The sequence below is a fragment of the Musca autumnalis genome, unplaced genomic scaffold, assembly GCF_047663935.1.
Source record: "Musca autumnalis isolate F117 unplaced genomic scaffold, ASM4766393v1 scaffold_1, whole genome shotgun sequence".
NCBI lineage: Eukaryota > Metazoa > Arthropoda > Insecta > Diptera > Muscidae > Musca > Musca autumnalis.
Window position 1 is genome coordinate 24,124,407 of NW_027411644.1, and position 288,266 is coordinate 24,412,672.

Consider the following 288,266-nt stretch of genomic DNA (forward strand, 5'->3'; position numbering starts at 1 on the left):
TACCAAGCATGGATTTTTTAAAGATTTTTAGTTGCACCCAAGAAGTACACTGAGCGTGGATTTTGTAAAGATTTTTAGCTACAACCATGAATGACATTAAGCGTGGATTTTTTAAAGATTTTGTGCTGCAGCCAAGAAGTACACTAAGCGTGGATTTTTTAAAGATTTTGTGCTGCAGCCAAGAAGTACACTAAGCGTGGATTTTTTAAAGATTTTGGGCTGCAGCCAAGAAGTACACTAAGCGTGGATTTTTTAAAGGACAGAAGGACAATAATCGTAATTTTTTTAAAGATTTTTTGGTGGACCTGCAAATAATGGTGTTTTTTTCAGATTTTTAGGTGAACCAAAGAAGAACAAGAAATGTGGCATTTTTTAAAGATTTTTTGGGGGAATCCAAGAAGGACAACAAATATGGAATTTTTACATAGGTTTTTTAAAAAGTTTGGGACAATGAAGGTGGAATTTAACGTTTATTTTTTAAAGATTTTGTTGGTGGACCCAAGAATGACAATAAACTGGAATTTTTTTAAAAAAAAAAGTGCCTACTAATGTAGCTTAATTTATGATATCAAACCTTCAACCTTTATTATCTACTATGTTTGACTGTCTCCTCCAACCAATACAACCTCACTCAACAACCCCACTCAACAAGTTCGACACAACTTCATTCATTCACACAACAACATTCGAGCTTGTCTCACTTTCACTATTCAGACATGGTTTATAAGGGGACAACCAACAACAAACTGGCCTACGGATTTCTTTGTTTGATGAAGCAATTCCATATAAACTCTGTTGAAGTTATGCGTAACACAATCGAACCATTGTTATGGTGGTGTGTCCTCTGCAATGCAGTGGCATTGAAGGACAAGAAGAACAACAACAGCAATAAAAATAAAAAAAGCTTTGTTACAAGTTAAGTTGTCAGCTGGTAGCTACTGGGTTGTTATGAACAACATCAAGTCGAGCATGTCGTGTGAAGTATGTCTTCAATCGTATGGTGTTGCTGGATGGATGGATTGTTAGATGAATGGATGTTTTGGTGGGTGTACGTGTGTTTGTGTGTGTGAATGATGGCTAGAAGACATCTTCTATTTGTCGCGTTTCTGCCGATAAAAGTTAAGTTCTGTCCAAGCATGTGAAAAACACAACATTTTTAAGAACGTTTCTTGTTGTCTTGTTTAAGATTTTTAGTTTTTTCCTTGTCTTCTTGCATTTGCATGTAAGGACATGCGTGTGATTCTCTGTGTATGTTGGCTGTCGATTTTCTTTAGCCTGTGGATTGTTGCACTCGGTCACGTGCTGAAGTGCCTGCTGAAAAATCTCTGTAAAATGAATGTTGCTGCTACTGGTGATGTTTTCTTTGGATTCTTGTTGATTCTTGTAGACGAAAAAAAAAATAATGAAAGCAAACAAAATTGCAATTTAAAGATTGTGTTTTTTATTATGGGACAAATAACACCTGTTATACGAAATGACATTCATAGAAATGTGCCAAGGTAAAACTTAAAGGAATTTGTAATATGAAATTAAAGGATTAAATACATATTGGGTGGAGTCACATTCATACGATGGACTTCTTGACATGACTTAAGCAAGAATGACATGCTGCTTATTTGCCGAGGTTGTAACTATTTGGGAACAAGGTTTTTGTGTCGGACCTTTGCAAGTTTGAGAACTTCAGAAACTACCGATGTTTGGACGATTTTATTGAAAATTGTATCCAAATGAGAACATACAGTTTCCTTAATGAACCTGTACATTTATCATTCTGCAGGTTGTGAATATGACTAAGGCCATATTTATATTATAGCCTTTTGCAGGGTTAATGAGGATTTATTTGGCTTATACGCAAAGGAATTGACATTTGAAACCCAGTGGATTTGTTAACTCCGGTTATATATAAACGTACTATAAGAACTTCAACATTTTTTGAGAAACAGGTATCAAAAACAATGGACCTAATTGTTGCACAGACAGGTCCAATAATCACTGTCCACCAAAAAACCCGTTCCTACGAAGATAGATCTTTCCTCGGAAACAAATCGAGCCAACATCGACTGCTGCGCGATTTGCAGAACAACGAGACGAGATGCGCCAGTCTTCTACAAATGATTCGAAAATCCCTATTTAGTCCGGTCAAAATAGACATTGAAATAGCAAAAATTCCCACAGAGCTGAATTTTGGTGGAGAGCTAGAGTTTGCCATTAGAGGCAACGTCCTAAAAGTCCCCATCGATCCCATGTGTGCAAAAAAATATTTGGGGTCAAAGGTCAAATTTTAAGGGTTTTTAGGTTTTCGGGTTTGTTTTTTGATAACGGTTGATCTAATCAAAAAGTGACTAAAGTAAATATTGTAGACAGAATAATTATTTACAAGTTTGACCTCTATAATTTTGTTCCTAGAAGGAACCATTCTTGAGACATAGCTGTTCTAAAAAACACATGATTTTTATGCACTTATAAGGGAAATATGCACATATTCAGACAAACCGGCTAAAATAAGCGAAGTAATCGGGTCTGTCCCTCAAAAAAATATATATTTTCTTGAAGAGCGAAATTATAGCTATCTTCTAAAAAATTCCCACAAAATCAGAGGGTGTTTAGTAGAGTTATTCAATGCGCGAGTCATTTTATGCAAAAATAGCCCATTTAACCCACATGAATAATCGAAAGCCCAACGGGAACGACCCCAACGAAAACTCTCCGATTTTTTTCAAGTTTTGTCCGAAGGTAGGGTTTGTTGCGCTGATTACGGAAATGCATAATTTTCAACGGTTGCGGATCCGGTTCGCCGGTTATTCGACCCGAAAGGCCAAATTTAAAAGCCGAGTTAGACCCGGTTCTACTGAACCGATTACTGCAAAGTGGATATCGTTTGAAAGCTTACGGAAGTATCTAACACATAGTGTCGATACTTTATCCGATTCGCCTCATAATGTACTTACGCGGCTAATTTTTTATTTGACCTTTAGATCGAGGTATCTCGAAAATGGTAAGTCTTTTTTAAGAATCATAAGGAGCAATCTTGTAGACAATTATTGAATCTACAACTTTTACTTTAGCGGGCTTTTGCTAAGTATTACCGTTTTTGAGAAAAATTAAAAAAACTGAATAATGCCTCCAAAAATGACCTTTGACCCCGAATAACTTGTTTTGCACACATGGGATCGATGGGGATTTTTAGGGCGTTGCTTCAAATGGCTAACCCTAGCTATCCACCAAAATTAACCTTTGTGGGAATTTTTGCTATTTCCCCTTATACGCATGTCTATTTTGACCGGACTAATTGTGTCGGACAAAATTAACAACGTAGTCAACCAGCATCGCAGAGAGAAAATCTGCGTGAAGATAAAAACGGTTGTAAACGATTAAGAAAGTATCAGTCACATGTGCTGACGGAGATATACCCTCAGCCTCTGACCAAAGAAGAAGCAAGAATATAAGATATATTGATTTTGTATCACGCCTTTTTTAAATGCGTAGAATCTGTAGGTACCGTAATACGGGCCGGGGGTCTACCACATCATTGACATATACCGACATATATACGTTAAACTAAGTTTGGAAAAACATTTCAAATAGATTCGAGAAGAGTCCCCAAATTTTGTATGGAAGGTACCCGAAGGACGGGGCCAATATACCCCAAATTCCAACATGATACATGACTGGAAAAATTAATAGGATGAGCAGAGTTTGGACCTATCAGTAAACCCCTTTCTTTCGAATTTTGTGTGGTACCCGAAGGCGTGGGCCAATATAGCCCATATTCAGACCCGATTTATATCTGGAAGGAATAATACGATGTGCAAAGTTTAGAAATGCACTTAAAACTAGGTAATAATTTGTCGCTTAGTCTCAATAAATATATTCTTTCTTATGATGACTATAATTTTGTTCTCAGTGGTCAGAAAAATGTATTTACTAAAAAGTTAAAAATAAAATATAATTTAAAAAAAATTAAATTTCCGTGTTTTATTTAGAAATGCACTTAAAACTAGGAAATAATTTGTCGCTTAGCCTCAATAAATATATTCTTTCTCATGATGGAATCTCTCAAATAAAACGCTTGCGTTTAATTTTGCCACCATTTAAATGCAAGCGTTTTATTTGAGAGATTCCATCATGAGAAAGAATATATTTATTGAGGCTAAGCGACAAATTATTTCATAGTTTTAAGTGCATTTCTAAATAAAACACTGAAACTTATTTTTTTTAAATTATATTTTACTATTAACTTTTTAGTAAATACATTTTTCTGACCACTGAGAACAAAATTATAGTCAATTTAGGCCGAAAATTTAGATAAAAACTTTAAAATGCCAGAAATCGTGTAGATAAAATTCTCATAATATTTGAAATCGGGTGGTACCGCTATAAGGGGGCTATACCAGAACCTGGAAATATGTTCACAATTTTTGGTGGCGAAATGTCTGTATCATTGGAAATGCCAAATGACAGCTAATTCGGGCAAACATGAAAATAAAATCCTCAAAATACCTGAAATCGGGTGGTACCGCTATATGGGGGCTGTAGGAAAAATTGGGCCCATATTCATGTACTAGCAAATGCCCGCTACTTCGTATGCGGAAAGGAAACGAAATATATATAAACAATATTTAATACGGGAATGGTGAATACTGGAGACTCTGTTGTACTAAGACCTATTTTTATTACCAATATTTTTCGATTGTAGTCAGAATTTACAAAAAAAAAAAACATCTGCCGTATCGCATCCCTACACAACTACCATATTTTTTATTCCAAATTTCCAAAACTACGTATCATATTGCAAATTTCAGATTTGACTCCTGGTTTTAACCCTTCACTAACACAGCATTCCCTTCCAGTACGAATTTCCAAACACTAAACTTTATCTCATCCCTTCACAACAACAATCACGCACATTTACAATGCTAGATTCTAGCTTTAGCGGTTTCGCCCAGAACCCGAATAGGTCCGTTAAATTTTCGGCATTCAAAATGGCCATAAAAATCCACGTTTTCATATATCCCCATATAACGTACCTCTCGACTTAGTGTATTTTAAAAGAAGAACTAATCTATATTGTCCAATTTTCTTTAAATTTGGATCTTGAATACTCAGAGGATATAAAAGTTTAATTTAAAAAATGTCCACTTCAATCTACGTTTATTAGAAGAGATATTTTGAAGATTTAGAGTACTTTGAAGATCTTCTGCTCATTTTCCAACCGAAATTCAGAATTTGTCCAAAACTTTTTTACAAAAAATTGTACTTAATGTGCACGGGTATTTCAACCGTATATAACCAAAAATTTTTTGGAGGCATTTCAATAAAATAAATAACTTCTAGTTAACAAAATTGTCGCATTGGACCACGTTTTCAAATTAACATACCAAAGCGGTAAGAACAAAAAACATTTTTGAAAAGATACTTCACGTTTGACTACTTTATTTCAGTACATTATTTAGAAACGCCTTGGCGTTAACATCAAATCAATGGAACAATATACAGTACAATTTTTCAAACTCAGAACTTTGTCTCAATATTTAGAGTGATCTTCACAACAAATATTTTTCCATTTCGTATTTTTTGTACAAATTGCGTATTTCCAAATTATATAATCCCAGCTTTGTTCCTACACCCAACACCAAATTTAGTACCTTAACAGTTTACACAATACCAAAATGGTTTTGGTACCAACATGTTACCAAACTTTTCGTACACATAGGTAAACGTTTCAAAAATTGCTTCCTTATATTCCAACTTTATCTGTTCCCCTGAAACCCATTATAGAACTATTTAGTACTATTTGTATAAATAAGTACGACTTTTCAAAACCTCCTCCCTACATCCACTCTAAACACCAATTGCTAATCTAATACCGAATTTCAAAACTCCAGTTCTACCCTTTACAAAATCGAAAATTGTACAAAATTCTATACCACATACCAAATACCAAAAGGTACCAAATTTTGTACCATTTAGCACTTTTCGTACACGATTTTCAAAAATGTACTTTCACATCTCAGCTCTATCCGTTCACCTAAACCCAATTTATAGCCAATGTAGTTCCATTTAGCACTTTTCCATAAGTACAAATTTCTATAACTACCTCAATCCTACACTCCAACAGTAATCTGTCCACGCAAATACAAATTGTAGCGAATTCCGTACAATCTTAATTCCAAATTTCAGGATTCCAGCTCTTCAAATCTAAATCCAAATCATACTAAACTCACTACCATTAAGGACTTTGCGACCTTTGGTACATCTTTCGTACTCTTCATCAGTGACCCCCATTCCAAATTTCAGAATTCCGGCCCTATTCGTTAACCCGTATCCAAATTGTACTAAATTTAGTACCATTTAGTACTTTTCGTGCACTTATAGTTCGAATTTCTAAAAACCTTTCTTTGTTATTCTCCATCAGTGACCCTCATTACAACTTTCAGGATTCATGCTCAATCCGTTCACCCAAATCCAAATTGTACTTAATTTAGTACCATTTAGTACTTTTCGTACCCTTATAGTTCGAATTTACAAAATCCTTTATTGTTACTCTTCATCAGTGACCCTCATTCTAAATGTCTGTATTCCAGCTCAATCCATTCACCCAAACCCAAATTGTACTAAATTTAGTACCATTTATTACTTTTCGTACACTTATAGTTCGAATTCCAAAAACCTTGCATTTTTACTTTTCATCAGTGACCCTCATTCCAAATGTTTGTATTCCAGCTCTATCCGTTCACCCAAATCCAAATTGTACTATATTTAGTACCATTTAGTAATTTTCCTATACTTTTAATTCGAATTTCCAAAAACCTTATTTTTACTCTCCATCAGTGATCTTAATTCCACATTTCAGGATTCCAGCCCTATCCGTTCACCCAAATCCATATTGTACTAAATTTAGTACTTTTCGTGCACTTGTGGTTCGAATTTCCAAAAACCTTTTTTTGTTACTCGCCACAATTGACCCTAATTTCAAATTTCAGGATTCCAGCTCTATCCGTTCACACAAATCCAAATTGAAATGCAAGATTTGAAATGCAATTTAAGTAAAACACCGTAAAAACACTGTAAAAATGGACCAATATTGGTGTTAATTCCATATTCGTGTATTGTCATCTCAATCTGAAAAGTGTGCAAGTTTCAGTTCGATTTGTAACTGCAACTGTGTTAAAAATGAGTTACCAGATATGAACTAAACGGACCAAAGTAAGTTAAATAAAACATTGTAAAAAGTCCCATACCATTACTTTACCATCTTCGTTCACAACTTTTTTTACCGTAAATTAAATTAAATTCCCTTTCATCACTCTACAGGGATATTTCCCCATTTTCGACTACCAGTCCGGACACACCCAAGCGAAGGATAACCTCGTAAGCAGTGGAACCATTCTATCTATTCTTCCTGGCAATTTGGAAGTTTTCTCCGATCTGATCCGCGATGATTTAAAGGAATTTATTTTTGCAAGTGTAGCAATGAGGCAATTAGTTGCTGGCATAATGTTTGTGTGGTTAAACTGAAATTTGTAACAATTTCTACAAAATGTTGTCTACAAGGGCTTTTAACAGTTCTTAACTGATAACCTGCAAGTTTTTGCACGAAAAAATGTCTATCTTTGTTGCCTTAGTTTGGCCTTTAGGTCCGAAATAACAAAAACAATGTTTTTGCGTTTTATATCGAAACTTGATTTTTTGAAATGTGACGCCTTTTTAGTAAATGAGCCCCCGCGCGTTTCTTCATTTTGTTTGGGTTTCAATACATTTTGGACAAAACAAACTTTTCTATTGTTCTCATATATTTTCCCTTGTTTCTCAATGTCGATTTCTAATTAATTAATAAAAATTCTCCTCCATATACAAATTAATTTAATTTTCACGAAGAATTTTCAACAAAAACTGAAAATTTTATTCATTTTGTAAGTTTAAATATTTAAGTTTAAATATTTAAAAATTATTTAAACTTACAGCGCCGGTAACGATAAAATCAATCTCATCTTAAGTATGGCAACACATGCCGGCACAACACAAAAAAAGTAAACAAACCTTTGATAAAAGTTGGCAACTCTAGTAACCCTCACTCCCAATCAGCAAAATTTATCAAAACAAATATTTGCAGAGGGAGGTAGACATACGTGTGTGACTACAAAATAAGCACCATAACAATAAAAGAAACATAAATATTAATTTTACTTACCAGTCTCTTAATAACAGTTTATTGTTTTTATTGTAAATCATTCATTTTGTTGTTTTTCACTAACCGAAACACAATCACAACATCCAAAGATAGACTAATGCCAGACTGTGAAACCGGCACTGTCTGCAGGGTGTCATAGATACGCGAGAAATTGTACTAGGGATAGGTAAGTCGACTTTTGATTAGTCGACTTTTTTATTTCGAAAAGTCTAAAAATCGAAGTTTAAGGAGTGAAAAACTTATTGTAGCGCATTTACATCTGTAAATAATTTTTTGAGTTAACGACAAAAATCGGCAGTATTCAAATTCTTATAATTTCCGTCTGTTCCATTACCTTTAAAAATAGTAAAAAGAGGCAAGAAATGATAATGATAAATGGTGAACTACTCTCATATAAATTGTATGCTTTTTAAGGTTAGGGAACACTTTACGTGTAAAAAATTGGAAGACTCTGGCATGTAAAGTAACAGAGCATATTTTTGTTAATTCTTCGGAATGTGTTTTAATCGGTCTAAAGATGAAGTAAAAGTGCAGGTCATTGCAAATTATACCAGAATTAATAAAATTCATTATTTGTGTAAAACAAGAATATTAAGGACTTAATTATATTAACACAAATTATAAAATATTTGCGATAAATTCAACACCAACCTCAAATGATTTTTCTTCATAATCCAAAAGGTGTTTATACTGCAATCGCCAGTTTATATTTCAACATGGACTTCAACTCCACTCCATTAAGAATTGCCGTCTGGTGAATTACCGCAAAAATGTTCGCAACTTTAGTTTGTATTTTTATACCTTTATAGCCTTTAGGCTAAAAAGGGTATATACACTTTGATACGACCAAAAATGTGCCTCGTCGAAATAATAGTTTTATACCCCAAGTATGTTTGGACGAAATTCGTTTCAGACAATTTGGAGTCGACTTATCCGTGTCGGTCAGTCTGTCTGGCTGGCGCGCACGATAACTCTCAAACGGATCAACCGATTCGAACAAATTTTGTACTTCCTAATATATATATATATTTTGCCCAAACTTAGTTTACGTTCGAAGATAGGCAAAAATGTTTTCTACGTTCTAAAAATATAACATACTAGCGGACCCGGCGAACTTCGTCTCGCTATTAAGGAATAAAATTTCATACAAAAACTCAATTTTCGATTTTTCCAATTTTCCGACTTTTCCAGAGAGGTTTTCCGAAATTTTCTTCCGTAAAGACCTTCTCCTCGAAAATACGAATAACTGACAAAAAATTTTACAGAAATCGGCCTAGCCGTTCTCGTTTTATGAATTACTATACATTTTTTACACCATTTTTATATATATATAGATTATTCGGCACACCAACATTTTTGTCAAAAATCATTATTTATTTTGAAATAAAGCTATAAGAAAACATATATACAAACGGTATATTATACTAAGTTAGAGGGCAATTCACAGGATATTCACTGTCCTCTGAAGTATAGTCTATTCATTCCTATTTTGTTGGTCCAATTGATCCTTTAAATTTTTGCAAACAAAATCACAGTTATAAGACAATTGCATTAAGATTAGACCTTCAAACTCTTTTGCCAGAAGACTTACTGGTCTTCTCGAAAAGGTCTACTGGTTTTCTCATCTTATTTTTTATGATAAGTCATCCTGTGCCCCGTGCAAAATTGTATTTATACATAATATAAATTGGCAGGATTGATGTTCAATTTTTAATTTTATTTACTGGTTTTTATGTTTGGCCAAAATTTCTTATTTTATTATTGTGGTGTATTTTTAGCTTTAAGGCCTTTGAATTTTTAGCAAATAAAACACAAAGATTTATTGCTGTTTCTCCCTACGTTTCGTCACTGTTTTGGTAACTTAATCAGGGGAATCGTCTATTTTAAATAAAATAAATATTACAATTTTATTAATCAAGAACATGATATTATAATAATGTATAATTACTTACGAAATAACTTTAAGACGCGTATTTACATTAAGCTTATAATTATAAAACATAAGAAAACAATAGGACTTAAAGCTAGAATCACAGATCGTTTACATTATTGCAATACCATAATTAAGGCTTATGTTGTCAGTGTCTTCTTTTAAATTTATTGTTTTGGCTATGATTTGTTGTATGTGAAGGCTCTCAAGCATGTATCTATTTTTCGTAATTTTCTCCCTGTCAATTATTCTAATGTTATTAAAGTCAGGTGGGTGCCCTGTGGTTATTGCATGTATTTGGTACACAACATTACTTTGTTGTTGTATGTTTATGGGAGTTTTAATTTTTCCAGAAATGACATTTAAAAATCGGCCACAAAAATATATGGCAATCGGTTTATTAGTTTTCGAGGTAGAGTTGGCGCCGCAAAACGTTTTAATAACAAGTAAAAAAGTGTCAGTTCGGCTAATCACATTGACTTTCATCCAGTTTTAAACTGGGTCATGAATTGCTTGTAATTTCTGTCTGTAGTTATGATTTGTATTGCCCCCTAATTTTTACATATTTTGGCTTAAAGATTTTCTCACGCGGAAGAATTCCGTACAGAATATACTCGTGCAAAAGCCCGCCAAACCGGCAAAAACTTGCTAATGTGTACAATATAGATATGAATTTTACATCATATTTATGTTCTGTAGTTGAGTATTATATTCGAACGAATGTCCTTTCTAAAGAATGAGTGGCTTAACAGCATTTGTATTTGCATTGTAAAAGTAGTAAAACTTGTGAATTGCTCCCATATCAATTGCATGCTTACATCAAGTAAAGGAACACTTTTCATGTAGAAAATGTTAAAACTTGTTTAACAATTGCCACCGTGGAATGGATTCTTACAGGTTCTGGAACAAAGAGGAAGTAAAAGAGAGAGATAAATTATTTGACAAAGCAGAAACATTTCCTCCAATAAAATATATGGACACTTTCTTTCAACACCTACGAAGAAGATTGGATGTATGGCTCTATTTGCCAAATGAATGAAAGATACCAATGTTTAATGTTCAGTTAACTCTTTATTTAAAATACATAAAAATTGCAAAGCTACAATAAAATAAAACATATTTAAAAATAAAATGCATATGCGCTTGAAAATCAAAGACATTTAAAAATTTATTTGCGATTGAACTGTAGTTAAAATTTATTGTTTTTGGCTTTGTAATAACTATAGAACAAATAAAATTGTTGTAAAATAAACTGTGAGTAAAGTTATTAAAAAGTTACTTAATAGGTCCGCTAAAACAAAATAAAATGAGCATTATATGTATATTAAATCGAAAGCTTAAAATCACTTATACGAAGATCCTGTGAAGTAAATTGTAAATTGAAACTGAAGTTCATAAAAATAATATGCCATAAACAAAACAATAAACCAGAGCTCCGAAATACACGCTCGAATTCTACTCGCGAGTGAAATTCGAGCGAGTTTGAACGGGAGTACTCAAACTTCGGAATAAACTCCTCTGAACTTCGGAATGCTCTTTCCATATTCAGTCCACAGGAACATTAAAACCTGTTCGCTACTACATACGCAACAACACACAAACGGCAAAAAAATATTTTTTTTCACTCGATTTTACTCTTCGAGTAAACTCGTGCTCGTGCTCGCACTCTTATTTTTAAACCAAGAGTACTTGCGAGTGCTTCCAAATAAAACAAAAGAGTGGACAGTTAACTTCTTGTAAAACTCGTACTCTTCGAGTACTCCCACTCGCAGGTATTTTTCACACTCGAGGAAAAACGCGCAAATCGGACTTTTTACTCGCACTCTTCGGGTACTCCCACTCGCGAGTACTTTTCACTCGCGAGTAAAAACGAGGAAATCGGAGCTCTGCAATAAACATTTCAACTCAAAACTCTTTTAAAACCAGCGAAAGATATTCTGTGGCACACACTCATCGCGAAGAGGAGCAGTTTGAGACATGACCTGACCGACATGCACTGGTATCCTTTCAAGACATTTTAATACACCAATCTCGGACAGATAGTCAGACCATGGGATAACTAATTAGATTACCGGTATATATAACATGGAAATATAAGAGAAGAAGAAAATATGTTAGTAAAGAAGGAAAAACAAGTGGGAAATTAGCGTAGCGTAAACTCACCGTAATCCTGTTTTTGGGTAGAGAGTCCGGAAAACTCGTGTTTGAGCTCAATCCAGGGTTTAGGTGGCTGTTCTCCATGATTGTTCGCCGTGCCAAATAGACAGATTAACTTCCAACCGTAGAATTGGTAACCGTTGTTTTTTGTTCATTCTGTCACTAGGTCTGTTCACCAGCAATAACTGCGGACACAAAGACTGAGCTAAAGCTTGGGCAATATGTCGACTTGTCAGCGACAGCGGTGAACAAATTTTTTACCCCAACGACAGTGGTCCATAGGATAGAACATGTGTGTTTTTTTTCGGCATCATGTCGGGATGTTTATGACGATGACTTTGCGCCTAAAATTGTTGTTGCGATTGTCCTCCAGTTAGATGTGATTCATGCTATATCAAAAGTAAATCATCGGTAGGGGCCGTTGTGGCCAATGATTGGGCTGCAGGAATAATTGAGCATTAGCTAAATGACGTTGCAGACAACCAACTGTGGAATAGATGGTCTGTTCGATGAATTCGGCAATGGTGTAGTGAAAGTAGAGAAGAAAATAACAATGTAAAGTAGTTAAGCGGTTATATAGGTAGGTATAGCGAGAGTCTTAAATATGGTTCCTTGTCAATTCGACGGTCTTTAAAGGAGCTGCTGTAGGAAATGGTTAGCATGAAGTAAACGAAGCGGCCAGGTTTCGCAAGATACTATCCAAGGATCCTAAATCCATTGGTAGTATTACGCAAAACTCCGGTTGGTGAACTAACTATGTACTAGAGACTCTGGATCTATCAGCAGTTTACGGACTTCCTTTTTGGTCTCTACATTTGTAATGTTTAGGCCTTCCAGAATGTCAAATTGAGTACACATAGTAGATGTAAATCTTGATTTATCCTGTTCAGAATTCTTCAGATCAATTTGAAGAATTTCATTCATGCATTTAGTTTAAACAACGAACTCCTGGTGCCGGGTTTCTCATTCCCAGGCCTTTTTGCGTTCTCGTTACTCTCACGACATGCGTGTAACGGGAATTTTATTTCATTTTCCATTAAATAAGACAAAATCTTTAGAGTTATTCAACTTACCTTATCAAATATTTCATAGAGCAACTACTGGGCCTGTCGCGACGTATCCTGCAGCTCGCTAATATAAATCGGTGTCTTTTGTGTCAGCTCGTGGGCCCTTACGGGTGAACTAAAATTGTGGCGGACATTATAATCTGATATCCATGCACTGTGTTCCTGGACCTGATTCAAATACATTTGAATTTCCGATAACAGCTCATAGAGTCTCAGCGAATATTTGTAGAATTGATGGCCCAAATAGACACAAGTTGAAAATAGCAGATAATGATGCGAGTTCGGTTGCAGATTCAACCAAGGATGACCGGAACGGCGCTTATCCAATTGGTAGACACATTGGAGGACCTTCAGTAAATAATTTTTCTTTAGATTGTTTCAAAATAACTCTACGAAATGGTCGATAGGGTGGGTAAAAGTTCACACAAGTCAGCAAAGTGGTCATAACGCTGCCAGCCGGTTAAGGCTAGGCCTTGGAATCCCTTTGAGAAACGTCCTCATTCCGTGGCAATGGCCGCCAACCAACGTATGTTGTTTTCCAAATGATTGTGTATCGGCGGAATCATGAGACTTTCACCAAATGCTCCCTTAAAGGTAGATGCTGCCCAGGCCTTAGGGAAGACTTGGGTATATATATATATAGACCCATATCATGTGCTCAACATATTGTCCGATTTGTGAGTTTTGCATTTTGCTTAGGGTCATGCCACGCAACATATCATCTCAAATGACCACCTTCAAGTGCTCCCATTTGTTATAAACTGCTTTCGTTTGGTTTTCTGACGACACTATACACATTCGCCCATGCGGGCCACCTCTTCACAACCTATGTGTATATTCATTATTTTAAGGGATTCCATCTGCAAATGGAATTCCATGACCTGGGTGAGCATGGCCTCAATAAAATACGATGAAGATTTTTGGCTGGGACATATAGATTGTGGGCTATCCGGTAGCTCCCGCATTGAGGCAAATTCTTGCAACTTCAAAGCATATTCTAGATGGCCAAAAGTTTGCCCCAGTGGCATTACGGATAGGCCATAGTGGGCACAGGATTCCAAGAAGTCCTGAAAGAGTTCAGAGAGAGGGAGAAAGGGATTTTAGTTATGAGGAGAGATATGTATATGTTTTTGTACTTACCCTCAATTCTTCACGATTATAGGCATTTTGGCCGACAGTGTTGAAATATTGTCTTGAAAGGGAAACATGTCCTCCCTCATATACGATTAGTAGACCTGTGGCACCCAGAGTTTTCAGCACCGGCAGTAATTGTTTTAGAAAAGAGATCTGAAAGAGGAATGATATATGAAAACATTAGAAAAGTGGGGTTAGGAACAAAAATTTAAGAAAATCATACCGGAAGGTCTTCTGACTCCTTGAAGACATTAAAATGGATAGAAGACCTTTAGAAGGTCGAATGTGCCTTAAAAAAGCCTCTAAATTTTTTATATTCCTTAGGAAGACCTTTAAAATTATATCTCGTTAAAGAACATCTCAAAGGTCTTCTTACTCCTAGAAGGCCGTTAAAAGATCTTTTGTCCCCAAGGAAGATCCCTAAAAGTTCTTCTGAATACCTGATTTTTAGATTAGGAACCTAGAAATCCTTTTTATCTGTAGAATTAAATTTATCTTACTTTGCACTCTTACCTTTGGTGGTGCTCCCTTCAAATCGAAATGCACCAGGCGTTCATGTGGTGGCTTGGCACCATCGGGACCGATGCCCGCCACCACCGGGATACCCATACGCTCTAGCTCATGTTAATATTGTGTCTGTCGCTCGGCCGATGATAACATTAGTGCCTCATTTTCCATTTGATTTTGTATTTCATTCATGGCGGAATTTCTTACCCTCTGCTGAGTTTCCAGAATTCAATTCCTCCTCAAAGAGATAACTTTCACCAACTATGGGACGTTTTTTGGGCCGAGCCACCAGTGACAACGTTTTTGCCGAAGCATCTTCAATAACTATGGATGTTGGATTTTTGGTGGGTTTTGAGAATCGGCCCAATCCCGAAATAGCAAGGCTATTGGGATGCAACTGCGTGCGTAAATCTTTTTTCGATTTTGTGTTTATTTTATTGTTCGACGACTTCTGCTGGAAACGTAGCACACGATTTGCTTGTGAAATGAGGTTTTGCAAGACATAGATATCTTTGTACGAGTCCTTGGCTATACCATCCGAGTCGGAGTCGGGTATGTTTTGGGGAGGAAGAGAGAGAGAGAAAAAGAGAGAAATGGTGCAAAACTGTGAGAAGTCGTATGAATCTTATGGGAATACTTACATTTACACCACCATAGCCTTGTTGATAGCCGGGGTTCGTATCAAGATACGCCCAAGTCCACAGGCCAAAGAGTAGAAATGAGGATAAAAGTAGCAAAAGCAATATTTTACGACGCCAAACTAATATAAAGATATTTGTGCGCATCTGAAAAGGGAACAAAAGGGGAAGATGATTAGAAACATAGAGAAGAAGCTCAAGACTTAGGACAAAAATAAGCGAAAAAATATCAAAATGCGGTCAAATATTTGAGGACCAAAAGGATCAATATTGGCCTTAAAATTCTTTTTAAACAAATCCAATTTAGGGATATCTTATTGATCTCAAACATTCTTGAAATAATCCACGTTTCGAGTAGCGCAATATTGACCTAAAAAATTATTGAAAAAATAAACATTTTGAGAGGCTAATGTTGGCCTCAGGAATTCTTTGAAAAATCCACGTTTTGAGAGAATCAATATTGGCCTCAAAAATTCTTTAAAAAATCCACGTTTTGAGAAGCCGGATATTAGCCTCAAAAATTCTTTAAAAAATTCACGTTTTGAGAGAACTCATTTTTTAAAAAAAAATCCACTTCTTTAGAGGCTCAATATTGGATGCAAAAATTCTTTAAAAATTATTTAAAGAATTATCGTATTGAGAAGCTAAATCTTGGCTTCAGGAATTGTTTAAATAATCCACGTTTTGAGTGGCTCAATATAGGCCTCAAAAATTCTTTAAATAATTTTAAATAATCCACGTTTTGAGTGGCTCAATATAGGCCTCGAAAATTCTTTAAATAATCCACGTTTTGAGTGGCTCTATATTGGCCTCGAAAATTCTTTAAATAATCCACGTTTTGAGTGGCTCAATATTGGTCTCAAAAATTTTTAAAATAATCCACGTTTTGTGTGACTCAATATTGGCCTCAAAAATTCTGTAAATAATCCACGTTTTGAGTAGCTCAAAATTGGACTCAAAAATTCTTTAAATAATCCACGTTTTTAGTGGCTCAATATTGGCCTCAAAAATTCTTTAAATAATCCACGTTTTGAGTGGCTCAATATTGGCCTCAAAAATTCTTTAAATAATCCACGTTTTGAGTGGCTCCATATTGGTCTCGAAAATTCTTTAGGAGGAGACAACAATATTTGGCTCAAAAATTCTTTACAAAATCCACGTTTTGAGAGGCTGAATATTAGCCTCAAAAATTCTTTAAATACTCCACGTTTTTAGTGGCTCAATATTGGGCTCAAAAATTCTTTAAATAACCCACGTTATGAGTGGCTCAATATTGGGCTCAAAAATTCTTTAAATAATCCAAAAATATATATACCGTATGTTTTTCCAAGCTTCTCAGAATTGTTCATTATTTATTTTATTATCCTTGCCATCAGAAAGCCACAACCCAAATTGTAATCCAAATATACATATAACCTAGCCTCGATGTTCTTAAGATTCATTAATATATTAGCTTTGAGATAACTTCTGTATGTTTTCATTGCCACCCTTCCTCAAGCAATTAATGGATATTCCGTGATTTATTTGTTTGTTTTTTTCTAGGCTTTGTATTTGTTATTCCTTTTTTATTACAGCTTTTAAATACCAACTTGATTTATTTCAATTTTCAATTTCGGTGTTACGGCCTTTTCCACATCGCCGAACATCGTCACACAAATGACCCTCTGTCATCAATTTCCATACGAATAAAAGCACACAACATTTTTATTGTTTCTGTTTTTAATGCCTTCGAAGTCCTCATTAAAAATTTAATATCTCTATCTTTTCATCAGTCAGCCTCTGATGGGACTGGCTGGCTGAGTGACTGATGACACAACAAATATGCTGCGTGCTTTTTAATTTTCCATTTCGTTTTTATTGTTTTTGTCTGTGTTTCTCCCTCCCCCTCCTTAGGCTTTTTGTGACAACAAATACGTGTGTCGTTAAATATTACAAAGAAAGGACATAAATACCACCTAGAACAACCTGCTCTACTCTATATCTTACTCAGCTTAGCCGTTGATAGGCCACATACATGGTTAGTTGGTGTTCCCCACCAAATGCTAGTTTATGTAGAAAACATAAAACAACAAAAACAGACATTAGATAGAAATGTGGGTTGGTTTGTCATCCATCAACAGCAACAACAAAAAACAATGAACCATTCATATGGACACAGCATCTGTATGGGCACACATACATAGCTGTATAACAGTTTAAATAGTTAGAAGGGGATACTTAGAATGTTACATTCTTGAATAAACAGACCTGAATGAGAAGTCACACATGAATCTCTGGAAGGTACATATCACTTTCTTGTATAAACAACTCAAACAGATGATTACAGTAGTATGTGGGTTTTTTAGTGAAACTGACGAAAATGTGTTCTGCCTTAGAACCCCATTTGAAAGGTATTCTGTCCGTAGGCGACATTTTTAATGCGATTTTGTTCATAGAAGAAGGTCTACTAAAAAGTTTTCTGTCTACACAAACGTTCTGGCAGGTCCATAAAATAGCTCGTGGCCGGTCTTTTGTCCATAGAAGATCTTCTTAATAGTTTCATGTCCATAAAACATCTGTTTACATGTCTTCTGTCCACAGAAGACGTGTTGACAGGCGCATAGAAGACCCCCTGATAGGTCTTCCGTCCATAGAATACCTGTTCACAAGTCTTCCGACAGTAGAGGAAGACTTTTTTAGGTCTTCTCTCTTAGAATACCTTTTGTCACGTCTTCTGTCCATAGCAAAGCTTCTGACAAGTCTTCTTTCAGTAAAATAAGACCCTTTCATAGGTCTTCTGTTTATAAAGCCTTTTGACAGGTTTTTTGTCCACAGAAGAGCTTCTGACAGGACTTCTGTCGGTAGGAGACCTTCTGATAGGCCTTCTGGCAGTGGAAGAAGACCTTCTGAAAGGTCTTCCCTCCCTACAATACCTTTTGTCAGGTATTATGTCCATAGAATACCTTCGAAAAGTCCGGAGAAGACGTTCAGATAGGTCTTCTGTCCGTGGAAGCTTTTTGGAAAGGTCTTCTCTCCAAAGAAGACCTTCTGACAGGTCTTCTTCCTGTAGAAGAACGCAGGTGATTTGTAAATAAAAGACCTTTTGACAGGTATTATTTTCATAGAATACGTTCTGGCAGGTGTTATGTCAGTGGAAGAAGACCTTCTGGCCACAGAAGATCTTTTGACAAGTCGTATGTCCATAGAAGACATTCGAAAACCCTTCTGACAAGCCTGTCTACCCATAGAAGACCTCCTCACAGGTCTTCTCTTCATAAGAGATTTTCTGTCAAAATAAGAAGACCTTCGGATGGTCTTCCCTCCATAAAATACCTTCTTACAGGTCTTTTGTCAGTAGAAATAGACCTTCTGACAGGTTTTCTCACAGTAGATAAAGAACTACTGAAAAATATTCTGTACACTGATGACTTTTTGACTAGATCTCTGTCCATAGAATAAATTCTGACAGGTTTTCTGTCAGTAGAAGAAGAATTACTGAAAGGTATTCTGTCCATTAAAGACCTTTTGACAGGTCTAATCTCAATAACTTTTGACGAACTTTTGTCCATAGAAAACATTCTGGCAGGTTCTCGGTCCATAGAAGACATTCGGACGGGCCTGTTGTCAGTAGAAGAAGACTTTCTGAAATGTCTTCTGTCCACAGAAGAACATTCGACAAGTCTTTTGTCAGTAAAAGAATACTTACTGAAATGTCTTCTGCCCATCGAAGCCCTTTGACAGGAATTTTGTCTACAGAAGATCCTCCGATAGGTCTTCTGTCAGCAGAAGAGGACCTTCTAAAATGTATACCTTTTGTCAGGACTTCAGACATGTCTTGTGTGAGACTGATCGTTCTTCGTGAAGACATTTTGTCAGGCCTTGTGTCTGTAGACGACCTTCTGAAATGTCGCCCGTCTGTAGGAGGCCTTCTGACAGGTCTTCTGTCAGTAGAAGAACAACTTCTGATAGGTCTTCTCTTCATAAAAGATTTTAAATCAATATAAGAAGACCTTCGGATAAGCTTTCTCTCCATAAAATATCATCCTACGGGTTTCTGTCAGTAGAAATAGACCTTCTGATAGGTTTTCTGTTAGAAGAAGAAGAGCTACTGAAAGGTATTCTGTCCATTAAAGACCTTTTGGGAGGTCTTCTGTCTAAAGAAAACCTTTTGACAGGTCTTCCACCAGTAAAAGAGGATCACCTGAAAAGTATTTTGTCTATAGAAGACCTTTTAATGAACTTTTGTCCATAGAAAACATTCTGAAGGTTCTCTGTCAATAGAAAGACCTTCGGTCGGGCTTTTGCCAGTAGGAATGGACTTTCTGAAATGTTCTCGGTCCACAGAAGACCTTTCCCCAGGTTTGCTAATAGAAGAATACTTACTAAAATGTCTCCTGTCCGCAGAAAACCTTTTGGCACGTCTTCTGTCCATAGAAGACGACGTTCTGACCGGTCTTCTGCCCATAGGAAACAGGTCTTTTGTCTATAGATGTTTATAAAAAACATATAATAGATGAATAGAAGACCTTTCGAAAAGTCAGGAGCAGAAGACTTTGACCGCGCCTTCTGTCCTTAGAAGAATTTTTGACAGGTCGTCTGTCCGCAGAAGATATGTTGTCAGATCTTGTATCCATTGTAGATTTTGATTTCCGCAAAATACTTTACATCCTCAATCCCTGTTACTTTCTTGTTCTTCTGTCTTCAGATCCTCTCAACTTTTGTTGTCGTGGTTTTGTGTTGAATTTTCGTTTTGGGTTCTGTGTTGTTTAAGGACGAAAATCACACAAAACATCAAATTGAGGATAACGTGAATAGCACCAACCAAGCAAGGAACCATCCAACCAGGCATCCAGCAACTTATCCGACTAAAAACCAGCTCTACTAACAGCAATCTGAGCTAAACAAACAACCAGAGTATTTGACTTACAATTCGTCGGTGTCATGCTTAAGTGTTCCATACGCCATTTTTGACATTTTGAGATAAAGGTACCTTACAAGGTTTTGAACCGTGCTCTTTCAGATTTTTTGGTCGGTTTTCCCCTATCTTTTATCATTTCTGAGATATTCAGATGCCAGTATGTTCCATATCCGCTTTGTGACCCAAAAAATCTGGTCGTTTTGTTCCATATCCATAAAGCCTGGCATATGGAACAAAACAACCTTGAACTTTTTAGTTCCATATCCATGACGTTTGGCGTATGGAACAAAAAGAGACAAAAACGAATTGTTCCGCACCAAAAATGATGGCGTTTGGAACAAAAAATTGCCCATTTTTGCCAAGTTACGAATAATGTGGCGTATGGAACAAATTGTTTTAAAGGACTTGGTTTAAAAACTGAAGAATAATAGTTTCTAAATCCAAATATTTTTGAGTATTGTATTGTTATATAAAAACAAAAATTTATCAATCATTTTAACAAAAAAATCCCTAGTTTAAAGACAAAATTTTGATGTAAGTCCACAAAAATATACGCAAAAACGTTCATTCGACTTGAAGCTATTGTGGACCCCGACTAAAAGTATGGTATTATAAGAAAAACGCGTTAAATGTTTTATGTTACCTTAGAAATGCAAAATAGCAATCCGTTTTGTCCGATTTTACCACAAAAAATAGTGATAAGTGGAGGCAATCTCTTAAATAAATGTTAAGGAAACCTATAATAATGGTCCTTATTGTATTTATATGAGAAAAATAAATGTTTCATTTAAAGTCCTTATTTTTCAACTCAACAGTAGCACTTCATATAAGGGAGGTGGAACACGATTGATAAAAAGTGTTTTGTTTGAAATGTGACAAAATGTGTTCCATGTGATACAAACTGCCAAAAACATGAAAAAAAGATTCCATGGAACAATTCAGCAGCTTTTTGCAATTATAAAAATTGGCCATAACTTCTAGACTATCACAGATATCTGACTAAAATAAACTACTGGTATATTCTATGAGTTTAGTTAAGTAGAACTGAGCTCTTAAAGTATTGTATTATTGCACCATTTTTGTCCTGTATGGCCTTAAACATTAACTTGAGTTTTTCTCGAATCAGGCAAATGGCGTGTGGAACACTTAAGCATGACACCGACGAATTGTGTTTGACCATAATCCACGTATCAAGTTGGAGAAGCAGCAGCTATGGTAGCAGCAACAACGCAGCCACTCAACTTGAATATGTGGAACAAAATGGTTTATGGCGTTGGCTGGGAAATTGGGAAATGTGACTATTTATAGATATCCATGATGTTAGTCAAGAGATTCTTCTTCATATGAAAATACCACCACGTATCCCATGTTCATATGTTTTTGTTCTCGTTTTTGTTGTGTTTTGTTTTGTAAAGATTTCCGTTTAGTCAAAAACTAAACTTCCGGACAATAAAAAATCGTCAGCTCTGAGGTGAAATAATTTAAGCATTTTGTGGTTAAAAGTAATGAACAATAAAGGTATAAAATGTGATAGGATGTGGGGAGGATTGGTTGGGACTATTATCAAGGACAATCAGGGGAAGCTATTTGGGTATATTGTGGGACACACTTCACCTCTCACCTCACGCCTCAAGAATTTTGTTCACCCCATTTACGCTTCTTTTTCAAGTACTTTATGGACGAACTAGGGTGTACTCTTCTTTTTAAATAACCTAACGAATCTTAGCTCCTAGAAATTTTGCAAAAAATAGGAGTAAATATGGTGAACAAAATGCTTGAGGGATGAGGTGAGAGGTGAAATGAGTCTCAGAACATACCCGATTATTGTGTATTTTTCAGGAAAAGCGTTTATCGCTACGAGCCTTAATTGTGAATTATTTATGGCTTCTTGTTCCGAAGACTATAAAAAAGGTTTTAATGGTATTTTTTAGAGACTGAAAACCTACGGAAATGGATGACATTTGAAGGTCTTCTATGGAGACGTAAGATCCTTTAAGGGAAAATTTAATTTATCTTTTTCTTCTATAGGGGGAGAATACAATTTACAGGTCTTAAAAAAGTTAAAAATCCATATATAGATTTTTTTCGGAAAACCATATAAAATTCCTCTGAAAGATCTTCTTTAAAGACAGAAGATCATTGAAAGGTCTCCTAACACAGATAACATTTTAAATGTCAAAATATTCAATAGCGAAAGAAGTTCTTTTGAGCGTGTTTATGAGGACAGAATACGATTCAAAGGTCTTCCAGGAGTCAGACGACCTATTAAAGCTATTTTAAGGTCCTCTAGGAGTTAAAGAAAAACTCAAAATACCTTTTAAATGTATTCTTAAGGGACAGGGAGTCTTCTAGGAGTCACAAAACCTTCAAAAAGACTTCTTTACAGACAGAAGTCCATATAAAGGTCTCCTTTGTGGACATAAAACCATTTTAAGGTCTTCTAGGAGTCAGAAATCATTTAGATGCATTCTATGGAGACAGAAGACCATTTAAGCGCTTCTATGTACACGCAGAAAAATTTATGTTAGAAATATGTTTGGATCCAAACAAATATATGTTTGGGACCGGTTGCCAACAAATATATGTTTGGATCCAAACATAATATGTTTGGGTCCAAACAAATATATGTTTGCAACATTTTGTAACATATCTCAATTTGATATGTTTGGGTAAAACATATTTTTTATGTTAGAAAATTTTTTTCATGGGTGGAGAGAGGATGTTTGTCAACGAGAGTAATAACAGTGCTCTCGCGGCTGTGGAATGCTGTTTTATAATAAACAGTTGTGTGTATTGATTGTATAATAGAAGACGTAGAAGCGAAGGGGGCTTTGGTGGCGTGTATGCGTCAAACTCGTGTGTTTCTTGTTTTGTTGTTGTTAACCAACGTGTTGTTAACCAACGCAGGCGAAGAAGAAATGAATAAATGATATGAATTATATTTTTTTCTTTCTTCAGTGTTTTAGTTGCCTTTGTAGAGTCAAGACGGTAAAGTGAGTGTATAAATCAGTGTTTTGTGTTTTCTTAAAGAAATTGTGCTTTTTAGTAAATTAAATGCCCAATACATTTTATAATTGAATCGGAAAGTTGAATGGAATTATTTTTTTGGACAAGGAAGAAATCGCATTTAATATTGGTAATTACATACATACTTATTTATGTATATTTGAAATACGGCATATCCATATTAATTTATGATGATTTCAACTATAATGATTTCAACTATGAGGACAATTTGTTTTATTTCACAACTAAGGAGAAGCGTACAACTACGTTTCTATATATTTTTCCTTTTTAAAAGTGTGACTATTTTCAAATTATTTCAATCAGTTTTTCTTTTATTAAAGTGTGTTATGTATTTCTTTGGAATTTTGTATGTACCTTTGTGTTTGTTGTTCTTTTGCCTTTTAATAAAAAACCACAACATTTGTGTGTATACTATAGAGATAGCCAGTGAGTTCTTACTGAGAGCAAGTGAGCACACATTTCAAAGGGTTTTACATTGAATTTTACGCTCCCTTGCTCTCAGTAAGCGCCCACTGGTGCAAGTGTTTGTATTTTTTTGCACCCAAAAATATAAAATGTTTGCACCCAAACATATAAAATGTTTGCACCCAAACATATAAAATGTTTGCACCCAAATATAAAGTTGTTTGCACCCAAACATAAAATTGTTTGCACCCAAACATATCTTTGTTTGCACCCAAACATATATTTGTTTCCACCCAAACATATATTTGTTTGCAGACCCAAACATATATTATGTTTGGGACTGCTGCAAACATATATATATTTGCTGCAAGATATGTTTGGGACATATGTTAGAGAGGCCGTTTTTTTTGCGTGTAGGAGTCAGAAGACATTCTAATGGTCTATAAAGGTCCTTTTTACGGACAGAAGACCCTTTTAAAGTCTTCTACGGAGTGAGAAGTCATTAAAAGGTCGTTTCGGAGCCAGAACACCTTTTAAAGTTCATTTTTGGGGACATAAGACCATTACTTTCTATAGTGACATAAATCCTTTAAGGGCATTCTATGGATATAGAAAACACTTAATTGGTTTTCTATAGCGACAGAAGTCCTCTGAAATGTATTCTTACGGAGGAGGAGGCATTCTAAAGGGACCGAAGGCCTCTTAAAAATCTCCTTAAGGGGCAAAAGACCACCTAATGACCTTTTAGGAGTCAAAATAACTTTTAAAGGTGATTTAAGTGTTAGAAAACCTTTTAAAGGACTTCCTTAAGGACAGAAGACAATTCAAATATCTACCAGGAGACAGAAGACCTTTCAAAGATGTACTTAAGGTACAGAAGACATGTTAAAGTCTTCTAATGGGAGGTATTCGAATGGTACAACAGAAATCTATTAAAAGGTCTTCGGTACCAAAAAAATCTTTTATCGCGACAGAAAATCCTCTGTAGGTTTCCTAATGTGACTGAAGACCCTTAAAATATATAAAAAAAATGAAGATCGTTTAAAGATATTTTATTGGAAAAAGAAGGTACTGAAGTTCTTTTGAAGGTCTTCTAATGGGACAGAATGCCTTTAACAGTTTTTTAGTTGGACAGACCTGTTGGAAGTATACTAATGGTACAGAAAGGTACCGTACCGAAATAAAATCTTTTCAATTTTTTTAATAGCCACAGAAGAAGATCGTTAAAATATTTAAAAAAATGAAAATCTTTTAAAGATATTTTATAGGGACATGATGTCAGAAGGTATTTTATATTGGCGACAGAAGACTAGGAGATCTATTTTAAAGGTCTTCTATAGGCGCAGGAAGCCATGTAAAGGATTTGTACAGAAACATAAGACCATTGGTAACATATACAAATAGCGTGGTGAGATAATGCAAGCGATTCCAAGTCGATTTGAAATATAAACCACTTAGCTAAAATGGGATCATTTGGGTAGAAGGACACATATCTGATGATTGATATCTAATAGCTCTATGTCCGGAGCGCAGAAAGGAGACATTATTGTGTGATATTGAGAAACAAATTCGGTTCCTAGTGTAAACATTGATATTGTCATGTCTCAAAGTGCGTGAGTTTTATTCCCTCAGCCTTAAGGCTATCGAGGGTATATACTCTTTGATACCATCAAAAATCTTCTTGAGCCCCAAGTACGAACAAAATTAGTTTCAGAAAATTTTGAGTCGATTTAGTCCCATCCGTCCGTCTGTATGTCCGACTGGCTGATGCGCACTATAAGTCTCGGACGGATCAACCGATTTGGTTCAAAATTGTGCAACTCGTAATATTTTGTCCCCACGGACCATATCGGTAAACTCCTTCGGTTAACTCCCCCACAAAAATTCAAAAACTTCCGCTATAATCGTACACAGGACACATCTCGAAATATATACTTCTTTGAATATTTAGATTCGAATATGGCCACTTCCTAAACGTCTTTTCTCACCTAAAAAATAATCTTTTAAAATTAGGGATTTGTTTACATTTAAGTCCACCACTATTGTAATTGATTTTTATACCCTACACCACACTGTTGTAAAGGGTTTTATGTATTTGTGCATTTGTATGTAATATACAAAAGGAAACGAGATAGACCCATAGTTTCTTCTAGTCATATTCATAGAATCACTTTTTGAGTCGATTTATGCATGTCCGTTCGCAACGTACAGGTCCGATTCAGCTGAAAATTGGAGAATATAATTTATTTAGCCATAGGAAGAACGCTATTGCTTTTGGTGAAAATCGGTTAAGATTTGGATATAGCTCCCATATACATATATTTTCGGCCGATTTCCCGTATTTGCTGCACCATACATGCTATTTACGCCCAATATTGATTAAATTTGGAATGTGTGACGGAATTTGGTATAGTAATAAGTGTACCATATTATATCGAAATCAGTTCAGATTTTCAGATATACACAGTGGTGTAGGGTATCATATAGTCGGTCCCGCCCGACTCTAGTCCTTCCCTTACTGTTTTTTTACGGTTTTACTTCTTTCTGCAACATTATATTTTACTTATATCTTTCACTTGCTTCATAAATAGCTTTAATATTTTCAATCTGCCTTGCCCTTACTATAAACTTGGACCATTTGTGTTTATTTGTACGGTTTGCTAATTGGAATTTTAATTTCTATTTGAACATCAAGAAGCAATCCTTTATTTAGTTTCAAACATTTCACAAATATTTGCTAATTATTTTCAATTAACCGGAAAGTGTTATTAAAATTTTATTGCCTAAAGTTAAATAAATATTTCGAAACAATTTATTAACATTTTTGTGGGTTCTTTGAAAATAGCAACTGCATAAAAGCAGCCAACAATAAACGATTTGAGTCTCTGCATTAAAGTATATGGTTTCCTCATGTGTATGGGTGAATATTCAACAGTTTGGTTTGTTTAGAATCATTGAGGCCATACGAAAGTGGCCACTTTGGATGAAAAATAAGTAAGAACGGCGTTAAGTTCGGCCGGTTATACCCTCCACCACAAGTTGTATTGAAGTAAAATGGAATAATTAGTTTCCTTTCGTGTGAAGACAAAATTCTGGGGGAAAGTTTTATACCCCTAAAGTAGACTTCGTACCAAATTTCAGCCATTTTTATAGGATAATGAAGCTAAAACCTTAAAAATACCGAAAATCGGGAGGTATCGTTCTAGGGGGGCTATATCAAAACGTGGATGATGATCAATAATATACACATATACTTTATAGGGTCTCCGACGAATATTTCGATGTGTTACAAACGGAATGACAAATTTAATTATACCCTCAACCATAATAAACACGATCGCACACACTCATCCTCATACACATACATACATATACTGATCCTATCAGCAAGAGTACACCCAGCAAGCATTTTTTATCGCCCATTACCCGAAGTAGTCTCTTCCAGGCGATAGAAATACACATCCGCGATCTCGCATTCTAATTGAAGTAGGCACACTGTTCGGGAAGAAATGAACCACGTCCACGACACTACTTGTGAATGCCGCTTTCGAGACTTCCTAGAAGTACTTTTAGCGATAAAATTGGTTGTGACGAAAAAAAAACATTTTTTTTCGTTTTTCATTTTATCTGTTGTTATTTTTTTAATTTTTATTTTTTTTTTTTTACTATTCTAATTAATGTTCCAAATTACATACGTTTTTAAAGAACTATCCTTAGATGAAATTGTCATCTTCATTAAATTTTGTACTTTTAAAAATGTTATGTTGCCTGGCCTGGGAATCAAACCCACGACCTTAAGAATGCAAAGCGAACATGCTTACCACTGCACCACCGTACCTTATAAACACCAGATAGACTAAAGTCTTATATTAATTTAAGGTTGTACACGCCTCAAATGAACGTAAACAATCGAAGTGTCTGCATTGACCAGAGAAAGTGTCTGCCCATGCGATAGTCGTAAGTAGTAGCATTGTTAGTGTAAAAAAGCAATAATAGAATTTCGATCTCCTTTTCTGACACTAGGTAGTTATTCAAGAAGTTCAAAAAGGGACAGCAATGCAATTGTTATTGTAAAATGATAAAGGATCGCTATTTTCTAGAATAGAAGTTCAGAAAGCGATTACTTCTGATAGAGGAAGTGACTCACTCACTCCCAATTGCTGGCTGGGCAAGAACACTTATTGAAATGACTCGAAGCAAAAAAATTAAAGAAGAAAAAACAAACGACAAAGTACAACATCATCCACATATACATACATGCTTGAATGCTCCGGCCTCTTTTAATTTTATTTCAATTTCGTCTGGTATTATTGTTTGCGATCCTCCCTCCCACTCTCCAATGAATTTAGTTATATCTTCAACGTTATAACACTTTATGAAGCGGATCCTACTTCCTCTAGACTTTTACATCGGTGTCTATGTTTTTAATAATAAGCTTCATACCCAGCAAGCATTTTTTATCGCCCATTACCCGAAGCAGTCACTCCCAGGCGATAGAAATACACATCCGCGATCTCGCATTCTAATTGAAGTAGGCACACCGTACGGGAAGAAATGAACCACGTCCACGACACTACTTGTGAATGCCGCTTTCGAGACTTCCTAGAAGTACTTTTAGCGATAAAATTGGTTGTGACGAAAAAAAAAATTTTTTTTCGTTTTTCATTTTATCTGTTGTTATTCTTTTAATTTTTATTTTTTTACTATTCTAATTAATGTTCCAAATTACATACGTTTTTAAAGAACTATCCTTAGATGAAATTGCCATCTTCATTAATTTTTGTACTTTTAAACATTTTATGTTGCCTGGCATGCAAACAGAACATGCTTACCACTGCACCACCGTACCTTAAAAATACCAGATAGACTAAAGTCTTATATTAGTTTAAGGTTGTACACGCCTCAAATGAACGTAAACAATCGAAATGTCTGCATTGACCAGAGAAAGTGTCTGCCCATGCGATAGTCGTAAGTAGTAGCATTGTTAGTGTAAAAAAGCAATAATAGAATTTCGATCTCCTTTTCTGACACTAGGTAATTATTCAAGAAGTTCAAAAAGGGACAGCAATGCAATTGTTATTGTAAAATGATAAAGGATCGCTTTTTTCTAGAATAGAAGTTCAGAATGCGATTACTTCTGATAGAGGAAGTGACTCACTCACTCCCAATTGCTGGCTGTGTAACATCGTGTAAGTGTAACTACACTGACATCAAAAGTCACATCTGTAAGTACAATGTAAATGCATACATATGTACTCGCATATACGAATATTCATTCTATTGTAAATAGTTGGCTGGTAGGTGGCATATCTAGGCACATCACGGATATCTAGAGCCGCCTTAGCAAATGATGATGTGCCGCTTTCTGGCCAATTTGAGACATTTTACTTCGTAGATGAAAAAAAAAAACAAAACAGGACAACGAACAATTCCGAAAAATATGAAAGCCTGTGTTAGAAATCTCCAAATGATGCTCAAGTGCCAAGAATAAAAATTAAAAAACAAAAGCACATGGATGTGGGAGGATTATTACAAGGAAAACTTTTGTAAAGAACAAATTTATATCCATGTTAGACGTGTTCTGGTACTGGGAGGAGGGAGTAAGAGGTTGCAAATATTCGTCATGATGGTGTTAGCCTATAAAAGAATTATATACAAGAATTATATGAGGGTCAAAAAGTCATAAAAAGTATAACATTATAACTCTGCTGGTTCATAAAACAACCTTCAAACGATTATCGTGTAAAAAATGTGTAACCCATGACAATATACATAGTTCATGAAAAAACATGGTGGACCTAAAGGTTATAACGAGTGGTATTCTCTAGGGCTGAGGTAAGCTCAGTCGCTGCCAGGGTCGACCTAAGGAACCACAAACCTCAAGTAAAATACGAGTGTTTACGACTTTAATCTTTATTTTACACTCTTGGTGTTTGTTAAACGAATAATATATGTGAGGAAAATTGATGCGGTATGAGTAAATAGTTGACTTCGTCTGTGTTGTGGTAATTGTAGGTTCGGCAGTCGTCTGTTATGGCTCGGCTGCACACTACTCTCGGCTCGGGGCAATCGGGTGGCTTTCGGCTCGGCAGTTGTAGGCTGTGGTGTTCGGGTTGCTGTCGGCTCGTTGCCAATCGTCGTGTGTGTGACTCGGCTTGGTAGTGTTCGGATTTTCGTCGGCTTGTTGGCAATCTTCGGGTATGTGGCTTGGCTCTGTGGCATTCGGGTTGCTGTCGGCTCGTTGGGTATGTGGATCGGCTCAGCGGTATTCGGATTGCTGTCGGCTCGTCGGCAAGTCTCGGGTATGTGGCTCGGCTCTGTCGTATTCGGGTTGCTGTCGGGGAAGAGATCGGTTAATGGGAGCTGGCTAAGACCATGGAGCTGGCTATGAGCTTGAGCTGGCTGTGAGCTGGGAGCTTGCAAAGAGCTGAGAGCTTGCTATGAGCTGGGAGCTTGCTATGAGCTGGGAGCTTGCTAAGAGCTGTGAGCATGCTAAGAGCTGGGAGCGTGCTAAGCGCTGAGAGCTTGCTATGAGCTGGGAGCTTCCTAAGAGCTGTGAGCTTGCTAAGAGCTGGGAGCGTACTAAGCGCTGAGAGCTTGCTATGAGCTGGGAGCTTGCTAAGAGCTGAGAGCTTGCTATGAGCTGGATCGAATCGTGGCTAATCGTGGCTGGTAGACTGCGGATGAGCCACACGTCTATTCGTACTTTGTTCGGCTGGTGATCGACGACCTCGGTGAATAAAACCAGAATACATATTCGGGTAATCACACGAAATTAATGAGAATTATTATTGAACGATGTCGTCGTTGACTGCATTGAACCTCGCATATGCTATACGATGAGTAGACAATATTGTGTATGGGGTAAAATTATAAGTTTGATCCTGACGGTATTATAAAAATCATAAGGTGGGATGCATATCAATGCGGGTCGAAAGAAACGTAGGGAAATCGTGTGGGAATGGTCGTCGTAGAGTTTTAAATCTTCGTTGCATTTGTACAGAGCAGAAATGAAGGAGGAGGTGTTCCTCCTCTTCTTCGTTTCCGCAGCTTTGGCGATTTGAATGGTACTTTCGGTCGATTTCGGCTAAGTGGGAACTTTTTGCTTCTAACATTGTAAGGTGACACATGGTCATCTGATTTTGATATTCGACATGTTTCAGTCCTGTCCCATCAGATCTTTGCTTGTGATAGAGAGTACTTGAAGATATCCTATTTAACTACTACCATCGATGTTGTGACTGACAAAAATCCTGCTCGAGCTAGTTCGTTTGCTTTTTCCTTACCAACAAGTCTGATTTGACCTGGGATCCATGTAAGAACTCCTCTAGATAGCCATACAAAACTTCTGTGTCTTCACACCTTTCTGATCAGGCACTAAAAAAGATATATCGCCTAAATGAGAAAAATTCGATGCGCGCTGCACTATTTGACATGCGAAATATCTTCGTTCATAATGCTTGGGAACTATAAGAAGGATTTATATTCCACTGAAAAATTTGATGTTGTCCTCCCGGAAACTCGATTTTACAATTTAACCATCGTGCTACACAGTGCTCTTGAACCAACTTAAAATGAAAAGAGCTTACACCTGGAAAGTTTTTGCGGATTCTGAAACTACAATGTTCATATATGGGCGCTTTTTAAATATAAACGAGACGATATAGTCAGTGCATTGTCCCAATTTGAACTTCTATATCTCAACAATGGTAAAACCTACTATAATATCATAAAGGACAAACTTGTAGAGAATTTTCACTGCTACAACATTTTCTTTAGTTTCATTTTGATAGGGCTTGAACTTTGACCGCGATTTATTTAAAAAGCGCTCCGATTTTTTTTTTGTTTTTTGATTTTTCTCATCTATGAACATTGTAGTTTTAGAATACGCAAAAACTTCCCAGGTGTAAGCTCCTTTCATTTAAAGTTGGATCAAGAGCACCGTGACTAGTTGTAATTTAACATTTGAGGTTCTTAATAATCACAAAACCTCTCCACCAAAAATTGTCATTATAGGTACATGTTTTGGTATATATAACGGCACCTCCTGATTTTCCGTATTTTAAGGATTTTAGGTACGATTTTTAATCGAACTAGCTGTAATATGACATTTGAGATTCCAAGAGGTCACAAAACTTCTTCACTAACCATTGTTAATGACTATATTTTCTGACCTAATTTACGCATTTAAGGAATCCGTATTCGAAGAACTTCTCCACCCAAAATTGTGGACATGAAAGGAAACTAATTACTCCGTATTTTTTATTTTCCATTTTCTTTAAATTTCACCTGCCAGTTGGCCACTCTACTGCTCTCTCCAATAATTTTATTTATATCATCAATGTCATAACTCTTTATGAGGCAGCTGTTACTTCCGCTAGATTTTTACATCGGTGTCTATGTATTTAATAATAGGCTTCATAACATCGTGTAAGTGTAACTTCACTGGCATCTATAACCACATCCATATGCACATACATACATCTATAAAAGTACTCTCCAAATGATACTCAAGTGCCAAGAATAAAAATAAAAAACAAAAGGAAATGAATATGGGAGGCTTATTATTAACTTCTGTCGATATAGATATACCCTCAGCCAGTCAGTGGTGGTCCCAGATTCCTTTGTTTGTTAACGTTGTGCTTATAACCTTCTTAGCCTCATACAGTATGTTTAATACACCACACCACTAGTGTAATGATTCGAACTAAGCATTAATTATTCAATATTATTCAGTTCTGCAATATTATATATGTATCAGTCTCCTTTACACCTATTCCCATACTGGCGAAAAAGATGAAGAGACTGGAGCAAGATTTTGAACAGCGCCATTGAATTGCATATGACCTTTGTATTGGGAGATTTTGACATAAAATTTTCATGGTATCCCTGTGATAATAGCATCAGATTGGGGTCAAGATGTGCCCTACCTTTCTGTAGGAGATCCCTTTATGTGATTTTCCAGCTATTAAAAGACGCTTTCAAGAGGTCTTCTAGTTACAGAACACACTCTCGTGAAGTCTCCCAGCTATTGAAGAAAATTTCAAGATGTCCATTTCCCTTTCAAAAGATCACCCAACTATAAAAGATCCCATTAAGAGATGTCCAAGCTAGAGAAGACCCATTCGAGGGAAAACTCCACAGCCAGTTCTTCAATATGCCCTATTAAAAAAAAATTCATTAAAATTTCTTCATAATTTTAAATTCAACGATAACCCATTTCAGCTTTGTTTCTGGCCTAGCAGCCAATTGTGTGATTCTCATGATTTTGTTTCCAGTTTTAAAACAAACATTTGGAAAATTAACCCAGCATTAGGAATAAATATTCCCCTCCACTTGACAACATGACTTTCATTCATTAGTAAACAATACCTGTTGTAATGTTTTCATTGGTGGACGAACGGACGGGTTTTTATTTATATTTTTGTTTTAGTCATGTTTTTGTTGTTGTTTTTAATTATGCTGTTATTTTGCTTGTCTGTCTATTGCTGATGGAACAGTTTTGTATTCTGCCAAAATAGTAATTTTCATAAAAAGAGGGACAAGAGGGAGGGAGAGAGACACAAAGAGGTACTTAGGCTGAGGAACTCGGTTGATTTCGAAAATTACAATGCAACGTAATTGCATTTTGTTGTGAGCACCAGCAAAGATACAAACACCAGCCACTGCCTCCCCTCCCATGTTTCCTAATAGATCCCAGTTTTAAATGTTTTACATGAATCTGCTGCCACAAAACAAGAGACCGGCACAATGGCGAAGGAGGCGGCTTCATCACTGCCATTGGCAACCAACGCTGATATGTCGTGACCATTCTTTTGTTAGGCCTTTGTGGCCACGTAGTTCTGTGGCGGGTGGAATATTCAAACCTTGTTAAATGTTCGTTGAATAAATTTAGTAGCCAACAAGATTTCACGATCCACAAGAACAACAGCGACAGTAACACCACCTACCAATTACATATAATTTCTAGGCTAAATACCATTTAGTGGAACATTTTGTACTTTAAGGTATAGCAATTTGTCGTCTTTCCACTTCCAAGTGTGGGATAATGTGGCAACTTTTCTATGCTCTTTGCTTATAATAAAGTTTTGTTCCAAAGTAAAATAGCATTTAAATCGTTTGATTATATTTTTTCTCCCCAAATTTGGGTTTATTTAAGACAAATACGTGGGAATATTTTTTTTCACATCTGCCAACATTTGGCTGGGAAAGAATAAAATTTTAGTTAAGGATTAAGCAGCCTTAAAGTAAGAGAGGGTGGTTTTCGGTCATTGGAAATGTCAATGACCATACTAAGCTCTGGACCAATGATGTTGTAATAGCCAAGAACAATTTTTAAGGGCTGTTAGGGCTATTAGGGTTATAAATGGGCTTCTAACACCAATTCATGGCATCTCATACTCAACTGTTAACCTTCACCTACTCGTGATATACCCTGTTGCCGAAGGAAAATTTAATGACGACCGATCATGTGCGGTATAATCCTATTAACCATCGTGATGGAGGAAATTTCGTCACAAACTGGATTTAAGAGTCAAGTTAGTTACCCATTCTTGGAATAAAAATCTTTCTATGGAAAATCAGAGAATAACAGACAACACCAAACTCCCTCATTTTGATTATCCCCGCAAATATTTAAGGGACCCCGATAGAAGTAGTCGAATCTACCCGCATTTTTAATGCCTAGTCTGAAAGTCTTGTCGAATATTGTACGGCAGAAAATGCGACTAGGAATTTTTTATTCAACGGGGACAATTTTTGATGTCGCATGCGGTCATTTAACCATTGCATGATGGTGTTGAAGCGATAATAACTAAGCTTTATCCGCGTCATTTCTCAGACTAAATCTGAATTCTATGTCTTCAAAAGACATCGTCAAAAAGTATTCTAACTATAGAAAACCCTTACAATTTTTTTTTTATTAAAGAAGGTACCTTGTTGAGTTCTACTGCTTACATCAGACCTTTGCAAGATATCCTCCATCTAAAAAAGACCCCTTCCAAAAGTCCTTCTAGCTGTAGAAGACACCGACGAAAGGTTTAACACATATAGAAAACCCTTAAAAATGTCCACTCGCTATAGAAGAAACTTTCAAGATGTCTTCCAACTAAAGAAGGCCCTTCGAGGTCCTTTCATGGTTCATATATCTATAAAAGACCCCAGCTATAGAAGATCCCTTCGGAAGGTCTAACACATATAGCTCTTCGAAAGAAGTCCCTGATATAGAATATCCTTTCAATAAGAACCTCTGAAAGTAGTCTCCCATCTAAAATAGACCCAATTCAAGAGATCTTCTTCTTCTTTCTATGGGTCTTCAATTTAAAGAAGTTCAACTCAAGGGGTATTCTTTATAAAGATAGCCCCTTCAAGAAATCTTCAAGAAGTCTTATGTCCATAGAAAATCAATTCAATATGTCTTCTATTTACTGTTCACTTCAAGAGTCATTCTATTTAAAGAAGACCCCTTCAAGAAGTCTTCTATTTAAATTAGATAACTTAAAGAGGTACTGTATATACAGACGGCCCCTTCAAGAGGTCGTCTGTCTATAGAATACTTTTTTTATAGGTCTTCTATTTAAATAACTTCACTTCAAGAGGTATTCTATCCATGCAGATCCATTCAAAGGTCTTCTGTCTATAGAAGACCACTCCAAGGGGTATTATATAGAAGGTCTCTTCAAGAGTTATTCTATTTAAATAAGTTCATGTCCAGAGGTATTCTATCTAAAGAAGACCTCTTCAGGAGGCGTTCTGTCTATAGAAGACCACTTCAAGAGGTATTCTATCTAAAGACGCATTCAAGAGGTCTTCTGTCTATAGAAGTCTACTACTTTAGGTCTTCTATTTAAATAAGTTAAATAAGTTCACTTGAAGAGGTATTCTATCTGAAGCAGGCCCCTTCATGAGGTTTTCTGTTTATAGAAGATGACTTATATCGGTGGTCTATTTCAATAAGTTCACATCAAAGCGGTGTTCAATCTAAAGAAGATCCCTTCGAGTAGTCTTCTGTCTATAGAAGACCACTTATATCGGTGGTCTACGTAAAGAAGTTCACTTCAAAGGAGGACCCTTCAAGAGGTCTTTCGTCCATAGAAATCAACTTCTTTACGTCTTCTATTTAAATAAGTTCACTTCAAGAGTTTGTTCTATCTAAAGAATATACCTTCGAGAGGTCTTCTGTCTATAGAAGACCACTCAAAGAGGCATTCTATCTAAAGAAGGCCACTTCAAGAGGTATTCTGTCTATAGAAGATCAATTCAATATGTCTTATATTTATAATCTCAGCATTTATGCTAACGAGGGTATATACACTATCATACGGGCGAAATGTCGATCCATTCCTTTTAGTATCTCCTCCGCAAAACTGTTGGTCTTTAATCCTAATCAACATTTTTGTCGGTTTAAACGCCCAAAACTTTTAAAAACCCCTAAATACATACGTATTTTGGGAAAAAATTGTTTCAATGTACACAGGCTGAGGGTATATCTCTGTCTGCAAAGCCGACTGATACTTTTTTACTTGTTAAATATGTTAACTTTAAGAAGTATTCTATCTAAAGGACACCCCTTCATGAGGTTTTTTGTCAATAGAACATCACTTATATCGGTGGTCTATTTAAATAAGTTCACTTCAAAAGCTATTCTGTTTAAAGAAGGCCCATTCAAGTGGTATTTTATGTAAAGAAATATAGGGGGTTTCTCTACATAGATTAACTCTTTATGTTAACTTATTTAAATAGAAGACTGATATAAGTGGTATTCTATAGACAGAAGACCTCTTGAAGGGACCTTCTTCTGTCTATAAAATACCACTTCTACAGGTCTTCTATTTAAAAAGGTTCACTTCAAGAGGTATTCTGTCTAAAAAAGACTCATTCAAGAGAGTATTATATCTAAAAAGACCACTTCAAGTGGTCTTCTGTTTAAAGAAGATCACTTCAACATATCATCTGTATAAATAAGACACCGTTAAGAAGTCTTCTGCCTATCGAAGCTCCTTCAGGAAGTCTTGTTTCTAAAGAAAACCACATCAAGGTGTCTTCTGTTTTCAGAAGACCTTTTGTTTTTCGAAGATCCCTTCAAGAGGTTTTCTGTTTACAGAAGACACATTTAAGATCCCTTCTGTCTATAGAAGACCCCTTCAAGAGTTCTTCTATTTAAAGAAGATCACTTCATTACGTCTTCTGCCTATAGAAGACCCCTTCAAGGGTCTTCTATCTGAAAAAGACCACATCAACATGTCTTCCGTTTTTAGAGGATCCCTACAAGAAGTTTTCTGCCTATAGAAGACCCCTGCAAGAGGCCTTCTGTCTATAGAGGACCTCTTTAACAGGTTTTCTGTCTATAGAAGACCGCTTCAAGAGGTCTTCTATCTAAAGTAGACCAACTCAAAAGGTATTCTAACTAAATAAGACCTTATCCATCTAAACAAGAGGACTTATTCATGGGACATACATGCTCCCTTTTTTCCTCTTGGGAGGTTCGTGGCAATTAGTTCTTATTTTCAACAACCACCAGGCCAACAGTTATACCTTCATTATTATAACTATCTTTTTTAACAATTGTCCGTAGATTTTAAAAGAATATCTGGCTAATTAAAATATTTACGAAAACTGAGTTCCATTTGTTTATTTAAACAACATATCGTTGCTAATATTTCCCTTGTCCTCCACCCCATCATTCGTATGACCTACCTTAACGAGATAAGTTGCTCATGTTTAAACAAAAAAAAAATGAAACATTTTGGCCTGATGCCAAAAATAATTTCACAATGTAAAGTTATTATTATTGGTGTTGTAGTTGTTATTATGCATATCATTACACCATCAAGCTTCATCTAAAGCTGAAAGTATCATATGGCCGTGCATCAGGCATCAACGATTTCATCAGCAGGACATGAACAAACACAACGGGGTATAGGCTAGCCATACAGTGAGCCAGCCAGCCAAAGCAGCCATGGAGCATCAACAATCATTCACATGTCGAGAGCACCTACGAACTGCAACGCTATCTGGAGTCCGTGTCCTGTAATCTACTGCAGGTAGATAACAAATTTACATAAACTTTATTATCCACGTTAACTTGTGCTTTATAAAAATTCCATAAATTTCTTAATGCCGACCATCTAAACGGTTGGCGAATGCAGTTTTACAAAATGCCCGAAAGTGGGTGCACTGCAATAAGTGGAGTAAGTAAATCAAGTTGTAATGCTTGAACGCTGGAGTGGTTTGTGGCAATACCGTTAGCCAACCAGTCAAGCAGACAGCCAACCAGTCAGCCAACCAGCAGATAACAAATACAATTGAAACTGTCGTTGTGGCTCTTTGTGCGATGCGATGCAAATGAGTGATGAAGCTTGTTGTTGTTAGTGCTGGTAGATGTAGACAGTGGGTATATCCTGTGCATTATTTTTGCATGGTAATTGTCTTTCGTGCACTTAATTTAATGATTCATTTTTATTGAATTCACTTTGTCATGTTGTTGACAAACTCAGCCCCTCTAGCGCATGCGAGCTTCATGGAAGAAGTTGCGTATGCATCAAAAGCCAAGCCAACACAACATGTGCCATCATCAAAAGATAACTGTTATAAGCAATACCACATACAGAATAATTGAAGCAAACGTATATCACTCCCTCCTTACACACCATGCTCTCACTCTCTTTCCTTCAAATTAAATGATGCCACATTATGCAACGACTTTGACTTAACTAATTACGCAATTAAGGGTTGCCGCCTAAGGGATGAGATTGCCGAAGGGGGATGATGTCATGGTGGGGAGGTATGGGGCCCGAGAATAGTTAAAGCACTTCCATTAAGTATGTCTCCATTTAAGTGCAATTTTTGTTTGCAACAATAACAACAAAAACTACGGTAAGAGGATAAAAGCCATTCTTACTTGTAACACTTTAGTCATTGTCTTGGCATGGGGATGGAATGCGGCTGATTTGGGACACGTTTGTGACATAAAATGCCAAAAAGTGTCAAAAAACTAAAATGAAGAGCTCTAAGTAGTCCTTAAAAAATTAAAAAAACAGGGATTGTTGCCAAGTTTGCCTTCTGAAGAAATGGTCTTAAACAAATAAAAAAGGGTTTAACTTTAATGAAGCCGACCTTTTTAACCATAAGTATTCGTTGTTTAATTGGATAGGTGATAAAATAATACTTCTTCGATTGTTCTACTGTCCATAGAAGACTGCTTCAAGTGGTCACCCATCTAAAGAAGATCCCTTCGACTGGTCTTCCATATTTGGAAGACCCTTCATGACATCTTCTGTCTATAGAGGATCCTTCAAGAGGTCTCAATTCTGAAGAAGACCCCTTCAAGAAGTCTTCTGCCTATAGAAGACCCATTCTGTCTATAGAAGTTCACTTCAAAAGGTCTCACTTTTAAAGAAGACCCCTTCAGGAGGCCTTTCGTCTATAGGAAGAGGTCTATATATAGAAGACACTTTCAAGATATCTCACTTCTAAAGAAGTCCCCTTCAAGAGTCTCAATTCTGAAAAAAATGTATTATGTCTACAGAAGACCCCTTCAAGAGGTCTCACTTTTAAAGAAGACCCCTTCAATCTGTCTTCTGTCTGTTGAAGACCCTTTCAAGAGGTCTTGTTTCTAAAGAAGACACATTCAAGAAGCCTTACTTCTACGGTAGACCCTTTTAAGCGATCTTACTCCTAAGAATACACCTTCAATATATTTTCCGTCTATGGAAGACCTTTCAAGAGGTCTCAATTCTTACGAGACCTCTTCAAATGTGTTTTGGCTATAGAATACCCATTCAAATGTCTTCTCACTTCTAAAGAAGTCTCCTTCTTGAAGTCTTTTATCTATAGAATACCCTTCTTTTATCTACAGAATATCCTGATTCTATCTATATAAGACCCCTTCATGATGTCTTCTAGCTGTAAGACCTCTTCAAGAGGTCTCACTTTTAAAGTAAACCCCTTTAAATTGTCTTTTATATACAAGATACCCTTTTAAAAGGTCTTTTAACTAGAGAAGATGCCTTCAATAGGTCTTACTTCTAAGGAAGACCTCTTCGAAAGTCGTATAATGAGAGTAGACACTTTCAAAAGGTCTTCTACATATAAATCTCCTCTAAGAGGTCTTTCTTCTAACGAAAACACCTTTAAGAGGTCTCACTTCTAAAGAAGACCCCTTCGAGATGTCTTCTGTCTGTAGAAGACCCCTTCAAGAGGTTTAGCTTCTAAAGAAGACACCCTCAAGAAGCTTTACTTCTATGATAGGCCCCTTTAAGCGATCTTACTTCTAAAGAATATCTCTTTAAGATGTCTTCTGTCTATTGGAGCCCTCTTCAGAGGGCCATTAGACAACGAGGTGTTACTTCTTAAAAAGACGTGTTCTAGATCTCTTCTGTCCGAAGAAGGCCCCTTCAAAATGAAGAATGAAAAACCCTTCAAGAGGTCCTACGTCTAAAGAAACCCCATCAAGAGGTCTCACTTCAAAAAAGAAGTTTTCGTTCTACAGACGATCCTTAAGAGGCGGCAATTTTGAAGAAGATCCCTTAAAAATGTCGTTTGTCTATGTAAAGAGAACTCCTTCGAAAGGTTTTGTATATATAAGACCCATTTAAAAGGTCTCACTTCTAAAGAAGACCCCTTCGTATGGTATTCTATATAAAAGAGACCTATTAAAAGGTCATATATCTATAAAAGACCCCTTTAAGATGTCTTCTGTCTATATAAGACACTTTCGAGAAGTCTTGTATCTGAAGAAGACCCCTTCGAAAGATCTTCTAACTAAAGAGAACCCTGCAGGATTTCTTCTGTCTATAGGAGACCCTTTTAAAATGTCTTTTATCTATATAAGATCCCATTAAAATGTCTCACTTCTAAAGAAAACCTCTTCGAAATGTCTTCTAACTAGAGGAGACACTTTCAAAAGGTCTTCTTTTTATTAGACTCCTCCAAGATATCTCTGTTCTAAACAAGACTCCTTCGAGAGGTCTCACTTCTGAAGTGAGATCTTTTCAAGATGTCTTCTGTATACTTACAGACCATTTCATAAGGTATTTTATGTATATAAGACCCATTTAAGAGGTCTCACATTTAAAGAAAACTCCTTCGAGTGGTCCTCTAAATATAGAAGACCCCTTCAGTAGGTTTTCTATCTAAAACAGACCATTTCAAAAGGACTTTTATATACATTTTTAAGACCATTTCAGGAGGTCTCAATTCTGAAGCAGACCCATTCAAAACGTATTCCATATATAAATGATTCTTTCAAAAGGTTTTTTATCAACCGGAGCCCTCATCAAGATGTCACACTTCTAAACAACCCCGCTTCAAGAGGTCTTATATCTATAAGAAAACCTTTGAAATGGTCTATCTTCATCCCCTTCATAAGGTCTTCTATCTATAAAAACCGACATCAAAAGGTCTCACTTCTAAAAAGACCCTTTCAAGAGGTCTTCTATCTATAAGAGACCTATTCAAAATGTCTTCTATCTATAGAATACGCTTTCAAGAGTTCGGATTTCTAAAGAAAACTCCTTCAAGAGATCTTCAATCTATAAGAAACCCTTTCAAAAATTTTCTATCTTCAGAAGTCGCCATCAAAAAGCCTCACTCGTAAACAAGACCCCTTCAGGAGGTTTTCTATGTATAAAAAACGCCCTTTGAAAAGGCCTCTGTCTGTAGAAGACCACTAAGGGACCCTTTCAAAAAATATTTTACCTATAGAAATCCACATCAATAGGTCTCACTTCTAAAGAAGACACCTTCGAGTGGTCTTCTACATACATATAAGATACCCTTTTTAAAGGAATGCTTTCGATAGAAGACACTGTCAAGAGTTCTCACTTCTTAAGAATAGAGACCCTTTCAAAAGTTATACAGTAGATCCCGTCAAGACCCCTTCATGAGGTCTTCTATCTATATGTAACCCTTTGAAAAGGTCTTCTATCTGTACAAAATAACATTCAGGGGGTCTCACTTCTAAGGTAGACTCCTTAACGATACCTTCTATCTACTAGATACCGTTTCAAAAGTTCTTCAATCTCTCTTTAAAGAAGACCTTTCCAGAGGTCTTCTGTTTATAGGGGAAATTAAAATCCATGGACCTGCTGACCTCTGAAAAACATATTTCTTCTAAAATCTACGAATATACCTGCTATCCCTTTAACTAATATTGTTGCAAAATTCATGATTATGACCCTGATGATACTTGTAGATGTTTTCTTTACAAATCTACGGTGACGGTTTTGGTAACCGTTGAGAAATCTCTTCATCAAAATTTACGGTTATGGCCCTTGACAACAATGATAGACCTAGGAACCATTAACAATGTCCAGTGAAAATCCGCATGACATATCGTTTGAAATATATTCATCAAAATCCACGATTACGACCCTGGTGACCCTATTTGTTTTTCTACATAGTCGTGTCAAATACAGAGTGTTGCCAAACTCGGTCATGTCTTATAACAGCTTTTAAAGCATTGGGTTGGGCGTCCTTTTTGGTTTGGTAATATGTGCCAATCTTGCAATCTGGCTAATTCGCGCTTTCGATATCGATTTGTTTCTATCGAAATGTTCACTTTTATAAAGACAATACGAACATGTCCAAATTCACTTCAACTGAAATATCTTTCGACAACGAATGAGAGAATTAAGCTCAGTTTTCCGTTGGTGTTTGAATTTTATGCAGTGTTGAAACTTGTACCTTCCTCTACATCTCCCTCCATTTCTCCATTGACTATAAAATTCAATTTCGTATGCAATGATTTTCGCTTCACATAATTTAATTAATTTCCAAATTATGTTGCAAAATTTCTGCAAAAGCCACTAAAAGTAATGAAATTAGCACTTCATCTGCCCCATGGTTTTTTTGAAAGTCCACGGGATACTCTCTGCTGGATATGGTGGTCACATTTTGTTAAGTTGTTAATGCAACATTCTCTAACAAAAATCCCATTGAGAGCAGCAAACACTGGGCATTTCATTGTGGATGAGAGCTTATAAATACACCCAGCACGGGGATAGAGCAGGAGGATAACGCGCATAGACTCCCTATCAAACACAATTAGTCCTGCGATTAAAAAAAATATTGTCGAATCAGCAGAGTAGCAAACAATGTCCACTACTACAACAATGGGGCACGACGAAATAAATAATGAAAGAATGATAAACAAGCAACAAAACCAACACAAACTGCAACAACAACAACAAACTTTTAACTAAAATCCCATAGACCAAAAACAACTCGGCAATAAAACCATTCGACCACCATTGATGATGGTTAAAAAATCTTTGTTGTATGGTTTTTATTTGCTTTTTTGGGGCGGGAGGACTTTGAATAGCTAAAGTGTGAGTTTTACAAGAGAAAGGGTGAGTGTAACGGGTTTCCATAGTTTTGCCAACGGGGCTCGATTAAATGACAATAAAAGTAATCGTAAATTTTCATTTAGTTAAAAATCAAACAAACAGCAACGACAACAATAAATGGACAATAACAACAATATGACCTTTTTTAAACTAAAATAAAAAGCAAATATTTACCATTTTCGACAATTTTTCAAAACAAGAAAAACAAACTAAATAATAATTACAATACTGCCAACATATTGTTGTTGTGGGGTATTGTCTCACACTAAAAAATAATCACTCGGCTTTGTTGACAGCTAAATGCGATTAGTCTTTAAACGGGTACCACCGAGTTGCCCGCTGAATGTGTCTGGGTTCGATTTCCAGTCTAGACAACATCAAACGAATTTCAACTCAACGGTGACAGGAGACCACAGTTTACATTGCCTGACCATTTTTCAGCTATGTAAAATGACATCGACATCACAGGTCGATCAGAACAAGTAGTATTGGTGCCTTTATATGAGTAGAAAGCACTCCAAAAAAATTACAAGTAGAGGCGACGGGACTAACGAATGAGCGTGATGAGCTTCGTCGGACGAAACCTGACTCTTATACGATGTAGCACACTTCTCCTAGCCGAAGAGATACCATCCAAAGCTTCAAACCATACGGAATCGGAATGGTAATGCTTAAGTAACTGGATAAACCCGGGAAAGTGGGAAGGTTGGCCCCCCACTGAAGCCAGATAAGGATGCCAGCAGAGGAGAATCGTACAGACCGATTTCTTTCTTGTCGTCAGTAGCGAAGATTCTAGAAGCTCTGTTCTTCCCTATAATGGGAATCATTTTCCAAAATGCCCAACATTAACATGGATTCCGGAACAGCACCACAAATGCATTACACGCCATATCCACACATATCATCTGTCACAGCAGAAGAACGCTGCCAACGAAAACACGAGACCTTTTAAATTAGTTAAAACCCCGTTTAAAAAGCTAAGCTCTTGAAACGAAATCTTTAAAAAATCCACGCCATGAAACAATTCTTAAAAATCCAAGACTTTACAAAAAGTCCACGCCCTTGAAAAAATTCTTAAAAATCCACGTCCTTGCAAAAAGTCCACGCCCCTGAAAAAATTCTTTAGAAAATCCACGTCCTTGAAAACAAAAAAAAAAAAAAAAATAATAAAATAAAAAGTTGTAGCCCCAGAAAAAATTCTTTAAAAAATCCACGTCCTTGAAAAAAAAATTATAAAAATTTTAGCCCTTGAAAAATTCTTTAAAAAATCCACGTCCTTGAAAAAAAAATTATAAAAATTTTAGCCCTTGAAAAATTCTTTAAAAAATCCACGTCCTTGATAAACAAATTAAAAAATGCTAGCCCTTGAAAAAATTCTTAAAAAAAAATCCAAGTTCCTAAAAAAAGTCTAGCCCTTTAAAAATTTCTTTAAAAAATCCACGTCCTTGGAAAAAAAAATTAAAAAAAAAATTCTAGCCCTTGAAAAAATTCTTTAGAAAAATCAACGTCCTTGAAAAAAAAATCAAAACAATTCTAGCCCTTGAAAAAATGCTTTAAAAAATCCACGCTCTTGAAAAAAAAAAATTAAAAAATTCTAGCCCTTGCAAAACTTCTTTACAAAATCCACGTCTTTGAAAAAAAAATTAAAAAATTCTAGCCCTTGAAAAAATTTATTAAAAAAATCCAAACCTTGAAAAATTTTTTTAACAAAATCCACGCGTTTGAAAAATTTTTTTAGAAAAAATTGTTTAAAAAATCCACGCCGTTGAAAAAATTCTTTAAAAAATCCACGCCCTTAAACAGCTATTTAAAACAATCCACGCCCTTTAGAAAATTGTTTTGAAAAATCCTCGCCCTCAAAAAAATTCTTTAAACAAATCCACGCCCTCAAAAAAATTCTTTAAACAAATCCACGCCCTTAATAAACTATTTAAAACAATCCACGCCATTTAGAAAATTCTTTAGAAAAATCCTCGCCCTCAAAAAAAAAAAAATCTTTAAAAATGCCACGGCTTTAAAAAAATTCTTTAGAAAAATCCTCGCCCTTAAAAATAAAATACTTAAAAAATCCTTTAAAAAAATCCACGACATTGAAAAAAAAAATTCTAGCCCTTTAAAAATTTCTTTAAAAAATCCACGTCCTTGAAAAAAAATTTAAAAACAAATTCTAGCCCTTGAAAAAATTCTTTAGAAAAATCCACGTCCTTAAAAAAATTGAAACAATTCTAGCCTTTGAAAAAATTCTTTAAAAAAATGCAAACCTTGAAAAATTCTTTGAACAAAATCCACGCGTTTGAAAATTTTTTTTAGAAAAAATTCTTTAAAAAATCCACGCCCTTAAACAGCTATTTAAAACAATCCGCGCCCTTTAGAAAATTCTTTAAAAAAATCCACGTCCTTAAAAAAAATAAAAAAATTGTAGCCCTTGAAAAAATTCTTTAAAAATTACACGCCCTTGAAAAATTTCTCTAAAAAATCCACGCTTTTGAAAAAATTCTTTAGAAAAATCTACGCCCTTGAAAAAAATCTTTAGAAAAATCCACGCCATTGAAAAAATTCCTTAAAAAATCTTCGCCCTTGACAAAATTCTTTAGAAAAATCCACGCTTTTGAAAAAATTCTTTAGAAAAATGTACGCCCTTGAAAAAATGCTTTAGAAAAATCCACGCTTTTGAAAAAATTCTTTAGAAAAATGTACGCCCTTGAAAAAATTCTTTAGAAAAATCTACGCCCGTGAAAAAATTCTTTAGAAAAATACACGCTTTTGAAAAAATGCTTTAGAAAAATCCACGCTTTCGAAAAAAATGCATTAGAAAAATCTACGCCCTTGAAAAAATTCTTTAGAAAAATCCACGCCATTAAAAAAATTCTTTAAAAAATCCACGCCCTTAAGAAAATTCTTTAAAAACATCTACGACCTTGAAAAATTCTTTAAAAAATCCACGCCCTTAAGAAAATTCTTTAAAAACATCTACGACCTTGAAAAATTCTTTAAAAACATCTACGACCTTGAAAAATTCTTTAAAAAATCCACGCCCTTAAGAAAATTCTTTAAAAAATCCACGCCCTTCTTCTTCTTTAGAAAGATTCCAAAATTCCAACGCATTTAAAAAAAAATCCTTTGGAAAAATCCTCGGCCTCAAAAAAAATTCTAAAAAATTTCTTTAAAAAAACCACGTCCTTGAAAAAAAAATAAAAAAAATCTAGCCCTTGAAAGAATTCTTTAATTAATTCCTCTAAAAAATCCACGCTTTTGAAAAAATTCTTTAGAAAAATCTACGCCCTTGAAAAAAATCTTTAGAAAAATCCACGCCATTGAAAAAATTCTTTAAAAAAACCTTCGCCCTTGAAAAATTCTATTGAAAAATCTACGCCCTTGAAAAAATTCTTTAGAAAAATCCACGCCATTGAAAAAATTTTTTAAAAAATCCACGCCCTTAAGAAAATTCTTTAAAAAAATCTACGACCTTGAAAAATTCTTTAAAAAATCCACGCCATTAAGAAAATTCTTTAAAAAATCTACGTACTTAAGAAAATTCTTTAAAAAATCTACGACCTTGAAATATTCTTAAAAAAATCCACGCCCTTAAAAAAATTCTTTAAAAAAATCTACGACCTTGAAAAAATTCATTAAAAAAATCCACGTTCTTGAAAAAGTTCTTTAAAAAAATCTACGACCTTGAAAAAATTCATTAAAAAAATCCAAGTTCTGGAAATTTTTTTTAAAAAAATCCACGCCCTTGAAATATTCCTTAAAAAATCCACGCCCTTTACGCCCATAAAAAATCCTCGCCCTTGCAAAAATTCTTTAAAAAATCCGGGTCCTTGAAATAACTCTTTAAAAAATCCAAACACTTGAAAAAATTCTTTAAAAAAATTCACGCCTTTGAAAAAATCCGCGTCCTTGAAAAAATTTCTTAAAAAAACCCACGCCCTTGAAAATTCTTTAAAATAATCTGCACCCTTGAAAAATTTCTTAAAAAAATGTACGTCCTTGAAAAAATTCTTAAAAAAATCCAAGCCCTTGAGAAAAATCTTTAAAAAAATCCACGCGGTTGTAAAAATTCTCTAAAAAATCCACGCCCTTGAAAAATTTTGTAGAAAAATCCTCGCCCTTGAAAAAATTCTTCAACAAATCCACGCCCTTGAAAAATTCTTTAAAAAATTCCACGTCCTTGGAAAAATCTTAAAAAAATCCACGCCGCCTCCGAAGTTCGCTATTTACTTCATTTCCAATTTGTAACCGAAAGACTGTGTTAATTTTTTGAAAATTATAGGCTGAAGTTGTATTTGGTCAGAGCTAATTATAATGAACTTATCTTTTTGCCTGAAACTTTTCATTCAATTTGCATTCTTCGTTCAGGTTAAAGTTAATCAAAAATGCACTTTGAACATTCAATGAATTGAAATGACAATGGAAATTGTTTGGCCATTTATAAATGCAATAAATACTTTTGCGATTGGAAACAAATGAACAAACAAAAAACAACACATCAACACAACACTCAATTCAATTTTGAAATATAAATAATTGGATTGATGATTGACTAAAATAATTTAAACATATTTTTGTGTTCAAACATGAACAAAAAAAATAGGCAATAAATATTTCAAATAACTGTGGGTCATAACAATGCGAACAAATAAATAATTTCAAGCTTTGGTTAAACAATAAAAGCCGACCATTTCAAGTTATCGATTTTCGCTCATGCGGAATAACAATGCTAATCCAAATTGTAGAAGGAGGACGAAAGTTGATATGGAAACGTTTTTCATAGGAAAGAGTGCGGACTGATTATATTTTTAGCTCGGTAGAGGATTTTGCAGGTCCAAAGCGATCACGACCAAAACGACCAATTAAGGCAATAAAATTAAAGTGACATCCTAATAGCAACATTGTTGTATTTTATTTTACTGCAATGTTATACTCATTGCTCGTGGAAAATGTGATAACCGACTCACAATTTCATTGAAAACTTTAGGAATTTAACAGTTTCCCTCTTCCCTTCACCCACTCTGCAACATAAATAAGTCTTTTCAGGATGAACTGAATGAACATTTTTAGCATCTCGATTGTCATCTCCTTTTAATCTGCTGTTCTTAGAATGCTTCAAGAATAACAGATCATCAAATTGCACTCTGTACCCTATCACGTACCCTACCACCTTCCCCACCACTTATAGTTTGCTGTCTTTAGCTTGAAAAACAAACATCTGGCTGTGGAACGAACAAGCAATGAATTGTAAATGACGGAAATTGACAACTTTTTTGCTTTGCATACAACGGCAACAGATGTTGTGTTGTTGTTGGGTTCTGACAATTTACTCTATGTTGACAATTCATTAAGTATGGATATAATTAAAAACATTAGTCAAAATAGTCAGCTAACCAACCAACCCACGAACATCTGCTGCTGTGAAAATAACATTAATCATTTAGAACTCATTTCATCAAAATTTCATTTTATTTTCGCAACAAACACAACAAAAACTCCCCATTCCAGGTTGGGCGAGAGAATTAAATGACAAACATTTGTGGTTGGTCGACATCTAAAATGAAATGCTGAGTGAACGAATAAGTTCTGAATATTTGCTACAAATAACAATGTGTGTGCTCCATGGTGGCGTATGAGCATTGTTTTGTGTTGACAAATCAAAAACGCATAAATCATACGTCACGCGGCCATACTTTAACATGACTGGCATTCAAACTACTATTCAGCCAGGCTGAATTGGAGTTTTTCTATGGAAACTACTATTCAGCCAGGCTGAATTGCAGTTTTACTATGGAAACTACTATTCAACCAGGCTGTATTGCTGTTTTCCTATGGAAACTACTATTCAGCCAGGCTGAATTGCAGTTTTCCTATGGAAACTACTATTCAGCCAGGCTGAATTGCAGTTTTCCTATGGAAACTACTATTCAGCCAGGCTGAATTGCAGTTTTCCTATGGAAACTACTATTCAGCCAAGCTGAATTGCAGTTTTTCTATGGAAACTACTATTCAGCCAAGCTGAATTGCAGTTTTCCTATGGAAACTACTATTCAGCCAGGCTGAATTGCAGTTTTCCTATGTAAACTACTACTCAGCCAGGCTGAATTGCAGTTTTCCTATGGAAACTACTACTCAGCCAGGCTGAATTGCAGTTTTCCTATGGAAACTACTATTCAGCCAGGCTGAATTGCAGTTTTCCTAGGGAAACTACTATTCAGCCAGGCTGAATTGCAGTTTTCCTAAGGAAACTACTATTCAGCCAGGCTGAATTGCAGTTTTCCTATGGAAACTACTATTCAGCCAGGCTGAATTGCAGTTTTCCTATGGAAACTACTATTCAGCCAGGCTGAATTGCAGTTTTCCTATGGATCTACTATTCAGCCAGGCTGAATTGCAGTTTTCCTATGGAAACTACTATTCAGCCAGGCTGAATTGCAGTTTTCCTATGGAAACTACTATTCAGCCAGGCTGAATTGCAGTTTTCCTATGGAAACTACTATTCAGCCAGGCTGAATTGCAATTTTCCTATGGAAACTACTATTCAGCCAGGCTGAATTGCAGTTTTCCTATGGAAACTACTATTCAGCCAGGCTGAATTGCAGTTTTCCTATGGAAACTACTATTCAGCCAGGCTGAATTGCAGTTTTCCTATGGAAACTACTATTCAGCCAGGCTGAATTGCAGTTTTCCTATGGAAACTACTATTCAGCCAGGCTGAATTGCAGTTTTCCTATGGAAACTACTATTCAGCCAGGCTGAATTGCAGTTTTCCTATGGAAACTACTATTCAGCCAGGCTGAATTGCAGTTTTCCTATGGAAACTACTATTAAGCCAGGCTGAATTGCAGTTTTCCTATGGAAACTACTATTCAGCCAGGCTGAATTGCAGTTTTCCTATGGAAACTACTATTCAGCCAAGCTGAATTGCAGTTTTCCTATGGAAACTACTATTCAGCCAGGCTGAATTGCAGTTTTCCTATGGAAACTACTATTCAGCCAGGCTGAATTGCAGTTTTCCTATGGAAACTACTATTCAGCCAGGCTGAATTGCAGTTTTCCTATGGAAACTACTATTCAGCCAGGCTGAATTGCAGTTTTCCTATGGAAACTACTATTCAGCCAGGCTGAATTGCAGTTTTCCTATGGAAACTACTATTCAGCCAGGCTGAATTGCAGTTTTCCTATGGAAACTACTATTCAGCCAGGCTGAATTGCAGGTTTCCTATGGAAACTACTATTCAGCCAGGCTGAATTGCAGTTTTCCTATGGAAACTACTATTCAGCCAGGCTGAATTGCAGTTTTCCTATGGAAACTACTATTCAGCCAGGCTGAATTGCAGTTTTCCTATGGAAACTACTATTCAGCCAGGCTGAATTGCAGTTTTCCTATGGAAACTACTATTCAGCCAGGCTGAATTGCAGTTTTCCTATGGAAACTACTATTCAGCCAGGCTGAATTGCAGTTTTCCTATGGAAACTACTATTCAGCCAGGCTGAATTGCAGTTTTCCTATGGAAACTACTATTCAGCCAGGCTGAATTGCAGTTTTCCTATGGAAACTACTATTCAGCCAGGCTGAATTGCAGTTTTCCTATGGAAACTACTATTCAGCCAGGCTGAATTGCAGTTTTCCTATGGAAACTACTATTCAGCCAGGCTGAATTGCAGTTTTCCTATGGAAACTACTATTCAGCCAGGCTGAATTGCAGTTTTCCTATGGAAACTACTATTCAGCCAGGCTGAATTGCAGTTTTCCTATGGAAACTACTATTCAGCCAGGCTGAATTGCAGTTTTCCTATGAAAACTACTATTCAGCCAGGCTGAATTGCAGTTTTCCTATGGAAACTACTATTCAGCCAGGCTGAATTGCAGTTTTCCTATGGAAACTACTATTCAGCCAGGCTGAATTGCAGTTTTCCTATGGAAACTACTATTCAGCCAGGCTGAATTGCAGTTTTCCTATGGAAACTACTATTCAGCCAGGCTGAATTGCAGTTTTCCTATGGAAACTACTATTCAGCCAGGCTGAATTGCAGTTTTCCTATGGAAACTACTATTCAGCCAGGCTGAATTGCAGTTTTCCTATGGAAACTACTATTCAGCCAGGCTGAATTGCAGCTTTCCTATGGAAACTACTATTCAGCCAGGCTGAATTACAGTATTCCTATGGAAACTACTATTCAGCCAGGCTGAATTGCAGTTTTCCTATGGAAACTACTATTCAGCCAGGCTGAATTGCAGTTTTCCTATGGAAACTACTATTCAGCCAGGCTGAATTGCAGTTTTCCTATGGAAACTACTATTCAGCCAGGCTGAATTGCAGTTTTCCTATGGAAAGTACTATTCAGCCAGGCTGAATTGCAGTTTTTCTATGGAAACTACTATTCAGCCAAGCTGAATTGCAGTTTTCCTATGGAAACTACTATTCAGCCAGGCTGAATTGCAGTTTTCCTATGAAAACTACTATTCAGCCAGGGTGAATTGCAGTTTTCGTATGGAAACTACTATTGAGCCAGGCTGAATTGCAGTTTTCCTATGGAAACTACTATTCAGCCAGACTGAATTGCAGTTTTCCTATGGAAACTACTATTCAGCCAGGCTGAATTGTAGTTTTCTTATGCAAACTACTATTCAGCCAGACTGAATTGCAGTTTTCCTATGGAAAGTAGTATTCAGCCAGAACGAATTTCGATTTTCATGTGGGTTACGTCTTCGGGCATTTATAGTGACGATATATATATATATATATAAATATATATATGTTTGTAGGCATTACAACATGAAGCTCACTCCTACCCTAATACACATGTTGTTCATGTTATTTCCTCCACCGTACATTCGATTCCCCCCGTTCTTGGAAACTTTTCATTAAAATGCTACACCCAACGTGTTGAAATACATATGTAAGTGTGTATGCTGGGGGTTTTGAGGGGAGTTGTTTTGTTTTTAGAAATCGTCAATCAACAGTGATAGTAATTGTAGCAGCAGCATCATCATCAACTTGTAGTAGTTGTGCTTCACATAGCTGGCTGACATATGGCTATTGATATAAATTAAGCTCCATTACACCGCATTATACGAGTAAATCATAGGAATGAAGCTGTAGCTAGTCACTAGTGTGGAAGAAAAACTCGTTACCGATTAGTTATTGCAACAGCAGTGCAAGAGCATTGAAACGAGAGAAATAGCTTTCATTTCAAAAATTTACCCATTCGCATAATAATCGCACACTCATGGCTCAATGTGTTTATCTAATCCCTTGATATTTGAATAACATTCCAACACACACACATATGCGGTGATTAAGCACCGAACTATTGAATCAATGATATTTTTGATTTGCGCTAGGATAACCTTGGAAATAATTATTAGAGGAGATTAAAAAGTCAAGTAAACAATGTCAAGTAAACATAAATATTAAATATTGAATATTTTCTGAAAGTTTTCGATATGCTCTTAATACAAATTTATTCTTATAAGATATATTTGACTTATATCCACCCCGTCAATTTAGTGCAACAAGACGCAAAAACCTCCACTTCTGTTATATGTATGTCTCTTTAATGTGTTTCGCCTTTGGCTGTGAATTATATCACAAATGAGCCATACATAAATAAATTTCTTGTTATTCCATAATGGACCTTCTTACTTTCTCTCAGTTTTTCTTAAAGTATTTCTTCAGTTTTACTCGATTCCTTTTATGTTGTTCATTCTGCTTTACCATTCATTCACCGGATTATTTAGGCAAATAAATTCTTCTTCAAAGAAGATAATTAATAAGAAAATGTTGCTTAAACGACATTCATTATTCTCGGCTGCTGATACTTTCCGATATACTTTCAAAAACAAAAACAACTAAGAAAAAACCCATGCATCCATTAATTCTATATTGCGTTCAATTTATTCATTATTAGGACGCTTGCTTTCAATAATAAACAGCAATTACGCTCGAGAAAAAATCACAGTCGAACTTCTCCATAACACAGATGCTGCGGACAAAGAATTTCTACGCTACACAAAAAATTTTGTTATAAAGGCTATCTTTATAAATAAAAGTCAATTGTCGTTTGTTGGTAATTGCATTAGTTGAGATCGGGTGGACCAATTAGAATATTTATTTAATATTCTCCCCTATTAAAAAAAACGATATATTTACAAATTTCCTTAAATAGTGAGGTACAACGGTCCATCAGCCATAAAAAACTAAAAAGATATAAGTCTCAATAAGCGGAAGAATTCGACTTTAACATTTTTGAACTTTATAGGATAAAAATAGGGGACATGGACGATAATAAATCCTACACAGCATTAATGAGCGAAAAAACATCCGACGAAGTCAGTAAGAGAAAGAAAGGTTACAGACAAAATCTGTTGATACATTTAAAATTTTCAATGATAATAACTCGTTTTGACCCCGAAGAAATTCGGTAGAAAATACCTATGTTTGAATTGTAAGGCATAAAGTCTATGAAAAGTTGTCATTAAAACTCAATACGACGAACCAGCAACGCGGACTTGGGTCTGCTAGTTTTATATATTTTATACCAATTTTAAATTATTGTAAACGTTTGCTGGGTTTTCAACTTTGTATTACTTATTTATTTAGCTGGCCCATTACAGAACATTTGTTCCACAGGCCGAACTAAGAAAAGATCTCCAATTCTCTCTATTTGTTGCTTCGCATCTATTCCTTGGCCTGCCAATTCTGCGTGCACCGCCAAGCGGTTCGTATTTATACGCCTTTTTAGTGGGCTCATCTTCGCCCATTCTTATGATATGGCCTAGCCAACGCAATCGCTGCATCTCGGTACGTTTAACTATATTGATGTCGTTGTATTGCAGATACAGCTCGCGGTTCATACGACGTCGATATTCACCGTTAACGCAGATCGGTCCGTAGATCTTTCGAAGAATTTTTCTCTCAAGCACTGCCATGTCTGCTTGCGCAAGTACCCAGGCTTCGGAGTATAGCATCAGTGTTTTGTAGAGCGTTATTTTTGTTTGACGAGATGTGGCTTTGTTTTTAAACTGCTTACTTAAACCAAAGCAGCATCTGTTGGCCAATATAATTCTTCTTTTTATTTCACAACTGATGTCGTTTGTTGTGTTTACGGAGGTGCCGAGGTAGACGAAGTCTTTTACTACCTCAAAATTATAGGAATCAACTTCCAAAGTTGGTCCGAGCTCAATGGACGCATTGCGCGACACTCCTGATCATACCATGGATTCCTTGATGGAGGTCTCTGGTATCCAAGATGGATTTTGCGGCTGTTTGCATGGAGTGGGCAATACTTTGCCATTGCGCTGATATGTTATCGGGATGAGGAGTGCTTTGATTAAGAAATTGGGCTAGCTGAGTGGAATATGCTGAGGCTATCTGTTGTGATTGCAGCTTACCGATGTCTAACTTTCGAGTTGTGTCTGTTCGTACTATGTTTGCTACGTTTAAGCGGGTGCGTACCTTTGCTGCAACAAGGTAGTGGTCCGAATCAATGTTTGCACCTCGGAACGATCGTACATCCAACACGCTCGATGAATGTTTTCCATCTATCACAACATGATCAATTTGATTTCTTGTTTTCTGATCTGGAGACAGCCAGGTGCCCTTATGAATATCGAGATGATTAAATCTGGTACTGCTAACTACCATGTTTTTTGCAGCTGCAAAGTCTATCAGCCTCATACCTGTAGGCTGTTTTTTCTAGGGGAGGGTTACTAACCCGACGCCCAAACCCAAGTTTTTAACGTTCTTATGGGTGAACGCGCGGCACATGTTAGCTCACTACCTTTAACGGGTGTTAAAGGCAGTTCCCCAGGTGACACCACGGGGAGGTCAGTGTCGACTTGAGATGAAAGAGGGATCAAGATAAATCCTGGGCTTTGCCATGTTAAATCCGGTCAGGACCGTTCCTTGGTATCTTCCATCCCCTACGTCACCCATGGAGTAATTCGAATTACTCCATTTAAAATTTGAATTATTCTACACCTTTTGTAATAATATAATTCCAAAAATAATTCGAATTACAAATGGAATAATTCAAATTACAAATGAAATTCTCGAGCTATAAATTAAATGTTACTCAAAGCTCACAACGAAAAGGAAGCAGTTGTAAGGGACTCAAGGGTCTCTTAAGAAAAACATAAGCACCCCTACACTTCCATTGAACCTGTGAAAAGGATTAGGTATCCCGTTGAACAGAACATTACTAAAACATTGAAGTAGAAAAATAGCTCCTCACATTTAACTGTATCGAGTAAACCTCGTCGAGGCCCACGCGGAGGAGACTGCCCCAAGTATTCGTCGGCAGTGGAGTGATACATGGAGAGGGTGAGTCCGACCACTGAAACTTCTGAAAAGATTGGGGATTCCGAAAGTAACTCCCTGGCATTTCAGAAGCTTACGCTGAAGTCACTATGCGGTGATCGAGACCAGAGATTATCAAGAAGTCAAAAAATTGTCAACGTTAGAATTGTTGCAACGCATCCTTCAAGGCCTTGTACCAATAAAAATAATCAGGAAGACAAAACAAAGAGCCTTCTGTTACTAAGTAACGTAGATATTAATAAACTGACAGGAATTCTTGGGTTGTGCAGAAAATAACGAATGCAGAGCATGCTCTTCGCAGGGACGCTAACATGTTGGAACAAATTGATCATTGCGCAGCTTTCGCAAATACATAGAAGCGAGTCTAGAGCGCACAACAGGCTCAGCCTGCCTTAAGTGATATGGTCCCAGTAGAACCTTCTGAGATGCTATGTCCAAAAACATGAGAATTTTTTTTGGAAAGGGGAATGCATAGTGGCCTTTTTCTTATTTTTTTGAACTCATTCAAATAACTATAGCATCATTTTCCTAGAATTCTCCATTATCATGATGTTGGAAACTTCATTTATATGTATGCAGAATGGTTAGCAATAACCACATAAAATATACAAATTAATGTGTAATATGTAAACTTTGTTAAATTGTCCAATTTTTGTTAATTATATTCTCTATGAATACTAATAGCCTTTTTTGCCCAACAGATTACACTCGAAAAATTTTCGGCGAATTTATTGGAGCTTTTTGAAGATAAGCAGTGCTAACTGGTCTCTGATCTATTGGTAGACATTCAAAGTTTATAAACCAGTAGACCGTTTACAATAATTTGTAATTGGAATAAAATATATAATAGACTATTTTCTCTTTTTAACGAATTTTCTTTAGTAGAAATTCCATGCCCCAGCAGCCACGTTATATAAAAGTTCGACAGTATTTTTTTCCTCGAGTTTAGTTGCTGTTTATAATTGAATGCAAGCGTCCTAATAATGAATAATTTGAACACATTACAGATTTAATGGATGGATGGATTTTTTTCTTCGTTGTTCTTGTTTTCTTTAGTATTCCGGAAAATATCAGCAGCCGAGAATAAAGAATTTCGTTAAAACAAAATTTTTTTATTAATTAACTTCTTTGATGAAGAATTTATTCGCGTAAAGAATGAATGGCAAACCAAAATGAATAACATAAAAGGAATCGGATAAAATTCAATAAATATTTCAAAGCACAATAAAGAAAACCGGCAGTGAATGTAAGAAGGTCCGTTATAGAATAACAAGCAATTTATTTATGTATGTCTCATTTGTGAAATAATTCAAAGACACAGGCGAAACATATTAAAGATATAATAGAAGAGGAGGTCCTAGAGTTATGGGGAAACAAAATTGATAGTGTGAATACATAAATGCGTAATTTTTCTTATCCGAATCAATTTTATTGTGGACACATCGATAATACATAAATGCGGTATTTTTATTATCAGAATCAAAAAATATTCATTATTTAATATTTATGTTTAGTTGATATTTTTTTTAATCCTCTCATAATTATTTCCAAGGTTATCCATTTCACTTTCCATTAATTGAAACCTTCTCTTTCTGATGAAAATTATAATCTTAAATGTCATTAGTTGACTAGTTGGATGCTAAATCACCTTGTGTGTGTGTGTTGAAGTGTCATTCATTTATCAAGCGCATTGAGCCGTGAGTTTGCCATTATTAATCGAATAGGAAAATTCTTGAAATGAAACCAATTACCCTCGTTTCGATGCCCTTACACTTCTTTTATAATGAGTTTCTCTTCCACACCAGTGACGAATTACAGCTTTATTCCAATGATTTACTCGGATAATGCGGTGTAGTGGTGCTTAATTCATACCAATATGTTAGTCAGTTAGGCACATCAGATGAAGGTCTAGAAGATATCCTGGTGTAATAGCAAATACTACAACTGCTGCTGATGATGCTGCAGCTGCCTTTACTGTGTCTGGTGATTGATGATACCTAAAAACAAATAAAAACATTTGTTCTCTCACTCCCCCTAAACCCCGATGAAACACATACATTCACATGTATTTAAACACGTTGGGCGTAGCATTTTAATGAAATGTTTCCGAGAACGGTGAGCTTTGTATTGGAATGTGTACAAACATACGTATATATATGCACGTGTCATCACATTTGTCACTAATTTTCTATAAGTGTTAGAATACCATGTGGCCTTCTACAAGAAGTGGTATTCTTTTTTTCCATAAGAAAACCTCGAGGACCTTTTTGTCTTCTTCTGTATAGATATTGTGGTCTTCTTCTATAAGAATACCTTGTAGTTTTCTTGTATAAGAAAACCTTGTAATCTTCTTCTATGAGAAGACAATGTGGTCTCCTTCTATAAGAATACCTTGTAGTATTCTTCATAAGAAGACCTTGTAGTCTTCTTTTATAGGAAGACCATGTAGTTTTCTCCTTCTATAATAATACCTTTTAGTCTTTTTCTAAAGAAGACCTTGTAGTCTTCTTTTATAGGAAGACCATGTAGTTTTCTCCTTCTATAATAATACCTTTTAGTCTTTTTCTAAAGAAGACCTTGTAGTCTTCTTTTATAGGAAGACCATGTAATCTTCTTCTATAAGAAGACCTCGTGGTTTTTTCTATAAAAAGACCTTGTGGTCATATTCTTCTATCAAGAGACCTTATGTTGTTCTTCAATAGGTAGACCGTGTGGTCTTCTTCTATAAGAAGACCTTGTGGTCTTCTATGATGTGTCTTTGTGGCCTTCTGCAATAAGAAATCCTTGTCGTTTTCTTCTATATGGTGACCTTATGGTCTTCCCTAAGAAACCTTGTGGTCTTCTTCAATAATAAGAGCTTGGGGTCTTTTGTAAGAAGACCTTGTGGTCTTATTCTGTTGTAAGAGAACCTGTTGGTCTTCTTTTATATGGAGACTTTGTGGTCTTCTTCTATAAGCAGATCTTGCGGTCTTCTTCTGTAAGAAGACCTTGCGGGTTTCTTCCATAAGGGAACTTGTGGTCCTCTTTTATAAGATGACTTTGGTGTTTTCTATATGACGACTTTGTGCTGTTCTATAGGAAGATTTCAAGGCCTTCTATACGAAGACTTTATGGTCTTCTATAAGAAGGCCTTATGGCCATATATAGGAAGACCCTCTGGTCTTTTTGGAGAAAATCGTGTGGTATTCTATAGAGGATTTTGTGGTCTTTTAGGGTAAGACCTTATGGTCTTCTAGGAGAAGACCTAATTGTCTTCCAGGAAAAGACCTGATGGTGTTCTATGAGTAGACTTTTAGTCTTCTTCTATAAGAAGACCCTGTGGTCTTCTTCTATTAGAAGACCTTATGGCCTTCTATAGGAAGACCCTGTGGTCTAGAATACCTAAGTAACCACTTGGTCTTGTCGTAGTTGCAACATTTTTCTCTCTGTTGTTTTTCTCAATATTTCCTTCTCGCTTTTTTTTCCTGAACGGCCTTGATAAATTTCATAAAATATTTATTTTTTATAAAGTAAATATACAAATTCTCCCCCCAAATAATTGCACACACATACGTGTGTACATTAGGGTGCTTTTAAAAAATCGATGTCGGATTTTTTTATGCGTGTTAATTTGTTAACACGTGCCACTGGGGCCTCAAAGTTTACATGGGTCCTATATATAGTTGATATTAAAATCCGAACTGATTTTCAAAAACTTGGTAACATTTGTTCATCGATTGGACAATAAATGTCGTCAGTAGAGCGATTTCGTGAAATTTCGCCTTTAGCCATATACAAATTACTATGGAAACTTTGAGGCCCTAGTGACACGTGTTAAGATATTCCGATTGTGCTCAGACTTTGGCAACCTTAAAATTTAAGAAAACTAAACACATAAGTGTGTGCCGCATAAAAAAATTCGACATCGATTTTTCCCTTTTAGTTAAAACCAGTCTAATGCACATCCACTTGAATTCATATAAAAAAATAGTAACTTCTTGTATGTGTAGCAGAAGGTTAGCACATACTTTTAGTGCAAAGGTTATTTTATTTCTTTTTATACCCTCAGCATTTATGCTAACGAGGGTATATCAGGAATATTGTCAATTATTTCATATTCCATTTCAGAAAAAAAGGATAAATTTTTTTCGCGCTACATCAACGATTTTTGATATGTAGATTAAGAAAAAAATTCCGAGTACGAATCTGGTCGCGAGCCAATTTTTGGTTGTTGCGGACAAAAGTTATGGCGCTTTTATTTCGCTTTTTAAGAAAGAAAATATTATAAAAACGCTAATTATTTTACTGAGCACAATTGTTACAAAAAAGTTCTCTCGAAGTTACTTCAGCGAGTAGATTGCATAATACCTGCAAAATGTTACACAGAATTCGCGGAATGTACAAAAAATTGATAAATTATTGAATATAAGTCTACTTTTTTCAAAATTAAGGCCCATTTAGTGGTCATAAAATTACAAAAAAATTGTTGTGGATCCAAACTTCACGGCAAATCAAATGAGACTACAATCATACAGATTGGTGTTATAGTTTGGATGTTACAACCAAAATAAGCACATATTTCGGTCAAAAAAATAATTTTTTGTTTAAAAAAATATTTTTCACATGCTTTATGTAGTAGAAAATATTGTAAAAATTTATAGGAATACTTCCTTCATTTTGCTTAAATCTCCCAACAAAATAGACGGATTTTGCTTTATTTACATTCATATTAAAGCTTTCCCATTAGGGAAGCTAATTGGGTTGATGGGGATATATGTCAAAGCTTCTGAAATGGAAATAGAGGTCAAATAACCCATTTTTATTTATATGCATTTTTAAATACGTGTAAATCGCGTAATTATCAAAATCAGTTTGTCCGCATGTGATTTTCATGTACAGTAATACCGTATCTTTTAATTTGAATATAGTTTTCGAAATTTAATTTGGTGGCTAAGATGTAGCATCGGCTGCATCTTAGTGCCTAAAAACCTATATAACGTCGCTAACTTGCGCGGAGTGCGTATGCTTTTTGTCCGCATCCGATTTCAGTGTCCACCATAAAAATCTACATCGATATATATCTATTTCAAGGCGGTCAACGAAGAACCGTGGATGTAGCATCACACACTATTTTTTGGGATAAAATGAATGTAGCTCCCTTATCAGTGAAGTTTTCAAATCTCTGTTTCCGCTAAAACAAAGATGCTGTATTAGTTGTTTCATTGCAGTGGAAACGAACCGCAGAAAACGCGATAAAATACGCGATATTTCCAAAAACAATTTTAGGTGATTTTTCTACTTTGGATTTTCTTGTAACTCGCGTTTTAGTGGATGGATTTTCACGGAGAATGATTTATTAGATCCGGAACGTAAAAAACTAAAACGTGCAATCAAGTACGAGGAAATCGAATGACAATTGTAAAAATTAGGCCCGAATAATATGATTTTTAGAAAAATATTCACACAAAATTTCGTCATTTCGATACATATTTCTGTGAAGCTGTGGAGGCTACATTCACGATATACGTATCAAAAAGCTCAGAATCGCAAGTACTATAATCCTATTAAAGCCTTTTTGAAAAATCTGTTTGCGGAACGCGACTAGAAGAAAATGTCAAAAAACACTGTAAATTTGGCTTCAAAATGTCAGCGTCATTTATTGGTAGACGCTGATGAAATTTTGAAAAGTTATACATTAGTGAGATTATCCTTATTTAGTTGGCTTCTACTTTTACTTTGACAGGAAAATCGTGAGAAGTGTGGTTTACTCACAAATCGAGAGAAAACTAAAAAAGACACGTTGGCTTCAACCCATTTTTACCCATTTTCTAACATAAATATAGCCACAGCTTCCACGCAAATTAACTTTTGAGGCCAATATTTTTTGCCACGTCCAAAAACATTTCATTTTATCCATAAACATTTAATTTGTATAATATACAATCACAAGACGCGTGTTCTAAAAGGGTAAACCTTGGCTTCAGCTATGTTAAATTTTCAAAAATATTGGTGATATACACTTTCATACGGGCAAAATGTGACTCATCGAAATAATGGTTTTAGACCCCAAGTATGTTTTGACGAAATGTGTTTCAGACAATTTGGAGTCGATTGAGCAATGTCCGTTCATCTGTCTGTCTGGCTGGCTGGAGCGCACGATAACTCTCGAACGGATCAACCAATTCGGTCCAAAATTTGACTTTCGTAATATTTTGTCCAAACTTAGATTAAGTTCGAAGATGGGTTATATCGGTCCACTCCCACAAAAGTTCGAAAATGTTCGGAAAATTTGTACGTACGATAACTCTTGAAAGAAGTAACCGATTTGGTGCATAATTTGCAACTCGTGAAAATACGACGGTATAAGTTTCATCAGAGACAAGTCCATACTTCCTGAGAAAATAGGCTGAAAGTTGCAGAAACCCCCTATGACACCGTGTGACGTGGTTGGAGCGCAAGATAACTCTCGAACGGATCTGCCGATTGGGTCCAAAATTTGGCCTTAGTAATATTTTGTCCAAACATAGTTTAAGTTCGAAGATATGCCATATCGGTCCACTCCTTCAGGAACCTCCCCCACAAAATTTCAAAAATGTTCGGAAAAATTTTCGGTGTTGTAACTTTTGAAGGGAGTGGCCGAAGTGGTCCATACTTTACATATCCTAATATATCTACCAGATATAAATCAGGTTCAAATATGGACTATATTTGTCCACTACATCCAGTACCTCCCAAACAAAATTTCGGATAAGTTCACTTTAAGACTTGCTATCGAATCACTTTGACTTTTTTTGAAGCAACTTGCATTCGCTGCCTCAATTGCGATGGTAAAAGTTTTTTAGGTGTAAAAACCCCCTATGGCACCATATGTAGTGCCTGGAGATCCACTTCCATAATGGTCAATGTCGATCCATTCCGACTGATACTTTTTTACTTGTTTATTTTCTTTTTATCCTTCACCATAAACAAAAGTTAATATTTTCTGCTCTAGAAATCACAAGCTCTGCTCGTAAGGAACTATTCCAACAATAATAAAGGAATTGTTAACTGTTTAATTTAACGGAAATAAATACGAAATCTATACACCCACCCTTACATACATATGTATGTATGTGTTCATACACACATGTTGAGAAGGCATTTGTGTGGGGAGCTGAAGATTGCCATAGAATGTGTTTCCATATTCAGATTCAGGCGAGTGGCTGCCTTTTCTTATTCAACACTGGCACAATGTAAATATATCTGGAATCCCTGAAATTCCTAGCTAGAACTACTTATATATTTATTTAAGTAATGCCCTTAAGCTATTTTCCGAAGAGCTCTCATGAAATTCAAATTGCATGCAAATGTGTTTAAAGTGATATTATTAACAGTCAAACACTTTTGCTAAAGGACTTCTTCTTCTAAAAGTAGACCCCACTCGAAGGTGTGCTGCTCGAATAGAAGAACATCTTGTTGTCCTTCGTCTGACTTCTTACAAGGTGGTCAGACATTTGGAGAACACATCGTACGTACAAAATGTATGTTTTCGATCATGTTTTATATCAAAAACACGGTACAACACAACAACTATTTACAGGTAAAATCGGGCAGATTATGAAAAAGGGCCGACAAATGGAAGACACGTGTATCGGCGTTTTGAATGTTTACGTCGGGAAGTACCATAAATTCGTGGGGGAAGTTATCCCTATTTGGAAATTTATCCCTTTTTGTAAATTTTTGGAAATAAATTTCATTTAAAGAAAGAAACAAATTTCATTAAAAAATATTTTTGTGTTTTGTGGCATTGATTGATATACATATGTATGTACATAGATATTTCATTCTTATATAATATAAAATTCAACGGATAATATTTTTGTCTTTGACGTCATTCACATAGAATGATTTTTTGATGGACATCTTGGCATAAACATAGATAAAGTACAACGTTAACCCTAAAACGTGTTTTTGTTTTTTTTTTACAGATTCTGGGCGTTCAGAGCTCATCAGAGTTCTGATGTATTCTAGGGACTATAGGAACTTGTTATACCCTCCACCACAAGTTGTATTGAAGCAAATGGAACAAGTATTTTCTTTTCTTTATGAAGAAGACTAAATACTAAATTTCCGCAAGTTCGGTAAAACATTGTGGCTAACTTTTAAAATACCGAAATTTGGGAGGTATCGTTCCATGGAAGCTATATCAAAACGTCGATCTATATATAATTGTTCCACAAACATCCCATAAGGGACAAGGGAGACTTCTCTCATATCAATGAGTGTATCCCGATTCATATTAGCTGAATGATATGGGACCTAAAGTTTTTCACCGAGTCCGAACGGCGTGTCTAAGACACCAACATTACTGAGGGGTATTTTGCCACCGTTGAAATGTGTTGATGTTGCCTGGCCGGGGAATCGAACCCACGACCTGATGTGTGCAAGGCGGGTGTGCATACCATTGCACCACGGTGGCACCCAAACCTATACCTAAAAATTTTTTGCGGAAAGTTTATAGACTCAAAGAAGACTAAATACCAAATTTCAGATATTTCGGTAAAATCTTCAAAATACCGAAAATCAAGGGACAAGTTTCTATGGAGGATATAGGAACCCGCGGACCCATACTGATAATTATCTTCTGAAATATTTTAGAACCCCATGGAGGACAAAATAACCAATTTCATTCTTTCGTTGGGATATTGACGTCACAACCTTCAGAATTACGAAAATCGGGAGGTAGCGTTCTATATTGAAACGTGGACCTATACCGACGAATATCAGTCAGAAAGGCTTTCACCTCCAACAAAGAGTAAATACCAAATTTCAGACATTTCGTTGGGTAGCAGTGGCCACAACCTTCAAAATACCGAAAATCGGATGGTACTGTTCTATATGAAGGCGTGGACCTATACGTGGACAAATTTCTGACAGAAAGTTTTATATCCCCAACGAAGACTACGTACCAAGTTTCAGCCATTTTGGAGTGATAATGAGGCTAAAACTTTCAAAACACCGAAAATCGGGTGGTACCGCTTTATGGAGACTATATAAAGGCGTTTACCTATACCAACAAATTTCATATGGAACGTTTAATACCCCAAATGAAGACCAAATGCCAGATTTTAGCCATTTCTGTGGAATATTGTGGCCACAACTTTTAAAAGTATCGAAAATCGGGAGGTACCGTTCTATGGAAGCTAGATGAAGCCGTGGACCTATACCGACCAAGACTAAGTACCAAATTTCAGCCATTTCGGTGTGATAATCAGGCTAAAACCTTCAAAATATCGAAAATCGGGTGGTACCGTTCTATGGGGGCTATATCAAAACGTGGACCGATATAGACCATTTGCAATACCAATCATCCTAGAAGTAATAGAAACTTCTGTACCAAATTACAAAGCTCTATCTTAAAAATTGCGAGCTATATCTTTCAACAGACGGACGGACGGAAAGACGGACATGGTTATATCGACTTATAATTTTACCCTGATCAAAAATATATACCTTATAGGGTATCCTATGAATATTTCGATGTGCTACAATGGACTGACAAATTTAATTATACCCTCCATATTACGGTGGAGGGTATAAAAATGTACAAAAAGGGGGAACTTCCCCCACACATTTGGTGGACTTCCCGACGGAAACTTTTAAAACGCCGATTTTTTTCGGTCCTCTTTTATAATTTGTGCAGGGTTTCTTGAAAAAAGTTCAATATTGTTGTACAGTTGTTGGGTGCCACCGTCGTGCAGTGGTATGCACACCCGCCTTGCACGCAGAAGGTTGTGGGTTCGGTTCCCCTGCCAGGCAACATCAAATTTTCAACTGTGGCAAAATACACCTCAGTAATGTTGGCGACATTTCCGGAGTATTTCAGCCATGTTAAACTTCTCTACAAGTGGTGTCTTAGGGAACGCCGTTCGGACTCTGCGATAAACTGTAGGTCCCACATCATTGAGCTAATATGAATCGGGGTGCACTCATTGATATGAGAGAAGTCTTCCTTGTCCCGCCTGGGACATTGTATATTGTTGTACAGTGAAATTAGTTGTGGCAAGCAGTTTTTTAATTTTAATGTTGAATATGGCCAACTATTATAAAAACGAATAAAATTTAAGAGAAAGAATACGCAAATCTTTGCCTCAAGAAAATCCCCGCGTACAATAAACACAGAGCTAAAAAACACTATCAATAAAATGAAGATCTTATGACAAAGACTTACACATTTAAACATTTACAAATTCATTTTTCCTCTCCGCAACATCATCGATTACACGATTTCCCATTATCAAAGCAATGCCTTGTTTTGTGGTTTGGCAGATTTTCTTCTTTTGTTTTGACGCAATTTCCGGTGATTATGCAGCCACTTCCTCTTATTCTTCATGTTTTCGTTGTATTTTTCTTCTTTTACATTTGTCTTCTTCATGTTTTCCGTTTCCCTCAGTTTGACTTTTGTTTATGGCCACACAATTGGTTGTTGTTACTTTCAACATTTGTTGTTTTGTTGTTATTGCTGCTGCTGAGATTATTATTGTAGTTGAAGTTGTAGTTACAGACAAAACTTTTTGGTTGTTATTGTTTTCCCGCCATAACAGTTCGGCAATAATGGTCTAACACCATATGAACAGAGAGAAAAGTTGTGCATGTTGCAAGCAAAACAAAAACAACACCCACGACAAAAAGAGAAACAAGCTACTGAATATGCAACAATTGCAGCTGTTTTTTTACATTTATATGACACTAGCTGAACCCGGTGCGCTTCGCAAACCCGATTTAACTAAATATGTTTGAATAAACTTTTTACTAATATAATATTTAAAGTCGCCAGTTAAATTTCATATTTGGGTCCATTGCTGTTTTCCCTGAGCCTTCCCACCTTATTTCGTGAGTCCATTGATTGCTATCAGATTTAGCCCAATTAATTAAGGCTGATATTTCTCTGATACACTATATTTATTATTTGCATGCTTTATTGGGTATCTTCCCCATGTGACCACCCGCTTACTTTTAATTTAATGACATTATAGGCTGCAACATTGTGATGACTCTTACATGTGACAATTCTCAATGTGATAATAAAGCAAAAATAGTAATTTTTGTAGTTTGATCCTATGGGGTTTATTCCCCCGCCATTGCTCCTAGCACGTTAGATTGGTTTGGTCATAACTTCTTATGAGTTGTAGGCCTTTCATGTTTATAGTGGTTAAAAAAACGATATTTGGTATTAGCAGCTCATAGGGGTGAGCTGCTCCCCCTGAACCCCCCCCCCCTCTTATTTTGTAAGAGATAACGTGTACTTACTTCCTAATTATTGCGAAAAAATTTGGATACTATATATGTTACCGTTGTACTTACTTCCAACATAGTTTGACCAAATTTGGGGTCTATATCTGTTACCTTTCTAAAGATATTGGCATACAAAATTTATATTTTGTGGAGGTACCTGTGATTCTGATGCTATATCTCCTGATCGCCACGGAATTTCACAAACTAATAGCCTATTTAAATTTTAGACGATGTTGTAACATACTCTGAAATTTTAAGAAAGATTTGTTCCACGGTTTTTGAGTCCATAAGGCACGAACAAACGTACAAACATGTTTCTATTTTATATATGTAGATGAAAACAGAAGCAAAAAATATACATTGTTTGCAGCTTCTATGGTGCATCCATGGAAGTGAAGTGATTTAAGTATTTGTTTACGAACACGTCGCAGTTGCACCCATTGTAACCATATCCAAATTTGACAAACACAATGAACTGCCAAAAGAGATTGTCACTTCCATTAGAATAAACACAAAACAACGGTCACGTTGAGAGAGTGAAAATAAATCTTTTTGGGAAAGATTTCTTTTGGGAAAAGAATGTGGGCTTTAGGTTTAACTGTTGGTCTTCTTTAAGAACTTTTGCTGTCTTCTCTAGGAATACCTGGGATTTTCTCTAGGAAGACCACTAGTGCTCTATAGAAAGACCTGTGGTGCTCTACAAGCACAATCTTCTATATGTGGTTTCTCTAGGAAGCCCTGTGGGCTTTTATAGAAAGACCTGTGGTCTTCAGTAAGTAGATATGTGGTCCTATGTAGCAGGTTTTATATGCAAACCTGTAGTGCTCTACAGGAATAATAAAATTCTGCAGGAAATTCAGAGGTCTTATCTTCTATGCGAAGACCTGTGGTCTTCTCTAGCACGTCTTGCAGTCTTCTATGACCTTCTCTTATAAGACCTGTGGTTTTCTCTAAGAAGGCATGGGGTTTTCTATAGGCAAGAATAAGAGGACTTGTTGTGTTCTTCTATAGGGAAGCCTGTGGTATTCTCTTGAAAACCCTGTGATGAGATCTGGTTTTCGCTAGGAAGACCTACGGTCTTCTATGAAAAACCTATAGTTTTCTATAGGAGGACTTCTAGTCTTACCCAGAAGGGCTTCTGGTCGTCATTAGGTAGACATCTATATAGGAAAACCGTTGGTTTTCTCTAAGAAGACTTATGATCTTCTCTAGGAAGACTTATGGTTTTCTCTAGGAAGACCTAAGGTATTCTCTAAGAAGACCTGTGACTTTCACTAGGAATACCTGTGATATTTTCTAGGAAGATCTGTGATATTCTTTATTAAGAGCTATGGTCCTCTTTTGGAAGATATGGGGTCTTTTTTAGAAAGACATTGGGTCTTTTTTATGAAGCCTCAGGGCTTCCTTCTATAAGAAGAACTGAGGTTGTGGGGTTCTATAGGAAGACTTGTGGACTTCTATAGGAAGGCCTGTGATTTTCTATAGTAAGGCCTATGATATTTAATAAGTAGACATGGGGTTTTCTATAGGAAGGTGGTCTTTGTTAGGAACACTTGTGGTCTTCTCTAGGAAGGTCTGTGGTCTTCTCAAGGAAGACTGGGGTCTTCTCAAGGAAGACATGGGGTCTACTCTAAGAAGAATAGAAAGACTTGTTGTGTTCTTCTATAGGAAGACCTGCAGTATTCTCTCGAAACCCCTGTGGTGACATTTTGTCTTCTATGGGAAGACCTCTAGTTTTCTATAGGAGGACCTCTAGTCTTCTACAGTTGAACCTGTGGTCTTCTATGGGCGGACCTTTGGTCTTCTATAGGATGACCTTTGGTATTCTACAGGATGTCCTATAGTCGTATACAGGAAGACATCTAGGTCTCCATGATCTTCTATATAGGAAGACACGTGGTCTTCTCTAAATGGTATTCTCCAGGAAGTCCTGTTTTGTTCTCTAGGAAGACCTGCGGTCTTCTTTAGGAAGACCTGAGGTCGTTTTAAAGGAATAGTCGTGGGGTTCTATAGGAAGATTTGTGGGATTCAATAGGAAAACATTTGGTCTTCTATAGAAAGGCCAGTGTGGTATTTATGTTATTCTATTCCATTAGGAAGACTGGTTATCTTCTTCATTAAGATCTTCGATCTTAACAAGGAAGACATAGGTTCTTCTTTAGGAAGATCCATGGTTGTCTATAAGAACACCTGTGTTCTTTTATATGAAACCCTGTAGTCGTCTTTTAGAAGACCTGTAGTCTTATATAAGAACACATATACTCTTTTATGGAAAGAATTTGGTGTGTGAAGACTTGTAAAATTCCTGGGGGAAGACCCAAAGGTATTCCAAATAAGACCAATGGAATTTAATAAGAACACATCCTGGTTTGCAAACAGATTGTCTTAGGTAACATACTGCTGTTATGTGGTTTTGTTGGGATACCCACCGGCCTTTTGTATGAAGAACTGATAGTGATCCATTGGATAATCTACTGGTCATCTTGACCTCCTTGCCTTCCATAAGAATATCACAAGTATTCAACAGAAAGACATACCTGTCTTATTCTGTCGAAGGACTTTTTCCTACGTACAAAGAATTTTTTGCCTTTTATTGGAAGACCCTGTGTTTTATTGGTCTCCTATGATATAACTGATGGGTCGTCTACGGGATGGCCGAAAGTTCTTCTATGAAAAACCTACTGACTCACTACAGTAAGACCTATTGGTATTAAAATATAATGGCAAACATTGAAAAACCAACCGGTTGTCTTTCTGTTTTCTGATCCTATTTTGTTTCCCTTCTTCCTTTACCAAAGATATACTCCCATTTTGAAAGATGTAAAACGTGTTCAACCGTTTTCAAATATTGGTGTATGGGCGGCTACATGCGTTGCCATTGGTCTCGAAGTCTTCGAAAAGTATTGCGGCTTCATTTTTGAGTCGTACGTGTCAATTTAAACAATTACGAATGTACATGAAAACATGGACACGTAGTCACGTCACATATGTCCAGAGCAAAAGTCAGTAAAACCAAGTTGCAAGACGAAGTTCTTGACAAAACTTCACACAGATATAGTGTAACACTGTTCCTTAATGGGTAATAGTTTTATAACAAAAACTAGCGGACCCGGCGAACTTCGTCTCGCTATTAAGGAATAAAATTTCATACAAAAACTCAATTTTCGATTTTTCCAATTTTCCGACTTTTCCAGAGGGATTTTCCAAAATTTTCTTCCGTAAAGAAAATGCGAATAACTGACAAAAAATTTTACAGAAATCGGCCTAGCCGTTCTCATTTAATGAATTACTATACATTTTTTACACCATTTTTATATATATAGATATGCCAAAGGAACTTTATTATTTTGTAAAGTAGGATATCATCTCTATTTAGGCAATCGACAGTAAAAAGAAGATATCCCTGATGACAGCTGCAAGTAATTTAATGGAATTATCTTTTTTTCATAAATAGTTTTGCCCCAGAATAACACAAATGGTTTCTAACAAATGTTTGGATTTCCATTATCCAATTTCAACTTTTAGATATTTAATTTTACAGCCTTTCCCTGCAAAGCATAAAATGTTACAATTCAAGGAAATTCCAATAGAAATAACTTCAAAAGGCAGACAAAGCATACTGACAGAGTCACACACACAAACTCACTTTGCTCTTTCTCCGCATCACGGCTATGGCTGGTCTCTGCTTTTTATCTCCTACTTGGCAATATGTAAAGAGGATAAATGTAATCCATATGTGTGCCTGTGTTCTGTGTATTCTGGTTACATTGAAGTTTACCTTTGATGTGAAACAAATCAACAAACATAAACCAAACACACACACACATAAATACGTGCATACACTCACATTTTCATATCCATACAAACACCCACATTTAGAAAACGTTTATGGAAAAACAATTTTTCTGCACTAACACGTAGCCATCCAACCATGCACAAAAATATGGCAATTGAAATATCAGGGAGAGAGAGGGGCATTACAGGAGGAGAAATCCATTTGAAAAAATAGGCTTGTTTGTTTGCATACACAAACAAACAGGTTCACACACAACCACACGTAGTCACACAATTTGATTACTAAAATAACATTTAAAGTTTGGTCACATATTGGGCTGGGGGATAGTCATTTGGTGCAGTATCTCCCAAATGATAATCAAATTATCTTTCCCATTGCCAGAGCCAATTTAATTTTGCAAATGCATGAATGTGCAATAGGGTGTATTGACTAGCTGCTCTATTGTCCTCAAAAAATATTGAAAAGCTTTTAAAGAGATAGAAAAAATGGAAAGGTTATTAAAAAAGACATTAGATCTACTCGCAAAGAGGTCTTTTCATAGAATGCCACTTGGTCTTCAAATGTACGACTAGGAGGTTCCAGAGGATAAACGACCTTCTCATAAAATACTAGTTAGGCTCCTCATAGAAGACCAGGAGGTCAGTTGGTCTTATCATAGAATATCTGTTGGTCTTTTCTATAGAAGAACATTTGGTGTTCTCTATAGAATACGGTCTTCTCCATCGATCATGGTTGGTCTTCCCAAGACCAACCGGTCTTCTATCGAAGACCAACTGATCTTCTATGGAGAAGAGTAACTGTTCTTCTATGGATAAGACCAACTGATCTTCTAAAAGAAGATCCAGGTGTTCCCATAGAAGACCACAGGTCTCCAAAAGGTGACCACAGGTCTTCCCATAGGCGACCACAGATATTCCTCGAGAAGACCACAAGTCTTCCAAAAGGTGACCACAGGACTTCCTAAAATGATTACAGGTCTTCCTATAGAAGCCCACAAGTCTTCCTAAAGCTTACCACAGGAATTCCTAAAGATGACTATAGGTCTTCTTAAAGACAGCTACAGGTCTTCCTAAATATGAATACAGGTCTTCCTAAGGAAGGTCCCCCAAAAGCAGACCACAGATCCTACTATAGAAGACTACAGACCATCTTCTATAAAACCACAGGTCATCCTAGAGAATACCACAGGTCATACTATAGAAATCACAGGTCATCCTATAGGTGTCCACAGGTCTTCCTAAAGAAATCCATAGGTGATCCTTCAGAAGAGGCCTTCCTAAAGAAGACCACAGGTCTTTCTAAAAAATGCCACAAGTCCTCGTAAAGAAAACCACTGGTCTTCCTAAAGAATACCACACATCCTATAGAAAACCACAGATCATCGAATAAATGACCACGATTCCTCTTATAGAAGACCACAGGTCTTCCTATAGAACACCATTGATCTTCCCATAGATGGCCACAGGCCTTCTATAGACTACAGGTCATCCTATATATGACCACAGGTTTTCCTAAAGGCCAACCCGTCTTCTATCGGAAGACCAACTGATCTTCTATGGAGAAGAGTTACTGTTCTTCTATGGATAAGACCAACTGATCTTTTATAATAAGATCCAGGTGTTCCCATAGAAGACCACAGGTCTTCCTAAAGAAGACAACAGGTCTTTCTAAAGAAGGCCACAAGTCCTCGTAGAGAAGACCACTGGCCTCCTAAAGAATGCCACAGGCCATCCTATAGAAAACCATAGATCATCGAATAGATGACCACGAGTACGCTTATATAAGACCACAGATCTTCAAATAGAACACCATTGATCTTCCCGTAGATGGCCACAGGCCTTCTATAGTGTACAGGTCATCCTATATATGACCACAGGTCTTTCTATAGAAGACCACAGGTTTTCCTAAAGACCAACCCGTCTTCTATCGGAAGACCAACTGATCTTCTATGGAGAAGAGTAAATGTTCTTCTATGGATAAGACCAACTGATTTTCTATAAGAAGATCCAGGTGTTCCCATAGAAGACCACAGCTCTTCCTACAGAAAACCACAGGTCTTCCTATAGACGACCGCAGATCTTCCAAAAGGTGTCTAAAGGTCTTCCAAAAGGTGACTAATTCCTAAAGATGACTACAGTCGTCCTATAGACGACCAGAGGTCTTCCAAAAGAAGACCACAGGTCTTCCTAAAGAAGACCACAGGTTTTTCTAAAGAAGGCCACAAGTCCTCGTAAAGAAGGTCAATGGTCTTCCTAAAGAATACCACAGGCCATCCTATAGAAAACCACAGATCATCCAATATAATGACCACGAATCCTCTTATAGAAGACCACAGGTCTTCCCATAGAACGCCATTGATCTTCCCATAGATGACCACAGGTCTTCCTATAGAAGACCACAGGTCTTCCTATAGAAGACCACAGGTCTTCCTATAGAAGACCACAGGTCTTCCTATAGAAGACCACAGGTCTTCCTATAGAAGACCACAGGTCTTCCTAAAGAAGGCCACAAGTCATCGTAAAAAAGACCATTGGTCTTCCTAAAGAATACCACAGGTAATCCTATTGAAAACCACAGATCACCCAATAGATGATCTATACCACAGGTCTTCCTAAGGAAGACCACTACCTTCCTATAAAAGACCACATCCTATAGAATACCACACGTCTTCCTAGGAGGCCCACAGGTCTTCCTATATATGACAACAGATCTTGCTAAAGAAGACCACAGATCGTCCTAAAGAAGACCACAGGTCTTCCTAAAGAAGGCCACATGTCTTCTTATAAAATACTACAGGTCATCCTTTAGAAGACAACAGGTCTTCCTTTGGAAGAACACATGTCTTCCATTAGAAGACCAAATGTCATCCTAAAGATGAACACAGGTCTTCATAGAGATGACCACAGGTCTTTCTAAATAATACCACAGGTCATCATATCAAAGACCACAGATAATTCTAAAGAAGACCACAGGTCATCCTATAGAATACCAAAAATCTTCCCAAAGAAAACCACTTATTGAACTTCCCAACGAAGTTTAGTAGGTCTTTGCATAGAATATCAGTTGGTTTTCTTGTAGAAGATAAGTTGATATTCTCTATAGAAGATCAGTTGGTCTTCTCATGGAAAATAAGTAGGTCTTCTCATAAAAGAGCAGTTGACCTTCTCACAGAAAATAAGTTGGTCTCCTGATGGAAGACCAGGGTCTTCTCAGAGAAGAACATTTTGTCTTCTCAAAGAAGACCAGTTGGTCTTCTAGTAAAAAGATCAGTTGGTCATCTTATAAAAGTTGGTACTCTCATAGAAAGTTAGTTGATCTTCTTCTTCTTTTTCATAGTAGACCTGTTGGTCTTCTCGTAGGATGTTAGTTGATCTTCTATGAAAAGGCCAGCAGGTCTCCCATAAGTTGATCTTTTTATTGAAGACCAGTTGATTTTCTCATATAAGTTCCATAGGAACCACACACATCTTTTCATAGAAGACCAGTAGATCTCCTAATAAAGATCGGGTGGTCTCCAAACGGGATACCAGTAGGACTTCAAAAATTAATTCATAACCCCACTTCCCATGTAGTTATGAGGAATATTAACATTAAGTTTATATTTTTAGTTACTGATGACCCATAGTGCGTATTACTATTGTCGCAATGTATACGCCACAATTTCCGATACACACAAAACTCAAAAATTCTTAAGAATTGCAAAGATTTTAGAGGAAAGTATGAGTATTTGAACGCACCCCTCTTCTAGTTTCATGTTTCGTTCTACTTCCCAGCAATTTTCCCCTTATAGAATCGTTTCTTGTTATGAACTGAAGCTGCCTTTTCTTTCAGTATTCGCAAAAAAGGATAGTTTCGCACTGTAACAACCATGGTTACATATCTTTAACTCTTCTCTTCGCCTTTATTTGTGTATTTTGATATTTTGTATTTTGATATATATATGATATAGTATTTGTGTCGTTGTAAGAGTTTTGAATACAAACCTCGTTACTTTGTCTATTTTTCTATTTCCTCATAGAGGAAAACTTTAACTAACCACAGAAAAAAAGTTTTTCATTGACACCAACCTCAGCTAAATTGCAAAAAGAAAGACGAAAGAAGAACTCTCCAAGTAAACAATAATACAGAGGAGAATAAATATGCAGGCAAACAATGACCCCAAAGTGACGGCAGTTGCCAGTGATGGTGTAACTCTATTAAAATGTCATTTCTTGTTGGGAAAAGTAACTGAGATTAAATTTTATTGTGTTGGTTATGCTGAGGATATTATCCTGTTTCTCGTATTTTGTGTTAAGACAGGAATAACAAAAATTTCTAAAGGAATGACATACAATTGGACATTTTTTAACCCCAAAGGCCACAACAGACGACGTGAAAGCGACTTTGTTATGAAAACCTCCATGTTTATTGGGTCTGATGATGGTTGAAAAAAACTTTAAAAAATCCACGTTTATTGATTATGATGATGGTTGGAAAAACATTCTTTAAAAAAATCAACGATTATTGGGTCTGATGATGATTGAAAAATATATATTCCTTAAAAAATCCACGTTTTGTGGTCTTTTGTAGCTGGAAAGATATCCCAAAAACTTATAAAAATGTTGGCACCTTAAGGGTTAAGACTAATCTTCATCATCTGTAAAAAAAAATTATTTTATATTCATAGCTTTATCCCCTTTCGAAAGTGCTACAGAATTCCTATTGGTAATTCCTTTATTTAAATCTCACCACTCGAGCTCTATCTTCATCAGAGCTCTTGAAGTATCTTCAAATATTCTAGTTTATTAGTTTGTAATTTGTTTTCCCAACCAAGAATTCCGATATGCCATGCTCCGTTACGGAAACTATTCAAGGAAAGAAAAAAAGTTGCAAAGCATTTTTTTCTTTGCAAAGAAGAAAAGTTTAAATTGATACCCCTTAGCGGGAGGAGGGAGAAAGGGAGCAACTTTTGAAACTACCGACAATAAATTTAGGGAATGTATTTGGGAGGTATTTATACAAAATAGTTGTATAAACTTTAAATAAGAATTGTTTACGAAACATAAATTTCAAAATTTTACTGCAGTACTTACGCAGCATATAAAGATATGATTTTGAAGAAATCAGCATCATTAGGTTTTTGCATAAAACTTACCTGAAAAGAAAAAAAGGAGTGACACATTAGAAGATTTTATTCAACAACCTCAGATCTATAATAAACAAATTACTGCCTCTAGAAATTGTTGTGCCTTAATCCTCTTGTGTTCTGCTGCAGGATAAAAAAAACACATACAATTTGTTTTGCTGCCTACTGCAGTACCTCATCTCAGTGACAACAACAACAAAACAGCAACAATGTTGATCCAACACTCCCCTGTCAGTTATGTGTCAACAATTTTACAACAAAACTGAAACAGTTTAGTAAATGGCCAAGTATTAAGTGAAGGACAGTCACATAATGCCGTTCTCAGTCAGCCAGGCAGACATCTTGCCGGCCATGTTAGCCCTCGGGCAAGAACAAATACCACCTGACCATTGTTCACCCATTGTCAATAACCGAATGAAAGAAAGGGATGGAACAAATGAAACTGTCACAATCCCTTCTGATTCCCTTCCGTTACTGAAGAACAAATGAGCCTTTAATACTTTGATTATGAATTGAGGCCAAAACTACGGTGTCAATGCAGCTGCCCAAAGAACGACGTTTTTGAGACAAGACAGACGTCGACAAGGCTTTAGTGAGAAACAACTTAAGTAATTGGGTAATTTTTTGTCATTATGGTGAGCTTTTGAAAGACAATTATAAAATAAAAGTAATCACATAAATTACGAGGAAGAAGGTGCAGCTATTGTAGAGCCAATGTCATTGTAAAGATGAAGGTAAACAGGAAATGCAATATTGGCCATACTGGCGTATACGTTGTGACAATAATAATATGCCACATGCATTACGCCGAGAAAATTTTATGTAAATGTTGATAGCTTCTTGCCCTACGGGCTTTTTAAAATTAATCTGTACAAAAACAAATTTATGTTAAAATCCCCAGAAGAGCTCTTAAGGATCCTCAGCATTTTGCTGATGGGATCCTATTTCTATAGAAGAATTCTTCAGTCGGTTTTATTATAGAAAACCTCTTAAGGGGTGACCCCCAGTTGTAAAGCCCAATTAAAGCCATTTTTCATGATTTTTTTCCAAGAAAAATATGAAAAATTTTTAGTATATGTTTTTTTCATCTGAAAGAGCACATCTTAATCTACTTTCTGAATTGACCATGTTTTTATTGCAGCGTTTTGCGGTGCCAACTCTAGCTGGAAAACTGATAAACCGATCGCCAAATATTTTTGAAAGCTTATTAAGAACACAAAGACCTAGTCCTTCATCGATCGATTTTAAAAAAAATATTAGGTTTTAGGGATATGGTGGAGCCAAAAATAAAAATTTCAATTTTTTGCTTGAAAAACTGAGGTTTTTGGGTAAAAACGGGCAAAAAATTTTAAAAATAAAATCGATCGATGAAGGACTAGTTTTTGATGTCTTTGATAAGCCCTCAACATTATATGACAATCGGTTTATTAGTTTTTGAGCTAGAGTACTTATACTTTAAAATAGGAATGTAAAATTTTTTTCGATTTTCTGAAATTTACAGGGGGGGGGGGGGTATGGAAGACCTCCTTAGGGGGTCTTTTGAATAATAAAATATTTTCAGTATGTCTTCTAAATATAGTCGACCCAGTCATGGGGCCCTTTCAATATAGAAGACCTCTTCAAGCGGTTTTCTGAATATAGAAAACCTCTTCAGGGGGTCTCTTAAAAATAGAAAACCTCTTTAGGGGTTCTTTTGAATATAGAGGACCTCTTCAGAGGGGGTATTGAATATAGAAGAATATAAAAAAACTCTTCAGGTGGTTCTTTTAAACGTAGAGACCCCGGAGTCTTCTGGATATATCTGACCGCTTCAGGGGGTCTTTTGAATATAGAGGCCCACTAAACATTGAAGACCCCTAAGGGGGCATTTTAAATATAGAAGACATCTTCATGGAGTATTTTAATTATAGAAGACCTTTTCAGGGGGTTGTATAGACGGCTTCTTTGGGCCTTCAGAGGTCTTTTGAATAGATATTAAAGACCACCTCAAGGAATTGTTTGAATATAGAAGACGGCTTGATGGGGTCTTCTAAACATAGAAAACCTCTTCGGGGGGTCCTCTGAATATAGAATGCCCCTTCATGGGATACTTTGAATATAGAAGACCTCTTCTAAATATAGAAGACCTGTTCAATGGGTCTTTTGAATATAAAAGATTTCTTCAGTAGACCTTCTAACTATAGAAGACCTCTCCAGATTCTCTTTTAAATATAGAAGATTTCTTCAGGGATTTATTGCGATATAGAATATACCTACTGATGCTCTTTTTAAGAAAGAAGACCTTCTCACTGGTCTTTTGAATATAGAATAACAGTGGATCGTTTGAATATAGATGACCTGTCCAGGGGCTCTTTTAGACATAGAAGACCTCTTTAGACATAGAAGACCTCCAAATATGGAAGAAGTGGTGGTCTTCTAAGTATAGAAGGCCTCTTCGCGTGGTCTGCTATTTATATAAGACTTCTACAGGGGGTTTCTTCAAGGGGTTCGTTTGTATATAGAAACCCTCTCCATGGCTTTTAAATATGGAAGACCTCTGTAGGGGTCTTCAGAATATAGAAGACTTCTTCAAAAGGTCTTCTTCCCCTTGAAGACCTCTTGAGGGTCACCATAAAAGACCTGTTGAAAGTTTTCTATTCATATCTAACCTCTTTAGAAGAGGCCCTTACTATTGCTGCTTTTGTTGGGTAGCAGATTCTTGAAGTATTCGCTAAAGCTTTGGGTCTTTTTGCAAATGGAAACAATTATTTTAAAATTATCAGCCACACACCATCAGCCAACATTCCCAAAGCCAATACTCGATGGCAGTTTAAATGCCCATTTTCTGACTCTTGTTCCTTCTCGCTTCTCTCTCTTCTGTTTGTTGGCTATCAGGACTTGAATGTGCATGCTGAGGTAGAAAAACTTGCATTTGCATAAATATGCAAATAACTAGGCTTGTAGACAAACATATTTTATACATTCTCTTACACACAAAATACGTATGTATGTGTGCAATGCATAAATCCTATGGTATATTCTTGAATTAATGGATGGCAATGGTGAAACAGAAAAACACACAAACTCATACATACATATAGAAATATTTCTTTTCCTTTATTAATTTAAAATATGTACATAATTAGCTTAAAATTTAGTTCTTAAAGAGATCGTTAAAACAACCTTACATCTTTAATACATGTGCTATAGAATATGTTGTGTAGTTACTAATAAATAAGTGTAGACACTATGGAGAAGGAAAAGATAGTAATAAACCTTCAATAAATTATATATACACTCCACGTCAGTAGAATAGAACACCTAAATTTTTGTTAATGTTAGCTTATTTATTCCAAAACGAATGAATCTGCATTTTTAATCTTGTGGGGATTTAAAGTCTAAGATGTTCCGTATCAAACACAGAAAACATTATGTTTCTAGCTCTTCGCAAAATGATTTTCTGATCAATTTTCAGATAGTACTATGAAAAATAGACATTTATTTTTGGTCATCAGGATAGAACAGTCACTTTATTTTCGCGAATTTTTGAGATATTAACGCCGAAATTTTTTTTCAGTCGATAAAACATTCATTTTCCATCATTTTCCACCAAAGAAAACCTATAAATTATTCCGCGAACACCGTAATAACAGCGTTAAATGGTTTAAATTGACAGATATTTGAAACATCTCTGAATATTAATAGGAGGCGCGCAGTTATGTCATATTTCTTCACAATAAGATAGAATATGACACAGACAACCTCGACGGATACAATCGAGTGCTTCGGATGCTGATAAGATGGAACATTTTCAAAATAATTATGAAAAGCGTCAAAATTTCTCATAAAAACCATGATGTTTTGTTCAATAAAACGGGTTTTCCGCGAACAAGTCTGCCGTTCAACGGTTTGGAAATATGCTTCACATTTGAAGGAAGATAATCTGATACGAAAACAACCGTTATTTTCATACACTGAGAGAAATTTTAGTACTTTTTAAAACAAGATACAAAATCTAAAACCTTAATTTCCATGACTGTGTTTTTTCCGCGAAAAAGGGTCTTTTACATTTGCGAGTTCAGTTGAAAAAACTACTAATTCGTAAAATCCGATATGGAGAGCATAACCTGGTCCATTTATATTGGAGCTTAACACTGTTGACAACAGTCGCGGACACCGAAATAAGAACACATAAAAAATTCAAAGTCCAAAAGGTGTGTTCAATTTAAAAATGTGCTAAAATTTAGCTCAGTGTATTAAAATAGCGGTTGTTTTCATATCAGATTATTTTCCTCTAAATGTGGAGCATATTTCCAAACCGTTGAACGGCAGACTTGTTCGCGGAAAACCCGTTTTATTGAACAAAACATCATGGTTTTTATGAGAAATTTTGACGCTTTTCATAATTATTTTGAAAATGTTCCATCTTATCAGCATCCGAAGCACTCGATTGTATTCGTCGAGGTTGTCTGTGTCATATTCTATCTTACTGTGAAGAAATATGACATAACTGCGCGCCTCCTATTAATATTCAGAGATGTTTCAAATATCTGTCAATTTAAACCATTTAACGCTGTTATTACGTGTTCGCGGAATAATTTATAGGTTTTCTTTGGTGGAAAATGATGGAAAATGAATGTTTTATCGACTGAAAAAAATTTCGGCGTTAATATCTCAATAATTCGGGAAAATAAATGTCTATTTTTCATAGTACTATCTGAAAATTGATCAGAAAATCATTTCGCGAAAAGCTAGAAACATAATTTTTTCTGTGTTTGATACGGAACATCTTAGACTTTAAATCCCTACAAGATTAAAAATGCAGATTCATTCGTTTTGGGATTAATAAGCTAACATTAACAAAAATTTAGGTGTTCTATTCTACTGACGTGGAGTGTATATAAAAAATGTCTATTGTTGCATACTAATGAGTTAGACAGGCGTCAAATTTTTTTTTTTAACTTTTGAGCTAATCTAGCCCTGCCGAGCAAATGATCTTGACGTTTGTATGACCTCCATAAAACTCTCATTGGCATTGTAAGAATACCATGGTACATGTCCCTGTGCATGACGACAGGATACAGGAGAGTAAAATATGTAACTTATTTGGTGCAACATTCCAATGTTCAGATTGTTGAATCTGCATTCCATAAGCATCAGAGAGCAAGAGAAAGAGAGAGGGGGAGTGAGCGGCAAAGGCTATAAAAATAACTGCATATTTATCTGCCATTTTTTCTATTTCAAATAAAAACATAATTTATTTACACAACTATTGTTTATCAATAAGCAATTGTGGGTGTCTTCTTTCCACAGTAGATCATTTACTGGTCTTACTTCCAGAGAAAACTTCTTGATGGTTTTGTCCCATAGAAGTCATCTTACTAAGATTTTTTTTGATAGAAGACCTTTTGCTGATCTTCTTTTCACATTATAACCCTCACGGCTCTACTATTTATAGAAAACCGTTTGCCGAATTCTTTTCTGGGCCTTATTTCCTTAGACGCCTTGAAAAAATCTTACGAAATAAAGATTGGCCCTGAACAACTTCTTATGAAATCCAGACTAAGAAGAAAATATTAGAATGAAATCCTTTTGCTTTTGAAGTTTTGATTGGCCTTGGAAAGATCTTATGAAATTAATTTAAAAGCCTCAGGTTACCTGATAAAATTTTCTAACACAATCCACGCTTAGATTGGCCTTAAAAACTTATTATTACTACTTATAAAACAATCTAGTCTAATGCAGCTCAGGTTGACTGAGAAAGTATTCTCTAGATATTGAAAATTACTATTTAAATCCAGGCGTAGGAAGCTCAGGTTGGCAGAGAAAATATTTTCTATAAATCCACCCTTATGAAGTTTAGGTTGGCCTTGAGACTTATATCCGCCTTGAAAACATTTTTATGAAATTCGGGCTTATGAGGCTCAGGTTGACTGAGAAAGTATTTCCCGAAATCGAAGCTTAGATTGGCTTTCGACAAATTCTTATGGATTCTAACGAAATCCACTCTTACGAAGCTTAGATTGGCTTTGGTTGGTTTAGGTTGGCTGACAAAATATTTTCTAGAACCTAACGCTTATGAAGCTCTGGTTGGCTAAGAAATTATTCTTTAGAAATCCACGCTTATGAAGCTTAGGTTGGCTGAGAAATTATTCTTTAGAAATCCACGCTTATGAAGCTTAGGTTGGCTGAGAAATTATTCTTTAGAAATCCACGCTTATGAAGCTTAGGTTGGCTGAGAAATTATTCTTTAGAAATCCACGCTTATGAAGCTTTGGTTGGCTGAGAAATTATTCTTTAGAAATCCATGCTTATGAAGCTTAGGTTGGCTGAGAAATTATTCTTTAGAAATTCACGCTTATGAAGCTTTGGTTGGCTGAGAACATATTTTGAAGCTCAGTTTGGCTGAGAAAATATTTTTAGGAAATTCATTCCTATATAGCTTGAAACTTTTTTTAAGAAATCTGAAAGATTCGAAGGCTAAAGTTGGCCTAGAAGTTATTCTTACAAATCCACGCTCAAAAGTTTCGTACTGGCTTTTTATACCCTACACCACTATGTGGAAAGGGTATTATAAGTTTGTTTTGGTAAAAATTCATGTAACACCGCGAAATATTCGTCGGAGACCCCTAATGTGGTATACCAATCTTCATATCTCGACGAGATAAAGCGATTTTGAGATGTGTGTCCGTCCGTCCGTCTGTCCATTATAAATTGTAAATACGCTCCAGGCCGCAATTATAGACCGATCGTCACGAAATTTTGTATGGAGGTCGGGTTCAGATCAGAATAGATCCCTATTCTTATTGGTGGTGATCATGAAATATTTAGCGGGTGAAATGGACCAAAAACATAATATTTATCCAATTTTCTAGCGGCTCTGTAGGTCTCAATAATAATCCGATCAACGCGTAAGTTTAAATAAGGTAAGAGTATATTACAAAGGAGAAGCTTGCAATTTGAGATGGCGATCGGATAATATTTAGAGGGTTAAATGGACCAAAACTTTTGTGTGAAAATTGTGAAAAATTTTAATATACACCTTATATCTTAATTCCTGGAAGTGACATTCCGGACAAGTGAGCTATACTTGAAAGTGGAACGCTTGACCTTTCAATTGATGCCAATTATGTTGGTGTGCATAATCAGATAACAGAGTTACAGCCTAATATATTCCGTTATTTGTTTGTAGTGTAATAATAAACTCGCTAGAAGTCGCAATTATACATCAATGGTCACGAAATTTTGCACCGGGTAAGAGTATAGGTCGAAAAAGATGCCTACAATTTTGAATGATGATCTGATATTCTTTAGCGGGTGAAAAGGACCATTACTTTTGTATGAAAAATATAAAAAGTTTATTTTTGGTCGATATTTTAATTCCTTGAGGACATATATATTTCGCAAAGTAGCCTACATATGGGAAAAAAACTACTGACCTTTCCTCTGATGTAAATTGCAATAAAGTGTTTGCTAGATACCGGGCCTACTGCCTAATATATAATGGGTTCTGTGTGGAGAACCACATTTTTATCCCATGCTACATATTTTCTCTCCAAAAGTTTATGTAACACCACGAAATATTCGTCCTAGACCCCTTTTTTGGTATGCCAAAATTCATATCTCGACGAGATAAAGCGATATAGCGATGTGTGTCCGTTCATTAAAAATTGTAAACAAGCTTAAGGCCGCAATTATGGGCCGATTGTAACGAATTTTTTAAGGAGGTTGGGTTCGGGCCAGAATAGAAATGATTAGTTTTTGGTGATGATCGTGAAATGTTCAGGGGATGAAATGGACCAAAAACTAAATTTTAACCAATTTTGTAGCGGCTCTGTAGGTCAAAAGAATAACCCGCAAACTTTTAAACAAAGTTTGAGTTTATGATGAAGAAGAAGCGTACAAACCAACGTGAAGATCAGGTAATGCTTAGCGGGTTAAATGGACTGAAACTTTTGTGGGAAATTGGTAAAAATTTCAATAACGTTGCGGTTAAACAACGGAAGTAGTAGTACTACATAAGTGGGTTTCATTACATTTTAGTTTGTGTGAACTAAATTTTCCTCTCCTGCTACAAAAATGTCTTTGTCATGCTAGATAACTTTTTGGTTTTGGTCATAAGTATTATACATTACATCTCCGATATTTGATAATTAAATTTTCACAGTCATTGAAAAGAAGTTCCGTGGAGAACGATTGTCCCATGGTCGGCTCCGTCCGACTATAGACTTTTCTTACTTGTTAAATACTGTTAAACAATCCACATTTACAGAGCTCAGACCGGTTGTTGAACTTTTTCCAATCGAGCCCCCGAAGAATAAAACATGTTATCCACATACTAGGTTAGTTCCTTAAAATTATTTGGAAAATAAAACGATATCATTATCCTGGTAAATCGCTTCGCAAGACTTTTCCCATTTATCTTTTCCAACACTGCATTAATTTGAGAAAATCAAAGTTTTTCTCAAGAAATAATGGCAGAAAAAATAACTTTTCCCAACTAAACTGATTTATTGAGGAAACAAAAACATACCCACCCTACCAACCAACAATTCTCTCACGCCACTTATAAGACCTGTTGATCATCTAACTAAACGCCAGCAAAGGAAGCCAGCCCCCACCCAGCCGCCATCAATCATGTTTTGTAGTTTTTAAAAAAGTAAGCAGGGGAAAACATGGATAAGGAAAATGGAGAAAATACAAAATACATCAATCTTGTAGTCTATCAGGTAAAAGGAAGTGAAGTCTGTAGCGAATCGAGGACACATTGAAAATTTTAACAGAAAAAGAACAACAGAGCACACACAAAAGATGTGACAAAACATCTCATTAAGAATTCATTATTTAAAAAAGTTTATAGCAGCAGATGTGGATGATGCCGTCCGTCTCCCGCATTTGATATGGCGGGGATTACGACGACAACAATGATGATGATAACGGCAATGTGTATGGTGTCATTGATGGTGTGATAACATGTCAGTCACTCATTTATAACAGCATTGGGAACGAACACAAAAAGTCCTAATGGTTGTTGTCTTATTTTTTGTGCCCGACAACAATAATCCAAATGCCAGGATAGCCTGACTAAACCAGAGAATGAAAATTGGAAAAAACAACAAGTGAACAAAAAAACTGTAACGTAAAACAGATATAACTCAACTTGACACTTCAATTTCCCTGTTAAAAAAGAATAAAAGAGCAACGCATTCTAAAAAGGAAAACTGTTGAGCCAGCATCTCCTCTCATTGCAAGGACTCATTATTCACGTCTGTGTGCTAAGCAGCTCCACTTACTTCCATGATATTGTTCATCCCAACAAAAAAGAAATCATTTGAATTGAAATAAACAAATTTGGCAGATGTTGCCTGCCTTGTTTTCTTTTTTCTCGACGTATCACAGCTCTGTCGTCCTGTTATGATCTCTCAGGAACACGTATCCTTCATGGCATTATGCCTGAATGCACGGCTGGTTTGTAGTTCGTGTGGCTTGTTTTTTGAGTGATTAATATTATAGCGTGACAGTCAAAAGAACAGGTGGCTTCAGCAAATTGTGTTCTGTTTTTTCCGGGCTACAAAATTGGCAGGAACATAAATTGACTACAGGTTGAAATTTCAAAAAAGGGCAAAGAAAGAAGCAAAATAAGGGATTTGGAAATAAATAAGTTAGAATTTTAATTTTTTATCCAAAGTTAAAGTAGATATAAATGGACTGTGGAGATCCTAAGCTATGTTATATACTTTTCAAAAATATTTTCATTGTCAATATGAGCTCCATATGCGTGGGCCTTTACGAGTGCATATTTGTTAAACTACATAACGGTGGATTCCAACCTGAGCATGGACTTATAAAAAAGTTTCTCAGTCAACCTGAGGTTTAAAGCCTGGATTTCATAAGAATTTTTTCAAAGACCACCTGCATCATAAGCTTGGGTTTATTGAATTTTTCAAGACCAATCTAAGCTTCAAAAGCCTGATTTTTTAAAGAAGAATTTCTTAAGCAACATGAGCTTCATAAGCTTTGAGGTCAATTTAAGCTTTATAGGCGTGGATTTCTTAAAATATTTTCTAGGTCAATCTAATATTCATACGCGTGGATTTTTGAAGAACATTTTCTTAGGCAACCTGAGCTTCACAAGCGTGGATTTCGTTAGAACATTTCCTAGGTCAAGCTGAGCTTCATAAGCCTCGATTACTTAAGAATATTTCTAAGCCCAGGCTGAGCTTCATAAGACTGGATTTCTTAAGAAAATTTCCTACGCCAATTTGAGCTTCATAAACCTGGATTTTCTTAGGTAACCTCAGCTTCGTAAGCGTGGATTTCTGAAGAATATTTCCATAGGCAGCATCACCTTCATAAGCGTGGCTTGTTAAAGAATATTTTCTTAGGCAAATTGAGCTTCATATGCGTGGATTTTTGAAGAATATTTTCTTAGACATCCTTGGCTTTTCTTAGACAACCTGAACGTCATAAGCGTGGATTTTTAAAAAATATTATCTTAGGCAATTTGAGCTTCATAAGCGTGGATTTTTATGGAATATTTTCTTAGGCAACCTCAGCTTCATAAGCGTGGAATTCTTGAAAATATTTTCGAGGCCAACTTAAGCTTTATAGGCGTGGATTTCTTAAAAATATTTTCTTAGGCAACCTCAGCTTCATAAGCGTGGAATTCTTGGAAATATTTTTGAGGCCAATTTAAGCTTTATAGGCGTGGATTTCTTAAAAACATTTTTGAGGCCAATTTAAGCTTTATAGGCGTGGATTTCTTAAAAATATTTTCTATGCCAATCTAATCTTCATATGCGTGGATTTTTGAAGAATATTTTCTTAGGCAACCTGAGCTGCACAAGCGTGGATTTCATAAGAACATTTCCTAGGTCAAGCTGAGCTTCATAACCCTGGATTTCTTAAGAACATTTCCTAGGTCAAGCTGAGCTTCATAACCCTGGATTTCTTAAGAACATTTCCTACGCCAAGTTGACCTTCATTATCCTGGATTTTCTTATGTAACCTCCGCTTCGTAAGCGTGGATTTTTGAAGAATATTTCCATAGGCAGCCTCACCTCCATAAGCGTGGATTTTTAACGAATATTTTCTTAGGCAAATTGAGCTTCATATGCGTGGATTTTTGAAGAATATTTTCTTAGACAACCTGAGCTTCATAAGCGTGTATTTTTGAAAAATATTTTCTTAGGCAACCTGAGCGTCATAAGCGTGGATTTTTAAAGAATATTTTCTTATGCAATTTGAGCTTCTTAAGCGTGGATTTTTAAGGAATATTTTCTTAGGAAACCTCAGCTTCATAAGCGTGGAATTCTTGAAAATATTTTCGAGGCCAATCAAAGCTTCATCAGCGTGGATTTTTAAGGAATATTTTCTTAGGAAACCTCAGCTTCATCAGCGTGGAATTCTTGAATATATTTTCGAGGCCAACCAAAGCTTCATCAGCGTGGATTTTTAAGGAATATTTTCTTAGGCAACCTCAGCTTCATAAGCGCGGAATTCTTAAAAATATTTTCGAGGCCAACCAAAGCTTCATCAGCGTGGATTTTTAAGGAATATTTTCTTAGGCAACCTCAGCTTCATAAGCGTGGAATTCTTGAAAATATTTTCGAGGCCAACCAAAGCTTCATCAGCGTGGATTTTCAAGGAATGTTTTCTTAGGCAACCTCAGCTTCATAAGCGTGGAATTCTTGAAAATATTTTCGAGGCCAACCAAAGCTTCATCAGCGTGGATTTTCAAGGAATATTTTCATAGGCAACCTCAGCTTAATAAGCCTGGAATTCTTGAAAATATTTTCGTGGCCATCCAAAGCTTCATAAGCGTGGAATTCTTGAAAATATTTTCGTAGGCAACTTCAGCTTCATAAGCGTGGAATTCTTGAAAATATTTTCGTAGGCAACTTCAGCTTCATAAGCGTGGAATTCTCGAAAATATTTTCGTAGGCAACCTGAGCTTCATAAGCGTGGATTTTTAAAGAATATTTTCTTAGGCAATCTGAGCTGCATAAGCGTGGATTTTAAAAGAATATTTTCTTAGGCAACCTGAGCTTCATAAGCGGGGATTTTTAAAGAATATTTTCTTAGGCAACCTCACCTTAATAAGCGTGGATTTTTAAACAATATTTTTTTAGGCAACCTCAGCTTCATAAGCGTGGATTTTTAAACAATATTTGTTTAGGCAACCTCAGCTTCATAAGCGTGGATTTTTAAACAATATTTGTTTAGGCAACCTCAGCTTCATAAGCGTGGATTTTTAAACAATATTTGTTTAGGCAACCTCAGCTTCATAAGCGTGGATTTTTAAACAATATTTGTTTAGGCAACCTCAGCTTCATAAGCGTGGATTTTTAAACAATATTTGTTTAGGCAACCTCAGCTTCATAAGCGTGGATTTTTAAACAATATTTGTTTAGGCAACCTCAGCTTCATACGCGTGGATTTTTAAACAATATTTGTTTAGGCAACCTCAGCTTCATAAGCGTGGATTTTTAAACAATATTTGTTTAGGCAACCTCAGCTTCATAAGCGTGGATTTTTAAAAAATATTTGTTTAGGCAACCTCAGCGTTGATTTGTTAGGAATATTTTCTTAGGCAACCTGAGCTTCATAAGCCTGGGTTTCTTAAGATTATTTCAAAGTCCATGTCGAGCTTCATAAGCCTCGATTTCTTAAGAATATTTCCTAGGCCAAGTTGAGCTGCATAAACCTGGATTTCTAAAGAAAATTGCCAGGCCAACCCAAACTCATACGCCTGTATCTTTGACGAATATTTTCAAGGCCATTCTAAATTTCATTAGACTAGATTCTTTATTCATCGCATATGTTGAACTTCGTAAGCCTGGTTTTCTCATTGTGTCCTTATTTGATTTTAACATTATGTCTAATTGGAAACTGTTCAATTTATAGTCTTTCCACAAATTCTGACATTTACTGGTCCTCTTCTCCTCCATCATCTTTAACAGATTCTAATTGATTTAAATTCTAACAAAAATACCTTTCCTTAAGGTGAATGAAGTGAAGTAAAAAACTGCTAAAAAAGAAGGAGATACCTATTGAATTACACCCTTAAGCAGAGTAAAAAAAAAAAAACAATTTTATGAAAAGCTCTTTTCGCATGGCCAGTTTCCTTGAAGTGTAGAGCTCATTTAGAAGGTTTTTCTCACCTTCCGTTTGGCCTCGGATTCTTATTTGCAAAAAATAATTCCGTACCTGAAAAGTGATGACGATGAAATGGAAAAAAATAGCATTTTAATAGTTAACATGAATTGATGCTGCAGTCAGCAGCAACAAAAGAGAGAAAGGGCAAAGGACAAAAAAGAGTAACGAAGCATCTTGTTAAGGTATAATGTCCAACAAATGAATGAAGGAACGAACTGAAGAATTCCCAAAAGTATTTTCATTGCACTTCACAGTAAAAAAATAAATAACACAACAAATAAATAATAAACAAGTAATGACAACAAATAGGATTCCGGATGGGGAAAAAAGGTAATGAATTCCAATAGTGAAATATATTCTCATTATATAATACATGTCAAGGGAGGTTGGAAATCTGCATTGGACAAGTAAAAAAGGTCAGGTAGAGTGGGTATTTAATGAATATTTTAAGCAAATCTGAATTTCGTAAGCGTGAATTTTAACAATATTTGTAGGTCAACTTGAGCATAAAATATTTTAATATGATCAAGAGTTTTTATGGACTAAAATCAAAATAAAGTTCCGCATCCATCAACCATTACTTCGCTCATATATAGGAACGGACACACCGCCATTACATAATAAATATTTTTATTTTAAATTAAATATTACAAACTTTGGAAACGACCTTCATATAACCCCCTGCGGGCCATCAAATCTTGTAAAAATTCATTAAAGCACCAATCTTTTGTCCTTGGAATTTTTACATATTTAATTTCATATTTGGCCTCTTGACTGACTTGTCGTTTGTGGTTGTTGGTTCTTTTTATATTTTATGAGTGGTTTTGTAAATGTGAATGTATGTGTATGACACATACACACATATGTGCTTATGTTGATGCTCTTTTTTCCAAATGCGTATGACTTCGAATGCCATCAGTATTTTTCTTGCTTTTTTTCAAAACACTCAACATCCACAACCACGTATTCCACTGCACTTCACCAAGCTCGAATGTGCCAACTTTTGAAGGATACACTGTCATTACAAATCCCATTTGTTCGACAACTATAACAATGACACATACATATGTTAAGAAACGGGGAAAACAGGCAAACGGATGGATGGACGTAGGCGTGAATATTTTTATTAATAACTTCAAAGTCAATTCGGGCTACATAATTTTGTCATTGCCAATATGGACTTCATGAGCCTGGATTTCATAAGAATTTCTTCCAGGCCAATCTAGGTTGCATAAGCCTCGGGCTACATAAGCCTCGATTACATAAGAATTTATATAATGCCAATATGGACTTCATAAACCTGGATTTTATAAAAATCTTTTCAAGGCCAATGTGGGCTTCATAGAAATATCTTCCAGACCATTCTAGGCTGCATAAGCCTGGATTTCCTAACAATTTTTCATAAGCGTGGGTTTCTAAAGAGTTTTCACTCAGCCAACCTGTGCTTCATAAGCCTGGATTTCATAAGATTTTGTTAAAGGCGTACAAATACGGGTTGCTTGGCGCTTCACACAGAACTGGAAGGCCAAAGCTTCGTTGGAACGAACAAGTGAAACTCGACATCAGAAAACTCAATATCCCAGATTGGGAAAATAAAGCAACAAACAGGGAGGAATGGAGATCTTTTCTTAGTTCGGCTTATGGAACAAATATTTTGTAAGCGGCCAGCTAAGTAAGGAAGTATCTAGGTTTCATAAGCATGGATTTCATACGATTTTTTTCAAGGCCAATATAGGATTCATAAGACAGGATTTCATACGATTTTTTCAAGACTACTCTAGGCTTAATATTCCTGGATTTTAAAGAAGTTTTTCAAGGTCAATCTAGGATTTATAAGTATGGGTTTCATAAAAATTGTTTAAGGCAAATTTAGGCTTCATAAGCGTGGTTTTTCTGGATTTTAAAGTTTTTCACGGCCAATTTACGACTTATAAGTATGGGTTTCATACGATTTTTAAGGCAAATTTAGGCTGCGTACGCGTGGGTTTCTAAAGAATATTTTTGCAGCTAACCTTACCTACACAAGCCTGGACTTCATAAGAATTTTTCAAGGCAAGGCAATATTTTCTAAGGCAATCAAAGCTTCACATGCGTGGTTTTCTAAAGAATATTTTCTCAACCAACCTGAGTTTTATAAGCCAGGCTGGCATTAGAACTTTTCAAGGCAAGTCTAGGATTCATAAGCCTGGGTTTCTAAAGAACATTTTAACAGACAACCTGAGGTTCATAAATCTGGATTTAATAAGCATATTTTCAATGCCAAGCCTGAATTTAATGATAATTTGTTCAAGGTCAATCTAGGCTTCATAAGCCCGGATTTCATAAGATTTTTCAGAACAAATCTATGCTTCATAAGGGTGGTTTTCTAAAGAATATTTTCTCAGCCAACCTGAGCTTCATAAGCATGGATTTCATTGGAAATCTAGGATTCATAAGCGTGGGTTTCAAAAGAATATTTTCAAAGCCAATCCAGCTATCGTAAGCCTGGATTTCCGAAAACTCCATATTCCAGATTGGAAAACTACAGCAACAAGGATTCATAAGCCTGGACTTCATAAGAATTTTTAAGGCAAATTTAAGCTTCATAAGCGTTGGTGTCTAAAGAACATTTTCTAAGGCAATCCAAGCTTCACATGCGTGGTTTTCTAAAGAATATTTTCTCAGCCAACCCGATTTTTATAAGCCAGGATTGCATTAGAATTTTTCAAGGCCAGTCTAGGCTTCATAAGTATGCTTCGTAAGCGTGGTTTTCTAAAGAACGTTTTCTCCTCCAACCTGAGCTTCATAAGCATGGATTTCATAGGATTTTTTTCAAGGCCAATCTAGGATTCATAAGCGTGGGTTTCTAAAGAATGTTTTCTCCTCCAACCTGAGCTTCATAAGCATGGATTTCATAGAATTTTTTACAAGGCGAATCTAGGATTCATAGGCGTGGGTTTCTAAAGAATATTTCAAGACCAATCTAGGTATCGTAAGCCTGGATTTTAGAAAACTCCATATCCCAGATTGGAAAACAACAGCAACAAGGATTCATAAGCCTGAACTTCATAAAAATTTTTAAAGGCAAATTTATGATTCATAAGCGTTGGTTTCTAAAGAACATTTTCTAAGGCAATCCAAGCTTCACATGCGTGGATTTCTAAAGAATATTTTCTCAGACAACCTGAATTTTATAAGCCTAGATTTAATTAGAATTTTTCAAGGCCGATCTAGGCTTCATAAGCATGCGTTTCTAAAGAACATTTTCACAGACAACCTGAGCGTCATAAATCTGGATTTCATAAGAATTTTTCAATGCCAAGGTAGGCTTCATAAGCCTGGATTTAATAAGATTTTTTTCAACGTCAATCTAGGCTTCATCAGACTGGATTTCATAAGATTTTTTTCAGAACAAATCTAAGCGTCCTAAGCGTGATTTTCTAAAGAACATTTTCTCGCCCAACCTGAGCTCCTTAAGCATGGATTTCATAGGGAATTTTTCAAGGCCAATCTAGGCTTCATAAGCGTGAGCTTCTAAAGAACATTTTCAAGGCCAATCGAGGTTTCATAAGCCTGGATTTCGTAAGAAGTTTGATAAGGCCAACGTGGCTTCAGAGCGACATAAGTCTGGAATATATAAGAATTTTTCAATGTCAATCTAAGCTTCTTAAGAATATTTTCTTAGCCAACCTAGACTTCATAAGCCTGGGTTTTATACGTTTCTGCAAAGGCTTCATAGGCATGGATTTCTTAAAAATCTTTTCATAGCCAATCCGGGCCCCATAAACTTGAATTTCTCCAAAACACTTTCAAAGCCAATCGGGGCACCATAAGTGTGGATGGATTTTTTCAAAATACTTTTAAAGCCAAGTTTAACTTGACATTCCTTTAATGTAGGATTAGGGTGCATTCATTTCAAAGTTAACTTTTTTAGTTGCACATCTTGAAAACGTTTCTGTTACCCTCCTGTAAATAGCATTTTTCAACGAAGTCACCAAACAAACAAGTAAAAAATGAATCAGTCGACTTTACCGACGGAGATATACCCTCAGCCTATGTAAATTGAAACTTTCAGCTACGGTCAGATCGAATGTATTTACGGTCTTTACAGTATTTTGTGGCCTTTTTGGACATTTGAACTTTCCGACGAAAGTGTGGATTAGGGTTAAATTTCAAAAGTGTTGCAGAGGAGGTACTTAAAGGAATAGACCGACATAGTATATTATGGAAGTCGACTTTATTTTGGAAGTCAAATTTTGAGCAAAATCGGTTATCAGTTTGAGAGTTATCGTGCTCTCCAGCCACTACATATGGCACCATGGGGGTTTTTTTATACATTTCGAGCTGTTTTCTCAAGAAGTATGTACATGCGCCTGAAAAAACTATTACCGTTGTAATTGAGGCAGCAAATGCAAGTTGCTTCAGCAAAAATCAAAGTGATCTGGCAGCAGGTCTTAAAGTGAACTTATCCGAAATTTTGTGTGGGAGGTACTCGAAGGATGGACAAATGTTGTAAATATTCGAACCTGATCTATATCTGGTGAATATATTAGGATCACCGACGTAGCCAGGGGGGGGGCCCGGGGGGCCCGGGCCCCCCCCGAAATGATTTTCGATCCCATAGGATATTAGCTTATGCTACTCATTTTTTTTAATTTTTGAATAAAATTTTTTTAAAATCTTTTAAATTTTTCAAGAAATATGTACAGTATTTGGAGGAAGTATTACAGAGAATTATTTAACTACATTGGTATACTTATTGTCCAACATATTTGAAAGTATAAAGACTAATGAACACGTTAGGCTTTTTGAGCAATTTTTAACATAGTTGTTGTTAAGTTTTAAGGTGTTGTTTTAGCGTTTATTCGTAATTTTAGGCTGACTGCAAGTGTTACTTAGTTCAGAACAAGATGTTTATTTGCATTTATTGAACGTTTGTTGCATATTACGTCCAATACTTTGGCTTATAAACAACATCTAGAAAAAACATTCTTTCGATCTTTTGTTTTTGAAATTTTTTGTAAGAACAATTCAACAATAAATGATAAAATCGTTGCTTAATATTTGTGGTTTTAAATTTTTGTATATATGTAGTTTCTAACACGTTTTTGTAATGAACTATTATGAACATCATAACAATTACAAATTCTTTATTATGTTTGAAAATTGCAAAAAAAAAAAAAAACTATATCAACCATTTTTATGATATAATTCTGTTCCACCGCAGTGTCGCTCGTTGAGATTATTTGAAACTGGTCTCTTGCTACAAATTAGTAAATGCCTATTGTACAAAAAAAAAAGATTTTTCTGTCGTATTTTTATGTTTTTTTCGACCTTTCGAATGATAGTAACATCAAGATTAGTTTATATTTTATATATTGCATATTATTTCCAATATTTCGAAATTATATTGAATTTCATCTACAGGGATTTTTCTGTCGATTACTCATTGAGTTGTATTTTGGGAAGTACTTTCAATAGATACACTTTTTTAGAAATGTCCATTTTTCCTTCTTCGACAAAGGACTTTGTGACGACAAACGAAGTCAAAAAAAAAACTGGTCGGAAACAGATCCTTCTTCGTCAAAATCGCAACAAGTATCAGCCGGTTTTGCGGACCTTAATATACCCTGAGCCTGTGTAAACTGAAACTTTTATCTATGGACAGATGGAACAACGGCTACACAACCAAAATCCCTTAACCCAAAGCTATGTATTAGGAGATTTTCAGAATTGTGTAGACATTTGCGGACGTATGAACTTGCCAACAAAATATGGATTTTATCATTGATCATAAGTGTTGCGGAGAAGGTACCTGAAGAAATGGACCGGGTCATTCCTTTTAAAAGATATTGCGCCCACCAGTCATTTCAGTTTTTCACCAATGTGGTTCATTTTCGAGCTTAAACTAAGTATGGACAAAATATTACTAAATCCAATGTTTGGTTCAAATCCGTTGCTCCATTCAAGAAAAATCGCACATACCGCTTTAGCTAAAATTCTTGAAATTTGAGGGAAAATACCAGAAGGAGAAGACCGAAAATCACCATCTTCGAACTTTATATAACGCTCGAAGAAATATTGCGATAAATAAAGTTTGGACCAACCCAGTATCCGGTTCGAAAGTTGTCGTGCGCACCAACCACTACACATGATTTCGGGCCATTTTCTTTGGAAGTATGGACTAGCTCCTGAAAAAAGTTGTACTGTAGTAATAGGGGACCCGAGAACGCTTGTTGCAAAAAATCAAAGCGTTTCCGAGAGGTCTTTTTGTATATTAATTTATTAATTTCAAATTTTTTACTTATAACAAAATTATTAGCATAAAGGAAGTGAAGACATATTTAATAATTTTCCAGAGAGGTTTTAAACTGCACTTCTCTGAAAATTTTAGAAATACTCTGAGGAAGGATATCGAAAGATTGGATCGATATTGTCCATATTTGAAGTTGATCAAAATTTGGACAAAATATGACGAATGCCAAATTTTGGAACGAATCGGTTGATCTGTTCGAGAATTATCGTGTTCTCCAGGCAGCCACCCAGATGGACAAACATAGCTAAGTGGGCTCCAAATTTTCTGAAATACATTTCTTCCAAACACTCTTTGCCCTTAATACCATTATTTCGATGAGGCACATTTTGACTAAAGGCTGAGAGTATAAAAAATGTAGATTGGGAAAAATTGTGTTTATGGATTTTTGCTAAAAGAATGTACACGGTGCTCTTGAAACAATTTTAAATGGAAGGTGCTTACACCTCGGAAGTTTTTGCGGATTCTGAAACTACAATGTTTATAGATGAAAAAAAATCAAAAAACAAAAAAATCGCCGGAGCGCTTTTTAAATAAATCGCGATTTAAGTTGACATTTTTAGGGGTTGTTTAGGTTTTCACGATTTTGCTTAGAAACCGCAAGTCCTATCAAAATGGAACTAAAGAAAATGTTGTAGCTATGAAAATTTTCTACAAGATTGGCAATTATGGTATTCTCGTCGCTTTTACTGTTTTTGAGATATAGAAGTTCAAATTGGGACAATTCAAATTCAATTCAATTCTGTATAGCCTCCTTATAAAACAATGTCATGACTGCAAATTCCCAACTTAAACTTATATATCTAAAAAAATTTTACAACTTAGGATAAGTTACATAAGGCAGTCTTGTAGAGAATTTTCACAGCTTTAAGATCTTCTCAGGTCCCATATCGATAAGACTTACCGTATTCAAGCAAAATCGCGAAAACCTAACAAAAAAACCTAAAAATGTAAACTGAACTTCTTTATCTCAAAAATGGTAGAGGCTGGGAATAAATGATCCTCTAGAGAATTTTCGCAGCTACAACATTTTCTTTAGCTCCATTTCGATTGGACTTGCGGTTTCCAAGCAAAATCGTGAAAACCTAAAAACACCTAAAAATGTGAAAATGTGAACTTATGAGAAGATCAAACGATAGGAATTTCTATAAGAGAAGTCCGACGATTGTTCCGCTAGAATTTCATCATGGATAGACTCACTATTGCTCAGCATTAGTTCCCTATCAAGAAAACCACTATCAGCCTTCAGAAATTCTTGGCGATTGGACACCAAAATATACTTAGGGAAATAACTACAATTGGTTTCTTTATGACAATAACAACGATTGGATTTCCGAAATTGACCATATTCGGACACGACAGCGTGGTAAAAGACAAAAAAGAAGACACGTGTCTCGGCGTTTTTTCCTTTATTTATATAACTCCTAAATATGCCTGTAAATAAAAAAGTTCTACTGTATAACGCCATGATATCCGAACGTTCCCTCTGCATAAATCAATTCTCTACTATTCCCATCTCCTTGGAGTGGAAAATTGAAGCCGTGATTTTGAGCTTTTTCTGAATTAGGAAACAAAGGAAAGGTTCTCAACATTCCATGTAAACAACAAAATTAAATGTTAAGATATTCCTAAGGTTTCCGATTGTATACTCTTTCTTTTGGTATTACCGAAGTGATGTCACTGAATTACATAACATTTACTGTAGTTGTGAGTTATTTGATATATATCCATTGTTTTGAAGATATATTAACTCTGATATATTGTCAAAAAAACAAGGGACATTGGCCTAGAAGTCTTACGTCATTTTAATTAAAATATAGTAATGAACATTATTTCATCAGTAATATAAGTCTAAAATAAGGTTTACGTCTTTGCTAAATAAGAAATTTTCGCTAACATGAACTTACAAAATTTTGGTCAGGTGGGCCCCCCCCCGAAATGAAATCCTGGCTACGTCCCTGATTAGGATGTGTAAAGTATGGACCGAATCGGTCACTATCTTCAAGAGTTAGCGGGCTCACAACTTTTCCGAACATTTTTCTACTTTTGTGGGGGAGGTACCGGAAGGAGTGGACCGATATAACTTATCTTCGAACCAAAGGCCAAATTTTGGACCGAATCGACAGATCCGTTCGAGAGTTATCTTGGGCTCCACCCATTACACACTGTGTCAAAGGGATAGTTTGCATCTTTCAGGTTATTTTCTCAAGAAGTATGGACTTGCCCCTAATGAAACTTGTACCGTGAAGTGAATACAAGTTGTTACAACAAAAATCAAAGCGATTCGAGAGCAGGCCTTAAACTGAACTTATCCGAAATTTTGTGTGGGAGGTACCCGAAGGAGTGGAACGATTGAGTCCATATTCGAACCTGATCTATATCTGGTAGATATATAAGGATGTGAAAAGTATGGATCAAATCGGGCACCCCCTACAAGAGTTATCTACGAAAATTTTTTTCGAAAGTTTTTTAAATTTTGTTGGGGAGTTACCTGAAGTAGTGGACTGATATGACTTATCTTGAAACTTAAACTATGTTTGGACCAGATATTACTCAGTTCAAATTATAGACCAAATCGGTTGATCCGTTCGAGAGTTCTCTTGCACTCCAACCACTACACACTGTGTCATTGGGATTTTTTGCACCTTTTAGGCTATTTTCTCAGGAAGTATGGACTTGCCGTTGATGAAACTTGTACCGTCGTATCAAGGCGATTTGAGAGCGATTCGAAACTTTGTGTGGGAGGTACTCGAAGGAGTAGACCGATTGAGTCCATACTAGAACCTCGTCTAAGTCGGGTAGAAATTTCACGATGTGCAAATTATGGACCAAATCGGTTACTCCCTTCAAGAGTTATTGTGCGCACAAATTTTCCGAACATTTTCGAACTTTTGTGGGGGAGGTACCGAAAGGAGTGGGCCGATATAACCCATCTTCGAACTTAAACTAAGTTTGGACAAAATTGGTTCATCATTCGAGAGTTATCGTGCGCACCAGCCAGACAGACAGACGGACGGACATTGCTAAATTGACTCCAAATTGTCTGAAACGGATTTCGTCCAAACATACATGGGGTCTAAAACTATTATTTCGATGAGGCACATTTTTCCCGTATGAAAGTGTATATCACCAATATTTTTGAAAATTTAACATAGCTGAAGCCAAGGTTTACCCTTTTAGAACACGCGACTTGTGATTGTATATTATACAAATTAAACATTTTTGGATAAAATGAAATGTTTTTGGACGTGGCAAAAAATACTTACTTACTTAGCTGGCCCATTACAGAACATTTGTTCTATAGGCCGAACTAAGAAGAGATCTCCATTCCTCTCTATTTGTTGCTTTGCACTCTGGAATACCGCGCCTTGTCATCTCATCATCCACTTGTTTGCGCCATCTATTCCTTGGCCTGCCAATTCTGCGTGCACCGCCATGTGGCATGTATTCATACGCCTTTTTAGCGGGTTCATCATCGCTCATTCTTATGATATGGCCTAGCCAACGCAATCGCTGCATCTCGATACGTTTAACAATATTGATGTCGTTGTATAGCAGATACAGCTCGTGGTTCATGCGACGTCGATATTCACCGTCAACGCAGATTGGTCCGTAGATCTTTCGAAGAATTTTTCTCTCAAACACACCAAGCACTGCCATGTCTGCTTGCGCAAGTACCCAGGCTTCGGAGCCATACATCAGCACGGGTAGTATCAGTGTTTTGTAGAGCGTTATTTTTGTTTGACGAGATGTGGCTTTGTTTTTAAACTGCTTACTTAATCCAAAGTAGCATCTGTTGGCCAATACAATTCTTCTTTTTATTTCACAACTGATGTCGTTTGTTGTGTTGACGGAGGTGCCGAGGTAGACGAAGTCTTTTACTACCTCAATATTATAGGAACCAACTTCCACAGTCGGTCCGAGCTCAATGGACGCATTGCGCGTCGACACCATCAACTTGGTCTTCTCACCGTTTACCGCCAGACCCACTTTAGCAGATTCTCCTTCGACCTTTATAAAGGTATCAGTTACTTCTTTTACTGATCGACCCATGATGTCTATATCATCAGCATAAGCAAGTAACATGTGACTATTGGTGTAGATTGTGCCACTTCTTTTGACGTTTGCCTCTCGTATAACCTTTTCTAGCAGGATGTTGAAGAGGTCACACGAAAGGCTGTCTCCTTGTCTGAAACCTCTTTTGGTACCAAACTCTTCGGAGAGGTTCTTTCCTATTTTAACTGAGGACCTCGTGTCAGTTAAAGTCATTTTACAAAGCCGGATGAGCTTTGCGGGAATACCAAATTCAGACATGGCTCGGAATACCTTTGAGCGCAGCGGACTGTCGAAGGCTGCTTTATAATCGACAAAAAGGTGGTAGGTGTCGATCTGCATCTCTTGGGTCTTCTCCAGGATTTGCCGCAGGGTAAATATCTGGTCAATGGTGGACTTGCCAGGTCTAAAGCCGCATTGGTATGGTCCAATAATCTCGTTGACCATTGGCTTTAGTCGTTCGCACAATATCCCTGACACGATCTTGTAGGCAATAGGGAGTAGACTTATGCCCCTATAGTTAGAGCATACAGTCTTATCTCCCTTCTTGTGGACGGGGCACAGGATACTCAGGTTCCAATCGTCGGGTACTCGTTCTTCCTGCCAGATGGTGCTAACTAGCTGATGAATACACCTTATCAACGTGTCGCCTCCGGTTTTGAACAGCTCGGCTGGTAAGCCATCGGCCCCTGCTGCCTTATTATTCTTCAGCCGATTTATTGCTGTCTTTACCTCATCTTGGCTGGGCGGTATACATTCAATACCATCTTCTGGGATTGGGACTGTGGTATCTTCGTCGTCTTCGCTGCTATTGGATACCAACAGATTTGAAAAATGTTCTTTCCATATCCTGAGTACACTATCTGTATCAGTTACCAAATTACCTTGCTGGTCTCTACAGGAGGATGTGCCTGTACCAAAGCCATCAGTTTGATGCTTGACTCTTTGGTAGAATTTTCGGACTTCATTCTGGCTCCTGTACATCTCGATTTTTTCACACTCCCGCTTTTCCATCTCTCTCTTTTTCCTGCGGAAAAGACGTTTCTCCTCTCTCCTTTTCTCCCTGTATCTCTCTCGTGCGCTACGCGTTGCTACGGATTGTAAAGTAGCCTTATATGCCGCATTTTTCTCTTCGGTGGCAGCACGACACTCCTCATCATACCATGGATTCCTTGGTGGAGGTCTCTGGTATCCAAGTATGGATTTTGCGGCTGTTTGCATGGAGTGGGCAATGCTTTGCCATTGCGCTGATATGTTATCGGGATGAGGAGGGCTTTGATTAAGCAACTGGGCTAGTTGAGTGGAATATGCTGTGGCTATCTGTTGTGATTGCAGCTTACCGATGTCTAACTTTCGTGTTGTGTCTGTTCGTACTTTGTTTGCTACGTTTAAGCGGGTGCGTACCTTTGCTGCAACAAGGTAGTGGTCCGAATCAATGTTTGCGCCTCGGAACGATCGTACATCCAACACGCTCGATGAATGTCTTCCATCTATCACAACATGATCAATTTGGTTTCTTGTTTTCTGATCTGGAGACAGCCAGGTGCCCTTATGAATATCGAGATGATTAAATCTGGTACTGCTAACTACCATGTTTTTTGCAGCTGCAAAGTCTATCAGTCTCATACCATTGTCAGATGTTTCACTGTGGAGACTGAATTTCCCGACTGTTGGGCCAAAGATATTCTCCTTTCCAATTTTGGCATTAAAATCGCCTAGAATGATTTTAATGTCATGGGCAGGGCAACGGTCATATGTTTCTTCTAAGCGCTCGTAAAATATATCTTTGGTCTGTTCATCCTTTTCTTCAGTGGGAGCATGAGCGCAAATAAAGCTGATGTTGAAGAATTTAGCTTTTATTCGAATTGCAGCAAGTCTTTCATTCACTGGAGTGAAGCTGGATACAAGATGTTTTAGTCTCCGACTAACTACGAATCCACAACCAAACTCATGCTTTACGTCATGGCAGCTATAATACAGTGCGTCACCTTTAGGTGTTGTTGTGACGCCTTTCCCAATCCATCGTATTTCCTGTATGGCAGTAATATCGGTCTTGTACTTTTCAAGTACGTCTGCCAATGCGAAGACTGCACCTTCTCTATAAAGAGTGCGAACATTCCAGGTGCAGATTCGCAGATCATGGTCCTTAAAACGTTTGCGGGGTTCGTCAACTTTAGAGGGGTTTGTTTTTCTTTTCTTTCGTTTTTTCATAGTAGGCTGTTTTTTCTAAGGGAGGGTTACTAACCCGACGCCCAAACCCAAGTTTTTAACGTTCTTATGGGTGAACGCGCGGCACATGTTAGCTCACTACCTTTAACGGGTGTTAAAGGCAGTTCCCCAGGTGACACCACGGGGAGGTCAGTGTCCACTTGGGATGAAAGAGGGACCAAGATAAATCCTGGGCTTTGCCATGTTAAAACCGGTCAGGACCGTTCCTTGGTATCTTCCATCCCCTACGTCACCCAATGGCAAAAAATATTGACCTTAAAAGATAATTTTCGTGGAAGCTGTGGCTATACTTATGTTAAAAAATTGGTAAAAATGGGTTGAAGCCAACATGTCTTTTTTTGTTTTCTTTCGATTTGTGAGTAAACCACACTTCTCTCGATTTTCCTGTCAAAGTAAAAGTAGAAGCGAACAAAATAAGGATAATCTCACTAATGTATTACTTTTCAAAATATGAACTGCTTCTACCATTAAATGATGCTGACATTTTGAAGCCAGATTTACAGTGTTTTTTGAAATTGTCTTCTAATTTCATTCCGCAAACAGGTTTTTCAAAAAAGCATATATAGGATTGTAATACTTGCGATTCTGAGTTATTTGATACGTATATTGTGAATGTAGTCTGTACAGCTTCATAGAAATCTGCATCCAAATGCGGAAATTTTGTGCGAACATTTTTCTAAAAATCATATTTTTCGTGTCTAATATTTGCAATTGTCTCTGGAATACCTCGTACTCCATTGCACATTTTAGTTTTTTACGTTCCGGATCCAATAAATCATTCCTCGTGAAAATCCATCCACTAAAACGCGAGTTACGCGAAATTCCAAAGTATGAAATTCGCCTAAAATTAGTTTTGAAAATTTCGCGTATTTTATTGCGTTTTCTGCGGATCGTTTCCACTGCAATAAAAAAACTAGTGCAGCATCTTCGTTTTAGCGGAAACAGACATTTGAAAATTTCACTGATAAGGAAGCTACATTGATTTTATCCCAAAAAATAGTGTGTGATGCTACATCCACGGTTCTTGATTGATCGCCTTGAAATAGATATATATCGATGTAGATTTTCATGGTGGACACTGAAATCGGATGCGGACAAAAATTGTATGCACTTTGCGCAAATTAGCGATATTTTATAGGTTTTTTAATGCTAAGATGCAGCCGATGCTACATCTTAGAGACCAAATTATATTTCGAAAAATATATACAAATTAAAAGATATGGTCTTGCTGTACATGAAAATCACATGCGGACAAAATGATTTTGATAATTACGCGATTTACACGTATTTTAAAATGCATATAAATTAGAATGGGTTATTTGACCTCTATTTCCATTTCAGAAGCTTTGAGATAGATCCTCATAAACCCAATTACCTTCTGTAATGGGAAAGCTTTAATATGAATGTCAATAAAGCAAAATCCGTCTATTTTATTGGGAGATTTAAGCAAAATGAAGGAAGTATTCCTATAGATTTTTACAATATTTTCTACTACATAATGCATGTGAAAAATATTTTTTTAAACAAAAAATTATTTTTTTGACCGAAATATGTGCTTATTTTGGCTGTAACATCCAAACTATAACACCAATCTGTATGATTGTAGTCTCATTTGATTCGCCGTGAAATTTTGATCCACAACAAACATTTATGTAATTTTATGACCACTAAATGGGCCTTAATTTTAAAAAAAGTTGACTTATATTCAATAATTTATCAATTTTATGTACATTCCGCGAATTCTGTGTAACATTTTGCAGGTATTATGCAATCTACTCGCTGAAGTCACTTCGGGAGAACTTTTTTGTAACAATTGTGCTCATTAAAATAATTAGCGTTTTTATAATATTTTCTTTCTTAAAAAGCGAAATAAAAGCGCCATAACTTTTGTCCGCAACAACCTTAAGTTGGCTCGCGACCAGATTCGTACTGGGAATTTTTTTCTTAACCTACATATCAAAAATCGTTGTTTTAAATCGGTTAACAAATGGCTAAGTTATAGTGGTTTATGTCTGAAAACCCCCACAAAAAAACTATAAAGGAATTTCTCATAATTTTCAAAAATATAATGTTTTTTTGTTTTGTTCAATATTTATTTTGAAAATTATGAGAAATTCCTTTATAGGTTTTTTGTGGGGGTTTTCAGACATAAACCACTATAACTTAGCCATTTGTTAACCGATTTAAAACAATAATAGCTTATTCAAAACACATTATTTACCCCTTTTAAAGGAAGAAGGATCAAAAGAAATCCGTTGTGGAAAAAATAGGATATGCCCGTTTAAATTTGCAAATGTAAGAAACCCAGATTTTCACTACTTTTACCGTTATAAAAAATACAACGAAGTGACCCAAACGAAATAAAGGCATTGTCGTTGTCCATGGATCCCAACACGATATAATTTTGCATCAGAACACTTGAATATTTTTCGGGTCAAATTTTGTAGCACAATCTCATTTATCGACATTTTCCGAAAGGTTTGCACATTCTTAAGGCCAAAACTGCCTGAATGAGCGTTCCAATGCTTTTGCGATGTATCAGAGAGTTTTCAAGTACTGTCTTGGCTACAATTTTTGCCTTTGCGTTGGATCGAAAATCTCAATGGTTTGGCTGTTATATGCCAAAATATCCAAAAAACGTCAATAAAAAACTTAAAGTTAAAATCGGGAGGCTCGATTTTCACGGTAGATATATGGTCCAGAGGACTTTTTTGCTCAGTTCAATCCCAGGAATCAGAAACGCGAAGGGCTCATTGAGGTTTTTTTCATTCCACACAAATCGCCCCACCCTACCCACCATGTTTTTGTTAACCCAAACTGGGCCACAACCAAGACATTACTTTTAGCTAAAATTGAAAATGTGAAACACACACATGTCAAATCCTGCACACCCACTCGCACTAATGTATACCACCCTTCATAATAATACTGATTGCTGGGTTACGTGTGTGTTAGATTGTGTATTGTGTGTATTTGTCATATTTATTAGTCCTGTTTCGGATACAGAACACTTAATAAGCAGTTGCAATAGCCGAAGTTGCAGAGCAGTAGCAAACAACAACCAGCTTCCTGAGGACATCATCACCAAATTGCTTTATGCCACTTGCAAACTGGCAAACACACACTCCTGAACATCGAAAAATGTCGACTAATCGCTAGAATGCATTTGGCAGGGAATTATGGTAGTGCGTGTTTGCCCGAGTGGGTCTATGTGTGTGCGAAAGCATGACTTTAGTCACTTAGCAAATAATTAAATTAAATAATTTTTTTCTTTTTTTTTGGGAGGAAATTGTGACAGTTTAAAATATTTGTATGACAGTTTCTGTTGTGGTTTTTGTTGTTCAAATTTATTTATTTTGTTTGAATTTCTTAAAAAATATTTTCAAACACAAGCTTAGCTTCATAAGCATAGTTTTCTCACAAAAAAATTATTCAGCCTGGCTGAATAGAAGTTTTCTCATAGATAATCATATGGTGATGTCTGGCGATCGTGGCCTAAAGAGCGTAGGTGTGTTTGTTATTATGTTCGCCTATTGTTACTTATGAATCAGAAATCATTTCGTTGGAACCTGTTTATGTCATTGGTAATCAGGTGTCAATGCGTGTCAATAAAAGTTGATGAAGGTATCAATAGATATTAAAATTCTTCCCAATATGTGGAAAACATTTCCATAAATTTATCATTTCTTTTTTCTTCTCAACGAATAAACATAACGGTGATTGCAATGATACAACATGCCATATAACACACAGACACATCGTTAAATGTATATTTTTATCTGTATATTCATCAGACCTCATGTATGGGTGGTAAGGAATAGTTAAGAAAAAGCCAGAATTCTTCAAAATTGCCCTGATGTGACTTGAAAAAATGTTTTTCTTCACGGCCATTCATGGATGATGTTCACAAGGCTGCTATAATGAAAACTCATAATTCACACACGCACACACATTAATGTATTCACATATACATACACGTCTTTGTGAGTATATGTTTGCATGATTGTGTTTTTACATGAATGTTGATTGTTATTTATTATCTTTCAAAAGTGTCGATGGCTGCGGAGAACAGACGGACTGAATTCTTCAACATTAATAATAAAAAGATCCATCATCCAGAGTCATGCACACATTATCATCATCGGCATCATCATCGTTTTGTTTTCACATCACACACACACATTTACTTTAAATAATAACAGCGTTTATATTTTGTAGTTAGGTTTATTACTAATGCTCTTTTGTTGCTGTTATTCGAACAGCAGTTTTGGCAATTTTGAATTTTTCAAAGTGGGGATGGACCGACAGGCAGACAGGCATGTGTGGTACCCTAACCTACTCAAACACACACACATACAAATACAAAGTATTGTCTTTCACTGTCACAGAATTTAGACACGTAAAAGGCATTCGACACAGATTCACGAAAGTCAACATTTGAATATTTTAAATATGTAAACTGGCACGAGAGAAGGGGGAGAGGGAGGCGAAATATCATTCAGCCTTTGACAACAAATGTGTAACCGGATTCCTGTTACTTAGAACAAATTTTACCTACAGCGATGGATAAAGTATTATCTACATCGATGGATAAAAAATTTATCCATATTGGTGGATAAGAATATAATCCGCAAGGGTGGAAAATATATTACCCACCTTAAAGAATAAAAATATTATCCGCATTTGTGGATATAAATATTATCCACAATGGTAGCTCAAAATATTATCCAAAAAAGTGGATAAAAAAGTATTTAATATTTGTGGAAAAGGATATTATCCGTATATATGGATAAAAGTATTATCCGCATTTATGAATAATAATATTATTCACACCTGGGTATAAAACTATAATCTACACTTGTGGATAATAATATTGTCCACATATGCGTATTAAAATATTATCCACATAATGGATAAAACTATTATTCACATTGGTGGATAAAAATATTATCCAAATTGGTGAATAGCATTTACCACATTTGTGGATAAATGTATTATCCGCATTGGTAAATAAAAATGTTATACATGTTTGTGGATAAAAATATTATCCGCATTGGCGTATTAACATATTATCCACATTTGTGGATATAAATATTATCCACATTGGTGGATAAATATATCATCCACTTTGGTGAATAAAATTATTATCCATATTGGTGGGTAAATATATATTTCTTTTTCCTCCAGCAAACAAATTTTCCCTCTGTCCCTATCACGACATTCGATGTTGCAAAAACTGTGATCACACAAAAAGGCTCGAAGTATGGTATGAATAAGTATGTTGTATGTATATGAATGAATATATTTGTCACAATTCGTGTTGACAACTGCTGTGACAAGATAAACAATTTGCATATTCTGACGCTGAATGCCGCCACAATATTCCACGAAATGTGGGTGCTGACAAGCAGTGACGATATGCGGTGGTGGTGGAATGTTGCATCCTAGGGAATAGCTTTCAGTGGAAAGCCTTTCTTTGTCTGTACAACTTCGTATTTGATTCTCCATTTCAGCAGACATTTTGGCAGTTAGCTTATATGGCTGGCTGACAAACAAACAGATACGAGCGCACATTCGCGTCACCACAAGCTTTTGAGTTGCCTATTTGCCTAAACACACCACACACACTTACATCAGGCTCATCACGCAGTTGATATGTGTAACAGTTTCTGCATGCGGGTAAGACATTCAAAGAGCCTCCTATTGCAGTGACTGGGTGGATGCGTATGACGTGGTTGTGTGTGTGTTTGCTTGGAGAAGATATATTTCGCAATTTGTTTGAATTTGTTCCTCCAAGTTTTTATGTGTGTGATATTACTGTAAGTGTATCAGTGTGTGTGGCTATTATGTTTGTATTTCTATTTGAAAAGTTTTGTTTTGCATTTTTAGTTGGTGTTGTTGCTGCTGCTGTAGCTTTTGTGTCACACTTACTTGTAATGAAAGCAACACTGCTGCATGATTTGTCACGTCAAGGACTACTAAAAATAACATCAACAAAAACAACAACAAAGAGCCATAACCAAAACACATATCTATACACATCTACACAGATAAACTCAATGACGTTTACGAGTCTCTAAATTAAGAAGAACTGCGGTGAGCCCGAGCCAGCAATCATCAACGTCATCCCCTCAGAGTCTTCTTTGTTGAGCCCATAAAATATTGTGGCGTCAGTATTCTTTTTTTCGGTCTTCTCCTCTTTTGGCATCTCCATATTCGTCTTTACTCGTTTCATGTTTTTGTTTGCAAAACAAATCAAGAGGAAACCAAGGCATTGATACCAGAATTGTAGATTCCACCAAAGACGGCAACGTGCCAAATGTAAGAGAAACGGAACCAAGGTGTCTGTTTTGGTTTCTTTGACACAAAGACAGCGAACAGCCAGGCAGCCTAGCGTCTGTTTCTCCAGCTCCACGTATTTCATGCTTTCATTTCTTTTAAAGATAAAGTTGACACGACAAACGTGGTCGTAGATTATGCAACAAAAACCGAAAGATGGCAAAGTGAAACAAACCACACAAAATAACACTTAGCAAAACGATGCCATTAATTTGTTTCATATATTTGTCTGTGTGTTCGTCTGTATGTAGCTCTAAGTGCTGATATAATTATAGTTGCAGTCAAGGACAAATGTCTGTGATTTATAATAATTGTTAGGTTTTATTTATAAGAGCGTGTGGATGAGTGTTAGAAGTGAGACCGGCAACGGTTTTCATTTGACGAAATTGGGTTAAAACAATAAGAAGAAAATGGTGATGAACATGAGGATAAGGATAAAATTATCCACGTTTGAGAATCAAATTATACATGTCTGTGAATATTATCTACTACAGTCGATAAAAATTATTAAACAAATTGATGGATAAAAATATTATCCACAGTGTTGGATAAAAATAATCCCCCTTGGTGGATAACAATACCATCCACGTTGGTGCATAAAAATGTTATTCACGTTGTTGAAATATACAAATTTCATCCAGTGTGCTTAAGGTTTTTATCCACGACAGCTGATAATATTTTATTCACCAATAACCAATCTGAATAACATTTTTATTCACCTATTCAAAATGGTGCATACAAAATATTTTTATTCATAATAGTGGTTAATATTTTTATCCACCAACAATGGTGGAAAAAAGTATTGTCCATTTTGTTGGATAAACATATTATCCTCATTTGTGTATAAAAACAGTGTCAATGTTTGCGTGTCTCGCGTCCTTACATCCTTCACCAAAAGCCAACAAAAAACCTTCGCTTCATTGTCACCTAACTTCATACTTGTTATACATTATGAATGAAAAAAAGGACAACCTCTTCTTAAAATTTCCTCAATGTGTGAATTTCTGCTTCTTCCCCGTTCGCTTGCATGGAAATTCCTTGCATAGAAGTCCATTATTTCATTTATTATTTTCTCCACCGTATGCTATTATTAAATTCCAATTCCTTCCCCTGCATATGTTATGAGAAACATCAATAACGAGCAAAAGGTCTCTTGACAAGAATAAACCGCAAAAATCATCCATCCAAGATCTCTTAAGTGTTGTAAAAGAAAAGAGCGACCATTAATAATGAGGTATTAATTAAATATTTAAATTTCATGTATGCAATTTTTTTATAAAGAGTGTTCTTTTTTTAATGGTTATTGACATTAGGGTCTTTGGGCTGAACGAAGAATTTTTTATGGGGCTTTAATAATATGGAAATGTCAGAGTGGTGTATTAGTTACGTGAGTACTTATACGTAACATGGTATAAGACGTAATCCACTAAGATGCCATTTTCCACGAACTTTATTGGAGTGCACAAAGATGGACTGACTTCTCTCATTTTAATGAGACAACGACTATATGGGATGCATACATCTTGGCAAAGTATGTATTTCCATTGAAGGTTAGAAACTTCTTATAACAATTTATTTACACTACATCATTGCATCCCAATATTTGCTTAAATTAACAGCATGCATTACATAACAGCATGTATAATACACACATGTGTATATGAGCATGATATTCCATAAAAAAGTCCTCGTCTGGCACATTTCCACATATTTCTTCTTATGAATTACCCACTCAAGTGTTTTATAATTAATCTTCTTAAAATATCTTCATTACAGCACGACAATGAGCTGCAAGAATACGCTTACCACCGGCAACGATGATGACTCTGACTCGAATGACTTTTGTAAATGATGAATAGTCGAATTTCATGCAGACATACCTACAATGCATGCTTACTAACATATGAGCATGTATGTGTGTATTTTTAATTACACTTTATTATATTACAGCAGTATATAAGCAGCGATAGGTATAAAAATTAAACAAAAAATTATTGCTGTTGTTGAAGATAACAATGAACTCAGAAATGTTAATCATAATTTATAAATGTCATTTATAAATTCAATTAGGAATAATGAGAAAATGTAACAGATGTGAGTCATACTTTTAGGAGCAGTTTTTGATAGGTAATAAATGCTATCTAGTCTCCAATAAAATACCAAAAACGCCTATCACGAGCTATAATTGGGGAACAAACCAGACAAATCAAAGACTGCTCCAAAGAGTCTATAACATCCGTTAAAGGAACCATAAAAAATATTATTTTTCTTCTGTGGATCTACTGAAAATAAAACGAAGAAAGTGAGTCTGGAGTCGTCTACAATAGAGTAGGTGGCCCATGGGGTCGTGTACTATAGAGTAGATGGCGTCTGGAGTTCTCTAGTATAGAGTAGATCGCACGTGAGGTCGTCTACTGTAGACAAGATGGCCCCACGTGCGATCTACTCTATACTAGAGAACTCCAGACGCCATCTACTCTATAGTACACGACCCCATGGGCCACCTACTCTATTGTAGACGACTCCAGGGGCCATATATTTTATAGTAGACGACCCTTCGGGCCATCTACTTCATATTAGACGACCCTTGGGGTCATATACTCTATTGTAGACGTCCGTAGGAGCCATTTATTTTATAGCAGGCGACACTACACTATAGTAGACGACCCCAGGGGCCATCTACTCTATATTAGACGACCCCAGAAGCCATATACTCTATAGTAGACGACCCCAGGGCCCATAGACAGCAGGGACCATATACTCTATAGTAGACGACAGCAGGGACCATCTACTCTATAGTAGACGACCCCAGGGCCCATCTACTCTATAGTACACTATCCTTGGCGGCCATCTACTTTATAGTAGACGACCCCAGGGGCAATTTACTCTATAGTAGACGACCCAGGGGCCATCTACCTTATAGTATACGACCCCAGGGGCCATCTACTCTATAATAGACGGCCCCAGGGCCCAACTACTCTATAGTAGACGACCCCAGGGGCCATAGACTCTATAGTAGACGACAGCAGGGATCATCTACTCTATAGTAGACGACCCCAGGGCTCTTCTTCTATATGGCAGACGACCCCAAAGGTCTTCTTCTATATGGCAGACGAACGCAGGGGCCATCTACTCTATAGTAGAGGACCCCAGTGGCCATCTACTCTATTGTAGACGGGGTCGTCTACCCCAGGGCTCTTCTTCTATATGGCAAACGAACCCAGGGGCCATCTAATCTATAGTAGACGACCCCAGGGCTCTTCTTCTATATGGCAGACGACCCCAGGGGTCTTCTTCTATATGGCAGACGAACGCAGGGGCTATCTACTCTATAGTAGACGACCCCAGGGGCTATTTACTCTATAGTAGACGATCCCAGGGGTCTTCTTCTATATGGCAAACGAACCCAGGGACCATCTACTCTATAGTAGACGATCCCAGGGGTCTTCTTCTATATGGCAAACGAACCCAGGGACCATCTACTCTATATTAGACGACCACAGGTGCCATCTACTCTATAGTAGACGACCCAAGGGGCCATCTACTCTATAGTGGGCGACACAGGGGGCCATATAATATACTCTATAGCAGACGACCCCAGGGACCATCCACTCTATAGTAGACCACCTCAGGGGCCATATGCTCTGTAGTATACGACCCCAGGGGCCATATACTCTATAGTAGACGACCACAGGGACCATCCACTCTATAGTAGACCACCTCAGGGGCCATATGCTCTGTAGTATACGACCCCAGGGGCCATCTACTCTATAGTACACTATCCTTGGCGGCCATCTACTTTATAGTAGACGACCCCAGGGGCAATTTACTCTATAGTAGACGACCCAGGGGCCATCTACCTTATAGTATACGACCCCAGGGGCCATCTACTCTATAATAGACGGCCCCAGGGCCCAACTACTCTATAGTAGACGACCCCAGGGGCCATCTACTCTATAGTAGACGACCCCAGAGGTCATCTACTCTATAGTAGACGACCCCAGAGGCCATCTACTCTATAGTAGACGACCCCGGAGGTCATCTACTCTATAGTAGACGACCCCGGAGGTCATCTACTCTATAGTAGACGACCCCAGAGGCCATCTACTCTATAGTAGACGACCCCAGAGGCCATCTACTCTATAGTAGACGACCCCAGAGGCCATCTACTCTATAGTAGACGACCCCAGAGGCCATCTACTCTATAGTAGACGACCCCAGAGGCCATCTACTCTATAGTAGACGACCCCGGAGGTCATCTACTCTATAGTAGACGACCCCAGAGGCCATCTACTCTATAGTAGACGAACCCAGGGACCAACTACTCTATAGTGGACGACCTCGGGGGCCATATACTCTATAGTAGACGACCCCACGGGTCTTTTTCTATATGGCAGACAAACCCAGGGCCATCTACTTTACAGTAGACGACCCCAGGCGCCATCTACTCTATAGTAGACGAACCCATGTGCCACCTACTCTATTGTAGACGACCCCAGGGGCCATCTACTCTATAGTACACAATCCTTGGGGGCCATCTGTTCTATATTTGAAGACTTTAGGGGCTATTTATTCTATAGTAGACGGCCCTTAGGTCATATACTTTATTGTAGACGTCCCTAGGGCCCATTTATTCTATCGTAGATGACACTAGGGGCCATCTACTCTATAGTAGACGACCCCAAGGGCCATATACTATAGTTTTTTAGAGTCATGCGCTGAGGTTATATATCTGTCGCCAAAACCAACTGTAGGCCTATTCTGTAACTTTTTAACGACAGTCGAGTGGTTATTTTTATCGCCAGGTTTTGTTGTTTGCAGTAACAATTGTGTTATTCAGTAACTTATGTTTAAAGACTATTGAAAATAAATATTTTAAAATGGTATCTCTGGAAATTAAATATGTCAAAAATAAAGAATAAAATAAAAACAAGAAAATAAAACATATATAAAACGTATGTTTCGCGAAAAATTAACATTTTTTTTAAATAGGAATGAAATTAAGCTATTGCTGGGAACGGATTGATTTGTATGGAGCCGATGACGTACTTGGAGATGTAATTTGTGTCAATAAATGGTGACGAATACAATGAATAACAAATATTACAAGAAACCAACGATTCCACCATTAATTTCTTCTAGTGCAGGAAAAAGGTCATGGCGCGGTCAAAGTTCTTAGATATAGCAAAGAAGGTTAAATGCAGATAGTAATTGTTTGCAATATCAATCTTTTCATACTTAGATGTTGGCAGAATTTAATGCTGCGAGCAGTGTAAGCACCAGAATGATCACAGAAGACATCAAAACAATGGGGAACGTCTGATGGCATATGCTTCCTCTTTTAATTATCTATTTTGCAAGACCTTCAGTTATAAATAAAGTACAATTCATAATAAAAAATAATTAAAAAAAATTAAGTTTCAGTGTTTTATTTAGAAATGCACTTAAAATTAAAAAATAATTTGTCGCTTAGCCTCAATATATATATATATATATATATATATATATATATATATATATATATATTCTTTCTCATGATAGAATCTCTCAAATAAAACGCTTGCATTTAAATTATGAATAGTGGCAAAATTAAACGGCAAGCGTTTTATTTGAGAGATTCTATCATGAGAAAGAATATATATATATATATTGAGGCTAAGCGACAAATTATTTTTTAATTTTAAGTGCATTTCTAAATAAAACACTGAAACTTTTTTTTTTTTTAATTATTTTTTATTTTTAACTTTTTAGTAAATACAATTTTTGACCACTGAGATCCCCAAATGCCGAATTACAGTCCATTTGAGCAAAAAATGTAGATTAAAATGCTTGAAATTGGGTGGTACAGTTATATGGATGCTATATTAAACCTAGACCTACGTCCACAATTTTTAGTGGGGAAGTTCCTGGACTATTGAGAACTCCAAATGCCAAGTTACAGCAAATTCGGGCTAAAAATGAAGACAAAATCCTTAAAATGCCAGAAGTCGGGTGGTACCGTTATATGGAGGCTATAGGAAAAAATGGACCCATATTGATTTTGGTTTCATATTCATGTATTGTCATCTAAATCTGAAAAATGTGCAAAGTGTTAGTTCGATTGGTCAGATGCAACCATGCTAAAAATCAGTTACCAGATTTTAAAAGAGGGTCAAGTTAGACACCGTAATAACACTGTAAGAATGGACCAATATTAGTTTTGATTTCATATTCATGTATTGTCATCCAAATCTGAAAAGTGTACAAAGTTTAAGTACGATTGGTCTCCTGCAACTGCGTGAAAAACGGTTACCAGATTTGAAAAGCAAATTACCGGAAATCGGGTGGTACCGTTATATGGGGGCTATAGGAAACAATGGACCCATATTGGTTTTGGTTTCATATTCATGTATTGTCATCTAAATCTGAAAAGTGTGCAAAGTTTTAGTTCGATTGGTCAACTGCAACCGTGTTAAAGATCAGTTACCAGGTTTGAAAAGGGGGTCAAGTTAGACACCGTAAAAACACTGTAAGAATGGACCAATATTAGTTTTGATTTCATATTCATGTATTGTCATCCAAATCTAAAAAGTGTGCAAATTTTAAGTTCGGTTGGTAAACTGCAACTATGTGAAAAATGAGTTACCAGATTTGAAAAGCAAATTCGATAAAACACTGTAAAACAGTGTAAAAATGGACCAATATTGGTTTTAATTTCATATTCGTGTATTGTCATCCAAATCTGAGAAGTGTGCAAAGTTTTAGTTCGATTGGTCAACTGCAACCGTGTTAAAAATTAGTTACCAGATTTGAACTAAACACACACCAAGGCAAGTTAAATAAAACACTGTAATAAAAATACATTTAACATCAAAAACATAAACTTTCCGTTTAATGTTGGTTTTGAACATACAGTCAAATGCGCTTATAACAACGGTCAAGAGTGCGACGTAATTCGGTCGTTATAAGTGCTATTATAAGGGACGGGCAGGCATTTTTGACTTTTAGATTCCATCGTTATTACCCATATGTCGTTAAAAGAGACTGTCCCAGTCGCGAAGTAATCTGTGGCAGGTTCTCTCCAAAGAGAAATCTTGAATAAGTTGTTCAAATGTCATTTTTCAATAACAACAAATCGTCGACAATTTAACAGCACAAAATTTATTGCTGTTTATTTAACGACAAAATTTAAAATAACAATGAGTAGAGTTGTTAAAAATGTTTCGGAATACCAAAGTCGATAAAAATATTGTTAAAATTTTTAAACAACTTGAGTGTCGATAAAATGTGATAGTGAATCGAGGCACTGATCCTTGAAATCATAAAACCATATTAACCTTTAATTCTAAATTTAATACTCGTTTTATTTTGTTTTTGTTTACTTTGTTACGACCTTCTTATTAAGTTAAGCGTTTCTCTTTAACGGCAGACAGCAAGCATCAATTGTTAAACGACGCATAAAAAAGTTAATGAAATCCTTCCTTTTTATGGTTCAATGGAGCGATAGCAATGCAAAAATTAGAAGAATAAAACGAATTCAAAGCAGCATCGACACGTTTACAGACACACTCATTGATAACATTTTCAAGACATACAAACCAACAACTAAACAAGAATATCTATTCGCTGTATCACTATTTTTATATGTTTTATTGTTAGATTTTTAACGTTTTGGTTTTTTTTTGTGTCCAAGATAATAGAATAAGTTAAAAGCACCGATTTTATTATCTTCTCAATAAAGAGCTTTTCGATTGAAAGTAAAATTCAATGTAAGTTTGATGTTGTCGGGTTTTTATTGCTTATTTAGGGACCAAAGTCATGATTAATGAAATTTAGTGAGCCGTAGAACAACAATTAGAAATGGTGTCTTAAAAAGGGGTGAAAATTAAAAGCAAAAGCAATGAATCCCAAAATATCTTAAAAGGGACAGTATGTCCAATTACCATTGTCCATAGTTTATCTCCTATGACGAATACGTTATGCCAATTCTCATACGCAACTTATCATAATTATACCCCGAGCAGGCTAAACATATTCCTAAAAAATCCAAACTTAAATCATTCTTAAACAAAACCATGCTTAAAGATATTCCTAAAAAATCCGCACTTAAAAAATATCCGTAAAACATTCACGCTTGAAAAAATCAGGCTAAAAATATTCTTAAAAAGTCTACACTTAAGAATATTCTTAAAAAATCCACGTTTAAAAAACATTCTTAAAAAATCAGAGCCTTAAAAATATTCTTAAAAAACCACGCCTAACAAATATTCTTAAAATACCACGCCTAACAAATATTCTTAAGAAATCCACGCTTAAAGATATTCTTAAAAAATATCCTTAAAACATTCACGCTTGAAAAATTCAGGCTAAAAATATTCTTAAAAAGTCTACACTTAAGAATATTCTTAAAAAATCAGAGCCTTAAAAATATTCTTAAAAAACCACGCCAAAAAACATTCTTAAAACAATCCGCACCTACCAAATATTCTAAAAAATCCGACGCCTTAAAAATATTCCTTAAATACCACGCCTAACAAATATTCTTAAAAAATCCACGCCTAAATAAATATTCTTAAAAAATCCAAAAATATTATTAAAAAATCGAGGCTTGAATATTATTTAAAAATCCACACTTTAAATATTCTTAAACAAATCCACACTTTAAATATTCTTAAACAAATCCACGCTTAAAAAATATTCTTAATAAATCAACGCTAAAAAAATATTCTTAATAAATCCACGTTTAAAAATATTCTTTAAAAAATCCACGCCTAAGAAATATTCCTAAAAAATCCACGCTTAAAAAAATATTCTTAATAAATCCACGCCTAAGAAATATTCCTAAAAAATCCACGCTTAAAAAAATATTCTTAATAAATCCACGCCTAGAAAATATTCATAAAAAATCCACGCCAAGAAAATATTCTTAAAAAATCCACGCCTAGAAAATATTCTTAAAAAATCCACGCCTAAAAAATATTCTTAAAAAATCCTCGCCTAAAAATATTCTTAAAAAACTCACACCTAACGAATATTCTTAAAAAAATACACGCCCAAAAATATTCTTAAAAAAATCCACACCTTACGAATATTCTTAAAAAATCCACGCCCAAAAATATTCTTAAAAAACTCACACCTAACGAATATTCTTAAAAAATACACGCCCAAAAATATTCTTAAAAAAATCCACACCTTACGAATATTCTTAAAAAATCCACGCCCAAAAATATTCTTAAAAAAATCCACACCTTACGAATATTCTTAAAAAAATCCACACCTTACGAATATTCTTAAAAAATCCACGCCCAAAAATATTCTTAAAAAATCCACGCCTAAAAAATATTCTTAAAAAATCCACGCCTAAAAAATATTCTTAAAAAATCCACGCCTAAAAAATATTCTTAAAAAATCCACGCCTAAAAAATATACTTAAAAAATCCACGCCAAAAAAAATATTCTTAAAAAATCCACGCCTAAAAAATAGTCTTAAAAAATCCACGCCTAAAAAATATTCTTAAAAAATCCACGCCTAAAAAATATTCTTAATAAATCCACGCCTAAAAAATATACTTAAAAAATCCACGCCTAAAAAATATTCTTAAAAAATCCACGCCTAAAAAATATTCTTAATAAATCCACGCCTAAAAAATATTCTTAATAAATCCACGCCTAAAAAATATTCTTAAAAATCCACGCCTAAAAAATATTCTTAAAAAATCCACGCCTAAAAAATATTCTTAAAAAATCCACGCCTAAAAAATATTCTTAATAAATCCACGCCTAAAAAATATACTTAAAAAATCCATGCCTAAAAAATATTCTTAAAAAATCCACGCCTAAAAAATATTCTTAATAAATCCACGCCTAAAAAATATTCTTAATAAATCCACGCCTAAAAAATATTCTTAAAAAATCCACGCCTAAAAAATATTCTTAAAAAATCCACGCCTAAAAATATTCTTAAAAAATCCACGCCTAAAAATATTCTTAAAAAATCCACGCCTAAAAATATTCTTAAAAAATCCACGGCTAAAAAGTATTCTTAAAAAAATCCACGCCTAAAAAATATTCTTAAAAAATCCACGCCTAAAAAATATTCTTAAAAAATCCACGCATAAAAAATTGCACGTCTAAAATTTTTTTCTTAAAAAAATCCACTTCTAACCAAGTATTCTTAAAAAAATCTCTAAGAAATATTCTTAAAAAAAATTCACACCTAAAAATATTCTTAAAAAATTAACGACTAAAACAATATTCTTAAAAACTCTACGCCTAAAAATATATATTATGAGAGCGTATGTGTAATGTCGTAACGTACTTGGAACGCTAACGTCTAAGTGCATGATAATATATTTGAGCGTATGATATATTACGTAAAGTATTCGTCTTGAGGAGTAGATACCAGGGGATTTTATGACTTTTGTAAAGAAAATGTCTTGCTATTTTTAGTTTTTTTCTATCTTGCAACCAGTAACTGATACATTCTGTCGGCCAAGTTTACGTTTTATTAGAAATAAATGTATTTTATTGCGTCCTTGTGATTACTTCTCTAACGTCTTTTTTGCCCAACGGCGTTGTCTCACGCCTATGGTAATGATCCTAAACGTTGTTGTCAGCTTGTAAATTTTGTATCAATTTCTGGTTACAGAAAAAGCAGCTACACAACTCTGACATTATTCACTAAAGTTATTAAAGGATATCAATTTGATGTCAAATACATGTCCTGGGTAATAGAAGAAAAACAAAAACAAAAACGAAACTAGAAACAAGCATCACATATTGCTAGTAACACACGTGAACGTTTATATGAAAACCTTGTGGATACACTCTGACCCGGTAATGTAATGATGGGTTAAAGAGCACTGTCTTGTTTTGGTTTATTTGAACATTTCAAGCCGTTTCTTCCTTCATCTGAGCTCCCCTCTGCCTTTTGTGTTTCAAGTTGTTTGAAATGACTCCTTGGTTTGTTTGCAAAATATTGGCCCCCTAATACTAAGTGACAAACACAGAGAGAGTTAACATATGAGGATGTGAGAGGGAAAGATGGGAGGGAGTGTTAGCAAACGCGAGTGCGCATCCTTGTTGTTTGCCATGAGTGTATTCTTCCTGTAGCTACTTTCAGTTGTGACGATGCCGATGATGACGACGTGAAAGCGTGTGTGTGCAGCCCTTGAGGATTTGTTTCGTTTCATTTCGTTCGTGTTTGCCATTTTTCTGATTACTTCCTTATTTTATATGTTGCGGTGTTCAGTGGCTATAAGTTGCTCTTAAGAAACTTATTGCCGGCTTTAATTGTTGGCGCCCAACTTATGCGTTCTTCGTCCATCCGGTTAAAGTTCAACAACAACCATATGTCGCAGCAAGTATTCCTCCACACAGTAAATAGCTAAGTAGCACAACTGCATATGAAACTCGTCATAAGCAGGCTTCGCAACACCACCATCACTCCCTCACAAGAAGATGACATGAGTATTTTTCATGAGTTTGACTAATCGGAAAAACGGAGAGAAAAAATACATTATTATGTCTAAAACTTAATGGGAAAAACAAGAAAAAAGAAAAACTGTTTGGTCGGCATTCAACGCTTCCCTTTTACTCCTCCCCTGGGCTTTATTGCTACGCTTGTGGACAAACCATTTCTGCACTCAAACAACTACTTGCACTTGAAGTTTGTTTGACAGAGCGAGATTGTTTTTGAACTTTCTAGAGCTTCTGTAGTTGTTGCATAGTTGTTCCATGCTGACCCCATTTTCCGGGGCGAGAAAATAAAAGACTTAACTATTTATGATTTTCCAATAACTGCTTTCGCAATCCCATATTCGTAAATACAAATGTATTCTGTCCATTGTTCAAGGGGAAAAAAGTTTGTGATGTGTTACAGATTATTGAGTTACTTTGACATGTTTACTGGAAGAAGGAAGGAAATGTCACAGAGCGTATAAGTTTTGTCGTAACGTATACGCAACAAGAGAAATACATTTGTTAACAAAGTGAATAATTTTATTATCCATTCGAGCTATTAAGCGGCGGCGAACAGGGCATGTTTTCAATAAGCCAATAGCGTGGATTTTTAACCAATTTTTTTTTTCATCCAACATCAGGCCAATAAACGTGGACTTTTAAACAATATTTTTTCATCCAACATCAGACCAATAAGTGTGGACTTTTAAACTATATTTTAGCTTTTCGAACTTATGTTTGTCTTCTTGAAAAATCTTTGTTCCTCTTTGTTATCCTCTCTCCTTCTTAATTTTTTCATCTCTATTACAAATAAACCATTTCAAAACATTATTTTTTTCTTAGGAATAGCATCCCCATCTAACAAAATACCCAAGAATGAACACATGTGTCCTGGCAGGAGCAGGCAGACATCAAGCGCAACAGCAGTCAGCATTCCAACCATCCGAAAGATAGACAGACAAACAACAACACAAGTACAAAAATGTAAAAAACAACAATAAACTTAGAACAAAAACTAAATGAAAAAGACGAGAAAAACAAACACACATACACTTACAATTTCTGGAAACGAAAAAGGACATAACGAAGGGAAGGATAACATTGTTGAACAGATACCTTCCTGTCTATCTGTTTGACTGACTGGCAACCTGCCTGGTGTAAACAGGAGAATAACAGCAAGCAACATTGGAAATACCTTGAAATTGTAAGTGTATGTGTGTTTGTTTTCTCGTCTTTTTCATTTAGTTTTTTGTTCTAAGTTTATTGTTGTTTACATTTGTTGAGTGTTTACATTGATTGCGTGCCGTGCAAATGCTACTTGTAGTTGTTGTAACTTAAAGACGATTTCTAGGAACAAAACAAGGAATTCGAGGAAGTTAAGTGATTAGGCTTTCCGCCGCTGAATAAGTAGACAAGTCAAGAATCTATTTACAATATCACTTCTAATATCTGACTTGTATAAGGTTGCGAATACGTAACGACAACACTTATACTCTCTATAGCTATTGCTTCTTATGGACAGAATTTCTTCTAGTTGTCAAATCATTTTTAGATAAATGAAGCTGAGTGCTCTTGCAATGGTTGAAAAATATTCTGTAAAATCCACGCTTATTATCCCGATGATGATTGATGTTTTTATACCCTACACCACTATGTGGAAAGGGTATTATAACTTTGTTTTGGTAAAAATTCTTGTAACACCGCGAAATATTCGTCGGAGACCCCCAATGTGGTATACCAGTCTTCATATCTGGACGAGATAAAGCGATTTTGAGATGTGTGTCCGTCCGTCCATCCGTCCGTCCGTCCGTGTGTCCATTATAAATTGTAATCAAACTCCAGGCCGCAATTATGGACAGATCGGCACGAAATTTGGTATGGAGGTCGGTTTCACATCAGAATAGATAGCTATTTTAATTGGTGATGATCGTGAAATAGTTGGCGAGTGAAATGGACCAAAAACATAATATCTATTCAATTTTGTAGCTGCTCTTTAGGTCTCAATAATAGTCCGATTGCCTCGGATAAATAACGTAAGAGTATATGACAAAGAAGAAGCTTGCAATTTGAGATGGCGATCAGATAATATTCAGAGGGTTAAATGCATGTGGGTGACGTAGGGGATGGAAGATACCAAGCAACGGTCCTGACCGGTTTTAACATGGCAAAGCCCAGGATTTATCTTGGTCCCTCTTTCATCCCAAGTGGACACTGACCTCCCCGTGGTGTCACCTGGGGAACTGCCTTTAACACCCGTTAAAGGTAGTGAGCTAACATGTGCCGCGCGTTCACTCATAAGAACGTTAAAAACTTGGGTTCGGGCGTCGGGCTAGTAAAAGCAAAATTCTTCAACATCAGCTTTATCTGCGCTCATGCTCCAACCGAAGACAAGGACGAACAGACCAAAGATATATTCTACGAGCGCTTAGAAGAAACATATGACCGTTGTCCTGCCTATGACATTAAAATTGTTCTAGGCGATTTTAATGCCAAAATTGGAAAGGAGAATATCTTTGGACAAACAGTCGGGAAATTCAGTCTACATAGTGAAACATCAGACAATGAAATGAGGCTGATAGACTTCGCAGCGGCAAAAAACATGGTAGTTAGCAGTACCAGATTTAAGCATCTCGATATTCATAAGGGCACTTGGCTGTCTCCAGACCAAAGAACAATAAATCAAATTGATCACGTTGTGATAGATGGAAGACATTCATCGAGCGTGTTGGATGTACGATCGTTCCGAGGAGCAAACATAGATTCGGACCATTACCTCGTTGCAGCAAAGGTACGTACCCGTCTTAACGTTGCAAATAAAGCACGGACAGACACAACACGAAGGTTGGACATCGCTAAGCTGCAAACACAACAGATAGCCACAGCATATTCCACTCAACTGACCCAATTGCTTAATGAAAGCGCTTCTCGTCCCGATAACATATCAGCACAATGGCAAAATATTGCCCACTCCATGCAAACTGCCGCAAAATCAGTACTTGGATACCAGAGACCTCCACCAAAGAATCCATGGTATGACCAGGAGTGCCGTGCTGCTACCGAAGAAAAAAATGCGGCATATATGGCTACTTTACAATCAGTAGCAACGCGTAGCGCACGAGAGAGGTATCGGGAGAAAAGGAGAGAGGAGAAACGTCTTTTCCGCAGGAAAAAGAGAGAGATGGAAAAGAAGGAGTGTGAACAAATAGAGATGTACAGGAGACAGAACGAAGTCCGAAAATTCTACCAAAGAGTGAAGCATCAAACTGATGGCTTTGGTACAGGCATATCCTCCTGTAGAGACCAACAAGGTAATTTGGTAACTGATACAGATAGTGTGCTCAGGATATGGAAAGAACATTTTTCCAAACTGTTGGTATCCGATAGCAGTGAAGACGGCGAAGATACCACAGATCCAATCACAGAAGATAGTATTGAAAGTATACCGCCCAGCCAAGATGAGGTAAGGACAGCAATAAACCGGCTAAAGAATAATAAGGCGGCAGGAGCAGATGGCCTACCAGCCGAGCTGTTCAAAACCGGAGGCGACACGCTGATAAGGTGTATGCATCAGCTAGTTAGCACCATCTGGCAGGAAGAACGCGTACCCGACGATTGGAACGTGAGCATCCTATGTCCAGTCCACAAGAAGGGTGATAAGACTGTGTGCTCCGATTACAGGGGCATAAGTCTGCTCCCTATTGCATATAAGATAGTATCTGGCATATTGTGTGAAAGACTAAAGCCTATGGTCAATGAAATTATTGGACCCTATCAGTGCGGCTTTAGACCTGGCAAATCCACCATTGACCACACATTTACCTTGCGACAAATCCTGGAGAAGACCCAAGAAATGCAGATCGACACCTTCCATCTTTTCGTCGATTATAAAGCAGCATTCGACAGCCATATACGTTCAAAGGTGTTCCAAGCCATGTCTGATTTTGGTATTCCTACAAAGCTCATTCGGCTTTGTAGAATGACATTAACTGAGACGAGATCCTCAGTTAAAATAGGAAAGAACCTCTCCGAAGAGTTTATTACCAAAAGAGGTTTCAGACAAGGAGACGGCCTGTCGTGTGATCTATTCAACATCCTGCTGGAAAAGGTCATACGAGACGCGAAGGTCAAAAGAAATGGAACGATATACACGAACAGCCATATGTTACTGGCTTATGCCGACGACATTGACATCATGGGTCGATCGGTAAAGGAAGTAACTGACACCTTTACAAAAGTCGAAAGAGAATCTGCTAAAGTTGGTCTGGCAGTAAACGGCGAAAAAACCAAGTTGATGGTATCGACGCGTAATATTACCACAAACCCCGCACCATTTGTGAATGTTGGTACCTACAATTTTGAGGTAGTAAAGGACTTCGTCTACCTCGGCACCGCCATAAACACAACAAATAACATCAGTTGTGAAATACGAAGAAGAATAGTGTTGGCTAACAGATGCTACTTTGGGCTGAGTAAACAGTTTAGGAATAAAGCCACCTCTCGTCAAACAAAAGTAACACTTTACAAAACACTGATACTACCCGTGCTAATGTATGGTTCCGAAGCATGGGTACTTGCTCAAGCAGATAAGGCAGTGCTTGGTGTGTTCGAGAGAAAAATTCTTCGAAAGATCTACGGGCCAATCTGTGTTGATGGCGAATATCGGCGTCGTATGAACAACGAGCTGTACCAACTATACAATGACATCGATGGCTAGGCCATGTTATAAGAATGTATGATGATGAACCCGCTAAAAAGGCGTATAAATACGGGCCGCATGGAGGTTCTCGCAGATCTGGAAGGCCAAAGCTTCGTTGGAGCGAACAAGTGAAACGAGATATCAGTAAGCTACATATCCCAGATTGGGAAAATACAGCAGCAAACAGAGAGGATTGGAGATTTTTTCTTAGTTCGGCTTATGGAACAAATGTTCTGTAAAAGGCCAGCTAAGTAAGTAAGTATATGCGCCTCAACTTTTGTGTGAAAATTGTGATAATTTTTAATATACATCTTATATCTTTATTCCTGGAAGAGACATTCCGGGCAAGTAAGCTATACTTGGGAGAGGAACGCTTGACCTTTCTATTGACGCCAATTGTGTTGGTGTACATGATAAGATAACAGTGTTACAACCTAATATACCCTGTTATTTGTTTGTAGTGTAATCATAAACACGCTGTAGTTATAGTTGCGACCTATAGCTCAATAATCACGAAATTTTGAACGAGGTAAGAGTTTAGGTAGAGAAAGATGCTTACAATTTTGGATGATGATCTGATATTATTTAGCGGGTGAAATGGACCATTACTTTTGTATGAAAAATACAACAAAAATTTTGGTCTATATTTTATTTCCTGGAGGGCATATACCGGCAAAGTATACTACATATGAAAATAGAACTACTGATCTTCCCCCTGATGAAAATTTCAATAAAGTGTCTGCTAGATAACGGGCCTACTGCTTGATATATAATGGATTTTGTGTAGAGAACCACATTTTCCCATTCCCAGTTGTTGCATTATTGCAAATTACATGGTGCCCTACGTTTTAATTGTCCAATTGGATTTTTATACATACATTGCAGCATGGGTCGCTTTGCCACCTTTTCTCAAAACGATTCCCCAGCCAGGAAAAATAAGATTTTCAACGGTTGCAAAATATCCTTCAGTCAGGTTTGCGATTTTTTCTGAGTATTTCAGTCATGTAAGACTATTCTACAAGTGGTGTCTTAGGACACGACGTTCGGACTCGGAGATTAACTGTGGGTTCCATATCATTGAGCGTTGTCCCTTTTGGGATGTTTGTGTAACAATTATTATGTTATTATTTAAGCTTGGTGTGATACGGTCCCAGAATCCACAAATTTACTTCTTACAATAAGTTTATTTGTTCCATAAAGACATTTTGATATGTGGAAAGCTAATTCCCAGGGGTAAAGGTGTAGGGTATTACATGGTCGGCCCCGTCCGACCTTGGCTTACTTATTTAAATTACAATTAATTTATTGGTATTTGTACAATTTTTTAATTTACAATTTATTTAATTAATTTATTTAATTGTGTTCTTTTTTGTTTCACCTCATACTCGTACCTTCAAAGTAATCCCTGAAATGTTCTGCAAATTTTTCCAAATAACTTTAATTAACTTTTTGGTTTGTGATTACCACCAGCTCTGCTCCTTTTTCTATTTCACATTTTTCCTGAGATTTTTTCCTCCGTTTCCAAGTAGTTAGTAGATCTTCATGTGGAAATGAATTTCTGTATGTGTTTTTAATTAGTTTGGTTCTGTCACTTGCTGTCTGTTTGTAAGTCTCTGTATTTTTAATTTCCGTTTTCAAAGTTGAGGTCGGAATATAATTTTTAATTAAAAATATAAATAAAACAAACTGTAAAGTGAAGAAAATTATACAAAAATATGGAAAATTGATTAACTTCCAAGGCTTGAATTGGACAACTACCTGCATAGTAGAAAAAACATGAGCAGCATAGCCAAAAATTGAAACAGTTTCTGTAATATAAAAAAATCTTTATGGGTCATAGTTACGGTGACCAACCGTACTCTATTATAGAGGACAGTACTCTATTCTAGGTGTCCGTACTCTATTTTTTCAGCGTACTCTTTTTGTCCTCTATTTTCATCACGTGTACTCTATGTCCTCTATTTTTGATTTATTTCACAATTACATGTGAATACAAAGGTAATACAATGAAATCAGACATTTAACCAATTGTCGTTGTTTAAATTAAATCAGTGGTTTCTAATCATTGATTATAATACTTCTGCACGCGCTCAAACCAATGGATGAAGCACTTTTTCCACTCCTATTGAAACACCTCCAAAACGTGGTTTTTGAACGTGTCAACAGGGCGTTCTGTCGATTGCTGTTTTGTTTTTTTTTTTGGGATTTCTTGCACCAAGCTGTACGGAATCCATCGATAAGAAACCTTTTTTCGCCCAGGTTTTCATGCAGTATGGAATTGAAGCCGGTGAAAGAAATGTCCAAGGATGCCTCTATCAAGGTGATCTTGATTTATCAGTTTTCTCACGGAATCAATATTTTCTGTCATAACCGCAGTTTTTGGACCACACTTACTACTTTCTTCGTTGAGCGAGCGTCCACCATGATTGAATTCATTAAACCGGTTTTTCACAGAGCTACATATGTCCGTAGTCACACGTACAAATTGTTCGGTAAAGGTAATTTTGGGATAGAGCTCGGTCAATGAGGACGCCCCTACCAGAATTAGCGGCAAGTGTAAGAGACATAACCATCGTGTCACCTGGCCGGCCAAATCATGTCGTTTCTCTTGGACGTACAAAGTTTGCCTAAAATATGTTGAGTGTTTGGTAGAGATCGGAAGGATAGAGCTCCTCTGCAATCAATTTCACAAAAAATTAAATTACTTTACACTAAACTTTATGTTTTTATGTGTGACTACCAAGGTTCGGAGTCGAGCCATTTTTGTTTCGACTCCGACGCCGGAGTCAACTCCGAGGGTAATTCCTAATAGCACTCAATATGAATAAAATATGCACAAGTTTCCATTTTTTCCTATATATTGGCATTTTCTGAGGTGTTCCTTGACAATTTTTTTTTTTTTTTTTTTGAAATTAAAACTCTGTGTAAGAATTTCTGAAGCGACAGGCTTTCATTCAGGAATATGAGCAATTTGAGATCATTATCTTCTTTGAATATCATTTATCATATTGTAGATCAAGAATGTGTGGGATCTAAAACAAATATTCTAAAATTTCTTATCGTATATTAAGAAACCGACCCAGCTTGCAAATTCACGATAAAGTTACAACTCAAAAAAGTTCTTGAAATTTAATTTTTGATAAATGTTGTTGCCCAGAGTTGGAGCCAAGTTATTTTTTCGACTCAGTCTCCGACTACAGCTTAATTGCTCGACTCCAACTCAGACTACGAAACCCTGGTGACTACTGACTATAGGATGTTGTTTCATCGCGTCGTCATCACGTAGAAAATTGTGAAAAATGGTCGGACGAAAATGTTCACAAGTAAATTCCATATTTTTTTGGAAATTAATCCTTTAAGCCCAGTAAAAACGCAATACGTGGTACGTCAAACCGTACTGAGTACTTTTATGCTAGAAACTGTTAAGCTTTCCAAAGGAAATGGCGCCTGGCATTGTTGCCTAGCCCAGAAACTTATGTAGTAGCCCTCGTATGTGTACTCTTTTTTCATCCAAAAATATTGGTCACCGTAGTCATAGTGCTTATAAAGAAGGCCATAAAACTTGGATTTTTATAGATTTTTAGGTGCAACCAAGAAGGACATAAACTTGAATTTTGTAACGATTTTAGCTGGACCTAAGGAGGACAATAAATGCGGATTTTTAAAGGTTTTAAGCTGTAACTAAGAAGGACAATAAAAGTAGATTTTTTAAAGATTTTTACCTGGACCTAAAGAGGACAAAAATTTTTGATTATACCCTCAGCATTTATGCTAACTAGGGTATATACGCCCCCCACCCCCATACCATTGCTACCGCAAACGATCCGTTTTCGAATGTTTTTCGATAGTTTTGCGGATATTTTGTTCGAAAACGACACTCGAAAACGAATTAAAAACGATTCATTAGTTGCTCAGTTTGTGGCAGGAAAACCTTCGAATTCGAATGTCGTTAATAATATTATTAGCGAATGAAAGATGATAGTTTTTACGATAGTGCCGAAAAAACATTTTTGGCAGAGTTTCGATTTTATGACATGTTTAACTTTATCTGACGTCTCTTGATTTTCATGTTATGTACCTTTTCTTCTTTGTAATGTTTGCAATTCAATGCGTGTAACAGTTTATAAACATTGTTGTCTTGTATTTGTAACCAAGCTATATGTTGTGTTTATCATCACTTCTTGTTAATATTATAAGTAGCATTTATATCGAAAATATTTGAAAAAAGCAAATGGGAATTTTTCTCGAACTACATAAAATTATTTTTTAAAACGTAAAAAATTTCAGAAGTAAAAAATGTTTCTCGGAACAATTTTTCTTGTAAGAAAAAACATTCGCAAAATGTTCGAAAATGATATCGTTTTTAAATTTTTGACGAACAAAAGAACAACGTGCTTGTGTACACCCGAAAAACATTTGCCAATACTTCGACAGTGATATCGTTTTCGAAAATTGTGCCGGACATTCGAATAATATCCGCACTTGGTATGGGGGGCGGTTACATACGGGCAAATCGAAATAATGGTTTCACCCCAAGTATGTTTGGACGAAATGTGTTTCAGACAATTTGGAGTTTATTTAGCTATGTCCGTCCGTCTGTCTGGCTGGAGCGCACAATAACTCTCGAACGGATCAACCGATTCGGTCCAAAATTTGGCTTTCGTAATATTTTGTCCAAGCTTAGTTTAAGTTCGAAGATGGGTTATGTCCGTCCGTCCGGTACCTCCCCACAAAAATTCGGAAACGCGCGGAGAACTCGGTCCACTCCTTCGGGTACCTCCCACACAAAATTTCGGAAAAGTTCAGCTAAGGACCAGCTCTCGAATCGCTTTGATTTTTGTTGTAGCAACTTGTATTCACTGCCCCCATATAACGGTATACGTTTGATCAAGAGCAAGTCCATACTTCCTGAGAAAATAGCCTGAAAGATGCAAAACGCCCCTATAACACCGTGTGAAGTGGATGGAGCGCAAGATAACTCTCGAACGGATCTGCCGATTCGGTCCAAAATTTGGCCTTCGTAATATTTTGTCCAAACATAGTTTAGGTTCGAAGATAAACCATATCGGTCCACTCCTTCAGGTACCTCCTCCATAAAAGTTCAAAAATGTCCGAAAAATTTGTGTGCACGATAACTCTTGAAGGGAGTGACCGATGTAATCCATACTTTGCACATGTTAATCTATCTACCAGATATAGATCAGGTTCGAATATGGACTATATTTGTCTACTCCTTCTGGTACCTCTCACACAAAATTTCGGATAAGTTCACTTTAAGACATGCTCTCGAATCACTTTGATTTTTGTTGAAGCTATTTGCATTCGCTACCTCCATTAGACGGTAAATGTTTTTTCAGGAGCGAATCCATATTTCTTGGGAAAACAGCCCGAAAGGTGTAAAAACCCACTATGTCACCATATGTGGCGGTCGGAGAGAACGATAACTTTCGAACTGTTTTACCGATTTGGTGCATCATTTGGTCTTCGTCATATTTTATCCAAACTTAGTTTCATGGGGCAATACCGGTCCCCAACTTCCGGTACTTCTCCCCAATATTTAAAAAATATCACTAAAATGTTAGGACGATATCACTTGAATGGTGCAACCAATTTGGCCCAAACTTTGGATCTCCTAATATTTTGTCAAAATTTAGTATAACTTCTAAAATGGCCCATATCGGTCCTCCCTAAGGGTACCTTCCCCACAAAAGTTCAACATTTGTGTTAATTGCTAATCCACATTTTTGTCGGCAAGTTCAAATGTTGAAAAAGGGCCACAAAATTCTGAAGAGACATAAATACATTGTATCTGTCCGTAAATGAAAGTTTCAATTCACATTGGCTGAGGGTATACCTCTGTCGGCAAAGCCGACTGATACTTTTTTACTTATTTTTAAATCCACCCTTATTGTTCTGGGGATGGTTGTAAAATATTTTTTTTTAAATCGACGCTTATTGCTCTAAGGATGGCTGAAAAAATACTTTTTTTAATCCACGCTTATTGCTCTGAGTATGGTTGAAAAAATATTTTTCTTTTTATCCACGCTTATTGTTTTGTTTAAATTCACGATTATTGCCCAGAGGATGGTGGAAAAAATATTCGTTTAAAATCCACGCTTATTGGTCTGAGGATGGTTGAACAAATATTTTATTTAAAGTCCGCGACCCACAAATCTATGCTTATTGCTCTGAGGATGGTTGAAAAAATATTTTTATTTAAATCCACACTTATTGCTATGAGGATGGTTTGAAAAAATATTTTTTTTTAAATCCACGATTATTGCTCTGAGGATGGTTGAAAAAATATTTTTTAATCCACGCTTATTGCTCTGAGGATAGTTGAAAATATTTTTATTTAAGTCAACGCTTATTGCTCTGAGGATGGTTTAAGAAAATGTCCGTTTAAAATCCACGATTATTGCTCTGAGGATGGTTGAAAAAATATTTTTTTAAAATTCACACTTATTGCTCTGGTGATAGTTGAAAAATATATTTTTTTATCCACGCTTATTGCTCTGACGATGGTTGAAAAATATATTTCTTTTAAATCCACGCTTACTACTCTGACGATGATTAAAAAAATATTTTTTTAAATCCACGCTTATTGCTGTGTGATGGTTGAAAAAATCCACCCTAACTGCTCTACCTCATATTCCTTCTAAGTTAAATTTCTTTGTTGTGTTTTTTTTTTTTGTCTCCTGGTATATTTGCAAAGTAATCATGGAAGCGTTCTGCAAATTTTTCCAAATAACTTTAATTAACTTTTTTGGTTTGTAATTAAGCCCTCCTCTTTTCTCTATTACAGTGTTTTTCCTGAGATTTTTTCCTCCGTTTCTGAGTAGTTAGTGAGTCTTCATGTGGAAATGAATTTCTGTTTGTGTTTGTAATTAGTTTCGTTCTGTCACTTTCTGTGTATGACTGGCTGGTTGGCAGCGTATGTCTGTCTGTCTGTTTGTAATTTTCTGTATTTTTAATTTCCGTTTTCAGAGTTGAGGGCGGAATATAATTTTTAATTACAAATATAAATAAAACAAACTGTAAAGTGAAGAAAATAATACAAAAATATGGAAAATTGATTAACTTCCAGGGCTTGAATTGGACAACTACTTGCATAGTAGAAAAAACATGAGCAGCATAGCCAAAAATTGAAACAGAACAAAGTTTCTGTAACATAAAAAATCTTTATGGACCATAGTGCCTATAAATATTGGCATAATGTATACGCCACTATGGTCATTTGAGGCCACATTATCAAGAAGTCCATAAAATTTGGACCTTTTTCAAGATTTTTAGGTGCAACTAAGAAAGACAATAAACGCGGAAAGATGCCAACAAATGCGACTTTTTAAACTATTTTTAGATTTTTTTAAAGATTTTTAGCTGCAACCAATAAGGACAAAAAACGTGGATTTTTTACGATTTTTAGCTGGACCTAAAGAAGACAATAAATGTGAATTTTTAAAGAACTTAAGTTGTAACTAAAAAGGACAATACAATATTTTTAACTAGACCTGAAGAGGACAATAAAGGTGGTTTTTTTAAAGACTTTTAGTCGGACCTAAAGATGACAATAAAGGTGGACTTCTTCAAGCTATACCTAAAAATGACAATAAATGTGGATTTTTGAAGATTTCTAGCTGAATCTGTTTAAAGATTTTTACCTGGACCTAAAGAAGACACAAAATGTGGATTTTTTAAAGATTTTTAGCTCCAACCAAGAAGGCCACAAAACGTGGATTTTTTAAAGATTTTTAGCTGCAACCAAGAAGGCCACAAAACGTGGATTTTTTAAAGATTTTTAGCTGCAACCAAGAAGGCCACAAAACGTGGATTTTTTAAAGATTTTTAGCTGCAACCAAGAAGGCCACAAAACGTGGATTTTTAAAGATTTTTAGCTGCAACCAAGAAGGCCACAAAACGTGGATTTTTTAAAGATTTTTTGCTGCAACTAAGAAGACCACCAAACGTGGATTTTTAAAGATTTTTTGCTGCAACCAAGAAGACCACAAAACGTGGATTTTTTAAAGATTATTTGCAGCAACCCAGAAGACCACAAAACGTGGATTTTTTAAAGATTTTTAGCTGCAACCAAGAAGGCAACAAAACGTGGATTTTTTAAAGATTTTTAGCTGCAACCAAGAAGGCCACAAAACGTGGATTTTTTAAAGATTTTTAGCTGCAACCAAGAAGGCAACAAAACGTGTATTTTTTAAAGATTTTTAGCTGCAACCAAGAAGGCCACAAAACGTGGATTTTTTAAAGATTTTTAGCTGCAACCAAGAAGGCCACAAAACGTGGATTTTTTAAAGATTTTTAGCTGCAACCAAGAAGGCAACAAAACGTGTATTTTTTAAAGATTTTTAGCTGCAACCAAGAAGGCCACAAAACGTGGATTTTTTAAAGATTTTTAGCTGCAACCAAGAAGGCCACAAAACGTGGATTTTTTAAAGATTTTTAGCTGCAACCAAGAAGGCCACAAAACGTGGATTTTTTAAAGATTTTTAGCTGCAACCAAGAAGGCCACAAAACGTGGATTTTTTAAAGATTTTTAGCTGCAACCAAGAAGGCCACAAAACGTGGATTTTTTAAAGATTTTTAGCTGCAACCAAGAAGGCAACAAAACGTGTATTTTTTAAAGATTTTTAGCTGCAACCAAGAAGGCCACAAAACGTGGATTTTTTAAAGATTTTTAGCTGCAACCAAGAAGGCCACAAAACGTGGATTTTTTAAAGATTTTTAGCTGCAACCAAGAAGGCCACAAAACGTGGATTTTTTAAAGATTTTTAGCTGCAACCAAGAAGGCCACAAAACGTGGATTTTTTAAAGATTTTTAGCTGCAACCAAGAAGGCCACAAAACGTGGATTTTTTAAAGATTTTTAGCTGCAACCAAGAAGGCCACAAAACGTGGATTTTTTAAAGATTTTTAGCTGCAACCAAGAAGGCCACAAAACGTGGATTTTTTAAAGATTTTTAGCTGCAACCAAGAAGGCAACAAAACGTGTATTTTTTAAAGATTTTTAGCTGCAACCAAGAAGGCCACAAAACGTGGATTTTTTAAAGATTTTTAGCTGCAACCAAGAAGGCAACAAAACGTGTATTTTTTAAAGATTTTTAGCTGCAACCAAGAAGGCCACAAAACGTGGATTTTTTAAAGATTTTTAGCTGCAACCAAGAAGGCCACAAAACGTGGATTTTTTAAAGATTTTTAGCTGCAACCAAGAAGGCCACAAAACGTGGATTTTTTAAAGATTTTTAGCTGCAACCAAGAAGGCAACAAAACGTGTATTTTTTAAAGATTTTTAGCTGCAACCAAGAAGGCCACAAAACGTGGATTTTTTAAAGATTTTTAGCTGCAACCAAGAAGGCCACAAAACGTGGATTTTTTAAAGATTTTTAGCTGCAACCAAGAAGGCCACAAAACGTGGATTTTTTAAAGATTTTTAGCTGCAACCAAGAAGGCCACAAAACGTGGATTTTTTAAAGATTTTTAGCTGCAACCAAGAAGGCCACAAAACGTGGATTTTTTAAAGATTTTTAGCTGCAACCAAGAAGGCCACAAAACGTGGATTTTTTAAAGATTTTTAGCTGCAACCAAGAAGGCCACAAAACGTGGATTTTTTAAAGATTTTTAGCTGCAACCAAGAAGGCCACAAAACGTGGATTTTTTAAAGATTTTTAGCTGCAACCAAGAAGGCCACAAAACGTGGATTTTTTAAGATTTTTAGCTGCAACCAAGAAGGCCACAAAACGTGGATTTTTTAAAGATTTTTAGCTGCAACCAAGAAGGCAACAAAACGTGTATTTTTTAAAGATTTTTAGCTGCAACCAAGAAGGCCACAAAACGTGGATTTTTTAAAGATTTTTAGCTGCAACCAAGAAGGCAACAAAACGTGTATTTTTTAAAGATTTTTAGCTGCAACCAAGAAGGCCACAAAACGTGGATTTTTTAAAGATTTTTAGCTGCAACCAAGAAGGCCACAAAACGTGGATTTTTTAAAGATTTTTAGCTGCAACCAAGAAGGCCACAAAACGTGGATTTTTTAAAGATTTTTAGCTGCAACCAAGAAGGCAACAAAACGTGTATTTTTTAAAGATTTTTAGCTGCAACCAAGAAGGCCACAAAACGTGGATTTTTTAAAGATTTTTAGCTGCAACCAAGAAGGCCACAAAACGTGGATTTTTTAAAGATTTTTAGCTGCAACCAAGAAGGCCACAAAACGTGGATTTTTTAAAGATTTTTAGCTGCAACCAAGAAGGCCACAAAACGTGGATTTTTTAAAGATTTTTAGCTGCAACCAAGAAGGCCACAAAACGTGGATTTTTTAAAGATTTTTAGCTGCAACCAAGAAGGCAACAAAACGTGTATTTTTTAAAGATTTTTAGCTGCAACCAAGAAGGCCACAAAACGTGGATTTTTTAAAGATTTTTAGCTGCAACCAAGAAGGCAACAAAACGTGTATTTTTTAAAGATTTTTAGCTGCAACCAAGAAGGCCACAAAACGTGGATTTTTTAAAGATTTTTAGCTGCAACCAAGAAGGCCACAAAACGTGGATTTTTTAAAGATTTTTAGCTGCAACCAAGAAGGCCACAAAACGTGGATTTTTTAAAGATTTTTAGCTGCAACCAAGAAGGCAACAAAACGTGTATTTTTTAAAGATTTTTAGCTGCAACCAAGAAGGCCACAAAACGTGGATTTTTTAAAGATTTTTAGCTGCAACCAAGAAGGCCACAAAACGTGGATTTTTTAAAGATTTTTAGCTGCAACCAAGAAGGCCACAAAACGTGGATTTTTTAAAGATTTTTAGCTGCAACCAAGAAGGCCACAAAACGTGGATTTTTAAAGATTTTTAGCTGCAACCAAGAAGGCCACAAAACGTGGATTTTTTAAAGATTTTTTGCTGCAACTAAGAAGACCACCAAACGTGGATTTTTAAAGATTTTTTGCTGCAACCAAGAAGACCACAAAACGTGGATTTTTTAAAGATTATTTGCAGCAACCCAGAAGACCACAAAACGTGGATTTTTTAAAGATTTTTAGCTGCAACCAAGAAGGCAACAAAACGTGGATTTTTTAAAGATTTTTAGCTGCAACCAAGAAGGCCACAAAACGTGGATTTTTTAAAGATTTTTAGCTGCAACCAAGAAGGCAACAAAACGTGTATTTTTTAAAGATTTTTAGCTGCAACCAAGAAGGCCACAAAACGTGGATTTTTTAAAGATTTTTAGCTGCAACCAAGAAGGCCACAAAACGTGGATTTTTTAAAGATTTTTAGCTGCAACCAAGAAGGCAACAAAACGTGTATTTTTTAAAGATTTTTAGCTGCAACCAAGAAGGCCACAAAACGTGGATTTTTTAAAGATTTTTAGCTGCAACCAAGAAGGCCACAAAACGTGGATTTTTTAAAGATTTTTAGCTGCAACCAAGAAGGCCACAAAACGTGGATTTTTTAAAGATTTTTAGCTGCAACCAAGAAGGCCACAAAACGTGGATTTTTTAAAGATTTTTAGCTGCAACCAAGAAGGCCACAAAACGTGGATTTTTTAAAGATTTTTAGCTGCAACCAAGAAGGCAACAAAACGTGTATTTTTTAAAGATTTTTAGCTGCAACCAAGAAGGCCACAAAACGTGGATTTTTTAAAGATTTTTAGCTGCAACCAAGAAGGCCACAAAACGTGGATTTTTTAAAGATTTTTAGCTGCAACCAAGAAGGCCACAAAACGTGGATTTTTTAAAGATTTTTAGCTGCAACCAAGAAGGCCACAAAACGTGGATTTTTTAAAGATTTTTAGCTGCAACCAAGAAGGCCACAAAACGTGGATTTTTTAAAGATTTTTAGCTGCAACCAAGAAGGCAACAAAACGTGTATTTTTTAAAGATTTTTAGCTGCAACCAAGAAGGCCACAAAACGTGGATTTTTTAAAGATTTTTAGCTGCAACCAAGAAGGCCACAAAACGTGGATTTTTTAAAGATTTTTAGCTGCAACCAAGAAGGCAACAAAACGTGTATTTTTTAAAGATTTTTAGCTGCAACCAAGAAGGCCACAAAACGTGGATTTTTTAAAGATTTTTAGCTGCAACCAAGAAGGCAACAAAACGTGTATTTTTTAAAGATTTTTAGCTGCAACCAAGAAGGCCACAAAACGTGGATTTTTTAAAGATTTTTAGCTGCAACCAAGAAGGCCACAAAACGTGGATTTTTTAAAGATTTTTAGCTGCAACCAAGAAGGCCACAAAACGTGGATTTTTTAAAGATTTTTAGCTGCAACCAAGAAGGCAACAAAACGTGTATTTTTTAAAGATTTTTAGCTGCAACCAAGAAGGCCACAAAACGTGGATTTTTTAAAGATTTTTAGCTGCAACCAAGAAGGCCACAAAACGTGGATTTTTTAAAGATTTTTAGCTGCAACCAAGAAGGCCACAAAACGTGGATTTTTTAAAGATTTTTAGCTGCAACCAAGAAGGCCACAAAACGTGGATTTTTTAAAGATTTTTAGCTGCAACCAAGAAGGCCACAAAACGTGGATTTTTTAAAGATTTTTAGCTGCAACCAAGAAGGCAACAAAACGTGTATTTTTTAAAGATTTTTAGCTGCAACCAAGAAGGCCACAAAACGTGGATTTTTTAAAGATTTTTAGCTGCAACCAAGAAGGCAACAAAACGTGTATTTTTAAAGATTTTTAGCTGCAACCAAGAAGGCCACAAAACGTGGATTTTTTAAAGATTTTTAGCTGCAACCAAGAAGGCCACAAAACGTGGATTTTTTAAAGATTTTTAGCTGCAACCAAGAAGGCCACAAAACGTGGATTTTTTAAAGATTTTTAGCTGCAACCAAGAAGGCAACAAAACGTGTATTTTTTAAAGATTTTTAGCTGCAACCAAGAAGGCCACAAAACGTGGATTTTTTAAAGATTTTTAGCTGCAACCAAGAAGGCCACAAAACGTGGATTTTTTAAAGATTTTTAGCTGCAACCAAGAAGGCCACAAAACGTGGATTTTTTAAAGATTTTTAGCTGCAACCAAGAAGGCCACAAAACGTGGATTTTTTAAAGATTTTTAGCTGCAACCAAGAAGGCCACAAAACGTGGATTTTTTAAAGATTTTTAGCTGCAACCAAGAAGGCAACAAAACGTGTATTTTTTAAAGATTTTTAGCTGCAACCAAGAAGGCCACAAAACGTGGATTTTTTAAAGATTTTTAGCTGCAACCAAGAAGGCCACAAAACGTGGATTTTTTAAAGATTTTTAGCTGCAACCAAGAAGGCCACAAAACGTGGATTTTTTAAAGATTTTTAGCTGCAACCAAGAAGGCCACAAAACGTGGATTTTTTAAAGATTTTTAGCTGCAACCAAGAAGGCCACAAAACGTGGATTTTTTAAAGATTTTTAGCTGCAACCAAGAAGGCAACAAAACGTGTATTTTTTAAAGATTTTTAGCTGCAACCAAGAAGGCCACAAAACGTGGATTTTTTAAAGATTTTTAGCTGCAACCAAGAAGGCAACAAAACGTGTATTTTTTAAAGATTTTTAGCTGCAACCAAGAAGGCCACAAAACGTGGATTTTTTAAAGATTTTTAGCTGCAACCAAGAAGGCCACAAAACGTGGATTTTTTAAAGATTTTTAGCTGCAACCAAGAAGGCCACAAAACGTGGATTTTTTAAAGATTTTTAGCTGCAACCAAGAAGGCAACAAAACGTGTATTTTTTAAAGATTTTTAGCTGCAACCAAGAAGGCCACAAAACGTGGATTTTTTAAAGATTTTTAGCTGCAACCAAGAAGGCCACAAAACGTGGATTTTTTAAAGATTTTTAGCTGCAACCAAGAAGGCCACAAAACGTGGATTTTTTAAAGATTTTTAGCTGCAACCAAGAAGGCCACAAAACGTGGATTTTTTAAAGATTTTTAGCTGCAACCAAGAAGGCCACAAAACGTGGATTTTTTAAAGATTTTTAGCTGCAACCAAGAAGGCAACAAAACGTGTATTTTTTAAAGATTTTTAGCTGCAACCAAGAAGGCCACAAAACGTGGATTTTTTAAAGATTTTTAGCTGCAACCAAGAAGGCCACAAAACGTGGATTTTTTAAAGATTTTTAGCTGCAACCAAGAAGGCCACAAAACGTGGATTTTTTAAAGATTTTTAGCTGCAACCAAGAAGGCAACAAAACGTGTATTTTTTAAAGATTTTTAGCTGCAACCAAGAAGGCCACAAAACGTGGATTTTTAAAGATTTTTAGCTGCAACCAAGAAGGCAACAAAACGTGTATTTTTTAAAGATTTTTAGCTGCAACCAAGAAGGCCACAAAACGTGGATTTTTTAAAGATTTTTAGCTGCAACCAAGAAGGCCACAAAACGTGGATTTTTTAAAGATTTTTAGCTGCAACCAAGAAGGCCACAAAACGTGGATTTTTTAAAGATTTTTAGCTGCAACCAAGAAGGCAACAAAACGTGTATTTTTTAAAGATTTTTAGCTGCAACCAAGAAGGCCACAAAACGTGGATTTTTTAAAGATTTTTAGCTGCAACCAAGAAGGCCACAAAACGTGGATTTTTTAAAGATTTTTAGCTGCAACCAAGAAGGCCACAAAACGTGGATTTTTTAAAGATTTTTAGCTGCAACCAAGAAGGCCACAAAACGTGGATTTTTTAAAGATTTTTAGCTGCAACCAAGAAGGCAACAAAACGTGTATTTTTTAAAGATTTTTAGCTGCAACCAAGAAGGCCACAAAACGTGGATTTTTTAAAGATTTTTAGCTGCAACCAAGAAGGCAACAAAACGTGTATTTTTTAAAGATTTTTAGCTGCAACCAAGAAGGCCACAAAACGTGGATTTTTTAAAGATTTTTAGCTGCAACCAAGAAGGCCACAAAACGTGGATTTTTTTGAAAGATTTTTTGCTACAACCAAGAAGGCCACAAGACGTGGTTTTTTTTAGAGATGTCTAGCAGCAGCCAAGAGGGCTACGAAAAATATTTTTTTTAAAGATTTTTAGCTGGACCTAAAGAGGCTACGAAAAACGAATTTTTTAAAGATTTTTAGCTGGACCTAAAGAGGCTAAGAATGGAGGACACGAAACGCACGATTTTTTAAAGATTTTTAGCCGAGCCAAAGAAGAATATTAAGTGTAGATTTTTTAAAGATTTTAGCTGTACCAAAGAAGGATTTTTAAAGATTTTTATCCGAACCTAAGGAGGACAACGAATGTGGATTTTTTAAAGATGTTTAGCTGCAACCATGAAGGCCACAAAACGTAAATTTTTAAAGATTTTTTGCTGCAACCAAGAAAGCCACAGAACGTGGATTTTTTAAAGACTTTTAGCTGAAACCATGGAGGACAATAAACCTTGATTTTTAAAAGATTTTTAGATGCAACCATTAAGAACAGTTAACGTTTATTTTTTATGGATTTTCAGCTTCAACTAAGAAGAACAATTAACGTGGATATCACCATTAAATGACCTTCGCCTTAATAAGGCAAAACAAAAAATGATTTCAGCATGGGCCAGGCTGGGATTTGAACTTGGATCTCCGACAACCAAGTGACACGGCTTCCGGCGTCTTAGCGTTCTAAGCCACCATCAACTTGTCCAAGCTTCCGATGACAAATATTGATGATCAAATCTTCTGATACAGGAGGACAAATACAAAGAAAGGCGAAAAAAAACTGCCATAGTATTTGTAATAAAGCGTTGAAAATGTTTGGAATTAAATAACTAACATTAAAATAAATAAATAATTTGAATATACAATTTTCGAATGATTTGTGGTATAATTGCTAGTTTCCAAGCTAAGCCTTCGTCCACCCATTCTTCGTCCAGGCATTCTAATATGCCTGATGACCCGTCTTAACCAACCGTTAAACGTAGCAAAATGATTGAACGTGTGGGACTTCTTTGGATTCCTAATTTTTCAATGTACCTCTTAGGTCATAACAGCCCAACTCGAAAGAGAATTGATTAACGTAGATTTTTTAAAGATTTTTAACTGCAACCAAGAAGGACAATAAACGGGAATATTTTAAAGATTTTTAGATGGATCTAAAGAGGACAATAAATGCCAATTTTTAAAGATTTTTAGCTGCAACCAAGAAGGACAGTAAAAGCGGATTTTGTTAAAGATTTGTAGCTGCAATTAAGAAGGACGATAAACGTGGATTTTTTTTTAAAGATTTTTAGATGCAATCGTGAAGAAAAGTTAACGTTTATTTATTAAAAAAAATTTAGCTGGACCTAAAGAGGACAATAATTGTAAATTTTTTTAAGATTTTTATCTGAGCATAAAGAGGAAAATAAATGTCGATTTTTAAAGATTTTTAGTTGCAACCAAGAAGGGCCACAAAACATGGATTTTTTAAAGTTTTTTAGCTGCAACCAAGAAGGGCAATAAATGTGTTTTTTTTAACGATTTTTGCTGCAACCAGGAAGGACAATAAACGTGGATTTTTTTGATTTTTAGCTGCAAGCAAGATGGATTTTTTAAAAAATTTTAGCTGCAACCAAGAAAGAAAATGAACGTTTATATATCAATACATTTTTGTACCGCTTTTAAGAATTCTGGATCATCTATGCCAAGTAGTTCTAACTCCTAATGGCCAAATACCAATTTTCCAATGTTGAAATATCAATGAATCTTCAACAGACCAACAATTTTGTTTTACAAATAAAAAATCCTCCAACATATGTCCAGTCCATATTTGATTATTATTCCGCCCAATCTACCGAAAAACCATGCCAAGACCTCAATATGACCTTTATTTTGGCCAAAGCAAAAAACCGTTTTAGTTTTGAGTTCCTTTTCCTTTGTTCTTTTTCTACTCCGTTTTGTTGTGAAAATCATTTCAAAACAATTCAAGGCAGTTTAGCAAAGTTGTATTTCCTATTTTCCCCTAGAAGAAGAATTATAATCAACAACAACAGCAGCAACAAAATTTAAAGAAAAATAGGCAAAAAAGGAAAAACTTTTTATTGTTCTTCGGCTATGGCTGTGTTGGCCAAAATGCCGTTCTCAGGTTTTTTTGTTGACAGAGAGAGGTTCTTAATTACCATTAAATGTTTGTTTCCCACGACTTAACAGCAGCAGCAGTGGCAGCAACTGACGACAAAACGACGGCAAGTGGTGGAGACGGTGACGATGATGGTGGTAATTTCACCAAAATGGCTACTTGGATTCCTAAGTCTCTGACGACGACAAAGATGAAAACCTGATGCTGATTAACACGTTACTTTCGGATGCTGGTAGCGTTGTATTTGGGTTATTACGGATTTCTAGGTGTACCACCGACAAATTCACAAAAGAAATTGCGCGCAATTTTTTTAATTATTCACAAGGCAACAAGGTCACCAACAACAACAATAAGTAATTATTTATTCCACTAACATGGGGTTACAAACAAAAGAACAGATCTTAACTTGGCCATTGAGTGGTTGTTGTTGTTGTACACACATGCACAAAACATTTATAGTTGTCGCAGTGCCCAAAAACGCCCGGGAACCAAACGCATTTTAACACACACTTAAATGCTGAGGACGTAGACGTAGTAAACAGAGACGGACACATACACACATAAATTCACAAACTCACATTTGGTCTTCTTCTTTCGACAGCAGACCTTTAACTCCTGTCAACTTGCAACTCGGAAGTAGTAGCTTTATTTCCCGCCGTCACTACTGAAGATAACCAAACAAATCCTGCCCCCTTTTTTTCAACAACAAAATTAAATCACAAAATATTATTCTTGCACTCCATTACTAGTAGAGCAGCTTATTTTTTATTTTGGATTTGTTTACCGAACGCACAGTGAAGAGTAGCGGAAGATACGACACGTACCACGATACTCACAGCTTCCACGGACAGAAAATAACTAACAACTGAACTGAAATGTGAGTCGTTGTGACCAGAATGATGTTCCATCGTTTTTTGATGTTTGCTATGCCAGTTAAGGGAGGGGACGGTTGGCTGGCAACAACTCCTTGTCAAGGATGTTGGCCATGCAACTCAGACATGCCGGATTGAGTAAAGGAAACAGTGGGCAACATAAGGGAGATTTTTTAGCGATTTTTTGGTGGACTCCAGAAGGACAACAAATGTGGACTTTTTAAGGATTTTTAGCTTAACCGAAAAAGGATAACAAATGTGGAATTCTTAATATTTTTAGGTGGAACCAAGAAGGACAACAAATGTCGAATTTTTAGGAATTTATAGCTGGACCCAAAAAGGGCAACATATGTGGAATATATAAAGATTTTTAGGTGCAACTAAAAAGGACAATAGACATGGATATTTTTAAAGATTTTCAGGTGGACCCAAGAAGGACAGTACATTTGATTTTTTAAGGATTTTTAGTTAGGCACAAGAAGGGCAACAAATGTAGAATTTTCAAAGACTTTTAGGTGTAACTAAGAAGGACAATAAACGAGGATTTTTTAAAGATTTTTATCTGCAACCTGGACGGATAATAAGTGTGGATTTTTTAAAGATTTTTTGATGAACCCAAGAAGGGCAATAAACATGGATTTATTAAAGATTTTTTGGTGGACCTAATAAGGCCAATAAACGTGGATTTTTCAAAGATTTTTTTGTGGAGCTAAAAAGGACAATAAACGTTTTTATACCCTCAGCCTTTAGGCTAAAGAGGGTATTTACACTTTGATACGGCCAAAAATGTGCCTCATCGAAATAATGGTTTTAGACCCCAAGTATGTTTGTACGATATCCGTTTCAGACAATTTTGAGTCGATCTAGCAATGTCCGTCCGTCTGTCTGTCTGTCCGTCTGTCTGGCTGGCTGGTGCGCACGATAACTCTCGAACGGATCAATCGATTCGGTTCAAATTTTGGGTATCGAAATATTTTGTCCAGATTTGATTTAAGTTCGAAGATGGGCCATGTCGGTCCACTCCTTCTGGTATTTCCCCCACAAAAGTTCAAAAATGTTCGGAAAAATTGTCCGCACGATAACTCTTGAAGGGAGTAACCGAATTAGTCCATACTTTGCACATCGTGACATTTCTACCAGACATAGATGAGGTTCCAATATGGACCCTATTGGTTCACTCTTTCGGGTACCTCCCACACAAAATTTTGCTTAAGTGCAGTTTAAGGGCTGCTCTCGAATCGTTTTGATTTGTGTTGCAGCCACATGTATTTACTACCCCCATTACGACGATATAATTTTTTCAGGAGCAAGTTCATGTATCCTCAGAAATCAGCACGAAAACTGCAAACAATCCAAATAATACCATGTGTCGTAGTTGGAGTGCACGATAACTCTCGAACGGATCAACATATTTGGTTATAATTTTGGGTCTTTCAATATTTTGTCCAAACTTAGTTTAAATTCGAAGATAGACCATATCGGTCCACTCCTTCCGGTACCTCCCCCACAAAGGTTCAAAATTTTTCGCCAATATTGTGGGCATGATAACTCTAGGAGGGAATAACCGAATTGAGCCAAACTTTGCTATTGGTAATATTACTTTCAGGCATAGATCGAGTTCTAATATGGACTATATCGGTCCACTCATTTGAGTACCTCCCACACAAATTTTGGAAAAAGTATAGTTTAACAACTCCTCTCTGATATTATTAATTTGTGACGCAGCAGGTTGCACTTGCGGCCCCTGTTACGACGTTGTAATTTTTTTTCGTGGGAAAGTCCATACTTCCTGAGATAATGACCCAAAAAGGTCAAGAAAATCCTACCGGCACCACCTTAACTGGCTAATGTGTAAAATAACCTTTTAAGAGGGAAATCGATTTAGCTCAAACTTTGTAAATTGAAAAGTAAAATTGTAATATATTTAAATTCCGAAAATTAAGTACAACATATTTAATTATATAGTCTGTAAGGAAAATATCCATAGACTAATAAAGAAAAAAATATTTCCTACAGATTTGTATTAGGTCCGAATATGTACTACATCGGATCACTCCTATGGGTACACCCTACCCAAAGTTTGGAAAAAATGCACTCGTCTTGGATCATTCTGAATTTTGTTGCAACATGTAGTTTTTTGCGGCCCTTTCCATCCTGGAAAATTTTCCCAACAGCTAAAAAACCTACAGAAGTATTGTGTTAACTTTTTTTCTTCGGGTACGTGGCTGAGGGTATATCTCTGTCGGCTCAGCTGACTGATACTTTCTTACTTGTTTTTTAAGATTTTGAGGTAAACCCAAGAAGGACAATAAACGTGGATTTTTTTAAAGATTTTTAGCTACAACCATGAAGGACACTAAGCGTGGATTTTTTAAAGATTTTTAACTGCAGCCAAGAAGTACACTAAGCGTGGATTTTTTAAAGATTTTTAGCTGCAGCCAAGAAGTACACTAAGCGTGGATTTTTTAAAGATTTTTAACTGCAGCCAAGAAGTACACTAAGCGTGGATTTTTTAAAGATTTTTAACTGCAGCCAAGAAGTACACTAAGCGTGGATTTTTTAAAGATTTTTAACTGCAGCCAAGAAGTACACTAAGCGTGGATTTTTTAAAGATTTTTTGCTGCAGCCAAGAAGTACACTAAGCGTGGATTTTTTAAAGATTTTTTGCTGCAGCCAAGAAGTACACTAAGCGTGGATTTTTTAAAGATTTTTTGCTGCAGCCAAGAAGTACACTAAGCGTGGATTTTTTAAAGATTTTTTGCTGCAGCCAAGAAGTACACTAAGCGTGGATTTTTTAAAGATTTTTTGCTGCAGCCAAGAAGTACACTAAGCGTGGATTTTTTAAAGATTTTTTGCTGCAGCCAAGAAGTACACTAAGCGTGGATTTTTTAAAGATTTTTTGCTGCAGCCAAGAAGTACACTAAGCGTGGATTTTTTAAAGATTTTTTGCTGCAGCCAAGAAGTACACTAAGCGTGGATTTTTTAAAGATTTTTTGCTGCAGCCAAGAAGTACACTAAGCGTGGATTTTTTAAAGATTTTTTGCTGCAGCCAAGAAGTACACTAAGCGTGGATTTTTTAAAGATTTTTTGCTGCAGCCAAGAAGTACACTAAGCGTGGATTTTTTAAAGATTTTTTGCTGCAGCCAAGAAGTACACTAAGCGTGGATTTTTTAAAGATTTTTTGCTGCAGCCAAGAAGTACACTAAGCGTGGATTTTTTAAAGATTTTTTGCTGCAGCCAAGAAGTACACTAAGCGTGGATTTTTTAAAGATATTTTGCTGCAGCCAAGAAGTACACTAAGCGTGGATTTTTTAAAGATTTTTTGCTGCAGCCAAGAAGTACACTAAGCGTGGATTTTTTAAAGATTTTTTGCTGCAGCCAAGAAGTACACTAAGCGTGGATTTTTTAAAGATTTTTAGGTGGACCCAAGAAGGACAAGAAATGTGGAATTTTTAAAGAGTTTTTGGGGGAGGAAAACACATGTGAAATTTTTAAAGAGTTTTTGGGGGAGGAAAACACATGTGAAATTTTTAAAGAGTTTTTGGGGGAGGAAAACACATGTGAAATTTTTAAAGATTTTTAGGTGGACCCAAGAAGGTCAACAAATATGGAATTTTTACATAGATGAAGGTGGAATTTCACGTTTATTTTTTTAAGATTTTTTTTGGTGGATCCAAGAATGACAATTAACTCGAATTTTTTAAAAACGAGCCTTGTAGCTTATTTTATTATATCAAACCTACAACCTTTATTATCTACTATGTTTGACTGTCTCCTCCAACCAATACAACGCCACTCAACAGGTTCGACACAACTTCATTGTCACACAACAAAACCTTTATTATCTACTATGTTTGACTGTCTACTCCAACCAATACAACCCCACTCAACAAGTTCGACACAACTTCATTCATTCACACAACAACATTCGAGCTTGTCTCACTTTCACTATTCAGAAATGGTTCAAGAGGGGACAACCAACAACAAACTTGTCTAGGGATTTCTTTGTTGAATAAATTAATTCCATAGAAACTCTGTTGATGTTCTGCGTAACACAATCGAACCATTGTTATGGTGGGGTCCTTGGCAATGCAGTGGCAGTGAAGGAAAAGAAGAACAACAGCAGCAATAAAACCAAAAACATGCCAAGTTGTCTGCTGCTAGCTACTGGGATGTTATGAACGACATCAAGTCGAGCATGTCGTGTGATGTATGTCTTCAATCTTTTGGTGTTGCTGGATGGATGAATGGTTAGATGTACGTATATTTTGGTGGGTGTACGTGTGTTTGTGTGTATGAATGAAGGCTAGAAGACATCTTCTATTTGTCGCTTTTTTACCCAAGACACTTAAGTTCTGTCCAGGCATTTGAAAAATACAAATCTGAAGGATTTGCCATTTTTTAAGAACATTTCTTGTTGTCTTTCTCGAATTTTTTCTTTAGTTTTTTTTTTTGCTTGTCTTCCTGCACTTGCATGTAAGAACATACATGTACATAAATGTTTGTGTATGTATGCTGCCTGTCAATTTCCTTTTGCCTGTGGATTGTTGCACTCGTTCGTCACGTGTTGAAGTGCCTGCCATTGGTAATGAAAAATCTCTGTGGAATGAATGCTGTTGCTGATGTTTTCTTTGGATTTTTGTTGACTCTTGTAGACGAAAGAAAAATAATGAAAGCAAACAAAATTGGAATTTAAAACTTAAAGGAATTTGTACTAGGATATTAAAGGATTAAATGTATATTGGGTCGGATTACTTGCTTGTAAGTTAGCAATTTAATATCGGGCGATAGTTCTCCTCGCATAGAGAATAGCCTTCGGTATACTGTGGATTTTGGTTTGCCCTTGAATACCACTGACGTGCATTTTCTAACATTGAGGAATACCCTATTTTGCGAAATATTCCTGGAGTGTTTCCATGTAGATATTAAACCGTCTCTTCACGGTATGTCCAAATCGCCCTCGTAGTGCTAACTGGACATCATCTGCATATGTCAGCAGCAATCCTCCTTCAGGTGGCCCCGGTATATCGCTGAAGAACAGATTGTATAGCACTTGTCCGAGGAGTGATCCTTGTGGCATCCCTTCTTTGACAGGTCGTTATTCAAACAATGCATCATCTCCAGTGAACTTTTGTATAGGAAAAGTCATCTCCGGTGAACTTTTGTGTAGGAAAAGTCATCTCCGGTGATCTTTTGTATAGGAAAAGTCATCTCCGTTGAACTTTTGTATAGGAAAAATCATCTCCGGTGAACTTTTGTATTGGAAAAGTCATCTCCGGTGAACTTTTGTATTGGAAAAGTCATCTCCGGTGAACTTTTGTATAGGAAAAGTCATCTCCGGTGATCTTTTGTATAGGAAAAGTCATCTCCGGTGAACTTTTGTATAGGTAAAGTCATCTCCGGTGAACTTTTGTATTGGAAAAATCATCTCCGGTGAACTTTTGTGTAGGAAAAGTCATCTCCGGTGAACTTTTGTATAGGAAAAGTCATCTCCGGTGAACTTTTTATTGGAAAAATCATCTCCGGTGAACTTTTGCATTGGAAAAGTCATCTCCGGTGAACTTTTGTGTAGGAAAAGTCATCTCCGGTGATCTTTTGTATAGGAAAAGTCATCTCCGTTTAACTTTTGTATAGGAAAAATCATCTCCGGTGAACTTTTGTATTGGAAAAGTCATCTGCGGTGAACTTTTGTATAGGAAAAGTCATCTCCGGTGAACTTTTGTATAGGAAAAGTCATCTCCGGTGAGCTTTTGTATAGGAAAAGTCATCTCCGGTGAACTTTTGTATTGGAAAAGTCATCTCCGGTGAACTTTTGTATAGGAAAAGTCATCTCCGGTGATCTTTTGTATAGGCAAAGTCATCTCCGGTGAACTTTTGTATAGGAAAAGTCATCTCCGGTGAACTTTTGTATTGGAAAAGTCATCTCCGGTGAACTTTTGCATTGGAAAAGTCATCTCCGGTGAACTTTTGTGTAGGAAAAGTCATCTCCGGTGAACTTTTGTATTGGAAAAATCATCTCCTGTGAACTTTTGCATTTGAAAAGTCATCTCCGCTGAACTTTTGTATAGGAAAAGTCATCTCCGGTGATCTTTTGTATAGGAAAAGTCATCTCCGGTGAACTTTTGTATAGGAAAAGACATCTCCGGTGAACTTTTGTATTGGAAAAATCATCTCCGGTGAACTTTTGCATTGGAAAAGTCATCTCCGCTGAACTTTTGTGTAGGAAAAGTCATCTCCGGTGATCTTTTGTATAGGAAAAGTCATCTCCGTTGAACTTTTGTATAGGAAAAGTCATCTCCGGTGAACTTTTGTATTGGAAAAGTCATCTCCGGTGAACTTTTGTATAGGAAAAGTCATCTCCGGTGATCTTTTGTATAGGAAAAGTCATCTCCGGTGAACTTTTGTATTGGAAAAATCATCTCCTGTAAACTTTTGCATTTGAAAAGTCATCTCCGCTGAACTTTTGTATAGGAAAAGTCATCTCCGGTGATCTTTTGTATAGGAAAAGTCATCTCCGGTGAACTTTTTTATAGGAAAAGTCATCTCCGGTGAACTTTTGTATTGGAAAAATCATCTCCGGTGAACTTTTGTATAGGAAAAGTCATCTCCGGTGAACATTTGTATTGGAAAAGTCATCTCCGGTGAACTTTTGTGTAGGAAAAGTCATCAAGGAAACATCGCACCATGCGGCTAGTCTGTTGGTCGAATCCGAATGAATGTATCTTGTATTGGATACCATGTTGCCAAACGGTGTCATATGCTTTGGCAAAGTGGAAGCCAACTGTCACGTATGTACAGAAGACTGCCAATGCGTGAGTGGTGGAATGACCTGAGCTGAATCCAAACTAACAGTCCCTCAGTATTCTTCCCCGATTGATGTGATTTATAAGTGTTCAAACCGTTTCCTAAAGGGTGAAATTGGCCTACAGATTCCACATAGGAAAGTATTAGATCCAGGATTCGGAATCGGAACTACAAGTGCTTCCAGGCCGAGGAAAAGTAGCCGATGGTCAGAAAAAATATTACGACTTATCCTGCTTTCTTCAACACAACGTCCGGGATCTTGTCAATACCACAAGATTTCTTTGACGTCCTCTTTGCTGATCCGACCATGTCAGGATCAACGAATCTTCAATCATTCTATATAGACGTGCTGCCTACAGTTATTGCATTGCCGTTCATTTTATTGCTGAAGTCTACCAGGGGCGTATTTTTATACCCTCCACCATATGGAGGGTATAATTAAATTTGTCATTCCGTTTGTAACACATCGAAATATTCATCGGAGACCCTATAAAGTATATATATTATTGATCAGCATAAAATTCTATGTCGATTTGACCATGTCGGTCTGTCCGTCCATCCGTCTGTCTGTTGAAATCAAGATACAGCTCGCAATTTTAAAGATAGAGAATCAATATTTGGTACAGAAGTTTTTTTTTTACTTGCAGGATGGTTGGTAATGAAAATGGGATATATCGGTATACGTTTTGATATAGCCCCCATAGAACGGTACCTTCCGATTTTCGGTATTTTTAAGGTTTTAACTTCATTAACCTACCAAAATGGCTGAAATTTCGTACGTAGTCTTCTTTAGGGGTACAAAACTTTCCCCCAGAATTTTATCGGTATCGGTCCACGCCTTCATATAGCCCCCATAGAACGGTACCTCCCGATTTTGGGTATTTTGAAGGTTTTACCTTCATTATCACACCAAAAAGGCTGAAATTTGGTACGTAGTCTTCTTTAGGGGTATAAAACTTTCCCCCAGAATTTTGTTGGTACCGGTCCACACCTTCATGTAGCCCCCATAGAACGGTACCTCCCGATTTTCGGTATTTTGAAGGTTTTACCTTCATTAACCTACCAAAATGGCTGAAATTTGGTACGTAGTCTTCTTTAGGGGTACAAAACTTTCCCCCAGAATTTTGTCAATATCGGTCCACGCCTTCATATAGCCCCCATAGAACGGTACCTCCCGATTTTCGGTATTTTGAAGGTTTTACCTTCATTATCACACCAAAATGGCTGAAATGTGGTACACAGTCTACGTTGGTGGTATAAAACTTTCCCCCAGAACTTTGTTGGTATCGGTCAATGCCTTCATATAGCCCCCATAGAACTGTACCTCCCGATTTTCGGTATTTTGAAGGTTGTGGCCTCAATATTCCACCGAAATGGCTGAAATTTTGTATTTAGACTTCGATGGGGGTACTCAAACTTCCCCTTTAAATTTTTCGGTATAGGTCCACGCCTTCATATAGCCATGGTAAGGTACCTCCCTATTTTAAGTATTTTGAAGGTTGTGCCTTCAATATTCCACCAAAATGGCTGAAATTTGGTATTAAGTCTTCAATGTGATATAAAACTGTTCGCCAGAAATTTGTCTGTACAGGTCCGCGCTTTCATATTGCCCTATTTCCGACTAAATTTCGGCGGTAAAGGTCCACGTTTCGATATAGCCCCCATAGAACGGTACCTCCCGAATTTCGTAATACTGAAGATTGTGACGTCAATATCCAACCGAAATGCTGATTCGTTATTTCGTCTTCCAAGAGTTATAAAATATTCCAGAAGAGTATTATCAGTATAGGTCCACGTCTTCCTATATCCCCATAGAAGCGTACTTCTTGATTTTCGGTATTTTTTAAGTTTTAGCCACATTCTCTTGCCGAAATATAGGAAATTTGGTATTTAGTCTTCTTTGAGTCTAAAAACTTTCCGTCAGAAATTTGTCGGTATAGATCGACGTTTTGAAATAGCCCCCATAGAATGGTGCCTCACATTGTTTTACCGAATTTGCTGAAATTTAGTATTAAGTCTTCTTCATACACGAAAGGAAACTAATTATTAAATTTTACTTCAATACAACTTGTGGTGGAGGGTATAACAAGTTCGGCCTGGCCGAACTTAACGCCGTTCTTACTTGTTCTCCATACTTTCGCCTCGACGAGGTTACGAAATGTATTGTCCAATGCTTTATCCATTTGTTGAATATCCTGAATATGGTCTGCCAGGATTTCTGCTTTTTGACCGTTGTTGGTAATCGATTTCCCGATCTACCAATAGGCTGCTTAAAGGAGAGACCAGCAGCCCTGTTCACTTTTCCAAAAGTTTTGGAATAAACTCAGATATTTTCTAGGTATGACTTAAAGCGATCCCTCTAGTGGGTTGTAAACAGATCCTTGATGATTATGCTTAGGTTCCTGATATCCGCCTTGAAACGTCACCTTACTCTTTGTCTCGGAATACTCTCAAAAATTGCTCTTTTGAAGACAGAGCTGAGTCCATCCACACTTGCGTCTACCTCAGCTATACTAGAATTTATATCAATCGGAAGGGTGTATTCGTCCAATCCTTTCCTCAGTTTTCTATGAAATCTTCGAATGCTTATTCTATTGTAGTTGTAGAATGTTCTTCTTCTGTGAATATGACTAGAAAATATTACGGCCAAATTGGATATCCAATTATTAAGTTATCGTGCTCATGAGCAATTTTGGTTGCTCACGGAAGCGTATGTTGGTGTTTTTGAGCGATTATCTTAGGAAGGATTTGCCCCCGAAAATATTGTGCAGTCGAAATAGGGACAGAAATACAATTGTCTGAAAAATTTTCAAATCCAGCCGAGACATATACCTTAACTGCACTTTGCGAACATTTTTGAAATTTTGTGTGGGAGGTACCCAAAGAAGTGGACTTGGTCTTGGAACGAATCTTTGACATACCGCTTGAGGATGAATATTTTATAAGGCATATAGTAATATTACAATTCCCAAAAATTAATTGTATTCGAATATGAACCGAGTATCAATAATACTATATATCGGACCCACACTATGCCAAGAAAAACTGCCCCATATCATTAAGTTGCCACCTTCGTTCATAACTGTTTTTTGACCGTGCATGAATTGCCATTCCCTTGAAGCACTCTACAGGGATATTTCCCCATGTTTTCTTGTTTGAGTCCGAGGACACCCAAATGCGAAGGATAACCTCGTAAACAGTGGAACTTATTCGTCCTGTTAATTTGTTATATCCAAGCTTTCTCCGAACTGTTCTAGCTAATATCACTTTACTCACACAATTAGAAATTTTCATAGATGATTTAAAGGAATCTATTTTATCAAGAGTGACAAGGAGGTAAACATTACTGCAAAACGAAGTAAAAAACACGCTGGAGCTACAAGTTCTACGCCCGAAACTGTAGTGCGGTTACACTGTGTGTAATTTTTTGTGTCATGGAAAATTAACCATATTCTGACACCGCAGCGTAATGGAAGACGGAAAATAAGAAGACACGTGTCTCGGCGTTTTTCCTTGTTACTTCGAATTTCGCGGTTATGGGCCCCCAAAAACCTGAGGCCTTGATGTCAAAAAGGACAATTTTGTCAGGCTCATATCTTCTAAACGGCTAAGAATTTTGGTTTACTCGTGGAGGCAAAGTTGTAGCTCTCATCTTAAAGAATAATAATTGTCAAGACATAAAATCCATTCAACCTTTTCTTCAAGGTCAAAATCGTTAAGGTAAAGTTTCCGTTATAATTTTTTCTCAGATTTTGGCCTACAGATATCAAACCGATCAAAATTGAATCAAACAACTAACTACAAAAATGTACCTAGAGCTGAAAGGGCCGCTCTTAGAATGTGCATTTGTTCTAGAAAGTTGTTAACTAAGATCTTAGGTAAATTTTTGTAGTTGCTTGTATTCTTGAATTTTGAACGGTTCTGTATCTATGGACCAGAATCGGAGAAAAGAGTATAATAATCGAATATTTTCTAAAGTTTTTTTTTGCTATTTTGACCTTTAAGAACAGTTCGTAGTGGGATCTGATGTTCCACAAAGTTGTATACTGAAATATTCGCTACATTATTGTGCTTGAATGTTTTCTTGAATTTTGAATGGTTTAATTTCTATGGAGCAGAAACCGAAAAACGAAAATAAAAAGTGCATTTGTTTTGCTATTTTGACCTTTAAGAACCATTTCTACAGGGTTCTTATGTTCTAGAAAGTTGTTTATTGAGATCTAAGGTACATTTTTGTAGTTGGTTGTTTGATTCAATTTTGATCGGTTTGATATCTGTAGGCCAAAATCTGAGAAAAATTATAACGGAAACTTGACTTTAACGATTTTGACCTTGAAGATGAGGTTGAATGGATTTTATGTCTCCACAATTATTATTCTTTAAGATGAGAACTACAACTTTGCCTCCACGAGTAAACCAAAATTCTTAGCGGTTTAGAAGATACGAGCCTGCCAAAATGGTCCTTTTTTGACATCAAGGCCTCAGGTCTTTGGGGGCCCATAACCGCGAAATTCGAAGTAACAGGGAAAAACGCCGAGACACGTGTCTTCTTATTTTTCGTCTTCTATCACGCTGCGGTGTCAGAATGTGGTTAATTTTTTTCGTGTCGCACAGTGTTATCTAACTAATTTTTTGAGTTACCGAACCAAAAATTATTTACTTATTTAGAGACCAAACAAGCAAATAATTAATAGGTCACTATATAAAAGTTTCATTTCCTCGAAGATTTTGGAATTCTAAGCAAAAACCGAAATTTGTATTCATTTTATATTACATGCTGTTTTAATTGTTTAAACTTTCAACGCCGTTTATTAACGGTAAGCTTGTGCCAAGTATGGCAACACATGCCGGTACAACACAAAAAATAAGCAAATCTTTTATAAAAGTTGGCAACTCTAGTAACCTCCATCAACAAAATTTATCAAAACAAATATTTGCAAGTGGAGGTACACATTAGTGTGTCATTACAAATAAACACCATAACAACAAAAGAACAATAAATACTAATTTTACTTACCAGTCTCTTAATAATAGTTTTTAGGTTTTTATTGTAAATCAATTCATCTCTTTGTTTTTCACTAACCGAAACACAACCACAATATCCAAAGATAGATATGCGAGAAATTATTGTACTAGGGATACATAAGTCGACTTTTGATTATTCGACTTCTTTAATTTGAAAAGTCTACAAATCGAAGTCGACTTTTGGTTGTAGAGAGAATTGAAGTCGATAGAGTGAAAAATGTATTATAGTGCATTTACATCACGTGAGTTTTAGCACAACTGTCGTGCGATTCTGAAATCCATTTTTTGTAGTCGTAAAGGCAAAACTTAAATTATTGCCTGTTGGGTGTGCGTTCTTCGTAACAACAACAAAATACATTTATTTCAAATTTGAAATACATGTATTTTTTTAGGTTTTTCCCAAGGCAAATTTATACAAGGCAAGGTAAATTTATAGAAGGTATGTGCATGAATTACAACAACTAACAAATTTACAAAAACAACATTGTTGGTATTGAAAATTAATTGTCAAAGAAAATATTGAATAATAGGGTCGTTCCAAAAATTTTCTCAGGAAAAGCATAAATACATTTTGAAAATCCTCCAAAATAGAACAAATTTGAATGACAATGTAAACATAAAGCATTCAGAACTATCGTATGTCAATTTTATTACACGTTTAGGAAGAAAAACAGTATTTTATGGTAGCAAATTTCAAAGTTTCAAATTTCATGAGTAGACCCTATTACATTTTGAAAACTAAATTTACAAAAAAACAAGTAAGCAAAGTCTATAGTCGGACGGAGCCGACCATGGGATACCCTATACCACTATCCCTGGACAATCGCTCTCCACGGAACTGCTTTTCAATGATTGTGAAAATTTAATTATCAAATATCAGAGATGTAATGTATAATACTTATGACCAAAACCAAAAAGTTATCTAGCATGACAAAGACATTTTTGTAGCAGGAAAGAAAAATTTAGTTCACACAAACTAAAATGTAATGAAACCCACTTATGTAGTACTACTACTTCCGTTGTTTAATCGCTACGTTATTGAAATTTTTACCAATTTAACGCAAAAGTTTCAGTCCATTTAATATGCTAAGTATTATCTGATTTTCACGTTGGTTTGTACGCTTATTCTTCATCATAAACTCAAACTTTGTTTAAAATTTTGCGGGTTATTATTTTGACCACAGAGCCGCTACAAAATTGGTTAAAATTTTGTTTTTGGTCCATTTCATCCCCTGAACAGTTCACGATCATCACCAAAAACTAATCATTTCTATTCTGGCCCGAACCCAACCTCCTTAAAAAATTCATTACAATCAGTCCATAATTGCGACCTTAAGCTTGTTTACAATTTTTAATGGATGGACACACATCGCTAAATCGTTTTATCTCGCCGAGATATGAATTTTGGCATACCATAGGACGAATATTGCGTGGTGTTACATAAACTTTTGGAGAGACAATATGTAGCATGGGATAAAAATGTGGTTCTCTACACAGAACCCATTATATATTAGGCAGTAGGCCCGTTATCTAGCAAACATTTTATTGCAATTTACATCAGAGGAAAGGTCAGTAGTTTTTTTCCATATGTAGGCTACTTTGCGAAATATATATGTCCCCAAGGAATTAAAATATCGACCAAAAATAAAATTTTTATATTTTTCATACAAAAGTAATGGTCCATTTCAGCCGCTAAAGAATATCAGATCATCATTCAAAATTGTAGGCATCTTTTTCGACCTATACTCTTACCCGGTGGAAAATTTCGTGACTATTGATGCATAATTGCGACTTCTAGCGAGTTTATTATTACATTACAAACAAATAACGAAATATATTAGGCTGTAACTCTGTTATCTGATCATGCACACCAACATAATTGGCATCAATTTAAAGGTCAAGCGTTCCACTTTCAAGTATATCTCACTTGTCCGGAATGTCACTTCCAGGAATTAAGATATAAGCCGTATATTAAAAATTTTAACAATTTTCACACAAAAGTTTTGGTCCATTTAACCCTCTAAATATTATCTGATCGCCATCTCAAATTGCAAGCTTCTCCTCTGTGATATACTCTTACCTTATTTAAAATTACGCGTTGATCGGACTATTATTGAGACCTACAGAGCCGCTAGAAAATTGGATAAATATTATGTTTTTGGTCCATTTCACCCGCTAAATATTTCACGATCATCACCAATAAGAATAGGGATCTATTCTGATCTGAACCCGACCTCCATACAAAATTTCGTGACGATCGGTCCATAATTGCGGAGCGTGTTTACAATTTATAATGGACAGACGGACGGACGGACGGACAGACACACATCTCAAAATCGCTTTATCTCGTCGAGATTGGTATACCACATTGGGGGTCTCCGACGAATATTTCGCGGTGTTACATGAATTTTTACCAAAACAAACTTATAATACCCTTTTCCACATTGTGGTATAGGGTATAATAAGAATACAGCTGATTGTCACTTCTACCTTGTATAAATATGCCTTGATACAAGGTATATGCATGAACATGGTACAATAATACAGGTAGCATTATCAAGCCAGCTGATGGTAACATAATGTGTCAATTGCATTGAATTGATGTCAAATTTTGACATCTTATGTTACCAACAATTGCCGATGCGGCTACCTGTGTATTTGTACCATGTGCATGAATTACAACAACTAACAAATTTACAAAAACAACATTGTTGTCATTTAAAATTAATTGTCAAAGAAAATATTGAATAATAGGGTCGTTCCAAATTTTTTTAGTAAAAACGTAAATACATTTCAAAAATCCTCTAAAATAGAACAAATTTAAATCAAAATATAAATGTAAAGCATTCACAACTCTAGTAGGTAATTTCTATTACACGTTTAGGATGAAAAGTGTTATTTTATGGTAGCAAATTTCGATGTTTCAATATAGTCTTATGCCAGACTATGAAAATTTTCATGTACGTGAAAATGAGTTTATAGGCAAGTGGTGTGAAGGGGGGAAACTCTGTACACAAGGTTCAGTAATCTGAAATTATTCTTTGTGTTTAAATTCGTAACTCTCAAACCAATGTAAAGCAAGGAAAATATCAAAATTTTCATTTGATTTCATATACGTGTGTGGATGTCAATGAAATTTTAGAAGAAAATGAGAAAGAGTTTTCAATGAAAATTTTCATAGTCTGGCATAAGACATACAGTCAACCAAAAAAGTCTACATACACCCTACAAATCTCGGGTTTTAAGGGTAAGAAAGCATTTTTATGAAAATCCAAGTACATAGTTCTATCTCATATCCCTAATAAACAATATTACATACAACAGAAATATATTCCATAATACGAATAACGGTAAATTCTATAAAAATTAAAAAAATAATAGGGAAAAAGTGTACATACACCCAATGAAATATTAAGATTACCGTAAAATTTATGGAATAAGCAATACAAATTTTACATTTTATTGCTTAATCGAATGTCTCTAGTTGTCTATGATATATTTTAGACAAAATAGGAACATATTTGTGGATTAATAGTGGGACTAACAATTTTGGGATCCAAGAGCGCTATGAAGTTTTTCTTGTGGATAATATATGCTCCTGAGCTTCGCTAAATATACGAATTCGAATTCGAAGGCTTCTGCATGTAATTTGCCCCTTGGAATGTTGTGAAAACTATAAAATTTATGAGAAACCTCAGGAATTCGTATATTTAGCGAAGCTCAGGAGCATATATTATCCATAAAAACAACTTCAAAGCGCTCTAGGATCTCAAAATATTTAGTCCCACAGTATTTCCTGGGGTTTCATAAACTACCAGACTGAAAAACTCAAAGATATCTACAAGGGTCCGCCTTAACGAGCTATAAGCGAAGTCTGACATTAAATAACGGCAATTAATCCACAAATATGTTCCTATTTTGTCTAAAATATATCATAGGCAACCAGAGACATTTGATAAAGCAATAAAATGTAAAATTTGTATTGCTTATTCCATAAATTTTACGGTAATCTTAATATTTCATTGGGTGTATGTACACTTTTTCCCTATTATTTTTTTAATTTTTATAGAATTTACCGTTATTCGTATTATGGAATATATTTTTGTTGTATGTAATATTGTTTTTTAGGGATATGAAATAGAACTATGTACTTGGATTTGCATAAAAATGCTTCCTTACCCTTAAAACTTGAGATTTATAGGGTGTATGTAGACTTTTTTGGTTGACTGTAAGTAAGAATACAGCTGATTGTCACTTCTACCTTATATAAATATGCCTTGAGTAAAACTGAAAACCGAATATTTTCGACACTCACTGTATTTTTAGTCAAACAAAAATAACAAATATTTGGCTTCTGTAAAGAATATCTGTGTACAACATCTTTATTTAAGCTTATCGAAGAATATTTTACCGTTTTTTTCATTTTGGGAATATTTCGCACAAAAAAAGAATTGACAACAAGTGAAGGCTACGGCTTGAATTTGCCTTTTGGATCACCTTATTAAATTTGACTCCAATTACTAACCAAATGAAAGAAAAATGCCAATGTTTAATGTTTGGTTAATGTTTTATTCCCGAGGGTGTTTGTCAGTTCTCCTACCGGGCGCGTCCCCACCGGCGGATAGGGGGAGGTGGATGGTCGGGCTACTCTATCATTTACGAGGGAAATCACTTGTGACATGACCCGTCTAGGGTGGAGTGGCACGACCACCTACCTCTGGAACCTCTGAGGTTCCCGCGGACAAAAAACTGACTACGGGGGTGTTCCCCTAAAACAAAAAACAAACATGGAGGACAAAGAAGGAATAAAAGTTACGGTGCAGGGCCTAAATAACCCAGTACCGGAGGGGAATAGTGATCTGCCTGCGAGTCACACCTCGTCGTCATCAAGCGATCGTGAGCAAACATCTCCCACAGATGTGGGTGCCTTGGCATCTGTGGTCGACGGTACTGCTACAAGCACGCAACCGAAAGGTAAAAAAGATGAGGAGAAAGGGAAGCGAAGGGAGAGTTTAATCTGGACCCAGCCATCCGAGGATGGGAGCGACCCTGACTCCGAATCAGACAGCAGTTGCAAAATCAACACCACCGTTGTGGAGAAGCCCGTTAACGAGGAGGTCCACAAGATGGTAGAAGAGGTAAGCGAAAGCATATCTAAACTTACAACGGAGAAAAAAGTTCGGTGGACTGGAGCCCAGAGACGTAGGTACCAGAGGATCCAGGCACAGCTAAACAAAAAACAGCGGGCCGCACCAAAAGAGATCAACAATCCCTCCACTTCCTCGGAAGCGGCGAAGAGGATTAGATCTCCAGAGGAAGAAAATACCGCCAAACCAAGTAAGAAGAAAATGAGCTTCCCACCATCAAATGCCCCAAGCAATTCCTCTCAAACCCCACGCGAAGGAGACTGCCCAAAGAACCCTTCGACGGAGGGCGAAAAGGAGTGCTCGGGCACGAAGAAGGTGAGCGCGACCGCGGAATCCTCTGGAAGTACCAAGGGCTCTGATAAGAAGCCCAGGGCCTTCCAGAAGAGGAAGATGGGCGCAGAGACTGGCTCGGAGCCGCCATCTACTTACGCCAAGGTGGCCAGGAAGAACTACAGGGACGAGAGGTGCTATGCAGTGATCGATACCAGTAGAGGGTCCGGCAGATTACCTAAAGAACACCAGCAGGCCATCGAAAATATGGTCAGCGATAAAATACTGGAACACATTCTAAAGAGTGGGCCAATAAAAATAGTCAGCAGCGAGCTCAAAGGGGACCTCTTAGTATACCACTTGGGACCGCACGCGAACCCGGCCGCTCTCGAGGAAGTCATCAACAGTGTGACAACTCCTTGGGAAGGCGGAAAATTGAAGCTGGTGAGGAAGGACGAGATACCTCATCTGACTAAAGCGACGGTTTACGTCAAAGGGTATGGCTGCAAGTTCGAGACAGAACGCATGCTCGAGGTCTTTGGCAAACAAAATGAGACCTTGGAAGTGAAGAGGTGGGAAGTCTTCCACAGGGAGGAGAAAGAGGATGGCACTCTCCTTGTGGTTGGAATTGACGACCTCTCACTATCCAGTCTTACAAAGACAAAGGGTAAGGCGTACTACATCTGTAATGCAGTCACCTTTAAAGTTGGAAGGGCACGAGTCGGGGAAGAAGAAGAGGATGCCCACCAAACCAGCAAGGAGGACAAACCACCGAGCAATTCCGAAGAGGGGGTCGAAGCCATCAGCGACTCCCAAGAAGCACGCTTACTGGATGACTCATGATTGAGGTCATCCAGATAAACCTCCATCGGAGCGAAACGGCAACTCAAGCCCTGATGGATAAAATAAACAAAGGTAAAATACACATCGGTTTAATCCAGGAACCTTGGACCGTAAAGAACAAGGTTTCCGGACTAAACCACATTAATTACCAACTCTTTTACGCTAATACAGGAAACCGACCGAGGACCTGTATTATATGCCATAAAAACTTATGCTTTCTTTTCTCCCCAGAGTTGTCAACCTCGGACGCCACAGTGTTGAAGCAAGGGAATGGTAATATATACCTCGCATCAATCTACCTGCCGTTCGACTCGCCGACATTACCACCTTCGTCGGAGCTACAGCAACTGGTGAGGAAAATCAAGCAAACAGGTAACGAAGTACTAGTAGGTAGCGATGCTAACTCTCACCACATTTCGTGGGGTAGTACTAATACTAACAAGAGGGGTCAAGCCCTTCTAGAATTTTTGAATACTAACGACCTGATAACCCTTAACATAGGAAATACACCAACCTTTGTTAACAGAGTTAGGGAGGAAGTATTAGATGTAACAATATGTTCAGAAAATCTAATAAACGAGGTACATGAGTGGAGAGTTTCAAAGGAACACTCCTTCTCTGACCATAGGTATATTAGGTTTAAAATATCAAGGCCACCGCCGAATCCGATAACTTTCCGAAATAAATCCAAAACTAATTGGGCTAAATTCGGAAAACAAGTTAAAGATAGACTAGGGCAAGAAGTTGAGGTTTGCCTAAGCAAAGAAGATATTGATAGGAATGTCAATAAACTAACAGAGGCTCTAGTAAGGTCTTTCGAAGAAAGTTGTCCACTTCGAGAGAGGAAATCTGCCTACGAAAAACCCTGGATGACAGGGGAAATTCGTAACAAAGGCAAAGAGGTCCGAAGACTTTACAATAGGGCAAAACGTAAAAAAGCAGCTGTATTCTGGGACAACTACCGAACAAAACTAAAAGAATACAACAAAATGACAAGAAACGCCAAACGGAACTCCTGGAAGCTTTTTTGTGAACAGGTAGATAGCGTGAATGACGTCTATAAAATTAAAAAGTTTCTATCTAAAACTCACTCACAACCCGAGCTTCTGGTTGATGAGACGGGTAAAAAGATGGAAACAGCCGAGGAAACTCTAAGCCTTCTGATGAGAACGCACTTCCCGTCGAGTACTACGGCACATACAGTGTCACCGATGGAGATAGCTTATGCATCAGAAGAAGCACCAAAAATCAACAACTTGATGATTAAAGAAGCAATAATGAGCTTCTCACCATACAAAGCAGCGGGACCAGACCAGATTTTCCCAGCCTTACTTCAAAGGGAAGTGGACTATATTTCGTCCAATCTGGTCGAGATTTTCAATGCTTGCTTAAACTTTGCGTATACTCCATTGGCCTGGCAAGAGGCAAGGGTAGTATTCATTCCCAAGCCCGGCAAGTCAAGTTATGCAATACCAAAATCTTATCGTCCGATAAGTTTAACTTCATTCTTACTCAAAACAATGGAACGGACGGTCGACACCATGATAAAGAGTAACATCCCTAACGATATGATCAAGTACAAACAACATGCATACGTAAAAGGTAGATCAGTGGAAACCGCATTACATGAGGTAGTACACCACATAGAGAGAACCTTCGAGATGAAATTGTATACTCTCGCAGTTTGAATCGACATCGAAGGAGCGTTCAACAACGTCAGCACCGAAACGCTAATCCACTCCTTAGACGAGTTTCAGGTAAACCGGGCCTTGAGGCACTGGATAGACCACATGCTAAGGAATAGATGGATAAGCTGCGCGCTACAAGACGTAACAAAAAGAGACAAAGTTGGTCAGGGGACGCCACAGGGAGGAATACTATCACCTCTCCTATGGGTTACCACCATAAATAGTCTACTAAGGAACTTAACCGACGAAGGATTTGAACCCATCTGCTATGCAGACGACGTTATAATACTTCTTAGGGGAAAGAATCCAAATATACTCTGTAGAAGGGCCGAAACGGCTCTAAAAATAGCATACAACTGGGCTAGACCGAGAGGTCTAAATGTCAACCCGGAAAAAAACAGAATTATGTCTATTCACTAAGAAAACGAAAATAGGAGCTTACGAAGAACCCGTTTTCCTAGATAAGATGATAAACATTTCTCCAACAATTAAGTACCTGGGAGTAATTCTAGACAGGAAACTTAAATGGAGAGACCATATTCAGGAAAGGGCTAATAAAGCCCACAGATGTTGGTCAACCTGCAGAAGAGCTATAGGCTCAAAATGGGGTTTCAATCCTAGGATGACACACTGGTTATACAGAAGCGTAATTAGACCGATTCTAACTTACGCTTCTGTGGTATGGTGGACAGCTACGGACAAAAAATGCAACGTAAAAGTACTGCAAAAAGTCCAAAGAACGTGCTGCTTAAGTATTAGCGGGGCAATGAGGACTACACCAACTAGGGCTTTAGAGACAATTTTATTTGTCCACCCAATAGAAATTCAGGTAAGGTATGAGGCAGCCATCGCAGCTATAAGACTTAAGTCGATGAGCGAGTGGATCGTAAGAGACCACCAAACATACCACCAAAACATATTACAGGTTACAACGGGTGAGTCAATAGATCATATTGTATCAGACCGTATACCTGAAACAATTGAATCCGCCTTGTGTGAAATTTTAATACCAGACAGGGACATGTGGATCGATGGAACCCTAGAACGGATGCCAACTGGAAGCTGTGGGTTCACAGACGGGGCCGTTCTAGGGGGGAGAACGGGTCTGGGTCTATATATCGAAGACCAGGAAACTAGAATCTCCCTTCGACTGCCGGATCATAATACGATCCTACAGGCCGAAATCCGAGCGATCACAGAGTGTCTGAACTGGTTTAAAGCTAACACAAGGCCAATCACTGTAAACATCCTAACGGACAGTAAAGCAGCAATTAAAGCAATAACAAGCAAGACGGTGAAATCAAAAACTGTCCTGCAGTGTAAAAAATCAATCAACGACTACTCCCACCATGGTTCTGTTAACATTATATGGGTACCAGGACATAAAGGGATTAGGGGTAACGAGATAGCCAACTCCTTGGCAAGGCAAGCCAGAGAGCAAGCTACGATAAGCCTAGATAATGCTAAGCCTTTAAAAGCGGCGCGTCTAGAGTTAAAAGCATGGGCAGAAAACGCCCATACATCCCTCTGGAATACTGAAGAGAAAGGGAAAAATACAAAAATCCTCTGGGGAAACCCAGACCAGGATAAAACAAAGGAACTCCTTCAAATGAGTAAAAAAGACATTAGTAGACTGACAGGCATCTTTACAGGACACCTAGGGCTACAAGCACACCTGCACAAAATCGGTTGTGCAGAAAGCAGCGAATGCAGAGCATGCGGAGAGGACGACGAAACGTTGGAACACTATCTCTGTCATTGCCCAGCCTTCGCGACGCTAAGAAACCAATTTCTAGGAAATAACACTATACCAGAACTCCACCAAATTAGGGCAAGCGAGTTCAAAAACTTAAGAGATTATGTCAATGGCACAGAATTTCTTAACTGATAAATTTATTTTCTTTTCAATAAATTAAGCAATAAAAAATTTATTCCCCTTAGGCTTCCGAAATTAGAGCGCACAACAGGCCTATACTGGCTTAAGTGTATGCCCCATACGGGCATGTGGCGATTCTTATATTCGCCCCTCTTTTCAACCTAACCTAACCTAACCTAACCTAATGTTTTATTGGAAATATATAAAAAAAAAACGAAAAACTACAATTAAAACCGAAAATGTACATGTATCTAAAAATAAATACATTTATGTTCTGAACAAAAATTAATAGACTGTTTACATTGTAGACTTTTGCAGGGTTGACCTTTCTTATGATGATTTATTTGACGTATAAGCAATGGAATTGTCATTTGACCAAGTAGTTTTATTAAATCCGGTTATATGTAAACATAATATCAAATAACATACATTAAATCGAAAACTTAAATAAACTTATAACAAGTGAGCCAAGGCTATAGTCGGGTCGGGGCCGACTATGTGATACCCTAAACCACTACTTGTGTTCATAAGCTTTTGACTAATAAAATTCAAAATATTAAAATTGGGATAGCTTAGCGTCTTTGCTCTGAATGTCTTCATTAATACAGGTCAATTTTTTGAAACGCATTTAAGTGCATCGAAAGTACAACCCAAATAAAAAATGGAAAAGTGGGATGTATGCCAACCATCACTAAACTTCTTTCTCTGTTAGATCCCCATCAACCCCGAAAATTTCGTGAGGATCCGATCAAAATTTCGTAGTGTGATTCCACAAAAATGGAAAACGGGATGCATTACCGACTATTGCGATATCTCTGTTGTTTGACCACCTATGACAACCTACTTCACATCGTTGTAAAGGTGATATTATCTACTTTCCTTTCCTAATACAGAATATCTCCCTTCTGTATTAGGTATATCTAATACAGAAGGGAGATATTAACTTTGAAATAAAACGTTAGTCTTTTTTCCAAATATTTTTTTTTGTCACATTCCGACCCCTGAACGGTATCCGACCATTATCAAAAATCAAAAGGTTTTTTCCTCTGTGGGAACCCAATTAAATTTCGTGACGATCCAATTAAAACTTCGACCTGTAGCGTGATTTCCAAAAAAGTGGAAAAAATGGGATGTATTACCGACTATTGCGATATCTCCATTATTTGGATACCTACGCCAACCTGCTTTACATCATTGTAATGATGGGATTTTTTACTTTCATTGTCAGACTTTGCTTTTGGAAGGTCCCGAACCAAAGCTGTGATATTCGTCATTATTATTAAAATCTCAAAAATGAAAAGTTGTGTTCTATCAGCGGCTTTTGCGATATCTTCGTTGTTTGACCACATACGACAACCTTCGTAACATCGTTGCAAAGGTGATATTTTCTACTTTCATCAGCTTTTGATATACCCCTTTTAGAAGCAGAGATATTTGCTTTGAAATAAAGTGTTGACTTTTTCTCCATATAAGTTTTTTGCCCATTCCGACCCCTGAATATTATCCGACCATCACCAAAATCAATAGGCTTCTTTCACTGTAGGATCCCCATTAGCCCCCAAAATTTCGTGACGATCCGATCAAAATTGAGACCTCTAGCGTGATTTCCAAAAAAGTGGAAAAATGGCTTTGCTTTTGGAAAGTCCCCAACCAAAGTTGTGATATTCGTCATTATAATTAAAATCGCAAAAATGAAAATTTGGGTTTTATTTGCGACTATTGTGATATCTTCGTTGTTTGATCACCTACGAGAACCCACTTTACATCATTAGAAAGGTGATATTTTCTACTTTTATTGTTAGGGTTTGCTTTTGGTATACCCCGTACAGAAGCTGAGATATTCGCTTTGGAAAAAAACGTTGCCTTTTTATCCACATAAGTTTTTGCCCATTCCGACCCCTAAATATTATCCGACCATCACCAAAATTAATAGGCTTCTTCCCCTCCGGGACCTCCATCAAAATTGCGACCTGTAGCGTGATTACAAGGTTTAGATGGACGGACAGACGGACTGACGGACGGACACACATAGCCAGATCGACTCAGCTCGTCGAGACATTCATTTTGGTATATATATATGTATGGGTCTACGACCATTATTTCGATGCGTTACAAACTTTTTGGCAAAAACCAACTTAGTGGTCTTATTAACTAAATTATAAGGATCTGTTTCACCATGTCGATAGAAAATGATTTTGAACGAAAAACACCTAAACTTTGGTTTCCATGGCAATATTGACTTTGTGTTTGCTTTAAAACAACTACAAAATTTAAAAATCATACACGAGTTTAGTTGTTTTTTTTTTTTCGTTTTCATTTTCGTTCGACATAGTGAAACAGGCTGTAAATGACATAAGATCAAACAAAGTACATTTGAAAGTGAATCATCAGACAAAAACAAAAACCAGAAATACTTAAACTAAAAACTTTTTTACGGGGGTTATGGCCACTTACAAATTTTTGAACGAGGTTTTCTCAAAATGACATTTTTCTTTATATGTTTTTGTGGATTATTATACACATAAAAAACTTGTATTTAAGCGAGAGACTATCGATTTTTTATTCAAAATCGACATTTTGATTTCGAGACTTGAGAAATTTTGTGTTAAAAGCTTTTGTCATAATTAAAGAATAATCGAAACGGAACTCTTCTTTATAAGCTTACCCTTGTAATTGTAGAACAAGCTTATGCAATTAATATCGTCTTAATGTTGTACTTTATCTGAGTTTATTAAGTTTTGTCCCACAAAACTTCATTCTAGATAGAAGACGTCAAATACAAAAATAATCTCCATCAAATTTCAATATAAGTCGCCGAATAAATGAAATATGTATTTATAATATATATCAAGAAAATATATACATCAAATTTGCCAACAAAACACCCAAATATTTTTTGAATAAATTTGTTTTGTTCTTTTTTCGAGTTGATGCATGAAAGTAACATGAAATTTAGTTCTAGATGAAAGATGTTAAAAGAGCAAATATTTTAGAAAAAATTTCATTGTAATATGCTGTTTATATTAGAGCTTTTTGCAGGGTTAACCTTCTTTGAGAGGATTTGTTTGAAATATAAGCAATGGAATTGACATTTAAAACCCAGTCGGTTTGTTAAATCCGGTTATATATAAACCATGGTACAATAAGGAAGGTAGAACAGGTTCGAAAAAACGATAGAAATTCAACCCTACACGTATGCCCGCTTCCTGTCAGAATTGTTATACTGGCATATGCAACAGGTTGCCTTTGTTTGTTTGATATTTTTTGTCATTTTATCCAATTCGTTAAAACAGCGCGAAAATGAATGAAACATATTTGTTTTCACATATACATCGAAACACGGTCAAAAACTTATTTTCAAATTAAGTTTGATAAATATATTCTACAACGGCTCTGTAATTAACGATTTCATTGCAATTTATTTTGAATCTATTTTGAAAACATTTTTAATATTTTTCAAAACAAACACATACACACACAAAATAAAAACTTCACATTGACAAAAGTTGGTCACACTCAGAAAAAAAATTTAAATCAGATGTGAGCTCTGTTATACCTTTCTATTTATACCATGATATAAACGGGGTATAAGTCCCTGAACAAACTAGATATCTATGTAAAATACTTTGTTAAGAAAATTACGTTACAAAATTAGATATTCTAGGTAGAAATTATTTGTTCAACTTTTAGACTTTTAATTAAAATTTATTCCATACTGAGTCAAAATCTCCTAAAATACCTCCCTTTTTGCGGGTTGTGTAAAAAAAGGAGAAATGTTCCAAATCAAATTTCATTATGAGTCTCTGAACAAAAGAAATTTCGTTATCTGCGGTCACAAAATGTAATTGATGTTTTTTCATAATAAATTCTTTAACAAGATTATGTGTGCTCGATCCAAACGGTTTTTGAAATATCTATGGTGAATATATATAAGGAAAATATTGATAACCCAGATCGGACTCTAAAAAATTGTGTATTTTAGTACTATAAACTAAAATAACGTCATCAGGATAAGTCATATGTTCCTGATATTGTATGTGAAAATGCGGGGATAGTCTACTGATATTGCCCAGTGAATATATATCTGACATACGCTTCCTAACATGCATGGTTTTGGCATGGTCCTAAATACTATAATGCTGGCAGCTACTACTGCTCTGATAGAATTGACTGAATTAACCCTTGAGATCGTAGTAACTAGCCATATCCTAACTAAATTTGTTATCTTATTCATGAATAGAGAACGAACGACGTACCGTGGAAATTGCACATTAGCAACAAATGTCAATCAACAAAAATGAGTATACAACTAATTTTCAGGCAGACTTTAGAAAAGTTTGTCCACGTAATAGTTTTACAAGTATTGTTTAAATTTGATTGTGAATTTTCTATTTTTATTATTTCTTATCTTTATTTGGTATGTTTGGGAAACAAAATCTAATAAAAATTCATGAAAAATGCACTTTTCGTGCTCAATAAACCCTTAAAACCAACGAAAGATATTCTGTGAGCCACACTAATGCGAATAGGCGCAGTTTGAGGCATGATCAGACAGGCATCTTCTGGAATCTTATATAGAGCGACGGACGACGGCCCAACTAATTAGATTCCCGGTAGATATAAACATGAAATTATAAGAGAAGAAGAAAATATATTAGTTAATAAAGGAAAACAAGTGGAAAATTAACTTAGCGTATAATCACCGTATTCCTGTTTTTGGGTAGAAAGCCCGGAAAAATCGGATTTGTCCTCAATCCAGGATTTAGGTGGCTGTTCTCTATGTTCGCCGTGCCAAATAAACCGGTAAACGTCCAACCGTAGGATTGGTGATCGTTGTTTTTTTTTTTTGTCATCCGGCTCTCAATTTTTCACTAAGTCGAGACTAAGCTAAAGTTTTGCCACATGTCAGCTTGCCAGCGACGGCGATGTACAATTGGTCCATAGGATAGGACAGGTGTGTGTTTTGATGGCCCATTCTAATTTGGCAGCATGTGAGAATCGTGCAGAGCTTGAGCAATCGGTAGTGGCCAATAATTGGGCTGTAACAACAGATGAGCATTGGCCAAATGACATTGCTACCAACCAATTGTGGGATATATTGTCTGTTCGATAAATTGGGCAATGGTATACTGAAAGTAGAAAATAAATGATCTGTGTAAAGTAGATAAGGGGTAATATGTGTAGATATAACGAGAGTCTTAAATATGTCAATTCGACGTTCTTTATAGGAGTTGGAGACTCGCAAGATACTACAAGGATGAATTAACTCTGGAGTAGAGACTCAATTTGTTCTTCAGGTCACGGTTTTCTTTTTCGCTTCTACATCTTTTAGAGAGTCTTATTTGTGGCCAATGTTCGCTCAGATTTTTCTAAATCCTGAGGCGGGGTTTCCCTTTCCCAGCCATTTCGCATTCTCGTTCCTCCCACGACATTGTTTTATCGGGAAATTTAATTTTTGCCATTCTCCTTCTTCAAATATTTCATAGAGCAACTCCTGGGCCTGTCGCGACATACCCTGCAGCTCGCTAATGTAAATCGGTGTCTTTTGTGTCAGCTCATGTACTCGTATGGGTGAACTAAAATTATACCGGACATTATAATCTGATATCCATGTACTGTGTTCCTGGACCTGATTCAAATACTTTTGAATTTCCGATAACAGCTCATAAAGTCTAAGCGAATATTTGTAGAATTGATGGCCCAAATAGACGCAGATTGAAAACAGCTGATTATGATGCGAGTTCGGTTGCAGATTCAACCAAGCGTATAAGCGGAACGGCGCTTATCCAACTGATAGACACATTGCAGGACCTTCTTCGAAACGGTCGATACGGAAACCATTAAGCTGGGTATGACAGTGGGTAAAAGTTCACACAAGACAACAAAGTGGTCATAATGCTGCCAACCGGTTAGGGCAAGACCCTGGAAACAGTTAGAGAAACGATCTCCTTCCTTGGCAATGACAGCCAACCAACGTATATTGTTTTTCAAATGATTTTATATCGGCGGAATCATGAGACTTTCACCAAATGCCACCTTAAAGGCAGATGCTGCCCAGGCCGTAGAGAAGACTCGGGTATATCTCTCCACAAAACGTTAGATATCATTTATATACACCCATATCATGGGCACAACGTATTGTCCGATTTTTGAGTGTTGCATTTCGCTTAGGGTCATGCCTCGCAACATATCATCTCAAATGATCACCTTCAAGTGCTCCCATTTGTTCCAGACAAAATGGACAATTACCGGCAGTAATTGTTTTAGAAAAGATATCTGAAAGAAGAATTGTAAATGAAAACTTTAGAAATTTAAGATCTTCTGGAAGGTATTCAGTCTCCTAGAAAACATTCAAATGGCCTTCTGCTCATTAAGAAGAACTTTAAAGGTCTTCGGACCCCCTAGAAAACTTTTTAATGTTCTTCTGTCCATTAAGAACACCTTTAAAATGTATTCTAACACCTAGAAAACCTTAAAATAATTTTTTACACTTAAGAAAAACTTTCATTAAAAAGTCTTTTGACTTCTGGCTTCCAGAAGACCTAAAAGTGGTCTTCTGTCCTTTAAAAAGACCCTCAAGAGTCTTCTGCCCCCTATGAAGGTCAATAGAAGGTCTTCTGACTCCTAAAAGACCTTAAAATGGTGCTATATCCTTTAAGAAGACCATTGAAAGGTGTTCTGACTCCTAGAAGACATTAAAATCGTCTTCAGTACCTCAAGAAGACCTCTAAAAGGCTCATAGAAAACCTCCACATAGGCCTTCTGCCTCGTAGAAGACCTTTAGAAACTCTTTTGACTCCTAAAAAACTTAAAAGGGTCTTCTGTCCCTTAAGACGACTTGTCCCCTAAGAAGACTTTTAAAAGGTCTTTCGACTCCGAGAAGAACTAAAAGTGGATTTCTGTCCCTTAAGAAGACCTTAAAAGTTGCATTTATCCCTTAAGGCCTCAGCACATACGGTCCGTTGAGTAAAGCCCTCGGCACATACGGTGCGTTCAGCGTTGCGCTACAACAACCACATGAAAAAAGTGTAAGTGAAGCCAAGTTTTTTGGAAAACAACAATATGGCTGACGCATAAAAGTTAAACATAATTTAACTGTTTTGGGACAACGCGTGTCCCAACGTGTCACTAAACGGACCGTATGTGCCAAGGGCTTAACCCTTTGTGACACGCGTTGTCCCAAAAAAGTTAAAATATGTTTAACTTTAATGCGGCAGCCATATTGTTGTTGTTCAAAAAACTTGGCATCACTTACACTTTTTTCATGTGGTTGTTGTAACGCGATGCTCAACGGACCGTATGTGCCAGGGCCATTAAGAGGAACTGTAAAAGGTCTTCTGACTCATAGAAGACTCTAAAATTTTATTCTGTCCCTCAAGAAGACCTTTCAAATTTCTTCTGACTTCTAGCAGACCCCCAAAACCCCTTAAGAAAGCCTCTAAAAGATCTTCTGTATCTTAAAAAGTCCTCTAAAAAGTCTTCTGATTCCTAGAAGACTTTCAGGAGATATTATGTTATTTAAGCAGACCATTCAAAGGTCTTCTGGCTCCTAGATGACTTTAAAATGGTATTCTGTCCTTCAAGAAGACCTTTATAAGGTCTTTTGAGTTCCAGGAGACCTTCAAAAAGGCCTTATGACTCCTAGAAGACTATTAGAAGAAGAAAACCTCTAAAAGGTTCTCTGTCCCTTAAGAAATTCTCTAAAAAGTATTCTGTTCCATAAGAAGACCTTTAAACGCAATTCTGTTTTTTAAGAACACACTAAAAAGGTCTTCTGACTCCTAGAAGTCCTTAAAATTGTATCCTGTCCCTCAAGAAGAAAAGGTCTTCTGACTTTTAGAGGACCTGAAAAAAGGCCTTCTGACTCCTAGAAGACATTTAGAAGTTCGTATGTCCCATAAGAAAGCCTGTAAAAGATAATCTGTCCCTTAATAATGCATCTAAAAAGTGTTCTGCTCCTTAAAAAGACTTTTAAATCAAGTATATTCTGTCTTTAAAGAAGACTTCTAAAATTTCTTCTGACTCCTAGAAGACCCTAAAGGTTTTCTGTCCCTTAAGAAGACCTCTAAAAGATCTTTTTACTACCTGGTTCTTAGATTAAGTCCCTAGAAACCCCTTTTATATCTACAATCCAACTTATGTTTCTTTTCTTTTACCTTTGGTGGTGCTCCCTCCAAATCGAAATGTATCAGGCGTTCATGTTATGGCTTAGCACCATCGGGAACAATGTCCGCAATAACAGGGATGCCCATACGCTGTTGCTCATGTTCATATTGTGTCTGCCGCTCGGTCGATGATAACATTTGTGCCTAATTTTCCATTTGATTTTGTAAATGGAAATTTCTCACCCTCTGTTGATTCTCCAGAATTTCAAACGTTCCTGCTCAAAGAGGTAACATCCATGGTGGAATTTCTCACCCTCTGTTGATTCTCCAGAATTTCAAACGTTCTTGCTCAAAGAGATAACATTCACCAACTGGAAGAGCCACCATTGACAAGGTTTGTGTCAATGCTTCTTCAATAACTATGGATGTTGGATGTTTGGTGGGTTTCAAGAAGCGGCGCAATCCCGAATTGGCAAGGCTGTTTGGATGCGTCTGCGAGCGTAAATCTTTTTTCGATTTTGTGCTTATTTTATTGTTCGACGTTTCCTGTTGAAAGCGTAGCACACGATTTGCTTGTGAAATTAGTTTTTGTAGGACATAGATATGTTTGTACGAGTCGTTGGCTATACCATCCGCATCGGAGTCGGGTATGTTCTGGGGAGAAGACATATAGGGGAAAATAGAATACAATTGCGATAAGTTTGAGAAATCGTATTGGAGTACTTACATTTATCCCATCATAGCCTTGTTGATAGCCGGGGTTCGTATCAAGATATGCCCAAGTCCACAGGCCAAAGAGTAGAAATGAAGATAAATGTAGCAAAACGATATTTTACGACGCCAAACCAATATAAAGATATTTGTGTGCATCTGAAAAGGGAACAAAAGGGGAAGATGATTAGAAACATAAAGAGAAGAAGCTCAAGACTTGGGACAAAAGTACTCGAAAAAATATCAATATGCGTACACATATTTGAGCACCAAAAGCCCGATTATTGGAATTAAAATTCTTTTTAAAAAAATCCAATTTAGGGTTGCCACGTTTGAGTAGCTCAATATTGGGCTCAAAAATTTTATTAAAAAATCAAAGTTTTCAGAGGCTAAATATTGGCCTCAAAATTCTTTAAAAATCTTCTCTTTGAGAGGCTAAATATTGGCCTCAGGAATTATTTAAATAATCCACGTTTTGTGTAGCTCAATATTAACCTCGAAAATTCTTTAAATAATCCACGTTTTGAGTGCCTCAATATTGCCTCAAAAATTCTTCAAATAATCTAAGTTTTGAGTGGCTCAATATTGGTCTCAAATTTTTTTACAGTCCACATTTTAAGTGGCTCAATATTGGGCTCAAAAATTATTTAAATAGTGTACGTTTTGAGTGGCTCAATATTGGGCTCAGAAATTATATTTGAGTGGCTCAATATTGGCTTCAATAATTCTTTAAATAATCCACCTTTTGAGTGGCTCAATATTGACCTCAATAATTGGCCTCAAAAATTCTTTAAATAATCCACGTTTTGAGTGGCTCAATATTGGCCTCAAAATTCTTTAAAAATTTTCTCTTTGAGAGGCTAAATATTGGCCTCAGGAATTATTTAAATAATCCACGTTTTGTGTAGCTCAATATTGACCTCGAAAAATCTTTAAATAATCCACGTTTTGAGTGCCTCAATATTGCCTCAAAAATTCTTCAAATAATCCAAGTTTTGAGTGGCTCAATATTGGTCTCGATTTTTTTTTACAGTCCACATTTTGAGTGGCTGAATATTGGGCTCAAAAATTATTTAAATAGTGTACGTTTTGAGTGGCTCAATATTGGGCTCAGAAATTATATTTGAGTGGCTCAATATTGGCTTCAATAATTCTTTAAATAATCCACCTTTTGAGTGGCTCAATATTGACCTCAATAACTCTTTAAATAATCCACGTTTTGAGTGGCGCAATATTGGCCTCAAAAATTTTTAAATAATATTGGCCTCAAAAATTCTTTAAAAATCTTCTCTTTGAGTTGCTATATATTGGCCTCAGGAATTCTTTAAAAACTCCTCGTTGTTGTGGCTCAATATTGGCCTCAAAAATTCTTCAAATAATCCACGTTTTGAGTGGCTCAATATTGGTCCCAGCAATTCTTTTAATAATCCACGTTTTGTGTGGCTCAAAAAGTCTTTGAAAAATCCACGTTTTAAGAGGCTGAATATTGACCTCAGAAATTCTTTAAATAATCCACGTTTTGTTTGGATCAATATTGGCCTCAAAAATTCTTTAAAAATCTTCTCTTTGAGATGCTATATATTGACCTCAGGAATTCTTTAAAAAATCCGTGTTTTGTGTGGATCAATATTGGCCCCAAAAATTCTTTAAATAATCCACATTTTGAGTGGTTCAATATTGGGGTCAAAAATTCTTTAAATAATCCACGTTTTAAGTGGCCTAAACCATCCAAAAATATTTATTCCGTACTATTATTTCCAATCTTCTCAGAATTGTTATTTTTTATTTTGTTATCCTTGCCATAAAAAACACAACCCAATTGGTAAATCGCATACATAACCTTACCCCAATATTCTACAGATTTGTTATTTTCAGGGGATTTAAAAAATATATTAACTTTGAGATAACTTCTGTATATCTTGTATATTTACATTTCCACCCTTTCTCAAGCAATTGAAGGATATTCCGTGATTTATTTGTTTGTTTTTTTTTCTACACAGTTTTTAAATACCAACTTGATTTATTTCAATTTTCAATTTCGGTGTTATTGACTTTTCCACATCGCCGAACATCGTCACACAAATGACCCTCTGTCATCAATTTCCATACGAATAAAAGCTCGCAACATTTTTATTGTTTCTCTTTTTAAGGCCTTCGAAATCCTCATTAAAAATTCAATATCTCTACCTCTTCATCAGTCAGCCTCTGATGGATGGCTGACTGAGTGATGACACAACAAATATGCTGTCTGTTTTTTAATTTTCCATTTCATTTTTTGCTTTTTGTCTTCGTGGGTGTTTCTCCCGCCCCGCCCCTCCCCTCCTTTTTTTTGAAAACAAATACGTTTGTCATTTAATATTACAAAGAAATGACATAAATACCACCTACAACAATCTGCTCTACTCTAGTATCTCTCACTCAACTTAACCGTTGATAGGCCATATACATGGTTACTTGGATGAATGTGTTCGCCACCAAATGCTGATTTAACTAGAAAACATAAAAGAACAAACAAAAACAGACTGGTGATAGGAGGCTTAGTTTGTTCTGTTTTGTTATAGTTTAGAGATGCGGCTTGGTCAGAACAATCAACCATTCATATGGACACAACATCTGTACAGACACACATACATAGCTGTATAACATTTTAAATAGTTAGCAGTTGATACTTAGCAGGGTTTCGGAGTCGAGGTATTTCGGCTCGACTCCGACTCCAGACGAAATTTTTCACGACTCCGACTCCGGGTCGACTCCGAGATTGAATTCTTATGCCACTAAAAGTGAAAAAAATATGCACAAATTTTGAACTTTTTCGTATATTTTGGCCTATATTTCTATAACGTGGAAAAAATGTTGTCCGGAGTCGGAGTCGAGTTATTTGTTTTCGACTCAGACTCCGACTCCAGCAAAATTGCTCGACTGCGACTCCGACTCCGAAACCCTGATACTTAGAATGGAAGGTAAATATCACTTTCTTGAATAAACCAGTGTTCGAATATAAACACTATGGAATCGTACCGTACCGTTCTGTACCGTACCAAGGTGGATAGGTACGCTACGATAATGTACCGTACCGGTACACAAACACCAAAAAATATTTTAGTGATACTGTACCGGAGCACAACGAAAATCTTACTGTACCGACTGCGGTACACAACGATTTTTAGTGTACCGACTGCGGTACGCTACGATTTTTTAGTGAACCGACTGCGGTACAGTACGATTATCGTAGTGTACCACTGGTCGGTTCACTAAAACATAACGTACCGGCAATGTACCGCACGTGTGTTTTTTGTAAATTGTGATGAAAAATTATATGTTTGATGTTTTTGAGAATAAGGGCAAGAATAGTAACTAAAATTCAAGATTATATAAATTATATGCACGAATGTGGTAAGTTCGGTCGGTATACGAATTTTGAGAAAATTAGTGTAAAATATGAAATTAGCTAAAATTTCCAACCAATACATATTTTAATAAATTCTATAAGAAGTTTTAGTGAACCACCCTCTATTAGAGTATTAGGTTTAAAACCCATATTATTAATGTATGTATTTCTATTTACTCGCTTTGAGAAAATTTTATTATGGGCTCATTAGGGTGCTTGTAGTCAATGTACATATTAAAACACTGCTTTTTAAATATTATTTGTTCCCTAGTTAAATAATTAGACAGTTTTTACAAGTAAAAGGGGTGATAATGCATGTATCATAAAACCATTTCTATGAATGGAAAAGAATAACGTTAATATGTTGGTGTCATAAGGATGTTTATTTGCGGCAAAAGTCAATTCATAGAAAGGTTATGTTTGTTGTCCAATCCACATGAACAAACAAAACAGCCACAGTCGGATCACTAAAGATTGAGTCTCCAGCTAATATATTTTAAAATTTTAATATGTTTATTCTTTTGAAGTTTTAATGTTGATATGTTTGAATTAATTAAAATAAAATTGCATAAAACATAAAATCCGTTTGTAATAGGTAACAAAAAAAATGGTAAGAATCATGGCACAATTACACAGGTAGTGGCATCGTAAAAATTTGAATATGTTATGTCAAAACTTTCTTTATGTTGTTGGGGAAATTACAACAAAAATAATATTTTTATAAAGTGATTTTATTTTTCATATTCGATCAGCTGGTGTGATACCACTACCTGGTAGTTCTGCCATGGTAAGAATATGAGAATAATGCCTCAAAAACTCAAACTTTCTGCTGGTAGAATACGTTTAAGTTTGTCCATAATTTAGATAAGAACAGCTATAGATTGACAAGTGTACTTCATTTATTAATATATTTAGTAAATTTCTACTTTTACCCATATAACGGTACCTGCCGATTTTCGGTATTTTAAAGATTTCTACCACATTATCCCACCGAAATGGCTTAGATTTGGTATCTAGTGTCCGTTGGGGTTATACATGCATTCCTATAAGAATTTTCGGTACAGGTCCACGTTTTTATATAGCCCTCATAGAACGGTTCCGCCGATATTTATTATTTAGAAGGTTGTAGCCACGTTATCCAACCGAATTAGTTGAAACTTGGCATTTAGTCTACGTTTGGAGTATAAAATATTCCGACGGAGAATTGTCTGCACAGGTTCATGTTTTGATATGACCCCCATAGAAATGTACCGCCCGAATTTTGCTAATTTTAGATAGAAAATAATAATAAAAACAATTATAAAATATTTTGTTGCACTTTGTTGCAGCTAAAACTTTACAAATTTGGTAAGAACTATATGTACTAAAAATAAAATAAAAAAATCTACGCGCCATCCCGCGACTCTCCCTACTAAATAGCTTTATCAAAGTACAGAATTTGAAAGAAAAGCGGATGTCACGTGATTTGTAAAAAAATCCGAGTTACAATAAATAACATATTATATAAAATATTTTTTACTCACCTGTCTTCACGAAAAGCTTTAAAATTACTTTGTAGGAAGACTGCATACGACGATCGCAAATTTACTACTAAAATATATTATAAAAACCAGTCCATAAATTGTGAACAAAAAATTAAACGTTATTCCGCTTTGGCTGATGTAAAACAAATTATTTTGACTGTCGTTAGATTCTGTGGACACCATGGATCAATACTGCACCAATAATTTTTACATAGGCGTATGCGATTTTTTTCAGTTTTGGCGCGCTATATCTGTATTTTTTCCACTGTTCGTTTGTCCCAAAAAACATCAATGTGACACCAACACGTGCCTTATTACTTTATACAAATACTAGCGGACCCGGCGAACTTCGTCTCGTTATTAAGGAATAAAATTTCATACAAAAACTCAATTTTCGATTTTTCAAATTTTCTGACTTTTCCAGAGAGATTTTCCAAAGTTTTCTTCCGTAAAGACCTTCTCCTCGAAAATACGAATAACTGACAAAAAATTTTACAGAAATCGGCCTAGCCGTTCTCATTTTATGAATTAATATACATTTTTTACACCATTTTTATATATAGATTTTGGATATACATATGTATATAACACAATTATGGGGTCAATTTATATATTCTTCCATAATAAAACAAAAAACCATTAAAAATTTTACATTTTCTCATAATTCATAAAAACACATGTATGTTACATTACAGATATGTATATTATTTTCATTGTTCCAACAATACGAACTACGAATTTTTACTGCTTCGTCCTTTTCAGTAGTACCACAAAGTAACAGGCAAAATTCTCGTTGATCGTCCACATTACCTTGCTATGAATAGATTTTCTGTTATTAATGCCGCCAATAATAATGATTTTGCACGAGGGAATTTTTAAACATCCTTATGACGTCAATTAGTAACCTCATACTGGTGTTATGATAAATACATTCCATATTGAAAAAATCATATTAAAATTTGTAATTTGGCTACAAATACTTTTAAATGTGTAAATAAACGTAGCTTGGAAAAAAACCTTAGTGATGAACAGTACTGTTCGCTACAAAGAAAATAGATGGGTATTTTTTGTTGGTACTGGTAATATTAATGTGGATTGTATAGCAAATATTAAATTTTTCTGAATAATCTTTTTCCAAAAAATGCTAATGACATCAAAATAGTAAAATTATTCTTTACTCATTCATGTAAATGATTTCATAATTCACGATTTTTTTTTAAACAACATTATATTTTCTAGTAATTTTCTCAATATTTATAAACAATTAAAATGTAATTTATTTATACAATATTGAATTTTATTTATTATACTTGCCTTCTTTCCCAAGAAAGCATATAACAATTCATATTTCCTCATAATTAAAAATAAAACACATGTGTGGTACATTACCGGTACGTTATTTTTTTAGTGAACCGACCAGTGGTACACTACGATATTTTAGTGTACCGACTGCGGTACGCTACGATTTTTTAGTGTACCGACTGCGGTTCACTACGATTTTCGTTGTGGTCCGGTACGGTACGCTAAAATATTTTTTAGTGGTTGCGTACCGGTACGGTACGCTAAAATATTTTTTAGTGATACCGTACCTGGTTCGGTACGTTATTTTAGTGTACTGTTTCTTTTCGAACACTGGAATAAACAACTCAAATAGATGTTCACATTGTTCCGCGCACAGTGGTTTCTTTCAGTGGTACTAACGAAAATATCTTCTGACCTTAGAACCCAATTTAAAAGGTAGGTCATTTGTGCATATGAGACCTTCTGTGGAAGAAAAAACTCTGAAAGGTATTCTCTTCCTCGAAGACTTTCTGACAAGTCTTCTGTCCATTGCAGAAGGTCTTCTGTGCATGGAGACCTTTTGACCAGGCTTTCGTTCACAGAAGACCTTTTGATATTTGTTTTTTTTTTCATGAAGATTATGGGAGAGGTCTTCTATGAATAGAAAACCTTCTAAGAGGTCATCTCTCCATAAAAGATAACCTGAGAGGTTTCTGTCTGTAGAGACGAGGACCTTCTGAAAAGTATTCTCTCCCTAGCAGATTTTTTGAAGGTCTCCTGTCAGTAGAAGAACTTCTGAAAGGTTTTCTCTGCAAAAATACTTCCTAAAAGGACTTCTGTCAGTAACAGAAGACCTTTTAAGAGGCCATCTCTCCAAAAACGACCTTCTGACATGTATTCTATCAGGAGAAGAAGTCCTTCTGAAATGTTCTCTCCCCGTCCTCTGTTCATAGACGACCTTCTGAAATGTTTTTTGTTATTAAAAGGGCCTTCTGAAGAGTTTTCCTACCACAGAAGGCATATTGACTGTTGTTTTTCCATGAATACCTTCGGATAGGTCTTCTATCAAGGAAACACAATCTGAAAGGCCTTCTCTCCATAAAAGACCTTCCAAAAGGTCTTCTGTCAGCAAAGGAAGACCTTCTTCTCTTCCGAAAAAACTTTTTGTCAGGATTTTCGGACATGTCTTGCGTCAGGTCTTCTGCCTGTAGAAGGCCTTCTGAAATGTCGTTTGCCCATAGAAGGCTTTCTAAAAGGTCTTCTCTGCCTTTGACAAGTTTTCTGTCAGTAGTAAAAGACCCTCTGAAGGGTCGTCTGTCCATTGAAGATCTTTTGGCAAGTGTTCCATCAACAGAAGACCTTTTGTTTTTTTGTCTGTCCAAGAAGACCTTCTGGCGGGACCATCGGACAGGTCTTCTATCCATAGAAGACTTTGTGCAAGGTCTTCTTTCCCTAAAATACCTTCTTAAAGGTCTTCTGCCATTAGAGGAAGACCTTGTGAAAGGTTTTTTTCTATAGCAGACATTTTGCCGTTTCTTTTGCCCATAGAATAACTTTTGACAATTCTTCTGTTCACAGCAGTAGACCTTCGTACAGGTCTTCTATCATTAGAAGACCTTCTGAAATCACTTCTCTCCATAAAAGACCATCCAATGGTCTTCTCTCTATAAAGGAACTCCTGACCGGTCTTCTGGCGGTAGAAGAATACCTTTTGAAAGATTTTCTCTCCGTAGAACACCTTTTGTAAGGTTTTCTGTTCTTAGGAGACCTTTTGACAAATTTTCTGTCCAATGTAGACTTTTTGACAAGTCCCCAAGCCATAGAGGGCCATCTAACAGGTTTTCTGTCAGTAGAAGAAGAATTCCTGATATGTCTTCTATCTGTGGAAGACCTTTAGACAGGTCTTCCGTCTATCCAATCAATTTTCACCGGTCTTTTGCCCATTAAGACCTTCGGGCAGGTCTTCTATCAATATAATACCTTCTGAAAGGCGCTCTCTCCATGGTCTCTAAAAGGTAGTCTTTCTGGAAGGTCTTGTCTCAATAAAAGACCTTGTGACAGGTCTTCCGTCCACAGACAGACTTCTATCCAATAAAGACCTTTTTGATAAGTCCTCTGTCCATAGAAGACCTTCTGGCAAATTTTCTGTCAGTAGAAGAACACTACCGATATGTATTTTGTCTATAGAAAACCTGTTAATAGGTCTTCTTCCAGTAGAAATGAACTTCCTAAAGGTATTTTGTCTGTGGTAGACCTTTTGACGAACTTGTCCATAGATGACCCTCGGGAAGGTCCTTTGTCAGCAGAAGAAGAATTTATGAAATGTGTCCTGTCCCTGGGAAACCTTTTGACAGGCTTCTGTCCATAAAAGACGACCTTCTGACAGGTCATCTGCCCATGGGAGACCCTCTGACATGTTTTCTGTCTATAGAAGACCCCTGATAGGCCTGCTGTCAGCAAAAGAAGACCTTTTGTCAGGTCTTCTCTCTACAGAAGACCATTTGTAAGGTCTTCCGTCCGTAGAATACCTTTTGACAAGTCTTCTGTCCATAGAAGGCCTTCTGACAGGTTTTCTGTCTGTAGAAGAATATCTTCTGACAGGTCTTTTGTCCATAGAAACCCGTCTGTCAGACCTTCTGAAAGGTCTTCTCTCTTTAAAAGACCTTCTGAAATGTCGTTTGTCTATAGTAGACTTTTTGACAGAACTCTTCTCTAAAAGAGACCATATGACAGGTCCATAGAAGACCTTCTGAAAACTTCGACAAGCCACAGAAGATATGTTGTTAGGTCTTGTATCCATTGGAAATGTATGTTCCCTTAATTTTTTTTTTTGCTTCGTTAACCCCTGTTACATTTTTGTCCTTTTGTCTTCAGCTCCTCTTATGATGATGATTATACCCTACACCACTATGTGGGGAGGGTATTATAAGTTGGTTTTCGCCAAAAAGTTTGTAACGCATCGAAATAATGGTCGTAGACCCATACTTATATATACCAAAATGAATGTCTCGACGAGCTGAGTCGATCTGGCTATGTGTGTCCGTCCGTCAGTCCGTCCGTCCGTCTGTCCGTCTGTGCATCTAAACCTTGTAATCACGCTACAGGTCGCAATTTTGATCGGATCGTCACGAAATTTGGGATGTTGATGGGGGTCCCGGAGGGGAAGAAGCCTATTGATTTTGGTGATGGTCGGATAATATTTAGGGGTCGGAAAGGGCAAAATCTTAGGTGGATAAAAAGACAACGTTCTTTTCCAAAGCCAATACCTTAGCTTCTGTATGGGGTATACCAAAAGCAAAACCTGACAATGAAAGCAGAAAATATCGCTTTTCTAGTGATGTAAAGTAGGTGCTCGTAGGTGATCAAACAACGAAGATATCACAATAGTAGCAAATCAAACCCCAATTTTAATTTTTGCGATTTTAATTATATTGACAAATATCACAGCTTTGGTTGAAATTTTTCCAAAAGCAAAGCCTCACTATGAAAATAGAGGATCCCTTCTTTACAATGATGCAAACTAGGTCGGCGTAGGTAACCAAATAACGGAGATATCGCAAAAGTCGGTGATACATCCCATTTTTCTATTTTTTGGAAATCACGCTACAGGTCGCAATTTTGATCGGATCGTCACGAAAATTTGAGGGTTAATGATGGTCGGATAATATTTAGGGGTCGGAATGGGCAAACACTTATTTGGAGAAAAGTCAACATTTTATTTCAAAGCCAATATCTCTGTTTCTTTAAGAGGTATATCAAAAGCAAAGTCTGGCAAGGAAAGTAGAAAATATCACCTTTACAACGATGTAAATTAGGTTGTCATAGGTGGTCAAATAACAGAGATATGACAATAGTCGATAATGCATCCCATTTTCCGATTTTTTTGTAATCACGCCACAGGTCGCAATTTTGATCGGGTCCCAGAGACAAAGAGGCATATTATTTTTGGTGTTAGTCCGTTTATATTCCCCAAAAGAAATGTTTACCAGTGAAAAGCTTATGCACAGGGGTAGTGGTGTAGGGTATCACATGGTCGGCCCCGTCCCGACTATAGCCTTTGCTCACTTGTTATGTCTGACTTTTGTTGTTGTGGTTTTGTGTTGAATGTTCGTTTTAGGCTTTGTGTTGTTTTAAGGACGAAAATCACACAAAACATAAAATTGGGGATAACGTGAATAGCACCAACAAACCAAGCAACCATCCTCGACCAGTCAGGCAACCAACAACCTATCCGAATAAAAAACCAGTTCAACTAACAACAATCTAATCTAAACAAACAACCAGAGTATTTGGCTTACAATTGGGTTTGACCATAATCCAACTTCCAAGCAGCAGTAGTACCAGCAGCAACAACAACACAGCCACTCAACTTGAATATGTGGAACAAAATGGTTTATGGCTTTGGTTGGGAAATTGGGAAATGTGACTATGTATGGATATACATGGGTGTAAGTCTATGTGTGTTTCTTTTTTCAGAGTGTTAGTCATTGTCCCGAGAAATTCTTCTTCCTATGATAATGCCACCATGAATTCCATGTTTTGTTCTCGTTTTCTGTTGTGTGTGTGTTTTTTATAGATTTCCGTTTAGCCAAAAAATAAACTTCCTGCAAAAAAAAAATCGTCAGGTGTATTGTGAGCTGAGTGGTGACCTCTGTGGTTTCAGTGTTGGAGGTTTTTTGGTTACCCAAACCACAAGCAAGCTATGTAATCGGAAGAGATACAAGGCGGAGATATGAATAACAAAATGATATGCTAGAATTGTTTGTATTGTTGTTCGATAAAAGGTTATCATCTTTTGTAAGAGGCATTTAGTTGGATTTGCATATATTCGGAATTTGATTCTTTGGCGAAACTAACTTAAGGATTTTATGGATAAAAATAATGAAAACAATTTTAAACTATTCTATGAAGTCAGAAGACCTTTTAATGGTCTTCTTTTAAGACAGAAGGACATTTTAAGGTCATCTAGGAGTCAGAAGAGCTTTTAAAGTTCCTCGAAGAGTCAAAACTAATTTTAGAGGTATTCTATGGAGACAGAACACCATTTATAAGTTATCTATGAGTCAGAAACCCTTAAAAAAGTCTTCTTTACAGATAGAAGATCATATAAAGGTCTCCTCTGTTGTAAAACCATTTTAAGGTCTTCTAGGAGTCAGAAATCCTTTTAGATGCATTCTATGGAGACAGAAGATTATTTAAGCGCTTCTATGCAAGAGTCAGAAGACATTCTAATGGTCTTCTCAAGGAAAAAAAACAATTTAAAGGTCCTCTTTGCGGACAGAAGACCATTTAAAGTTGGTTCAAGCGCACCGTGACTAGTTGTAATTTAACATTTGATAATCACAAAACTTCGCCATCAAGAATTGTCAATATAGGTCCATGTTTTGGTATATATAACGGCACCTCCTGATTTTCCGGTTTTTAAGGATGTTAGCTACAATTTTTAATCGAACTATCTGTAATTTGACATTTGAGATTCCAAGAGGTCACAAAACTTCTTCACTAACCATTGTCAACATAGGTCCATGTTTACGTATAGCCCCCATATAACGATATCTCCCAATTTTTGGTATTTTAAGGGTTTTAGCTACATTTTTGACTGAACTACCCGTAATTTGATATTTGAGGTTCCCAGTATTTACGAAACTTTTCATATATTTTCTGACCTAACTTACGCATTTAAGGAATCCGTGGTCGAAGAACTTCACCACCCAAAATTGTGGACATGAAAGGAAACTAATTACTCCGTATTTTTTGTTTTCCATTTTCTTTAAAAAAATTCTTGTGTTAAAAATCTCCAAATGATACTGAAGTGCCAAGAATAAAAATAAAAAACGAAAGCAAATGGATATGGGAGGATTATTATTACAGGGTTTTGTAAAGAAAAAATTCATAGCCATGCCAGACATGTTATGGTATGGGGAAGGGTGTGAGAGGTTGCAAATATTTGTCATGATGGTGTTAGCTGATAAAAAACAAAAAATAACAAAATTACATGATGGTCAAAAAGTCTTAAAAAGAAGAACAGGATTAACAATAACCGTAACTTCTGTCGACACCCAGCTAATTTTATTTGAAGTTGATCTATGTGAAATAGTTATTGCATAGTTCTTTTGAAGCTGTTCATGTGGAGTCGTGAAAGATGCACTCCATTTATTACATTTTAGAAGCAATAGTGTAGAGATCCCTACAAAAAATCCAGTTTTTCAATCCCTACTTTATTTTTATTTCTTCTAAAGATAAAAAAGTGTCTACATTTCTAACATTTTGTTATAAATTAAAAAATACAAACAGTTAAGTTAATTAAAAGTTGCGAACCTTTTTGCGGTAATCCACGAGAGTAGAATGATTGGAGTGGATTTGGAGTCCTTGCCGAAAACTGAGCTGGTGATAAGAAGACAAAATAAAAAGACATTTTGGATGGGCGGAACATGATGGCGGAGAGCAGAGGAAATAAACACAATAGCGATTGAATTTAATGGACACTGTTTATAATTTGTGTTAAAATAATAAAGTTCTTAATACTCTTTTTTACACAAATAATAAATGCATTTTATTTATACTGGGATATTATTAATGGCTTGCATTTTTATTGCATGCTTAAAATGATTAAAAACACTTTCCTAAGAATGTATCTAAATTCAATCAAAAGACGTGCCCTGGATCGAAAATGGAGTGCATCCTAGACGTTTGCTGTGGAAGAAAAATGGACTGTATCCTCGCTGCACCATGCCCTTGTAAAAATCCGTGTGATAATAGCAACAGATTGGCGTCAAGATGTGTCCTACCTTTCTGTAGGAGATCCCTTTACGTGATTTCCCAGCTATTGAAAGACGCTTTCAAGAGGTCTTCTAGTTATAGAAGACACCCTCATGAAGTCTCCCAGCTGTAGAAGAGCATTTCATGATGTCCATTTAATGTACCATCTAGAGAAGACCCCCCAGGCAGGACTTCAAGAGTCCGTCCATTATAGAAGATACCTTCAAAAGATCACCCAACTATAAAAGACACCATTGGGAGATGTCCAAGCTAGAGAAGATCCATTCGAGGGAAAACTCCACAGCTAGTTCTTCAATATGCCCTGTTAAAAAAGTCATTAAAATTTCTTCATAATTTTAAATTCAACGATAACCCATTTCAGCTTTGTTTCTGGTCCAGTAGCCAACTGTGTAATTCTTGTAACGTGGTTTTGTCGTCGGCTGGGATAAGCTCAGTCGCGTCCAGGGTCTCCATAAGGACCCACTAAACCTTACGAAATGAGAAGACTAGTATTCTCCTTTTCCTGGGGGTTAAATCGGGATTTATTGAATAAATACTAATTTACAATCTACTTGTGTTCAAATGCGATAAGAATGAATTCAATGGGTATATATTTAGGTTAATAGTTGGCGTTGGATTATGGAGACTCGCTGGGATTTGGCAGCTGAGGAGCTCGTGTTGAGTTACCGGCTTCTTCTACGAGGGAAACGGCGTTGTTTGTGTTTGGTGTTCGGCTGTAGATGATCGGGATGACGATGTATTCGGTGTTCGGCTGTAGATGATCGGGAAGACGATGAATTCGGTGTTCGGCTACAGATGATCGGGAAGACGATGTATTCGGTGTTCGGCTGTAGATGATCGGGAAGACGATGAATTCGGTGTTCGGGTACAGATGATCGGGATGACGATGTATTCGGTGTTCGGCTGTAGATGATCGGGAAGACGATGTATTCGGTGTTCGGCTGTAGATGATCGGGAAGACGATGATTCGATGTTCGGCTACAGATGATCGGGAAGACGATGAATTCGGTGTTCGGCTACAGATGATCGGGAAGACGATGAATTCGGTGTTCGGCTACAGATGATCGGGAAGACGATGTATTCGGTGTTCGGCTGTAGATGATCGGGAAGACGATGATTCGGTGTTCGGCTACAGATGATCGGGAAGACGATGAATTCGGTGTTCGGCTACAGATGATCGGGATGACGACGGGCTCGGCAGTCGGATGTTGATGTTCGGGATAGCGGTGTGTTCGGCAGTCGGCTGCTGGTGTTCGGGAATTCAACGGGTTCGGTGTTCGGTTGGTGATGTTCGGCAACACGATGGGCTCGGCAGTCGGATGTTGATGTTCGGGAGTACGATGAATGTCAGCTTCGGCGCTCGGCTGTTGATGTTCGGGAGTTAGTCTAGGCTACGATCTAGTATCTACCATGCGCTACTGAGTACGAAACAGCTGACCCGAAGGCCCTGTGGAACAGCTGGCACGAATGCCCTGTGGAACAGCTGACCCGAAGGCCCTATGGAACTGCTGACCCGAAGGCCCAGTGGAACAGCTGACCCGAAGGTCCTGTGGAACTGCTGACCCGAAGGCCCAGTGGAACAGCTGACCCGAAGGTCCTGTGGAACTGCTGACCAGAAGGCCCAGTGGAACAGCTGACCCGAAGGCCCTGTGGAACTGCTGACCAGAAGGCTCAGTGGAACAGCTGGCACGAAGGCCCTGTGGAACAGCTGACCCGAAGGCCCTGTGGAACTGCTGACCCGAAGGCCCAGTGGAACAGCTGACCCGAAGGTCCTGTGGAACTGCTGACCCGAAGGCCCTGTGGAACAGCTGGCACGAATGCCCAGTGGAACAGCTGACCCGAAGGCCCTGTGGAACTGCTCACCCGAAGGCCCAGTGGAACAGCTGACCCGAAGGTCCTGTGGAACTGCTGACCCGAAGGCCCAGTGGAACAGCTGACCCGAAGGCCCTAGGGAACTGCTGACCAGAAGGCCCAGTGGAACAGCTGGCACGAAGGCCCTGTGGAACAGCTGACCCGAAGGCCCTGTGGAACTGCTGACCCGAAGGCCCAGTGGAACAGCTGACCCGAAGGTCCTGTGGAACTGCTGACCCGAAGGCCCAGTGGAACAGCTGACCCGAAGGCCCTGTGGAACTGCTGACCCGAAGGCCCTGTGTATGTATCAGCCACCACAACTTAATGGGTAGCTCTCAAAAAGTATTCCCAACACTAGGCACCGAGGCGTAAGTTGGCGGACTTAGAGCAACCTTCTGTTCCAGCCCGTGTAGCAAACTCCCTGCAGTAGTAAGCTCACCATTCTCAACCATTTCTGAAATACTTCAGTGACCTAAAGTATGAAGTAAATGAGAATTATTAGTCGTAAACACTGACGGCGGTCGTTGTAAAGTTACACCGGAATGTACTTATCCTTTGCATTACTTGTTATCTCCGAAGCAGATGGGTAGTAATGATGTAGTGTATGTTGCATATTGGATGTCTGGTTCGGTATGGTAAAGGTAGTTGTTGTTAAATTATGTACGTGAACATTTTGTCACGTTACATTCTCATGATTTTGTTTCTAGTTTTAAAACAAACATTTGGAATAAATATTCCCCTCCACTTGACTGCATGACTTTCATTCATTAGTAAACAATGCCTGTTTTAATGTTTTCATTGCTGGACGAACGGACGGGTTTTTATTTTGTATTATTGTTTTAGTCATGTTTTTGTTGTTGTTTTCAATGATGTTGTTATTTTGCTTGTCTGTCTATTGCTGATGGAACAGTTTTGTATTCTGCCAAAATACTAATTTTCCTGACAAGAGAGACAAGTCTGGGAGAGAAAGTGGGACACAAAGAGGTACTTAGGCTGCTGAAGTCGGTTGATTTCGAAAATCACAATGCAACGTAATTGCATTTTGTTGTGAGCGCCAGCAAAGATACAATCACCAGCCATTGCCTTCCCGTCCATGTTTCCTAATAGATCCCAGTTTCTGAATGTTTTACATGAATCTGCTGCTACAAAACAATAGACCGACATAATGGTGGAGGAGGCAACCAACGCTATATCATGACCATTCATTGTCAGGACTTTACGACGGCCACGTAATTCTGTGGCGGGTGGAATTTTCAAAGCCTGTTAAATGTTCGTTGAATAAATTTAGTGGCCAACGAGATTTCACCATCCACAACAACAGTAACACCAACTACCAATTACATAGAATTTCTAGCCTAAAGACCATTTAGTGGAATATTTTGTACTTTAAGGTTTTCGCAATTTGTCGTTTTTCCACTTCCAAGTGTAGGAAAATGTGGAAACTTTACTATGCTCTTTGCTTATAATAAAGTTTTGTTCCAACGTGAAATTGCATTTAAATCCTTTGATTATATTTTTTCTCCACAAATTTTGGTTTATTTAAGACAAATACGTGGGAATATATTTTGTACATTTGCCAACATTGGCTGGGAAAGATTGCAATTTTAGTTAAAGATTAAGCAGCCTTAAAGTAAGAGATTGTGGTTTTCGGTCATTGGAAATGTCAATGGCCATACTAAGCTCTGGACCAATGATGTTGTAATAGCCAAGAACACATTTAAAGGGCTGTCAGAGCTATTAGGGTTATAAATGGGCTACTAACACCAATTCATGGCCTCTCATACTCAACAGTTAACCTTCATCTACTCGTGATATACCTTGTTGCCAACGGAGAATTTAATGACGACCGATCATGTGCGGTATAATCCTATTAACCATCGTGATGGAGGAAATGTCGTCACAAACTGGATTTAAGAGTCGAGTTAGTTACCCATTCGGCTTTGCCGACAGAGATATACCATCAGCCTGTGTATATTGAAACAATTTTTCCCAAAATACGTAATTATTTAGGGGGTTTAAAAAATTTTGGGCGTTTGAACCGACAAAAATGTTGATTAGGATTAAAGAACAAAAGTTTTGCGGGGGAGTGGAATGGTTCGACATTGACAGCCACAACATATGGTGCCATAGGGGTTTTTTTACACTCTTCGGGCTGTTTGCTCAAGAAGTATGGACTTACCCCTAAAAAAACTTTTACCATCGTAATTGAGGCAAGAATGCAAGTTGCTTCAACAAAAATTAAAGTGATTCGAGAGCAGGTCTTAAAGTGAACTTATCCGAAATTTTGTGTGGGAGTTACCGGATGGAGTGGACAAATATAGTCCATATTTAAACCTGATCTATATCTAGTAGATATAATAGGATGTGTAAAGTATAGACCAATTCGGCCACTCCCTTCAAGAGTTACCGTGCGAACAATTTTTCCGAACATTTTTGAACTTTTGTGGGGGAGGTACCGGAAGGAGTGGACCGATATAGCCCATCTTCGAACTTAAACTAAGTTTGGGTAAAATATTATAAAAGCCAAAATTTGAACCGGGTCGGTTTATCCGTTCGAGAGTTATCGTGCGCTCCAGCCAGCCAGACAGACAGACAGACGGACGGATATTGCTCAATCGACTCCAAATTGTCTGAAACACATTTCGTCAAAACATACTTGGGGTCTAAAACCATTATTTCGATGAGGAACATTTTGCCCGTATGAAAGTGTATATACCCTCGTTAGCATAAATGCTGAGGGTATAAAAATATAATAATAAAAATTAGAGAATAACAGGCAACACCAAACTCCCTCATTTTGATTATCCCCGCAAACATTTAAGGGACCCAGATAGCAGTACTCATATCTACTCGCATTTTTATTGTCTAGTCTGAAAGTCTTATCGAATATTGTACGGCAAGAAATGCGACTAGGAATTTGTAATGCGTTTTCATTCACCGGGGAAATTTTTTCATTTCGCATGCAGGCCTGTTAACCGTTGCATTATGGAGTTAAAGCTATTATAACTAAGCTTTATCCGTCTCATCTATCCCTTCAGAAAGTCTAACACATGTAGCTCTTCGAAAGAAGTCCGTGATATAGAAGACCCTTTCAATAGGGTCCCCTGTAAATAGTCTCCCATCTAAAATAGACCCATTTAATAGCCCCAATTCAAGAGGTCTTCTTCTTGCTATGGGTCTTCTATTTAAAGAAGTTCACTTCAAGGAGTATTCTTCAAGAAATCTTTACGAGGTCTTATGTCCATAGAAGATCAATTCAATACGTCTTCTATTTAAATACGTTCACTTCAGGAGTCATTCAATCTAGAGAAGACCCCTTCAAGAGGTCTTCTATTTAAATTAGATAACTTGAAGATACATACGACCTCTTCAGGAGGCCTTCTGTCTATAGAATACCATATCTATAGGTCTTCTATTTAAATAACTTCACTTCAAGAGGTATTCTATCCAAAGCAGATTCATTCAAGAGGTCTTCTTTCTATAAAAGACCACTTCAAGGGGTATTATATCTAAAGAAGGCCTCTACAAGAGGTATTTTATATAAATAAGTTCACTTCAAGAGGTATTCTATCTAAAGAATTCGTGTTCAGGAGGTCTTCTATCTTAAGAAAGAGGCCTTCTGTCTATAGTAGACAACTTCACGAGGTTTTCTGTATAAAGACGCCTTCAAGAGATATTTTGTCTATAGAAGACCACTTCAAGAGGTATTCTATCTAAAGACGCATTCAAGAGGTCTTCTGTCTATAGAAGTCCACTTATTTAGATCTTCTATTTAAATAAGTTCACTTGAAGAGGTATTCTATCTAAAGCAGACCCCTTCATGAGGTTTTCTGTTTATAGAAGATCACTTATATCGGTGGTCTATTTCAATAAGTTCACTCCAAGGGGTGTTCTATCTAAAGAAGATCCCTTAGAGTGGTCTTTTGTCTATAGAAGACCACTTATATCGATGGTCTACTTAAAGAAGTTCACTTCAAGGGGTATTCTATATAAAGAAGGACCCGTCAAGAGGTCTTTTGTCCATAGAAATCAACGTCTTTAGGTCTTCTATTTAAATAAGTTCAGTTCAAGAGATATTCTATCTAAAGAATACACCTTCGAGAGGTCCTCTGTCTAAAGAAGACCACTCCAAGAGGTATTCTATCTAAAGAAGACCATTTGAAGAGGTATTCTGTCTATAAAAGATCAATTCAATATGTATTCTATTAAAATAAGTTAACTTTAAGAAGTATTCTATCTAAAGGATACCCCTTCATGAAGTTTTTTGCCTATAGACGATCACTTATATCGGTGGTCTATTTAAATAAGTTCACTTCAAGAGGTGTTCTGTCTAAAGAAGAACCCTTCAAGAGGTATTTTATGTAAGGCAGTAAAAGGGGTTTCTCTACATAGATTAACTCCTGAAGTGAACTTATTTAAATAGAAGACTGATATAAGTGGTCTTCTGGTCTTCTATAGACAGAATACCTCTCGAAGGGCCATTCCTTCTTCTGTCTATAAAATACCAATTCTACAGGTCTTCTATTTAAAAAGGTTCACTTCAAGAGGTATTCTTTCTAAAGAAGACTCCTTCAAGAGAGTATTATATCTAAAAAGACCCCTTTAAGAGGTTTTCTATTTAAAAAGATCACTTCAACATATCTTCTGTATATATACGACCCCGTTAAGATGTCTTCTACCTATAGGAGCTCCTTCAGGAAGTTTTCTTTCTAAAGAAAACAACATCAAGGTGTCTTCTGTTTTCAGAAGACCGCTTGTTTTTAGAAGATCCCTTCAAGAGGTTTTCTGTCTACAGAATACCCATTTGAGATCCTTTCTGTCCATAGAAGACACCTTCAAGAGTTCTTCTATTTAAAGAAGATCACTCCAATACGTCTTCTGCCTATAGAAGACCCTTCAAGAGGTCTTCTATCTGAAAAAGACCACATCAACATGTCTTCCGTTTTTAGAGGACCCCTACAAGAAGTTTTCTGCCTATAGAAGACCCCTGCAAGAGGCCTTCTGTCTATAGAGGACCTCTTTAACAGTTTTTCTGTCTATAGAAGACCGATTAAAGAAGAAGTTTTCTGCCTATAAAAGACCCCTGCAAGAGGCCTTCTGTCTATAGAGGACCTCGTTTACAGTTTTTTCTGTCTATAGACCGATTCAAGAGGTCTTCTATCTAAAGCAGACCAACTCAAGAGGTATTCTATCTAAAGAAGATCTTATCTATCTAAAGAAGAGGATTTATTCATGGGACATACACGCTCCCTTGTTCCTCTTGGGATGTTCGTGGGAAATTGGTTTTATTTTCAACGACCACTAGGCCAAAAAATATACCTAAATTATTATAGCTATCTCTTTTAACAATTGTCCGTAGATTTTTAAAGAATATCTGGCAAATTAAAATATTTACGAAAACTAAGTTCCATTTGTTTATTTAACATATCGTTGCTAATATTTCCCTTACCCCTTAACGAGATAAGTTGTTCATGTTTAAACAAAAAACAAACAAAAAACTGTTTCTTAGTTGGCCTGATGCCAAAAATAATTTCACAATGTAAAATTATTATTATTGGTGTTGTAGTTGTTATTATGCATAGCATAATTATACCAAGCGTCATCTAAAGCTGAGAGCATCATATGGCCGTGCATCAGGAATCGAAGATTTCATCAGCATAACATGAACAAACACAACAAAAGGCCAGCCAGGCAGTCAGCCAGCCAACCAGGCAGCCTTCGAGCATCAACAATTATTCATATGCCGAGAGCACCTTAAAAAATGCAATGGTATCTAGGGGCCCGTAGTCCATAATATACTGCAGGTAGATAACAAATTTACATAAACTTTATTATCAATGTTAATTTAGCTTTATAAAAATCCTATAAATGTCTTAGTACCGCGACTGTAAACGGTTTGGCGAATGCACTTTTACAAATTGTCCGATGGTGGAGGGTACTGCAATACATTGTGGCAGGTGGAGTAAGTAAATCAAGTTGTAATGCTTGAGTGGTTTGTGGCAATACCGTTAGCCAACCAGTCAAGCAGACAGCCAGCCAACCAGCAGATAACAAATAAAATTGAAACTTTGTTGGTGGATCTTTGTGCGATGCCATGCGTTGCAATTGAGTGATGAAGGCTTTTAGTTGTGTAGGTTGATGTAGCCGGTGGATATGTCCTTTGCATTATTTGTGCATGGCAATTGTCTTTGGTGAACTTAATTTAATGATTCATTTTTATTGAATTCACTTTGTCATGTTGGTAAATAGCTCAGCTCATGGAAGATGCGATATACACCACAAAAGCCAAACCAACACAACATGTGCCACCATCAAAGGATAACTGTTATAAGCAAAATACCACACACAGAATAATACAAGCAAACGTATACCACTCCCTCCTTACACACCTCACTCTCATTCTCTCTCTTTCAAATTCCCCTCAATTCTCTCCCTTCTTTACCATCATCAAATGATGCAATTAAATGATGCCACATTATGCAACGACTGTGATTTAACTAATTACGCAATTATGGATTTCCGCCTAAAGGTAGAGAGGACGGGAGGGAGCGGATGTGATGCTGGTGGGAAGGTATGGAGCTTGAGAATACTTAAAGCGCTCTCATTAAGTATGTCGGCATTTAAGTCCAATTTTTTTGCAACAATAACAACAGCAACTGCGGCAAGAGGATAAAAGCCATACTTAATTGCAACACTTTAGCCTTTGTCGGGGCATGGGAATGGAATGCGGAAATTTTAAGACAGATTTGCGACATTCAGCGACGATAAAATTTAAAAAAAAAATTAAAATGAAGAACTTAAGGTAGGCCTTAAAAATATAAAAAATTAGGGGTTGTTGCCAAGTCTACCTTCTGAAGAAATGATCTTAAAGAAATAAAAAAGGGCGTTAAGTTTGGTCAAACCGTACTTTTTTTACCAGTAGTATTCGTTGTATAATTGCATCGGTGATAATAGAATCCTTGCTCGATAGATCTACTATCTACAGAAGACCTCTTCAAGCGGTCTAACTTCGACAGGTCTTTCATATTTTGAAGCCTCTTCAGCTATCATCTTTTTATGAAGGACCCCTCCAAATTGTCTTCTATATATAGAAAACTAATTTCAATGTTTTACATTTATGGAACAGGTATTAAATTGGTCTCTTATCTATAGGAGACTACTTCAAGAGGTCTCAGTTGTGAAGAAGTCACATTTCTTGGGGCCTCTCTGTTTACATGAGACCCTTTCAGAAGTTCTCCATTTTAAAGAAGAGAGGTCTTCTATCTATAGGATTACCTTTATTCAAAAGATCCTTTCAAGGAGTCTAACTTCTGAAAAATACCCCAACAAGATATCTTCGGCTTGATTACGAATACTTACATAGGATCTTTTATCTATATAACACCAATTCAAGAGGTCCCAGTTGTAAGAAAATCACTTCGAGAGGCCTTTTATCTAAAGGAGACCCTTTCGAAACGTCTTTTATACGAGTATATAGAAGACCCTTTGAAGAGGTTTCACTTCTAAAGAAGACTCCTTCGAGAGGTCTTCTATCTATAAAATACCCTTTCGAAAGAGATACCCCTTCAAAACGTCTCAATTCTGAAGAAACCCCCGTATGGTGCCTTCTAGTTATATGTTACCCTTTTAAAGGGCCTTATATCTATATAAGACCCCTTCAGGAGGTCCATATTGTAAAGAAGACACCTTCTAGAGGTCTTCTGTCTAAAGGAAACACTTCCATAAGGTATTCCATCTATAGGAGACCATTTCAATCGGTCTTCATAAACAGACTCCTTCAAGAGGCACCACTTCTAGAAAAGACTTATTCAAAATGTCTTCTGTCTACAGGAAACCCTTTCAAAAGGCCTTCGATCCATATGAGACCCCTTAAAGAGGAATCAATTCAGAAGAGGACCCATTAGAGAGGTTGTCTATCTACCCTTTCAAAGGGCCTTCTGTCTATATAAGACCCCTTCAAAAGGTCTCATTTCTAAGATGATTCCTTCAAGATATACTTGACCTTTCAAGGATATGCTTTTAAAATGTGTTCGTTGTGGTTACAAAGAAAGAGGTCTCAGTTCTAAAGAAGAGCATGTCGAAAGGCTTTCTATCTATCCAAGAGACCTCTTGATGGGGTCTTCCGTAGATAGAAGACTTTTTGAAAGGGTCTCTTATAGATTTAAGATTTCTTGGAAGAAGTGATACCTCTGGAAGGGATATCTAGTTAAAACCCCTTTAAAAGGGTCCGTTTAAAAAGGTCTTCTATCTAACGAAGACCCAATCAAGAGGTCTCACTTCTAAAAAAGACCCCTTCAAGAGGTCTTCTATCTATAATATACCCTTTAAAAGATATTCTATCTGTAGAAGACCCCTTCAAAAATCTCATTTCTAAAAAAGATTCATTCGAATGTTCTTCTATATAAAAGAGACCCCTTTTGAAAGGTCTACTATCTGTAGAAGACCCCTTCAAGAGCTCTCTCTTCTAAAGAAGACCCCTTCAAGAGGTCTTATATCTATAAGACCCTGTTTCAAAAGATATTCTATATATAGAAGACCCTTTCAAAAGGCCTCACTTCTAAAGAAGACCCTTTTGAAAGTTCTAAAGACGACCCCTTCAAGAGGCCTCACTTCTAAAGAAGACCTTTTTGAAAGGCCTAAAGAAGGTCTTCTATCTACAAGTGACCCTTTCAAAGGAACTTCTATCTATAGAAGAATCCTTCAAGAGGTCTCTTTTCTATAGAAGATCTTTTATGTATAAGAGTACTTTTCAAAAGGTATTTTACCTACAAAAGAGCCCTTCAAGATGTCTTACTTCTAAAGAAAACCCTTTCAAAAGGTCTTCTGTCTGTAGAATACCCCTTCAAGAGGTCTTTTATCTATAGAAGAGTCCTTCATGTGGTCACACTTCTACACAAGACGCCTTCGAATGATATTCAATATGTAAGATACCCTTGCAAAAGGTCTTATATCTATAGAATACCCTTTTAAGAGGTCTCACTTCTTAAGAAGACCCTTTCGATTGGTCTTCTATTAAAAGAGACCCTTTCAAAAGTTTTTATACCTTCAGCCTTTAGGCTATAAAAGGTATATACACTTTGATACGACCATAAATGTGCCTCATCGAAATAACGGTTTTACACCCCAAGTGTGTTTGGACGAAATTAGTTTCAGACAATTTGGAGTCAATTTAGCCATGTCCGTCCGTCTGCTTGTTGGTCTGTCTGTCTGGCTGGCTGGTGCGCATGATAACTCTCGAACGGATCAACTGATTCGAACCATATTTTGGGTATCGGAATATTTTGTCCACACTTAGTTTAAGTTCGAAGATGGGTCATATCGGTCTACTCCATCGGGTACCTTCGCACAAAAGTTCAAAATTTGTCTGTAAAATGGTGTGAACGATAACGCTCGAAGGGGGCAATCGATTTGGTCCAAACTTTGCACATCGAATTATTCCTTCTAGATATAGATCGGGTTCGAATATGGAGTATATTGTTCCACTCCTTCGGGTACCTCCCACACAAAATTCGGTTAAAGTGAAGTTTAAGAGCTTCTCTCGGATCGTCTTGAATTTTTTCACCAGGTTGTCCTTGCGGCTCCCTTTTTTGACGGTACAATTTTTTTTGCGCAAGTCCGTACTTCTTGAGATATTGGCTTAAAAGTTCCAAGAAACCCTGACAGTTTAAGAGCTTCTCTCGGATCGTCTTGAATTTTTTCACCAGGTTGTCCTTGCGGCTCCCATTTTTGACGGTACAATTTTTTTTCGCAAGTCCGTACTTCTTGAGATATTGGCTTAAAAGTTCCAAGAAACCCTGACGGCATCAACCAAAATAGAAAATCCGCAAGTTATTCTCGCAGGGAGTTTCTGATTGGTGCAGACTTTGCACATCATATTATTTCATCCAGTCATTTATATGGACTATACCGGTCCACCTCTTTGGGTACCTCTCACACAAAATTCGGATAAACTGAAGTTTAAGAGCTTCTCCCGGATCGTCTTGATTTTTTTTCAGCAGGTTCCCCTTGTGACTCCCTTTATGACGGTACAATTTTTTATACCCTCAGCATTTATGCTAACGAGGGTATATGAAGAAAAGACAAAATTTTTTAGTTTTCCATAAAAAAAAATTAAAAATTTTTTTTTAAGCTACATGAATGATTTTTGGTACATACATTGGGAAAAAAATCCCATTCTTAAATCTGTTCGAGATACTAATTTTGGTTGTTGCGCGCAAAAGTTATGGCGGTTTCAATTCTGATAAAAAGAAAAAAATCTTTAAAAGACTCTAATCATTATATTGAGAAACTCTCTTAATTAGGGGCTCCCTACATACTATAAGTTTACTGAGGTCCCATAACTTTAGTGAAAAAGTTGTAAATTTTCGCGGAAATTAGGAAAGCATTCAAAACAATTGGTAGTTTACAACTTGTTCTAATAAAATTCAAGCTGTTTATGCATCTGAAAAATATATAAAAAATATGTACGTAATCTAAACATCGCGAAGATTTAAATGAAACCAAAACTATTCAAATCCGTTTAGCGGTTTGCATATTATAGCAAAAAACAAAAAATATATTGAGGAAATTTATAAATTTTTTGTAAGAGAAAATATTTATTAAAATTTATTTTGTGAGTTAGTTGAACAAAATGTAAGAAAAATAGGTCGGAGTTTTTCTTCTATTTTAGTTAAATTTCACGCAATAAATCACATTTTTTATTCTAATCACTTCTCGAAAACACGCTAACATCTAGCAGAAGATATGGATATCTTTCAAATAAATGTTGGGTTCCCTTAAATGGGGTATAATCTTGAAATAAAATTGTATCGGGTAATGTTCATTTTGAAATGCGTGTAAATCGCGAAATCCTCAAAATCACTTGACGCGCATGCGGTTTACCAATACAGCGAATTCTTCTCCTTTAGTTTGTACACGTTTGCCAGGATTTACTTTGGCCGCTAAGATGTAGCATCGTCTGCAGTTTAGTGTGCAACAAACTGTATTACGCTTATATTTTGCACAAAGTGCATACACTTTTTATGCGCATCCGATTTCACTATCAACCGTGAAAAAATACATCGATCTAAACATATTTCAATAAAATCCATCAAGAACCGTGGATGTAGCATCACACAGTATTTTTTGGATAAATCGGATACAGCTCCCATGCCACTAAATTTTTCAAACCGCTGTTTTCGCACAAACGCGAGTGATGATTCACTTTCTTCATTGAAATGGAAACGATCCACATAAAAAGCGAATTAGTCAGCGATATTTTGAAAAACATTTTTTGCAAATTTTTCAATTTTTGCAGTAGCCATTTCCGCCGTTCTAGTAGATGGATTTTTACAATCTGTGATTCATATGATCCGGATCGTCGAAAAACTAAAATATCGCGGGGTACCAGCACACTCAAAACGATATTGTAAATACTGTACCCAAAAAATAGGTTTTTTAGAAAAAATATCGCACTAAATTTTGGCCTTTGGCAGTAGATTACACTGCTGCTGTGTGGGCTACATACTTAATATACATATCAGATTATGCGAAATCGCGAGTTCTTTAGTCCTATAATTGGTTTTTCGAAATATCCGAATGCGCGTCCCAGTTACATAAAAAATACAAAAAACACCTGAAATCCGACTTCAAAATGTCAGCATCCATAAAAGGTGGATGCAGTGGAAATTTTGGAAAGTGATACATTAGAAGTGTAATCTTCATTTTGTATTCTCCAACTTTTACTTTGGACAGATGTCCGTCATTTGAATGGTTTAATCAGAAATCGAATAGCAATGTAAAAAACCTGTTTAGATTCAACGTGTTTTTGCCTATGGTTTTTCCTTTACGCGGTCGTAACTACCACGTAAATTAAATTTTTTTGCTAAATTTTTGAGCTTTGTACAAAAACATCTAAATTTATCCAGCAATAGTCATATTTACTGGCAAACTGCAATAGTTCGCGTATTATAATAGTGCAAACCTAGGCTTCATGGAAACTAAAAAATTTTGACTTTTCCTCATATACACTTTCATACGGGCAAAATGTGCCTCATCGAAATAATGGTTTTAGACCCCAAGTATGTTTGGACCAAATGTGTTTCAGACAATTTGGAGTCGATTGAGCAATGCCCGTCCGTCTGTCTGTCTGTCTGGCTGGAGCGCACGATAACTCTCGAACGGGTGAACCGATTCGGTTCAAATTTTGGCTTTCGTAATATTTCACTCAAACTTAGTTTAAGTTCGAAGATGGGCTATATCGGTCCACTCCTTCCGGTACCTCCCCCACAAAAGTTCGAAAAATTTGTGCGCACGATAACTTTTGAAGGGAGTAACTGATTTGGTCCATACTTTGCCCATCGTGAAATGTGTACCAGACTTAGATAGGGTTTTAATATGGACTCAATCGGTCCTCTCCTTCGGGTACCTCCCACACAAAATTTCGGAAAAGTTCAGTTTAGGGCCATCTCTCGAATCGATTTGATTTTTGGTTTAGCGACTTGTATTCACTACCCTCCATACGACGGTACAAGTTCCATCAGGGGCAAGTCCATACTTCCTGAGAAAATAGCCTGGCAAAAAAAAACCCCTATGACACCGTTTGAGGTGGTTGGAAGGCAAGATAACTCTCGGACAGATCTGCCGATTCGGTCCAAAATTTGGCCTTAGTAATATTTTGTCCAAACATAGTTTAAGTTTGAAGATAAGCCATATCGGTCCACTTCTTCAGGTACCTCCCCACAAAAGTTCAAAAATGTTCGGAAAAATTGTTCGTAGGGTAACTAATGAAGGATAGTGGCCGAATTGGTCTATACTTTACACATCCTAATATATCTACCAGATATAGATCAGGTTGAAATATAGACTATATTTGTCCACTCCATCCGGTACCTCCCACACAAAATTTCGGATAAGTTCACTTTAAGACCTGATATCGAATCACTTTGATTTTTGTTGAAGCAACTTGCATCCGCTGCCTCAATTACGATGATAAAAGTTTTTTTATGGGCAAGTCAATACTTCTTGAGCAAACAGCCCGAAGAGTGTTTCAATATACACAGCCTGAGGGCATATCTCTGTCGGCAAAGCCGACTGATACTTTTTTACTTGTTTCTTGCGCAAGTCCATACTTCCTGAGATATTGGCCTTAATGTTCCAAGAAACCCTGACGGTACCAACCAAAATGTCAAATCCGCAAGATAATTCTCGCAGGATTCCTGATTGGTGCAGACTTTGCACATCATATTACTTCATCCAGTCATGTATGAGGATGGAATATGGACTATATCGGTCCATTCTTTCGGGTATCTCCCATACAAAATTCGGAAAAAGTGAAGCTTAAGAGGTTCTCTCGCATAGTTTTAACTCTTTTTCAGTAGGTTGTTCTAGCGGCCTCATTTATAACGGTACAATTTTTTCCGGACTAAGTTAATACTTCCTGAGATAATGGCCCCAAAGCTCGAAAACCCTGCCGACATATACTAAAATGGCTATTATGGAAAATAACTCTAAAACTTTTTCAAAATTTTCTTCCAAACTTAGTTTAACGTAATTTAATATTCGAGTCCTTTACGAAGAAGAATGGTTATGGTATATGTCAATTATTTGGTATAGCCCCACATTATAGTACGCACAGATTTTAAAGCAAACTCGTGATACAAAATCAATATATTTTATATACGGTATAATTATTATGTTTTTTTTTTTTTGTCAGTTGCTGGGGGTATATCTCCCATATTCCATCAAGAGGTGTCACTTTTAAAAAGGATCCCTTTGAAAGAATACCCCTTCCCCAATCTATAGAAGACCCTTAAGATAGGTCTTCAATCTATGACAGACCCTTTCGAATGGTATTTTATCTATAGAAGACTCTTTCAAGAGGACTCACTTATTCATATGACCCTTTCAAAAGGCCTTCTCTCTGTACAAGATCCCTTTCAGACGGTGCATATCTATAGAAGACCTCTTCAAGAGATGTTATATCTATAAGAGACTCTTTCAAACGGTCTTATATCACTTCTATATCATATACATATAAGGAACTCTTTCAAGAGGCATATGAGACCCTTAAAAAGGTATTTTATCTCTAGATTTTTTAAGAAGTCTTACTTTTAAATAAGATACATTCGAAAGGCCTTATACCTGTAGAAGACACCCGCAGGAGGTCTTGTATCTATAAGAGACTCTATCTAAAGGTTTTCTATATACAGAATACCCCTTCAACAGGTCTCACTTCTAAAGAAGGCCTCATCAAATGTTTTTTTTTCATTTCAAATGGTTTTATTTAGCTCACCCCGTTTGTTTTATTATTTATTCTTGGGTCAAATTTAGTAATTCAAATTTCACCCTTTTATTCATTATCATTATAAATTCAAGGTGGCCGCCGCTACAAAATGGAGGATAACGTAGGTTTTATCAATCCCATCAATATGGGTATCAAATGAAAGGGCTCAACAAGCAGAATACAATATACTATAAAAATTTAAATCCAAGATGGCGGCCGCTACAAAATGGCGGATAACGTAGGTTTTATCAATCCCATCAATATGGGTATCAAATGAAAGTGCTCAACCAGTCGAATACAATGTACTATATAAAATTAAAATCCAATATGGCGGCCTCTACAAAATGGCGGATAACTTAGGTTTTATCAATCCCATCAACATGGGTATCAAATGAAATGTCTCTGCAAGTAGAATACAATTTACTATGCAAAATTGAAATCTAAGATGGCCGCCACTACCAAATGGCTGATAACAATTTTTTATCAATCCCACCAATATGGGTATCAAATAAAAGGGCTTGACAAGAAGAATACAGTGCACTATACAACCTCAATATTTAAGATGGGCGCAGCCACTAAATGGCGTATAATTAAGATTTAAATTTAGAAATTGAATCTGTAATTTAGGTATCTGATTAATCCAGCCTGAATCCACCACCCAAGTCAAGATTTTTATCGTGTTGAGGACTGTGTGGCGTTAGGGTGGCTAAAAATGATACGTCGTTAGCGGTACACCACCCAAGTTAAGGTGAAAGGTTAAAACGCGCCGAGAACTGTATGACATTAGGGTGGATAAAAATGATATGTCGTTAGCGTTTTCCCCTCAAGACTCAGGCGCATCTTGTTGTACATATCCTTGCCCCTTTATTGGACCTCTGGGGGGGTCGACCGTTTAAATGTACATTACTCGTGGGAACAAAATGGTAAAAAAAATATATAAAAAATACAAACACAAAAAAAACAGAAACTGCAACACAACGTAAACGAAGGCTTCAAAAAGCGAAAGAAAAGTATAAAGCAAAACGAGCTAAAGAAAGTGAAGGTGATAGAAATAGTCGATTACAGAAACGACGGGAACAATTAGCGTCAAAAACACCTGAGCAATATGAGGCCAGGTTAAAAAATCAACGTCAGCGATATACACAAATGACGGCGTCAGCAACGCCTGAAGAATATGAAGCCAGGTTAACAAAACAACGGGAGCGATACACACAGATGTGTGTTGCCTTTAATACTATCATGGGCATCTACAATACATAAAATGCAGGCCAACACTGTGGATCACGCAGTCGTATACTTAGGTGCGAAACTGTTTGAAGAAGGTCAAGCCTACGTGGCTCTTAGCAGAGTAAGATCTTTGCAGGGACTATGTATAGAGGAGTTGGACTGCAATAAACTAACGGGCAAGAAACCTTGCAATAATGAAGCACTAAATGAATTAAACAGAATGCGAAATAAAAACTAGAAAATAAAAATAGGTAAAAAACTTTTTAAGTTAAACGGTTTTATGTTAAACATACATTGCAATGTTTAAGATAAATGTACTAAAAACCAAAAAATAATAAAATAGATACAGTCGTGGGAATTATAAACATATGCATAGACTAGACTAAAATAAAACTGTGGGGCACGTCAATTGTCTACAATCGTTGATTAAAATGTTTGTTTTGTAATGTTACACTATAATTAGGCAGTTGTTCAACCGACAACGATGGACGTGTGATAAGTAGGGCTGGAATGTGGAAACAAGCTAGCAAGCTCGATTATAAGTGAGTTTTAGGGTTTCATAGTGGTGAGCGAGTAGTACTTTGTCGATTAAAGACAAACTACGAGCAGTGAAACGCTTCCTCGCCAGGCAGCAGTGTGAATGTACAACGATAAACTAGTTGAAACATCTCTTTTATTTACATGGAGTGTATAACTATTGGAATTTCCATGAGCAAGAAATAGTAAGTAATTTCCTCACCGTCTGCGGGCCAACTGCCTAACGACGAATTAAACGATTCTTCTATCGCACATTAAGTCGATAATTTGTAGACAATTGACGTGCCCCACGGTTTTATTTTAGTCTAGTCTATGCATATGTTTATAATTCCCACGACTGTATCTATTTTATTATTTTTTGGTTTTTAGTACATTTATCTTAAACATTGCAATGTATGTTTAACATAAAACCGTTTAACTTAAAAAGTTTTTTTACCTATTTTTATTTTCTAGTTTTTAGTTTTTATTTCGCATTCTGTTTAATTCGTTTAGTGCTTCATTATTGCAAGGTTTCTTGCCCGTTAAATTATTGCAGTCCAACTCCTCTATACGTAGTCCCTGCAAAGATCTTACTCTACTAAGAGCCACGTAGGCTTGACCTTCTTCAAACAGTTTCGCACCTAAGTATACGACTGCGTGATCCACAGTGCTGCCCTGCATTTTATGTATAGTAGAAGCCCATGATAGTATTAAAGGCAACATTCTTCTTTCAGCCGTCCCGTAATTGTACTTAGCTGGAAACTGTATGGCTTTCGGGTGTATAAGATGTACTGTATAGTGCACTGTATTCTTCTTGTCAAGCCCTTTTATTTGATACCCATATTGGTGGGATTGATAAAAAATTGTTATCAGCCATTTGGTAGCGGCGGCCATCTTAGATTTCAATTTTGCATAGTAACTTGTATTCTACTTGTTGAGACCTTTCATTTGATACCCATTTTGAGGGGATTGATAAAACCTACGTTATCCGCAATTTTGTAGCGGGCGCTATCTTGGATTTCAATTTTTCATAGTAGGGTAAACGCTCCTATTGTCGGCCGGTTCCAGTATTCGGCCACATTTGTATATAAATACGAATAAATAAGAATACCGTTATTTATATAGTCAAATAAGATTACATTTACATAAAATATATTCCCTTCTCCATCTATGCAATTTTTCATGGTCCTGGGAACGGTATTTTAAGATTTATAGTCGTTTCTAACGGTACTGATTTGTCAACACGTGTTAAAGTGCATTTTTTAAGAAATTTGTTAGTTTATAAATGAAAGTAAAATAAGTAAAAAATCCTATTAATTCATATCTTGTTTTGAAATGAGTGACTGCCATATTATATATTACTAAAACTAATAAGGCAGAAGTGATAAATGTTTATAACAAATGCGAATTCGTCGTATTTATGGTATGCCGACAATAGGAACAATAAAATCACATTTGTTCCAATAGTCGGCATAGGTATGCCGACTATTAGAACATGCCAGTATTTACATGGTTCCTAACGTCGGCCACCAATAAAAATTCAATAGATATGTATTTTTTGTCTCGTAGTTTCAAAATAAGAGTGCGAGTGAAAATACTCGAAATAGAGTACGAGTTTATTCGTATAGTAAAATCGAGTGAAACATATTTTTTTGCAGTTTGTGTGTTTTTCCGTGTGTAGTAGCGCACAGGTTTTAATATTCCTGTGGACTGAATGTGAAAAGAGCAAGTTGTGCGGAGGTTCAGAGGTGGCTATCCCGAAGTTCGAAGATGGGTGATAGGCGGTCCAGAGGAGGTACTTCCGAAGTTCGGAGGAGGATGGTCGGAGGTTCAGAGGAGGTAGTTCCAAAGTTCGAAGGAGGATGGTCGGAGGTCCGAAGGAGGTAGTTCCGATGTTCGGAGGAGGGTGGTCGCAGGTCCAGACGAGGTAGTTCCGAAGTTCGGAGGAGGGTGGTTCCGAAGTTTGGAGGAGGGTGGTCAGAGGTCCAGACGAGGTAATTCCGAAGTTCGGAGCATGGTGGTCGGTGGTCCAGTGGAGGTAGTTCCGAAGTTCGGAGGAGGGTGGTCAGCGGTCCAGAGGAGGTAGTTTCGAAGTTCGGAGGAGGTTGGTCAGAGGTCCAGCGGAGGTCGTTCCGAAAGTTCAGGCTTTTAAGTGTATGGTGCACTACAACACTTCAAATCATGATATATCTTGCACAGAAATTAAGCACTGATATCTGGCTAACTCTTTGCAAAATATGATCTAAGTAGTTATTTTATTTTTCCTGTAATAACCTTTTTAAGTTGGGTAGTCAAATTTCCATTTCCAACTTAAAACGTGTTTTTCTCGAATCTTGATTTTTTGAGATTTGTCACTCTTCTAGTAAATGAGAGATATGGGGAAATAAATTTCAATTCAATAAATATAAATGTTAAAATGATTAATTTCTTGTTATATTTGTAAGGTGTATTAATGTAAATGAATTTGTCAGATTTAAGTTTTATTAATTGATATAAATATATTTATGTAGGTTTTTAGTCGAAATAAATTCTTATTTTTTTAAGTTTCTTCTTTTTTCTACAACGGTAAAAGGGGTGCCGACTATTGGAACATCAGTGGCCGAACTTAGGAACATGCATGCCGACTATTAGAACATAGGGTGTTTTTTGGGAAAAATGCAAATTGGCAATACTTATTAAATAATTAATAAAAACAAGTTTATAAATTCTGAAACACAACCCTTTAGTGATGTGTAAAATTAAATATTTACAGTAAAATTATATTCCCACAACCTGTGACACCAGTTTAAAAATGAAAAAAAAGTTAAAGGGCCGACTATTGGTGCATTTACCCTATATTGTATTCTGCTTGTTGAGCCCTTTCATTTGATACCCATATTGATGGGATTGATAAAACCTACGTTATCCGCCATTTTGTAGCGGCCGCCATCCTGGATTTCAATTTTTTATAGTATATTGTATTCTGCTTGTTGAGCCCTTTCATTTGGTACCCATATTGATGGGATTGATAAAACCTACGTTATCCGCCATTTTGTAGCGGCCGCCATCCTGGATTTCAATTTTTTTAGTATATTGTATTCTGCTTGTTGAGCCCTTTCATTTGATACCCATATTGATGGGATTGATAAAACCTACGTTATCCTCCATCTTGGATTTCAATTTTTTATAGTATATTGTGTTCTGCTTGTTGAGCCCTTTCATTTGATACCCATATTGATGGATTGATAAAACCTACGTTATCCGCCATCTTGGATTTCACTTTTTTATAGTATATTGTATTCTGCTTGTTGAGCCCTTTCATTTGATACCCATATTGATGGGATTGATAAAACCTACGTTATCCGCCATTTTGTAGCGGCCGCCATCTTGGATTTCAATTTTTTATAGTATACTGTTGTTGAGCTTGTTGAGCCCTTTCATTTGATACCCATATTGATGGGATTGATAAAACCTACGTTATCCGCCATTTTGTAGCGGCCGCCATCTTGAATTTATAATGATAATGAATAAATATAATTGTATTGTCACCAAAATCCAAAGTGTATACAAAATTTCAGATTAATCGGTTGACAGGAAGAGGGTGAAATTTGAATTACTAAATTTGACCCAAGAATAAATAATAAAACAAACGGGTTGAGCTAAATAAAACCATTTAAAAAGGCCCCTCACAAAAGGCCTTCTTGCTGTAGAAGACACCGACGAAATTTTTAACACCTATAGAAAGCCCTTAAAAATGTCTACTCGCTATAGAAGAAACTTTCAAGATGTCTTCCAACTAAAGGAGGCCCTTCGAGGTCCTTTCATGATTCATATGTCTATAAAAGACCACTTAAAAAGTACCCCAACTATAGAAGATCCCTTCAGAAGGTCTAACACATATAGCTCTTCGAAATAAGTCTCTGATATAGAAGACCCTTTCAATAAGGTCCCCTGTAAGTAGTCTCAAATCTAAAATAGCCCCAATTCAAGGGGTCTTCTTTTTTCTGTGGGTCTTTTATTTAAAGAAGTTCACTTCAAGGGGTATTCTATATAAAGAAGGACCCTTCAAGAAATCTTCAATAGGTCATATGTCCATAGAAGATCAATTCAATAGGTCTTCTATTTAAATACGTTCACTTCAGGAGTCATTCTATCTAAAGAAGACCCCTTCAAGAGGTCTTCTATTTAAATTAGATAACTTGAAGAGGAATTAGATCTACATACGACCTCTTCCAGAGGTCTTCTGTCTATAGAATACCTCGTCAGGAGGTCTTCTATCTAAAGAAGACCTCTTCAGGAGGCCTTCTGTCTATAGAAGACCACTTCAAGAGGTTTTCTGTATAAATACGCCCTCAAGAGGTATTTTGTCTATAGAAGAACACTTCAAGAGGTATTATATCTAAAGACACATTCAAGAGGTCTTCTGTCTATAGAAGTCCACTTCTTTAGCCCTTCTATTTGAATAAGTTCACTTGAAGTGGTATTCTATCTAAAGCAGACCCCTTCATGAGGTTTTCTGTTTATAGAAGATCACTTATATCGTTGGTCAATTTCAATAACTTCACTTCAAGAGTTGTTCTATATAGAGAAGATCCCTTCGAGTGGTATTCTGTCTATAAAAGACCACTTATATCGGTGGTCTACTTAAAGAAGTTCAGTTCAAGGGGTATTCCATATAAAGAAGGACCCTTTAAGAGGTCTTTTGTCCATAGAAATCAACTTCTTTAGGTTTCTATTTAAATAAGTTCACTTCAAGAGATATTCTATCTAAAGAATACTCCTTCGAGAGGTCTTCTGTCTATAGAAGACCACTCCAAGAGGTATTCTATCTATAGAAGATCACTTATATTTTTGGACTATATAAATAAGTTCACTTCAAGAGGTGTTCTATCTAAAGAAGATCCCTTCAAGTGGTCTTCTATTTAAATAAGTTCACTTCAAAAGCTATTCTATTTAAAGAAGGCTCCTTTTATGTAAAGAAATATAGGGGGTCTCTCTACATAGATTAACTCTTAAAGTGAACTTATTTAAATAGAAGGCTGATATAAGTGGTCTTCTATAGACAGAAGACCTCATGAAGGGACCTTCTTCTGTCTGTAAAATACCACTTTTCCAGGTCTTCTATTTAAAAAAGTTCACTTCAGGAGGTATTCTGTCTAAAGAAGACTCCTTCAAGAGAGTATTATATCTAAAAAGACCTCTTCAAGAGGTCTTCTATCTGAAAAAGACCGCATCAACAGTCTTCCGTTTTTAGAGGACCCCTACAAGAAGATTTCTGCCTATAGAAGACCCCTGCAAGAGGCCTTCGGTCTATAGAGGACCTCCTTAACAGTTTTTCTGTCTATAGAAGACCGATTCAAGAAGAAGTTTTCTGCCTATAGAAGACCCCTGTCCATAGAGGCCTTCTGTCTATAGAAGACCGCTTCAAGAGGTCTTCTATCTAAAGTAGACCAACTCAAGAGGTATTCTTTGTAAAGAAGACCTTATCCATCTAAAGAAGAGGGCTTATTCATGGGATATACACGCTCCCTTGTTCCTCTTGGGAGATTCGTGGGAAATAGGTTTTATATTCAACGATAACTAGGCCAAAAGTTATACCTAAATTATTATAACTATCTCTTTTAACGATTGTCCGTAGATTTTTAAAGAATATCTGGCTAATAAAAATATTTACGAAAACTAAGTTCCATTTGTTTATTTAAACAACATATCGTTGCTTATATTTCCCTTGGTCCTTCACCCTATCATTCGTATGACCTACCTTAACGAGATAAGTTGTTCATGTTTAAACAAAAAAAAAACTGTTTCATAGTTGGCCTCATGCCAAAAATAATTTCAGAATGTAAAATTATTATTATTGGTGTTGTAGTTGTTATTATGCATTTCATTACACCATCAAGCATCATCTAAAGCTGAAAGTATCATATGGCCGTGTATCAGGCATCAACGATTTCATCACCAGGACATGAACAAAAACAACGGTATATAGGCCAGCCAGGCAGTAATCCAGCCAAGCAGGCAGCCTTCGAGCATCAACAATTATTCATATGCCGAGAGCACCTAAAAACTGCAATGGTAACTGGGGGCCCATAGCCCGTAATCTACTGTAGGTGGATAACAAATTTACATAAACTTTATTATCAATGTTAATTTGAGCTTTATAAAAATTCTATAAATTTCTTAGTGACGACGCTCTAAACGGTTTGGCGAATGCAGTTTTAGAAAATGTCCGATAATGGAGGGTACTGCAATACATAGTGGCAGGTAGAGTAAGTAAATCAAGTTGTAATGCTTTAACGCTTGAGTGGTTTGTGGCAATACCCTTAGCCAACCAGTCAAGCAGACAGCCAGTCAACCAGCAGATAACAAATACAATTGAACTGTAGTTGTGGCCTTTATGCGATGACATGCGATGCAAATGAGTGATGAAGGCTGTTAGTTGTGTAGGTTGATGTAGACGGTGGATATATCCTGTGCATTATTTTTGCACGGCAATTGTCTTTGGTGCACTTAATTTAATGATTCATTTTTATTGAATTCACTTTGTCATGTTACTGACTAGCAAAACTCCCCATTGCACATGGAAGCTTCATGGAAGAAGCGGCATGTACCAAAAAAGCCAAGCCAACACAACATGTGCCATCATCAAAGGATAACTGTTATATGCAAAATACCACACACAGAATAATACAAGCAAATGTACACTACTCCCTCCTTACACACCTCACTCTCATTCTCTCTCTTTGAAATTCCCCCAAATTCCCTCCCTTCTTTACCGTCATGAAATGATGCAACTAAATGATGCCACATTATGCAACGACTGTGACTTAACTAATTACGCAATTTAGGGTTGCCGCCTAAAGGTAGGGAGGAAAGGAGGAAGCAGATCTGATATGTTAGTGTACTGTTTATTTTCGAACTCTGCCTAAAGGTAGGGAGGACGGCAGGGAGCTGGGAAGGTATGGGGCTTGAGAATACTTAAAGCGCTCTCATTAAGTATGTCTGCATTTAAGTCCAATTTTTGTTTGCAACACTAACAACAGCAACTACGGCAATATGATAAAAGTCATTCTTAACTGTAACACTTTAGCCATTGTCGGGGAATGGGAATGGAATGCGGAAATTTTTAGGCAGATTTGCGACATTTAGCGACGAAAAATGTCAAAAAAATTAAAGTGAAGAACTTTAGGTAGTCCTTAAAAATATAAAAAAATCAGGGATTATTGCAAAGATTTCCTTTTGAAGAAATGGCCTTAAACAAGTAAAAACGGTCGTTAAGCTTGATCAGACCGAACTTTTTTGCCAATAGTATTCGTTGTTTAATTGCATAGGTGATAAGAGAAGCCTTTTTCGATAGGTCTACCATCTATAGAAGACCTCTTCAAGTGGTCTAACTTCTAAAGAAGATCCTTTCGACAGGTCTTTCATATTTGAAAGCCTCTTCAGCTATCATCTTTCTATGGAGGACCCCCTACTAAAGAGGACCAATTCGTGAAGTCTCCTATCAATAGGATACTACCTCAATAGGTCTCAGTTGTGTAGAAGACACATTTCTAGAGGTTTTCTATCAAAAGGAGACCTTTAAAAATGTCCTTTTATCCCCAGAAGATACTTTCAAGAAGTCTAACGACTGACAAATATCCCACAAGGTATTTTCTTTATGTTTACGAACCATTGCGTAGGTTCTTTTATCTATGTAAGACCCATTCAAAAGGTCTCAGTTGTGAAGAAAATCACGTCGAGAGGTCGTTTATCTAAAGGAGACCTTTTCGAAACGAATTCTATATGAGTATATAGAAGACCCCTTGAAGACATCTCACTTCTAAAGAAGACTCCATCGAGAGGTATTCTATCTATAAAATACCCTTTGGAAAGAGATGTCTCCTACCTGTAGCAGACCCCTTCAAAACATCTTAATTCTGAAGAAACCCCCCTGAAAGATGCCTTCTAGTTATAGGATACCTTTTAAAGGGCCTTATCTATATATATAAAAGAGCAGTGAGGTGAGGTATTCACTGACTGATTCATCAACGCCCAGACGAAACGGCTGAAGCTAGAAACTTGAAATTTTTAGTGTGGGTTGCTGTTGGTGTGTAGGGGTGAGATAAGGCTGGATTTTTCGAAATTCGAACTGGAAGGGTACGAAAAGTACCAAAAGGTACTAAATATGGTACCCTTTGTATTAGGCAAACGGTAAGAGCTAGAATTCTGAAATTTGGAATGAGGGTCACTGATGGTGAGTTAGAAAGATGTACCAAAGGGTTTTTGGAAATTCGACCTCTAAGTGTACGAAAAAAACTAAAATTTACAAAATTTAGTACCAATTGTATATTTTGAACGTATATAGTTAGAATCATGGAATTTGGTATGGAAATCAAGGTTGGGAAGTGGTGTCGATATAAGGAAATGGTTTTGGAAATTTTTACATATGCGTATGGAAAGTACTAAATGGTACTAAATTTAGTACAACTTGGATTTGGGTGAACGGATAAAGCTGGAAACCTGAAATTTGGGATTAAGATTACTGTTGAAGTGTATGATTGAGACATAAGCGTGATTTTGGAAATTCGTACTTATGTGTAAATGGTACTAAATTTAGTACAATTTGGATTTGGGTGAACGGATAGAGCTGGAATACAAATATTTGGAATGAGGGTCACTGATGAAGATTAACAATGAAAGGTTTTTGGAAATTGGAACTTTAAGGGTACGAAAAGTACTAAATGGTACTAAATTTAGTACAATTTTGATTTGGGTAAGCGGATTGAGATGGAATACAGACATTTGGAATGAGGGTTACTGATGATGAGTAACAATGAAAGGTTTTTGTAAATTCGAACTATAAGGGAACGAAAAATACTAAATGGTACTAAATTTAGTACAATTTGGATTTGGGTAAACGGATAGAGCTGGAATCCTGAAATTTGAAATGAGAGTCACTGATGAAGAGTAACGATGAAAGGTTTTTGGAAATTCGAACTATAAGGGTACGAAAAGTACTAAATGGTACTAAATTTAGTACGATTTAGATTTTGCGTGAACAGACAGAGCTGGAATCTTGAAATTTGGAATCAGTATCAATGATGGAGAGTAACAAAGAAAATTTTTTGAAAATTCGAACTATAAGTGTACGAAATGTACTAAAGGGTACTAAATTTAGTACAATTTGGATTTTGGGGGAACGGACAGAGCTGGAATCCTGAAATTTGGAATGAGGGTCCTTGATGAAGAGTAACAATAAAGGTTTTTGGAAATTCGAACTATAAGGGTACGAAAAGTACTAAATTTAGTACAATTTGGATTTGGGTGAACGGATAGAGCTGGAATCCTGAAATTTAGACTGAGGGTCACTGATGAAGGGTAACGATGAAAGTTTTTTGGAAATGTGAACTATAAGGGTACGAAAAGTACTAAATGGTACTAAATTTAGTACGATTTGGATTTCGGTGAACAGATAGAGCTGGAATCCTGAAATTTGTAATGAGTATCACTGATGGAGAGTAACAAAGAAAATTTTTACAAAATTGGAACCATAAGTGAACGAAAAGTACCAAATGGTACTAAATTTAGTACAATTTGGATTTGGGTGAACGGATAGAGGTGGAATCCTGAAATTTGAAATGAGAGTCACTGATGAAGAGTAACGATGAAAGGTTTTTGAAATGTACTAAATGGTACTAAATTTAGTACGATTTGGGTTTCGGTAAACAGATAGAGCTGGAATCTTGAAATTTGGAATGAGTATCACTGATGGAGAGTAACAAAGAAAAGTTTTTGAAAATTCGAACTATAAGTGTACGAAAAGTACTAAAGGGTACTAAATTTAGTACAATTTGAATTTGGGCGAACGGACAGAGGTGGAATCCTGAAATTTGAAATGAGGGTCCTTGATGAAGAGTAACAATAAAGGTTTTTGGAAATTCGAACTATAAGTGTACGAAAAGTACTAAATGGTACTAAATTTAGTACGATTTGGATTTCGGTGAAAAGATAGAGATGGAATCCTGAAATTTGGAATAAGTATCACTGATGGAGAGTTACAAAGAAAGGTTTTTGCAAATTTGAACTATTAGGGTACGAATTGTACTAAATTTAGTACCATTTAGTACTTAATGGTACTAAATTTAGTACAATTTGGATTGGGGTGAACGGATAGAGCTGGAATCCTGAAATTTGGAATGAGAGTCACTGATTGAGAGTAACAAAAGTATTAAATGGTACTAAATTTAGTACAATTTGGATTCGGGTGAACGGATAGAGCTGGAATCCTGAAATTTGGAATGAGGGTCACTGATGAAGAGTAAGAAAGATGTATCAAAGGTCGAAAAGTCCTTAATGGTAATGATTTTAGTATGATTTGGATTTGGGTGAACGGATAGAACTGGAATCCTGAAATTTGAAATAAGATTCACTGAGTAGCGATGAAAAGTTTTTGGAAATTCGAACTATAAGGATACGAAAAATACTAAATGGTACTAAAATTAGTACCATTTGGATTTGGGTGAACGGATAGAGCAGGAATCCTGGAATTTTGAATGAGGGTCACTGATGGAGAGTAACAAAGAAAGGTCTTTGGAAATTCGAACTAAAAGTGTACGAAAGGTACTAAATAGTACTAAATATAGTACAATTTGGACTTGGGTTAAACGAATAGAGCTGGAATCCTGAAATTTGGAATGAGGGTCACTGATAAAGAGTAAGAAAGATGTACCAACGGTCGAAAAGTTCTAAATGGTAGTGAGTTTAATATGATTTGGATTTGGTTGAACGGATAGAGCTGGAATCCTGAAATTTGGAATTAAGATTACTGTTGGAAAGTAGAATTGAGATATGGAGGTATCTTTGGAAAATCATACTAATGTGCACGAAGCAGTACTAAATGGTACTAAATTCGATACAATTTGTATTTACGTGAACAGATTACTGTTGGAGTGAAGGATTGTGGTAACTTTGGAAATTCGTACTTATGAAAAAGTGCTAAATAAAACTACATTGGCTATAATTTGGATTTAGGTGAACGGATGGAGCTGAGATATGAAAGTAGTTTTTGGAAAGTCGTGTACGAAAATTGGTAAATGGTACAAAATTTGGTACCTTTTGTTATTCGGTACCTTTTAAAATTCTGTACCATAATTTTGTACAATTTGTGATTTTATAAAGGGGGAATTTTTAAATTCGAAATTCGGTATTGGAATTGAAATTCGGTATTAGATTAGCAATTTTTGTTTAGAGTGGAGATAGGGAGGAGGTTTTGAAAATTCGTACTTATTTATACAAAAAATACTAAATAGTACTATAATTGGTTTCAGAGGAACATATAAAGATGGAAAAGTGAATTGCGGTTGGAATATATCTTGAATATAAGGAAGTAAGTTTTGAAACGTTTGATTATGTGTACGAAAAGTTCGGTAACATGTTGGTACCAAAACCATTTTGGTATTGTGTAAACGGTTAAAGTGAGATATACCTGCTATAGGGGAACGAAAAGTACTAAATGGTACTAAATTTGGCGTTAGATGTAGAAACAAAGCTTAGATTATATAATTTGGACAAAAACTACGAAATGGACAAATATTTATTGTGAAGATCACTCTGAAATTTAAGATAAAGTTCGGAGTTTGAAAAATTGTTACTGGATATTGTTCTATTGTTTTTATGTTAAAGCGAATGCGTTTCTAAATAATGTACTGGAATTAAATAGTCAAACGTGAAGTATCTTTCCAAAAAATGTTTTTTGTATGTTAATTTGAAAACGTGGTCCAATGCGACACTTTTGTTAACTATAAGGTTTTTACCCCCTGATAATAAAAAGGCCTAAATTGAAATGCATCAAAAAAATTGCCGTTATATACGGTTGACATACCCGTACACATAAAGTAAATTTTTTTCTTAAATAGTTTTTTTTTTCTAAACTTTTATGCCACAAATTCCGAATTTCGGTTGGAAAATGGATTGAAGTACTCGTAGACATTTTTAAATTAAACTTTTATATCCGCTGTGTATTCAAGGTCCAAATTTAAAGAAAACTGGACAATATAGATTTGTTCTATTTTTAAAATACCGTTATATGAGGATATACGAAAACGTGGATTTTTGTGGCCCGTTTGAATGCCGAAAATTAGGTTCGTATTTTTTTATTCCCTTTCCGCTTACGAAGTAGCGGGCATTTTGCTAGTATCTATATAAGACCCCTTCAAGAGGTCCATATTTTAAAGAAGACACCTTCAAGAGGTCGTCTGTCTAAAGGAAACCCTTTTATAAGGTATTCCTTCTATAGGAGACCATTTCAGTCGGTCTTCATAAACAGACTCCTTCAAGAGGCACCACTTCTAGAAAAAACTTATTCAAGATGTCTTCTGTCTATAGGAAACCCTTTCAAAGGGCCTTCGATCTATATGGGACCCCTTAAAGAGGTATCAATTCTGAAGAGGACCCATTAGAGAGGTTGTCTATCTAATCTTTCAAAGGGCCTTCTGTTTATATAAGACCCCATCAAAAGGTCTCATTTCTAAGAAGATTATTTCAAGATATACTTTACCTTTCAAAGATATTCTTATACCCTCAGCCTTTAGGCTAAAGAGGGTATTTACACTTTGATACGACCAAAAATGTGCCTCATCGAAATAATGGTTTTAGACCCCAAGTATGTTTGTACGATATCCGTTTCAGACAATTTTGAGTAGATCTAGCAATGTCCGTCCGTCTGTCTATCTGTCTGTCTGTCCGTCTGTCTGTCTGTCTGGCTGGCTGGTGCGCACGATAACTCTCGAACAGATCAATCGATTCGGTTCAAATTTTGGTTACCGAAATATTTTGTCCAGATTCGATTTAAGTTCGAAGATGGGCCATATAGGTCCACTCCTTCAGGTACCTCCCCCACAAATGTTCAAAAATTGTCGCAAAACTTGTGCGCACGATAACTCTTGTAGGGAATAACCGATTTGGTCCATACTTTGCACATCGTGTAATTTCTACCAAACTTATATGAGGTTCCAATATGGACTCAATCGGTCCACTCCTTCGGGTACCTCCCACACAAAATTTCGGAAAAGTTCAGTTTAGGACCTGGTATCGAATCGCTTTGATTTTTGTTTACGCAAGTTGTATTCGCTGTCCTCTATACGACGCTGTAAGTTTCATTAGGGGCAAGTCCATACTTCCTGAGAAAATAGCTTGAAAGCTGCAAAAACCCTATGACACCGTGTGTAGTGGTTGGAGCACAAGATAACTCTCGTACGGATCTGCCGGTTCGGTCCAAAATTTGGCTTTCGTAATATTTTGTCCAAACTTAGTTCAAGTTCAAAGATGGATTATATCGGTCCACTCCTTCCGGTACCTCCCCACAAAAGTTCGAAAATGTTCGGAAAATTTGTGCGTACGATAACTCTTGTAGGGAATAACCGATTTGGTCCATACTTTGCACATCGTGTAGTTTCTACAAAACTTAGATAAGGTTCCAATATGGACTCAATCGGTAAACTCCTTCGAGTACCTCCCACACAAAATTTCGGAAAAGTTCAATTTAGGACCTGCTCTCGAATCGGCTTGGTTTTTGCTGTAACATCTTGTATTCACTGTACCCTATACGAAGGTACAAGTTTCCTCAGGGGCAAGTCTATACTTCCTGAAAAAATAGCCTGAAAGTTGAAAAACAAACCCTATGACACCATGTTTATGGGTGGAAGCGCAAGATAATTCTCGAACGAATATGCCGATTCCGGCCAAAATTTGGCCTTCATAATATTGGTTCCAAACTTAGTTTAAGTTCGTAGATAAGCCATATCGGTCCACTCCTTCAGGTACCTACCTCACAAAAGTTCAAAAATATTCGGAAAAATTGTGCGCACGATAACTCTTGATGGGAGTCCATACTTTATACATTCTCATAATATCTACCAGATATAGATCAGGTTCGAATATGGACTATATTTTTCCACTCCATCCCGTACCTCCCACACAAAATTTTGGATAAGTTCACTTTAAGACCTGCTCTTGAATCACTTTGATTTTTGTTGAAGCAACTTACATTCGCTGCCTCAATTACGATGGTAAAAGTTGTTTCAGCGGCAAGTCCATACTTCTTATGAAAACAGCCCAAAGGGTGTAAAAACCCCCTATGGCACCCCCATGGTCTATGTCGGTCTATTCCTTTAAGTACCTTTTCCGCAAAATTTTTGAACTTTAATCCTAATCAACATTTTTGTCGATTCATTCGACCAGAATTTTGAAATCCCCTAAATACAAAGGTTTATTGTGAAAAAAGTGTTTCAATTTGCACATGCTGAGGGTATACCTCTGTCGGCAAAGCCGACTGATACTTTTTTACTTGTTTTAAATTGAGTTCGTTCTGTTTACAAAAAAAGTTCTCAGTTCTAAAGAAGAGTATGTCGAAAGGCTTTCTATCTATACAAGAGACCTCTTAATGGGGTCTTCTGTAGATAGAAGACTTTTTGAACGGGTCTCTTATAGATTTAAGACTTCTTGGATAGAAAATCGTTTTAATGAGTCGCATTTAGAAGTGATACCTCTTGAAGGAATCTCTAGATAAACCTCCTTTAAAAGGGTATTATTCCTAAAGAAGACCTCTTCAAGAGGTCTTCTATATATAACATACTCTTTCAAATGGGTTTTATCTAGAGATTCCTTCTAGACCTTTTCAAGAGGTCTTCTATATATAACAGACCCTCTCGAAGGGGTTTTATGTAGAGATTACTTGAAGAGGTCTCACTTCTAAAGACGACTCTTTAAAAGGTCTTCTATCCAAGAAGTCTTATATATAAGAGATCCGTTCAAAAAGTCTTCTATCTACGGAATACACCATCAAGTGGTCTCACTTCTGCAAGAGGTCTTCTACCTATAAGATACCCTTTCAAAAGATATTCTATTTGAAGATGACCCCTTCAAAAGATCTCACTTCTAAAAAAGATCCCTTCGAATGGTCTTCTTTATATAAGCAATCTATTTTGAAATCTATGTAGAAGACCCCTTCCGGAGTTCTTCTATCTATAAGTGACCCTTTCAAATTGTATTTTATCCCTCCAAGTGGCCTCACTTCTAAATATGACCCTTTTAAAAGGTTTTCTATCTGTAGAAGACCTTTTCATGAGCCTTTTGAAAGTCCTAACGAAGACCCCTTCAAGAGGCCTTACTTCTAAAGAAGACCCTTTTGAATGGCCTAAAGAAGGACTTCTATTTACAAGTGACCCTTTCAAAGGGACTTCTATATGTAGAAGACTCTTTCAAGAGATCTTGTTTCTATAAAAGATCTTTTATCTATAAGAGTACTTTTCAAAAGTTATTTCACCTACAAAAGAGCTATTCAATATGTCTAACGTCTAAAGAAGACCCTTTCAAAAGGTCTTCTGTCTGTAGAATACCCCTTTAAGAGGTATTATATCTATAGAAGACTCCTTCAAGTGGTCTGACTTCTACACAACACGCCTTCGAGTGGTATTCAATATATAAGATACCCTTGCGAAAGGTTTTATATATAGAAGACCCATTTAAGAGGTCTCACTTCTTAAGAAGACCCTTTCGAATGGTCTTCTATTTATAAGAGACCCTTTTAAGAGGTCTTGCTTCTTAAGAAGACCCTTTCAAAAAGTTTTCTATCTGTAGAAGTTCCCATCAAGAGGTCTTCTACAAAAGATCGAAAGAAGACCCCTTCGAAATATCCCCAATATATAGAAGAGCCTTGAGAGAGGTTTTCTATCTATAGAGCGCCCTTCAAGAGGTCTTCTATCTATAACAGACCCTTTCAAATGGAATTTTGTCTATAGAAGACTCCTTCAAAAGGTCCCACTTATAAATATGACCCTTTCAAGAGGCCTTCTCTCTGTAGAAGACCCTTTTCAGACGGTCCTTATTTATAGCGACCCCGTCAAGAGGTGTTATATCTATAAGAGACTCTTTTAAAAGGTCTTATATTTAGAAGACCCCTTCAAAAGGGTCTCACTTCTAAAAAATACCCCTTCAAGACGTCTTTCATATGTAAGGAACCATTTCAAGAGGAATAATAGACCCTTTAAAATGGTATTTTATCTATAGATTTCTTTAAGAGGTCTCACTTTTAAATAAGATACTTTTTAAAGGCCTTATACATGCAGAAGACACCTGCAGGAGGTTTTGTATCTATAAGAGACTCTATCTACAGGTTTTCTATATACAGAAGACCCCTTCAAGAGGACACACTTTTAAAAAAGCACTCTTCGAATGTTTTTTTTTTTTATTTTAATATAAGACCCTTTTAAAACGTTTTCCATATATGTATATATAGAAGTCCCCAAGAGGTCTTATATTTATAAAAGGCCCCTTTCAGAAAGCCTTGTCTACAGAAGGCTCCTCCAAGAGGTCTTATATCTGTAAAATACCCTTTCAAAAGGTCTTCTATTTATAAAACATACCTAAATGAGGTCTTACTTCTGAAGAAGACCCCTTCAAAAGGGTTCACTTCTAAGATATCCTTTCCCCAAGCAGAGACGCATGGGCTGAGTGCATATCTCCTCTGGACGGTCTGGCAATTTACACAGACGGGTCCAAGATGGAAGAAGGTACTGGCGCAAGCTGACGATAACTGTAGTGTTTTTCAGAATTGGTGAAAGGGCTTGAAGGCAGCCTTACAGTACCGGTGACTATATATGTCGATAGTCTAGCGGCCCTCAAGGCTCTCAAGTCATGGACCATAAATTCAAGAGCTATTCTTGATTGTAGGAGAGCTTTGCAGGATATACACTATATCGTAAAGCTATGTTGGGTTCCGGGTCACAGCAACATTATGGGAAACGAGGTAGCAGATGAACTGGCTCGATGTGGCTCCAGGTCTATCGATTTATCAGTTGATGTGCCACTACATCTGCAAACTTCGGGAGATCTTCAATGAGAGAACACATCAAAGATGGCTATTGGAACATGGTTTCAGGGTATCCAAGGCAATCTTGCCTGTGGTTTCTCGTCGAAGAACGGCTTCCCTCTTCTCACTTTATAAGTGAGGGATGAAAATCGCGGTGGGACTTATAACAGGTCACTGCAGAGTGAGATCTCTAACTTCAAAATGGGACGACAGTGGCATTGACTACTGCAGACTATGTGAAGATGCGGAGTAGATAGAGACTGTCGAACATCTGCTTTGTAGGTGCCTCTTGTTGCAAGCAAAGAGATACGAGATAGACACTCTAACCTTCCTGTCTAACATAGATTCCATCATCCTACTAAACTGTGCCAAACATCTATCATGGCTTGGCAAAGATCCATAAAAACCAATAGTAATCAGACTCTTTTCACTCTTCCAGAACACTCTCATCTATACATTGGCATCTCTTAACATCTCCATCCTATCTGTGCTGCACCATCAACCCAACATCTCCTACACTCACCATCATCTCATCACTTTTACCCTATCATCCTCATCTCATAAACTACATAAACGCCCTAAATCTTCAGCAATAGCCCACACAGGATGAGCACAATGGACCAACGGTCTAAGAGTGGAGCAGTCACCTATACCACTAGATGGCTGCGCCTAACCTAAGAGACCCATTCAAATTGTTTTCTATATGTAGAAGACCCCATCAGGACGTCTCACTTCTAAAGAGAATACTCCAATTGATACCTCAATTCTGAAGAATATTCCTTTCAGAGGGCCTCTATGTATATACGAGATCCTTTCTAAAGGTCTAAGGAGTCCTTCCAGCGATATTATTAAAAGAAAACTCCTCATTTCCCAAGATCTTTTTTCTATATTACACTTCTTCAAGAGATATCCTATATAAAGAAGACATCCCGACAGGATGAAGAGTTATTCTTTTCATAAGAAGATCTCTTCAGTGGGTTCATTTCAGAAGAAGATCAATTCAAAAGACTTCTATCTATGCAAAACTCCTTCAAGTTTTGTTCTATATGTTGGATTCCCTTTCAGCTAGGCTTGAATTGAAGTTTTCCTATGGAATCTTCTACTCAGGCAGGCACAAACTAAGTTTTTCAGGCAGGTAATGAAATTAACACTCCTAGAATTGAGTTTTTTTTTTCTGTGAAAACTTCTATTCAGCGAGGCTGAATTGAAGTTTTCCTTTTGCATGTGAAAATTATTTCTGACAGTAAACAACTCTTTAAAATACCATCTCATCTCTGATTTTCTTCTATATCGTCGTCGCCATTTTTGCAACGTGCAACGAATACTGACACAACGCAAAATTTTTGAAACTTGTTATTCTTTTGGCATATTTTGTGTGTGTTTTTTGTTGTTGTTTCTGTTCTTTGGGGTTTCTTGATTTAATTGAGACTTAAGCAAAGTTTTGTGTTTGAGTCTGTGTGTCCCTGTTTCTCTACTTTTCGCCATAATAAGGAACTTGGGAACTTTAAGTTATTACCAAATTAAAGGTAGGTGAATTGTTTTAGATATTTTGGAAGGTGATATGGGTGACGTAGGGGATGGAAGATACCAAGGAACGGTCCTGACCAGTTTTAACATGCAAAGCCCAGGATTTATCTTGGTCCCTCTTTCATCTCAAGTGGACACTGACCTCCCAGTGGTGTCACCTGGGGAACTGCCTTTAACACCCGTTAAAGGTAGTGAGCTAACATGTGCGTTCACCCATAAGAACGTTAAAAACTTGGGTTTGGGCGTCGAGTTAGTAACCCTCCCCTAGAGAAAGCAGCCTACTATAAAAAAGCGAAAGAATATAAAAACAAACCACTCTAAAGTTGACAAACCCCGCAAACGTTTTAAGGACCATGATCTGAGAATCTGCACCTGGAATGTTCGCACTCTTTATAGAGAAGGTGCAGTCTTCGCATTGGCAGACGCACTTGAAAAGTACAAGGACGATATTACTGCCATACAGGAAATACGATGGATTGGGATAGGCCTCACAACAACACATTATAGCTGCTATGACGTAAAGCATGAGTTTGGTTGCGGATTCGTAGTTAGTCGGAGGCTAAAACATTCGAATAAAAGCTAAATTCTTCAACATCAGCATTATTTGCGCTCATGTTCCCACTGAAGAAAAGGACGAACGGACCAAAGATATACGAGCGCTTAGAAGAAACATATGACTGTTGCCCTGTCCATGATATTAAAATCATTCTAGGCCAAAATTGGAAAGGAGAATATCTTTGGCCCAGCAGTCGGGAAATTCAGTCTCCACAGTGAAACATCTGACAATGGTGTGAGGCTGATATACTTTGCATCTGCAAAAAACATGGTAGTTAGCAGTACCAGATTTAAGCATTTCGATATTCATAAGGGCACCTTGCCCTCAAAGAACAAGTTATAAAATTGGTCATGTTGTGATAGATGGAAGACATTCATCGAGCGTGTTGGATGTACGATCGTTCCGAGGCGCAAACATTGATTCCGACCACTACCTTGTTGCAGCAAAGGTACGCACCCGGTTAAACGTAGCAAACAAAGTACGAACAGACACAACACGAAAATTAGACATCGGTAAGCTGCAATCACAACAGATAGCCACAGCATATTCCACTCAACTAGCCCAATTGCTTAATCAAAGCACTCCTCATCCCGATAACATATCAGGGCAATGACAATCGATACTTAGATAACAGAGACCCCCACCAAGGAATCCACGGTATGATCAGGAGTGTCGTGCTGCCACCGAATAGAAAAATGCGGCATATAGGGCTACTTTACAATCCGTAGCAATGCGTAGCGCACGAGATAGATACCGGGAGAAAGGAGAAACGTCTTTCCGCAGTAAAAAGAGAGAGATGGAAAAGCGGGAGTGTGAAAAAAACGAGATGTACAGGAGCCAGAATGAAGTCCGAAAATTCTACCAAAGAGTGAAACATCAAACATATGTCTTTGCTACAGGCACATCCTCCTGTAGAGACCAGCAAGGTAATCTGGTAACAGATACAGATAGCGTGCTCAGGATATGGAAGGAACATTTTTCAACTCTGCTGGTATCCAATAGTAGCGAAGACGATGATACCACAGATCCAATCCCAGAAGATTGTATAGAATGTATACCGGCCAAGATGAGGTAAAAACAGCAATCAACTGGCTGAAGAAAGCAGCAGGAGCCGATGGCTTACCAGCCGAGCTGTTTAAAACCGGAGGCGACGCGCTGATAAGGTGTATGCATCAGCTAGTTAGCATCATCTGGCAGGAAGAACGAGTACCCGACGATTGGGACCTGAGTATCCTGTGCCCCGTCCACAAGAAAGGAGATAAAACTGTATGCTCTAACTATAGAGGCATAAGTCTTCTCCCTATTGCCTATAAGATAGTGTCAGGGATATTGTTCGAACGACTAAAGCCAATGGTCAACGAAATAATTGGACCATACCAATGTGGCTTTAGACCTGGCAAGTCCACCATTGATCAAATATTTACCCTGCGGCAAATCCTTGAGAAGACCCAAGAGATGCAGATCGACATATATCACATTTTTGTCGAATATAAAGCAGCTTTCGACAGTCCCCTACGATCAAAGGTATTCCATGCAATGTCTGAATTTGGTATCCCCGCAAAGCTCGTCCGGCTTTGTAAGATGACTTTAACTTACACTAGGTCATCAGTTAAAATTGGAAAGAACCTCTCCGAACAGTTCAGACAAGGAGACAGCCTTTCGTGTGACCTATTCAACATTTTGGTGGAAAAGGTAATACGAGATGCAAATGTCAAAAGAAATGGCACAATTTCCACCAATAGCCACATGTTACTTGCTTATGCTGATGACATAGACATCATAGGACGATCAGTAAAGGAAGTAACTGATACCTTTAGGAAGGTCGAAGGAGAATCTGCGAAAGTGGGTCTGGCGGTAAACGGCGAAAAGACCAAATTGATGGTGTCCACGCGCAAAGCGTCCATAGAGCCCAAACCAACTGTGGAAGTTGGTACCTATAATTTTGAGGTAGTTAAAGACATCGTCTACCTCGGCACTGCCATAATCACAACAAACAACATCAGTTGTGAATTAAGAAGAAGAATTGTATTGGCCAACAGATGCTACTATGGTTTAAATAAGCAATTTAAAAACAAAGCCACATCTCGTCAAACAAAAATAACACTATACAAAACGCTGATACTACTACTGGTGTGTTTGAGAGGAAAATTCTTCGAAAGATCTACGATCCGATTAGCGTTGAATATCGACGTCGTATGAACCACGAGCTATATCAGCTATACAAAGACATGAATATAGTTAAACGTATCCAGATGCAACGATATCATATCATAAGAATGAGCGATGATGAACCCGCTAAAAAGGCGTGTGAATACATGCCACATGGCGGTGCACGCAGAATCGGGAGGCCTAAGCTTCGATGGAGCATACAAGTGGATGAAGAAATGAAAAGGAGCGGTATTCCAAAAAGCGAAGTGAAAAACAGTGAGAATTGGAGATCTTTTCTTTGTTCGGTCTATGGAAGAAATGTTCTGTAATGGGCCAGCTAAGTAAGTAAGTAAGATATGCAGGCAGCAAATAACAACAGTTTTCAAAAAAATAAATAAATTTGTTATAAGTGTGAAAAATTTACATTTATTAGTTTTTAGTTTTTTCTAGCAAAATAAATGATTTTTCTGAGGTTACTGCTACCGCTAAGAAAGTTCGATCCATGATGGCAGACTAAACTTGTATCAGTCGTGTTTTTCTACATAGTCGTATCAAATTCAGAGGTTTGCCACACTCAGACATGTCTTAGAACACCTTTTAAAACATTGGGATGTCGAGGGCGACTTTATAGACGAGGGATTCTTGATATGAGTCAATCTGGGACCTAATTTGAGCATTCGATATCAAATTGTTATCGATCGAACGGAATGTTCAAAAATATGGTTCGAAATCTAATACAATAAGTACATATCTCCCTGTTTTCCACGGCTCATGAAACTTGATGTAGTGTAAAATCCTTTACCCTCCTCTATCTCTACATCTTTATTCATTTCCCAATAAAATTCAATTTCGTATGAAATGATTTTCGCTTAACATAATTTAATTAATTTCCAAATGATGTTGCAAAATTTCTGCTGAAGCCATTAAAATTAATGAAATTAGCACTTCTTCTGTTCCAACTTTTTTTTTTTTGCAAATCTGCAGAACACGCTCTGCTGGATATGCTGGTAACATTTGGTTAAAAGCTTAATGCAACATTCTCAAAAAAAATCTCATAGGGAGTAGCAAACACAAAGCCTGACATTGTGGGTGAGAGTTTGTGAATAGAGCCAGCATGAGAGGGGATAAAGGAGGAACGTAGAGGACCCCTATCAAACACAATTTGTCCTTCGATTAAAAATTTATTGTCGAGTCAGCAGAGTAGGGAGGCAAACAATGGGGCACGACAAAGTAAATAATGAGAGAGTGATACACAAGCAGCCAAACATCACGAACAACAACAATAACAACCAACTTTTAACTAAAATCCCATAGACCGACCAACAACAACTCGAACAGCAACCATTCGACCACCATTGATAATGGTCAAAAAACCTTTGCTATGTGGTTTTTTTTGCTTTTTTAGGGAGCAGGGGACTTTGAAAAGCAAATGTGGAAAGTGTGGGCTATGGGGTTTCCACAGGTGTAACTCTGGGGCTCGATTAAATGGCGATAAAAGCAATTGTAAATTTTCATTCAGTTTAAAAATCAAACAGCAACGACAACAAGGAAATGACCAATAACAACAATGATTCCATTGTTGTTGTGTTTTTTGGGAATTGGTATATTTTATCGCCTCAAATCAAAAGGCAAATCTTTACAATTTTCGATAATTTTGCTAAACAAACTAAGTAATAAACACACCATTGCCAATATAAAGTTGTTGTAGTGTGAGAATATATGTACATACATAACATATGGTTTGAAAAGTTTTGCAAGCCATTTTGATATTAGAATTAAAGAAGTTGGTAAACTTCAATTTAGCCTGGCTTTATAGAAGTTGCCATAGGTAAACTTCAATTCAGCCTGGCTGAATAGAAGTTTCCATAGGTAAACTTCAATTCAGCCTGGCTGAATAGAAGTTTCCATGGGTAAACTTCAATTCAGCCTGGCTGAATAGAAGTTTTCATAGGTAAACTTCAATTCAGCCTGGCTGAATAGAAGTTGCCATAGGTAAACTTCAATTCAGCCTGGCTGAATAGAAGTTGCCATAGGTAAACTTCAATTCAGCCTGGCTGAATAGAAGTTGCCATAGGTAAACTTCAATTCAGCCTGGCTGAATAGAAGTTGCCATAGGTAAACTTCAATTCAGCCTGGCTGAATAGAAGTTGCCATAGGTAAACTTCAATTCAGCCTGGCTGAATAGAAGTTGCCATAGGTAAACTTCAATTCAGCCTGGCTGAATAGAAGTTGCCATAGGTAAACTTCAATTCAGCCTGGCTGAATAGAAGTTGCCATAGGTAAACTTCAATTCAGCCTGGCTGAATAGAAGTTGCCATAGGTAAACTTCAATTCAGCCTGGCTGAATAGAAGTTGCCATAGGTAAACTTCAATTCAGCCTGGCTGAATAGAAGTTGCCATAGGTAAACTTCAATTCAGCCTGGCTGAATAGAAGTTGTCATAGGTAAACTTCAATTCAGCCTGGCTGAATAGAAGTTGCCATAGGTAAACTTCAATTCAGCCTGGCTGAATAGAAGTTGCCATAGGTAAACTTCAATTCAGGCTGGCTGAATAGAAGTTGCCATAGGTAAACTTCAATTCAGCCTGGCTGAATAGAAGTTGCCATAGGTAAACTTCAATTCAGCCTGGCTGAATAGAAGTTGCCATAGGTAAACTTCAATTCAGCCTGGCTGAATAGAAGTTGCCATAGGTAGACTTCAATTCAGCCTGGCTGAATAGAAGTTGCCATGGGTAAACTTCAATTCAGCCTGGCTGAATAGAAGTTGCCATAGGTAAACTTCAATTCAGCCTGGCTGAATAGAAGTTGCCATAGGTTAACTTCAATTCAGCCTGGCTGAATAGAAGTTGCCATAGGTAAACTTCAATTCAGCCTGACTGAATAGAAGTTGCCATAGGTAAACTTCAATTCAGCCTGACTGAATAGAAGTTGCCATAGGTAAACTTCAATTCAGCTTGGCTGAATAAAAGTTGCCATAGGTAAACTTTAATTCGGAAGTGTTAAATGACACTTTAACACGATTGGTATTCGAAAAGCAAAATGCCTTTAACGTCTTAAAAAATAAACGTTTAAATGAAACGACTAATTTGTTTGACATTTGTCAATGTGTCGTATGATTAATGAGATTTTAATTTCTCAACACAAAACAATGTTCATACGCCACCATTGAACACACACATTGTTCCCTGGCAAAAAAGTTCATCACTCACTTACTTGCACACTCTGTCAATGTACCACTCACTGCATTTATGATGTCAACCAACCGAAAATGTTTGTCATTCCATCCTCTCGCCCATTCTGGCACAGGGGGAGTTCCCTTCTTGTTTTTTGTTGTGTATATGAAATAAATTTTTGATGAAATGAGTTCTAAATGATTAATGTTAATTTCACAGCCACAGATGTTCTTTGGTTGGTTAGCTGGCTGTTTGGACTAATGCTTTAAATTATATCGACACTTAATGAATTGTCAACAAACAGTAAATTATCAAAACCAACAACAACACAACATCTGATACCGTTTTTTATGCAAAGCAAAAAAGTTTTCAATTTCCGTCATTTAATATTCATTGCATGGTTGTCCCACAGCCAGCCAGATGTTTGTTTTTAAAGCTAAAGACAGCAAACGATGGGCGGTAGGGTAGGTGGCAGTGTGGAGAGTGCAATTTGATGATCTGTTGTTTTTGAAGAACAGCAGATAAAAAGAAGATGTCAATCGAGATGCTGAACATGTTCATTCAGTTCAGCCTAAAAGGACTTGTTTATGTTGCAGAGTGATAGAAGGGAAGAGGAAACCTACTAAATTACTAAACTTTTAAAAGAAATTGTGAGTAGATTTTCACATTATCTCTCTACGAGCGAAGAATATGACATTGCACAAAATAAAAGACAACAATGGTGGAATATGGATGTCAGATTAATTTAATTGACTTATGTGGTCGTTTTTTGGGAGTGGAGCTAATAAAAACGAATAATATGAAGGATTTTAATATCCAAGAGCATAATATTAAATACAATTAAATTAGGGGTTTTATACAGCGAACTGTAGGAATGACTAAAAGTAATGGTAATTAAAATAATAGCATCATTCCAATGAAGCATTACACCTGGCAAATCCTCTATCAAACTAAAAACAGAATGAGTCCGAACTCTTTGCTCCGACACTAGTCCCGCCTTGTCCTTTCATGGATGTTCCTGATAAATAGTTTGTTTTATTCCCCCTCTACAATTTACATTCGCATTGTTCTTCCGCATAAGTGAGTCGACAATTTGAAATGGTCAACTTTTATTGTTTAACCAAAAATTGAAATGATTTATTTATTCATTCGCATTGTTATGACCCACAGCTATTTGAAATATTTATTACTTATTTTTTGTTCTTGTTGGGCAACAACAATATTTTTTAATTATTTCAATTATTTTAGCCAATCATCAATCCAATTATTTATAATACAAAATTTAATTGAGTGTTGGTTTTTTGTTTGTTTTTACCAGTCACCACAAAAGTACTTATTGCCGTTTATTGCATTTAAAAATTTCCAAACATTTGCCGTTGCCATTTCAATTCATTGAATGCCGTTTTTCCATTAACCCTAACCTCAAATTAAGAATGCAAATGGGCTGAAAAAAATCAGGCAAAAAGATAAGTTTCATTAGAATGTAGGAAAATTGTTTCAATTCAGCCTGGCTGAATAGAAGTTTCCATAGGAAAACTTCTTCAATTCAGCCTGGCAGAATAGAAGTTTCCATAGAAATACTTTTTCAAATCAGCCTGGCTGAATAGAAGTTTCCATAGGAAAACTTCTTTAATTCAGCCAGGCTGAATAGAAGTTTCCATAGGAAAACTTCTTCAATTCAGCCTGGCTGAATAGAAGTTTCCATAGGAAAACTTCTTCAATTCAGCCTGGCTGAATAGAAGTTTCCATAAGAAAACTTCTTCAATTCAGCCTGGCTGAATAGAAGTTTCCATAGGAAAACTTCTTCAATTCAGCCTGGCTGAATAGAAGTTTCCATAGGAAAACTTCTTCAATTTAGCCTGGCTGAATAGAAGTTTCCATAGGAAAACTTCTTCAATTCAGCGTGGCTGAATAGAAGTTTCCATTGGAAAACTTCTTCAATTCAGCGTGGCTGAATAGAAGCTTCCATAGGAAAACTTCTTCAATTCAGCCTGGCTGAATACAAGTTTCCATAGGAGAACTTCTTCAATTCAGCCTGGCTGAATAGAAGTTTCCATAGGAAAACTTCTTCAATTCAGCCTGGCTGAATAGAAGTTTCCATAGGAAAACTTCTTCAATTCAGCCTGGCTGAATAGAAGTTTCCATAGGAAAACTTCTTCAATTCAGCCTGGCTGAATAGAAGTTTCCATAGGAAAACTTCTTCAATTCAGCCTGGCTGAATAGAAGTTTCCATAGGAAAACTTCTTCAATTCAGCCTGGCTGAATAGAAGTTTCCATAGGAAAACTTCTTCAATTCAGCCTGGCTGAATAGAAGTTTCCATTATATATATAAAAATAGTAACTTTGTGTATGTATAGCAGAAGGTAAACCACACTTTTGGTGCCCAGGTTATTTTATTTCTTTTTTCTTTTCTGTTTATCCTTCGCCATAAGCAAAAGTTAATATATTCTGCTTTAGAACTCACAACGAACCAAGCCCGCAAGAAAATATTTCAACAACAAAGTTAAGCATTGTTAACTGTTTAATTTAACGGAAATAAATACGAAATATGTACACCCATATATACATATGTATGTGTGCACGAACACACACTCGCATGTTGTGAAGGCATTTGTGTGGGGAGATAAAGATTGCCATAGAATTCATTTCCATATTCAGAGTCAGGTGAGTGGCTGCTTTCTATTCAACGTCGGCAGAATGCAAATGTTTCCTGCATCCTTGAAATTCGTAGCTAGTGCTACTTTCATATTTATGTAAATAATGCCCTCAAACTATTTTCCGAAGAGCTCTCATGAAATTCAAATTGGATGCAATTGTGTTTAAAGAAAATTATTCTTAGTCAAACACTTTTGCTAAATGGCGTCTTCTTCTAAAAGTAGACACCACTCGAAGGTGTGCTGCACGAATAGAAGAACATTTTGTTGTTTTTATTATCACTTTTTACAAGTTGGTCAAATATTTGGAGAACACATTTTACGTACCAAATTTATGTTTTTGCTAATGTTTTATATTAAAATTAGTTGTGACAACTTGTTTATACATTTTTAAGTTGGATATGGGCAAATATTTAAAAAACGAATAAAACTGAAATATGCGTATATGCAGATATTAGTCTCATGAAAACACCTGCGTGCAATAAGCCCAGACTTATAAAAAACCATCAAGAAAACGAAGCTCTTGTGATAAAGACTTACGACTATAAATTTAAAAATTTACAAATTCCGAAAGATGTCAAATTAATCGTTTCTCTCCACAACATCATTGGTTACACCATTTCCCATTAGCAAAGCAATGCCTTGTCTTTGTGGTTTGGCGGTGTAGCTTCTTTTGTGTTGCCGCAATTTCCGGTGCTGCTGCAGTCACTTGCTTTTCCTCTTCAAGTTTTCTTTGAAGCCTTCGATGCATTTCTTCTTCTCTTGTAGTCTTCTTCATGTTTCCGTTTCCGCCAGTTTAACTTTTGTTTATGGCCACACAATTGGTTGTTGGTAGCTTCAAAAGTTGTTATTATTGTAGTTGCATTTGTAGTTACAGAAAAACTTGTTGTTGTTTTTTCTCCCTAACACTCCTGCAATAATTGTCTATGGCCCACCATGGGAACAGAGAGAAAAGTTTTTCATGTTACGAACACGACAATAACAATAATAACACATCGAAAACAAAAACAACACACACAACACAATGAGAAACAAACTACTGAATATGCAACAATTGCTGTTATGTTAAGTTCTTTTGTTTTTGTCAAACAATGGAGGCACAACAATGGAAACACGTTGCAACTCAAAACATATTTCCACTGTCTATGACAACAAAAAACAAGAACAGAAGCAAAAAAATTAGCATTGTTTGCCGCTTCCATGGTGGTGAAGTGATTTAAGTATTTGTTCACGAACACGTCCCAGCTGCATCCATTGAAACCAAATCCAAATTTGACAGAACACAATGAACTGCCAAAATAGATTGTCACTTCCATTAGAATAAACAACGACAATGGTCACGTTGAGAGAGTGAAAAGAAATCTTTTTGGGAAAGATTTCTTTTGGGGAAAGAATGTGGGTTTGAAAAATCAACAAATGTATCTGTATTCAGGGAAAACGTTTGGTCTTCTGGGGACTTCTATATGATGATCGGTGGGATTCGTCAGAAAGACTTGTGGTCATCAAAAGGAAGACCAGCGATCTTCTACAGAAAGACCTGTAATTTTCTATAGGAAGACCGGTCTCCTTCTCTAGGAAGACCTGTCGCCTTCTACAGGAAGACCTGTCTTTTTCTCTATTTATACCGCTATAGGAGGTCCTCTGGTCTTCTGTAGCAGGACCTCTGGTCTTCTATAGGATGACCCATGGTCTTCTACAGGAAAATCTATGGTCTATACGAAGACCTTTTATAGAATGATCTATGCCCAAATATAGGAACATCGATGGTCTTCTATAGGTGGATCTCTAGTCTTCGACGACTTGTGGTCTTCTAAAGGAGGACCTCTGCGATCTTTTATACAACATCTATGGTCTTTTATAGAATGGTCTATGGTCATTTATAAGAAGATCTATGGTATTTTCTAGGAAGACTTGCGGTCTTCTCTAGGAAAACATGTTGTCTTCTATAGGAAAACCTGTGGTCTTCTATGGGAAGACCTGCGGTTTTCTAAAATAACACCAGTATCTTTCTCTGGAAAGACACGAATTTTCTCTAGTAAGACCTAAGATCTTCTCTAGGAACACCTGAGGTCTTCTCTAGGAATACCTGTGTTTTTCTCTAGGAATACATGTAGTCTTCTATAGAATAACATTGGTTCTTCTCCTGGGAGATTTCTGGTCTTCGCAGCGAAGAGCTGTGGTCTTCTTTTCAAAAACCTATGGTCTTCTATAGGAAAATCTGTGATATTCTATAGGATGACTTGGGGTCTTTTCTAGTAAGACCTGAGGTCTTCTATAGGAACACCTCTGGTCGTCTATGGGAAGACCTCTGATCCTCTATAGAAAGACCTGTGATCATCTATAGGAAGACCTTTGCACTTCTATGAGAAGATCTATGGTCATATATAGGAGAACATGTGATCTTCTATAACAAAACTTGTGGTCTTCTTTAGGAAGACATGGCGTCTTCTCTAGGAATACATAGTGTCTTCCGTAGGAAAACATGTGTTCATCTCTAAGAAGACCTATGGTCTTCTATAGGAAGACCTGTGGCATTCTAAAGCAAAACCTGTGACATTCTGTAGGAAGACCAGTGGTCTTCTATAGGAAGACATGTGGTCTTCTATGGGAAGACATGTGGTCTTCTATGGAAGACCTTTGGTCTTCTATTCTTCAATAGGAAGACTTATGGTCTTCTATAGGAGGCCCTGTGGTATTTTACAGGAAGACCTATGGTCTTCTACAGGAAGATCTATGGTATTCTATAGCCAGACAGGTGGAGTTCTATAGAGAGACCTGTGGAGGACTTGGGGTTTTCTATAGGAAGACATGTGGACTTTTCTACGACGATCACTGGTCGTATTTAGGAAGACCCCTGGTCCTGTATAGAAAGACCTGTGATGCTATATAGGAAGACCTGTAGTCTTCTATAGGAAAACTTGTGCTCTTCTATAGGAAGACCTGTGATCCTCTATAAGAAGACCTGCGGTTTTCTATAGGAAAACTTGTGGTCCTCTATAGGAAGACCTGTGGTGTTTTCTAAGGAGATCGCTGGTCTTCTCTGGACAGACATGGTGTCTTCTCTAGGAAAACATTGGGTCTTCTCGAGGGAGGCTTCTGGTCTTCTCTGGGAAGACCTATGGTCTTCTATAAGAAGGCTTATGGTCTTCTATAAGAATACCTGTGGTCATCTAGAAAAATGCCTGTGGTCATCTAGAAGAAGACCTGTGGTCTTCTTATGGACGACCATACGACTACCGGGAATTCTATAAGAAGGTCTTCGGGTCTTCTATAAGAAGAGTTCCTGGTCTTCTAAGAGAAGAAGACCAGCTTCTATTAGAAAACCAACTGGCCTTCAGTGAGTAGACTTATGATATTCTATGGGAAGACCAACTGGTCTCCTATGAAAAGACCACTGGATCTTTTATGAGACGATCAAGTAATCTTCAACGAGATGACCCACTGGTTATACCCTCAGCATTTATGTTAACGAGGGTATATACACTTTCATATGGGCAAAGTGTGCCTCATCGAAATAGTGGTTTTTATATTTGGACGAAATCCGTTTCAGACAATTTCGAGTTGATTTAGCCATATCCGTCCGTCTGTTATAACACTCGAACGGATCAACCGATTCGGTCCAAAATTTGGCTTTCGTAATATTTTGTCCAAACTTAGTTCCAGTTCGAAGATGGACTATATCGGTCCACTCATTTTAGTACCTCCCCCACAAAAGTTCGAAAATGTTCGGAAAATTTGTGCGCACGATAACTCTTGAAGTTAGTAACCGATTTGGTCCATACTTTGCACATCGTGAAATTTCTACCAGACTTAGATGAGGTTCCAATATGGACTGAAACTCCTTCGGTTACCTCCCACACAAAATTTCGGAAAAGTTCAGTTTAGGACCTGCTCTCGAATCGCCTAGGTTTTTGATGTAACAACTTGAATTAACTGTCCCCCATACGAAGGTACAAGTTTCATCAGGGGCAAGTCCATACTTCCTGAGAAAACAGGCTGAAAGTTGAAAAAACCCCTATGACACCATGTGTAGTGGTTGGAGCGCAAGATAATTCTCGAACGGATATTCCGTCCAAAATTTCGCCTTCGCAATATTGTGTCCAAACTTAGCTTAAGCTCGAAGATAAGCCATATCGGTCCACTCCTTCAGGTACCTTCCCCACAAAAGTTCAAAAATGTTCGGAAAATTGTGCGCATGATAACTCTTGAAGGGAGTGGCCGATTAGGTCCATAATTAACACATCCTAATATATCTACCAGCTATAGATCAGGTTCGAATATGGACTATATTTGTCCACTCCATCCGGTACCTCCCACATAAAATTTCGGATAAGTTCACTTTAAGACCTGCTATTGAATTAATTTAATTTTTGTTGAAGCAACTTGCATTCTCTGCCTCAATTACGATGGTAAACGTTTTTTCAGGGGTAAGTCCATACTTCTTGAGAAAACAGCCCGAAGGGTGTAAAAACCCTCTATGGCACCCCCTTGCTCTATGTCGGTTCATTCCTTTAAATACCTCCTCCGCAAAACTTTTGAACTTTAATCCTAATCAACATTTTTGTCGATTTTTAGGCTCAAAATTTTGAAACCCCCTAAAGACATAAGTTTTATGGGAACAAAGTGTTTCAATTTACACAGGCTGAGGGTATATCTCTGTCGGCGAAGCCGACTGATACTTTTTTACTTGGTTTCTATGAGAAGACCAACTGGTTTTCTTTGAGAAGACATTGGATTTGTCTTAAGGATGCGACCTCGTCTTCTATGATAAGATCAACTGATCTTCTATAAGAAGGTCGCTTTGTCTTCTATAATAAGACCTCCTGGTCTTCTATAAGAAGACCTCTGGTCTTCTAAGAAAATACCTATTAGTCTCCTATGAGAGTACAAACTGGCCATCTTCTTCTATATCTTTGAAAGTCTTTAAATATTTGTTGCAGACAATGGAGCAGCTAGCCAATCCACCCTATTGTACATTCATGCATATGTAAACTAAAACTGGCTTTGCAAATGGGAAAGATGATTTGATCATCATTTCGTAGATACGTCACCAAATGTCCCCCCTATGCCCAATATGTGAGCAAACTTTAAATGTTTTTTCAATAATCAAATTGTGAGACTACTACATGTATGCCCATCTGTGTTTGTTTGTGTGAAAGTGTATGCAAACAAACAAGCATACATGTTCCAACGTATCTCTTCTCTTGTACGGCCCCCTCTCTCTCTAATATTTCAATTGCCATATTTTTGAGCATGGATTGGTAGGTGTTAGTGCAGAAAAATTGTAAACGTTTCCTAGATGTGAGTGTTTGTATGGATATGAAAACATGAGTGTATGCCCATATGGATGTGTGTGTTATGTGTTTGTTGATTAGTTTCACATTAAAGGTAAGCTTTGATGTAACCAGAATACACAGAACTATGACACACATAAACACATCTGGAATACATTTATCCTCTTTACATATTGCCAAGTAGCAGATAAAAGCAGAGACCAGCCAGTCATAGACTTGATGTGGAGGAAGAGCAACGATGTGCTTGTATGTGTGTGACTCTGTCAGTATGCTGCCTGCCTGCCTGTCATTTGAAGTTATTTCTATTAGAATTTTCATGATTTATAACATTTTATGCTTTGCAGGGCAAACTTGTAAAATTAAATATTTAAAAGTTGAAATTGGATAATGGAATTCCAAAAATTTGTTAGAAACCTTTTGTGTCATTCGGAGACAAATGCAAGGAGTTAATCTATTTATGTAAAAGAATAATGCCATTGAATTTTAAATTTCAATTGCCTTCAATGATATCTTCTCTTTACTGTTGATTGCATTTCTATTATCCTTGATATCCTACTCAACAAAAAAATAATATTGAAAAAATTTGATTTCTAGAAATGAGTCGTCTTTGGAAATAAAAAAGCTTCAATTTGAAATTCAGAAATGCAAATTGCAAATTGTCTAGCAACAACAACATCTAATATGCCTGAGGATGTTAACCTAACCAGTTAACGAAACGGTCGTCGCATAGCGGTTGATGTGTGTGTAGGACTTCGCTAGATATCAATTTTTAAATGTAATTCTCCATATATGTAGCTCGAAAAATTAAATTAAAATAATAAAGTTCCTTTGGCATATCTATTCTGGAAACTATTATCCATTGTTACACTATCTCTCTGGGAAGTTTTGCAAATAACTTCGTGGTTACCACTTAAATTTGCTGACTTTTCCTCTGGACTTATGTGACGTGTCCATGTTTCCATTTACATACGTAATTGTTTTAATTGACACGTACGACTCAATCATGCAGAAGTCCATGGAATAACAGGCAGCCACCCATGCACAAATAATTGAAAACGGATGAACACGTTTTACATCCTTCAAAGAGGAAGGATATCTTTGGTAAACGGAAGAAAGGAAGTAAAGGAAATTAAATGCGATATGAAAAGGGAAAACAAAAAGAAAACCGATATGTTTTTTTTTACAATGTTGGTCATTCATTTTTGAAAGGCTGTAAGCCTAACAACTTTAAGCAATGCCGTAGAAGATCCGCCATTTATATTATAGAAGACCAGAAAACAGAGGGTCTTTCAATGAAAGACAATAAGTTATTTGTACTCCGGAAAAGGTCTCTAGACAGACAGAAACCCAGTACGTCTTTCTGTTGAATACTTGTTGATATTCTTATGAAGGGCAAGGAGATTAAGATGACCAGTAGGTTACCCAATGGATCACTATCATGTCTTCATACAACATGCCCGTAGATATCCCAACCAAACCCCTATAGTCTTCCTCCAGAAAACTAGTAGGTTTTACTCTATAGAGCTGGCAACCTATCGATAGTCTTATTATCGTATTGATCGCTGTCGTAAAGCTTTCTTCATATCGGACTGCAATTATTTTTTAAATACTGAGGGTTATTTTGCCACCGTTGGAAATTTGATGTTGCCTAGCCTGGGAATGGGACCGCAGACCTTCTGAGTACAAGGCGGGTGTGCATACCACAGGTCTTCTTATAGACTACCACGAAACTTCTTATTGAACACCACAGGTCTTCATATGGAAGAACAAAGTTCTTCTTATAGAAGACCACAGATCTTCTTATAGAAGACCACAAATCTTCTTATAGAAGACCACAGGTCTTCTTATAGAAGACCACAGGTCTTCTTATAGAAGACCACAGGTCTTCTTATAGAAGACCACAGGTCTTCTTATAGAAGACCACAGGTCTTCTTATAGAAGACCACAGGTCTTCTTATAGAAGACCACAAGTCTTCTTATAGAAAACTACAGGTCTTCTTATAGAAGACAACAGGTCTTCTTATAGAAGACCACAGGTCTTCTTATAGAAGACTACAGGTCTACTTATAGAAGACCACAGGTCTTTTTATAGAAGACCACAGCTCTTCTTATAGTAGACCACAGGTCATTTTATAGAATACCACAGGTCTTCTTATAGAAGACCTCAGGCCTTCTTATAGAAGACCACAGGTATTCTTATAGAAGACCACAGGTCTTCTTATAGAAGACCACAGGTTTTCCTATAGAAAATCATAGGTCTTCTTATAGAAGACCACAAGTCTTCTTATAGACGACCACAGGTCCTCTTATAGAAGATCACAGGCCTTCTTATAGAAGATCCCAGGTCTTCTTATAGAAGACCACAGGTCTTCTTATAGAAGACCACAGCTCTTCTTATAGAAGACCACAGCTCTTCTTATAGAAGACCACAGCTCTTCTTAAAAAAGACCACAGGTCTTCTTATAGAAGATCACAGGTCTTCTTATAGAAGACCACTGGTCTACTTATAGAAAACCACAGGTCTTCTTATAGAAGACCACAGCTCTTCTTATAGAAGACCACAGATCTTCTTATAGAAGACGACAGGTCTTCTTATAGAAGACCACAGCTCTTCTTATAGAAGACCACAGGTCTTCTTATAGAAGACCACAGGTCGTCTTAAAGAAGACCACAGGTCGTCTTATAGAAAACCACAGCTGTTCTTATAGAAGACCACAGGTCTTCTTACAGAAGAACACAGGTATTCTTATAGAAGACCACCTGTCTTCTTATAGAAGACCACAGGTCATTTTATAGAATACCACAGGTCTTCTTATAGAAGACTACAGGTCTTCTTATAAAAGACCACAGGTCTTCTTATAGAAGACCACAGCTCTTCTTATAGAAGACCACAGGTCCTCTTAAAGAAGACCACAGGTCTTCTTACAAAAGACCACAGGTCTTCTTATACAAGAACACATGTATTCTTATAGAAGACCACAGGTCTTCTTATAGAAGACCACAGGTCTTCTTATAGAAGACCACAGGTCTTCTTATACAAGACCACAGGTCTACTTATAGAAGACCACAGGTATTCTTAAAGAAGACCACAGGTATTCTTATAGAAGACCACAGGTCTTCTTATAGAAGACCACAGGTCTTCTTATAGAAGACCACAGGTCTTCTTATAGAAAACCACAGGTCTTTTTATAGAAGACCACACCTCTTCTTATAGAAGACCACAGGTCATCTTATAGAAGACCACAGATCTTCTTATAGAAGACCACAGATCTTCTTATAGAAGACCACAGGTCTTCTTATACAAGACCACAAGTCTTCTTATAGAAGACGACAAGTCTTCTTATAGAAGCCCACAAGTCTTCTTATAGAAGACAACAGGTCTTCTTATAGAAGACCACAGGTCTACTTATAGAAGACCACAGGTATTCTTAAAGAAGACCACAGGTATTCTTATAGAAGACCACAGGTCTTCTTATAGAAGACCACAGGTCTTCTTATAGAAGACCACAGGTCTTCTTATAGAAGACCACAGGTCTTCTTATTGAAGACCACAGGTCTTCTTATAGAAGACCACAGATCTTCTTATAGAAGACCACAGATCTTCTTATAGAAGACCACAGGTCTTCTTATAGAAGACCACAGGTCTTCTTATAGAAGACCACAGATCTTCTTATAGAAGACCACAGGTCTTCTTATAGAAAACCACAGGTCTTCTTATAGAAGACCACAGATCTTCTTATAGAAGACCACAGGTCTTCTTATAGAAGACCACAGGTCTTCTTATAGAAGACCACAGATCTTCTTATAGAAGACCACAGATCTTCTTATAGAAGACCACAGGTCTTCTTATAGAAGACCACAGGTCTTCTTATAGAAGACCACAGATCTTCTTATAGAAGACCACAGGTCTTCTTATAGAAAACCACAGGTATTCTTGTAGAAGACCACAGGTCCTCTTATAGAAGACCACAGGTCTTCTTATAGAAGACCACAGGTCTTCTTATAGAAGACCACAGGTCTACTTATAGAAGACAACAGGTCTTCTTACAGAAGAACACAGGTATTCTTATAGAAGACCACAGATCTTCTTATAGAAGACCACATGACTTCGTATAGAAGACCACAGGCCTTCTTAGAGAACACCACAGCTCTTCTTATAGAAGACCACAGGTCTTCTTATACAAGACCACAGGTCTTCTTATAGAAGACCACAGGTCTTCTTATAGAAGGCCACAGGTCTTCTTATAGAATACCACAGGACTTCTTATAGAAGACCACAGGTCGTCTTATAGAAGTCCACAGGTCTTCTTATAGAAGAACACAGGTCTTCTTATAGAAGACCACAGGTCTTCTTATAGAAGACCACAGGTCTTCTTATAGAATACCACAGGACTTCTTATAGAAGACCACAGGTCGTCTTATAGAAGACCACATGTCTTCTTATAGAAGAACACAGGTCTTCTTATAGAAGACCACAGGTCTTCTTATAGAAGACCACAGGTCTTCTTATAGAAGTCCACAGGTCTTCTTATAGAAGACCACAGGTCTTCTTATACAAGACCACAGGTCTTCTTATACAAGACCACAGGTCTTCTTATAGAAGACCACAGGTCTTCTTATAGAAGACCACAGGTCATCTTATAGAAGACCACAGATCTTCTTATAGAAGACCACAGATCTTCTTATAGAAGACCACAGGTCTTCTTATACAAGACCACAAGTCTTCTTATAGAAGACGACAAGTCTTCTTATAGAAGCCCACAAGTCTTCTTATAGAAGACAACAGGTCTTCTTATAGAAGACCACAGGTCTACTTATAGAAGACCACAGGTATTCTTAAAGAAGACCACAGGTATTCTTATAGAAGACCACAGGTCTTCTTATAGAAGACCACAGGTCTTCTTATAGAAGACCACAGGTCTTCTTATAGAAGACCACAGGTCTTCTTATTGAAGACCACAGGTCTTCTTATAGAAGACCACAGATCTTCTTATAGAAGACCACAGATCTTCTTATAGAAGACCACAGGTCTTCTTATAGAAGACCACAGGTCTTCTTATAGAAGACCACAGATCTTCTTATAGAAGACCACAGGTCTTCTTATAGAAAACCACAGGTCTTCTTATAGAAGACCACAGATCTTCTTATAGAAGACCACAGGTCTTCTTATAGAAGACCACAGGTCTTCTTATAGAAGACCACAGATCTTCTTATAGAAGACCACAGATCTTCTTATAGAAGACCACAGGTCTTCTTATAGAAGACCACAGGTCTTCTTATAGAAGACCACAGATCTTCTTATAGAAGACCACAGGTCTTCTTATAGAAAACCACAGGTATTCTTGTAGAAGACCACAGGTCCTCTTATAGAAGACCACAGGTCTTCTTATAGAAGACCACAGGTCTTCTTATAGAAGACCACAGGTCTACTTATAGAAGACAACAGGTCTTCTTACAGAAGAACACAGGTATTCTTATAGAAGACCACAGATCTTCTTATAGAAGACCACATGACTTCGTATAGAAGACCACAGGCCTTCTTAGAGAACACCACAGCTCTTCTTATAGAAGACCACAGGTCTTCTTATACAAGACCACAGGTCTTCTTATAGAAGACCACAGGTCTTCTTATAGAAGGCCACAGGTCTTCTTATAGAATACCACAGGACTTCTTATAGAAGACCACAGGTCGTCTTATAGAAGTCCACAGGTCTTCTTATAGAAGAACACAGGTCTTCTTATAGAAGACCACAGGTCTTCTTATAGAAGACCACAGGTCTTCTTATAGAATACCACAGGACTTCTTATAGAAGACCACAGGTCGTCTTATAGAAGACCACATGTCTTCTTATAGAAGAACACAGGTCTTCTTATAGAAGACCACAGGTCTTCTTATAGAAGACCACAGGTCTTCTTATAGAAGTCCACAGGTCTTCTTATAGAAGACCACAGGTCTTCTTATACAAGACCACAGGTCTTCTTATACAAGACCACAGGTCTTCTTATAGAAGACCACAGGTCTTCTTATAGAAGACCACAGGTCTTCTTATAGAAGACCACAGGTCCTCTTATACAAGAACACATGTATTCTTATAGAAGACCGCGTGTCTTCTTATAGAAGACCACAGGTCGTCTTATAGAAGACCACAGGTCTTATTATAGAAGACCACAGGTCTTCCTATACAAGAACACAAGTCTTCTTACAGAAGACCACAAGACTTCTTATAGAAGACCACAGGTCTTCTTATAGAAAACCACAGGTCTTCTTATATAAGACCACAGGTCTCCTTATAGAAAACCACAGGTCTTTTTATAGAAGACCACAGGTCTTCTTATAGAAGACCACAGGTCTTCTTATAGAAGACCACAGGTCTTCTTATAGAAGACCACAGGTCTTCTTATAGAAGACCACTGGTATTTTTATAGAAGACCACACCTCTTCTTATAGAAGACCACAGGTCATCTTATAGAAGACCACAGGTCCTCTTATGGAAGACCACAGGTCTTCTTATAGAAGACCACAAGTCTTCTTATAGAAGACCACAAGTCTTCTTACAGAAGACCACAGGTCTTCTCATGGAGGACCACATGTCTTCTTATAGAACACCACTGGTCTTCTTATAGAAGACCACTGGTCCTCTTATAGAGGGCCGCAGCCCTTCTTATAGAGGGCCGCAGCTCTTCTTATAGAAGACCACATGTCTTCTTATAGAAGGCCACAGGTCTTCTTATAGAAGACCCCATCTCTTCTTATTGAAGACCACGGGTCTTCTTATGGAATAGCGCAGGTCTTCCTATAGAATATCATAGGTCTTCTTATGGAAGACCACACTTTTTATGGAAGGCCACAGGACTTCCTATGGAAGACCACACGTCTTCCTAGAGAAGACACTGTGGAAGACTTGCGATCTTCTATAGGACTGCCTGTGGAAGACTTGGGGTCTCCTATACGAAAACCTGTGTCTATCTATAGGAAGACTTGTGGTCTTGTCCAGGAAGAACTGTGGTCCTGGATAGAAAGACCTCTGGTCCTCTATAGGAAAACCTGTGATCTTTTATAGAAAAACTTGTGGTCTCTTCATAAAAGACTGAAAGGTATTTTCATTAAATATCAGTTGATTTTCTGAAAGTGGTAGTTCTCAGAGAGCTCTCAGAAATCTTTCCAGTTGTGTTAATTAAATATTTCTACAAATGAAAGCGTTTACTATCAATTTCAATTTACAACACCTTCGTTTGTTTAGTGAACTATCTCCATTTTAACTAGCTATTTGAAAGTACACCTTTTCTAATTCATGTGTCGTTCTCGTTTCCTCCTCGAATGTTTTCTTGTTATGAACTGAAACTGTGTTTTCTTTCAGTATTCGCAAAAAAAGGATAGTTTCACATTGTAGCAGCCATGGTTACATTTCCTTAACAATTCTCTTCTTCTTCTTTATTTGTGTATTTTGTAATAGTATTTGGGTCGTTGTAACAATTTTGAATGCAAACATCGTTACTTTGTCTATTTTAACCACAGAAAAAAGTTTTTCATTGACACCAAACTCAGCAACATGGCCACACAGACAAAAAAGGAATATATCTCGATGTAAACAATTCTTTCTTGGAAGTGCATGGAAACAATGACCCCAAGGTGTTGCTAGTTGCCAGTGGTGGTGTAACTCTATTAAACTGTAATTTCTTGTTTGGTAAAGTAACTGAGAATAAATATTATTTTGTTAGTTATGCAAAGGAAATTATCCGACTTCTTTTGTTGCGGGTTATGACAGGAACAGCAAAATTTGTAAAGAAATGGCATCACATTTGAAATTGCTTAACCCGAAAGATCACAATAAACTAAGAAGGATAGATGGTGTCATGAAAACTCCACGTTTATTGAGTCTGACGATAGTTGACAAAAAAATACTCTTTAAAAATCCACGCTTATTGCTGTGATTATAAGGAAAGGATTAAAGTCGGTTGGGGCCGACTATATGATACCCTACACCACTGATTCCGATATAATATGGCACACTTATTTCTAGACTAAATTCCGTCACACATTCCAAATTTGATCAAATTTGGACAGAAATAAGGTGTTTGGTGGGTGACGTAGGGGATGAAAGATACCAAGGAACGGTCCTGACCGGCTTTAACATGGCAAAGTCCAGGATTTATCTTGGTCCCTCTTTCATCACGTTAAAAACTTGGGTTTGGGCGCAGGGTTAGTAACCCTCCCCTAGAAAAAGCAGCCTACTATGAAAAAACAAAAGAAAAGAAAAACAAATCCCTCTAAAGTTGACGACCCCCGCAAACATTTTAAGGACCATGATCTCCGAATCTGCATCTGGAATGTTTGCACTCTTTATAGAGAAGGTGCAGTTTACGCATTGGCAGATGTACTTGAAAAGTACAAGGCCGACATTACTGCCATACAGGAAATACGATGGAATGGGAAAGGCGTCACAACAACACCTAAAGGTGACGCACTGTATTATAGCTCCCATGACACAAAGCATGAGTTTGATTACGGATTTGTAGTTGGTCGTAGGTTAATACATCTGGTCTCCAGCTTCACCCCAGTGAATAAAAGACTCGCTGCAATTCGATTTAAAGCAAAATTTTTCAACATCAGCTTTATTTGCGCTCATGCTTCCACTGAAGACAAGGACGAACAGACCAAAGATATATTCTACGAGCGCTTAGAAGAAACATATGACCGTTGCCCTGCCCATGACATTAAAATCATTCTAGGCGATTTTAATGCCAAAATTGGAAAGGAAAATATCTTTGGCCCAACAGTCGGAAAATTCAGTGTCCACAGTGAAACATCTGACAATGGTATGAAGCTGACAGACTTCGCAGCGGCAGATTTCAACATCTCGACATCCATAAGGGCACCTGGCTGTCTCCAGATCAGAAAACAAGAAATCAAATTGATCACGTTGTGATAGATGGAAGATATTCATCGAGCGTGTTGGATGTGCGTTCGTTCCGAGGAGCAAACATAGACTCGGATCACTACCTTGTTGCAGCAAAGGTACGCACCCGGTTAAACGTAGCAAACAAAGTACGAACAGACACAGCACGATAGTAAGACACTGGTAAGCTGCAATCACAACAGATAGCCACTGCATATTCCACTCAACTAGCCCAATTGCTTAATCAAAGCACTCCTCATCCCGATAACATATCAGCGCAATGGCAAAGTATTGCCCACTAAATGTAAATAGCCGCAAGATTCATACTTGGATACCAGAGACCTCCACCAAGGAATCCATGGTATGATCAGGAGTGTCGTGCTGCTACCAAAGAGAAAAATGCGGCATATAGGGCTACTTTACAATCCGTAGCAACGCGTAGCGCACGAGAGAGATATCGGGAGAAAAGGAGAGACGTATTTTCCGCAGGAAAAAGAGAGAGATGGATAAGCGGGAGTGTGAACAAATCGAGATGTACAGGAGACAGAATGAAGTCCGAAAATTCTACCAAAGAATGAAACATCAAACTGATGGCTTTGGAACTGGCACAGCAAGGTAATCTGGTAACTGATACAGATAGTGTGCTAAGGATATGGAAAGAGCATTTTCCCAAACTGTTGGTATCCATTAGTAGCGAAGCCGACGAAGATACCACAGATCCAATCCAAGAAGATGGTATTGAATGTATACCACCCGGCCTAGATGAGGTAAAGACCGCAATAAACCGGCTGAAGAATAATAAGGCAGCAGGAGCTGATGGCCTACCAGCCGAGCTGTTTAAAACCGGAGGCGACACGCTGATAAGGTGTAATTGGACCATACCAATGCGGCTTTAGACCTGGCAAGTCCACCATTGACCAGATATTTACCCTGCGGCAAATCCTGGAGAAGACCCAAGAGATGCAGATCGACACCTACCACCTTTTTGTCGATTATAAAGCAGCCTTCGACAGCCCGCTACGTTCAAAGGTATTCCAAGCAATGTCGGAATTTGGTATCCCCGCAAAGCTCAATCGGCTTTTTAAAACGACTCTAACTGACACAAGATCTTCAGTTAAAATAGGAAAGAACCTCTCCGAAGAGTTTTGTACCAAAAGAGGTTTCAGGCAAGGAGACAGCCTTTCGTGTGACCTTTTCAACATCCTGCTAGAAAAGGTTATACGAGAGGCAAACGTCAAAAGAAGTGGCACAATCTACACCAATAGCCACATGTTACTTACTTATGCTGATGACATAGACATCATGGGACGATCAGTAAAAGAAGTAACCGATACCTTTATGAAGGTCGAAGGAGAATCTGCTAAAGTGGGTCTGGCGGTAAACGGCGAGAAGACCAAGTTGATGGTGTCGACGCGCAATGCGTTCATTGAGATCGGATCAATTGTTGAAGTTGGTTCCTATAATTTTGAGGTAGTAAAAGACTTCGTATACCTCGGCACCGCCGTAAACACAACAAACGACATCAGCTGTGAAATAAAAAGAAGAATTGTATTGGCCAACAGATGATACTTTGGCTTAAGTAAGCACTTTAAAAATGAAGCCACAACTCGTCAAACAAAAATAACGCTTTAGAAAACACTGATACTACCCATGGTTCCGAAGCCTGGGTACTTGCGCAATCATATAAGGCAGTGCTTGGCGTGTTTGAGGGAAAAATTCTTCGAAAGATCTACGGACCAATCTGTGTTGACGGTGAATATCGACGTCGTATGAACCACGAGCTGTATCTGCTATACATAAGAATGAGCGATGATGAAACCGCTAAAAAGGCGTATAAATTCGAGCCACCTGGCGGTGCACGCAAAATTGGCAGGCCAAAGAATAGATGGCGCAAACAAGTGGATGAAGAGATGACAAGGCGCGGTATTCCAAAAAGCGAAGCACAAAACAGAGAGAATTGGAAATCTTTTCTTAGTTCGGTCTATGGAACAAATGTTCTGTAATGGGCCAGCTAAGTAAGTAAATAAGTAAGTACCAACAATTTATTTTCATTTGGGTGCTATAAGGGTTAAAAATAACACTTTCCTAATAAACGGTCATTATCTGTGGTAAAAGTTCTTTTACATTCTTCTTTTTCTCCCCTTTCGGAAGTGCAACAGAATTCCTATTGGTTACTTTTTAATTTAAATATCACCACTCTTATCCACCAACCACGAGCTCTATCGTTATCAGAACTCTTGAAGTATCTTCAATTATTCCAGTTTATTAGTTTGTGATTTGTTTTCCCAACCAAGAATCCATTCCGATATGCCCTGCTCCGTTACGGAAACTATCAACAACATTAAATTGATCGGAAAACTAACCTAAAAAGAAAAAAAGTAAAACATTAGATGACATACATATAATAAATATTTCAATAATTTATTTAATATTTTTCCCAAAACCCCTTTAAAATATTGTCACCATCCCAAAGAGGATTTCATTCAACAACCTCTGCCCTAAATTTAACAAATTATTGCCTCCAGAGTCTAGAAATTGTTGTGCCTTAATCCTCTTGTGTTCTGCTGCAGGAGAATAATACAAATATAATTTTATGCTGCCTACTGCAGTACCTCATCTCAGTAGCAACAACAACAAAACACCAACAATGTTGGTCCAACATGCCCCTGGCAGTTATGTGTCAACAATTTTATAACAAAAACTGAAACAATTTACTTAATGGCCAAGTATTAAGTGAAGGACAGTTACATAATGCCGTTCTCAGCCAGACTTCCTGCCGGTCAAGTTAGCCCTCGGGCAAGAACAAGTACCACCTGACCATTGCTCACCCATTGTCCATAACCGAATGGAAGAAAGGAATGGAAAAATGAAAATGTCACAATGCCTCCGTTTACGGAAAATGAAGAACAAATGAGCCTTTAATACTTTGATAATGAATTGAGGCCATAAGTAAGGTGACAATGCAGCTGCTCAAAGAACGACGTTTTTTAGCCAAGAGATATCGACAAGACTTTAGTGACAACAAACGTTACTGGGTCAGTTCTATGTCATTATTATGGATTTTTGAAAGAGAATTATTGTAAAGATGATGATGGCCATACTAACGTATACGTTGTGACAACAATAATACGCCGCATGGGGTTCTTCTTCAAAATATAGAGCACCTCTTTAGGGGTCTTCTAGATGCACAAAGCCTTTTCTGGGGGTTCTTCAAATATACAAGACCTTTTCAGAGGGTTTTCTATATATAGAAGACCTCTTCAGGGGGTTTTAGATATACAAGAAGTCTTCTGCGAATCTTCTAGATATACAAAACCTCTTTAGGTGCTTTTTTAGTGGGTTTTCTATATATACAAGACCTCTTTTGGGGGTCATCGAGATATACAAGAGTCTTAACACTTCTTTAGGGAGTTTTCTAAATACACAAGACCTCTTCGGGGGGTATTCAAGATATACACGACCTTTACAGGTGGTCTTCTATATACACAAGACCTCTTCAGAAAGGTTTGAAGATATACATGACCGCGTCAGGGGGTCTTCTAGATACACAAGACCTCTTCAGAGGGGTATCTAGATAAACAATACCTGTTCAGGCGGTTTTCTAAATCCAAAGGACCTTTTGAAGGGTATATATGACCTCTTCATGGGGTCTGTCTTCTATATACACAAGACCTCTTCAGAAAGGTTTGAAGATATACATGACCGCGTCAGGGGGTCTTCTAGATACACAAGACCTCTTCAGAGGGGTATCTAGATAAACAATACCTGTTCAGGCGGTTTTCTAAATCCAAAGGACCTTTTGAAGGGTATATATGACCTCTTCATGGGGTCTGCTAGATACACAAGACCTCTTGAGGGGTATAGACGACTTCTTCTGTGCGTCTTCTAAATATAATAGGCCTTTTAAGGGGTCTTGTAAATATAAAAGACTTCTTCGGGAGATCTTTGAAATATTGAAAAATCGTTTGTACATAGAAGTCTTTTTAATATAGAATACCTCTTCATGTGGCTTTTTCAATATAAAAGGTCTTTTATACAAAGAAGACCCTCAAAAAGGCCATCTCAAGAGGCCTTCCATGTAGAATACCCTCAAGAGATCTTCTAGAACACAATTCTTATATGAAAATAAGACTTTCAAGATGCCTTCTGCGAATAGAAGACTAGCAAAGGGTCTTCTATGGAATGGAAACTATCAAGAGGCCTTTTAGGTAAAGAAGACTTTCAAGAGACGTTCTAAGAAAAATAAGTCCAGAAAGAGGACTTCTAGACAAAGAAGACACTAAGAGATCAAGAGTTCTTTTTTGGAAGGAAGACCCTCTATGGAATGAAGACCGTCAAAAGGTCTTCTATGGAAAGAAGATCCTCAAGAATTCTTCTGTGAAAAAAGTCTCTCAAGAGGTATTCATTTTAAAAAGAAGATGTCTTCTGCGAACAAAAGACCTTCGAAAGAGGACTTTTATATTCAGAAGACCCCCTGAAGAACTATTTTACATTCAAAAGACCCTCTGAAGAGGTCTCTCTCTCAAGAGAGCACATTAAGAAATCTTCTATAGTTAAAATAACCCCTGAAGAGGTATTATATATTTAGAACACCCCCTTGAAGAGGGTTTTTATATTTAGAAAACTCCTGAAAATGTATTCTATATTCAAAAGAACCCCTAAGTTAGAACCTCTATAGTTAGAAGACCCACTAAAGAGGTATTTTATATTCAACAGACGCCCTGGAGAGGCCTTTGATATTCAAAAGACTACCGTGAAGACGTTTTCTATATTTAGAAAACCCCCCTAAAGGGCTCTTCTATATTTAGGACAACCCCTGACGAGGTCTTCTATATTTAACAGAGTCCCTGAGCAGGTCTTCTATTTTCAAAGGACTCTCTGAAGAGGCTATCAATGTTTAGAAAACGATCTAAAGACAACTTCTGTATTTAAAAGACCGCCCTCGAAGGAGGTCTTCTATATATAGAAGATCCGCTGAAGAGGTCCACTATATTCAAAATACACTCTGAAGAGGGAATTTATATTTAAAAGATCGCATGGAGAGGGTTCTATATTCTTCTGTATTAAAAGACCACCCTGGAGAGGTCTTCTACATTCAAACGAATCCCTGAAGAGGTCTTCTATATTCAAAACAACCTGAAGAGGTCTTCTATTTTCAAAAGAATCTCTGAAGAGGCTATCTATATTTATAAAAATCCCTGAAGAAATCTTCTATTTTTAAAATACCCCTGAAGAGGCTTTTATATTTAGAAGACCATTGAAAGTGGACTTGTAGATTTAGAAGGCCCTTGAAAGAGGTTTTCTATATATAGAAGATCCCTCAAAAGAGAACTTCTGTACATAGAAGATCCTTCAAAAGAAATCTTTGTTTAGAAGACCCTTCAAAAGGAATATTTTATATTTAGAGAACCCTCTGAAGAGATCTACTATATTCAAAAGACTCCCGGAAGACGTCTTCTATACTCAAAGGGCTCTCTGAAGAGGTCTTCAGTATTTAGAAAACTTCTGTAAGAAGTCTTTTATTTTCAAAAGACAACTGATGAGGTATTCCATTATCAAAAGACCCGCTGAAGAGGTCTTCTATATTTAGAAGACCTTCTGAAGAGATGCTGAACATATATTTGGAAACCCCCTGAAGAGGTATTCTCTATTAGAAGACCATTTGAAGAGGCCTTTTATGTTTAGAAGACCCTCTGAAGAAGTCGTCTGTATTTGAAAAACCGCATGAAAAGATCTTCTGTATTTAAAATACCCCCTAAAAGGTCTTCTACATTCAAAAGAGCCCCTGAAGATATCTTCTATACATTGAAACCTCTTGAGGGTCTACTTTACGTAGATGACCTTTAATTGGTCTGAAGACCTCTTGAAGACCTCTTGAGGTGGTCTTCTATTCTGGTTGCTCTTCTGGCTGCTCTTCTGGTTGCTCTTCTTTGCTTAGAAGACCTCTTGATGGTCTTCCTTTTGACAGAGGAACTCGTCAGGGTTTTCTTTACATAGATTACCTTTTGGGGGTTTTCTTTCCATAGAACACCCTTTGCTATCTTCTATTTGAAGAAGACATCTTGAAAGTCTTATTTTCATATATGAGTTGTGTTCTGGAAGGCCTCTTGAGGTGGCCTTTTTGAGGGTCTTCTTTGTATAAAAGACCTTCGTTTCATGAAAGTCCTGTTGAGGTCTTGAGACCTCTTGAGCGTCTTGTTTTCATATATCACCTCTTGCTGGTCTTCTTTTTCGTAGAAGGCCTAGCTCTTCTTTTCATACAAGACCTCCTGTGTGTTTCTTTCCATATAAAACCTTTTCCTTGGTCTTCTTTTTAGGGAAGAGCTCCTGTTTTTTCATAGAAGAGGAATTACTTTCCTCAGAAAACCGATTGAGATTCTTAATTCCATAGGAAATCCCTTTAGAGTGTTCTATACCAAGAAGTATTTTATAATATAAAGCTTTACTTTTGTGCCTCATTTTATTTAGCAGACTCCTGAAGCATCCATCGAATCCTCATATCTTTTTGCAAATTGAAACAATTATTTAAAAATTATCGGTCACACAACATCAGTTAATATGCACATAACTAGGCTTATAGTCGTACCCAGACACATGTGAAATGCATACCAATGAATTAGACAGACGTTTTTTGGGAACTTTTAAGGTAGTCTAGGTGAGGTAAATAAACTCTATTCCAAGGCGTATACGTTATATCAGTAGTTATACGCTCCTCCCAATAATAAGAATTTAAACCTGGCTCAGTAAAATAAATATCGTTGTTGACTAGTGTCCACACCATTGGCACTAATGAAATCTCCTGGTATTACAGAAAATGATTCCTGGCGTTTGTAAAACTCTCATTGGCATTGTTATAATACCAGCATGGACGAGGATTAGCTGCAACACACACAAAGAGCTACTCCCAGCAAGCATTTTTTATAGCCTATTACCCGAAGCAGTCACTCCCAGGCGATAGAAATGCACATCCGCGATCTCGCATTCTAATTGAAGTAGACACACCGTTCGGGAAGAAATGAACCACGTCCACGACACTACTTGTGAATGCCGCTTTCGAGACTTCCTAGAAGTACTTTTAGCGATAAAATTGGTTGTGACGAAAAAAAAAAATTTATTTACTATATAAACATCGGATAGACTAATTTCTTATATTAGTTCAAGGTTGTACACGCCTCAAATGAACGTAAACAATCGAAGTGTCTGCATTGACCAGCGATAGTCGTAAGTAAGAGCATTGTTAGTGTAAAAAAGCAATAATAGAATTTCGATCTCCTTTTCTGACACTAGGTAGTTATTCAAGAAGTTCAAAAAGGGACAGCAATGCAATTGTTATTGTAAAATGATAAAGGATGGCTATTTTCCAGAATAGAAGTTCAGAATGCGATTACTTCTGATAGAGGAAGTGAGAAACTCACTTCCAAATGCTGGCAGGGATAGCAACACAAAAACTCACTTGCACCAACATGGGCATAAATATTTACCGAACTCTGTAGAATTGAGGTTTACAATTAAAATGACAACAATTTGTGCAAATCAAGTTGAAATCCGTGTGTGTGTGCGGTGGGGACTTGTAAACATTGATGTTTCTCTCAATTTGCTGTTGTTATTGCTGCTGTCCAATGTAAATATTTAGTTTGCCGTTTGATTAGTTTTGCCGGACCACTCACTACAAACATTTACACACACTTGCACGCTCAATCACATTCATATTCGAGTATTTGCATTTGCAATTCCTTATTTGTTGTCATCATTGTTTGTTTTGTTGTTAATTACTTAGTCCTATTTTTTCTTGTTTATTTGTTTTTTGTGCTACAGCTTACGTTGGCTAAGCTATGTAATTAAATTCAATCAAAAAATAATGCACTCTTAGATAAAAAAATACAAATGCTGTTGTTATTGTTATACGAGAAGATCATTGAATTAGTTGTGATTTGTTTTTCAGGATTAAAAAAGGCAACAAATCAACTGAATGCTGATGAGCATCGATAACGGAAATTATGTAATGGAAACGTTGGGGAATTAAAAATGTAAATTTTGAGGAATTTAAATTTTAATTCATTCATAAGCTTTATTAGTGGATGAGTATAACTATTGAGATAATGTATACGTCTACCAGTACGTTTAGGAAGCTTAAAATGATTTTGAAAAAATGTTTTCCATAGAAGACCTCTTAGAAGACATCTTGTTAGCATTCTCTTCTTGTCGGCCTTCTCTTCATAGAAGACCTTTGAGGATCTTCTTTACATAGAAGGCCTCTTGAGGGTCTTCTTTTCCATAGAAGACCTCTTGAAGCTCTTTTTTTTCCATAGAAGACCACTACAAGGTTAAGTGTCTTCTTTTCCTGGAAGACTTTTGAGAGTCTTTTCCAATGCAAGACCTCTTGAAGGACTTCTCTCAAGAGGTATTTGACAGTCTTTTTCCCATAGAGGTCATCTTACTAAGCTTATTTTTATAGACAGTCTTCTTTTCATAAAAAACCTTTTGCTGATCTTCTCTCCATATAATTCCTCTCAAGGCTCTTCAATCCATAGAAGACATTTTAATAGAATTCTTGTTACGGTCTTCTTTCCATAGAAGACCTATCATTGGTCTTCTTTCCATAAAATACCTTTTGCGTGTCTTCTCTCTCTGGAAGACCTCTTGATGGTCTTCTTTCCATTGAAGCTCAGCTTTTCTGAACAACTTCTTAAGAAATTAACGCTTGTAAAGTTCAGAGTAAATTGAACAACATTTTTCACACTAATAAAGGTCAGGTTGGCCTTGAAAAAGTCACTGTGAAATACCTCTTGAGGGTCTTTTGCCATAGAAGTCCTCTTAATAAGCTCATATTCATGGAAGATCTTTTTTCCAGATAATTCCTCTCAAGGCTCTTCAATCCATAGAAGACATTTTACTGGACTTTTTGTTAGGGTCTTCTTTCCATAGAAGACTTATCATTGGTCTTCTTTCCATAAAATACCTTTAGTGTGTCTTCTTTCTCTGGAAGACCTCTTGATGGTCTTCTTTCCTTTGAAGCTCAGCTTGGCTGAAAAATTTCTTAAGAAATTAACGGTTGTAAAGTTCAGAGTAACATGAACAAATGTTTTCACGCTAATAAAGGTCAGGTTGGCCTTGAAATAGTTATTGTGAAATACCTCTTGAGGGTCTTTTGCCATAGAAGTCCTCTTAATAAGCTCATATTCATCGAAGACCTTGCGAGGCTCTTCTTCACCTAGAGGACCTTTTTAGGTAAGACCTCCCAAGACTCATTTATTCATAGAAGACCTTTTACAGGACTTGTTTTCAGGGTTTTCTTTCCATAGATCCATAGAAGACCTAGCGCTGACCTCCGTGGAATACATTTTGAGTGATTTCTTTCACTATAAAACCTTTTGCAGGGCTTTTTCCATAGGGTATTTTTCTTAAGGGTCTTCTTTTAATAGAGGCTCATGTTGGCTGGAAAATATTCTTAAGAATTAAACGCTTCTTAAGTTCAGGCTGACCTTAAAAAATGTTTTTCACGTTAATGAACGTCAGGTGCGCCTTGAAAAAAATTCTGTGAACTTCAGGCTTAAGAAGCACAGCTTGGCTGAGAAGCTATGATGCTTATAATGGCCTTAAAAATTCTTATGAAATGAGGTTAGCTCTAAAAATTACCAAATGAAATCCATGATAATGAAGCTTAAATTGACCTTGAAATAATTCTTATGAATTCGAGGCGTATAAAGCTATGATTGGCTTGCAGAAAATATTCTACCCAAAATTGACGTTAATGAAGCTTAGATTCGCCTCAAAAAGTTGTGAAATCCAGGCTTTTGAAGGTCAGCTTGTATGAGAAATATTCTAGCAAAATCTACGTTTATGAAGCTAAGATTGGCCTTGCAAAAATTATTAGAAAATTCTGGGTTATGAAGTTCAGGTTGGCTTTGAAAATATTCGAATGAAATTCGTTTTGACCTACAGTTTATCGCCGAGTCCGAACGGCGTGTCCTACGACACCACTTGTAGAGAAATATTTGAAAGAAATCCACGCTTATGAAGCTCAGCACCCTTTCTTTGAGAAAGGGTCTATAGAAGCACCCTTTCTTTGAGAAAGGGTCTATAGAAGCACCCTTTCTTTGAGAAAGGGTCTATAGAAGCACCCTTTCTTTGAGAAAGGGTCTATAGAAGCACCCTTTCTTTGAGAAAGGGTCTATAGAAGCACCCTTTCTTTGAGAAAGGGTCTATAGAAGCACCCTTTCTTTGAGAAAGGGTCTATAGAAGAACCCTTTCTTTGAGAAAGGGTCTATAGAAGCACCCTTTCTTTGAGAAAGGGTCTATAGAAGAACCCTTTCTTTGAGAAAGGGTCTATAGAAGCACCCTTTCTTTGAGAAAGGGTCTATAGAAGCACCCTTTCTTTGAGAAAGGGTCTATAGAAGCACCCTTTCTTTGAGAAAGGGTCTATAGAAGCACCCTTTCTTTGAGAAAGGGTCTATAGAAGCACCCTTTCTTTGAGAAAGGGTCTATAGAAGCACCCTTTCTTTGAGAAAGGGTCTATAGAAGCACCCTTTCTTTGAGAAAGGGTCTATAGAAGCACCCTTTCTTTGAGAAAGGGTCTATAGAAGCACCCTTTCTTTGAGAAAGGGTCTATAGAAGCACCCTTTCTTTGAGAAAGGGTCTATAGAAGCACCCTTTCTTTGAGAAAGGGTCTATAGAAGCACCCTTTCTTTGAGAAAGGGTCTATAGAAGCACCCTTTCTTTGAGAAAGGGTCTATAGAAGCACCCTTTCTTTGAGAAAGGGTCTATAGAAGCACCCTTTCTTTGAGAAAGGGTCTATAGAAGCACCCTTTCTTTGAGAAAGGGTCTATAGAAGCACCCTTTCTTTGAGAAAGGGTCTATAGAAGCACCCTTTCTTTGAGAAAGGGTCTATAGAAGCACCCTTTCTTTGAGAAAGGGTCTATAGAAGCACCCTTTCTTTGAGAAAGGGTCTACAGAAGCACCCTTTCTTTGAGAAAGGGTCTATAGAAGCACCCTTTCTTTGAGAAAGGGTCTATAGAAGCACCCTTTCTTTGAGAAAGGGTCTATAGAAGCACCCTTTCTTTGAGAAAGGGTCTATAGAAGCACCCTTTCTTTGAGAAAGGGTCTATAGAAGCACCCTTTCTTTGAGAAAGGGTCTATAGAAGCACCCTTTCTTTGAGAAAGGGTCTATAGAAGCACCCTTTCTTTGAGAAAGGGTCTATAGAAGCACCCTTTCTTTGAGAAAGGGTCTATAGAAGCACCCTTTCTTTGAGGAAAGGGTCTATAGAAGCACCCTTTCTTTGAGAAAGGGTCTATAGAAGCACCCTTTCTTTGAGAAAGGGTCTATAGAAGCACCCTTTCTTTGAGAAAGGGTCTATAGAAGCACCCTTTCTTTGAGAAAGGGTCTATAGAAGCACCCTTTCTTTGAGAAAGGGTCTATAGAAGCACCCTTTCTTTGAGAAAGGGTCTATAGAAGCACCCTTTCTTTGAGAAAGGGTCTATAGAAGCACCCTTTCTTTGAGAAAGGGTCTATAGAAGCACCCTTTCTTTGAGAAAGGGTCTATAGAAGCACCCTTTCTTTGAGAAAGGGTCTATAGAAGCACCCTTTCTTTGAGAAAGGGTCTATAGAAGCACCCTTTCTTTGAGAAAGGGTCTATAGAAGCACCCTTTCTTTGAGAAAGGGTCTATAGAAGCACCCTTTCTTTGAGAAAGGGTCTATAGAAGCACCCTTTCTTTGAGAAAGGGTCTATAGAAGCACCCTTTCTTTGAGAAAGGGTCTATAGAAGGCACCCTTTCTTTGAGAAAGGGTCTATAGAAGCACCTTTCTTTGAGAAAGGGTCTATAGAAGCACCCTTTCTTTGAGAAGGGTCTATAGAAGCACCCTTTCTTTGAGAAAGGGTCTATAGAAGCACCCTTTCTTTGAGAAAGGGTCTATAGAAGCACCCTTTCTTTGAGAAAGGGTCTATAGAAGCACCCTTTCTTTGAGAAAGGGTCTATATAGAAGCACCCTTTCTTTGAGAAAGGGTCTATAGAAGCACCCTTTCTTTGAGAAAGGGTCTATAGAAGCACCTTTCTTTGAGAAAGGGTCTATAGAAGCACCCTTTCTTTGAGAAAGGGTCTATAGAAGCACCCTTTCTTTGAGAAAGGGTCTATAGAAGCACCCTTTCTTTGAGAAAGGGTCTATAGAAGCACACCTTTCTTTGAGAAAGGGTCTATAGAAGCACCCTTTCTTTGAGAAAGGGTCTATAGAAGCACCCTTTCTTTGAGAAAGGGTCTATAGAAGCACCCTTTCTTTGAGAAAGGGTCTATAGAAGCACCCTTTCTTTGAGAAAGGGTCTATAGAAGCACCCTTTCTTTGAGAAAGGGTCTATAGAAGCACCCTTTCTTTGAGAAAGGTCTGGTCTATAGAAGCACCCTTTCTTTGAGAAAGGGTCTATAGAAGCACCCTTTCTTTGAGAAAGGGTCTATAGAAGCACCCTTTCTTTGAGAAAGGGTCTATAGAAGCACCCTTTCTTTGAGAAAGGGTCTATAGAAGCACCCTTTCTTTGAGAAAGGGTCTATAGAAGCACCCTTTCTTTGAGAAAGGGTCTATAGAAGCACCCTTTCTTTGAGAAAGGGTCCATAGAAGCACCCTTTCTTTGAGAAAGGGTCTATAGAAGCACCCTTTCTTTGAGAAAGGGTCTATAGAAGCACCCTTTCTTTGAGAAAGGGTCTATAGAAGCACCCTTTCTTTGAGAAAGGGTCTATAGAAGCACCCTTTCTTTGAGAAAGGGTCTATAGAAGCACCCTTTCTTTGAGAAAGGGTCTATAGAAGCACCCTTTCTTTGAGAAAGGGTCTATAGAAGCACCCTTTCTTTGAGAAAGGGTCTATAGAAGCACCCTTTCTTTGAGAAGGGTCTATAGAAGCACCCTTTCTTTGAGAAAGGGTCTATAGAAGCACCCTTTCTTTGAGAAAGGGTCTATAGAAGCACCCTTTCTTTGAGAAAGGGTCTATAGAAGCACCCTTTCTTTGAGAAAGGGTCTATAGAAGCACCCCTTTCTTTGAGAAAGGGTCTATAGAAGCACCCTTTCTTTGAGAAAGGGTCTATAGAAGCACCCTTTCTTTGAGAAAGGGTCTATAGAAGCACCCTTTCTTTGAGAAAGGGTCTATAGAAGCACCCTTTCTTTGAGAAAGGGTCTATAGAAGCACCCTTTCTTTGAGAAAGGGTCTATAGAAGCACCCTTTCTTTGAGAAAGGGTCTATAGAAGCACCCTTTCTTTGAGAAAGGGTCTATAGAAGCACCCTTTCTTTGAGAAAGGGTCTATAGAAGCACCCTTTCTTTGAGAAAGGGTCTATAGAAGCACCCTTTCTTTGAGAAAGGGTCTAAAGAAGCACCCTTTCTTTGAGAAAGGGTCTATAGAAGCACCCTTTCTTTGAGAAAGGATCTATAGAAGCACCCTTTCTTTGAGAAAGGGTCTATAGAAGCACCCTTTCTTTGAGAAAGGATCTATAGAAGCACCCTTTCTTTGAGAAAGGGTCTATAGAAGCACCCTTTCTTTGAGAAAGGGTCTATAGAAGCACCCTTTCTTTGAGAAAGGGTCTATAGAAGCACCCTTTCTTTGAGAAAGGGTCTATAGAAGCACCCTTTCTTTGAGAAAGGGTCTATAGAAGCACCCTTTCTTTGAGAAAGGGTCTATAGAAGCACCCTTTCTTTGAGAAAGGGTCTATAGAAGCACCCTTTCTTTGAGAAAGGGTCTATAGAAGCACCCTTTCTTTGAGAAAGGGTCTATAGAAGCACCCTTTCTTTGAGAAAGGGTCTATAGAAGCACCCTTTCTTTGAGAAAGGGTCTATAGAAGCACCCTTTCTTTGAGAAAGGGTCTATAGAAGCACCCTTTCTTTGAGAAAGGGTCTATAGAAGCACCCTTTCTTTGAGAAAGGGTCTATAGAAGCACCCTTTCTTTGAGAAAGGGTCTATAGAAGCACCCTTTCTTTGAGAAAGGGTCTATAGAAGCACCCTTTCTTTGAGAAAGGGTCTATAGAAGCACCCTTTCTTTGAGAAAGGGTCTATAGAAGCATCCTTTCTTTGAGAAATTGTCTAGAGAAGCATCCTTTCATTGAGAAAGGGTCTATAGAAGCACCCTTTCCTTGAGAAAGGGTCTATAGGAACACTCTTTTTCTGAGAAAGGGTCTATAGAAGCACTCTTTCTTTGAGAAAGGGTCTATAGAAGCACTCTTTCTTTGAGAAAGGGTCTACAGAAGCACCTTTTCTGTGAGAAAGGGTCTATAGAAGCACCCTTTCTTTGAGAAAAGTATATAGAAGCACCCTTTCTTTGAGAAAGGTCTATAGAAGCATCCTTTCTTTGAGAAATTGTCTATAGAAGCACCCTTTCTTTGAGAAAGGGTCTATAGAAGCACCCTTTCTTTGAGAAAGGGTCTATAGAAGCACCCTTTCTTTGAGAAAGGGTCTATAGAAGCACCCTTTCTTTGAGAAAGGGTCTATAGAAGCACCCTTTCTTTGAGAAAGAGTCTATAGAAGCACACTTTCATTGAGAAAGGGTCTATAGAAGCACCCTTTCTTTGAGAAAAGTCTATAGAAGCACCCTTTCTTTGACTTGGTTTGTATTTGATGTGCCGAACATGCTAGGTATGTCCGATCTGATTGAAATTTTGAACAGTGCTTGTCTTTAAATATTTGTAAGAAATCCACGCTTATGAAGCTCATCTTGGTCTAGAAAATATTTGTAAGAAATCCACGCTTATGAAGCTCAGCTTGGTCTAGAAAATATTTTTAAGAAATCCACGCTTATGAAGCTCAGCTTGGTCTAGAAAATATTTTTAAGAAATCCACGCTTATGAAGCTCAGCTTGGTCTAGAAAATATTTTTAAGAAATCCACGCTTATGAAGCTCAGCTTGGTCTAGAAAATATTTTTAAGAAATCCACGCTTATGAAGCTCAGCTTGGTCTAGAAAATATTTTTAAGAAATCCACGCTTATGAAGCTCAGCTTGGTCTAGAAAATATTTTTAAGAAATCCACGCTTATGAAGCTCAGCTTGGTCTAGAAAATATTTTTAAGAAATCCACGCTTGGTCTAGAAAATATTTGTAAGAAATCCACGCTTGGTCTAGAAAATATTTGTAAGAAATCCACGCTTGGTCTAGAAAATATTTGTAAGAAATCCACGCTTGGTCTAGAAAATATTTGTAAGAAATCCACGCTTGGTCTAGAAAATATTTGTAAGAAATCCACGCTTGGTCTAGAAAATATTTGTAAGAAATCCACGCTTGGTCTAGAAAATATTTGTAAGAAATCCACGCTTGGTCTAGAAAATATTTGTAAGAAATCCACGCTTGGTCTAGAAAATATTTGTAAGAAATCCACGCTTGGTCTAGAAAATATTTGTAAGAAATCCACGCTTGGTCTAGAAAATATTTGTAAGAAATCCACGCTTGGTCTAGAAAATATTTGTAAGAAATCCACGCTTGGTCTAGAAAATATTTGTAAGAAATCCACGCTTGGTCTAGAAAATATTTGTAAGAAATCCACGCTTGGTCTAGAAAATATTTGTAAGAAATCCACGCTTGGTCTAGAAAATATTTGTAAGAAATCCACGCTTGGTCTAGAAAATATTTGTAAGAAATCCACGCTTGGTCTAGAAAATATTTGTAAGAAATCCACGCTTGGTCTAGAAAATATTTGTAAGAAATCCACGCTTGGTCTAGAAAATATTTGTAAGAAATCCACGCTTGGTCTAGAAAATATTTGTAAGGAATCCACGCTTATGAAAAAAAAATTGTAAAAAATCCGCGCTTATGAAAAAAAAATTTAAGAAATCCACGCTTATGAAGCTCAGCTTGGTCTAGAAAATAGTTGTTAGAAATCCACGCTTAAGAAGCTCAGCTTGGTTTAGAAAATATTTGTAAGAAATTCACGTCTAGAAAAAATTGGTAAGAAATCCACGCTTATGAAGTTCAGTTCGGTTAATATATATTTATAAGAAATCCAGGCTTATGAAGCTCAGCTTGGTCTAAAAAATATTCTTAAAAATTTCACGCTTGCGAAGTCCAAGATGCCTAAGAAACTATTCTTCAAAAATCCGCGATTATGAAGCTCAGGTTGCCTAAGAAACTATTCTTAAAAAATCCACGCTTATGAATCTCAGGCATTGAAATCAAAGCTTATGAAGTTCAGGTGAGTTTTGAACAAATTCTTTCGAGGCTCAGGAGGAGAAGCCCATGCTTATCAACCTCACGTTGAAGTTATCGAACTTTACAAATATTAGTGAAGACTTATAGTTAGCTCCACTTAGGATTTCTGCTGTCGACAATATGTGTGTTTCGAAATCTTTTATTTTATCATCCCAAATGTTTCAGTGGCTCTTAAAATTTGAAATTCCACCTCTTTGAAATGTCTACCCGTATTGAATTTGTGCAGCTGCCAAATTTGTAGCCAGGAAAAAACAGAACACAATTTGCTGAAGCCACCTATTCTTTTAACTGTCACGCTATAATATTAATCACTCAAAAAACAAACCACAGGAACTACAAACCAGTCGATCATTCAGGCATAATGCGGGGCATACACTATGGGCATGCACGACAGCATTTGTAATAGTATTAGTAAATTTTGAAGTTTTTGTCAATGTATTTGGCAGTAGTTCTGGCAGGATTCAAGGCATATTTATAGAAGGTAGAAGTGACAATCAGCTGTATTTTTACTTTTTTTGTAAAATTGGTTTTCAAAATGTAATAGGGTCTACTCATGAAATTTGAAACTTCGATATTTGCTACCATAAAATTCTTCTTTTCATCATAAACTTGTAATAAAAATTACCTACGAGAGTTCTGAATGCGTTATGTTTACATTTTGATTCAAATTTGTTCTATTTTAGACGATTTTCAAAATGTGTTTATGTTTTTCCTAAAAATTTTTTTGGAACGACCCTATTATTCAATATTTTTCTTTGACAATTAATTTTCAATAACAACAATGTTGTTTTTGTAAATTTGTTAGTTGTTGTAATTCATGCGTATACCTTATATGAATTTGCCTTGGCAGGATTGAAATCAAAATAGTTTTGATTTCGTAAATGAACCCCTTTCAATCCGATGAATTTTGTTTATTTTTCCAAGTAACCAACAAATAATTTTTGAAAACAACAAATATTATTTGTGAGGAAATTAAAAAAAAAAATTGGAAAACTTCAACCCAACATCGAGTTTTGGAGGAAAATTCATCATTTTTGGAATATGGATTGAAGGAATGCCACACACTATTCAATCACACACGTACACAAGGGTTCATTTGGCAGTGCAGTTTGGCAGTATAGTGTATGCCCCGCATAAGGCCATGGAGGATACGTGTTCCCGGCAGAACTGAAAAAGACGATAAAAAACGAGGCAAGAAACATCTGCCAAATTTGTTTATTTCAATTCAAATGATTTCTTTTTTATTTTGTTTTGATAGGATGAACAAAATAATGGCAAGTAACTGAAGCTTTTTCGCAGACAGACATGAATAAGGACTCATTCCAATGAGAGGAGATGATGGTTATGCTGGCTCAACAATTTTCCTTTTAAGATTGCGTTTTTGTTTTTCTTGTTTTTGCAAGGAAATTGAAGTGTCAAATTGAGTTATATGTATCTGTTTGACGTTATAATGTTTTATTCAGTTGTTGCTTTTTTCCCTTCCTTCTGGAGTTTACAAGACTATCTTGGCATTTGGATTATTGTTGTCGGGCACAAAAAAAAGCCAACAACCATTAGGGCTTTTTGTGTTCGTTCCCAATGCTGTTGTAAATGAGTGACTGGCATGCCATCACTTCATCAATGAAACAAAACACGTTGCCGTTATCATCATTGTCGTCGTCCTCCTTCTCGCCATATCCAAGGCGGGACAAGAGGGATTCCTTCCATCGGCTGCTACTTTTGAACTTTTCAAATAGTGAATTCCTAATGACATGTTTTGACACATCTTTTGTGTATTCTGTTCTGTTCTTTTTTCTCTTCTTTAAATCTTCAATGTGTCCTCGATTTCCAACAGGCCTCACTCCTCTCTACCTGATAGACTACAAGATTAATGCTTTTTCTCTTTTTTTCCTTTCCCTCTTCTGTTTCTTATTTAAAAACTACAAAACATGATTGATGGAGGCTGGGTGGAGAAGCTGGCGTTGAGCAACAAGTCTTAAAAGTTGCGTGCGGGAATTGTTGAAGTTTGCAGAATGGGTAGCTATGTTTTTGATTCCTCAGTAAATCAGTTTAGTTGGGAAAAGTATTTTCATGCTACTATTTCCTGAGAAAAACATTGATTTTCTCAAATTAGTGAAGTGGTGGAGATGATAAATGGGAAAAATCTTAAAAAGCGATTTACCGGAATAATGATTCCTTTTTAGTTTCCAATTAATCTTGAGGAATTGAGGTGGGTAGATGATTGATAACATGTTTTGTCCTATAAGGGCTGGATAGCAAAAACAATTGCAATCGAATATTAAGATTTCCGAGGCACGTTTTTAAGACTTGCATTTCTCAATATTTTTAAGGCCAATCTAAGCTTCATAAGCGTGGATTTTTAAAGAATATTTTCTTAGGCAACCTCACCTTCATAAGCGTGGATTTTTAAAGAATATTTTCTTAGGCAACCTCACCTTCATAAGCGTGGATTTTTAAAGAATATTTTCTTAGGCAACCTCACCTTCATAAGCGTGGATTTTTAAACAATATTTTCTTAGGCAACCTCACCTTCATAAGCGTGGATTTTTAAACAATATTTTCTTAGGCAACCTCACCTTCATAAGCGTGGATTTTTAAACAATATTTTCTTAGGCAACCTCACCTTCATAAGCGTGGATTTTTAAACAATATTTTCTTAGGCAACCTCACCTTCATAAGCGTGGATTTTTAAACAATATTTTCTTAGGCAACCTCAGCTTCATAAGCGTGGATTTTTAAACAATATTTTCTTAGGCAACCTCAGCTTCATAAGCGTGGATTTTTAAACAATATTTTCTTAGGCAACCTCAGCTTCATGCGTGGATTTTAAAAGAATATTCTCTTAGGCAACCTCACCTTCATAAGCGTGGATTTTTAAAGAATATTCTCTTAGGCAACCTCACCATCATAAGCGTGGATTTTTAAAGAATATTCTCTTAGGCAATCTCACCTTCATAAGCGTGGATTTTTAAAGAATATTCTCTTAGGCAACCTCACCTTCATAAGCGTGGATTTTTAAAGAATATTCTCTTAGGCAACCTCACCTTCATAAGCGTGGATTTTTAAAGAATATTCTCTTAGGCAACCTCACCTTCATAAGCGTGGATTTTTAAAGAATATTCTCTTAGGCAACCTCACCTTCATAAGCGTGGATTTTTAAAGAATATTCTCTTAGGCAACCTCACCTTCATAAGCGTGGATTTTTAAAGAATATTCTCTTAGGCAACCTCACCTTCATAAGCGTGGATTTTTAAAGAATATTCTCTTAGGCAACCTCACCTTCATAAGCGTGGATTTTTAAAGAATATTCTCTTAGGCAACCTCACCTTCATAAGCGTGGATTTTTAAAGAATATTCTCTTAGGCAACCTCACCTTCATAAGCGTGGATTTTTAAAGAATATTCTCTTAGGCAACCTCACCTTCATAAGCGTGGATTTTTAAAGAATATTCTCTTAGGCAACCTCACCTTCATAAGCGTGGATTTTTAAAGAATATTCTCTTAGGCAACCTCACCTTCATAAGCGTGGATTTTTAAAGAATATTCTCTTAGGCAACCTCACCTTCATAAGCGTGGATTTTTAAAGAATATTCTCTTAGGCAACCTCACCTTCATAAGCGTGGATTTTTAAAGAATATTCTCTTAGGCAACCTCACCTTCATAAGCGTGGATTTTTAAAGAATATTCTCTTAGGCAACCTCACCTTCATAAGCGTGGATTTTTAAAGAATATTCTCTTAGGCAACCTCACCTTCATAAGCGTGGATTTTTAAAGAATATTCTCTTAGGCAACCTCACCTTCATAAGCGTGGATTTTTAAAGAATATTCTCTTAGGCAACCTCACCTTCATAAGCGTGGATTTTTAAAGAATATTCTCTTAGGCAACCTCACCTTCATAAGCGTGGATTTTTAAAGAATATTCTCTTAGGCAACCTCACCTTCATAAGCGTGGATTTTTAAAGAATATTCTCTTAGGCAACCTCACCTTCATAAGCGTGGATTTTTAAAGAATATTCTCTTAGGCAACCTCACCTTCATAAGCGTGGATTTTTAAAGAATATTCTCTTAGGCAACCTCACCTTCATAAGCGTGGATTTTTAAAGAATATTCTCTTAGGCAACCTCACCTTCATAAGCGTGGATTTTTAAAGAATATTCTCTTAGGCAACCTCACCTTCATAAGCGTGGATTTTTAAAGAATATTCTCTTAGGCAACCTCACCTTCATAAGCGTGGATTTTTAAAGAATATTCTCTTAGGCAACCTCACCTTCATAAGCGTGGATTTTTAAAGAATATTCTCTTAGGCAACCTCACCTTCATAAGCGTGGATTTTTAAAGAATATTCTCTTAGGCAACCTCACCTTCATAAGCGTGGATTTTTAAAGAATATTCTCTTAGGCAACCTCACCTTCATAAGCGTGGATTTTTAAAGAATATTCTCTTAGGCAACCTCACCTTCATAAGCGTGGATTTTTAAAGAATATTCTCTTAGGCAACCTCACCTTCATAAGCGTGGATTTTTAAAGAATATTCTCTTAGGCAACCTCACCTTCATAAGCGTGGATTTTTAAAGAATATTCTCTTAGGCAACCTCACCTTCATAAGCGTGGATTTTTAAAGAATATTCTCTTAGGCAACCTCACCTTCATAAGCGTGGATTTTTAAAGAATATTCTCTTAGGCAACCTCACCTTCATAAGCGTGGATTTTTAAAGAATATTCTCTTAGGCAACCTCACCTTCATAAGCGTGGATTTTTAAAGAATATTCTCTTAGGCAACCTCACCTTCATAAGCGTGGATTTTTAAAGAATATTCTCTTAGGCAACCTCACCTTCATAAGCGTGGATTTTTAAAGAATATTCTCTTAGGCAACCTCACCTTCATAAGCGTGGATTTTTAAAGAATATTCTCTTAGGCAACCTCACCTTCATAAGCGTGGATTTTTAAAGAATATTCTCTTAGGCAACCTCACCTTCATAAGCGTGGATTTTTAAAGAATATTCTCTTAGGCAACCTCACCTTCATAAGCGTGGATTTTTAAAGAATATTTTCAAAGCCAAGTTGTACTTTATGTGCGTGGGTTTTTGAGGGACATTTCCCAGGCCAAGTTGTACTTTATGTGCGTGGGTTTTTGAGGGACATTTCCCAGGCCAAGTTGTACTTTATGTGCGTGGGTTTTTGAGGGACATTTCCCAGGCCAAGTTGTACTTTACCATTCTAAGCTTCATGCCCTTCTTTCCCCATTTTATTTAAACGTTATGTCTAATTGAAAACTATTCAAATCATGGTGAAATCCTTCAATCCTTCAATGACTTTTACGAATCCCCTTATTTTCTGTCACCTCTTATAGATTCCAATTGATTTAAATACTAACAAAAGGTATGTAGGAAGAAAGAAACTTCCAAGAAGAACACACCTATTAAATTGCACCCTGAAGTACAAAATTAATTTGTGATGAGCTCTTGTTGTATGGCCAGTTTCCTTGAAGTGAGCTCATTTAGTGTGTTCTTCTCACCTTCCCTTTAGTAATGGTTTTTTATCTGCAAAAGGTACTTCCGTACCTGGACAGCGATGACAACGAAACGAAAAAAATACCATTTTAATAGTTAACATGAATTGAGGCTGCAGCCGGCAGCATCTGCAAAACAGAAAGGTCATCCAACAAAAAAGAGTAATGAAGCCATCTTGTTAAGGTATAATGACCAACACATTAATGAATGCACTAACGAACGGAAGAATCCCCAAAAGTATTTTAATTGCACTTCACAATAAAAATAAAAATACAAAAACAAATAATGACAGCAAAGAGGGTTTCGAATGGGAAAAAGTAATGAATTCCAATAATGAAATAAATTCTCATTAAAACACCATTCAAGGAAGGTTGACATATTCAAGGGACCGACATTAAGGGTCAGGTAGTTACTACATAAGAGCTTCATATCCGTGATTTTTTAACAATATTTTTAGGTGAATCTGAGCTTCATATGCATGGACCTTATTAGATCTAACACTGTAAATATTTTAATAGGACCTAGAGTTGTAATTTTTAAGGTCTAAAATTAAAACAAAATTCCGCACCCATTAAGCATTACTTCGCTCATATATAGGAAAGAATACACCACCATTATTTAAAACATGTATTAATTTTTAAATAAATATTACAATCTTTGCAACCACACAATGACATATTTTACCCTCCACATGTCCTCTAAAAGACCATCATTATTGTTTTTTTTAAAAAATGCATTAAAGTTCCAACCCTTTTTTCATGGAATTTTTACATATTTTATTTTATATTTGGCCTCTTGACTGACTTATGAGTGGTTTTGTGAATGTATATATGTGTGTGGCACACACAAACATGTGCTTATGTTGATGCTCTTTTCCCAAATGCGTATGACTTCGAGTGCCATTAGTTTTTTTGTTCAAACCCTCAATATCCACAACCACTCCTGGCACTGCACTTCAGCAAGCTCGAATGTGCCAGCTTTGAAGGATACACTGACATTACAAATCCCTTTTGTGCAGAAACAACTACAACAATGACACACACATATGATGATTAAGGAACGGAAAAAACCTACAAACGGATGGATGGATGTTTGGTTGAATGAATTCTTTACATGTTGTTTAAAGTTATGCGAGTTAATTACAGGTTTCATAAGCGTGGATTCCTTAAAAATATATTCGAGGCCAATCTAGGCTTCATAAGCGTGAATTTCTTATTAATATGTTCGAGCCCAATTTATTCTCCATAAGCGTGGATTTCTTACAAATATTTTCAAACCAAATCCAGGCTCCATAAGCTAGGACTTCTTTAAAATATTTTCGAGGCCAATCTAGGCTTCATAAGCGTGGATTTCTTAAAAATATTTTCATGCCTAAACAAGGCTTCAAAAGCGTGAATTTCTTAAAAATATTTTCATTCCTAAACAAGGCTTCATAAGCGTGAATTTCTTAAAAAATATTTTCATGCCTAAACAAGGCTTCATAAGCGTGGATTTCTTAAAAATATTTTCATGCCTAAACAAGGCTTCATAAGCGTGGATTTCTTAAAAATATTTTCATTCCTAAACAAGGCTTCATAAGCGTGAATTTCTTAAAAAATATTTTCATGCCTAAACAAGGCTTCATAAGCGTGGATTTCTTAAAAATATTTTCATGTCTAAACAAGGCTTCAGAAGCGTGGATTTCTTAAAAATATTTTCATGCCTAAACAAGGCTTCAGAAGCGTGGATTTCTTAAAAATATTTTCATGCCTAAACAAGGCTTCAGAAGCGTGGATTTCTTAAAAATATTTTCATGCCTAAACAAGGCTTCATAAGCGTGGATTTTTTAAAAATATTTTCGAGGGCAATCTAGGCTTCATAAGCGTGGATTTCTTAAAAATATTTTCATGCCTAAACAAGGCTTCATAAGCGTGGATTTTTTAAAAATATTTTCGAGGCCAATCTAGGCTTCATAAGCGTGGATATCTTTAAAATTATTTTCAAGGCCAATCTAGGCTTCATAAGCGTGGATATCTTAAAAATTATTTTCAAGGCCAATCTAGGCTTCATAAGCGTGGATTACTTAAAAATATTTTCATGCCTAAACAAGGCTTCATAAACGTGGATTTCTTAAAAATATTTTCGAGGCCAATCTAGGCTTCATAAGCGTGGATTTCTTAAAAATATTTTCGAGGCCAATCTAGGCTTCATAAGCGTGGATTTCTTAAAAATATTTTCGAGGCCAATCTAGGCTTCATAAGCGTGGATTTCTTAAACATATTTTCGAGGTCAATCTAGGCTTCATAAGCGTGGATTTCTTAAAAATATTCTCGAGGCCAATCTAGGCTTCATAAGCGTGGATTTCTTAAAAATATTTTCGAGGCCAATCTAGGCTTCATAAGCGTGGATTTCTTAAAAATATTTTCGAGGCCAATCTAGGCTTCATAAGCGTGGATTTCTTAAAAATATTTTCGAGGCCAATCTAGGCTTCATAAGCGTGGATTTCTTAAAAATATTCTCGAGGCCAATCTAGGCTTCATAAGCGTGGATTTCTTAAAAATATTTTCGAGGCCAATTTAGGCTTCATAAGCGTGGATTTCTTAAAAATATTTTGAAACCAATCCAAGCTATTAGCGTGGATTTCTTAAAAATATTTTCGAGGCCAATCTAGGCTTCATAAGCGTGGATTTCTTAAAAATATTTTTGAAACCAATCCAAGCTATTAGCGTGGATTTCTTAAAAATATTTTCGAGGCCAATCTAGGCTTCATAAGCGTGGATTTCTTAAAAATATTTTTGAAACCAATCCAAGCTATTAGCGTGGATTTCTTAAAAATATTTTCGAGGCCAATCTAGGCTTCATAAGCGTGGATTTCTTAAAAATATTTTCGAGGCCAATCTAGGCTTCATAAGCGTGGATTTCTTAAAAATTTTTCGAGTCCAATCTAGGCTTCATAAGCGTGGATTTCTTAAAAATATTTTCGAGGCCAATCTTGCCTTCATAAGCGTGGATTTCTTAAAAAAAATTTTCGAGGCCAATCTAGGCTTCATAAGCGTGGATTTCTTAAAAATTATTTTCGAGGCCAATCTAGGCTTCATAAGCGTGGATTTCTTAAAAATTGTTTTCAAGGCCAATCTAGGCTTCATAAGCGTGGATTTCTTAAAAATATTTTCGAGGCCAATCTAGGCTTCATAAGCGTGGATTTCTTAAAAATATTTTCGAGTCCAATCTAGGCTTCATAAGCGTGGATTTCTTAAAAATATTTTCGAGGCCAATCTAGGCTTCATAAGCGTGGATTTCTTAAAAATATTTTCGAGTCCAATCTAGGCTTCATAAGCGTGGATTTCTTAAAAATATTTTCGAGGCCAATCTAGGCTTCATAAGCGTGGATTTCTTAAAAATATTTTCGAGGCCAATCTAGGCTTCATAAGCGTGGATTTCTTAAAAAAATATTTTCGAGGCCAATCTAGGCTTCATAAGCGTGGATTTCTTAAAAATATTTTCGAGGCCAATCTAGGCTTCATAAGCGTGGATTTCTTAAAAAAATATTTTCGAGGCCAATCTAGGCTTCATAAGCGTGGATTTCTTAAAAATATTTTCGAGGCCAATCTTGGCTTCATAAGCGTGGATTTCTTAAAAAAAATTTTCGAGGCCAATCTAGGCTTCATAAGCGTGGATTTCTTAAAAATTATTTTCGAGGCCAATCTAGGCTTCATAAGCGTGGATTTCTTAAAAATTGTTTTCAAGGCCAATCTAGGCTTCATAAGCGTGGATTTCTTAAAAATTGTTTTCAAGGCCAATCTAGGCTTCATAAGCGTGGATTTCTTAAAAATTGTTTTCAAGGCCAATCTAGGCTTCATAAGCGTGGATTTCTTAAAAATTGTTTTCAAGGCCAATCTAGGCTTCATAAGCGTGGATTTCTTAAAAATTGTTTTCAAGGCCAATCTAGGCTTCATAAGCGTGGATTTCTTAAAAAAGACATCGCCCGTCCTGAAAATATTTCTTTCTGTTACTCTCTGTAAGGACCATTTTCCATTGAAATCATCAAACTAAAAGCTTCCATTTTCATCATTTCAAATGAAGGCAGATTAAACTTTCATTTGAGAAGATAAAGTTCCAGCTTGAGAATGAATTTTTGCTCAAAACGAAAGTGTTGGTTGTCAAGTCTCCTCTCACACGCCGACACCTGCTTTTAAAATGTAAGTGTGGCTGGCGATGCAGTGGCTGGCTGTTTGTCTGTGCGTCCATTATAATGCACTTCACAAATATATTTTAAGATTTATTGCTGACAATGTTAACCCAAATTTTCGTAATTCCACACGCCACCATGTGTGAGAAATTGAAGATTTATTTACATGGAAGAGCTGTGAGCCGGGAATTGGAATGCAATGTGGGGGAAGGTGGGACATGAAAAACTCCGTACAAAATGAAAACCAACCATGTTTTTGTTAACCCAAAATGGTCTACATCCTCGACATTACATTCAGTTAAAATTTAAAATGTGAGCAAACACACACACATACACATGTACATATGTAAACTTTCACCCGCCCACTCACACTAATGTGTACTTCCAATCCATTCGTCATTATAATACTGATTGTTAGGTTACATGTGTGTGTGTATGTTGGTCAGTGCATGTGTTTCTTTGCCATTTTTATTGGCCATGTCTCGACTACTGAACTCTGGATAAGCAGTTGCAATAACCGAAGTTGTAGCGGCATCAGCAGCAGCAGCAGCAAACAAAAGCATCACCAAATTGCTTTAGGCCACTTGCAAACTGGCAAACGCACACTCACTCCCGAACACCTAACAATTTTAACTAATCAGACAAATGTATTTGACAGGGATTTATGGGAGTGTGTGTGTGTGTGTGTGTGTGTGTGAAAGCATGCCTTTAGCCACTTAGCAAATAATTAACTTAAATCAATTTTTGGGGTGGAAATTGTGACAGTTTGAAATATTTTTATGACAGTTTATGTTGTTTAATTTTATTGACTTACAAACTAAGTCCATATTTACATTAGGCAATTTGCCTTGCGGCAATTGTCAGCTTATCGGTGAGAGAGGGTTTTGAGATGCAAAGGGTAACCATATGCCTCACCTCTCTCTTCTTCGCCTAATATAAATATGGAATAAGTATTGAAAAATGTGGGAGCTTCACAAGCGTGGATTTTTTAAAAGTATTTTCAAAGACATTCCAAAATTCACAAGCTTAGATTTCTTTAAAACATTTTCAAAGACATTCTGAACTTCACAAGGTGGATTTTTATATCCTACACCAATATATGGGGAGGGTATTATAAGTTGGTTTTGGCCAAAAAGTTTGTAACGCATCGAAATAATGGTCGTAGACCCATACTTATATATACCAAAATGAATGTCTCGACGAGCTGAGTCGATCTGGCTATGTGTGTCCGTCCGTTCGTCCGTTTGTCCATCTAAACCTTGTAATCACGCTACAGGTCGCAATTTTGATCGGATCGTCACGAAATTTTGAATGTTGATGGGGGTCCCGGAGGGGAAGAAGCCTATTGATTTTGGTGATAGTCGGATAATATTTAGGGGTCGGAAAAACAAAAAAACTTAGGTGGATAAAGAGACAAAGTTTTTTTTTTCAAAGCGAATATCTCAGCTTCTATAGGGAGTATACCACAAGCAAAACCTGACAATGAAAGTAGAAAATATCACCTTTCTAATGACGTAGGTGCTCGTAGGTGATTAAACAACGAAGATATCACAATAGTAGTAAATAAAACCCCAATTTACATATTTGCGATTTTAATTATATTGACTAATATCACAACTTTGGTTGGAAACTTTCCAAAAGCAAAGCCTGACTATGAAAGTAGAAGATCCTGTCTTTACAATGATGCAAACTAGGTCGGCGTAGGTAACCAAATAACGGAGATATCGCAATAGTCGGTAATACATCCCATTTTTCTATTTTTTATGGAAATCACGCTACAGGTCGCAATTTTGATCGGATCGTCACGAAAATTTGAGGGTCTCACAGGGGGTCTCACAGATAAAGAAGCATATTGATTTTTTTGATGGTCGGATAATATTTAAGGGTCGGAATGGGCAAACACTTATTTGGAGAAAAGTCAACATTTTATTTTAAAGCCAATATCTCTGTTTTTTAAGAGGTGTATCAAAAGCAAAACCTGACAAGGAAAGTAGAAAATATCAGCTTTACAACGATGTAAAGTAGGTTGTCGTAGGTGATCAAATAGCAGAGATATGGCAATAGTCGATAATGCATCCCATTTTCCGATTTTTTTGTAATCACGCTACAGGTCGCAATTTTGATCGGATCGTCACGAGTCGGATCGTGGGAGTTGATGCGGGTCCCACAGAGGAAGAAGCCTATTTAGTTTGGTGATGGTCGGATAATATTCAGGAGTCGGAACAAGCGAAAAGCTTATGTGGAGAAAAGTCAACGTTTTTTTCTTATGCAAATATCTCCGCTTCTGGTAGGAATATTCCAAAAGGAAAGCCAATGGAAGAAGAAAAGATCTCCTTTATATTGATGCAAAGTATGTTGGCGTAAGTGGGCAAACAACCGAGATATCGCAAAAGTCAGTAACTTATCCAATTTTTCCATTTTTTTGTAATCACGCTACAGGTTGGAATTTTGATTGGATAGTCACGAAATCTTGGGGGTAGATGGGGACCCCATAGAGGAAGAAACCTATTGATGTTGGTGATAGTCGGATAATATTTAGGGGTCGGATTGGGGAAAAACTCATGTAGAGACAAATTCAAAGTTTAATTCTTTATGAATATATCGGCTTCTAGTAGGGGTATTCCAACAGCAAAGCTTGTCGAAGGAAGAAGAAAATATTACCTTTACATTGGTGTAAAGTAGGTTGGTAAAGGTGGTCAAACAAGGGAGATACTACGATAGTCATTAATGCATCCAATTCTTCCATTTTTTGCAATCACGATACAGTCGTAATTTTGATCGGATGATCAGGAAGTTTTGTTTGCTTTGGGGATCCCAGAGAGAAAGAGGCATATTATGTTTGGTGGTAGTCGAATTATATTCCCTAAAAGAAATGTTTACCAGTGAAAAGCTTATACACAGGGGTAGTGGTGTAGGGTATCACATGCTCGGCCCCGTCCCGACTATAGCCTTTGCTCACTTGTTTTTGAATAAATTTGTTTTGTTCTCTTTACGAGTTGATGCATGAAAGTAACATGAAATTTTAGTTTAGAAAAGGTAGTAAAAGAGGAAATGTTCTACACAAAATTTCACTGTAAGCCCCTGAACAAACCAGATATCTAAGTAAAATACCTTGTTAAGAAAATTACGTTACAAAATTAGATATTATAGGTAGAAATTATTTGTTAAACTTTTAGAATCTTAATTAAAATTTATTCCATACTGAGTCAAAATCTCCTAAAATATTTCACTTTTTGGGGATTGTGTCAAAAGAAGAAATCTTCCAAATCAAATTTCATTATGAGTCTCTGAACAAAATAAATGTGTAGCTATAATATTTAACATCTCCAGAAGCTTTCTCTTTTTTTATATGATTTAGGAACATATTCTACCGTTTTTATTCACATTTTCGTTATCTGCGGTCACAAAATATATTTTATGGATGCTTTTTTCATAATAAATTCTTTCAGAAGATTATGTGTCCTCGATCCCAACTGTTTTTGAAATATCTATGGTGAATATATATAGGGAAAATATTGATAACCAGGATCGGACATTGAAAAATTACGTATCTTAGTACTAAAACTAAAATAACGTCATCATGATAAGTCATAGTTTCCTGATATTGTATGTGAAAATGCAAGGATAGTCTACGGCTATTCTTTAGTGAATATATCTAACAGTCCGAAGTTGCAGCGGCATCGAAAGTAGAAGCAAACAACAACCAGCTGCCTGAGGACATCATCTGCAAATTGTATTATGTCACTTACAAGCTGGCAAGCACATACTCCTGAACACTGCAAAATTTCGCCTAATCTGACGAATGCACTTTTCAGGGATTTATGGGAGTGTGTGTGTTTGACCGAGTGGATCTGTGTGTTTGAAAGCATGACTTTAGTCACTTAGCAAATAATTAACTTAAATGATTTTTTTTCTGCTTTAGAGAAGAAATTATTACAACTTCAAATATTTTTATGACATCTTATGTTGTTATAGCTTTTTGTTGTTTTATTTTATTGACTTACAAATTGAAGCTGGAAAAATGTGGGTATTTCGAATCGAAATTAAACAAGTAAGAAAAGCGTTAAGTTCGGTCGGGCCGAACTTTTTATACCCTCCACCACAAATTTCAGCCATTTCGGTGGATTAATGTGGCCACAACCTTCAAAATACCGAAATTCGGATGGTACCGTTCTATGGGGGCTATATGATGGCGTGGACCTATACCTACAAATTTCTGGGGGAAAGTTTTATACGCCTAAAGAAGACTAAATACCAAATTTCAGCCATCTCGGTGTGATAATGAGGCTAAAACGTTCAAAATATCGAAAATCGGGAGATATTGTATTATGGGGGCTATATCAACACGTGGACCTATATAAACATTTTATGGTAGAATACCTCTGGAAACACAAAATACAAAGTTACAACCGATTTTTTGGTCAAATGGGTCTAATACATTCAAAATATAGTAAAATGACGCGTACTTTATAAGGGGCCTTATGTGGGGGCTATACCAAAACGTGGACCTATATAACCCAACTTTGGTAGAAATGTTTTTTGGCCTCTGAAGAGACAAAATACCAAATTACAACCAATTCTGTGGTCAAATGGGTCTAATACATTCAAAATATATTAAAATGACGCGTACTTTATTTGGGGCCTTATATGGGGGCTATACCAAAACGTGGACCTATATAACCCAACTTTGGTAGGAATATTTTTTGGCCTCTGGAGACACAAAGTACCAAATTACAACCAATTCGGTGGTAAAACGGACCAAATATCTTAAAAATTCCTTAAAACGACGACGCGTCACGCGTCATTTTGTATGGGAGCTATACGAAAGCGTGGACCTACATAGCCCGCTTTCAATACCAAAAGTCCTACGTAAATATTACATATTTTCCCAAAATTTCATCAACATACGTCAATCCGTTCGGACGCTAGAGTGATTTCCACAGACGGACAGACGGACAGACGGACGGACATGGCTATATCGATGTAGAATTCCACGCTGATCAAGAATATATATACTTTGTAGGGTCTACACTGATTATTTCGAGTAGTTACAAACGTAGTGACAAACTTAATATACCCCCATCCTATGGTGGAGGGTATAAAAAGTCAGCCGCAAGAGTGCACTTTTTAGAAATTTTTTCAAAGGCAACCAAAGCTTCCCAAGCGTGGTTTTCTTAAAAATATTTTCAAAGGCAACCAAAGCTTTCCAAGCATGGATTTGTTAAAATTATTTGCAAAACTGTCTGAGCTTTACATTCATCTAAATATCATTAGATAAACTATTAAATACATTTCTGGAAACTTAAATACCGTCATTTTTCTTTTCCTTCATTTCCATTACCTATAAACAACTTCCGAGTTATAAAAATTAGCTTATTTTTAATATCATAAAATGTTTACCATCACATTAAACCCCTACAACATGTGTGGCGTATACGTATTGTCATTTCTTGTCGGCAAAGCAGACTTATGCTTTTTTACACGTTGCTTCTAACAGCATCTTGCTCTTTAAATTATAAAACTTGAATATATTTAAATTCTATCTTTAATACTTGTTGTTATTTTACTTTCGTCAAAACGACCTTTTTATCCAGTTAAGTATTTCTTTATAACGGATGCCCCTGATGCCATAATTTGTGGCTGACTTTCTGACAGACAGACAGGAAACATCACTTGTTTAAAAACGCATAAAAAAGTTAATGCAGTCCTTCCTTTTAATGGTTCAGTTCAGCGACAGCAACACAAAAGTTAAAAGAAAAAAACGAATTCAAAGCAATATTGGCACGGTCACACTCACACATATTTATACAATTCAACGCATACAAACAAACAACCAAACAAGAATATTTAAAGTCAGTATCGTTATTTTTATCCATTTTTTGCTAGATTTTTAAGGTTGTGTTTTTTTGCACTGCAAAAAAACGAAAGTAATAAAAAAATTGATTTCATTCCTTTCCTTAATAAGAGATTTCATTGATTTATAAAAGATCCTAACAATAGATGCTTGTAGAAAATGAAATAAAAGTAAAATTCAATGCAATGTTGTTGTTGTTGTTGGGATTTTGTTACTTATTTAGGGGTCAAAGCCATAATTTGAAAAATAACTGAACCGTAGTGAAACAATTAGAAAATGTATTTTCAAACGGAAAAACGGAACAAGTAAAAAAGTATCAGTCGGCTTTGCCGACAGAGATATACACTCAGCCTATGTGAATTGAAACTTTCATCTACGGACTGATCAAATGTATTTAGGGTATTTTCAGAATTTTGTGGCCCTTTTTGAATACTTGAACTTACAGACAACAAGTAAAAAAGTATCAGTCGGCTTTGCCGACAGAGATATACCCTCAGCCTATGTGAATTGAAACTGTCATCTACGGACAGATCGGATGTATTTATGGCCTTTTCAGAATTTTGTGGCCCTATTTTAAAATTTGAACTACAGACAAAAATGTGGATTAGGATTAATGTTTCACTTGAAGGAATGGACCGACATAGTCCTTTATGAAAGTGGATCTTATTTTGGGAGTCATACCTTTTCGATAGATATCGCGCCCACTAGTCATTTCAGTGGGTCATTTGGACCAGTATGCCAGGAAGCATGAACTTGTCCACGGAAAGCATAACATCGCTGTAAACAGGACCACAACCAATAGCATCGGTATACAACTCCAAAGGATCTTCGAACAGACCCTAAACTGCATTTAAACAAAAATGTTGAAGTTTTGTGGTGGAGGTACAAAGGTGGAGGACCAATATGGGCCATTTTAGAAGTTAAACTAAATTTGGACAAAATATTAGAAGATCCAAAGTTTGAACCAAATTGGTTACCCTGTTGAAGAAAATGCATCGTGCATACCATTTTAATGCAAGTACTGGAAGTTGTGGACCGGAGGCCAAATTTCGGACCAAAGGCCTTGACCAGTTCGAGTGCTATAGTGCGCTCCAGCACCTACAGATGGTGCCATAGGGATTTTACAACTTTCGGCTCATTTTCTCAGAAAATATTTACTTACCCCTGAAAAAACTTGTACCATTGTAAAGGGGGTCAGTGAATGCAAGTTGCTTCAACAAAAATCAAAGTGATTTGAGAGGAGGTCTTAAAGTGAACTTATCCGAAATTTTGTGTGAGAGGTACCCGAAGGAGTGGACAAATATAGTCCATATTCGAACCTGATCTATACCTGGTAGATATATTTAGATGTGTAAAGTATGGACTAAATCGGTTACTCCCTTCAAGAGTTATCGAGCGGACAATTTTTCCGAACATTTTTGAACTTTTGTGGCGGAGGTACCTGAAGGAGTGGACCGATATGGCTTATCGTCGAACTTAAACTACGTTTAGACAACATATTACGAAGGCCAAATGTTAGACCGAATCGGCAGATCCATCCAACCACTACACACGGTGTCATAGGGGTTTCTTTTGCACCTTTCAGGCTATTTTGTCAGGAAGTATGGGCTTGCCCCTGATAAAACTTGTACCGTCGTATGGGGGACTTTAAATACAAGTTGTTGCAACAAAAAATCAACACGATTCGTGAGCTGGTCCTAAACTAAACATTTCCGAAATTTTGTGTGGAAGATACCCGAAGGAGTGGACCGATTGGGTCCATATTGGAAGGTACGGACTTAATCGGTTACACCCTTCAAGAATTATCGTGCGCACAAATTTTCCGAACATTTTCGAACTTTTGTGGGGGATATACCCGAAGGAGTGGGCCGATATGGTCCATCTTCGAACTTAATCTAAGTTTAGGCAAAATATTAAAATACCCAAAATTTGGTTTGAATCGGTTGATCCGTTCGAGAGATATCGTGCGCACCAGCCAGCCAGATAGACAGACGGACGGACATCGCTAAATCAACTCCAAATTGTCTGAAACGGATTTCGTCCTAACATACTTGGGGTCTAAAACCATTACTTCGATGAGGCGCATTTTGTCCGTATGAAAGTGTATATACCCTCGTTAGCATAAATGCTGAGGGTATAAAAATACCTAAATGGAAAAGTGATGAAATCCCAAAAAATCTTAAAGGGACGACTAAATGTCCACAGTGTAGCTCCTGTGACGAATATGTTATGCCAATTCGTATACGCCACATTTGTATGTTAATGCTACTCGGCTGTGAATACGGTATGACAATACGTATGTATACCTCTCACATGTTATATGGATTTTAACATTTTATGATATTAAAAATAAACCGATTTTTATAACTTGGAATTTGTTATTAGACGGGTTTTAACTCAAAGGAAAGAATCGCTTTCCGATTTCTTTATGCGACACCCACCCAAAAGTGTTCAGTTTTGTTAGATTTTAAGATTGCCAAAGTTTGAGCACAATTGGTGCCATGGGTACCACCGTGGTGCAATGGTATGCACACCCGCCTTGCACGCTGAAGGTCGCGGGTTCGATTCCCCGGCCCAGTCAACATCAAAATTATCAACGGTGGCAAAGTACCCCTCAGTAATGTTGGCGACATTTCCTGAGTATTTCAGCCATGTAAAACTTCTCTACAAAGTGGTGTCTTAAGACACGCCGTTCGGATTCGGCGATAAACAGTAGGTCCCATATCATTGAGCTAATATGAATCGAGGTGCAATCATTGATATGAGAGAAGTCTCCCTTTTCCCGTATGGGGTGTTTGTGGAACAATTATTATAACACGTGCCACTGGGGTCTCAAAGGTTCCTTAGTAATTTGTATAGAGCCAAAGGTTAATTTTCTAAACGCCACATTTATTGTCCAACCGAAGAGAAAATTTTACCAGTTCATTTCTGTGGTTAAACAACTAATCCTAAAAAAATTCTAAAAATCTGCTGGATTTTAACTACAAAAAATCCCCACCTGCTGTATTATAAAACCAAGCAAAATTGTTATGATCGCCTATCGTTCCATAAAAATCAGAAATCGTTTCGGGGGAAGCTGTTTATGGCATTGGTAATCAGGTGTCAATGCGTGTCAATAAAAGTTGATGAAGGTATGAACAACAAATAAACATAACGGTGATTGCAATAACATATGCGCAGACACAGTTTTATGTACGTATTTATCAGACCTCATGTATAGGAGGTAGGGGGTTAACAAAAACGTAAATTCTTCGAAATTGCTTTCAAAAATATTTTGCTTCACAGCCATTTATGGATGTTCACAAGACAGCTATAATAAAAATTCATAATTTACACCCATCCCAACACATGTTATACACACACATACATTAATGTATGCACATAGACATAGTAGTATGAGTGTGTGTGTGTGTTCTTATATTAATGTTGATTGTTGTTTATTATCTTTCAAAAGTGTCGATGCTATGGAGAACAGTCTCTTCACCATAAATAATAAAAACATTCATCATCCAGAGTCATGCACACATTATCATCATCGTCAGCATCATCATCGTTGTGTTTACAAACTTACACGCACTCACATTTACCTTAAATAATCGGGTATGTTCTGAGACACACTGAGACAAAATTCTTGAGGCGTGAAGTGAGAGGTGAAGTGTGTCTTAGAACATACCCGAATAACATCGTTTATATTTTGTGGTTAGCTTTATTATTAATGCTCTTTTGTTGCTGTTATTCGAACAGCATTTTTTGGCAAATTTGAAATTTTCAAAATAGAGAAGGACGGACAGACAGACAAGCATGTGTTGTACCCTCTACTAGACAAACACACACAGGCATACAAGTACAGAGTTGTGCCTTTCACTGTCCATAGAATTTAGACACGTAAAAGGCATTCGACAAAGATTCATGAAAGTCGGCATTTGAATATTTTAAATAATCTGAATACAGCATAAAGATAGAGGGGAGAGAGAGGCGAAATATCATTCAGCCTTTGGCCGGATTCCTGTTGCACAGGACAACTTTTACCTACAACGATGTATAAAAATATCAATCACATTTGTGGATGAGAATATTATCCACATTGGTGGATAAAAATATTATACATATTTGTGGATAAAGATGTTATCCACATGTTTCGATAAAAATATTATCCACATTGATGTATAAAAATATTATCCATATTGGTGGATTAACATACTATCCACATTGAGTGGATGAATATATTATCCACTTGGTTAATGAAAATATTATCCACAATTGTAAATTAAAGTATTTTTCACATATGTGGATAAATAATTATCCTCATTGGTGGATAAATATATTATTCACAATTGTGGATAAAAATAGTATCAACGTTTGTGGTTACAAATATTATCCACATTTGTGAATAAAAATTGTATCCACACTTTGTGGATAAAGTATTATCCATATTTGTGGATAATAATGTAACCCAAATTTGTGGACAAAAATAGTATCGGGAATGGTGGATAAAAATATTATCTATGTTGTATAAAAATATTATCCTCATTTTGTGGATAAAATTGCTATTCACATTGGTGTATAAAAATATTATCCATATTGGTGGTGGGTGACGTAGGGGATGGAAGATACCAAGCAACGGTCCTGACCGGTTTTAACATGGCAAAGCCCAGGATTTATCTTGGTCCCTCTTTCATCCCAAGTGGACACTGACCTCCCCGTGGTGTCACCTGGGGAACTGCCTTTAACACTCGTTAAAGGTAGTGAGCTAACATGTGCCACGCGTTCACCCATAAGAACGTTAAAAACTTGGGTTTGGGTGTCGGGTTAGTAACCCTCCCCTAGAAAAAAACAGCCTACTATGAAAAAACGAAAGAAAAGAAAAACAAACCCCTCTAAAGTTGACGAACCCCGCAAAAGTTTTAAGGACCATGATCTGCGAATCTGCACCTGGAATGTTCGCACTCTTTATAGAGAAGGTGCAGTCTTCGCATTGGCAGACGTACTTGAAAAGTACAAGGCCGATATTACTGCCACACAGGAAATACGATGGATTGGGAAAGGCGTCACAACAACACCTAAAGGTGACGCACTGTATTATAGCTGCCATGACGTAAAGCATGAGTCCAAACTCGGATTTGAAGTTAGTCGGAGACTAAAACATCTGGTATCCAGCTTCACTCCAGTGAATGAAAGACTTGCTGCAATTCGAATAAAAGCTAAATTCTTCAACATCAGCTTTATTTGCGCTCATGCTCCCACTAAAGAAAAGGACGAACTGACCAAAGATATATTTTACGAGCGCTTAGAAGAAACATATGACCGTTGCCCTGCCCATGACATTAAAATTATTCTAGGCGATTTAATGCCAAAATTGGAAAGGAGAATATCTTTGGCCCAACAGTCGGGAAATTCAGTCTACACAGTGAAACATCTGACAATGGTATGAGACTGATAGACTTTGGCAGCGGCAAGAAACATGGTAGTTAGCAGTACCAGATTTAAGCATCTCGATATTCATAAGGGCACCTGGCTGTCTCCAGATCAGAAAACAAGAAATCAAATTGATCATGTTGTGATAGATGGAAGACACTCATCGAGCGTGTTGGATGTACTATCGTTCCGAGGCGCAAACATTGATTCGGACCACTACCTTGTTGCAGCAAAGGTACGTACCCGTCTAAACGTTGCAAATAAAGCACGAACAGACACAACGCGGAAGTTGGACATCGACAGGTTGCAAACACAACAGATAGCCACAGCATATTCCACTCAACTAGCCCAATTGCTTAAACAAAGAACTCCTCATCCCGATAAATTATCAGCGCAATAGCAAAGCATTGCCCCCTTCATGCAAACAGCCGCAAAATCCATACTTGGATACCAGAGACCTCCACCAAGGAATCCATGGTATGATCAGGAGTGTCGTGCTGCCACCGAAGAGAAAAATGCGGCATATATGGCTACTTTACAATCCGTAGCAACGTAGCGCACGAGAGAGATACAGGGAGAAAAAGATGAAAAAGCGGGAGTGTGAAAAAATCGAGATGTACAGGAGCCAGAATGAAGTCCGAAAATTCTACCAAAGAGTCAAGCATCAAACTGATGGCTTTGGTACAGGCACATCCTCCTGTAGAGACCAGCAAGGTAATTTGGTAACTGATACACATAGTGTACTCAGGATATGGAAAGAACATTTTTCAAATCTGTTGGTATCCAATAGCAGCGAAGACGACGAAGATACCACAGTCCCAATCCCAGAAGATGGCATTGAATGTATACCGCCCAGCCATGATGAGGTAAGGACAGCAATAAATCGGCTGAAGAATAATAAGGCAGCAGGGGACGATGGCTTACCAGCCGAGCTGTTCAAAACCGGAGGCGACACGCTGATAAGGTGTATTCATCACCTAGTTAGCACCATCTGGCAGGAAGAACGAGTACCCGACGATTGGAACCTGAGTATCCTGTGCCCCGTCCACAAGAAGGGAGATAAGACTGTATGCCTACAAGATCGTGTCAGGGATACTGTGCTAACGACTAAAGCCTATGGTCAACGAGAAAATTTTACCATTCCAATGCGGCTTTAGACCAGATATTTACCATGCAGCAAATCCTGGAGAAGACCCAAGAGATGCAGATCGACACCTACCACCTTTTTGTCGATTTTAAAGCAGCCTTCGACAGCCCGCTGCGTTCAAAGGTATTCCAAGCCATGTCTGTATTTGGTATCCCCGCAAAGCTCATCCGGCTTTGTAAAATGACTTTAACTGACACGTGGTCCTCAGTTAAAATAGGAAAGAACCTCTCCGAAGAGTTTTGTACCAAAAGAGGTTTCAGACAGGGAGACAGCCTTTCGTGTGATTTTTTCAACATCCTGCTAGAAAAGGTTATACGAGAGGCAAACGTCAAAAGAAGTGGCACAATCTACACCAATAGTCACATGTTACTTGCTTATGCTGATGATATAGACATCATGGGCCGATCAGTAAAAGAAGCAACTGATACCTTTATAAAGGTCGAAGGAGAATCTGCTAAAGTGGGTCTGGCGGTAAACGGTGAGAAGACCAAGTTGATGGTGTCGACGCGCAATGCGTCCATTGAGCTCGGACCGACTGTCGAAGTTGGTTCCTATAATATTGAGGTAGTAAAAGACTTCGTCTACCTCGGCACCTCCGTATACAAAACAAACGACATCAGTTGTGAAATAAAAAGAAGAATTGTATTGGCCAACAGATGCTACTTTGGTTTAAGTAAGCAGTTTAAAAACAAAGCCACATCTCGTCAAACAAAAATAACGCTGTACAAAACACTGATACTCCCCGTGCTGATGTATGGCTCCGAAGCCTGGGTACTTCCGCAAGCAGACATGGCAGTGCTTGGTGTGTTTGAGAGAAAAATTCTTCGAAAGATCTACGGACCAATCTGCGTTGACGGTGAATATCGACGATAATCCACAATGGAGAATAACAATATTATCCACATTTATGGATAAAAATATTATCCACATAGGTGGATAAAAATATTATCCTCATTTTGTAGATAAAATTGGTATTCACATTGGTGTATAAAATATTATCCATATTGGTGGCTACAAAAAAGTAATCCACAATGGTGGATAACAATATTATCCACATTTATGGATAAAAATATTATCCACATTTATGGATAAAAATATTAACCACATTTTGTGGATAAAATCTAATTTGTGGATATCTAAATTTGTGGATACAACTATTATCCACTTGAAGGATAAAAAATTATCCGCATTCATGGATACAAATATTATCCACATTTTAAAAAAATATTATCCATATTGGTGGATAAAATTATTATCCACATTGGTGAACAAAAAAATTTTCCACATTGGTGAACAAAAATATTATCCACATTGGCGAATAAAATTATTATCCGCATTGTTGGATAAAACTATTATCCACTTTGGGGATAAACATATTATCCACATCGGTGGATAAAAAAGTATCGACATTGGTGGATAAAAAATATTATCCACTTGGGTGTATAAAAATATCCACATTTTTGGATAATAATATCCACATTTTATCTGTATGAAAAAATTATCCATATGTGTGGATAAATATATTACCCACTTTTTGGATAAAAATATTATCGACATTTGTGGAAAAAGATATTTACATTGGTAGATAAATATGTTATCTACATTAAAACTATTATCCTCATTTGTGTATAAAACGATTATCCACATTTGTGAATAAAGCTATTATCGACATTGGTGGATACAAATATTATCCACATTTGTGGACAAAAATACAATCCACATTTGCGGATAAAAATATCATCCACTTTTGTGAATAAAAATATTATCCACATTTGTGGACAAAAATACTATCCACATTTGAGGATAGAAATATCATCCACAATTGTGAGTAAAAATATTATCCACATTGGTGCACAAAAATATAAAAATAATATCCACATTTATAAATATTTAAAAATATTATCCGCATTTGCGGATAAAAAATATTATCGATATTTATAGATACAAATAATATCCACATTTTGTGGATAAAAAATGTAATCCACATTGGTGGATAAAAATATTTCCCACATTTGGTGTATCAATTTACCTTTGTTTTCTCGACCCAAGTCTGCATTTTCCTCTTGCAAAAAAAAACATTCCCCTCTGTCCGCTATCGCTGTATGCGATTTTGCAAAAGCTGTAAGGACACATAACCGCACAAAGTATGACATGTGTAAGTATATCAAAATATTTGTCACTATTTGTGTTGACAACTGCTGTGACAAGAGAAACAATTTGCATCTTCTGATGCTGAATGCCGCCACAATATTCCACGAAATGGCGAAATGTGTTCACTGGCAAGCAGCGACAGTATGCTATAGTGGAATGTTGCATCCCATGGAGTTGCTTTCACTGAAAAGCCTTTCTTTGTCTCTGCAACTGGGTATTTGAATTCTCCACTTGATTTGGCAGTTTGCCCATATCGCTGGATGACAAACAACAGATACAAGCGCACATATTCAAGTCACCACAGGCTTTTGAGTTGCCTATTTGCCTTAACTCAAACACACAAACTTATCACGCAGTTGATATGTGTAACATTTTTTGTTTGCTTGAAAGGCATTCAAAGAGCCTTCTATTCCACTGCCTGCCTGGGTGGATGTGTAAAACGTGAGTGTGTGTGTGTTCGTTTAGAGTATATCTATTTTTCAATTTGTTTGCATTTTTTAGTTGGTGTTGTTGTTGTCGCTGCTGTAGCTTTGTGTCAAACTTAATTTTAATGAAAGCAACACTGCTGCATGATTTGTTTGCCTCAAGGGCTGTTACAAATATCACCAACAAAAACATTAAAAGGAGCAATAACCAAAACACACACATCCATATCTATTCACCTCTACACAGATAAACTCAATGACATTTACGAGTCTCTAAATAAAAAACAACTGCGGTGAGGCCCAGCCAGCAATCATCGTCTTCATTGTTGGGCACATAAAAATATTGTGGCGTCAGTATTCTTTTTTTCGATCTTCACTTTCTTTTTGGTATATCATATTCGTTTTTATTCCCTTGTTTTTGTTTGCAAAACAAATCAAGGTGAACCCAAGACATTGATTCCAAAATTGTAGATTCCACCAAAGACGACAACGTGCCAAACGGAACCAAGGCGTCTGTTTTGGTTTTTTGGCCACAAAGACAGCCAACAGCCGGCCTAGTGTCTGTTTCTCCAGGTCCACGTATTTCATGCTTTCATTTTTTTTTTCAAAGGTAAAATTGACACTACAAACATGCTCACAGATAATGCTACAAACACCGAAGGATGGCAAATGAAACAAACATCACAAAATAACACTTAGCGAAACGATGTCATTAATTTTTCATATATTTGTGTGTATTTATGTCTATGTGTGACTGTATGTCAGTGTTGCTCTAAGTGCTGATATAATTATAGTTGCAGTCAAGGTCAAACGTCTGTGAATTATAACAGTTTTTATGATTTAAATAAAGGCGTGTATGATAGTGTTAGAAGTTGACGAAATTGGGCTAAAACAAGAAGAAGAGGGTAAAACCGTTAAACATGAGAATGATAAAATTATACATGTTTGAAGATCACATTATGCCTGTCTTGAATATTATCACTATAGTGGATAAAAATGTTATCCACGTTGGTGAATGAAAATGATATCCATGTTGGTGGATAAAAATATTATCCACATTGGTGGATAATAATTATAAACATTTGTGGATAAAAATATCCACTGTGATATTATCCTCAAAACAATATCCACTTTGGTGGATAAAATATTATCCATTTTGGTGGAAAAAATATTATCCACATTGATGGATACAAACGAAATCCACATTGCTGGATAAAAACTTGGATAAAAATATTATCCACGTTAGGAGATGCTTTGGTGAATAAGTATATTATCCATTTTTTGTGGATAATATTATTATCAACGTTTGTGCATAAAAATATTATTCCCCGTTGTAAAAATAAAAAATATTATCCATGTTGGTGGATATCAATAATATCTACGATTGCTAAAAAAAATATTATCCAGTTTGGTGGATAAAGTTATTATCCACGTTGGTGAATAAAAATATAATAATATAATGCATACAAATATTATCCACGTTGGCGTATAAAAAGCTATCCAAGTTGATGGATAAATATTTTATTAGAGTTGGTCTATAAGAATATTATACATGTTGATGGATAAAAATATTATCCACACTGGTGGATGAAGAAATAATCGACGTTGATGGATAAATACTATCCGCGTTAGTTGATAAAAATATTATGCATCTTTATGTATAAAAATAGTATTCGTCTTAATGGATATAAGTATTATCTAGGTTGGTGGATAAAAATAAATTCAATACTGGTGGATAAAAATAGTATCCCCGTGGGGGATAAACATATTATTCAAGTTGATGCCTAAATATATTATCCGCGTTGGTGGATAAATTTTATCGACAATAGTGGATATTTTTATCCACAAACGTGGATAATATTTTTATCCACAAGCGCGGATAATATTTTTATCCACAAGCGTGGATAATATTTTTATCCACAAGTGTGGATAATATTCTTACCCACAATCGTGGATAATATTTTTATCCACAATCGTGGATAATATTTTTATCCACAAGCGTGGATAATATTTTTATCCACCAACATGGAAAAAATTTTCTCCACCAATTTGGATAATATTTTATCCATAGTGGATAATATTTTATCCACCAGGTTGGATAATATTTTTTCCAACAGTGTGGATAATTTTTTTATTCACCAACATAGATAATATTTGCATCCACCAACGTGGAAAATATTTTTCCACAAGCGTGGATAATATTTTTATCCACAAGTGTGGATAATACTCTTATCCACAAGCGTGGATAATATTTTTATCCACAAGTGTGGATAATATTTTTATCCACAAGCGTGGATAATATTTTTATCCACAAGCGTGGATAATATTTTTATCCACAAGCGTGGATAATATTTTTATCCACAAGCGTGGATAATATTTTTATCCACAAGCGTGGATAATATTTTTATCCACAAGCGTGGATAATATTTTATCCACCAACATGGAAAAAAATTTGACCACCGACGTGAACAATATTTTATCTATAGTGGATAATATTTGATCCTCTATTGTGGATAATATTTTATGCTCCAGTGAGGATAATATTTTATCCAACAGTGCGGATAATTAATTGTTTAATCTACCATCGTGAATAATATTTTTGCCTACAGTAGGGGATAATATTTTTTATCCGCAATAGTGGGGGGATAAAAATATTTTCATGTTGATGCATAAATATATTATCCGGGGTGGTGGATAAGTATTATCGACAATAGTGGATATTTTTATCCACAATCGTGGATAATATTTTTATCCACAAGCGTGGATAATATTTTTATCTACAATCGTGGATAATATTTTTTATCAACAAGCGTCGATAATATTTTTGTCCACAAGCGTGGATAATATTTTTATCCACAATCGTGGAAAATATTTTTATCCACAATCGAGGATAATATTTTTATCCACAATCTTGGATAATATTTTTATCCACAAGCGTGGATAGTGTTTTTATACACAAGCGTGGATAATAATTTTATCCACCAATATGGGAAAAAATGTTCTCCACCACCTTGGATAATATTTTATCCATAGTGGATAATATTTTATCCACCAGTGTGGATAATTATTTTATCCAACTGTGTGGATAATTGTTTTATCCACCAACGTGTATAATATTTTTACCACCAACAGGGAAAAAATTTGTCCACCGACGTGGACAATATTTTATTCATAGTAGATAATATTTTATCCTCTATTGTGGATAACATTT

General features: G+C 36.7%; 1 long non-coding RNA gene and 2 pseudogenes across 1 annotated transcript; all 3 read right to left on the reverse strand.

The window, feature by feature from the left end:
• Positions 1 to 11,286: 11,286 nt before the first annotated feature.
• LOC141395015 (hexosaminidase D-like) lies at positions 11,287 to 153,768 on the reverse strand (annotated as a pseudogene).
• Positions 153,769 to 167,933: 14,165 nt separating this feature from the next.
• LOC141391588 (uncharacterized) lies at positions 167,934 to 172,477 on the reverse strand (annotated as a pseudogene).
• A 13,310-nt stretch (positions 172,478 to 185,787) lies between these two features.
• LOC141390400 (uncharacterized) lies at positions 185,788 to 188,099 on the reverse strand. Its single transcript, XR_012409335.1, has 2 exons — positions 187,706 to 188,099; positions 185,788 to 187,613 (listed from the first exon to the last, which is right to left on the reverse strand). It is a non-coding gene; the product is annotated as an uncharacterized lncRNA (long non-coding RNA).
• Positions 188,100 to 288,266: the final 100,167 nt, after the last annotated feature.